This window comes from Saccoglossus kowalevskii, chromosome 3 (genome assembly GCF_978046115.1).
Source record: "Saccoglossus kowalevskii chromosome 3, keSacKowa6.1, whole genome shotgun sequence".
NCBI classification, from domain to species: Eukaryota; Metazoa; Hemichordata; class Enteropneusta; family Harrimaniidae; genus Saccoglossus; species Saccoglossus kowalevskii.
The window spans coordinates 18267412-18511204 of record NC_140643.1 but is presented as its reverse complement, the minus strand read 5'-3'; the positions used below and the strand labels follow the sequence as shown (position 1 = coordinate 18511204).

Here is a 243793-nt window from a genome sequence, read left to right as displayed (position 1 = left end):
CCTGACCTCAATCTCCTTTCAAGGTAAATATAGACTAACCAGAAGAACCATCCAAAATGTTCAAGTACTTTGGAAAATAGCAGGAAGTGAAACAGTTACGTTAATTCATACACAAAAAAACACTTGATAAAGTGGAAAAAAAAGTGATAAGATAAAACTCGTTATGGGCTGTGAGATGAGTTTCATATTTGATTGCGTAAAAAAATGCCAATATAGTTATGAGGCAGTGTTCTTGTCACTGAGAACTTTAAAATATCGATTTAATATCTAAACACAATTGTGTTTACAATGACAATTTGCATTAATTTTGTTCCCTTTCCATTTCGGCAAGTTTGCATGATAACTACATTGGATCGCGATGATGTGCTATAAAAAGTATGATCACTATGGATTTATTGAACCAGATTGAATCTGATTATTGCTACTAATAATTACCTACTAACAATATTAACCTAGCAACTTGAACCCTCTGTGGACACTGAACCCTTAACCATGTGCACGATTCGCCTGACGAGGGCGCATGTGTCAACGTAATCCCAGGCTACCCAGGCTTAACTAATATACATATCTACGAGCTATGGACTGGAATTGGGTTGTAAATTTCGAGTCGGTGTCATTGTCGATTTAACCACATTTGGTGCAGACAGGCTTGCCACTTTCGTTGTAAAATTTTTCACCGGACAGCTTTTCTCTGCATTTCTGTGGAATAAAATGGAAATGAAAAATAGACACGCATGAGTTCATATTGGTTAATGAATGAATATTGTTAGTATACTTCGGTGTATGGGCGTGATCATAATGTAAAAGCTAAAGAATTGTATAACGTATTATTACGTGAATAGAATTAGAGTTAAACAGAAACTTGTTTTATTGTTGAAAGATTCAAAATGCGTACTGTTGAATGCATGCTGTTCCCATGGTAACGCATCATGCAGATTACCGGAAATCTGGCGGAGGTGGGTTAGATGGATGTTTGCTGCAGTATGGTTTCCCATAAACTATGAAAAAGTTGTTTCCATGGAATGGTTGCCTGCACTCCTGCATATGGAGACGTCGAGAGCATAAAATTAATGGGCTTTGCTGAAGAATGTGGGTGTGTTAATCAACTACGAGAACTGAGGTATACTAAAAGCATGATATGACGCCCCGCGCAACATTAGCAACGCAGGTTGGCCATGCATGGAACACATGTCAATGGTAGAGGGCGATATAACAAGTCAACCATCATTATGTTACCTGGCACACGAAGCAGTCTGGATGCCAGTTCTGGTTCATGGCTTCGACCCATTTAGATCCAAGCTTCTGGTCACATCCATAGCAGATGTCCGAGGAGACTACCTTCACGTCTTTACCACCACAGAACAGCACTTGGTAATCTGCATATTCGTGAACAAATAAATGTATTTGAGAAGCAAAATAATAAATGGCGTGAAAGATGTATGTCATCTAAACTTCATTAAATACACTCGTAATCCTGGCAACGGACCGGGTGCTACTTATCGCAATTTAACAATTCATTTTAGTATTTACATACATACATATATATATGAACGCACACATGTTTTTTCTGTTGCACTGAAACACTGCCACAAAAACACAAAAATAGTTATTTATTTATCAAATATGATTGCATTATTTATTTACTCGTAGTCATTTATTTAAACTTCATTTAATGATTGTGACCCAATTGGCAAAACTCCAATTTCTCCTGGGCCCTGGAATGCAGTCGTTAGGAGTGTTTTGTCATATAAAGTCACATGGCACTTATATCATAATATTCACTTGGTAACGCGGCAGTATTCACATACACGTATTAAACGAACACAAGCGGTCACGGTGTTTTCTGTTATTTGTTCTTATTTTAAATCCATGTAACATCGAACCAAAACTATTTATGTGGTACCAAATGAGTAAACGCATGGAGCTATGTTTTGTAACATGGCGTGTTGTTATGGTAACTGCATTCAAATAGGTGCATGGAAAGAGATGTTTTGTCATTATTCATTTTCTAGCTATCTGGGTGTTGTTTGTACGTGTGCATATGTGTGTTCACCAAACCATGATCCAAACGTTTTTTTTGCTCAGTGATGATATGAATTAAAATAGAAAACAAAATGCAAAAACACATGTCTCGTTATTTAGTTAGAACACATAAATTAAATAATAAATCAAGTGATATTTGTCAACTATTCGCTTAAGAGATGATTTAGCAAATGTCAGTGAGTGACTCTAAAGACCATCTTGAGCAAACACTTGGACCCATTGTAAATGAAAAATGTTACCACCTGCATACGGCCGAGGTTCAGTGCTGTGAACTATTTAGTAATTTATCGGCTGTCTGTCAATAACTATTTTGAACTATGACCCACCTTTCTTACAGTATGGTTTATCGTCTTTCACCATAAAGCCATCTCCGCCGAATGGTTTACGGCAATGGTTGCATACAAAGCAATGCGGGTGCCACTTCTTGTCCAATGCGGTCACAATCTCCTGCGTGAAGAAAAAAAAAAATGAGCAGACGATAAGCCGTGTACAGTATCAGAATCACGCGGCGCGCAAAATAATATAGTTTTTCTAGATGACTGATACGGGTAATGATCGCTGCTTGAGAAGATGATCGTGCCAATCATAGAGAATAACAGAAATAACTGGGTAATTATTGCATGCCTTCACATCCCTCTCACCATTACTGTAAAACTAAACGAAAGATCACCCACACGTGATCCAAATTAAACTTCGGAGTGATTCATTATGTCTGACTGGAATGGGCTAGGTTAGAATGTTGTTGAAACTGTGTGTCTGGACATACCATTTTTTTCCTCCTAGATTGGGTTGCATTTCCGCCCCCCCCCCCTTCATCAAAGCCGCACAAAACGCGTTCTCCGATGTTTCGTATCTTCATTTTCCTCCCCAGCAGAAATAATGGTATATTCCATATCAAGGTTTGATTATTAAACTAGAGCGGTCTAAATACATTTCTGGCCACTGAATAATCCTACTAAGAGGGGTGTAATTTATTGTTCCTATATACTCTTATACCGTATATGAAAATATTCGGTTAATGTTGTGATATTAACAACAAACTAATATCGTCCCCGTCAAAACAACTCACCCCGGTGACAGACTCATAGCACTTGGCACAGCGGGCGGCTTCAAATATCTTGTAATCGGTCTCGCAGACGACACGACCATCTTTGGTGGTAAAGAAACTTTTTCCTCGCAATTGACAACGGCACTCGGCACATCTAAAGCACTCGGCATGCCACTCTTTGTCCAAGGCGGTCACAATAGTGCCACTGTTTTAACCATAAAAAAACATAATAAAAGGAAAGGTTAAGAAACGAGGTGGGCGATACAAAACAAAATTGAAATGCGAAACATATATTGAAAATTATTGAAATAAATTGAAAAGTAACACCTCATTAAAGGTGATCTTCGACCCGGTCGCGGCAGATTTACTCCGCCAAAATGGTATGTCAATTTTGAACCCAAAAGACAGAATTTAGAATGTAAATCAACATCCTTCATGAAATTAAGCAGATCGAACTTGACTATGATCGTGGAAGGCGACATCAGTTTTTAGTGGCAATTGAAAGGGTAATATCATGACGTCATGGTCCAAACACCATGATAACCGTGTTGACAAGCATCATACAATGAGACCGATTGCTGTGTTTACGTACGTGATGGTTTTCTTGCATTTTTCACACACAGGCATGATTGACACTCTTCAAAATTCCTGCAAAATAAATAAAAATAAAATATTGATTATTACGTAAGAATATATAAACATGTAACTTAACGCAATACAGACTTTCCTTCATCATAACTCGAAGGTCATGGTTATGTTGCAATGGATGAATTTGGTACCACTGGAATGGATTTTCAATTTATGTACACGCCAATCTCCTGAAACTAAACTATTGTTTTTGTTGTTTTTTGTTGTTGTTGTAATTGTAATTTCTCTATCGTTAGATTATTATCACCACCTCTCAAATCAATACGGGTAGCAGAAGTATTTGTCGTATCATGGTTCGTACTACCATATTAAAGCGGGGCAGTCGTCATCTGCGCATGCGTCAGATGGCCATAGCGTGTCAATGTTTACAAACAGGCGTCTACCCATGAGCCTTTGCGTTTTTAGCGTGTGTTGTTATCGTCGCTTGGGACTCAATTCCCGCGCGTGCGCAGGTGACGACCCTCCCGCTTTAATGTACAGCTGAAGAACAAAATAAAACGCACTGAATTCGTAATGCCGTAGGTATTAATTGACATTCCAGCGACGGTGATCGTATCGCAACTACATTGTATAGGGAAACTCAATACATAGCCATTAAACATACAAACTATGGTGAGTTCACGCATCCACAAAAAAAGTACTGCACCTAAAACACCACTGAAGTTTACATAATGGTTGAGTGGAACTTATGGTGAGGTCACATGGTTTGGCAAATGTCCATTTTATTCATGATTCAGTACACTTTGAAAGAAATTTCACAGATGTCTGCCTCCTCGTTGTTTTCCGCAAAAGCTTACTCTTATATATAGTACTCAAAGTAGTTTTAAAATAACAAACGCTGCAATGTTTTAGTAGAGTCCCGACGTGAGTGTCTACTTTTAAATCATATTGACGAGGTTCTACTGGGAGAAAATTTCACAGACCGACGATTTCATAGAGCGCTTTGCCTCAGCCTCTGCACCCAACTGGTACACGCCATTACATCAACAGTCAACGTACGTTTTCATTGAACGAATGTCCATGAATTTGCACACATCGAATGCAATTTCGACAAAACATATGATAAATTACGCCCGGCAAATCGTCTAGATATGTACCAAGTTTCGGAAACTCAATCCAACCATACCCAAGATCCGGTTCCGAAACCGTAAAAATGGCAATCAGTCTGTCATTTTGAATTCGACCGCAAAATGAATAAGCGTGCTTGTGTTTGACATGTGTTCAATCAACACATGTGTGATACAGACAGGCGCAAGCACGGAAGGGTGCATCGTCCGCCTGCACGGTGTTGTTCCGTTCGGACATTCCTCTCTCTACAACACCGTGCGGTAATACCATTCATAATCGTGTATGTCACGTGGTTGCGCGATAGAAAGTTTACCGACCAATAGAAAGCTTTGTTACAAAGACTGCCAGAAAACGCTCGGAGCTCTGCATTTCTGATATTTTCGGCTTCATTACTGCCAATATGTGTTGCAGTGATATCATGAGCTTTGGGGTATAACACCTACTCTTCTATAACAGTCAACAGTGGTGACAACACTATTACCACTATTATTAAGTAAAGCTTGAATAGCTTTGATCTGAATATCAGTGAGTTGCATGATGTATGGATATTGTCGCTGTATCGCCTCGACATCCAAGCCACCACAGCTTTAGCTGTGCTCAGCAACATTTATTCTCGGGTCAGGCATTTTCACCGCCTGGCAACCATCATGGTGAAACAAAGACCAATAAATTCTCAGAAAACGGTATTATGGGATGGTTGTTGTCACCCCCTACATATGCAAACTATTTAAATTTGGTTGGATTTCTTCAAAGTTAAGTTTGTGCTGTTTTCTCGATTTTTTGACCAGTGCACAGCAGCTCGCGCAGAGTCCATAGAAATACATGGTATTGTGGTGCGCGTCTTAAATAGCAACGTGGAGCGTTTAGTGACTTAGCTCCGCCTCGAAGATTTTGATAGCTTGGCCAAGCGCGTTGAAGAATAAAGTTATATGATTGGCTGTTGTTAAACTGATTCTAAACTGTGAGGGCATTGTCACATACACATAGTCCTAATGAAATACTTCAAGGTGATGTAGAGTGGAGTGCTTCGCCGGAACATTCACCTTGAAAATTCAAGATGATACCGATACGTTGTTCTGGACTCATTTTCGTGCTGGTACTCGAACAACAGTCTCATAATTCTTAATGCTGCACATAGGGGGCGCTTGTATAGATGTGATGGGTTTATTCATTCCATCCATTACCGCAAAAGTATTGTTTTCAAGGCTATCGGCACATTGAGCTCAGTGACGTTCAGTTACCAGGACACGCATAGTTGTGGTGACCAGAAACATCGATAGCTCTCTCATCCCTCGAGTGCTACGTGATCAATGTTACAGCTGAGTCTTACTCCGTCAGTCTGTCGCATGACCCGGAAGTCTGACGTACCGATGAAACTCCCTTCAAATTTAAAGGGCGGTGGTAGTCGCGCTGTGCATATGCGACATTTGTGTTGATAAACATTGATTTTCCCACAATCCAATGCGCTCTTCTAATGGGAATCACAAGTATGTGGTTTGACCTGGGCGCGACTTACTCCGTCGGTACCGTGACTACTTCGACACTTTTCAATCATCTAAAAATATATAATTAAAGCTTGGTAACGTGTCAATTTGTACTCGTTGATCTGTGCAACAGTAAAAATTGCCATCATTGTTTATATGAGACCCATATATCTCGCGCATACGTGGCACGACGACTATGGCCCTTCAAATTTATGAAATTGTTTCATTTGGTACACTCACAATTTGCAACTTGGGTAATATCGTTATTTTCGCACCTCAAGTTCCCGGCGGACAAAACAACTACGCAACTAATGTAGACAGGTTATTAATTTTCGACCATTCACTTGTGAGTGGACGCCGCCCCAATCGTCATTTCCGTCATTTGCATATTGACAGTAAATGTGGAAACCGGAGATCTCGATCAACATTTGGATAACAAAACCTAGACATATAATACATATGCGGTTGAAATAGAGTAAGAAACCAAGGAGTGTTTTTTTATTTATTTTAAGACACTGACAAGGCGGTATTTGCTAGCTGGGCACGCCACCCAATATCCGCCAGCTGGAAGGAAACACGACAGTCTGTCCCGGAATATCACCTACTTATATTTCAACGGAAGAACGGTATGGTCTCGTATTATGAGATTGAAAAGTAAATGCACCCAACGCGATGTTACGGGAAGTCGTGGAAACATGGCGTTACAGGCATTCGACGATACAATTTTTTATACACAATTTAAAGAAAGCAATTATTTAAAGTATTTAGGTTTCCGCTCATCAAGATATATTCAGTTTAATCGTCGTTCAGTTTGACCTATCACGTTATTAAATATCCACAATTAAAATGGTCAACACGCAAAAAGAAAAATACACTTTCAGATGTACAATTTTGTTAATGCCACTGTCCTGCGCTAGAGCAGAGTTCATTGTAACACTGGCAGTCTACAATGGCAAGCATAAACCGTGCTTTTGTAATAAATGACATAAAACCAAATACTCGTAATCCTGCACACATCGTTGCCATGTAACCCGCTATATGCAGACACTATGCAATAGTGTACGTGATTGCAGATCTGACAGGTGAAGATGGCTCAATTAAAATATCTAACGAGAGGCTACATGATACCACAATGCACTGCAACATAGGCAAATAGTTTCTCTGTCAATAGTATGGCGGGGATGCCCCCATGATGGTGGTCTGTGCGATATCTAACGTAAAGGCTAATATATCTTAGCCATTGTGAAGCTCCCGTGCGCATCTGACTTGAAATTCAAGACGCATTGGTCACGAACTCACACCCGAGGAGGTTAAACCAATCAGAGAAGGCTTTATATAAAGTCACGGTTGGACTTTAATCCTTGCGCGCGGATAGCATAATCACTATATAAAATGCCTTCTCTGATTGGTTGACTAATCTGGTTATCTTCTATGATGAGTGTTCGGATTCGTTGACGTTCGAAGCCAGAAATAGAAAAATAGAAATCAATGAACAATTAAAAGAATGAGAAAAAACGTCCCCAAAAAATCTGATTTTAATCAGATTAGAGCCACCCCTTTGACGTACGCCTTCGTTCTGTGTTGTCACATTACCATGTTCGTTTAATTACTGCTTTATGATTCATCATTGCTAACGCAGGCGTTCACAGTATTTATAAAATGTTAGCGTTCGAGACAAGATAGAAACTCGATATTCATTTACAAATAATACAAACTCTCGCCGGACTATGGGAGTTTTTGGTATAACGGGTCAAAAGGGTAAAGACGTATAACTATTCGTGTTCATTGGGACGTGCTTTCGTTAAAAGGGTAATTTATGGCCCCGGTGTTGTTACCGTGTATTCCATACAGTCGCAACATTGTTTGGCAATTAAACATATATCGTATATTTGTTGCCAGGGAAACTAAATTCTTGTGGAAGAGTTGTCCCAATCGGCCTGACGCAAATCATGACCGTTTATTATTCTACGCTCCTCGTCAACAACTGAATCGACTTTCCATACAAATACGGCGGATGAGTGGATTTATATGCATTCCTCTTAGTATGAACGCGAGAGGTGATTGTGTACGGTTCAATTCACACTGTGAAAAGTAGTGGGTGCGGTCGTGGTACAAATTCGGACCAGCTATTCACTTGTCGACGAGTGGAGCCGTTGTAATGTAGTTTCTAATAAATCAACTTTAAAAAATGTTGCGCCATGCTATATTTTAATTGAGGTCACGGGTCAAATGAATTTGCGCGTCTAAATATAATCTTACCGTCGTGCTATCATTTGCAGTATAAATAACTACCAGTGAGACCAGTGTCATTATTCCGGAACTTAGTGTGTGCCTGTCGCTGTTGCTATGGTGATTGAAACAGTTTGTGCCTTACTGTAGTGTAATATTTGGAGATGTGTCCCAGTTAGAATTCGGACTCACATGCCAGTAACTTACGAGGTTTGGAATTTCTCGCTGGATAGAAACCGAGACCGAGAGTTACTAAGCACAAGCATATGATGCTCGGTGTATCAGTGACCCTCGTGGTGACCCTCAATGTATTGTCTCGTATGTCACACAGCTTGTCAATTTCATGTCAACACACTGGATACGTGAACACAAACTTCGGAGACGTTTTCAAAGACACAACTGCCCGGACTCTAACAAGGGCAGCATTGCATAATTACTTAGATTTTACTCGAATCGAATTTAAAAATTTAAAATGTTGGGATTTTCGAATAACTCATCGCCGCCCTGTTGTATAGTATATCGTATATCGTAAACTCACACCTCAACAAAATGTTTTCCAAATGTTTGCCCCGTTACACTCTTACACGGGAATGTGATCAGTCAGTTACGTCGCGTACCACGTCCATTTGACCAATTATGGACCGTGGTTACCATGAAGGGCGGTGATGCCCGGTTTATTGTTTGTGTTAAATACCTTTCTTTTTTGATTGCGGTTACCTCGGGTGTCTTTCAAAAGCGGCACAATAATATAAATACCAACTTGACGCTAAACAATGTTCTTTTCAACTCCCAATGCCAGATTTGTTTTCACCCGGCTTTCTCAGACTGCCAGGGGCCTTTTCTGAGAGAGAGGATCATTCGTATGTTCATGTTGACAATAGAAACGTGTACACCTTAATTTGAAAAGGAATGAACTCAGATTGGGCGTGGTGTTGAAATTATCCTTTACCTGCGATGGCAATGTCAATGTTCTTTTTTTAAAATTATTACCTGGTGTAACACAAATATTGTATTATAAAACGGCGAATTAAATGAATCTAACGCCTGCACACACTCCTGAATTCAACAACCGAGGCCTGTATCATGACCTAAAGGTACACTACATCACGTGACCCAGCCACTGCTATTAAATTAGCATATGACATCATTGAATGGTTGTATACAGACGAGCAGGAGAGCATAGGCGACACACCCACCAATGACGAGAAATAGATATAAGTTGACACCTGGTATCGTCGTCCGTCGATGTTACTGTACAACAGATACGACAACGCTACCGTGTTACCCGCCGAGGGGATTCGAGAATTAGACGATGAATCCCGGCGGACGTCGTCGCGTTTGAAACTGAAAATTACGCTGTTGATTGTCAACAATTGATATTTAAATACTAGTACATCGCTATAGAGTTTCTTCTGTACACAGTCACGTGAAATAAGCCTCGAACTACATTGACATGCACTGTGAATATATCATAAGTCAATCTGGAATTTTCTCACGCACAGAACAAACATCAACTGAAATAGACTGACAGTGGAGTGAGCTATGTACGGAGGCCATCTACGAACTCATGAATAAAGACCCTCCATAGCACTATAACGGTTTTCTACATCTGACAACACATTAAGCGACAACGCATATCAATTATCACGAGACAACTTACCGCTAGAGATGAAAACAACGATGTACACCAGCTGATGGTTCAGATCGGGCAAAAACGTGGGTCTGGATGCACACAACACTCTGTATGGACTGGGTGCAGTGGTATGTCGATCAATTTGCATGTGTTAAGTATAAAATTGTAACGTCCTGTGGGTTGAAGTTTGGGGCTGTGTGCAAAAATCTCTATAAAAAAGGTCATTTCATTTCCATAAGAGGTACTACGTGGCGTTTATTATTTGAAATGAAAGAAATAAACAACACAACCATGCACGGCATCTAGTGCTCATGTCTGATTATTTGAATGAGAAATCGCTATTAATATTTGGTGATGTTGTTGTGATGAGAGGAAGAGGAGGAGGTCGCAGTATCCAGCCTTGAGACTTAAATTTTAATGCATTACATTACGTCACTCTCCGTGTTAACTGTCATTGCTCTATTGAAAGGATTAAACCGTTTCAAATCCATACACGAACGTGACCTTTCTCAGGGGAATCACTCCGCCAGAAGGATAAATAAAAGCTCACTTAAGACGAGTAACTCCTAACGCTAGTACACACGGCCGCGCATGCATGTATCGCCGCCACGAGCTTCCACAAACGTCATAATATATGCGTGTTTTATGGCCCTTTGTGATGTTATAACTTATTACTAGTCATGTAAAGTGGATTTGAATAGGAATGCGAACATAGTTTTGCTGGTACGAGACAAAGACTATGGACGTTGCGGTCATGCTAGTCAGTTGAACGACACTGCTTAATATAGACAACGCTAGTAGTTCTAATGTGAATCGTACCAGTGTGTGTGTTTTGATGGTGATTTGAAAAATGGTATATGATGATGGGGGAGAGTCTCTCTTCAATAGTGATGTTAAGTGGTCTAGACATGGGAACTAGTATATTAATAGTATTGCATGTAAGCCATTGTACGGCTATAAGCTCAGCAGTTTGCCCAATAAAATGGTTACTATGGACACCCATTTCATGTCAACATCCACACTCATGATGTTAGCGAGCATGTCGACGTAAACGCTCAGAGATCCATAGGAGAGTGGGGTCGATTGCAATCTGATTAAAATCTGATGTAGTGTACAGGCTTTAATTATTTTGGCTATAAACTTGTTTTAATTTTATTTTGTATTACTTTTGTTATTAATGCCCTTTTATTTTATTATTTTACTTTGATTTTGATTTTTTTTAATTCCGCCCTACCTACATCTGAACCGATGCCTATGTAACGAGATTTCAACGAGACCCACTATCGACGATTTTAGTCAACGAATCACAGACCTCCTTTTATAGCGCACATGATGACGTCACCGGGCAGAGTCTGATGGCAAACACACTCAAATAAAATGGCGGATTATACCGACCGAAAAAAACACGGCTTTTCGGTAAGTTTATCATTGTCAAATGCAACGAAAGTCATTTTTATGTTAATATTGTGGCTCGAATGGTTCGACTTTAGATCGTTATTTTGCATAGTTATTCTGGGAGTGACGATTTTGTTTCCACCGGTTCGACCGAACACCAGTGTCTTTTTCCAGTCGCCGGCCCTGGAGACGGGTGATGTTTTGTTGAAGATCGGGCCAAAATCGTCTACGGTATTGAAGCCGTAGCTGTAAATATTCATCAAATTGTATCAACATTTTGTACATTATACAATAACACTTTATTAAAGTAAATGAGCTGATTTGGACTGGAATAAAATATTTTTTATTTGGAACACATCGCAATTGATCAGGAAATATTGTTTTGCTCCAATTTTCTGCGTCGATGCCGTGGGCCGGTGACCGCTATACAATTTAAAATCAGTTTGCATTGTTTACTATAGCTGTTTACAGTGTTCTAATCATTACGATTTACTTTTTTTTTGCTTCCATTCTAGATAATTATGCTCAGTGATGTAAAATTGAAGCGATGACTGAATGAACGAACCTTGGCTGGCGAAGATGTATCTGGAAGTGTACACATTTGTTGGAAGTGAAAAAAATATTCAATGAAATGACAAAAATTGTAAAATGCTGTGGAATTTCTTTTGCAAATAAAAATATACTAGCAATTTTCTATTAATGGTTTATTCAAGTGGGCAAAATATAAATGTACAGAAGAATTGCCCGTATACACTGAAAAGTAAGCAACCGACAGCCTGTATAAAAGGGGGACTGTGATTGGCTGTTACTTACGCGAGATTTGAACGGGACTTACATAGGCATCGGTTCAGATGTAGGTAGGGCGGAATTAAAAAAAATCACAAAATCAAAATCAAAGTAAAATAATAAAATAAAAGGGCATTAATAACAAAAGTAATAAAAAATAAAATTAAAATAAGTTTATAGCCAAAATAATTAAAGCCCGTACACTACATCAGATTTTAATCAGATTGGGTCGATTGATGAACCGGTAGCAACACTGGTAGTCAAGATTGCAATTTAATGGTATTATTAAAATAACCGAAGGTCGATTAACCAGTATTTAAATGGTATCAATTTACACAAATAATTGTGTACAATTCAAGTAATAGTTTGTTTTACAATGTTTAGGGTAGTAAATACACACTACGACGTTGTGGTGTCATAGGCGTATTGCGGATAACGTGATGTATTCGCAGTGGTCATGATTTCAAATCAATATGTCCCTGAGTCACGCGGCCCGGGACACCATTTGGAAGGACATACACAGCAATGATACCACGTCACATGGTGTAATCGTGATGACAACTCAGTACTACTCATCAAATGTACAACAAACAGGATGTCCCGGGACGTAACGATTTTGTTGTTGGTCTCTTACAGCATAAAGCGTGGGTCCAACTAACTCGGCACAGTGCGAATGTCTGAGCATGGAAACATACATACGATAACTGGGTTGCATATATAGTTGCGAACATTACTATTTAATATTTTATGTCCCATATGCTTATGTAAATATAAATGTAAGTTGCCATTATAATTTTATACACGTATATATATATATACAGCTATAGCCGCCAATTTGAATACAATGCTGAAAATAGAACCCAGGTTTTTAATTCATCCATAATCACTGAAGCCCACATATTCCCAAAAGAATAATAATGTATGGTAGCAATACACATATACTCAGTTTGCCCGATTGTGCATTGTGCTAATAGCGTTTACTTTTGGTATTTAGAACATTTAAAAACTGTATGATGTAAAAGCATAACATCGATGTATGTTGACTGTCAAACGTACGCCACTTTCTTTTCCACAACAAAGACAGTTTGCCATGCCTCGCATTTTTGCGCAGTGACTGATTTGGGTTCGGTTGGCTCATACACGACACAGATATAAACAAAAAATCATGTGCGAGTTCACTCTGATTTATTTCGGACGTAGGCTTGTTTAAGAATATTAGTACATGATATCGTGGTATCGATTACGGTAATATATATGCCACGCATTGTAGTGCAGATTTCACGCATTGCACACGTCACTCACAAACCTGAAGAAAACGTCTGACTGTGTTTGATTCTTATGGCAGAGAATCTATCACTTTGTACTGTGGGTGGTGTCGCGAACATTAATATTATTGTTATTAATTTCGGAGTTATTATCGTTATATTAGAGGTTACAGTGATGACGCCGATATCAAAGTGTCAATGCATACATTATGTTAATTAGGGTCAATCTACGTTCACTGATGGTCGGCATTGGCCAATGAGTTTTTGTTTCACTTCTGCTCGAGTTCAGTTCAATTCCTGTTTTTACCACGTTCATGTAACACCCTTTTACCGCTGTATTAGTCAGTGGAGTCATTTTGGTCGACATTGGCCAATGATTTTTTGTTTCACTTCTGCTCGAGTTCAGTTCAATTCCTATTTTACCACGTTCATGTAACACCCTTTTACCACTGTATTAGTCAGTGGAGTCATTTTGGAAATGAATGGTATAAAGGTTACGTATTGAATCGTTATAAACAGACCTAACCCGCGTCTGGAATTCTGTGACGCTATTCACAATTTGGTGAATCAACACTACGTGAACTATTTGAACAATAAATGGATTTGGGATTGACTACGTACTGCGTTTTATGTTCTGAGCATATACGGACAGATGTACAATGGTGGGTGAGCTCGTAATTTGGTTATAAATGGAAATAAAACAAAAAGTGGGCAAATGGATGACGACTTTGAAAGGTGTAAGCGAAGTTATGGAAACGTAAAATTTGCGACAACAATATTTTATTATATACTTAGATTTTAATAGTTATGTTGGAGCCAGCACTCGGAAGTGTTGAATCTGAGGGGGGGGGGGGGTTAACGTCCAATTGCAACACAATATATATGCTGTTCAGCCCAATTGTGGACAAATTCGGCTAACCTCACAGGAATAGCCGCGGACATGTCCACGTATAATGTGTCATTAAAATATGAAATACAACAATATTCAGTCAAATTAGAATAATGTCAGCCTTTAAACATTTTTGAGAAATTCTTATGAGAGCGTTCAGTTAGTCCTATCAATGAAGCTACATCGAACTCATCTTGGGAAGAGGGGCCACGTCCCCATTTGCAAATAAATATGCTATGAAAGATCCAGAACACTTATTGCGCGGTGCGTGAAAAGTATTAGACTGGCAAAGTCGGGACTTCATTTTTGTTTTACAAAAAGAAATAATTAATTGTTCTTTTAGTCCTTTCGCGTGATCGCGAAAAGTAACCTGACTGATAAAGACATTTTGTTTGCAGTCACGCTAGTTTTTGCGATCACGTTAAAAAGGCTAAATTTGACTTTGCCAGTCCAGAAAAGTACACGCGTGCGTTGAACGTTCGAAATTTGCAGTCATTGCTCTCATAAATTGGCACAATGAATTGTGGGATGTTTACCATAATACTAACTTATGAATATTCATGATCTAACTGTATAGGCCAAAAAGCCAATGACCGACATAGTATTCCAGACAGCTCAATGGAATACTTCAACTCGGGCGTATTCCAACTTCCCTTTTAACATGTCATTTCACCTCATACGTTGTCGCTTTCATTTCACATGAATTCACCCACACACTGGCTTACAGGAACAAAGAACGATATTGTAAGTTAAAATGCGGGGGTTGTGTTTTTTGCCAAGAATGGCTGTGGATTGTCACAGCTGTATTTTCATTGAAAACAGATGCATTGTTAAAACTCTTTAGCATATTACGCCTAATGCCGAGATTTAGGGTGTGTGGGAGTTGCATACGTCATCACTGTGACAATGTCATGTTCATGACGGAGAGATACAGTCCAATAACGCCTGAGAAGAAGATGATGTAGTATTATATTGCAATATGTACATCGAGTCTCTCTCTTTTTAATTCTTGTTGCTCTCACCGGAACATAAGGTTAACACAAGATCCCTCCACTCAACACGCTTTTTAGCCTTGGTTTCTGCCTCTCCCCATGTTAAACCCATTTTCTGAGTTCTTGCTCAATGGTTCTCCGCCAGGTGCTCTTCGGCCTGCCCCTTGGTCGTTTTCCTTGTGGTGTCTAGCGGAGAGCTATCTTGGTGTTGTATGAACCGAGCATTCTGAGAACATGCCCAAGCCATCTGAGTATTCTAAGCCTTATTTGTGCAATGATACACTTGATATATTAAAAATCCCCTAATACCCAAATACATTTTTATTTTTAATAATCCACAAACCTCAGAAGACTATAAAACAAATATACCCCTTGTCTTCTTAACCTTTTTACAATGTTACCTTGCTCTCAACTATATACATTTCTAAACGGGATAATAGTGATAACTTTAATATCTCTGTATTATGTCCACATTTGCAGACCATCGTAAATATTTCTAGTGCGCTGATCGTTATGACAGCAATATGTGAAACATCGAACGCATGTGCGCACAGTTTTAATTAAGCTGAAGTCCTTCACGTACCCTTCAAACACAATAAGTACCAATCACCAAAAGTAAATCACGTGGTTAAAGATACATTTTATACACCATATATGTCACAGTGAATGTGGGCAATAATAATAATTCCACGCTTCCATCTATATCAAAGACCCCTAACTTACTCTATAAATATACACTATTTACCAAGAACATAAAATATTACGCAGCGACACCAAATATTCCTAAATACACTAATTGTAATCTGACAATGTATCGCCTTATACTACTAGTATAGTGAACTTGACGCATGGAGTCGGGAACAGCCACTGGTGGCGCTGTATACAATTGCGACCTATTGTGGCTTGCAGTAGCTCATTTAGATTTGATTGTGAAAAGAAAAAGCAGTTGTTAAATTTGGTGACCAGTTTAGTATGATAGAAAGCGTTTAAAATGCTTTCTAATAATAATTTCACTTTCAAATAATATTCATCAGATTGGTCTACGTCATAACCTCGTTAAAAGTTATTAGCATATTGTGTGCATGCGTCATCACAGTGAGGTCCATTTACGTTACATATTATGTAATATGCAATGACAGTGTGTGGGTAGACTGGCCCAGCTGTGGTGAATTAAAAAAATTGAAAAAAATAGTTTTGCGAAAGATGGGTTGAACGCGAAACCACCACTGGGTGATTTCGCGGTTACAGGGGATTTCGCGTTAACACCTCCATTTCGCTATTTTTTTTATTTAATTTTAAATTTAAAAAGAAATAAATCGTGCCAGTCTAGTGTGTGGGATATAACAAGAATTGCATATGTCCATATCGAGCCAGAGAGGGCAGCCTCGAACATTAACCTTGCTGATGTCATCTCGCGAGGATTGTGTTAGGCACGACATATGGGTAACTATAGATGGAGAAAGTTGTAACAACAGAAGGAAATGAGTGAAAAAAACGTAAAACAAGCACGATAAATCAACGTTATGTGAGCGTGCTTGGCGCTACTGTAAAAATGTATTTTTCCTGGCAGAGGGCGCGATTTTACCTCCGCTTGGGCGTTCTCAAAAGCGGAACACGTGATTACGTTAAAACCTATAATTTTCTCAAAAACTCACCCAACAAAAATTAAAACCACTTTTTCAATTAATACCAAGTTGATATTCCTACCTGTCGTATAGCTCCCCTAACCGACTAGATAAAGACACTTCGCAAAGAATTAGGCAATTTTCGTGTCAGTTTTACATAATAATTTTACTAATAATTGCAATATTTAATCGAACAAACGAGTTACGACATTGTATTGATATTGTATGGCTAAATATGCACATTCCTAAATATGCACATTAATTAAAACCAAAGCTAATTACCCGAATCAGTATTGTGACAAATACATAAATCACTCATATTAACAGTAATTATGGGAAATTACCAGCATCCTTCCTTGTAATCGAATTGTAATCTTTTGTTTCGATTTGCTGGTTCATGAGACATATTGGGGTATACTATAAGAACACAAGGTACTACACGAGACTAAGGAATTGTTAACTGATAGCATATTTGTATTTACCCACTGGCCTCTGAAGCGTGTAATTCCTTTGTATCTGTGTTTCTTCATTCACATCTACAATATCCGTAATACGGAATACTGTAAAATACTTTATTTTAGCTAAAATTCATTTTCGATGAAAAGACGTTTTTACTGTTTTGTAGGGAGTTCACAGATTTTTGAAATACAAGAAAAACAGTATTAATTATTGAGTCAGATTTATCTCTTCAGAGAAGTGACAATAAAGTTCACAGTAATATTAATAGTTAATGGATTTTGTTGTCACAATTCCAGTTATTACTATAAATAATAACATTAAGTATTTGTAATCAGTTTCTTAACTAGTGTACTATCGGGATACGTATAGTGCATATACCAGGTGAGGGAAAGGGTCTTCGATTGAAGATATAATTTTTTTTTATCTTACATATTCATGTCTACCAGAGCCACTATAGTTTGATACGAGGCATGCCTGCTTCTTGTTATCTAGCAAGCATTCAAATTCAGTTAAGGAATTGAGTAATATTTGGTCACAGTGCTCTGGTGTATTTCTCGAATCGCGACTAAATTGGGGTCCCTCAGGCTGACGGGGAATTGGCGCATAGAATGTATTTCTTTTTACTATTCCCATTCATGTGCACTATAGTTTGACATTTTTATTCAGTGACGTTATTACACATTTTTTATTATCAAAGTTAGTGTGTTTACCCACTAAGTTAGGGGTCTTTGATGGATCTCATTTCTTTTATTGCCAACATTCACATCGCAATAATTTTCGACGACTCCAATTAACGGAAATTTTTATGTGTGCATTTGAAATATTTAAAAAAAAATAATATTGAGCTATTTTGGAGGGGGTACTAATTGTAAATTTAATTCTTATAAGTTAAAGGGTGGTAGTCGTCGCGCCACGCATGCGCGAGATATATGGGTCTGATATATACAAATATGGCGACTGTGACTGTTGCGCAGATCAACGAGTACAAACTGAGACGTTACCAAGCTTTAATAATGTATTTTCAGGTGATTGGAAGGTATCGTAGGAGTCATCGGCGGTAATTAATGCAAGTCACGCGCAGGTCAAACCTCATACTTGTGATTTCCATTTGAAGAGCGCGTTGGATCGTGGGAAAATCAATGCTTATCATCACAAATGTCGCACATGCGCAGCGCGACGACCACCGCTTTTTAAGGGTTACGTCTATTCCGTTTCATTGACATTATACGCATCTGCCACAGCAATATGAATTACCCCAGACCATTCGTCCCGGTGTTATCGCTATCGCCACACGAGACTCCAGCTTGTCTCCTATACAATTTTCCTTCCGCCCACTTAATTTTAATATTCATATGACCTTTGCACTGACATCGATAGCCAATCGCATTCGACCGCGGACGTCACTCTAAATAAACAACTGAATAAATTAATATACCATATTTGGAAGATAGCGGGTAAATTCAACGTTGTTGGTGTGTTCCTTCGGGTTCCGAAGTCGCACGAAACGAGTTCATGTTCCGTTATCTTTCGCAAGTAAAACAGGTCGATATGTATTAAACATGGCATTTGTTTTCTTGTTTTAACCCCCTTATTACGCAAGCTTCCGTCGAAGTGGTGTTTTTTTCGACGATTTGTGGCATGTTGCAAAACGAACGAAACATTGCGGCATTCTTAGCGGTGGATAAGGGATCGACTATGTCGTCACATTTATGTCTCGTTTGAAAGAGAATAAACAACCGCTCAGAAAAATATGTTGCTAATATTTAAGTGCGGTGCCTTGAAATCGCCTGCCCGACGTCCAAATTTCAAAAGGATGTTCGATTTGCAATGACGACCGTTCATATGTACTAGGCGACGTTACTAATTACTACTAAGGTCGGTGTTTGCATTAAGAATTATGGAACAAAAGATCAGCAAAGCAGTGCTTTTGTCGGCGATTTTGTCAAAGGGAATATTGATAAAATGTTGCAAAACAGAATCGCGAGTTGGGTGAAAAATTGCGCCGGCGGCATTCTCAGCGATGGCGACACCCGAGAAACACCGTGTCACGGTGCATTCGTGCATCAGTACACCGAAGAAATACATACATATTGTTGCGGACGACTATTGTAGACTGTGTTCGTGTAGTCTTCGAGTTTGTGGACAGTTAAAGTCGTGTGTGAATTTATTCAAGCCAGGAAAAGCAGGAGGGATAACTTATGGAAATCGTCTTTCCAATTTGATCCAGTGCGACGTTGTGAAAGGAGCGACTCTGTCGTCTCATCTATGTCTAGTTTGTAAGAGAAAGATTGATAACGCAGAAAAATCCGCCAATAATGTAAAACAGTGGCGTGAAATTGTCAGTCATTCTAATATCTCCCAACCTGTGAACGAAAGGGTTAAGCGTGCTGCCTTGAAATCGCCTGCCCGACCACGTTCAAGTTCAAAACGACGTTCCATAACTTTCTCACATTCAATTTGCAATGATGACCGCAGTTCAAATGTACTTAGCGACAATTTCCTTAGAAATCATTTTGATTTGATTTATGGATGGCGAGCACCGACACTCCGATCCGATGAACTAATCAAAACTAAAATGGCGCGTGTCACGTGACTTTGTTTACTAAAGATAGCGTGGGCGTTTGATTGACACTCAACTCATTAGTATTCCACCAATCACAGCTACATCTACTTTCTGGATGTGCGCAGTCAAATTGTATAGGAGACAAGCTGGAGTCTCGTGTGGCGATAGCGATAACACCGGGACGAATGGTCTGGGGTACAATATGAATATGAGACTAACTTTAATATTTGAATATGAATATTTAAATATGTTGTGTTATTTTCAGTGAATGAATAAGACATTAAAAATAAATTCAATATTTGAAAATAAAAAAATTATATTTAAAAAAAAGATAAATAAAAAAAGCCCAAACTAGGACCTTATTGTAAACAGTGTGGTCGACGACCCGTATTGTTCTTTATACGTGAAAGGGTGTACAACTTACAACTTTGAGGGCGCTGTTGCACAACTTGTTGATGTTCATGCAATTTTAGCTCGGGTGATATTCACACGCAAATTCCTCCATAATCTATCCATAACGGGGCCTCCCATTATGGTCCAGTACTGATAATCAGTACCAGCCCATAATGGAGAGCTTCTTGTACTGGACCAGAATGATTGTTCTTCAGTACTGGTCCATTAGCTCTTTCTCTATGTTACGGAATTTGAAAACCACAAAAGCAAAAACACATATTCGGTTTTTATTGTAGTTTATGGCATTTGGACGCGGCGACACTATAGATATTAAAAACAGCGTTATACGGAGTCTGGTAAAAAATGCTTATGGAAAATGCTGTCTAATTATTTGTTATTGCTCAAATTGATTTCATTCTAAAAATGTTACCAATCAAGCAGAGGAAAATCAATGTTTTCAACCATATACGGCATTCTGAATTTGTTCCACGACATTCATTAAAAAAACGAGTCAAATGACAATGTAATAGTTACCAGTACGCACTTATTACTTATTTTTTCTTCGGCAAGAATTTGCTAGTATTATCTCTCTAGTCGGCTTATATGTGAAAAATACCTCTACAAAACATTGTCGACTTTAATTTAAAGGCGGCCACGTGTTCTGTTTACCTTGATGATGAATATTCAACAAAACCAACATTTTATTAAAGTGTGTTATCGTTTAAGGTAATCGCCTGTACTCGAAAGGTTTCCATCGACGAGTGTCGGGTAATTACGCCCTCATCGACGAGTGTAAACCTAACCTACAAATTGGCTAGTGGTGGCGCTATTCACATATTACGATTGATACTGTGTACTGTCTATTATAATTGTTTCAAACATCAATTTAAATGTATCTAGGCAATATAATACTGTACAATATCATACATGACACCCGAACCTACAAAAAAAAACTGAACATCGAGAATGACGGAAGCATGGGCTGAGTCGTCAATATGCTGTGTATTTGGACATATCCTACAGATGTCACTGTTTGAATTGGCTGTATGTGCAGGCTGTAACCGGCATTACAGTGAAATAGTGTTTACGGGACGAGTCTGAAATTCGTCGGAGTCGTCAGACAACAAAACAAGTATAGTTATTATGTTATCGTTGGTATTTCACCAAAACATAAAATTGTGTTGTTTAAGGAGGTCCGGGTCAAAATATTTTTATGCGTTCATAAATATGGATTAATACAATTAGGATACCAACATGAAAACAAAATATTGGGGCCACTGGACATTTTCTCGAGAAACAAGAATTCGATATGTCAAGAACAATGACAAAAAATTGCATTTTTTAAAATTATTTCTATATCTCAAAATCTTGATTTTGTTAAAGCGATTCAAAAAGTGTAAAGTCCCATAATGCATTTCGCATATGATCAGTCATAAGCTCAGTACTGATAGGTTATTAAGTTTATTTGGAAGCGCATTTATTTGGAATAACCGTGACTGCGAATACACCACATATTTATACTACTTGCGTACTAGACCACTGGTGGCGCTCATCTGATCTCAGTATTTTCACAAAGACAGTTTTCAGGATGTAGACGAACGAAAAAATACATACTATATATACTATATTCAATTGTGTTTAATAAGCCATCGGCGATAATTTCTAATACTATCCAATCGACAATTGAGAAGGTCTCACCGAATTCGCAGAGCATGCACACTCATGTCATAAATAATGGTACATAACAACTACATCAAGAATATCATAGTGCCGCAGATTATTGAAAATTATCCAATTATTCCACACTAGTTTCACACTCTGTACACTTAAAAAAATCAGCGAGTTAAAAGGATTCCTGAAAACTAAAATATCACTGGCAAGATTGTTTACTACGCCCTCTTGGACGATTGATGACTACGCCGTCCCTAACCGAGAATGATGAATGCAATGCAACGATAATTGTAATATTGTCTGTATTCTGTGCACTTTCAGGCTCTTTTTTCTCTCTCGTTGAAATGTAGATACAAGAACGTTAAAGTGAAGAAACACAACGATAACCAGGTTACCGAATACCTAAGATATCCTGCAGGATTTCGAATATAAGACATAGATTAGGTATTTCCCGGGAAGTTGGGTGTAATTAAGAATAAAATAACATACTAACGTATTTTAGTAACATGGCATCATGCATATACGTATGTATTACCACTAATACAACTGAAATGCAAACCACGAAGTTGCAATAACCCTGTGGAATGTTTGGCACATTTCTCATAGTTGTCGATGGATGGCGCTCGCATGTACGTACATTTTCAACCACGGCTGACTGAAACGATCATTCGGTATGATGCCCTTTTTATTTCTACGGCGTAATGTTATACATTAGTTTTTAACAATCTAATTTCCCTCCACGGATTTCCAGACTTGTTACAGCTGTGGTTGCCATCGATACGTAACTGCACTGGGAACACTTCCATTTCTTGACAAATTGCCAGTCTCATGCAATATATCGATTTCAATCCCGGGTGTTGATCTCCTGTTTGATCATCCAAAGCCGGTCATATGATAGAAAGGTCACTCTTATAAAAAAAATGTTTTGCCTCGTGACTGAGAAACAAATTTAAGTAGAAGCTTATGAATGCACCTGTTTTCAGTGTGTATCACTTTTTTTCGCTTCCGTGGGGGAGGGGGGGGGGAGGGTTCCAACAAAAACATGAATTCATACCCGTCAACATAAATATGATTGTCGTATTTCAATCCGGAATATTGCGCATAAGCCTACAGGTTTTTCTTACTTTAACTTTCCTAAATGTTTTCAGCTTTATCGTCATGAATGTAACAGTTATCATGATTGTGGGTGCAGTCTGTTTAAAATCTGGTGTATTATTGTACAGCATAAATTCAATCAATATTTTTATTATTTTGTAATTGTTTCAATTGTTAATACGTACATCTTATGTTGTATTCCATATTACCAAAATTTTAAAAAATGCCAGCAGATAAATAATAAAGTAAAAGACAGGGTATGATAATAATAGTTAAAACATATTTTTAAAAAAATGAGCAAAAGATAAAGTCCAAACTAGAATCTTATTTTAATCAGATAGATTGTGCGTGTAGATCGTTGTGTTATCTGACAATGACATACCAGTATATCACGATCGCTGCAAGATGATTATATTGAAACCAGTAACTTCAGCGGTTTACATACGATATTGCGCGGTCGTCTCAGTTACATTCACAAAACGTACTGAGTAGCCGATGGCGGATGTACGAAATCAGTCACGACATCTCCTCGGCTGAAAGAAGAAAAAACTTAACTAGGTCAGTCAGTGTCGGAAATTAACGCCGGACCGTCATTCCACTAAGATATATAGTCTTGCATAGTTTTGATCTATAATTAACAGCATCGCAATATTTTACAAAAGAATGTAACAAATCCGATCTGATTGAAGTTTTATTCTTTATTTAAATTATGATATTTTAGTTCTGTTATAAGTTAACACATAACATGTGTCAAGATAAAAATAATTTGGATAACAGTAAATAAAAAAATAAGTTTTCCAATATCGATTTGCGTGATAATAAAATCAGGACCAGCCCAGTCTTGGTAGTACCTGGAGCTTGGGGACTTAAACGATCCCTCTGACCTCTGACCTCTGGGCTTATTCGTGTTAATTTTCTACACTATGTCAGAATGTTATGCAATCGGTACCGCCGTATTATTTATTTGAAAAGCGTCATCAATAAGTGGAGAGCAAGCGATAAGAACGGTTTTACACGACTGTTAATGTAAAGTATGTATATATATATATATATATATATATATTTATACCCGCAAAACCAGAAACGAGGGAGTTACTGACCAATGTATAGTATGGAAGATGTAGGTCAAGCTACTCAAAACAACTTGAAGGTGGGTGAATACTGAAGGGTTGATTTCGTGGTGGTGGTGGTTATGCATGTTATGCAATCGGTACCGCCGTATTATTTATTTGAAAAGCGTCATCAATAAGTGGAAAGCAAGCGATAAGAACGGTTTTACACGACTGTTAATGTAAAGTAGGTATATATATATATATATATATATATATATATATATATATATATATATATATATATATATATATATATATATATATATATATATATATATATATATATATATATATATATATATATATATACCCGCAAAACCAGAAACGAGAGAGTTACTGACCAATGTATAGTATGCAAGATGTAGATCAAGATACTCAAAACAACTTGAAGGTGGGTGAATACTGAAGGGTTGATTTCGTGGTGGTGGTGGTGGGGGTTGGGTGGAGATACTATGTGTGATTGCCCATGCAGCTGGCGTAAAGGACACCCTAGCCCGATTCGTTGCCGAATGCCGAATTCTACAAGAAAGACAACAAAATGAAAAAAAAAAAAAAAAAATAACCGTGATGTGATATATTTGTTAAACCTTAACTTCCATTGTACATGTATCGCTATAACAATGTGTGTATGTCAGATACATATCCATCCACTGTAACGAATCACGTAAATAACATGAATGAAAGGGCGACGAAGGAAGGTCCCGAGAACTGAATGACTATAATGGTAGATCGCCGCAATTGTCGGAAAAACGTCAAGGAGCTTTTTAACAACTTATGCAGCCAGTACAAAAATTTTCGTCATTACATCGTTATTAAATTCATGGCAACGTGACAATTGGGTCGACAGTCTTCGGTTACGCGCCCCACGTGGAGGTATGATGATATGACACAACAACCGGAGACGTGAATGTGGTTCACGTTATCAACAGCGGACAGATTAGCACTTAGTGGCCACGTGTACATCTATGTTACAGTATCGTGACAGAACAGTTCTCCAAGATATGTTGCGTTGATACAGAGAGCACTATAAATACTAGTAGTTGCGTCTCCCGCTTTAATATTTATAAATAATGCTTGAATGTAGAATCCTGTGTCTAAAATGACTACCTTTGCATTGCTTTGACACACTTTTGAAACAAAACAAAAATAAAAATGTTCCTCCCCTGTTATAAAGGTTGAATTTTCGCGAACAACAATAAATTAACACTTGATCGACTCCGTCCTCCCCCAATCAATGAATCAGAAAAAGCAACACAATTTGACGCCACATTCCAATATATATCCTCACCCTCAGTTTCTTACGGTCATCCCTAACGCCAATACGTAACCCACGTCTCATACAGAGTGCACATGACTGAGTCCGTTCAGACGAAATTTATCGAGATTGAATGTTCAGCAAGGCTCGAATTATTCACATACAAACCCAAACGGGGTCATAACCATAGTTAAATGATGGTAGCATTGCCTCTAAGGCAAATGAATGTTTTGTTCATTTAATTTTAATTTTCCAGGTAACCTCATGGAACCATATTTCGTGTATCACAGTGAACTGTTGAGTCGTGTATGGCGCGATATCTGTAAAATCAACTCATTCGCCACACAGAAACACATGAATTACTAGGAACAAATAAATTGCAGCTGTTTACCTGTTGGTGAATATATCTGTGATTGGATTCGGTTTGACTAGAGGTCAGGTCATGTCAGAGCCAGTATATACCACTAGATATATCCGGTTTAATATCGCCGGCAAAAAATGTGCTCTAGTGTAGTAACCAAAACCCACGCACAGCTATGTGCTCTCGTATCAGCTTTATTTTCGGACAAAAACAATCTTATTATAATTTTATCTGTATTTCATTTTCAACATCGACGAGACGTATCCGAGTAACATATATTTCGAGTTACTTGTCACAATTATTTAATAAACAAAGTATTCAACCAATAAGTATTCGGAATATTGATTAGCGACATACGATTATGAAACGGATTCCTTTTTTTTTAGTTGGAAAGTTGTTTCATGCTGGGTTAGAAGGAAGATTCGCGAATTCAATTTAGGGTAATCTATTACTTCAATATGACTGAGAGGGATATAAGCGTTTTCATTCATCCACATTTAGTGTAATTGCGTGTTAGTTTTCAATCTGCGAATACAGGTTTAGTTAGTATAGCTAAACGTGCACTATAATATGCAAATATTATGTCACTGTGTGTCACGTGACCATGTATAGATTTATATTAGCACCGTTTGAATATTGTGATTTTCTATTTGATAAAGCGGTTATCAAATACCTTAGTTAAAAATTCTCCCAAAGAAAGGCAGGAATTATTATTCGTGCGAATAGAAATTGACATGCAGGAAGGACACTTTTGACAAATTAATTTAGATGTCGTGGGAAATCACACAAAGCAGTCCTACAGTATAAAGTTACTAGTAGGAATGGTCCCCGAATATATGAACGCATGTTGTATAACTGGTTTCTGGACAGACAGGCTGTCTATCACTTTTCACAGTATAACAGGGCTAGTAGTACTTGAATAAAATATGATGGCTATGAAATAGATTTTTTAATAAATCGGATATTTATCAGTGGCCAAACTTTTTATTGATTTATTACGGAAACTATTTTTGTTACTATAATGACTAAAATGTCATCATTCAAATATGTTCTTCACTCTTCGCTAAAGGTGCGCAAATTAAACCATGTATTCACCATGACTATTTTGAATTGAGTCTGACCAGTTTGAAGGAATAAATTTCCAGAACTAGAAGGCACATCAAAATTCCCGAAACCCGATTCCAAAGATTGTGTTGTTGTAAAGAAACGAATAGCAAGAAAAGGTTATTGTTTTAAAGGTTCGCTGGCAATTCCGTAACTTAAGCTTATAATCCAATAATCACACACAAAAAAAGTACACGATCGTAGTATTATTTTGGATGTCAGCTTTGTGAACCATATATATATATATATATATATATATATATATATATATATATATATATATATATATATATATATATATATATATATATATATATATATATATATATATATATATATATATATATATTGCCATAGTTACATGATTAGTAAATGATGGAGAATGCCATGATTGGAGTTATACCATTACCTTTACCCTTTAGGTAGCGAATGTATGATTTACACACTTGTTTTTATCTTCCAATGGTCTAAATGACTACAAGAGACGACACAAAATATACATTTCAAGAATCGCAAGGCGATGTGTGATACACTCAAATAAAAAAAATATTACTTTTCTGTGAAAAGTAAATTATGCAATTAGCGAAGATAAATAAAACTATGCCAGTATTGATTTTTATGATGTGAACCATTATTTTTCACGTTTATTCTAATCACACTCATCTCTTTGATACCATTCTACTAGTTAACCATAAACTCTATAAATGTGATGGCTAAACCACCACGATTAACTACATGTAACTTTGTATTAGATACATACATGTACATAACTTAAATAAACTTGTCGTAAATCAGACTTTGCGCCATGATTGTACAGCTTTAGTCCATGCACAACGTGTGGAGTTGATCAGGAGTTGTTTTTTTTTAAACATGGATCAGAAATAGTTGACCATTGGGTTCCAACCCGCAACATCAACCACAACAGGGTATAGGGTCTTTAACGACCGGGCTGTCGCAGGTTCTGATGGTAGTTTATTAAATTGATGACATGTCACGACAGAGCATACAATAGCCCTTTTGTATTTGTGTAAAAACACACTGGTAAAATACTAGTAACCTCAGTTCGCTATGTACGTGGCAAAGTACTAGTAGCCGATTAACGCGTCTTTGGATTTTATCGCTTTCGTCGTGGTATAAGTCGCTACTCGTTATCGCGTGCTATGATTGTGGACGTCACAGTTGTAGTAAGTATCTTATAAACACACCCCGTCTTCAGTTTGTGATCTTGTTACAGGATATACTGGAAAAACTGTGACGTTTACCAACATGAACGCTCTCCAGGTCGTGTGATAAACCTAGTAATTAACAAATAAATGAAAAAAAAATCAAGCTGAAACCCTTTGTGTCAGCAAAATTTGTCCCTCAAATTGCAGGAAATAGTGTTTCAGAGGGTCTAGATTTCAGATCTCGCCCCTCATGCTAAATCTCGCGCTGCCGTATCTGGTCACAATCAATCAATCAATAAATCAATCAATCAATCAGATATGTTCATTCGAAATACATACTTTCATACACGTACCAACATGTAATAACACAATTATGAACTAAAATGTTCCCCTAAGACGAACTCACGTTACCACAATAGTAAGGCGTCACTAGTTAGGCTATGTTGTTCACGAGTAATTAAATCCTTCGCAATGACAATGTTTACCACGCTGTAAATACCAAGTACATCCTATTTAAAGTTAGTGAATACAAGACCCGCCCCAATGGAACTTGGCCGTCATTTTATACTGATTGAAAACATACCCAAATTTGAAAATCGTCGGCAAAAATGTGCTCTAGTCACAGTTATGTGCTCTCTTATCTCTCTCTCTCTTGCTCTTTATTCTCGGATAAGACAAACAATCTTATTATAGTTTTAGATGTACTTCAATTTCAGGTTATTTTCATCAAAATTATTATATATAATACTAGCCCTGCGTACAGTGCTGTGTGTACGGGGACGCGTTCGGTTGATAGATGTCTCCACCACAGCCCTGCATACCTCCATAGACAAAGTCCGGGAGCGCACCGTAATTGGTGCGCAAGTTAAACATAAGTAGTTTCCCAGCCGAAATCGGTGGAAATGACGATAGTTATCCGTAACAACCATTACAAAGTTATCTGAAACTGAAATGTCTTTAAAAATACTAGTGTAAAGACAGACAAAATGTAAACGCGTTGGTACCGGAGTAATTATCCACCAAACGCCGCCATTTTTAATTTCATTCACGCAAGAGAATGTGTTTGTTTTTAGGGCAAAGTAGCCGATTCCATCCACAATTGGATTCCGAACTGATAATCGATCATCATTTTTGGTATGTTATTTCATTAAAAAAGATATTTTTTTCAAAGTCCCGGACTTTGTCTATGGAGGTTCGCAGGGCTGTGGTGGGGACATCTATCAACCGAACGCGTCCCTGTACACACAGCACTGTACGCAGGGCTAATATAATACATGCAATGGTGTACTACTGTGAATAATACTTTAAGAAGATATTCAAAACTGTAAATCAGTTCTCTATTAATTTCCCGTCCTGTATTCTTACGAATTTGTAATATTATATTATGTAAAATTCTATTTCCGTGTTATTTAAACAATTTAAAAAAAAACAACCTGATGGTCATTGTACAGGCACGACATAATGCATTCACCGTTCGGCCCAAAAAAAGTATGATGTCATCGCTACAACTATTCTTTTTTGGTTGAGGACACGATCTTTGTTGTGAACAGCTGGGTATCAATCGCGAGCCAATCAGGAACCTCGAAAAAACCCATGTGTGTTAGACGAAACCATTATTCGACAATTTAATTCAGAATAGCTTTTCACAAACGGGACTAATTTGAATACGAATTGATAGTGTAGGCCATGTTTTTAAAGGTTTTAAATATATATATAATGTCATTGTAAGGCGGTGAATTGGTGAACATACCGTATACTTTCGAAAGATATATTGTGTTTACAGAACGATAGAGGACATTTTGCCCCCATTAAAATGGTCGATTCCAATCAAGGTGCATTCCGTCATTCTTCACATTCTTGCCTGGTGAACTTGCTTGAATTCTGAACAGGAACTGAATTTAGGTGATTTCGAGGTAGAAGTTCCACTGGATCGGTACAAGTGATTGCGAAGTCATCTGGCATAGCGTTAGAAGGTAGGTTCCGCTATGATTTAGCCGATTTTCCTCGTATGTGCGTAGCTGTAAACCGCCGTGTTTGCAACGATCAGCAAGAAGCAGCGCGACAAGAATCAACCACCTTGACTAGATCTCACCTTGTTATTTTTCAGAGAGCTCGATCAGGATGGAGACTCCGCTGGATGTTTTATCGCACGCAGCGGCCATGGTGCAGACCGACGAAGCAAATCGTGAGTTTACGGGTGTATTGTGGACGGTACTTTGTGTTCTAGGAGATTATTTGTGCGTCAGATGTTTGTGAACGAGCGACATGCCGTTCAATTCTACCTGTGTTATGTGTTTGCGTCGTGTTCTGTATGCAGCATACCAGACATGCTCGCATATTTCTGTTGTCGTCTATTCAGTTGGAATACGCATGAAACCCACATCTGTCTTTCCTTTACTTCGCTGACAACCCAGTGTTTAACCTTAAATAATTTCGCGAGGTGGGTATAGAGGGGAAGGGGCGGAACTAAAATGGGGACGATCGAACTATAAAAGACCTGCCGATCAGGTCAGCTGTGTAGTCGCGACCTCACTTGTTGATCTGTTTCGGGAGTACCATGGTAGTAGTACACAGTGCGGTTGCCGACCAATCTGTCGACACGTCTAATTCGCCCAGTAATAAAAAAACAATCCGGTCCATGTAAGACTATCAAGTTGTCACAATTTCTGTGTTATTTATAAAGCATGTTTAATGAGATCCAGACATCATGTTGTTGCGATTCTCGCTGTTGGCCTGGCAGCTGAAATGGAAACCCAATCCAGTGCTTCCCTCTCGATGCGTGAATAGAGAAGTTGCTACTTGGAATATTTCCCTTCGCAAACCACGCATTGATAAAGACGTGTTTTATTGTGTGGGTGTGCGTGTTTCTGTTCAAAACATTATCTAGAGCAAACGTGCTATTAAAAGACGGTATAATGTTGTATAAACTTTCTAAATGTTAATAATATTGTCTGTCTTTTTTATTTTGTTAAAATATTTCAAGCCTGAGTAAGATAGGCGTGTTTAATAATACGTGACTGTTTTCATTCTATTGTAGACAAAAATTCCCAGTATTTCAAACTTTTTGTTTCTTTCAGTACATCACATTTTTGGAAATTGAAAACAACAAAAAAAACATCCACAGAATGTGAATTCAATGAAAGCGGTATAAAACTTCTCTAAAAGTGTTTGAAGAGTTGTCAGTTTTATTGGGATCTTGTATTTTTAATTCTGAATAGAATTTTACGATCTAATTTTATGTTCAGAATGAGTAGATAGCAGGGCTAATAATAACTCCATAGATTATGTACTTCAAAATCGTGATATTAATTTAAACATAGCATGTCTGGTATTTTAGATAATATCATTATGGGTTGGAAGGTATGTTCTGTATGTGGAATATTGCCATTATAAGAGTATCCCCAGGCCTGAGTGACAGAGGGACTGCTAAAGGAGACCTATTTAGTGCTCTTAAATATGTCCAGGCTGACTCTTGGCACTCCAGGAATGACAATTAAATGATCGTTTGTCTTAAGACATTTACTAAAGTAACAACATGACTTGACAGATGAGAAGAAACAGTTACTGTTCATATTGCTTTGCTCTTGGTAATGGCTATCATGAAGTGGAAAGTGGGTTTGCATTGTTATCTATTCCGGCACGAATATTAGTTTTTACTGAATTATTATCCCATTAAAATGTAAATAGCTATTTTTAGCAGCAAACTTTTTAATGTATTTTTTTGTAATGTATTTTATGTATGTGCATCTATTTAGTTATATGAAAGACAATTTTTTTTTTTGTTCAATATTTACGAGTTCAGTGCCTTTTGCGTGCGAAACTTTGCTGTCCTGAGCAAACATTTCTAGTGTCGAAAATGTAAAAATTTACAGTGCCATAATTTTTCCCGTCAAAATTTTAGTGTAACATTTTGCTGATGCATTTTCTACATTTCTTTGTTGACAATTTCTATTTAAATTATCATAATGTCCGAGGGCCTTGATCCAAATTTTGAAAAAAATATAAAAAAAATTAATTTTATTTTGATGAAAGATGACAAAAGTTGCTCAAAGGTTTAAATAAAACCTCAATTTGATGTCTTGCTGTTTAAAAAAAAAAAAATACAATATTTATATGAATAACTATTACCGGTAATTTAAAATCTACATTGTTAAGGAGAACCTTAAACTGAATTTACTTATAAAATAAATTAAAGTATAATAATATCAAACCGAGAACGAGACTTACCATCTAATTATTTCCATCTCCACAAGTAAATGATGATTACTGTTTTTTTTTTTTAATAAATAAAAATAATTAATCCAGGTCTATAAATCAACTCAATTGGTAAGAAAAATTTCAGATGCATAGAGGAAGATCAATCAGTATTTAATCATGTAAACCCCTAATGATTGTAGATTTTGCATGATAATAAAAACAAATATTTTCATCATATTAAAGAATTATTTAAAAAAAAAAAATGGCTATCGGCCATTGCTGGTGTTGGGTTACTGCTACATGTATAAGAATATAAAGAGAGCTAAGTGCTCTACACTGTAATGTAACCTGTCAATGTATTGTAATTCTAAGCTGTGCTGCTTCCCAGGAGACCCAATATGTATAGGCCTTTACTGCCATGTGTTCAGTCACTTTAGGTGGGGAGTAAATGCAAATGGCACACACTACATGCAACAAAACACAAGTTTTACTCCACACAGCGGGGCCCCGCTTTCCGGAAAGTTTCTATTACAGTCTGATCTACTTTTGGTGAAAATAATGACAAACAGTAGTGATTAATTAAAACAATTTTGTATTTAGTAGCAGTATTAAAATACATTATACTACAGCTTATAATGAACTAGATTAGTATATGTAATTATTTTCTTCATTTTTCTCGTTTTCCGCACTTTTAATTCTAAGTGTCAATGAAATGACTTCTGTCTGTCAGTGTGTCTGTCTGTGTGCATACAAACTTCATTTTTAACATGTGGGTACACTTTTCAGGTGGTCTGGTTTGTGAAAACCATTGATTTGGAAAACTGTAAAACATTATGCCAAAACTACTTGGTTTCCACTGTTCATTTATATGGAAATATTTTTTGGGAACTTGGTTTGTCCTGAACTCAAAATAGTTTGTTTTTACTTCTGTCTTATGTGGAGTGCTCGTGTGGCTCTGGGTAACAATCTCGTCAATCCCATTACATGTAAAAGACTGATGCAGAAATTGTATCCATTTGGATGGTAACAAATAGATCAAATATAAATGTCCCTGATTGTTCATTTCTCTTGGGATCGTCAGTGTAGGAATGAACGGAATGAGTGGTAGTCCGGTGAAGAGAGGTTTGTTTTCGTTCTTTTGTCACCGAGGCTACCACCTGCGATGGTTCATCATCGCGTGCCCTAAAGTTACAGGTTTTATTGTTCTGGGTAGCCAACCATAAAATGAACTGAATGGACGGTTGTTACCACGGAAGATGGACCGCTGTCACTTCATAGTGTTCGTTGATTTACAGGTGACTTTGAAAGTACACGCTGTTGTTTTTTTGTGACTTGAACAGTCACAGTCTGTGATTTGTGTTCCTATCAAAGGTGCTACATCAGTAACATATTGTACACTCTACATCGGGGGAGGGAAGAAGTCTCCCTAAAAGAACAACTAGACAGTGATGGGATGTTTGCACTATGTACGCCTGTTGAAATTTAGGCCTTACACCACTAATCTGCAGGCAAAAAATAGATTTTATCGAAATGTGTGACCAAGACCAGAACGGTAAATAAGCGTATATTTCTGCTAGTACTGTTCGATCCAGACATGTCTATGATGTGTCAATATTACCTTACACAGGGATACTTATTATCTTTTTTTGAGAATGTCTCTCCCACTCTAAGTGCATATTATACCACATGTTCTCGCCTTCATTACATGTTTGTAGGTGAATTATTTATGTAGTAAAACACCTTGAATAATTTATTTGTCTTTCCAATCAGTCTCTTCTTTCAATTAGTAATTAATGCCATAAAACGAAACGAAAGCTCATATTGTTTTCAAAGGTTACGAGGTATTTTTTGTCTCCATCTTGCAGAGAATTGAGAATATAAAGTTCATTTTTTACTGCGTTTGGTGAAAAAATTGTTTCATGTATCAGCTCTGTGAAAGACTGTATAAATTGTGCACGCATATTACGTATTTTGTAATACTGTAAAAAAACTTAAAAATAAATTTTTACTAAAAAGATTATTTTGGGTGTTTTGCATGACATTTATATTCACTGAATTTTGATGAGTGGAATGTAAAACATAGAAAAAAAATAATTTCATTTTATTTTCACTGAACCGTACCTTCATATGTTTAATAACGAAACTAAAATACAGGAGAAAATAAATTACTCTTCAGTATTTTAATGTTTGCTTGTATGTAATACATATACAGTAGTAGAGTATTGTCATTTGTAACCATGGTATCAAATACTTTATTATTCAATACTTAATTATTTTTTTTAATTAAATGTTCTGCATATCAATTATTTAATATATTTTGAAAGAGATTATAAAATGCTGTGCTACCAAATTAATTATGCATTGACCAAAAATACTTTGTTTTTGCTTGTTAACGGGTTAACCATTCAACACAGCAACAAGAGGAATGTAGATCTGAATCCCTATTACTTGTTTACATAGGCGGGTATGTAACTTTATTGCGTCTACAATGGTCACTTGATTGTCTAGGAAAGTGTCTGGGGATGTTGCAAAGTCCCTTGGTATTATCATATAAATTGCCTACCAGGTGTGGGAGTTAGGTGTATGTAAATATCTTGCGTTCGCTGTAATATTAGTTTTGACATACTATAAAATCCAGCGAAAAAACCTTTTTTTTCCTATATTTTACATTCAACTTGTCAAAATTTCGTGAAAATAAATTCCATGCAAAACACCCAACGAAAGTCTTTTCAATGAAAATTAATTCCAGCTAAAATATTTTACTTTTTTGTCTCTTGGCATTATCTTTTCCAGTTTTTCAGTTTTGCATACCAAGAGATGTAGTAGAAAAAAAACCCCAACAAAACTAAATCTGCAGGCCTGGTTTTATGTATGTTAATCTTCTAATTTGGGTTTTTCAATTTATTCACCGCAAGTTAGTTCAATGTACATGTACATGCATTCAATTGGCTATCTTCCATAAAAACATGTTCAATATTGAATAAAACCCCACCACACCCATTTAATGAGGTTTTAAAGAGATGATCTTGGTCTGCCCATGTCTGACCGCTTTATACATTTGCCAAACAAATAATATCATATCAAATTCTATGATCATAATTCCAGTGAACTTGTATGGAAGTTATTTACTGTTTATTTTGATGTGTGCAATTTGTTTGTTTTCTTAATATTAAGAGAGCACTGTAGCATTGTGAGTAATTCAAGTTAATTCATCACAACCATACCTAGCTCAACCAAAATCTAAAAATAGAAACTGAACCAGTTACATGTATGATAAAAAAATAAAAATTCATGCTGAATTGAATCACTGTATTTAATGGTTTCCATGGAGACTATTTAATGCCTTCAGGGAGGCGTTGTACGTTGATCTTTGCTTTGTGGGGGGTTTAAAACATAACAGATGTTTAGATGAATATGCGATGAAATGTACAATTTTGTAATTATTCTCCAAATTGCGCGACACATTCATGATTGAGTTGTGTATTGATTTACGGGTCAAGCAACAGCCTGGTTACGTGTCACCGGCTCAAATATGTAGAAACCTGATTCGTCATATTGCCATAGATACAGCGCAGCTTGCCTTTCATCGCTGCTAAATATGCATGTATTTGTTGTATTGTAATAGTATTTTCAGTAGCCTTTTACTGTGCTGTGAAATTCCAACACACTGTAGACTAAGCGAGCATTGACCGACTGACACTAACGATGCGAACCTGTTTTTTTTTTTTTACCATGAGAATTTAAAATAATGAGTGCAGTTTGAAGCAGAATGTCATTATATAGAGGTTGTCATTATTTTTATAAAATTTACTTGTACTATTCATATTATAAATGCTAATATTTAGGTGATTACCATGTGTTCTCTTGTGCTTCTCGTAGCCAGCTTGTACAGATAAACGTTTTATTGATGTGGATCATGGATCCCACGTACATTGCACTCTGGCAAACACTATTGATAACATTAGCAACTTGTTCTGGCGCTCAGAAATAGTTACATGATGTCTAATTCATGTTGGAATTATAAGAAATACCAGTGGTTATTAATTAACTTGTGCTAGAAAAAGAATATAAAGTCATTTTTTTTTCTTAACTCTTTGAATTGGAGTGCGTACACTGTACATCACATACTTGGTTGTCAGAAAGCATTTGGTCGGTCTCCGTCATGTATATATTAATGTATATGCTCTTGTAATGTGTATTGTGATATGTTTATATAGCAAGCTGGCGTCTGCTCCGTCAGTAAGGCGTACGCAGATTACTTTCAGTCAGCCTGATGTTGCTTCATTAAAAGACTGCCCTGGTAAAGCAGTAGTAACAGCGTTAGATGGATTGTGCTGTATATTCCTTTGTAATTCCATCAGTATATACTGTAAAATACTTTATTTTCGCTTGGAATTTATTTTCGCTATTTTCGCTGAAAGGATGATTCCGTGAAAATAAAATCCAGCGAATATACTTTTTTTCTGTATTTCACATTAAACTCATCAAAAATCAGTGAAAATAAATTCTATACAAAATGCCCAAAAAGCCTTTTCAGCGAAAATTAATTCCAGCAAAAATAAAGTATTCCACAGTAGCACGTATCTTTTGGCAAATTTTGTGAGTTTTCATAATCCTGTTCAGCCTCAGACTAAAAGTGTCGTGATTTCTGTTCTTGTTGAAGTTGTCGTCACAAAGGGAGAAATCCACAGGTGTTGCCAGTCGCCTTGCTGATATAAGAATGCTTGTTGTTAATAACGTTTGTGCAGTGTTTAGGAAATAAGCTGTTGTAACTGAACCCTCTGATTTTGTTAACCCTTGACCCAGACTTTAATTGAATATGGTGCCCAAAAAATACTAAACGTTGGATGTTTTAGTGAATGGCGTGGAACCAATCGGATATTCTTTTTAAATGAGGTTTTGTTCAGCACAGAGGTTTAAATGAGGTCATTTTTTGCTTGGAGCTGTTACTGACATGGGGGGGGGGGGGATACTGCCGTTTCTAAACCTTGCATGGCGGCTGATCTGCACTGGCTCGGAAGATGAATTCTGATTGGCTAAAAAAACAAAAAAACTTGTGGCGTTGAATGCACGTTCATTGTCAGTATTGTTATGCGAATTCAAACTAGCTAATCATTTACAACCTTCCGAGCCAGTGCAGATTAGCCCTTGCATGGCTATGCGAGTTCAAAGACATTTTACGATAGTCTGATAAATATTCAGCGTGATAATCCCTCTCTGCCTAATTTCAAATGCTGTATGTGCATGTTAGTGCAACCTTATGCAGGATTATGAAATGAAAATCATGCATCAGGTTTTTTTTTTTTTTTTTTTCACAAATAACATATGATTTCAGACATATCACTGTTATTTGTTCCTCTTTATTTTTCTACAATGTAAATAAAATTCACATTTCAATAATTGCCCATGTTGAATTGAAAGTAGTTCTCATTTTGAAATGGGACCCAATGTCTTAAGAATGAAAGGCTGACTAATGGTAACTATGGAATTAAGGAATTCTGGGTAATGTTAGAGAATGCACATTTCCCCATATATCACCCCAGTAATGCCAGTAATGATCACTATTACTGTTGTTTTTTAAGAGAATCTGTTGTGACCTGTTGGACAGTAAAGACATCTATCATGTTACTTATAACTTGTTGCTTTAATCTAGGGCACCATGATAAAGCTTCTCGATGTAAACATGTTTTTTTTTTTTGAAGGAGGAAAGGATTGGGGAATTATTGATTTCAGCCTGAAAATGGCTTGACTCATCTTTGAGGTATTGTTTCTGACATTGTTTTACATAGGTAATGAGGCTTAAAACAAATATACTGTGCTTTGGCTTTAGACAGACTTCTATTCCATGTGAACATGATGATGATGATACAGTAGTAACTTTGCAGAATTCAATACCTATGTTTGAAATTATTGTACGCCCTCGACAGGGTATTTTTCAGTGGAGCAGGTAAAAATTGAAACTTGCATGTCAGGTGATTGGATAACATTTTTTCATTGTCACCAATAAATATTTTGAAACTGCAATTTCATGAAATGATATTATTGGCTAAAGTTGAATGCCATTTTTCTTTTGATACAAAGATGCAAAGTATTCAACAATTTAAAATCAAAAGTTCATTAAATTTTTGTTGGTGCATAGAATTGGAAGACAAGTATTTTGAAAGGATCTGTAAAGTAGGACAGTAATTTTCTGGCAGGGCTGATAAAATTTGAAACTTGCCTGCTCTAGTGCTGGTAAACAATTTTGAGAAATTTCAAACACTGCCAATACTCTCTTCTTATTCCTTTTCGCTTTTACTGCCCTAATGGTATGACTCGAGGACTAGTTGACTTGATTTAATTATTCTTAACGCAGCTCAGACATTATACTATATGGCATGATACATGTACCAGCTGAAAGCTGATCTGAGAACAGTATGCAATATCTTACAAAACACTGGTAACAGAAAACATGTATTTTAACATGCTCCTAGTCTTTAGTGTGAGGGAATGGACCCTTACTGAATCTACCTGTACAATGCCTTGTGTACTTTATTGGCAATCAATTTCATACAGAACAGACATTCACAATGAAATCTTATATTTTTGCCCCTGGATGTTTACACGCAGTTTGGTGATTTGTTTTGAAATAGTAGTCTGTATTATTAAAGAAAAATGAATTTGAGATTATTTTGCCAATCTTGCATCTTTTGTGTCATTTTGTGTGATTGAAGAGTAAGAGAAACTGATGCGAAGTACAATCACCATGAATGGAATAATAATGAATGAATCGTATGTCCATCCATCACCATGGTTACAATGAAAGAGTACAAATATGCATGCTTTGTTTGCTTTATTGTTGCTGAATATTTAAGGTGATTTGGCTTGTTAAAGAAAATATTTTTCGTATTTGGTATATCTGAATCTCGCTTTGTTAGAGAAGTGCATTCAATGTGTGAATGTGTGATTACCTTGCTGTTTCAGAATTTGTATATTAGAAAACTAAAATTAGTATGTGTGTTTATTAGTTATGTGCTTTTGTGATTGCGTGCATTTGCTGTTATGTTCTTTTATGAACAATTTTTCAATTATTGATGTCAGTGTTACCAGAAGAGGGCAATTTGTTATTCTGTACCAATTGGGGAGCATCCCTGTCAACACAAAAAGTGATTCTCACTGTTTGATTTCAGATATAGCGATGTTTGCATGATTTACTGTGATAACCTACTGGTATACCCCATGTTAGTTTGTAGAATGTCATAGGGGGACTGCTTTTATGAGATTAATGTTCAGGTATATTGGGTTCTGTGAGAGAGTTGGAGTGTTTGTTTGGCTTTTGGTCTTTTTTTTTAAATGAGCATTTGAGTCTATTTGTGTATACTACGTAATAAACATTATTGACTGATAAAATAATGATTGACTACCTCCTGGTCACTATGAATATATACTGCGAAAAATGTTAAACCTTTTGTAAATGTTCTATTCATCTCACTGACTGTGCATGGATCAGATAAAGTTACGAGAACTTTGACCAATAATTTTCACTTTGAAATCTCCACTTCTGCAAATTCTACCTCTGCCACCAATAGTTCATATTTGGCTACAATACATCTTGTCACTTTCACTTGTGTATAAAAAAAGATTACAATTCATGAAATATTCTGAGGAAATTGTAATCATTTGAAAACAAGTAAAAATAAATTAGTGATACATTTCAATTTGCTTCAAGAATCTCAAATATGTGATTTTTTTTTTTTTTTTTTTTTTTATAATTTTATCTTTTTGCTAAACATTTCCGTAATTGATCAGAAAAAATATTGTGGTATTAGTCATGCTGGCTCATATCCTGAGCGGAAACTCAGGAAATTAGAATTATATCATTTGTGTATTATATCTGATGATGTAATTATTGTTTTCTGCATCAGTGCAACAAATACGGTACTTTATTTTCAGTTGGTTGAATACTAGTAAATTCTCATCTACATGTAAAATGGGGGAAATATAATGAGACACTTAAAAAGGTGTTTTTGATTTTTTTTTTAAAACTACTGTATGGTATCAAGTTTCATAAACATTTTGAGGAACAAAATTATGCAAGATTTTTCACTGGATATTTGTGAGGTGCAAAAAAGGATTTCACGAACATCTTGCAATTTTTTTTATTAGCTTCGCTGTCGACTTTGTCGAGCGGAGCTTATCATACGAGTCATTGTCCGTCGTCGTCCGTGTCAATGTTTTACTTTTTCGACTTCTTCTTGAAAACTACAAGCCTGAATGCTTTGATACTTGGTGTATATGTACCTTGGGTAGACCTCTCTCAGATTTGTTCATTTTGTAATGATATCTTCAATTCTCTAATTTTGGTGAATATTTTGTCATTTTTTGTAAAAAGTGATATTTTCAACTTCTTGTTAAAAATCACAATCATTTATGGTGCAAAATGATATTTTTGAATTCTTGTTGAAAACAGCAAGTCCCATTGCATTGATACTATGCACATTGTTCATTTTCTAATGATATCTTCTGTTCTTTAATTGAAATGTGCATCGCTAACAGCGGAGCTATCTCAGCCGAGAGGCTGCTTGTATTAGTTGCATATACATTGCAGATTAGTTGTACCTTCTGATTTTTGTGTTTCCTCCAGCAGTTCAACAAAATAACGGGAAATTTTACAAGCTACCAATTAAATTAAAGTTTCTCTTTATTATTGATAAAAGAAAAAGAAAATGACATCTTTGAATTATTCTGCAATTTTAAATTACTAACCTCTGTTTATGTTTAATATTTAACTACAATTTTATCACTGAAAAAATTAATTATCCACTCAGAAAAAAAACAAAACATCATCTGCTGAAATAGTATGAATGGTATGTAACAGTAACACCAGGTGTTTAAATGTATATCTTTCAAAGCGAGCTGTAACACCTAACTTTCAATGTGTTAATGTTTTCTGGCTTGATACATATTAGTGATTTATTTTTAATAATGTGTCTTGAAAATTGAATCATTTTCCAATTTATTAGCTTCGATGAGTTTTATCTTGAGTACATAATAAATTTACTGTACATGTAGGAGTTTTGGATTACATCATTTACAAAATATTTTATTCAGACCATTAAAAAAAAGTATAAGTATGTACATCATCTGATCACTGGTTTGACAGTGATTTGTCAGTAATAATATTTGGTAACCTCTTGTAAGCGAGATTACTTTATACATTGTAATTGGGTGGTGCTCTATCAGAGATTTCTTTCTAGACCAATCATGTAAATCTTTATTTTGGGAATATTTTTTCAGTTTGGTGAAGCAAATAAAATCTGTTGTATTTTTCCATATGTTTGTTTGCAGAACATGTCATGCTAAGTGCAGAATTCAATGAATTTGAGTCAAAACCCTGGCAACGATATTAATCTGGGTTACAAAAAAATTACTGGTACCTAGTAATCTCCACAAAATATTCCAAATTTCTCAATGGATCTGATAAATTAACCTACATACGGCAACTAATGATAGAATTTAATATATCTTTTTTTGCAACACAACATGCCATTACGGTTTTAAATACCATGTTTTACATATGTATAATAATACTTACATTCCAACCATTCATTGTAAATACATGCAATTTCTGCAATAATGATTTCACATCAAACTGTACTATCTATTGTGTATCCACATGAAGGAACAAACAAACAAACACAAATTGTAGCATGTGTCCAGTCAATCACAAATTGGTAGTCTACACTGGTATGCCCAGACTCAATTAATTTGTTTTACTTACTTATATAAACAATAATAGATTATATTCTCTTCAAATAATATTGGAAACTACTCTGTTATTATCACAACAAACAACGCACTTAAGAGTACTTAATACTTTAAAAAATAAAAAAAATCTTTAAGAAATTCAACATGTGATACGGTAGTTTCATTATTAATGGATAACTATTGTTTAGCCTTTTCACTACCTGTTCCCTCTTTTCATCCCAAATTCGCAAAATAGCCCCATTTATTTATAGTTTGCAGAAGATTGGGACAAAAATAACCAAAATTTTTGAGTAAAAACTGAAAATTGACTCAACAAAATTTGGGCTAGGAAGTCTGGTGGTGAAAAGGATAAGTGGTGTGGCCCTTGTATGATGATACAGCAATGAAAACATAGCTATTTTGATATTTGTATTACATGTACTAATAAATCCAGGATACATTCCAGTGGTTTATATTATTATTATATATCCCCTCAAGCATGGTGCTTGCGAGAAAGTGGGGTTTATATCGTGTATACTTGCTCATGCATGTGCTTATGTAAATTACTTGTTTAGAGTTTGCATTTTGGTTCAGCGGGTTTTGTGAGCAGATTTCAGTGTGCAAATTCCACTTGATGGTTAAGGCTTTTTTTTTTTTTTAATATTTATATGCATGTAGTGTTGTATTTTTCTGTTGTATGCAGTTATGAATATTTGTAAATTACTATTTCGATGTTAGTTTGCTCGTTTAACAAGTTTTAATTGTAAGTCTAAAAGTTGACGAAAAGGCACGCTGCAAAATGACTGTCAATCATCGGTTTATTCACATCAAAGTGATAATCAAAACTGTTTTAGTGACATCATGTTGTATCAAGGCAGACAATTAAATACAATTCAAAATTATATTTCACATATTGATGAGTTCCGGGGATTGATTAAAATGCCTGTACTGGAAATGAATTTGAGATACATAATGGTATACCCACTCATTGTTCTGGTAGTTTGTTATTTTGGGGGTTGGAATTTTTGATATTGTAATTTTTGTCTCTCCTTAAACCAGTTGGAACCCCCTCCTTCCAAATAATAATTGGCGCTCTCAATTTTGCACGTCAAAAAAAAAAAAAATGATTGAGAATCATTGGTGGGTTGCCTAATTAGAATATAGGATTTCTAGTGCAGCTTTATAACTGTAAAAAACTGTTAAATAGCTACATGCCAATTTGGTGAATTTGACTCCATGTAAGTTTTAACAAAATCTTAATTTTACTAAAGTGCCATCAATCTCAATGTGACAATATACCGGTACTCTCTTTTAGATTAGCTACACCTTGAATTAGCAAAATTACGGATTTGATAAATTAGCTAAAATAACGTGCTAGGTAAAAAGATGTGTTTTATAAAATATGTACTGTGCTAAAGTAAATGCGTCTATCCCAGTGCTGTAGTCAATGTAAATAAAAAGGCATTGGAAAAACTACAAATATTACAGTTTGTACTAAATGGGAGATAGAATAGAGTCCAATAATTACAATTGAGTGGTTTATGTCAGTCTGTACCTTGCATGCTTTGAATAAACAAGCTCCGTACTCCAAAATATACAATGTACAACAATGAAATGAATCTGTTCGTGTTGGGTACCTGTAACCATTTTGAAATTTGAAAACAATCGCACTTGCACTCTTGTTTGCAAGTAAGAGATTGCCCTTTATTAAGCAATTCTTTCTTTTTCTCAGTGAAAACCTGGGTCTTTTGTAGGAATTTGAAACTAGCTGTATTTATTTAGTTTTGTGAATTCGGGTTGATTTATTACACGGTACCAACTATTGTTATGATAACATCGCTACAACTGTATCAGAAGACAATTGATGACAATATGAAAAGCAGCAGAACAAGTTATTTTTGTGAATAGTTGAACTGAATCTGGTTCTTGCCATGGTAAATGTGTGTTTAAGTGATCATACTGGTCACTATCATATGTAATCACCGCTTCACTTTTTGTCTTGAGTGTGTCAAAAATTAAAATCAAGATGCACTTCTAATACACAAAATACAGTACCTGTATCTCGGATACACTTGGAATAATTAGGTACAAACTTCACACACATATCATCATACATCTTGGGATACATTTGCATATGTAATTGTTTCATGATTCGAATCAAAATGTCTGTATGGTATGGCATCCATTTTAGTGTTAAAACTTTCTTCTATTTCTGTGGTTAACTGGTGGCCATTTTGTTTGTTCCAGCGACATCTCTGACATTTTTGACCAATCACGTTCAAACTTCACAGATACATTATATCACACATACATGTTTATGCAATTCAAGATTGCCGAATGGAGTCTGTTATAAACTAAAGCCGAATCAAACCAAACTTTACGCATACACTGCACACCGTGTCATGTTCCAATTCAAAATGGCTGACTAGTTTGGTTTTTTATTGCAAGATGTCATGTTTAATTCAACTTGTTTAATTCAAAATTCAGCAAACTTAATTGTATGTAAGGGAATATAGTTTTTTTTGGCAAAATGTGATGCATATATATTTAATGTACTTTTCATTACATAAACAACTAGGAGAGACAAGAGTAGGTATAAAAATATGAATGCATAAAGTAAGCTGGAAGAAAATTCAATCCTGTTTTAGAAATTATTCAATCTATTCATCTGGATTGCATCTTTTAATAGTTGGCAAAAGTTATTGATAATATTAATTATAATAGTTCAACAATTTGCCCCACTGAAAATGCCAGACATTTTTTCCTATGTTGAAAATTAAAACCAATTTAGCAGGCTGAGTGAGACAACTTATGATGAAATAGTTGGAGATCCTCCATTAATTTTAGTAATCAAGGCCTGCTTAATTAGTATGCAATAATTTGCTTTTTTTTTTGTTGTAAACATTTAAGATTGTTTTTTTGGTTTAATTCATATTACAGGATTTACAGGCAAGTTTTTTTTTTTAAATTTAATTTGTATGCTTTTTTGAGAACTCCAACATTGTCAAATCAATGTTTGTACAGTGTAATTTGTTCTTGTACTGCTGTGAAATTTAGGAAGAATGATCGTTGAATGAAAATAGACTGATTTTGCAGAATACTTTGGTTAAGTTAAGTCTGAGTGTTGGTGATCTTTCTGCTTCTAACTTCTATTCTTGGTTTACATTGCACGTGCTAGCATATTCTTGGTTTACATTGCACGTGCTAGCAATGCACGTGGATTGATGACGATTCACCTTCGTTCTATTATTTACTGAATCTGGGTGAATCCTATACTCCCCGCCATTAGTGCATATATTTACACTATCAAATATTTCACGTAATAGTCTCAAGACCCCAGTAAAGATACTGGAATGTCTCAAGAGTGCAGTATTTCTAACACGAGGGCCATAAGGCCAAAACCTCATGGTATGTTGTTTGTCATGACGACTGCTGTAGATGCATTCAATTTTAAACTCTGTGTAGAATTATTGTCATAGTTTCGGATCAAGATAGCTGCCTGTACTGAATTTGACTGATTCGAAATGTCAATAAAGATAAAAAAGAAGGTTATTTTGCAAACAGGTGGTAAATATCACCAAGAAATTATTAAGTTACAAGTTGCATATTTTGTAAATATACTCCTGTGTGTATCCTTGTACAAAAATAAAATAAACATTGTTTTCACTATAATCTCAATCTAGGGGAGTTTATCAGGGCTTGATATGAAAAGGTTACAAGACTGTTATTGGCTTTTGTTGTCTGTGTGTCTTGTGAGACAGGAAGTTGGGTGATCTCTGATTAAGGCAAAGGCAGTTTGTCCTTGTAGTTCTTTTAGATTATTTGGTGACTGCGCATTCTTGTCTGATGAGATAATTTGTTGGCTGCTGACAGGAAAAGATAAGGCTGAAACAGACATATTTGAAGGCATTTTTAAAATTTTCCAAGAGTGACACATTCTAGGTGGTCTCCATTGTTTTTGGTGGTGGTGGGGGGGGTAGATTTGATTCATCAATTTTTTTTTAAAACACTCCCCGAAGTTTGGTGCAGTCTTATGCTAAGTTTTGTTTTGTAATTCTGACCCCCCTTTTCTTTGATTGGTCCATTCCTTAATTTTCTAGAAATTGCTTCCATATCTAGATGGTAACCATAGTAATGCCAACATTTTTCGACTAATTAATTGTAATACATTAATGTAAAAGTCTTTCAATTGGGGGGGGGGGGGGGTATCTGAATACTTTGTATGAAGCAGTGATGCTGCCCTCATAGTCCACTAATAAAAATCATTTGTTTTTTTGGGTGTTTTGATAACAATTTTGAATCACTTTGTATGTTCTTTGTTTTGGTTTCAGATTGGTGAGCAACCATATTTACTCAAATTAAAACAAATTGAATGTCAGATTAATTAAATGTTTTTGCTGTCTTTGGATATATTGACAATTTTTTTTTTTTAAATTCATCAAACTATCTGCTTCTCAAAAATGATCAAATAAATTCACCCAGGGTTCTGCTTCATATGATCAACAGTCACAATGCAGATCTGTTTATGCTGATTTTTTTATATTTGAAGCAGTTAAATTACTATACAGATACAACTGGTTGAACACAAATTATCAACTTCATATTGAGCCCATTGAACGCAATATTTTTCCCCACCAAAATAGTGGAGTTATATTTTGCATATTTCCATGCATTTTTATTCCTTTTCCCTTACAGGGACTTGTGTTTTGTATTGTGGCTGGCTGTCTGTTCATCCACCTATGCATTCATCAATGGTTCTTGAATATGCCTGAGCCTGTTTCATCTAAATAAAACTTAGATGAAAAAGTTAGAAAAATGTCATCAACAGATTTTTAGGCATGTCAATTTAATTCAAACTTGATTGGAACAACACACATGATATTATTACAATTATATTATTTAATATTATACATCTGTCATCGTAACACCATAAGTTATAGCGTGCCATAATTTTGCGAGGTATTTTCATCTTACCATATATAAGGAAATGTGAATTCCAAATATTGAATGATTACGCGCATAAGCGTCTTCTAATAATAAAAACAAACATGGCTGCCACCAGGGTTTGACCGGACTCCACACAAGAAATTCGCTGATTCCGTTCTAAACTTTTTTGGATTTCGGCATTCCCATGATGTATCCTTGAAAGGAAAAGATGTATAATAATAAGGTTATTACGAAGATACCTCAAAGCATGCACTCAGACAGTACGCTGTTGCATCGACTTCTGCTGTGCGTCGGTCGATACTGCCGCTGTACGGTCTTAGTGCATACTTTAAGGTATCCTCGTAATAACCTCATATTATTGTTTTTGACATTGTCTTAATAGGTCTTGATTTGCATTTTTGAAAAAATAAAGCAAACTATTATTCTTGATGGTTGGTGTTCACCACGTTATACTGAAGTAATCGTTGATAATCTGGTGTTGGTTGTTATAGTAGGTAATGGGTTTTGGGTGTTATATTTCCTGTTTATCATCATCAATGTTTGGTATTATTGGTTGGTGGGTTATAGCCTTGCAAAGGCCCTAGGTAGTTTATTTGCTTGTTTTACTTGGGAGTATATGCAAATGGTACCATTATTTGCCGCTCTAGTTCTAGGCTAATAGTACAAGTGTCTGTTAATACCATCTAGTGGCTGGTTTTTTGTATACATGTTGTGGTTGGCCCTGGAATACTTTTTATTCATTGTTTGTTGGTATTAGCTGTTTATAACTGATGTTCATGGCCAACAATAACAGTCTGATTGAAAACTTCACAGTGGCTATACTGTTAAAAACTGTGTTGTTTGTGTATACCTTCCTGACTTTCAGTGTATCTACATTGTTCAAGCAACTATTCAGCACAGTTGGCCGTGTCCTTCCTCCTCTCTGGTATTTGCTGGCTGGTGATCCTGCGGTGATGATGGACAGCTCGGTAAATTGAGAGACTAGTAGACATTGATTTTTGCATCTGAAAACTTGACTCTGTATCTCCCAATTAAGTATAATTGTTTATTTTTACGGCTCTATGTCTGTGCCGAGAATGTGAATTGTTGCATGTGGACTGAATCCCTGATCTCATGCGGGTGTTCATGCTGGAATGAGGTTTGGTGAGAGCAACGATTCCAGATGGAAATGAACATTATCTCCAGATCGGTTTTGAAATAATTAGAGACCCCTTGAGATGTGTATTCAAGCATTAACCATTCACAAGATGTAGCTCGGTAGTGTTGATTGGTGTATTATTTTTCTCATTCTGTTATGATTTTTAAATATAATAATACATTTTGCTTTGCTCTTTGAATTATGGTCAACTATCATCACTTTACACGTAATGGAATTTTTATTTTTATTTTTATTTTATTTTATAATTTTTGAAAGTTTCTATTTTCCAAATTTATAGAAAAATACATGAAATTGTGCAAAATCTTGGACCAAAATTTTGGCGGGAAAAGGTCGAGCATTCAAAAAGTTTACGTGTACTAGTGAAACAGAAGTTCAACCCTGTCTATTATAAAAAGTCTTGTTTTATTTAAAATTCATGACAAACAAGAACAAATTATGATTTATATATTTTCTTGTAGTGCAGTCTGTGTTCTTGACTTGTCTTTTTAGTCCATGTTCGGACAAAGTCTGAAAACGGGGACTTATAATTCGGTCTCTGTCCGTGCGTATGTGCGTCCATGCGTCCGTTCGGAGTCGTATCTCAGAATCCCTTGGACCGATTCCGTTCATTCTTTGCATGTGCCAAGTACTTTATGTGGGACATATGCACATGCAGTGGTTCAGCGATTCGATTCAAAATGGCCGACTGGCAGCTATCTTGTTTTTTGAAAATGTTGTATTTTGGTCATGTTTTGTCAGTTTTCATTCAAACTTGGTACATAGAATATACATGTCCATGACGATTTATTTTGCAATTGGATCAAAGATGGTCGACGGGCAGGCATCTTTTTTTTTTTTTTGGGGGGGTATCTTGGACGTGCTCTGTCAGTTTTCATTCAAATTTGGCACATACATGTACTTTATACATGTTAGGATGCATGTTCATGACAATTTGTTTCAAAATCTGGTCAAGGATGGCCGATTGACAGCCATCTGACTTTTTGGTCGTACTACTATATTTCCACAATTTATGTGCCATTTTTATTCGTATTTGGCACATACATCATACACATCAGTGTGTTTCATAATCAGATCAAAGATGGCCGAATAAAGGCTGTTTTTATTTTTGGCCATATTACTACTACACGGAACACGTCTTTTGATGTAAATAAACAATCTGTTGTATACGCCACTTGGAACTCAAGTTTCAAGGACACGCTCGGGACAACCCCTCCACTTTAATTTGACGAACACAAAGAGAACTTTCAAAAATTTAATGGGGATATAAAAATTAATTCTTAATTTCTGCAGAACTTAAAAATGTTATGTGCCTTGAAATGGAGGTGGTCGTCAAGACGTGCATGTTCTAATTTCATGTAACAAAAACAATGTATTTTACACAAGTTGTGCACACGTATAAGTCCCATATGAAACGGATTAAGGAGTTGTACTCTTCATATATTAACAATTTTTTTTTACTGTGATTCTGATATTTAAATTTCATTCATCCATATATGTGAATATCGTGGAGTACACGAGAACTGCAGGATAATGGTAATAGTAACCTCACTGTTTAAAGAGACCGTACACGTGTGTGAAAGTGAATGTATAAATTCATAAATGTTTTTAATTAAATATTCAATTACTGGTTCGTGACAAAAGAAAATTTGACGTCAAGTTTAATTTCATATTTCAGACATCTGATTAAATGATAGTAATTGAGGAACGTGCCACCTTGTAACTTAAGCATACTTTTTACTTTGAACGAGTCGCTAACGTGCAAATTAGACTGAATCGATATTGCTTGATAGTTCATAAAGTGGTATTTTTCTGACCTGAAAACTTAAAATTAATCGAGTCATCAGAATTTGCTAGACCCTTTAGCTTCTTCTATAAGCCATCCTTTGCTTTGAATGCCTACCATATTTTTTCCCACCACAAAAAAAATTTCTATTTTCCCCCCCCTGTAATTCCTTAGTTAATTTGGGAAAAAAATAATTTCCTATTTCAGAATAAAAAAAGATGACAATTAATTTTTGCGATCAAATGATCAATTTATTAATAATACAAGTAGCAGTTCTTCCCTTCTACCCCTATCTCAAATTAGTGGCTGGGAAGGCCAAAACATGTTTTTTATACCAATTCAATGTTCATTTAGTAAGCTTGCTATTAATTATGTTTCAGTTTATTTATGTAAATATTTATGTACTACATTTTCACATAAATTAACTTGATGTTTTGTATGTCTGTCTTACTTTGCCAGCCACATAGTCTTGAGTTGTAGTACACATGAGTGGATAATCAATTTGTACCAAAACTCTTCCCTGTAACCGACTTACGAACCAGGACTGTGACTAAGCTTACATTCCAATTACACGGCAATACGGATCTGAGCACGCAGGGAAGAAAACACCAAATCCTGTGTAATGAAGTTTTCACAACAAACTAACCGGTATAAGCATGCCAGTGGGGAAGACATTGAAACATTAGCCCTGTGTGAAAAAACCTTGCACTGGTATTCTGGTCAGGCTTTTACCAAAACACTCGCACGTGCTACTGTTTATGAAATCTCATCCCATTGCCAGTGGAAAATGTGGTTTGGAGTAATTGAGACGTTCTGTATGTATGGAGAGATAGCTAGCACCTGTGTCAGTTATCTGTCTCGATTGGCAGTGATCTGACCAAATCCGTGCTTTTAAAAATTGATACAGAAATTGAAGGTACTTTAATTTTAAGAAATATTTTGCCAACTGAACTCAAAATTAATGCATATCATTATTGATCACCATTTCATTTTGTATCATAACACTTTTCAAAAAAATTTCCATTTTTTTGCCAAAAAGTGTTGAAGACTTCAGGGAAAGAAGAATTATTTTTTATTTTGTTAAAAATTATCAAAGAAATTCTAGAATAATACATGGAAATGTGCATAATGTTGCAACAACATTTTGGCGGGAAAGTTACAGCGTTCAAAAGGTTAGAACTCTGATAGTCACGCATGCCTGTCCAATGAAATATGATATAATGAAAGCTTCTGTGTCTGTTTGGTGTCCAATATGTCTGAAAAAAATGCAAAATACTCGTACTCCATAATTTGTCTTTTTTTTTTTTGCTGATACTTTTCTCAGATATAAATGATGGTGGTGGTGTTCCTCTGTTGCCCCGCAAGTGAATTATTACAATCAATATTTCTACAATTTCTCTATCTGATTTCCAGATAATACAGTATTCAATCACCTTAGCTCCTATATCAAATTCCCAGCACTTATTTTTGTAAGATTTGTATTTTTGACAAATGTCAATCACTTCCGTAATGCCCCCAATTGTACAATACTGTCTAGTCATGAAATCTGGTCACATGACATTGTTTTACTTTTCCTAATAATTAAATTACAGTGTCTGTTTTGCAAATGACAACCGAGAATGTATAAATACTTCTTTCACACTTTGTTTAACTTTTAAAAATTAATAATTGCCAATTTAAAAAAAAAATGATTGGTTAATGAGAGAATTTAATTTTGGATGTTGTTGCAGGTCATGCAGCAAAATATTACGATGGAAATTGCTTTGCATTGAGTGTTTGTGAATGACTGCTTTCAGTAAATTAATTACTTTGACTGTATTTTCACTTGCTCTTTAATAATTAATAATAATAAGAAATTCAGATGATAAATAATGTGAATACTTGTTTGTTCTTTGTAAAACTTTTGTTGCAATCAATGACAACATAACTTTTTAAAGAAAAAAACAATGTTTAATTTTCTGCTACGAGACGTAATATTATCACAGACATGGTTACATGTAAATTGTGAGCAAAAATGTTCATTTTGATAATTGTTTAATAGGGTTTTTATGCTCAACTAAGTACCCACCTCTTAAAAATCATAGTTTTCTCAGGTTACTAGATAATAAGTCAGTTGAATACAATGTCATGTTTTTCATATTCTCATTGTTATTACTGGTAGTTCATATTTTTTTTGATACTGAATCTGAATCGTTTTTGCATTGGTTCCTGTTGGCCTTAAAAAAACTTGCATAATGTATAATTTTTATTGTTATGAATCCTAAAAATTTTGTTAAAACCAAATTTATGTTTACTTTAGTGAGTTTTCAGTGAGATAATATTTCTACCATTATATTCAATGGAAATATATATCCCATAATTCTCTGTACTTGTGCTCAGTAACATACTCAGAAGCTCAAAATTCAGCATTCAGCACATGCTCCTTAAGTCTAACCATTACATTTTGTTCTGAAAACACTCATTATAATTTATTTTTCTGCTTGGCCTATAAACCATTTGTCATAAATTCCATAAAAACATTAGAAAAAAAATTGTAATGGCTTGATTGCTCAGTAGAAATATTTAAAATTAATTTCAAATGTAATTATATATTTGGTTCCAATTTGATTCATTTTAAAATGACCGAAATTTCTCTGCTGAGAATATATACTACAGAGTATAATTAACTTCTCCTGGCTTCATGTTTTCCAAAGTCTAGTCAAGGATAGGGATTCCCGCTGATCTTATCAGGATTCATCTTTTGGATTATTTACATGTACACTTGAAACTTTTAATGTTCTGTCGTTAAAGTTTTAATAACATGTTTTGCACTGGGATGATTACTGCCATCTGGTAGAAAAGTTGTTATCATTTAAAGTTATGCAGAGGGAGAGGGGAGGGGGAACTCCATCCCTTGGGGAGGGGAAAGTTGTTCTTGTTGGCCAATTAGAGTGACAACAGTTAATGCAAATGTTTATTTGTTTTTCGCTTGATAGATTTTGCATTTTTCTGGCTCTGAAATTTGCCGCTTGTAAATGTGTTTCTAGTTTAGATATGGTTCTTTGCATATGGTTCTGATGTACCTATAGGATTATGATATTAAGAGCTATGTACAATTATCGGTCTGAATGATCAAAATACCAGCGGGGGATTTCTCGCATTTCTGAGTTGGAACATATTTTCTTTGTTTTTGATCTCGAAAATATTAAATAATCTGTTTTGCAATGACACCCATCTGCTCCCAATGAACGCGTCTTTTTTGTTAAATTGTCTGGGACAAGTTTTACTCTACGCATCTTATATATGTATTGATTGTGTCAGTGTTAAGTTTTCCAGTAGTGCTCAATTGAAAATGGGGATTGGAGGGTGACGATGGTGGTTTCACTTGAAATAAATTTTCGCTATTTTCGCTGAAAGAATGATTCAATGAAATAAAATCCAGCGAATATACTTTTTTTCTTATATTTTACATTCAATTTGACACAAATCAGTGAAAATGAATTCAATACAAAACACCAAAATAGTCTTTTCAGCGAAAATGAATTCCAGCTAAAATAAAGTATTTTAATGTATACGGCTCAGCTGTTATTGAATTGATATAATAAAAACTAAATGAACAAAAAACTGTGTTACCACCAACTTTATTTTGCATGTACACAAGACCCCTTCCCCCCTCCAAAAAGAAAAGAAAAAAAAGTCCACTCCTTAATACATTTGTGACAGTATTTTTCCCAGCAGAGTTTAATTCTTCAATAGCAGAACTTAGCATACATGTTGATTGAATACAACCTTTGATCTGGAAAGCTTATAATATGCAGCTATACAACAGTTTTTTTTTTTTTTTTAGTTCTGCCAAGCGAGAGTGGAAGGATGTGATTAGAGTGTATACTATTCACCAATGTATAGGCTCTTTGCACAGATACATACAGTCTGTGTATTTCTACAATCTTGGTATATTTTCATTAACATTGACCGAGAATGTCTACTACTAGTGTGTGAGCTGCATGTTAACAAATGGGACTCAGCACTGATAATAAACATCCACATATACTGCTTCACAACTTTATAAAAGATGTTTACATTTCTCGGTTTAAGGATGATTGATACGTGATAAAAATCCAAGACTGGGAATGTCCCGGAGGGCCATTTCCTGATGAAGTTCACATGTTGTGGATATTTTTACATTCCATGCCGTGCTTATAGTGGTTACACTTCAAAGATAGGACATGTATATGCTGGCTGAATAAATGTACTTCTTGTGCTAGAGGTCTCATATCCTGCTCTCCAGATCGCATATCCTCAGGACTTGAGGTCATACATCCTGGTCTTGAGGTCATACATCCTGGTCTTATAAAATGGAGGTACAATATTGGAAATTATTGAATACAACATTTATTGCATCCATTTAGAAAATAGTAAAAAAAAAAGCAATAAGAGGGAACAAAATTGAAACAAAACATGGAAAAATTGAAATGGGACAACTAAATTTATTTGTTACACATGTTTATAATTGTTTTATCGTCTAGATATCTAAAGTATTTCACACCTCAGCCATTCCTCATTCTTTCCTACAAGGATTGCCTCTCTGTTTAACCTTTTCACCACGAGAATTTCTAGCACTTTTTTTTATTTATTCTTCAATGTTTCTGGAAATAACAATACTTATGGAGCCAACAGACAAAATTGAAGTCAATTTTCAGTTTTCATTCAAAACATTTGGCTATTTTTCTCCCAATATTCTGAAGGAAAGTGCTGACTATAAACAGAACTATTTTGTGAATTTGTGATGAAAAGAGGGAACTGGTGGTGAAACGGTTAATCATTATCACACATTGCAATGAAGTACATTTTGTTTTTGATTTGATTTGATTTGATCACATGTATTATATAATCAATATAAACTTATGGAGTTTTATGTCTGCCTATTTTAATATGTAAATTATGTTTTCCTATTGCCATGAAAATAGACAAGTCTCTTCTGTTGTTTATGAATATGAGGTTAGTACTGTCTGAGTGCATACTTTACAGTATCCTCATAATACCGGTACTCATGGGAATGCAGAAATCCAAAACGTTTAGAACAGATTTAGCGAACTTCTTTGTGTGATGTCTGATCAAACCCTGGGGGGCAGCCATGTTTTTTTTTTATTATTAGAACACGCTTATGCATGCAATCGTTCCATATTTGGAATTTGCGTTTCCTAATATGGTAGGATGAAAATACCCAGTGCAATACTGTAAAATTACAGCACGCTGTAACTTATAATATTATGGTGACAGATGTATAATAATTTAATATATTCTGCTTATTTAATTTGCGTGTGTTATAATTTGAATGTTTTCTGTTTTGAGTCTGTTAGATTGTTATTTTTATTCAATTTGTTGTGTGCAACCCCAGAAAGTACCAGGATGTGTGACATATAGGGGTCATTCACAGCGCTTGTTAAGCTATTATTACGCCATTCCTATTGAGCAGTCTAATGCTGGGTGTTTAAAATAAAGGTGATCAAATTACAGAGAATAAAGTGTTTGAGCATTATCCTTTGGTGAGAATATGAAATTTAAAAATAGAATTCTGAAAATAATATTTTTACGCTATTGAATCTTTTTAATTTCCCAGAAATTTCATTTTAATGATGAATCTTAACCAGAAAACTTATGACTTTTATACACCAAAAAAGTTATTAATTGTACCATGTTTAATTTTTTCTGTTCCATGGTGTTACATAATGTGGCATGGCATTGTGTTGTCATTTCACTGTATTGTGTCGTAGCATTGCATCGTGTTGCAGCACCACATTGTGTTGTCGTAGTACTGTGCTATGTAGCGCTGCATTACATTGTAATGTCACATAAATCTTTCTTTCTTTTTCACCTTAAAATGAAGCAGATGGGAGGGGGGAGGTGTTTGGGCAGCTCAAATTTGAGCCATGTGTGTTGTGGAATTATATCACGAAAAAGACTACTTATTGAATATCTTCTCAGATTCTAATTTTGGACACCATTGAGCCAGGAAAACCCCCCTCTATTCAATTTAGAAATCATCAAGGAAAATACCATGACCTTAGATGTCCCCTGAGCGATGATGTTGGGTCGGCATGACAACCCTCCATGGAGACCAGTTACCAGGGTGACTTCACTTATGCCAGGAATGGTATTGAGTTCAAAGGAGATTTGTTTTTGCTAGTCATTAAAAATCCAGGCGGCAATTGCATAGCGCTGATTGATGCAAGCCATTTTGATACAGACAATATGGATCCTGTAAAAATTCCAATTGGGGGTATTTTTAGCCAGATTTATGTGTACTGTGTTAATTCCCCCCATCAGCTCCTATAGTTTATTCACTAAAATGTGGTGCTGCAGTTTAAAGGTTGGCATGTTTGAAACGCTCTTCCACCCCTATGGTGGACAATGCAGTGATTTATCTGTTTATAAAAAAATTATTGGATACATGTTTTCCACTCTTGGAACCTCTCAATATTTATTCATTTGACATAGTTCCGTTTACAGCAGCCAGCCACGAATAATAATACAGCTACCCATATAATTCTTGGTGTACATATATGCGAAGCCATTGTTATCTAAAGGTGATGCCTTAGGCTTCCAGTTGCATATATTTTCTCAGTAGCGACAACAAATCCTTAAGTCAGTTTTCATTGCTTCAACTATTTATATAATTATAACAAGCATTCCTTCGAAGTTTAAAATTTCCAAGCTGTGCTCAGTGCTCATCTGCACAGCTATATTTCTTTAAATCAATAATTTTAAACTGTGGCTTCATTATAAAATAAATGCAAACTGCGAATGAAAACTAAAAACAGTGGAGAACTATTTTCGTGTCTTGAAGAAGATGGACGGGAAAAGAATCTCTTTATTTTGGCGGTATAAGTGACTACCCACAGTGAAAAGACGTACAGTGTTACAAAGTGTATCATAGTTGAAATTACGTACATAACACAGGCCGGGATTATCTTACACACCGACTAAAAGAGATCAACCAAACTATGCGGTAAATAAATTTCCAGTCATTAATCTTTTTTTGCTTCAAAAAAAAAATTCTTGCTGCCTGATGGGACAGAATTAAATGTTGCGATAGTCTTGGAGTCAATTTATACTCTTGGAGAAATGTTCACAGTTCAAATGTTCTGAAAAAAAAAATATTTGTTCAGATTTAGATTTTTTATAAATCATGACTTTCAATACCTTGGATATTGAAATTCTTGCAACGTTTGTTGTTTTCACTTTGTGTGAGACGTATGAATTTTCCATCCTCTAAATCAAGCAGAAAACCATTTCAAGAGAGTGGTTCACTCACCGGAATCAACTTTTCACCCCAAAGTAGAATTACCGCAATCAGTCTAAGTTTGAAGAGGCTTTTCAAATATCTGCGCTATAATCTTGATTGTATCTATTTAATGGCTTCATTTGTTTTATTGCCTTCTAATGTAATAACCATTCATTTAACTTGATTTGTCTGTAAAGCTGAAAAAGCTTTTAAAATTCCCATCAAAATAGTCACTTATCCTAGTTGCTTCGTTTGTCTAAAGTTATGGTTTCATTTTAATCACACAGTTTTGTGTTGTCTATTAACTGTATTTACTGTGACTTCAACCCATTTGTTTGTCTGTACCAGTGTTCTCATCAAACATGAGACATTTCTCTGTGGTCAATATATTCAATTGTCCCAGTTTTTTTTTTTCATGATTGTCTCACAATAGTTCAAGGAAATGCAATTGATAAATGTAACAATTTATATAAATGGGATCACTTCCGGTAGTGGTACTGTTCCACACTGTGCTTCCGGTAGTGCTACTGGCCCACAATTCACTTCCGGTAGTGCTACTGGCCCACAATTCACTTCCAGTAGTGGTACTGTTCCACACTGTGCTTCCGGTAGTGGTACTGGCCCAAAATTCACTTCCAGTAGTGGTACTGTTCCACACTGTGCTTCCGGTAGTGCTACTGGCCCACAATTCACTTCCAGTAGTGGTACTGTTCCACACTGTGCTTCCGGTAGTGCTACTGGCCCACAATTCACTTCCGGTAGTGCTACTGGCCCAAAATTCACTTCCGGTAGTGCTACTGGCCCACAATTCACTTCCGGTAGTGCTACTGGCCCAAAATTCACTTCCGGTAGTGCTACTGGCCCACAATTCACTTCCGGTAGTGCTACTGGCCCACAATTCACTTCCGGTAGTGCTACTGGCCCAAAATTCACTTCCGGTAGTGCTACTGACCCACAATTCACTTCCGGTTGTGGTACTGCCCCATACTTCACTTCCAAAACATCTTCCGTAAAAAATAAAATGCACATCATTGGGTACATATTAAGACATTCTACTCTCGACCTTCAAACTTGGACTCAGAAAAAGCTACTTTGCAGTTTTAATTTATTTTGATTTCGATTAAAAATTTTGTCCCGTTATCTCAATTTCCTTTGCCAGTCATGTCCTCAGAGTGAACTATAAAATCTTGCATGTGTTTGTCATGTTTTCGTTTTCAAGTTGAAGTCTGTTAAATATTAAGTAAAAAAAACAGTATTTTTTGGGTGTGAAAAGGTCATATCATTTTCAGCTGTGTGCGACTTCTGCAAATTATCAGATATTGGTGTTAGGTAAACAGACAATTATAGAGCACTTCACCATTTCTCTAGATTGGTAATTAAAAAAAGGCTGTCTCCATCACCCCTATATTTTTATAAACACAGATTTCTTTTATCTTGACATTTTTCTTTAGGCAACCTGGAATTGTTTGAAAAGCCATAGTCTCTTGCAATTTTTTGTCTGAATTCAGTAACATTTGTGAGCCACATTTGTGAGCTGTGGGGGCGCTGTTCCAGTATCCCCCTTATCAGGAGGGATGGTCCTGGGTTTATGTTCTGATGATATTAGGCAGGAGCAGCATCATTTGTACCAATGTCGCTTAGCAACCATAGTTGATAAGGATGAAACCAGTTCATTAGCAAAATGGCTAAAGAATTTCTGATTGCACATGGATTGTCAGTGTCAAATCAAGCAAAGTTGTGTTGAGATCTAAATTCTTAGAAATCCGCCCTCCCAAATACTCTTTATCATCACGAATCATTCACCTCAAAGACAGGACAGAACAGGACAGGACAGGACAGGGCTGGGCAGGACAGTCTAGTCTAGTCTGCCAGCTGAGGCAAGTCAATTCACCCTTGCATTGAATTACATGCCATAGATGCCATAGAAAGCTTTGAGGTTTTCATGTTTACAAGATCCATCAGCAAGAATACTAGTATTGTCATAGGATGCAACTTTTCATCAAATTACCAATAATCAAACTCTCTGCATAGTTGGCTCTAGCTTAGCACCCATCTCTGATTACATTGCTTATTTTAAAACCACTTGGACTTGTAGACAAGTTCATTACTGGTATAGTCTATACCGTATCATCTTTCAATTAACTTCCAATTTTATCAGGAATACCAGTTTAAGATGTGTAAGCATGCACGTTATAAGTTCACTTATTGCTTTAGCTTGGTTTATATTTGGATTTTATACCAGATGAAATATTTCCAGCCATATGCAAGATTTTATTAATTTATTCAATAAATTGTTTGTAGTTTTTTTCTTATGTATGTATTAAAGCAATTCCCCATTATTGTTGATGTTATTTAAGTAGAGGGCAATATGATCTATGTTTATTCAAAACAGTCTGTTTAGTATCTATTCAATAGTGGTTGGTAAAGATCAGTATCTCCAATACACGTTTCTAATTTTGCATTTCTGATTTTCTAACTGTTATTGATACGGGCACCTGTGTCAGTAGCAATAAATGTTACAAGTTGCTTTGAATACTGTGGGCAATTTGACTAGTTGTGTATATTTATTGACTTGCTGCTTTATTTGACAGAAAGTACGCAAGATGTTTACCATATTACCAGCAGGAATGGAATTAATCTTGCCAGAAGACTTGTTCCATTGACAGTATCCGCTAGTGTGTAGTTTTCCCCCCGAGTGCTTACTTTCCCTGTACTACCCCCTCCCTACCTTTATGTGCGAGATCTGTACCCTTCAAGTATTTAAAATTAAATTTAAAATTAAATTTTATTGATATTTCCTCGTTAATGTTAATCAAGATGTGTAGGCAATGGGAAATTATGTCCCAAAATTTAACAAGATATTATCAAAAACCACGTACATTGTGAATAATATTATACCATGATTTTGGAGGAGAAAAAAAAGTGGTGATTGACATTAAATGGATAACATTACCAGCTAGAAAACCCATCAGGGGTTCGTTTTTGTTATTTTAACATCGCTGACTAATATTGGCCCTGGTAACTCTCGGCAACTCTCTGAAGAAATGAATACTGTTAAAAGACGACCAATGTGGGTTGCTCTTCCTGTATCTATCCCATGATTCTCCTTGTTTCATCCCAGAGTGGTGGATATCTGTGTGATCATTGCAACCTGTGAAGAAATGTACCGAGAACACACTGTTGAGATTAACTAAAGTATCTATAGCCCAAGGCATTTTGATTTATTTGGCATGCAGGTCAGAATTTATTAACCCTCTGGACAAAAGATTCTTTGTGTTCTTGTGTTATACTGCATTAAATCTATGTAAACTTTGGAACTTTAATGATTGTTTTTGTAGAGTGTAGGCTAGTTCTGTATTCCATTATACATGTATATATATATGTGTGTGTGTCTGTCGTGATGGCTATATGTTTTTAACTCGTCAAATACCGTAGTTTTTCTCGGGCAAATATTGTGTTGTAAAATAAATTCTGTCACAAATTATTTTTTTACCAAAGTAATTTCCAAATTGCCAAAAATTAGACTTTTCAAGAATTTCAAATTTATTTAAACTATTAAACATGTCTGGACTGATTTGTTAAAAGCTTGTGCAATGACAAGTCATGATGTTATTCATGTGAACAGTGATTTGTTTTTTGTTTTGGTGACCTGTAACAGCAATTGGCACCAGTTCTTGTCATCAAACATTCGAACTTGGCACTGAAATCTATCTATCATGTTGGGTTACTGATGTATTTTTTTGCAGTTTTATTAAAAATGACTGTTCATCATTTTTGTTTATTTCAAATCCTATTTTTCAGACACTTGCACTGATTTCTTAGGACAAAACATAATTAATTGCGGTTTTGATGAAATTTAACTATTAAATAAACATTTTTCACCATAAAACATATTATTGGATTCAAAATGGCTGACTGGTGGCCATGTTGATTTTATTTTGATGTGTCTTAAGCATTTCTCAGGCATGCTTTTGTCAGTTAAGTACAAATGGGGACTATGATAAAAACTATGACTAGTTTTACACTGCATTTAATCACACTGTGTGAAATTACAGGCACTAAACTTTAAAATAGGCAGATCTGCCCATAAGGGCTTGTAACATAGTGGAAGTGGAATCCGAGATGTATGCTTCATCGTACTTAATCAAAAACAAATAAATTTCATTTATAAACAATTAATCTATATTTTCTGACTCTAAATATAATACAGAATTGCCGTGGGCTTCAGTTATGAGTTGCAAAGTGAAGCAATCAACGAAAGTGACACGTTTGTGAATTCTAAAATATGATCCTTCTGTATGTGTGCCACACTGTTTCCCAACTATTGCCATGTATTATGAAATCTGAACATCGCCCCCTGTGGCTTTGCATACATAATTAATGAGTGGTCCAAGTCTATTGTTTACATGAGAAAATTGAAATCCAGTGACGTATAAAAGTAAAGTATTAATCAGTTTTCAGCTTGTTTTTATTTGGGGGGTGGGGGGGTTAATCTATAAATTGTAATATTGGCGATCCGCTCCGCTAGGATTGCCCTTATAATCACTTTTGTCGTTTTGTGTGTGTGTGTGTGTGTCTGTCTGTGTGTGTACATTTCCAGTGTTCCAGTGTTCACGTATTATTTCTTCTGTGATTTTTTTGGCTTGGCCGATTTCGTTCAAACTTGGCAGGTAGGTCACACCTTAACCCTAGTTATAAGGAAAAATCTGGAAAATTTTTTTGGCCCACCGTTGCCATAGCAACAGCCAAAAAACTGATTTTTGGATAGCTTCGCGCCAAATGTATCTCCTCCTACAAATTTGGGATAAAATACTTCAAACATAGCTCATTCTACTCAGCTTGAGTGTGGGCACAAAGTTACCATTTGAATTTTTGATATCTGTTTTCATTACCGAGAAATTTGACCCCAAAGTTGGGGTAACTTTTCACCAGCAACGGCTCGGCTGGTTTTGTTCATACTTCACAGGTAGGTCGTGCCGTCATTAATTGGAAAAAAATCCTGGCCCACCACTGCCATTGCAACATCCAAAAACTGATTTTTGAATACTTTCGCCCCAAATGTATTACCTCCTACCAGTTTTGTACACAGTCAGCTGGCATCGGTGTCGCTGGGTGTATATGATAAAGGGAAGTTGTGCAACCAAATTTGCCGAGTTCGCAGTTTTTCGCCAATAAAAAAATAACTAAGGCAACAACTCACGGTTTTTCAGCATTTTTGTAATTAAGACCTTATTCTCTATCAATAATCCGCCCAAAATAGGAACATTTCTACTAATTCTTGTGTTTTTTAGACGTTTTTCGAAAAACCTGCGATTAGGCTGCAAAAGTAGAACATTCCGGAGGGGGCGAAAGGGAAGAGCCAAATTTAACGCGTAAAAATAGAACGCGTATTTTGACCTCTATGCAGTCGTTGCCAAAGAGCCCTGCGTCCATCGCCTGGCGATGCTCTTCTGTTTCACCAGTTGCGTTTTTTGACTAAAATTTGGGCAGTACTGTCAGTCACGAAAATTGATGAATAAATTAATACACATAAAATATGAATCACGGGCTAATTCAATGGTCACCGAACACTCCACTACTAAACAATCTGTGGCAAGATAGTAGCGTACTGTATATTTGACCCAGATTTGACAAGCGTGGTACAGTTTTTTGCGCGTGTCCGTAATAACGCGCACAAAGGATTGTGGGACAGAGTCCTTTATTTGCTGGCATTCTTGACTTTTGACTGCAGTTCTTTTTTTATATTTTAGAGTAAATGCTTCTGATATGCTCTTAGGTTGCTTAATATCCGTCTGAAATTCTGGACTGTGGTCATATTTTTCGATTAGGAGTCGTATATTTAAATTACTCACTGTGACTAGTGTTTTGCATTATGAAGTATATTGTTATGAAGGTCAACACACTGCAATTTAGGTAAATATTTACCATTTCGTTATTTCATTATTTCGCTTTCCAGCATTTCCGGGAAACGCTTCATTCTAAAAAATGCTATCGCACAGTCACTCTACTAGGAGAGAGTAACTGTGGTCCTAGTACTAAACTAAGTGACTTCTAAAGACTGAATGGTGTTTGCGAACTTCGTATTAGTTATAAACAGACGTCAGCTTCACGTTTATGTCACCATGGAAACAGCCAAAAAACATGTTGCTTGTTTTTGACCAGCTTGTTTACCATCTCGTTATTTTATTATTTCGCTTTCCAGCATTTACAGGAAACGCTTCATTCTAGAAAATGCTATCGCAAAACGGTTGGAAATAATAAATGTAACAGCAGAATACGTCCTAGCACAGTCACTCGACTAGGAGAGTGATTGTGGTCCTTGTAATAAACTAAGTGACTTCCAAAAACTGAATGGTGTTTGCGAACTTCGTATTAGTTATAAACCGACGTTAGCTTCGCGTTTATGTCACACCATGGAAACAGCCAAAAACATGGTGCTTGTTTTTGAGCGGAGTGGATCGCCAACCAGCCTACCGGCTTGTTTTTAGTGGAAATTGCCAAAAAATAATTTTTAATTTTAGTTTTAATTTACAAGAATTGTAATCTCATTTGAATATTTTTTGATTTGGTTTTCATTCTTTTCACCATCCTTTCATTAATGGAAATTTGCTTTCACTATTAATATTTGAAGCCATTGGACCATGGCCCTTTTGACATTGAACTTATTTGTCCACTATCTCTTAAACTATTCTGCCAATTTGGTTCAATTTGTGGGACATATTCAGCTTCATAAATGCTGCAGAAATAAAGTTTAATAGTTTGATAGTATTCTCCAATACTGAGTAACAAAAAGACTTGATTCCAGCTGACCTGAATGCTTAAAGAGATTGTAATCTTGAAAAAATTGACAAGTTAATGTTCTTTAATGGCTTTCTTGGGAATGGTGGCATGTTAGAGCTGCAGTGCTGGTGGGCATATAGACGCTTGCGTGTCTGTATCGAGAGAGACTGTCCATCGTCCCATAATGGTATAGATTCCGAAGTTTGCTCTAGAAGCTCCTAATATATACTCCTAACATAGTGGAATTCATTTTCCTAAAACAAGTATGCTTATAGCTCAGGAAATGTACACCAAAACACACAGCAGTTTTGCCTTGTCTTTTTACTCTAACACAATGTAATGCAGTGTTAGCATTGCAATTTGTCTTTTGCTTAACTAAACTTGTGCTGCATATTTTTAGAGAGAGTTTAATACTTGCATTTAAAAACTAGACTATTTGCCGACTTTGGAATTTGAATACACAGCATTCCACCTGAAATAAGCACATCACCATTCAGAGACTAGGAGAGGTCAAAGGGCACGTCTTGTCACCATGGATTCGACCAGCTCAGTTGCTTGCTCTCAGGGATGAATTCTATCTGTGGCTCCTCCCACTTCTGCCCGTTTTAGCAACATGGTTGGTATTTAAATCCATTCGGTGCATTTCAACCCGGCCACATATGCAATTTTCTTTACGTTGCATCGCACAGTATTCACTCGGATACACATGTAATATGGTGAAACTCGACGAGCAAAGCGCTTTTGTGGAAGGACAGGTATCGGACACTGATATAATGGAAGGTAAATTGCCATAGCAACTGTTTTTTAAATTTGTTTCTTATAATATCTTAATTTTTCAATTGTTTCGATTCTCATGGATTATGAAAAAAAATAGTATTCCGTCAAATTTAGTGATACAAGAATAACTACCGCTACACCGACTCAAATTGTTTGCTGTATGTTCATGCTTATCAGTGTTTGTATGAAATGAAGTGTTGTATGTTCTGCCAGAAATTGTTTTTACTTGCACCAAGGGGCACCAATTCGAGGATCATATTTTTTTTATTAAACACAAGATATCGGATTCAGTCCTTATGTCGGGTCACTTCACTGGATAAACAACTAATTTTAGATGAGTTTTGGCTGATGAGTCTTTGACATCAGGCAATTTCTGTTGTATAGATATCAAGAATGTGTCCATCAATACTGTTTAATGACCCTGACTTTGTACTTGTAGCAATTACTCTTTGGTTTAACCACAAAAGATACTATCTAAACATACTTTACAGTTGTCCATTTGTGTCAATTACAATTTTTAAAATAAACAAATGTTTTTGCTTCACTGTATAGACAGTCTTTGAAATCATTTTTCATCTGTCTTTAATGATGAATTGAACAACAAAACTTTTCTTTCTGATGTTTGTGTTTCTTCAATGGTTTTTTTATCCTTCCACTAATTCTCACTTCATTGCTTTTTTAACGTTTTAACAATTAAATTCAAGCCTATTCTTTCTCCTCTTCCTCATAGTTCTCCTCTTCCTCATCGTTCTCCTCTTCCTCACCGTTCTCCTATTCCTCATTGTTCTCCTCTTCCTCATCGTTCTCATCATCTTCATCATCTCTCCTCATGCACATTAATCTTTGACACTCATCAGTGCAGTTATTTATGTGTTGCTACAAAGTATTTTCGCTCATAAATTGTTGTTGCGATCTCTGTGCTCTGATATATTTTTAGACACCCCAAGTATAAGCCCAAATGGTTAAGAATGTTGTAACCGGTGACCAGTCATGGCAGTTTAAAATTAACTGTGACTGAAAGTTGGAATGAAGCCAAGATGCAGTTTCCTGTTGATTTCCTAGGCTCATCCTGATTGGTGAGGCGGGGGTATTACCCTCTAATTTTCTTTAACTTCTGGAAGAGATTGGTAGTTAACTCCACACCACCCTACCCCACAAAGGAAATGATTAAAATTTTAACAAAAACAAAGTGCTCTTTCCTGGTTTTGAGGTGAAAACCTGGAATTCTGATGCCAAATTTTCTCTGTGTGCCTGTCTGTTGTTGTTATGGGAATAACTAGTGGAATGGCTGGAATTTGTGTTCTTGTTCCTTTTTTAGAAATATGCAATTCTTTTCAATCAATTATTACACTTTTTAGTTCAATTTAGGAACTTGAGCGTGACATCAGTTATGTCATCTTCCTTTCAAGTCTGCCTGTTTAGATTTTATTTCTGACTGTCTATTATGCATCAGTATTTATCGGTTGTTTTCTTTGTGTGGATTTCCGGCGGTGAATTAAACATGCACAGCAAGTGAAGTCAAAAAATGAAACAGATATTTGATACTGCTACGAATTTATTAAAGTAACTCTATTATTATATTATTTATTTTTGGTGTGAATTACACTTTATTTATTTTGAAAGGCATCTTCCAAGCCTTCATATTTGTGTACCTCTTATAGTGTTCGGTTTCCTAAAGAGAAAAAAATGTTCACATGTGTTCGCACCAAATGTATGCTGAGCTATGATCCATCGTGATACATAATGCGAATAAATCTTTGGTGACATCTGGACCACTTCTGGTAATTATTATCTTTGCAAATAGAGTATAACTGTATATTTTACTTCAATGCAGGAATGTACAATCTTCCTAAGATTTGATGATTTAATTAAAATTACTGAGCCACATAGTCGTACCACTTTGTTTTCTGGTTGATGCAAAATGGTTTGGGGGTTTTGTGTGTGTACAGAAGTTGAGGTTTTCTGTGTTTATTTTACTACAGTCTTGTATGTTCTAATTCATCAAATTTCAAATCTGTTAATAAGATTTCGGTGGGGATTGAGTGAGAATTGAAAACATGTTGCTAACACGTGTAAACGATTGAATAACTCGGGCACTGATGTAACTAAAGACTACGGAACATCGGTTGGTATTCCGTGGATTAAATTTCTTAAAGTCGTGATGCCAAGCTGCAAAATAACACAATGGGTATGAATACGCAGAATTCTCATGCAGAAATTTTTTTGCCTCCCTGACTGCATGGAAATAAGTAAGAAATCGGTCAAATTGTTTTTGATCCGGCTGTATTATGGCTGGTATTCGTTTCTTTAGTTCATTCAATGTATCTTTGTTTAGGAATGCTCTTATTTACTCAAAGAATGTTGTAGCGATGTTTAACAATCTCCGATCGTCCATATATGTACACATGTATTATGTGCGTGGATGTCTACTATTACAATATGTCGTGCAGATTAACTTTCCTGATCGCTGGTTTTCATTGAATAGTTGTATTTACTCCAAATTTAAGAAATGCTTACATGTATGCTACAAACAAAATGAATCAACCTGCAAATACAATTAAGTTGATAATGTTGTTCTCTTGTAATTTATCATAATAATCTTTAAAGTGGTCATGTGATGTGCAAGACTGATATGCTTCCCACTCCTTTAGGTTATTGCTTATTTTTCTATAAGTTGATAATTGATAATATTTCTTAATTGTTATTTATCGTTTTGTATTCGTAATTGTGAATAAAACTAGCAAATATTAATTTCTCCGAAAACTGCAAAAAAATTTTGAAAAATTTTCTCAGTTTGACAATTTATTTGCAAGATCTAAATATAAGGTCATCCGTGATTGGCTTATACGGTTACCGGATAGGTGTTATGTAGTGATGGCTAATCAGAGAGTTTGAGATCAATACTACCGTAACTCAAGGGCTGACTAAGATAAAGTCTGTAGATAAAAACTTCACTGATTGTTACCTCCTTCCCCAATTTAATAGACATTTATTGATCATGTAAAAACCCATAATGGTTGCTCAGGAAAAGAATCCACCATAAATGTAATTTAAAGAAAATTTGTGGTTTGTTTTATGCAGAGCACGCATTTAATTCTCCCTAGGATTTCAATGAATCACGCATATTAAATTACACTCTTTTTGCTGGTGAGATCATATCATCGCTGTTCTTAAACTGTCTTAACTCGGGGAGTGTGGTAGCAGCGTCTCCCAGTTTGCAGAGTTCATCAATTATCTGAGACTGGGATGAAGTTAATTAGGCGGAGTGTGCACCCAATATCTTCTGCCCAACTTCCTTGATTATAAATAACTCCACGATCCTTGAAACTGCTTTGAGGCACTATAGATCGGATGAAGGATGAAAGATGAGTAAGTGCCTTGCCAGAGATAGGAATAGAAGTTTGTAAGGGGATGCAAAGTGATTATGGATCTATCTAATGTTGAGTGGAACTTTCCATAGCAATGTTAAATTTAGTGATCAACACCCCCCCCCCCCCTCAATAGACTATCGTGATTTCTCATTTTGATATGGTTTACATAATCATTTTAATTTTAATTCTGCTGTACACTATATATTTTGATCATATACATGTACACCTGTCAATTACGTAAGCTACTGATGGAACAAATACCGTATGTCCATTTTGTCCAAGAAGTTTTATTTATCTTACTGTATTAAACATGTATATTTGTGATCTAAAAGAAATGGTGCCATAGCATTTCCCTTTCTCTGAAAATTGGTTTAATGGGCAGCCCAGTACTTTTTTTCTGCCTTCATGAAAAGAATCAGTGGCATTAAAACAAGTGTAACAATGTCCAACTGATATACCAGTAATAAGACAAAATATTATCAATACTCATTCAGGATTGTTTTATCATGTTTGATGGTGAAATCTTAATAATATAAATGACTAATTAAAAATAAAATTATTTTAATTTGTAAAAATTTCATGAAATAGGCCGCATCATATTTTTGAAAGTATGAAGAACTTTTATTTTATTTTTAAACTGTTTTAAGATTTTTTTTTTTACATGAATAGGGAACACAATTGTAGATATATAATTTGCAAAGTGTTCACTTCATGTATGAATGTGAAAACATTTTCACATATTCATAAAAAAACTTTGCTTGATTTCTTTTACCCATTCCGGGCTTGAGAGTTTTCCCATTACATCAAACGCATAAAACTTTGTATCTTTAAAAACGAGTTTAACAATCAGATAAATTTCAAAACATTGGCTGTTATAATACCATTGGAGATAGCGATGCGATGCGATGCGTGTGATTCCCCACTGGTGTTGTATTCGTTAACCTGTATGTGTCTCTATAGCTGTGAATGTTTGCAATGGCAGAAATGTATTATTGACTAATAGGGTTCTACTTTCTTTCTCCATATTTGGCAATATTATTACATAAATCTTGTATTGCATATTACGTATGACTTTGCATCTTGTGCGCATGTTTTTTTTTTTTTTTAAATGTTTTTGTGCCTGGCGACAGTTCCGGATATTGAATGTCACTGTTGTCACTCCTGACTTTTTTTTTTTAAGTGCAAATTGCAAGTGCTAGTGCTGACACATAGTGCATTTTGCCACAGAAGTCATTTCCTGTTTGGGACTACATGACAGGGCTGTGTGGCCATCTCCCTATCAAATGGCAATTTTAATGCGCTATCCTGGCATCAACCAGGCTCGGTCGAACACAAGCACCTGCGGACCTTAACCAAGGTTCCCCCAAAGTCGCATTCGTAAGTGAATGAATCTCGGCCAGCGGAATTGGCCTTCTCATTGAGTCTGTGGCACACTCACCCAGGGTAGGGGTCGACCCTTTGATGTTCAGCCTAAGATTGGATTTGAACTTGGGTCTACCGATCATGAGTCTGATGCGACAACCACTATGCTACCAGTGATCGGGTTTTTTTTTTTATAGTTATTTAGAATACAGTTTCATGAAAATATTGAATATAATATTATGATAAACATGTGTCTACAGGCAGCTTCAACATTTTTTTAAATCACTGTAGAACACGTTTAAATAGCTGCATGCAGTTTTAGCGAATTTGACTCTCGGCATTAATTAACAGAATCTTAATTTAGCTAAAGTTTCGAATACCTCATTGTGAGAATATACTTTATGTTAAATTAGCTACATCTTAAATTAGCAAAAGTACAGATTAGGTAAATTAGCTAAAAATAACATGCTAGCTAAAAAGGCGCATTTTACAGTACTTCTTTCAAAGAAATTCTGAGACAATATTTTTTGTAGAATTTCTTTCTTAAATTTCTCAACCAAGTGAATATATTGTAATGCACTTTAATATCACAACAAACATTTAGTGAAAATCTTAAAACTTTGTAGCAGTGGAAATTTCATTGCTTTGGTTTTCGCAAAATGTTGTCGGCGCCGAATGTCAGGAAAATCATAAAATCATGAATATTCAAGATACTGTAATTTCCGATTAGATCGTTTTAAATATTTACGAAAAACAAATTTTTAGGGGTTTACTTGTGAAAAAGGGTCAAGACAAAAGTCAACTGTTTTCAAACAAAGAAATTGAAGAAAAATGCATCACATGGGACTAAAACGTTGGCGTGAACAATTTATATCACGGGTTATGACGGATTTATGCGTCGAACTTTTCATCTAAACAGTGAAACTTACAACAAGGTTCTTCAAGAAGAACGTTGCTTTAATTTTTGTAAAAGTTACAAACTCACAAATGTGCTCTAATTATTATAATTATAGTTTGCTTGTGTGACAGTTTCTGTTATTGCAATGTCTTTTATTGTCCTATTTGCTATCTCATTTGTCCAGTTTTGACATACCACGCATTCGTCGCATATCGCTAGAAGATCACTCGTAAATATGTGCATGAGATATTAAATATCCAGCAACCTAGAGATGCTCAGTATGCATGGCAATATGAACTCGGTGGTAAATATGATCTGTGAGGGACGGACACAAATTATCTAAACATTCGGTGATGTTGAATTTGTGACACTTCCTGACTCACCGCAGGTGTGAATGCCAAGGCGGAAATCAAGCAGAAGTTTCCCCCATCTTTATCAATGTGGCGGAAGTGATCAATTATCGTGATCTTGAACTTCACAGTTGAAGGCTTTACTGCCTAACTCTGATCCGGTTACTAATTGAGTCAATTGGGTGAATGTCGTATTGCCCCAGATGGCGTGCACCACCCCTCTGAACAAAAAAAAAGAAAAGAGAAAAACATCTTTGCCTGCATTGTAATGTAGGCTTATAGTTATGCTAAAATCGTACTTCACTGTGTTGTGATAGTCTGTGCACTTATAGTTATTTCAAAATCGACGCAAATTACAGGTTACTCAAGGTTAATAAAAGGTTGGATTTTTGCCAATGAAAAAAACAACATGATGTAAATTTTGAAATCTTACAAGATCAAAAGGTGACACTATTTTTTTTTCACGCCTTGGCTTTGTTCCAAGTTGTAGTAATAATTAGAATATTCTTGAGGATAACATCATTTCCAAATACCGATGACATTTTTTCGGAAAGTTGACTATAATGTTTCGTAAATGTCGTATATTTTGTTGTCCATTTTGCACGCAATGTTTCAATGTTAGTCCCTTGGTTCTTATCGCATCACATCGCTAGCTATAAGTCTCCATGGATACCCTAAAATAAATGAGATGTAACTGCAGCAGCAGACAATGTATTAACGATAATGAGCGAGGTAGAATTTGTGTGCATTTATGGCAGCCAAATTCTGACATTCTAAGATGTGCACAGATTGGAGTGAAAAATACTGAAAGTTTATTGGGTCACCTGCTGAATACCTCCATGGATAGCCGAAATGAGTTGTATAGGGCAAGCGATGTGTTAAGTTTTTGGAAGTTGTAAATCAGATCTGCTGGCAAAGTAACTTTTTTTTTTTTTTACTTGTTGGCTCGTTCGAACTGTATTCTCTGAGATATGTAGATTAGCAGCTGTGTTCTGAACATACATTCTCGAGATTTCCTGCGTAGGTCAAATATTACCCTTTTCAAAAAAACATTCTACTGCCTCCTCCCTTTGAAGCGAAAAGTTGCGCATACATATTTTGAGAATGTGTTATGACATTTCTGATGGATGGAAACTAGGACACTCGTAAGACGATACTTGATAAATATTCTTTTGCCACTGTGGTATGGAAATTATGCAAATTAATGTCTCAGAGATTGATTATTCTGTTGTGGAGGGTGTTTACATTGTGCCATCACAGATGTCGTCTCAGCACAGATTTGTGTACTATGACGCCTTACTAGCCGATTTTGTGTAAAATAGCGCTCCACGGCTTTTTACAATTTAAGTTGCTTTTTAATCACATATTTTAGTGAAATATTGTTTAGTGAGTGAAATATTAATGTCATACTAAATTCAGTCTTTGGAGCAGAAGAAACTAACACATAATAAAATTTGTGTTTTAAGTTCGAAATTGCAGCGTTGACTTGCAGCGTTAATGGGGGTGTTTATTTTTACGTTACGGTTTAACAGCTTGTAGTGCATAGTGCAGCAAACATCAGGGATATGTGGGCCGTAGGTTAAAACTGCCTCAGGTATTCACTCAACAGAGTCAAGTCAGGCAGCTCCCTGACAACTTAATTAGTAAAAATAATTGAATCAATAGAGAGTTAAAGTTTAATTAAATTTTGTTTACATAATAATTAATATTTATTTTTCTAAAATGTTAATTTACTACATTAATACTGTATTTAGATTGAAAAAAAAAATATGATCCAAGTCAACATCCTCGACCCGATGGCCAGTGTGCAGTGTGTAATTATGATTCTTGGGAAATGCATTAGGCAACCAGTTAATCGCTACCACATGAGTAAAAGCAGCAGGCTTAAAACAAATTTCCAATCCTTGTAATAAGGGGAAATGCCATTAATGCCAAGGGTAGACAAATTGAAAATAATTTTACCTTGTATTTATATAATATGTAATTTAAATAACTATGTATGTTGCATTCAAATGGAACAAGTTGCTGCAATTAAAATTGAAATTAATTGGTCTAAGCAAAAATGTTTATGAGGTGGTCTTCATCAGCCCACCCCTATCTTTAAATGGAATCATCCATGAGATTGTGCTAAACTGTTTTAGTTTCACTCATAGGCATGTGTTGCTGTGCCAAGTTTTACCATGCTGACTGCTTGGTGGCAGTATGCCTTAGAAAAGGCACCTTCAGAGTTTCTCCCTAGCACAGAGTACTAGCATGAATGACATTCTTGGCATAGTTGGCATAGTCGAGGCTAACTTGTGAAAACAACCAACCCATTTTGCATCTCCGTCATTTCTGTGCAACGCAGTGGATAGATTAAAGTGTGTGTATACTGGCCGTGCAGAGTGGCGTGTTAGTTTTAATATGGAGACCTTAACTTACACTGGACACGCTAGTTTCGAAGCTTGTTTGCCTTACCACGTTATACGTGTATTCGAAGGTAATATTTGTTTATTTTTGTCTAATTCCATTGGTTTCACTACTTCAATATCTACTGCGTGTGAAATGATAGTGAACGAGAACATGGCTCTCTGCTGACTTTGATGTTTGACAAGTACCATAACCAAGTACCGTACACATACTTAGATAACAGTGGTGGATCCACTGTTTTGGGATCAGTTTTCTCAAACTTTTGTGATTGTCAGTAATTACCTAGATCTGTTGCTTTTCTCTGGAGGCTTGTATTTCTTCACCTGAAAGACAAATTTGTAACTGAAAAATTAAGTGTATTTATGTATACATATCGCTAAGGAAGGATTAAATTTGTTTGTTTTCTAAATAACATACATTCGTTGGTAATGTGAAAGCAATTCTACTCGAAGTGTAATAACATACAAAATAAAATTTCTGTTTAGGTTGTTGATAGCTTTGTCCACGTCCAATATATTCTCATGATAGATTACCCAGGTTGGATTTCCTCTCACTCTGCAATTGTACTTCTGTTGGCATCTTATTTGAAATAGACATTTGTTAATGGACGGCCCTTCAATCTGTATTGTATATAGTTTGTAAAATTATTAATAACTTCATTGCATTGTTACAAAATATGATGTTCATAAAACGATTAGTTGTGATAACCGTGACTTTTAAAAGAATTTATATGTACCAGTATGGCCCAGGGGGAAATAGAGTGTTTGTGTTGTGAAGGGGTGTGTGTGTGTGTATGATAGAAGTATTTTATATACAACTTTGACACTTGTGTGGATTTTAATCTTTGCTGTATATTCAGAGTACTACATTCTTTTGATTGATTTCTAATAGTGCATTACATTTACTTATGATTTCAAGTGCGTACTTTGTCACCGAGTCTTTCAAATTCTCTGGTAGCACTTTTTCATTAAGTTTAGCTCCTCATTAGACTATGGAAGCCTTACTTGAAGGCATAATTTGCATAATTTGTAGTGTGATAAATCTTGTTAGTATAAAACGTCTCTCTCGTCATAATGTCAAGTTTTGCTCCATTACCAAATCAAATTACAAGTTTAGTTGTTTGCTTATAACTTTAATAGGGGGCCTGTCTTCAGTATCAATTCTTGTTTAGTGTAAGAAATTGGATTTCAACAAAAATCAGAATGAGAGATGTCTGTCGATATTAACTGGAAAATTATGATTGGACTGTGATTTTAGGGTCACTGGAGTAGGAGCAAGATGGAGGGGGGTATATTTAGAGATGTGTGTCAAAGACAATGTGTTTTTTCCTATGCACTCTTCAGTTTATGTATCTGTTTATAGTGACTGGTCTGTCAAACAATTTTCAACCTTGGATTGTTATTAATCTCTTCTCAGTTCACTTGCACATTGTCAGGCAAATTTTGGATAATTTTAATTAATTTCTAATTAAATCATCTGTAAGCAATTCTACATTTTCCACATTTCAGTCATTATTTTTGTTTATTTAATTTAATTACTGAGTCTGCATGTGTGTGGATGGCATCATGGATGTTATGTCACATTGGCCACCCGGTTTGCAGACAGTGTTGCAATGACAACCACGTGGGACTTGAACTCTAGACACTCAGCTTTCAACAATTGTCGTCTTCTGGCTTCTTGAATCTCTCATTTTGGATGTAGTTCTGGTCAGCCTTTTCTTTCTCCGCTGTAAATCTGTACTTAATAGAAACCAAATCTCACTCTGAAGTACCGATAGATGCTGTTTTTTCACATGTATTGATCCCCTTGGTAAAATTTTTCCAGAATTTATGATAAATTTTGGTAAAAAACTAGAATTATCTGCATTTCCATTTGCTAAATTAATGAAAATCAAAGACAGAAATAACAACTTTTGATACACTCAGAACTTGTTGCCTAATTAACCTATTTTGCCACCGTTCACAAAATAAACCTGCATAATAGTTTACTATTTTTCTTCACAAATCTGAAATTACATTTATTTGGTATCAAATTAACAAATAAATTTTAGTAAAATATAAGAAAATGAAACTCCCCAAGTTTAGTTCATGGAAGACTGAAAGCGTATGGATTCACACGTGTGCGTATGAATTGTTACCCCCTCCCCCTCCCCAAATTGCTAATCCCTTACAATGGCATAAATTTTCCCGCCAAAATGTTGGGCCTACATTCTGCACATTCTTGCGTTTTTTTTTTGTTTTTGTTTTTTTTTGGCCCCTTGCTGATTTTGTACCTACGTGACTTAATCAAACATGAAAAAAAATATGCAAGTTTTTTTTTTTCCCTGGTAAAGTGTGAATAATGTTGACTTTGGCATTTAAAAGTTTTGAAAGTCTTCATTGTCGGCATTACAAATGCTCTGCATTTGTCTTTCTGGCTCCACATTGTAATCAATCTCCTATGTCTGTGTTCTGTATATTTAATCAGAAAAATGACACTTGCCTCTATAATGTGACTCACTGCCAACGCATACAAACAGGAGTGCGCGTGTATTTATTCCTAGACAAGCAATAATACAATTGCAGAAGCGAGACACAGTAAATACCAATTCTTCTAATATTTTCAACATACGACTACTGTCGGCTATATTTCTTTCAAAATAAATACTGCAAGTTTTTACTTAACACGGAGCATGATTCTTGTAACTCAGGGAACAGTTGCCTTAGCAGCGGAAATCAAGAATTTTTTTTTTCCAATTGAAATATTTTTTGTTCTGTCAAGTCGGAGATGTCTTTATTTGTAGCTGTTACCCTCTTGCCCAAATACAGCTTGCGCATTATCGTTTATTTTAATTACAATTCGGCTGTTTGCCTTATTTGGTTGTTAAATAACTCTATAGTTCGGACATAAGTTATCATCCTAAAATCACGCCCTTTGACCCATTTGGCAATTATAACTCGATAATTGTATGTTTGAAAACTATTCTCAAATACCACTGATCCACTTGTTTCGAAAGCCTAGAAGGCTGATCGGGGAGCACAGCAGTGGGTTTCAGGCTTGAATCCACATCTAAAAAAAAAAAAAAAAATGTTTTTGCTTGTACTGAAACAGAACCAAAAATATGGATGAAATTTTTATTTGTTCCTGATCTGGATCATCTGTAGCTAGAAATTATTTTGTTATCAAAAACTAATGACCAAATAAAGAAAGAATTGATTATTAAGAGAATATAACCGTGGCAACTGCCAGAAAAAAAAAATAATAAAATCCGGACTTGAACTATTTGTAAATGTATACGTGATTAGATCACTGTGCTTAGCTGTAGCTTTGCGACCACAGTATATGATAATATTCCTGCTATCCAATACTGAGCTATGCCAACGTTGCCGTGAATGCTGTGGGGGGAATGCCTGCATCTTGCAGAAAGTTCCTGACATACTTGGTTGTTTGGCTCCCACTGTTCCATCAGAGTGTCAAAATGTCAATGAATCCGATGCAATGCACATGGAAATTTGTTGTTGTCAGTTACTTTCTATTCCCTTCTCCTTTCTGTATGTTGCCATGGTAATGTTTATCTGTAAACCATTTGCTTGTTAACCTGCTACATTCCAGCATATAAATCCCTGATTTCCAGCTGTCAATGAATATTTCCCTTCTCCGCCTGAGTAGCTCCTGTGATTTTCTGATTCCTTGCGGTTACGAAATCGTGGGAAGTAAACGTCAAGACGAATTATGTAAGCACAATTGCCTAATAGATTGGCTAGATTCCATAAAGACTCTTTAGTACTCTTGTTTAGTCTACAATGTCGACATATGCACAATATCTCCTTTAAACTATACTCCCCAGCTATTTGCCACCAGTGGATGTAAAATGATTCAATATATTCACATTTATCTATGTTGACGGTATGTTTGTACAAATACAAAAATAGTCTCCCTGCCTCTGTAGATGATAATTGTCTCTATTAACTAGTCTTCCTGCAATGTGATACCTACAGGATGTAATAACTTGAAGTTTCGCTTCATAGGCTTTCTCAATGCATTCTTATTAATATATATCGCTCATACTAAAATTAGAAAAAAAATTGCAAAGCCAGATACAAAATAAAGAGGAATTTATATAATTAGTCGGTCAAGAGTGGCACATAACATTTTCTTGTCAAAATTTGTTCACAGTACTCGTACAGTCTAACACATGGTTGAAATAAAATAGTCTGCCATATTGCATCATCAATTTTGACAACTAGAAGTTGACCTTTTCTGGAAATGAAACCTAATTTTGGAGCCAACAGACAAAATTTGAGTCAATTTTCAGTTTTTACTCAAACATTTTGGCTATTTTCGTTCCAATCTTCTGAAGGGAAGTGTAGACTTTAAATGAGACTATTTTGTCAATTGAGCTCAAAAGTTAACTTCTGTCACAATTCAGGACTTATAACTATAACAAATCTCTATTTGTTTCAAAATTATTCAAAAATTGTGGGGAAATACATGAAAATTGGTAAAATATTACACCAACATTTTGGCCGGGGAAATATTGTGGCACTCAGGGTTAAGGTATAAAAAAAAAAAGTTGTGCCCAAGTTTTTGGCGGGAAAATCTTTCTGCTTGAGTGGACATTCAAAGAATATGTTATAAATTAGGGCTATCAACTGTAATGCTTGAGATATTTTCTCAAATTCCTTCAGTTTTTTTTTCTGATAATATATTGACACTTAACACCTACTTCTTGGCAAATGCATGTACATGTATAAGTTTTGTTTACCTGAACTACATTTCCATGGATACAGCATCAGGATAGGAGAACCCAGTTTTGATATATATGGTTTCTATTGGTAAAAGCTAATGAAACAAGTACACTGTTGGCCAATCATGTCATGTCTGTATAGTTTAAAAAAAAAAAAAGAGAGAAATTTATTACTTCCTTTATATCACGAATGCATTCTGTGCCTAAATATTTGACTGTCTGTTCTTCTTCCTGTTGCACTATAGCAGTGTGTATTACTGTATTGGATGTCATAACTGTGTAGCAATCTGCTTCGGCTCTCTAGAAAAAAAAAGACATGCTCAACTATGTGTAGATCTTAAGACATTTATCTCGGCACATTTTAATAAGACTTTCTTCTTCGAACCACCAGGAGAAGCTGCCTTGAGAAGTACGGAGACGTCAAGGTCCGAATCTCCAAAAGATTTGCCATCAAAAATCAATAGGATCAGACGGAGTACAGAGCGCCGAGAACTATCACAGGCGTTGAAGTTTGATGAGAATCACATAGCATCAAAGCCTACCACGACCACTACCCGTTGTGCGGGAACGCAAACGTGAGTATGGATTGAGTACCGGCCGGTCTCGGTCTATGTTGAACTTTGAGCCTAAACTAGGGATGTGATATTAAATACATTTAAATTAATGCTTTTAAAGTATTTGACAAGAATTTCTTTCACTCTTATTTAATTGTTTTTGCCTTCCCTTGAGAGGACAGAGAACGAATCACATGTCATCATAAAACAAACATCAGTATATGTGAGATGCTTATAACTGACTGAAGTGAATAAATATGGCTGGTAATATAAAATTAAAGTGACACCATTACCGAAATATTTCACAGGCACCTCAAGTGACTTGCAATAAGGATTGTTTTGTCCTCCATTAATTGATAGTAGGTTCATTGTCCTCCAATTTAGTCTTATTCCTAGCCCATTAACGCTGTGGATGAATGATCAGGCCTTGTGATGGATGATTTGTATTGTATGTAGATTTTCTATATGCTACAAGACAGCTGATAACCATTGGACTCACTCCAAACAGTTTTGCCAATATCTTTGTGGTATTTTGCTTTTAAATATTTACTGCTAGGTTGGTGTTGTACTGGGCCTTGACATTGTTCTTGGATATTTATTGGTGTTTGTGTTGCTCATGATTAGAATTCCAGTATTTTCATGTCTGTATACAGCAACAGCTTTGTTGCATTTACAGGGCCTACCCCAAGGATGTATGTAAACAGTTCAAAATTTGACCCAGGATTTTATTTAATCAGTGAATTCTAGAAATTGAAAGCTGCAATGATGGTAACTTGAGGGCAGTCCTCCACCTACTGTACCTCAAAACTAGTCAACCATGAATATTCCCTTAAAAATTGAATTTGTACCTAAAAATTAATATTTTTCAAAAACAAACAAGAGTAGCATGCTGGTAATTTCATTCTTTGGGATTTAAATTCCTTGAGAATCAGTTTAATCCGCATGAAAAGATCAAGAATTAATTCCATAGATCTATATTGTAATTTTTATTTTTGGTTCATGAATATATAAACTACGTTATTATAAATCTAGTACCAAAAACAAAAGAATTTACTGTCTCAGTCTAAATTAATTCAAGAATATTGATATTACATTTAAACGCTTTCATATTGGTACATTGGACACTGCAGCGTGTATCACTAAACCAGAATCCTATCACTGAACATTTCAACAGTGAAAACAAGCTTTTGTTGCCAATTTTGAGTTTTATTTAAATTACACTGTAACCTCAATATAATGAACACCTTTATAATGAATTTCCTGATATAATGAACACATAACATGTTCCCCCGCTCACAACAAACCCAATGTATTATGTGCTTCATTATAGTGAACATTTCACTATAACAAACTAATTGTACGTTTCCAAAAGAGTTTGTTATAACGAGGCCACAGTGTATTACTATAAGCAGGAAAACTATGTATAATAATAAGTTTATGCAGTATGGGATAGTGTGGAATAGTATTACTTGTCAGAGCAATCCAGTATTAACTTATGCTCATGAGAAAAAATTTCTTCCATATTACTTTTCCGCAAACCCTTTCGGTCAAACAATTTTTTTATATATTTTTTTTCTCTTTGGTAATTTTGGACTAAATAAATATAATTTCCTATTGATCACAGATCTTTTTTAAAAAAAAAAAAATCAGGAAAAATCTTCATGTGAGTTTATTCTGTGAAAGATATCAAATGCTGACTTCGGCATTCATAATGTTGAACCATTGACAACGGCCTTGAAATCAAATGTATGGGAAAATCTAAAAACTCAATCAAACATTGTGAACTGTCCAACTACATGCAATCTGTCTAGAATTCTTCAATGCTTAAATTATGCCATAAAATGTTCAAAAGTCTCTGTTCCCATGACTTCAATGCGAGGCAAAGGCCACCTATCCTGTAATAGTGGTGGGAAAGATTGCGTGGTATGAAGGACATCTGTTCTTGGAATTTTGCGGCTTTGATAGGCCCATGTCTGTATTAGAGTTATCTCTTGCTTGTATCACCACTAGACCATGCAGTGTTTATCATTGTCAGTTCATGTTATCATAGAAAGATGGTCCCATTTGTCTATTGAAGTTGCAAAGTCCATCAACAGAACTGCTTGCTTTTCTTTTTCAAGATGCTGATGTGTTTGTTTCTGAGGATGGTATCATTAATGCTGGGAATGAGGGTGACAAGCAGGGGGATGTAGGATGCATTATACCGTACTCGACCACGTTAACGCCCATGTCCGGGCAAGCGCCCATCCCCCACTTTTGCGCAATTTTTATATTTGGGGTCACATTCGGCAAAGCGCCCACCCTTTCAAAATGCAACTAATTTAAAACTTAGTCTTGCGTAACGAATCTTGGTAATCGTTTTTATATGATACAGCGTGGATATCAATCGCTGTGAACATGTTGTGAATGCATAGAATAAGGTAACCGTACGTGTGTAAACTACGCTTCGACAGTGTCCTGTTAATAAAAGTAAAATGCGATAAATATTTCATGCCATATTTAGTTTACCTCAAAAATGGCTAGTTACTAGTTTTTTGGAAAAACCATGTCTTTTAGTCGCTGAAATCAATTCCAACAGATCGTACTTCAACATCGATAATTCACTTCCGCATTGCGTTACCGGAAAGTTTTCGGGAATTTCCAAAGAATTGCGTCAGTCAAAACACAGCATTCTGATTAGTTAATAACCAACTTGACCCATTAGGTCAAAAGACACTGCTGTAGGTCAAATCTGCAAATGCATCATGGTGGAAATAATATGACAATTTTGACTTTGACTGAGTTCCAACAGACTCAATTGTACGTAATTAATATTGTAATAAAATGTGCGTATTTTTTGTGATCATTTCGGTTTCTTCATTGTGAAAATCAATGACGACGCAACTAATTTAGTAATTTGATTTTCCCTCAAAGACGTAATTTGTCACTTGATGAATCAAAATTTTCATTTGCACTCTTTTTCGAGGGGGGTGCTCGAGTAAGCGCCCACCCCTAAAAAATCATGATTTTCTGAGTTGAGGCCCCTGGGCGCTAACGCGGTCAAGTACGATACATATATTCCTTTGGACTGCATTGTCGGCTTTTGCTGACCATTTTGTTTTAAATTAAAAAGGAAAAATGCATACAAAGTGCAAAAAGTTGCTGTGAAATTTTGGCACGAAAAACTAAAGCGTTGAAAGACGTTAATCCATAACATGGATAGATGACTCAAGACCATGCCACCAGCGACGATTTTGAGGGAATTTTTTGCTGTAAACTCGTTATTTGTACACTAGGTTTTATTGCCACTAATTTATACTAGAACATATTGTTTATTTATTGTTCATATAAATATCAAAATACTGATACTATTGAAAATTGATGCTTTACAGTATACATTGTATCATATCAGTACTTTATTTTTTCACAAAATTGTTTGCGAAATAAAGTTACAATGCATATAATGCAGTAATTCAAACACATTACATTGGTATTAAAGAGAATATCGAAATACTGTATATTATTTCAAATTGAGGTTTTACAGTATAAATGTATCATATCAGTATGCCAGTTTATCTGTAATACATTATTTTTCGCTGTTTTTAAAAAAAAAATTGAAAATAAGTTGCAGTGTATATAAGGCAATAATCGGTCACCACATTGGCATTAAAGAGATTCGGGTCTCGTATATTGTCTCCTATTCTAATGGATGAGGTATCTGTCACCTGTTGCTATGATGTCACTACACTGTCAACAACCTCTCTGCAAAAGACACATTATAAATTTTAATGGATACTTGTACTCTCATCAATCTCTGTCGCCAGGACTGTGGGAAGAAATTTGTTTCTGTTACCCAGAAAAAGTTCTTCAGATGCCAATGTGAAAGATATGTAGTGAACAACTGGTGGCTTTGTCCATTGTCCTGGCACAAGGTCAAAATTTATCTGGTGAGGTGTAAATGTATTCCAAGAGTAACAAGCAAACAAACTTCCTGGGAGCGCTGATGTGGCTCTTACTAGGATTGAAAAAAAATTTGAACTTTGTTCAGACGAGATGCGTTATAAGTTTTGACAGCCGTTGACGAATAAAAGCTGCCGACTGCTACTTAATGCTGATGAGATTGAAAGCTATTTTTACAGATAATTTTCTTATTGAACTCTCTAACTTGTTTGAAGTTTTAAAAATATTTGGTCAGATTGATCCTTTGAACCACATCAGGGGGAATTGCGTCAATATTGATCTTTTGAAGATGCCCAAAACACTGAGTAGCAATTGTGTGTGAACTATTAAGTGCCACAGTCGGCATGCCATATATGTTGCATGAGACCCATGTGAAATGTGACACAGCATGTAACTTTGTGTAAAACACTCTGTAAAGCGAATTTAAGAAAAGAAATGACTTATTGGTCATTAATCTTGTGTTGACGAAACAACCCCATGAAGTTGATGACTTGTTGGCAGCTGGTTTGGATGGCAATTCTCGTCCCCATTTACCGTTTATTGAGTAATAAAAATGAACTTTCATTGGTTTACATCAGAGGTGTATTGTTAAAGTAACACGTTGGTCACATTCTGTGCATTTTCTCTTGGGAGTTTGATGTTAAGGGGTCAACTTTTGATCTTTTGTAGACAATAAAATGCGAGACTGAACCATGAAACCCTACCGAGCTAGACTGCTCACTGTACAAATGTTGTCACAGCATTGCTGTAGTCATTATGACTTTCAAATGATCTGCTATTATACCATGATTGGACAAAATGGACACTTAACTTTCAGATTCATATTTACAATAGCGTTTGTGACAATTATGTAATCTTGCTAAAAATAAAACTGACTTAATTGAAGAGCATCATGCAACGTGTGAAATGGCTAAAATGTGGATGCGTATAGACGATAACGACAATTTCAACTTGACTGCATTGCTTTGAGGTGACTTTTTTTCCTGATTTGCTGCAAATCACAAGGACATTTTTTGTCTTACGGAAACCAAATTAAACTCCCCACCTTATAAAAATGTATCTTGCTATTTTATTTTTTGTATACTTCATTGTCCTAATAAAATGACTCGTGAATAATTAATAAGATTACATAACTGTTAGTGACATCTTTGAAATGAACGTATTGACGTAGATATTTCATCCTGAAATCCTCAATTGTCATATAATAGCTGCATACTTATCGCTGCATTTCTTCTGAACATTGTACATTTCAAATACTAGTATTAGTGTAACTGCAATTATGTGTCTTACTGTGTCTTGTCGAGTTGTCAAGATCATGCATACATTTATTGACTTTCTTATTTCACACTTATGGGAATCAAACATCGCTGATTTATCCATTTTAGCTATCATTTCAAAATTACCCATAATTCCAATTTATTCTAGTTTGCTATGCCATGCTATTTGCATGAAGCGAAGCCCCCCCCCCCCCCCCCCAACTCATTAACTGTTTTGAAAAATCTTACTCTATGATGACAATGCTGCTGGCATCATGCATGCTCGTTGTCGAACTGCCTCGTCTTGCCATTTCCAGGCTTTCGATCCATGCTGTGTTAACATTGAGAACAAGAATCGTTATTATGTCAATTGCTAGACATGTATGCCGATCATTTAATATGCGTGAAAAAAATCTCAGCTTAGCTCAACCAGCAAGTCTTGTAATAGTTATTTCAAACCTTGGTTGACACTTTGAATACAGTAATGTTTCCGCCAACATTTTGCATGTTTTGAACCAAATACCATAACTTTATCTTAAAGATGCTCAGGAAAAAATGTGTTCTTTAAAAATTACAATTCGGCTACTTTTTAATACAAATGAAAATCAGATTTTGTTGAGGTTTATCTTTCCCATTTTTTTTTATTTTTCCTTTTCTTTTTTTTCACTGTCGTAGCTTCCACCAGCTAATGACCGGCAATAAATTCTCGGGAAATATTTAACATGTAAACTTAGGATTACCAGAAACTATTTGGGATTCCAGTCTTGAAATTAGAACTGTCTTTCAGACTGGCCAGAAAGAAAAAATAAATGGTCCTGACATAGCAAGTAAATTCCTCTCCAATTATATTGGTGTCAATAGTAATAATATCTTCAATTTAATCCATGCAAACATGGAGACTCCTGGTTCTTATTAATTAAACCAATATGGTGTTGTTTGGCTGTGTTTCTTTTGTAATATCAGTTCAATGCTTTTTCAAATGAAATTCTGATTAGTTGCAGGTGGAATCATTGCTAATTTGAGTTCTATTTAAATATTGGTGTTTTTCACACCTCACCAGGGGTTGGGATATTTTCAAATTGGCAGCTTGTGCAAGCCAGGTGTCTGAATTTGTTCAAATTCCATGGTTTGCTTTAAGTAAACTTTTGTTTTAAAAGCAAAAAATAGCCATATTTACTGATTGTGAAATGTTGTCGTCCATCCGTCCATCTGTTCGCGTCCAATTTTTTTCACATTTTCAACTTCTTCCTGAAAAGTACAAGTCTGCTTGTTTTGATACTTAGTATATAGGTAACTCAAAGGGAACCCTCTCAGATTTGTTAATTTATGTGACGATAATTTTGAAGAATGTATTTGTTCCCCCCTTCCAATATTGAATTTTTCAACCCTTAGCCATAACCATGACGTGACATAAATTTCTACCATATTGTGTTATATATGACTTAACAAACTTAAAACAATTCAATTCTAGTAAATAATAAAACACATTTAGCTTTCTTGACTGACATATCGCATATCAATAAAAAAAACCATGTAGGTATCAAACATGCAAAATTATTCAATAAAAGGTAGGAGAGAAGAAATATAATAATCCAGCTTGAGAAATCAAGATTCAAAATCTTTTATGACTGACAAAGAAATAAAGATATCGTTTTTGATTGCTTACAAATTGCAAATTCATTGCAACTGTTTTGCGAACAAAGGTTTGCTTGGCCTATATGTATTTCATGTTGATGTCGGCGAACTGAATAAATGGCGATACAATGAAAAGGTCAAGCAAAGATCGCATCCAGGGTATTTGTTATCATAACTAGATTTTAGATATTAATTAAACCAATACATTTGCCAGCTGCACGGCAGCAGTCTTGCATTCTGCCTACAACTCAGTACTGGGTTGGAATTGTAAAGATGCCTGCTACGACAGCAGTCTTGCATACTGCCTACAACTCAGTACTGGGTTGGAATTGTAAAGATGCCTGCTACAGCAGCAGTCTTGCATACTGCCTACAACTCGGTACTGGGTTGGAATTATAAAGATGCCTGCTACATAGTAGAGATGGAGTTCATATTTGATGGATAACACTAATGAGACAATTTATTGGAAAGATATGTAGACAAATATGTTTGCTTGCCCTTGTAATTCCTTCAGGACTGAGGACAGAACACTGATGAAGTGGGGTCGGGGACACGATTGTTGCTGGGCAAAAATATTTTTTTTTTTATTTTGACTGTTGTATTTCAGCAAAATTAAAACTGTATTCCAAATTTGCTTTAATAGAAGCGCATCTCCAATGGAAGCACATGTAAACCATTATGATTATTTGAAATATTACTTATTTTGACCATAGAAACACTTCTGTAATTTACGTAAGCGTGTCACTACCAGTAGATCAAATGTGGTAGCATGCTCTCTCACGGATTGGATTTTGTGACAGTATTTTTCATTTTATTTACCATTTCACAGCCGTCGATTCGACAGTCGAGTATCAGTTTTGATCTATCATGAGTTGACCTAGATTTTTACTGACTAGTAACCGTGACTGAATGTGACCAGATTCGGCAGAGGTTTACGTGTTGAATATCGAGACCAGGCTAGACTAATGGGAATTTGATGTTTCTCTGTATGTTAACAGCTTGGCATGCTGTGTCTCTACATTTTTGTACTGGCACAGTTTTTTTTTTTTACTTCTTTCACCGACCTTCATTGATAATGTCGGTCAAATTCATTTCATAGTTGCGAGATGATTGATGTGAAAGAAACCGTAATTGATGTAGCTATAAGCTGGAAATGTCTTCTAAAATATGCACGATTTTCTCTGTTTATATTTACAGAATGAAAATTGGAATATATTTTATGTGTATTTGTCATTGAAACCAAATCAGATGTTCTTAAACTCAATCAATATAATGCAATTAATCAGCATGTTGTAAGATTTCTCATTAACGACAACCAGCGTCCTGTATACGAGACATCAACACCTCTTTCTTTAGAAAATCGTTATGATTTCCAGCATTACAGTGAATTATTACCACTGACTAATTTACAATCTTGGCTGATTTTAAAATGTTTTTGGAATACACATCCTGTGCATCTCTCAACGATTCCTGATTGACCAGTGAAATGTGTGCCTCATCATTAATTATGTATCGTCTCCGTTACCAACCATTGTCTTGCGTAATAGTGATAATTATGCGCCTGTATTAAGTCGGTATGGCATTTCTGATTTATCATCGTAATATATATTTCAAGTGGCTTCTTATTCTTACAAAACTACTTGAATATCATCTTAATAGGCTGCATTGTTTGTATGTGTGTTAAAGATGCATTATGGGTAAAAAAACGTGTATTTTTAAACACATGCGCACTGTGTAGCATAATTATTTCTCAACTCAATGCTTCGAAAGCTTGAGGAGAGCCATTTGAAATCATGCCCATAACTCACCTCAGTGCATTGGGAGAGCTATTTGCCACTCTACAGCCATTTTCAAATAGCAAGGCCTGTTGAATTTTTATTAGCTCCACTGTCGACTTTGTCGAGCGGAGCTTATCATACGAGTGATTGTATGTCGTCCGAATGCCTGAATGCCTGAATGCTTTGATACTTGGTGTATATGTACCTTGGGTAGACCTCTCTTAGATTTGTTCATTTCATGATGATATCCTCAATTCTCTAATTTTGGTGAATATTTTTGTCATTTTTGGTAAAAAGTGATATTTTCGACTTCTTGTTAAAAACCAAAACTCCAATTGCTTTGATATTACATATATAGGTACTACATGTGGACCTTTCTCAGATTTGTTCATTTCGTGATGATACAATTATCTAATTTTGATAAATATTTATGTCATTTTTGGTAAAAAGTGATATTTTTGAATTCTTGTTGAAAACAGCAAGTCCGATTACTATACATACTATACATATTGTTCATTTTCTAATGATATCTTCAGTTCTTTAATTGAAATGTGCATTGCTAACAGCGGCGCTATCTCAGTCGAGAGGCTGCATGTTTTTACTCTAGTTCCTGTAAAATGCTATAAAATCAGGGGAAAGTGCCTGGCAGCAAAAATTTAACAGATTTCATACAGACAGTACTCCATATGTTAATCATTCTTATTGGTTGTCCTCCCCCCCCCCCAAAAAAAAGCATAGAGTGTTGGTCATTCTGATTGGTCATTGTAGCCCCCTTTTTACAAGCACCACATCAGTCATTCTAATTGTAGCAAGTGCAACTCAGTGTTTAATGCTGTCTGATTAGTAGTTGTGTTATCTTATCTTGTGATTGGAACATTCCTTTGAACTTTCAAAAGTGAAATGCTTTCTTTGTTGTGTACAAAAATGTGCAAATAATCATTACGGAATTCCCTCGACTTCCAAGTGAATGGTCTCGCATGGAAATTACCTGAGGAACACTTAGTTGCATGTCTCTAATGGTTTACCAGTGACCCTGCATGAATGACTGAACACTGGGGTCTGCACTCTGCTAGTGTTTGTAATTGGCAGCATAATGTCAACAGAGCACTAAAGAATATCCCAAAGACATGTTAAACCGAATGCCCAAGTCAGACAAGTTCCAGTTGTGAAATATTCCACTGTCTTCAGTCTATTAAGTATTATTTTATTGGTAATTCCACACATTTCTTGATTTATCATTTGCTGGGGAGGGAGATTAGGGTCCTTCAGCTTCTTCTAAATAAGTGTGAGAGACCCCTTAGGATACCACTGGATTGGGTAGTTTGTTTTCCCCCAATAGATTTTGGTACACTGGAGGGATGGTTAGTGTATATTATCAATTCTTAACTTCACTTTGTTTCAGTAATCAGATGTAACATAGATACTCCTGTTTCTTATAAAAAAAAAATGTGAACATGTCAGTTTACTTGGATTATGCTGAGATTAAATTAAAACATTTACCATCTTCAGATTCATGTCATACCCACCCATCTAAAGATGCAGTTCATCTTGTGAACAAATCTATTTAGTTCTCGACATGGAATCTGATCAGGGCTATTATGACAAGTTTCGCATATTTTTTTCTCATTGCATTCGTCACCAAATTTTCTTGAATTATAAATTTCGTACATGCCCTTGTATCGGTGAGAAGAGAGACATTTGAGATGAAAATTGCCTGGAGCCAACATTGAGATAGCTCTCGGTAATGGCATACCTCTTTCCAGTTCGCTAATCCGTCATTTGGGTGGTCTTGTACAAATACCCAACATCTGCAACAGTTAGATAATGCACATTTTGCCTGAGTGAGCATGTACAAGATCAGCTGGAATGATTCCATGCTTTCATCTGTTTTACCCTCTGACACGCTAACTCACACAGAACGCATTCTGATTATTGTTTATGATGTTTAATATAAACAAACCGTCCCTAGGAACGCAACTCAAAAGTAAGATTTATAAACCTACTACATTTAGGTTAAAGAGAATTTTCTGAACATTTATATAGAGATCTCCACGAAAGTTAACGTTTCGGCGGTGCTACGAAGCTTGCAACGCAGGAAGCTTGGGAAGTAGGGGGTAGTTTTGAAAGCCTTGTGAGTATTGGAGTAAGTAATGAACTTGTTAGTTGCTGGCAGATTTTCTTTGTAAAAGTACCCGTTAGTTTATTTTTATAATGCTATAATCCACTGCTTTGCACTAGGGAACCACAAACACTACGGTGTACTTTGTAATGTGAACTGCAATATCTAAACGTTTTGCAGCTAGTGTTCTGCTTTGTCCAGTGCATCTGTTGAATCAATCCGTGGGAACAGAATGCTGGCAATGTCCATGTTGATACGTTTTCTGGTATTTTCCCATTGAACGCTGTATTTACTTTGTTGGGTTTTAAGCAGTGTGTTTATTAGTGGTCAAGTATGGCTGGGTTTTTAATGATGATGACCACAACGTACTTGATCTTGATGTTGAAAGTTTGTTGCTGGATAAGTGGTGACATGACATTTGCAGCCCAGGAAGGCATTGTTTTAAACCAAAACACCTCTACCCAAAGAATGGAATAACCAAATTATCAGAAAATACAAAGTCTTGTATTTTTATATTTCAGTGTGCTATCCACAGTCAAAGAGCTCTCTGACAACAGTTATTTGCCGAACATGACGACATTATTGGATCCCGAAAACAGGATAGACTCATCAGTTGCCAATAACAACCATTTATCTGTTACTGTGACAACCAACTCGCAACAGATGAGGCCGTCGGTGATTGCCTGTGCGCCTCCGCCCCAGTCGAGGGAGAACGGTCTTCAGTTGAGTGCGGTTCAAGACAAAAATGAATTAAATACTGCATCAAATGGCTCGTATCGAAGAGAAGTCACCTGTCCATCAGGTATGTGTCTAAATTTATTGTTATTATTAATAATCTTAAACTTTTATGAAGATGCTGATGCTGGCATCATTTATCAGACTTCAGAAATGTGGGAAATATTTTGTCACTTCTAAAGCCCCTTTGTGGAAATTACTTAAAAACTATAAAAAACTGTTTTTTACCAATATTTCTATTTTAATGCATAAATATTATCTAACAATTATGTAAAACATTTCTGTTTTCTCTCCTTCCTCAGGCTTGTGTGATCCAGCTATCGACGAGCATTTTCGTAGAAGTCTTGGCAAAGACTACAAAGAGGAGTACTGGTCGTCAAAACCTTCTAACGCCATTCGCATAACTGGGACAGTAGACGAGCATTTTGCACAAGCACTTGGGAAAACGTGGAGTGAAATTCAAAGCAGTGATCTAAAAGAAGATGACAGCCAATCACCAGCCACAAAACCTAATAACAATCACATCAATATTCAGCGGTCTACAATGGTTTCAATATAGATCTTATATTTAATGAGTTACAAACTATGGATGATGAACCACTTTGTGAGGACGTCTTCGCTCTCTATTGCAATAATCTCTTTGGGAGTTGCTGTGGTTTTATTGCGTTTTTGGTAACGTGCCTTGCTGCCCACAGGTTATTGCATTTTGACTTGAAGTGTCCTGAGTGGAGGTTTTCTTTTCAGCATTTAAAACAATATCTAGTACTTGCATCAAGGTTGCAGCCGTTTAGAGATTTATGTGACTGTCATATTACCCATCATCTCATCATCAGTAAAAAAAAAAATCAAATATGCCAAAAAGTTGCCTGGCAGTTTGTTAACGTTTACATATAAGATAAAACTTTCACATGAGAGGTAAGATCACAAAATCAATAATTCAGTCTTTGTAAAATAATAATCTCCCCGTGTGCAACCTTAGAGTGCAAGTACTAAGTGATACAAACCTTCTCATGTGTTAGTCCTATATATGTCTTCATCTTGTTCTTTTTTTTTTTATTAAAAAAAAATTCAAGATGGTAGAGGGGTGTTTCGTTCTACTCAGTGGTTTATCTAAAACTGATTTTGAAAATATTTAAAAAGTTTACAGAAGTTCAGAAATGTAGAATGAAAGTTTTTATTAAAAGGTTTCAAGAGTTTTTTCTTCTTCAATTATTCAAGATATCAGGAAAAAATATCAGAATACACAGCATTCAATGTTGTTTTAGTGTTGGCATGGTAACTATATATTTTATTGAATGTGGTGCAGGCAGTCCATGTTGTGTATATACATCAGAGATATATTATAGATATTGTAAAGATGGACACAAGACGTGAAGGATGACACGACTGTTTGAGTGTATGCAGGTTTGTGTGTTAGTAAAATCTATACTCCAATTATTTTCCCATCAAGTTAATTATATTATAGGAATTGTTTTCTAGGATGTCTCGTTAATTCAATTTTTCAATCATGAGTTTTCATGATTTTTTTTTTTCCCTTGCACAATATTTTCTTGCATGTTATCAATTTTTTATTAAAATATAGACATTTATATTAGTTAAATTTTATTATTTTGGTGGAAAAATTATTGAAGAAACTATTTTTTTTTGTGCTTAAATGAAGTTTAAGTCTGTTAATTAACTGTATTGCGCCCTCCATGTGCAGAAGCTCAAATTATGTTGCTTGCCTTAGGAGGGCACACTCATTTCATCCTTGTTAAATTATTATTGTTCTTAACTTGTTAAACATTGTGTTCCAGTCCATGGTGTTTTGGGTTGAAATTGATACATGTTTTAGTTTGTATGTAAATTATATAAAAGTTGTTGAGGAAAAAACAATGTTGAATTTAGTGCGTTAGTTGTACATGTAACAGATAATTTTATTGGCTAATGAGCTAACATTACTTGATTTTATGAGTTCTCTAACCAATGAGAGATACTGTAATGAACTTCCGAAGGTGATCACAAAAGAAAATAATCAAAATTGACTGGGGGGGGGGATTATTTTTAAAAAAAATAACAGGATAAAAACATTTTTATCTCGCACATTAATTTACAAACAGTTTTTGTCTTCGTTCTTTTATTTTACCGGTATTTGTTTACAAGGAATATTGACCTGAAATATCTAATCACTAATGAAACTGATGAAGGTCGACCATAATGATTGCCACTGACCTTGAATACTAGCCATGAAGAGCTATGCTTGTCTAGTAAAAATACAATATTTTTGTTCTGTTATGGAATACAGATATGCAGGTTGGGCAGGAAGTGGATCAAGTTGTTTCCTTATTAAAATTAAAGCACTCTTCAATTGATCACAGTTTTTTTATATCGGAGGTCCCATGCAACATGTTGCTTACTCAAAATTTGAATGATCTCATTGCACGATTGTGGTGCTTTAAGACGGACACTCTTAGATGAGAAAAATCAGTTTTTGACCATGAACAGACTTGCCTGCATGCTTTTGTTTTGTGCTAGTCTTCCTGTTCGTTTCTGAAATCTACTTCTGTTTACATCTTCATAACTTTTGTGGTATAAGTGCCTGCACTGTAAGAGTCTGTCAGATATTTCTATTTCTCTATATCAATGATTTTAGCAGGTTTTACTGTAAATAAAATATTCTTTATCCTTTTTATGAGAACTGTATTATATAGAGATTGTTTGATGATATTAGGATGGGGGAAGGGGGGGGGGGGTGGACATGACTGACTGACTGACTGACTGGACAGTTTACCAAAGAGATATACACCATCTGTAATTATGTACAGATCGCGTAGCACACAACATTGACAGTTTTTATCTTGTACACTTGGTACTTATTCACCACTTTTCACATTTTGAACAGGGTTGGAAAAAAAAGTACTCTGGAGTTGTTACTATTTGTAAATAATTTTGTTAATTGTTTTTTTTCAGTGAAGACTTAGAAAAGAATCATATCATTACTCCCGAACATAAAATGTTTTGTTGTTGTCAAGAGTGAATATAATTTTAGTTTGTATAAAAACTAGTTTATCACTGTTTCTTTGATGGTTTAGTTTAACAATTTGTTTTTCAGTTCTGTATCACTTATATTGTATATAATGTTTACCAAATCTTAAAGTATTTTTGAAAAGTCACCAGATTCAGTTTTGTGCACGTTGCCGAAAGCTATACTGTAATGTTTGCTTGTTAGCGGGCAATTTTTTTTTTTAAATTTACCTACCATTCTTAACTAAGTTCAATTCAAGGTGTTAGCCAATTTGAATAAAATAGTTTTGGCTTGTTTTTTTTTTTTTTTTTTTTTGTTAATATATCATTCATATTTTTTCATATATTTTTTTTTTTTCAATTTATTTGCTGGTAATTTTTTTAATTTTGGGCTTTCGCATTTACCAAAACTTGGAAAAAAAATACCTGGAAAAATAAATTGAAAAAAAAATATATGAAAAAAATATGAATGATATTAACAAAAAAACATAAACATTCTATAACATGCACCCTCTAGTGACAGAATACATACGTGACAGTAATGTCAACTTCATCATCAATCTCTCAAACATAGACTACTACAGATCAAAGCAAGGTCAACGGCCTTCGCATCGCCTATTTTCGTAACTAGAGGGTGCAATTTATAGGAAAGGTATATTGCACACATTCATTTCGAGTGGCATATACTTTATTTTTTGTAAATCTTCATCTGGCTCAACCTGGTTGCTATGGTTATATCCTCATCAATCTACAGGAAGAGGATGCAATACACAGCCCGTTGCCAGATTGTCTCATCTTTATTCACCAATCCCCTGCCTTTATTTCTTGCATTCAAACAGGACATGTAATCAATCACATCCTACTATGTTTAATTTATTTTTCATTCTTCAAAATTTATATTTCAATATTGAAATATATATATATTAAGCATTGTTACATAATTGTCCACACTGCCAGTATTTTTACCACGCATTGAGCGGGAAAATGGATAAATTAAAAATTGTCATGGTAGATTTTTAGTTGAGATAAATTTCAAAATGAATTTGTTTTCCTTCATTAAAATGTATAGTGGTACTGGTTGTGTACAGAGGGTTTGATCTGTTTTCTGTCAAGTTCAATTGTATTAAAAGTGCATGATCAAGGTAAATCAATTTTTATTTTCTCCAGATGTTTATTATGCCAGTGTATCATCAGCCTCTACTGGATATGCAATAAAAATGTTCTATTGTGTTCTACATGCAGTGTTTGTTGCTTGATTTACTTTTCATTCAATTGTTTCAGTGATGTTAGGCTGATTACAGCGTAGTCCATCCCATAGATATTTTCTATCAAGTCCCAGTCATAAAATGCTGTGCTAATTTGTCATCATTCACCAAATAATCTTGCGTGTCCATTAAGTTGAAGACTAACAAAAATATTAAGTCAATGACATGTTTTTAGTGACTTTGTCAAACAATGAAAAGCATATTCTGATTATGTTTAATTATTGGGATAGTATTTAGCATAACTACAAATGAGCATAAAACAGGTATAAAGACTAAGTTTCAATGAAATTGTTCAAGGCATGCCCCCGAAACTGTTGACATGTCAAAATGTTGATTTTTGGCGTTTTTTTTTGTGGACAAAAATGGCCGCCAGTCTGTCAACAAAATCAAAAATAGATTTGGACATGTCTCCCATTATGACTTGTTTAGGTACCGGATTTGAATCCAAATGGGACTAAAAAATAAGCAAAAATGTTGAACTAAAATGTTAGTGCAACTCATACTGGCATTCTCAAATTGATGCAGAACAGACATTTAGCTATGACCACATGGAATTATTCCCGGTTTAATGTTGGAATTTCAAGACCATCAGCTCAGTTCTTGACCATTTTAAACAAACTTTGTCTCGTCTACACTGGGTTTATTTTTATTAAACCCATCTCTGGAACACTTTACCCTGACCTTTCATACTTTTTCTTAAAAAAGTTTATCATAAAATCAAGACTGTCAAATAAATATATTTCAATTTTGGTAGCTGTGACCAGACATAATCTTTAAACCCTTGCAGCAAATGAAAATGGTGGATCTTGTGCATTTCAACGAGGGCGCTGTCTTTAGTAAATATCGGGGTAGAAGTGGAAAATTCAGTCATGTCTGTACATGACTTTGACCATTTATAGAAAAGCACCAAGACGTACATATCAAAAAAAGATTGCAATTGACAAAATAATCAGCAAGTTTTTATTTCATACATTTGCATCCAAGAGATGAAAAAAAAATTCTATAAATTAGATATTATTCTAATAATCTGTGGCAGTCTGACATCATGCAAAAAAAAGGATAATGGACAGAGTAATGAAAAATGTCCACTTCAAATACAGAAATATATACACACTGTAAAGTAATTTATTTTCACTTCGAATTTATTTTAGCTGAAGGGGTGAATCGGTGTAAATAAAATACCTTTTCCTATGTTTTACATTCAACGCCAATGTTGTACAAAACAGTTCAAACTCATTTTCAGCAAAAACTAATTCGAGCTAAAATAAAGTATTACCCTGTTGAACCTGGAATGTTGAATAATTGACTATAGAATTTAGATCTACATACTGAATTTATCTATTTAGAATAAAATATTATTTATGTGTTTTCAAGTCGGCTGGGCTTCCGGAGAGTCTTAACTATTGCGTCTACATCAGACATGTATATACATGATATGGCATGTCAGTCATGCAGTGAATATAAGGATCTGTGGTACATTACAAGACAACCCCAGGGAGATAAAATACAAGCCTTATAACCACCACCATTAGTATTATTATGACTTCAAATCTGTTAAATATTTGCTGTGAGAAATATTCAAGTTTTCAAGGACATTTATGTCAATAACACATGTCCTACAAAACTTTCAGGATTTACCGACTCAAAACTATGCCCTGCTGTTTTGTTGAGTTGCATGTTTTATACACAAGCTGTTTCAGTTAAATTTAACATAATTGAAAAGCGGTTTATGTTTTTTTTTTTCATGGCAACCTGGTACAAAATTCGGATCTGCTGATGACATACACCAACACTCAACATCTAGCTTGCACCATTCGGTCTTGTGACTGTGTTGTGTGTCCTCACGACATGGAATGTACACTCTCATCATCACTGAAATCCCAAATCTGTAAAATAAAAATTTGTTGTCGGTACAAGTCTTGCAAACGTGTTGAATAGAAGGAAGGTTGTTAAAAAAAAGAAGACCAGCAAGTGTCAGAACCTTTTCACCACCAGTTCCTTCTTTTTATCACAATTTACAAATTAGTCCTATTTATAGTCTGCACTTTCCTTCAGAAAGTTTGGGACAAAAATATCCAAATATTCCTAGCCTACTAATAGAAGTATTTGCATAATTGGTCAAACAAAAATTAGAATAAATTCTCTCACCTCTGCATTTTGAGTTTCTTTATGAAGTTCAGTCAATCCTGTCAAGTCTTCCAAATATGTGGGATTATTAAAAGCATTCTGAAGGAAATCAAAACCTTCTTTTTCATAATGTTCCACAACAATGTCGGAGCAGGCTGTGCATTTAGTAAATCGTAGACTAGCGGGCAAGACATGGCTGAATCGAGACAAGAAACCACGAATCTAAAACAAAAGGATTTATGTTTTTATGTTGCATACACCATTCAAATTTAATCTAAAAAAGTATGGACTTTGCATATTCACATTTTTTAGCGAAAAATAACAAAATTAAAACCCAACAAATGATTAAATATATTTACAGGAACAATTCTACCATTTACATACACTCCCTTCTGTCATATTAATTGTAACACGTTGAGTATGTTCAGCAAAATCTCATCTCCATACATCTAGTATTAAGTATCAGTACATACTAGTCACAGGCCCTTGGTTATCAAACCTTGTAGCTCACCTGGTGTGGTACTAGTCCTAACGATGAGACAAAATCAGAACTCAAGTGGTCATCTTTTGCGCTGGTATCTGCGGCGGCGTAACCCCTGTGGGACAGTGACAGAGGTTAAAATGTACCGGTAACAAGTGCAAATAATAAATTTGAATATTAATGATCAACAATATTGTTGTATTCTACCAATATGATTAAACATTTGATGTATTGTATGGCATGTAGTTTTTTCTATTCACAAAGAATTTTATTTTACAATTAGTTTTCATTCTTTTGTTATTTTTTATTCACATAAATATTTTATGTTATTTCAACTAATTTCACGTTATCAAAACTTACCAGTAAATAAATAATAATAATAATGGTAGGGTAATGAGACAGAGTGACTGGTACCTACCATGGTAGGGTAATGAGATAGAGTGAGTGGTATCTACCATGGTAAGGTAATGAGATAGAGTGACTGGTACCTACCATGGTAGGGTAATGAGATAGAGTGACTGGTACCTACCATGGTAGGGTAATGAGATAGAGTGACTGGTACCTACCATGGTAGGGTAATGAGATAGAGTGACTGGTACCTACCATGGTAGGGTAATGAGATAGAGTGACTGGTACCTACCATGGTAGGGTAATGAGATAGAGTGACTGGTACCTACCATTGTAGGGTAATGAGATAGAGTGACTGGTACCTACCATGGAAGGGTAATGAGATAGAGTGAGTGGTACCTACCATGGTAGGGTAATGAGATAGAGTGAGTAGTACCTACCATTGTAGGGTAATGAGATAGAGTGACTGGTACCTACCATGGTAGGGTAATGAGATAGAGTGACTGGTACCTACCATGGTAGGGTAATGAGATAGAGTGACTGGTACCTACCATGGTAGGGTAATGAGATAGAGTGACTGGTACCTACCATTGTAGGGTAATGAGATAGAGTGACTGGTACCTACCATGGTAGGGTAATGAGATAGAGTGAGTGGTACCTACCATGGTAGGGTAATGAGATAGAGTGAGTAGTACCTACCATTGTAGGGTAATGAGATAGAGTGACTGGTACCTACCATGGTAGGGTAATGAGATAGAGTGACTGGTACCTACCATGGTAGGGTAATGAGATAGAGTGACTGGTACCTACCATGGTAGGGTAATGAGATAGAGTGAGTGGTACCTACCATGGTAGGGTAATGAGACAGAGTGACTGGTACCTACCATGGTAGGGTGATGAGACAGAGTGACTGGTACCTAATATGGTAGAGTAATGAGATAGAGTGAGTGGTACCTACCATGGTAGAGTACTGAGATAGAGTGACTGGTACCTACCATTGTAGGGTAATGAGATAGAGTGACTGGTACCTACCATGGTAGGGTAATGAGATAGAGTGACTGGTACCTACCATTGTAGGGTAATGAGATAGAGTGACTGGTACCTACCATGGTAGGGTAATGAGATAGAGTGACTGGTACCTACCATTGTAGGGTAATGAGATAGAGTGACTGGTACCTACCATGGTAGGGTAATGAGATAGAGTGACTGGTACCTACCATGGTAGGGTAATGAGATAGAGTGACTGGTACCTACCATGGTAGGGTAATGAGATAGAGTGACTGGTACTTACCATGGTAGGGTATTGAGATAGAGTGACTGGTACCTACCATGGTAGGGTAATGAGATAGAGTGACTGGTACCTACCATGGTAGGGTAATGAGATAGAGTGAGTGGTACCTACCATGGTAGGGTAATGAGATAGAGTGACTGGTACCTACCATTGTAGGGTAATGAGATAGAGTGACTGGTACTTACCATGGTAGGGTAATGAGATAGAGTGACTGGTACCTACCATGGTAGGGTAATGAGATAGAGTGAGTGGTACCTACCATGGTAGGGTAATGGGACAGAGTGACTGGTACCTACCATTGTAGGGTAATGAGATAGAGTGACTGGTACTTACCATGGTAGGGTAATGAGATAGAGTGACTGGTACCAACCATGGTAGGGTAATGAGATAGAGTGACTGGTACTTACCATGGTAGGGTAATGAGATAGAGTGACTGGTACCTACCATGGTAGGGTAATGAGATAGAGTGACTGGTACCTACCATGGTAGGGTAATGAGATAGAGTGACTGGTACTTACCATGGTAGGGTAATGAGATAGAGTGACTGGTACCTACCATGGTAGGGTAATGAGATAGAGTGACTGGTACCTACCATGGTAGGGTAATAAGATAGAGTGACTGGTACCTACCATGGTAGGGTAATGAGATAGAGTGACTGGTACTTACCATGGTAGAGTAATGAGATAGAGTGACTGGTACCTACCATTGTAGGGTAATGAGATAGAGTGACTGGTACCTACCATGGTAGGGTAATGAGATAGAGTGACTGGTACCTACCATGGTAGGGTAATGAGATAGAGTGACTGGTACCTACCATGGTAGGGTAATGAGATAGAGTGAGTGGTACCTACCATGGTAGGGTAATGAGATAGAGTGACTGGTACCTACCATGGTAGGGTAATGAGATAGAGTGACTGGTACCTACCATGGTAGGGTAATGAGATAGAGTGACTGGTACCTACCATTGTAGGGTAATGAGATAGAGTGACTGGTACCTACCATGGAAGGGTAATGAGATAGAGTGAGTGGTACCTACCCATCAGGATGTTGCAGCAATGATATTAGTAATTCTACTGCTAGTGCACTTGTCATCATTGATATACCTGGTCTTGTCACAGTACACTGCTGATCTAATGTTCGGTCCCTTGTAGACTGCAATGCAGGGAATGTAGAAATAAGTAACAATCCTATACAAACAAGATTGATGACATCACTTCTATACCAACAAATTTGATATCACTCCTAAATCAACAAGTTTAATGACATCACTCCTATACTAACAAGTTTGATGACATAACTCCTATACTAACAAGTTTGATGACATCACTCCTATACTAACAAGTTTGATGACATCACTCCTATACCAACAAGTTTGATGACATCACTCCTGTACCAACAAGTTTGATGACATCACTCCTGTACCAACAAGTTTGATGACATCACTCCCGTACCAACATATTTGATGATGTCACTCCTATACCAACAAATTTTATGACGTCACTCCTATACCAACAAGTTTGATGATGTCACTCCTTTACCAACAAGTTTGATGATGTCACTCCTTTACCAACAAGTTTGATGATATCACTCCTATACCAACAAGTGTGATGATATCACTCCTGTACCAACAAGTTTGGTGACATTACTACTACCAACAAATTTCATGACATCACTCAACAAGTTTGATGACTTTACTTTTATACCAAAAAGTTTGATGACATCACTCCTATCCTAACAAGTTTGATGACATCACTCCTATACCAACACGTTTGATGACATCACTCCTATGCCAACAAGTTTGATGACATCACTCCTGTACCAACAAGTTTGATGACATCACTCATATACCAACATGTTTGATGACATCACTCCTATACCAACATGTTTGATGACATCACTTCTATACTAACATGTTTGATGACATCACTCCTATACTAACAAGTTTGATGACATCACTCCTGTACCAACATGTTTGATGACATCACTCCTATACCAACATGTTTGATGACATCACTTCTATACTAACATGTTTGATGACATCACTCCTATACTAACAAGTTTGATGACATCACTCCTATATAAAAAAGGTTTGTGACATCACTTTTATACCAACAAGTTTACTTTTTTACTCAAAGTCCAAAACAGAAGATAAATCACATTGCCAGGTTCAAGTACAATGTGACAGAAACCCGAAAAATAAATAAATAGAAACAGTAATTAAAGTCTACCATTTGCTTCATTGACAGACACAATGAGTGGATGACACCATATTCAAATGGATTCATGGATTTGAATTCAAATGAACTTTTATTTTTAGCGAAATATGAAAACAGTGAATTGAGCAGATTTTCTATTAAAATTTACTTTCACTGGAAATTGGAGACACAGGCAAGTCTGAATTTTATGTTTTATGATAAAGTTCAATGAAAATTCAATACACTAAGTTTTCAATTTCAATGAAAATTTAATTGAATAATTAATTCTTTGAGCATCACGTCAACTTTCATTGCAGTATTATTGTCATAGTTTGTATTATGACATATACCAAAGGGAAATTAACATAGATAAAAATCTTATAAAAACCTTGCAGTCTGTCAAATTGACTTGTAATAGAATGAATGTACCATATTTGTTCTAGTAGTACAAACAAAAAAAAACGTTTTTGATATTTTATCTTTATACCATCTTTGAACAAATTAAGTCAAATACAGTATCACAAAGAATACACTGTGGACAGTACGTATACAAGGTCGCATCGACCTCTACAATGGTCGGTCATCGCTCCTGCTGTCCTGTTTCTGTGCACACTTTGTGATACTCTCTTAATATCCTCTTAATATTGTAAACAAGAATGCAAATATACGAGGGATTTAGAGTTATTTGGTGACCTCTGTACCGGCCGTGATAATGTTACAGGTATTCGAATCATAAATTCTCATTTCTCGTAACTTTATGTCCTACTGGGTGACAGAGTTCAGTATGTGAATTACCGCGACATGATGTTTTGAGGAAGTTGTATAAACAAAGTGATCTAAATAAGAGATTCTATCTATTTACACAAAACTAAACGAATGTGCTTTATGCTCTTGCTCTATTCTGATTAAAACTTGTTTGTAATTTTTGTCATTTGAACTGCGAACATTGAGGAAATAAAGAATGACGGGTTGTCCATTATTGCATGAAAATAGAACAGAGATGTAGAAAATAACGAGCGAGGCATAATCAAGCTCTACAACAAAGAAAGAAAGTGTGTGGTCAGTAGTGGGTTAATTCCAGACAGAATGAAGGTCTGGGTGTTTTACAGTTTTTTTTTTTCTAAATTGGGAAATCAAAACATGTGACTTACATCACCAGGGGCAACCACATCATTACAGAAATAGCATCCCAGCTCACTACCATGTATATCTCGCTTGTGTGAACTGCAGGCTGTGGTATCTGGTAAAGATGGTAGGGCGCCCTCTGTAGGTAGTCTTAAACCATGTCTTACAACCATAAAGGTATCAAAACCCAATGCGGCATTGATTACAATCTAAAATTAAAAAATGAAAGTGATTATTTGGTTCATGTTTTGATGTGTTTCATTTCATTCATAATTCTATTTTTATAAACCCTATTTGTTCTATTAGTACAGTGTTCTCCCCAAAGCGTTTTAGCGTAGCGGGGCCGCTACTCCATTATTTATGCCGCTACTCTGAGAGATTGCCCGCTACTCTGTGGCATTTCCTGTTACTCTTTCTTTTAGCTTGTTAATACACGTGCGAATCTGTTAGTCAGCGTCATCAGCTTCCGGTACTGTGAGCCAAATCAGGTGTGAATGGAAACATGTCAGTGATTACGCAAAGACAATGGACTAATACAGCTTCGTACTTCGACAATAAACACTTTCGCCCTATTTAATTGGGGTAATAGCGAGTATTTTCTCAGTAGCATATTTGGCTGGAAGAAGCAACGATGTCAAACAGCAGAAATATTACGTAGTGGTTCCGCGTAGAACGCCCTGCTGGGCCCCTGGTTGCGAGCGATAAACCCACCAGCAACGCGGTCACCGGTACCCCTGTCGGCAGTGGTACTAAACGTGTCCAAGATGATGTTACAACGAAAAGTGCAAAAAAATAAACTCTAGATTTGATGCACAATGGACAACAAAATATACGTGGCTGAGAGAAACATCCGATGGCAAAGGTAAAAAAAGTATTTATTTGTAGCGTTTTACTTGGAAGCGAGTTTTGACCTAGTTTAGTAAATTTTTGTATGGCTTCATTTTTTGCCGATCGTCGAAACATTTTTTTGGAAACGACCTTCTTTCTGGAAGTTCAAAAATTGTTGGCTACGATTTATCAAAGTAACTAATACTAGTATTGTGTTTTGAAATAGTTGGGTAAAGTTTATCGTGGCAATTTTTAAGTTTAGCGACTTTTCAAAATGGCGGCAATTTGTTTATTTTCGTGTTGATCGTGACGATATTTTTTAAATACAAGTATTGACTCGCTCCTATTTCTTATCTTTTAGGAATGCTGTGACACATATGTGGAAAATTCAACTTAAAAACATCCAGAAATAGTTCTTTGGTATGGAATTCTATGCCATGTATAACTATTACGAAATATGCTATCGATAAACACGCACACTCGGAGATGCACAAGAAGGCCATGTCATTTAATAGAAGTGGGAAGCAAAGAAAATAACGGCGTTCTCAAAAGCTGCAGATCACTGGGCTTCCATGAAAGTCCGAAGAATCAACATTACATAGAAATCACACAGCAGCAGATTCATTTAATCTTCTACATAAATTTGTTAAAAAATAAAGACACATTTTCATCCATGCAAGCCTGTCATTATTGTTTTCTTTATCTTCAGACAAATGCTAATGATATGTAAATTATATGCAAATTAGCCGCCACTCTGATACATTTTTCTGGGGAGAACACTGTAGTAGCTAGCACAACATAGGAGTGATTTTATTGGGATTCAGTATACATTTTGGTTTATATCTGCTTCTACATTTAATGGGAATGTACTTTTAATAGAAAAAATATTATAGTTACAGATATAAGCATAATGCTTCAAAAAAAAAATATTAGTAATGAACAGTGCCCAGTCATACAACGGTTATCAAAGAAGAGATGAATTTGCTTTTTTTCCTAATTTGCAACAGTGTTTTTGAGTGGTTAATAACAAAAATTATCCTTTAACCTTTTCACCACTAGGCGTTCTCGCCCAAATTATTTTGCACTTTATATTATATTCTTCAATATTTCTGGAAATGAGCCCTAATTTTTGAGCCAACTGACAAATTTTTAGTCAATTTTCAGTTTTTATTCATAAAGTTTGGCTATTTTGTTCCAATTTCGGAAGGAATGTGGAGACTATAAAAGTAACTACATGTATTTTGTGAATTTGTAATGAAAAGAGGGAACCGGTGGTGAAAAGGTTAACATGTTATAACAATTCAACAGATCTGATGTGTGTTCCCAATGTCCTTGGTGTCTAAATATTTAAATCAATATTGTTTCAGATCCTGTAGTTTTATACTAAGAAACAAAATATGTATCAATATTGATATATATATATGTGTATGCCATCAGAGGTACATTACTTGGGGTTTGCAACGCACATAGTACTGTATGGTGACATCATGCCAAGATCCCATTCAAGTCCCATCTCGTACATAGCGAGACTGATGCTACTACCTTCTGACATGACATAGGCGTTTGTAATAAAACAATAAAACATGTATTACCACATTCATAGTGAAAAAATGTAATACATCGAAAATGTACATAAAACTTAGTTATCATAATCCGTCATATCGTGAGCAGCTATTTTGATCCACCTGGACATCCCAGTATCCTAGTTACCTCGTGCATGAGCATTTGCATTTTTCTGAGTTGGAATGCTTATGCGAGCGCGAGATTGTTAGGGGATCTTGGTATCATGTCACTGTAGTTGCAAACCCCAAGTAATGTACCTCTGATATTATGTATGCCATCATCAGTACAGATTTTATAAATTTTAATGAAATCTGTTGATATTTATCAGAGAAATGGCCTAAAATGGATGAATGTACATGTATATAGATAGAACTGATATAGAAACTTCACCTATCCAAACATGTTCTGTAAATGCTTCAATTATTCACTGGATTTTAATTGTACCATAGACCTTCTTATAGGGTGAAATAGTGAAATTTTTCATCAGAAAAAATTAATACTTTTACAGAACGCCAGAAAAAATGGAGACGCCTATCTGAAAATAAATGTTTATTGTGATGAAGACTCCAGGGTTGATGTTCATACCTTTCTTTTACTGGCTGCAATCAATGTTGGTAACCATCGACTTTCTCTGGTGTCCATTAAGAGAAATACTACATCATGCTCCTCAATTAGTGACTCTAATTGCTTTACATCTTTCTTGGTTTGTTCAATAATGCAATCTGGGAATAAATAATGAGCATTATTTTTTCATCACACTCTTATAAAGAATAATGTAAACTAATTGCTGTGTAATGTTTTTTTAAACTTGAATAGTGGATAACACTAATCATGCAGCAAGCCATTGAATTAAGTTCACAGTATGCTTTATTATAGTTGCAATGAAAAAACAATAGATTATAATTTTTCATCAGTGGTGGCGCTGTTCATATGCTGCTGTTATTGTTGAAAGTGGACGCATAAACTGCTGGAAGGGAGTTTTTTTTTATGTAATATATGAATGAAAAGAAAATACTTTTTCACATTGTGTATATTTACAGGTTACTTTAAAAATGATATTATAATATCGCAGAAATACACCCAGAAACTAGAAAATATCAATATTACAAAGGATGAAAATGAATGAGGGTCATAATTTTCTATCTTTATCAAAGAAAAAAAAAATCCTCATTTAGAAACACAACATGGAATTTTTGATATCATTAGAATCTATTTACCTGTTGTACTGGCTGGATGACCTGGCATGGGTATAGAAAACTCATGACCAGTGGAATTCTGAGTGTGGACAAAAAAAAGAAGTTATGTATTGCTTAGAAATTATCTCAAGTCCTCAATCACGGAAAAAGCATTAATTGAACATTAATTTAAAGACAGAATAGAATAGAATAGAATAGAATAGAATAGAATAGAATAGAATAGAATAGAATAGAATAGAATAGAATAGAGATAAATAACAAAATATGAAAATAACATAGTTACTGAATAATTGAAAAGTTGACAAGAGATATGCCTTGGTGTACATAGTTATCTATAATTAAGGAACAAGCAAAACTTTTGAGTTCACTATTGGTTTTGTCAATTTCAGTTGACAGAAGGATTTAACCTTACTGTGTTATTCACATTTGGGACTTACTTCAAATTACAGAAAACGTGGTATATCAAGTATTTTAGACCGGCTTGCATAAATTAAAACTACCTCTTATCCAATTGCACATTTACAGGTGTAAAGCACTAGTGAAATAAAATCATAATTTTTGACAGGAAAATGTATCAAACACAATCTGATCTGATGAATCATGAAGTTCATGGAGTGTCATGACGATGAACAATGTATCTTAATGTCTATACAATGTACATATATACATACATATATGTGATACCCAAGCTGAATGTACATCTATACATACATATATGTGATACCCAAGCTGAATGTACATCTATACATACATATATGTGATACCCTAGCTGAATGGACATCTATACATACATATATGTGATACCCAAGCTGAATGTACATCTATACATACATATATGTGATACCCTAGCTGAATGGACATCTATACATACATATATGTGATACCCAAGCTGAATGTACATCTATACATACATATATGTGATACCCAAGCTGAATGGACATCTATACATACATATATGTGATACCCAAGCTGAATGGACATCTATACATACATATATGTGATACCCAAGCTGAATGGACATCTATACATACATATATGTGATACCCTAGCTGAATGTACATCTATACATACATATATGTGATACCCAAGCTGAATGGACATCTATACATACATATATGTGATACCCAAGCTGAATGTACATCTATACATACATATATGTGATACCCTAGCTGAATGGACATATATACATACATATATGTGATACCCTAGCTGAATGTACATATATACATACATATATGTGATACCCAAGCTGAATGTACATCTATACATACATATATGTGATACCCTAGCTGAATGTACATATATACATACATATATGTGATACCCTAGCTGAATGGACATATATACATACATATATGTGATAGCCTAGCTGAATGTACATATATACATACATATATGTGATACCCTAGCTGAATGGACATATATACATACATATATGTGATACCCTAGCTGAATGGACATATATACATACATATATGTGATACCCTAGCTGAATGGACATATATACATACATATATGTGATACCCTAGCTGAATGGACATATATACATACATATATGTGATACCCTAGCTGAATGGACATATATACATACATATATGTGATACCCTAGCTGAATGTACATCTATACATACATATATGTGATACCCTAGCTGAATGTACATATATACATACATTTATGTGATACCCTAGCTGAATCTACATATATACATACATATATGTGATACCCTAGCTGAATGAACATATTCAACCTTTCATTATAAATAATATATAAACACGATACTCACCACACCAGGGAAAATTTTTTTTAATTTGGCAGCTGCTGTTACAGCCTTTGACTTGCCTCCCTCCAGACAGTCTTCAAATTCATATAATGTTTGTCTGACTGGGTTGGAGTAGGATATCCTAGAATTGTCCACAAACGTGATGGTCCTGATACCCCATCCCTTGATGGAGAAAATACAGATCATAAATAAATCAAGAATAATATGTCTGGATGTGTGGTGATCTACAGTCATCATACAATAATGCAAGTGTCACATAAATTACCAATGTTCGATACTAGAGAAACTTACCAGTAGAATAACACATGAACAAAATAAAGTACAATGAACTATCTCAACAGGCAGCCATATTGCATCTTAAAACGAGTTACTGGAGAACATACGAGTTACCACAAAGTGTATCGCGAAGTGTACCACAAACTACCTAATTATACATGTATTTAATCACTAATATATTGAACCAAGTAGGCAAGCATGTATTCCTTGGGACAATGCTGTTGGGCAACATTTGGATATACAAAATTTAGTAAAAACAAATAATGGTAATTTTTTTAATGCCCTTTAATTGAAGTTATTCAGAAGTACTGTTTTTTCTCTATTGAAAGTACATAATATACTGTAAAACACGTTGAAATTGCTACACGCGAATTTGACTCAATGCATGAACTTAGAATCTTAATCTAAAATATCAACTATCTAATTGTGAGAATATAGTTTATTTTAAATTAGCAACATCTTGAATTAGCGAAATTACAGATTAGTTAATAATTAGCTAAACAAGCCATGCATGGCACAGTCCCCGTTATTTATTGAATATACTGTGGAATACTTTATTTTCGCTGGAATTAATTTTTGCTGAAAAGGCTTTTTGGGCATTTTGCTTGGAATTTATTTTTACTGATTTTTGATGAGTTTAATGTCAAATATAGGAAAAAAAGTACATTCGCTGGATTTTATTTTCACGGAATCACCCCTTCAGCGAAAATAGCGAAAATAAATTCCAAGCGAAAATAAAGTATTCTACAGTATATAGTTTTGTTTATAGTAATATAGCTGGAATATAACCATGTCAGGAATATGATTATGATGATTGTTTAACATTAAAATGATTGACATTTGTATCTGATCATCAAATGAGATGTTGCTCTGGAACAGCATTAATTAAAACAAAATCAGCTTTGAATACATGTATATTAAATGATATATAATGAATATATAAAATTTGAATATAATCAGTCAAAGCATGTCAGAGATATGGGTCCAGAAGTTCATTCATTAAAACAAAATGGCTGCCAGTAAGCCATAAATAAATGAAAAATAAAATGACGTGCATCAGGAACCCGTAATGTATAACATATGTACCAAGTTTGAACAAAATCTATCCATAAATGCCAGAAATGTTTGATATTTGATGATTTTTTAAGCACAAAAATGGCCACCATTGGGCCACTTTGAATAGGATCGTCAAACCAATATATCTGTATATCTATGACATGATGTATAATGAATATTTAAAATTTGAACAGAATCATTCAAAGCAAGTCAGAGATATGGCACTAGAACCACATTCATTAAAACAAAATGTGATGTGCATCAAGGTTCTATAATGTTCAATGTATATACCAAGTTTGAACAAAATCCATCTGTAAACAGCCGAGAAATGCTTAATTTTGATGATTTTTCAGTACAAAAATGGCTGCCATTCAGCCATCTTGAATCTGATCATGAAACAAATTGATGTGCATATGTATAATGTCATGTACGATGTATGTGTGAAGTTTGATTGTGACTGGTTCAGGCATTTCTAAGATACAAGTTCGGACGCACGCATGCACGCACACACGCACAGAGGTCAAAACATAAGTCCCTGTTTAACTAGCTAAAATAAATGCCAATTAAAAAAGACATATTTTACAGTTATATGCAAAAGTTTCCTAAACTTTTCCTAAAACATCACTTTTATAATCAATTTTGACAGCTTACTGATACTGGCATTATTAATGTACCTCTAATAAAGTAACTATGGTAACCATATTGACTTACCAGAAGACAGCGAGCCACATTACATCCGAGTGTTCCGGCACCAAGCAGTAAACACTTGGTTTGAGCAATGTGATCTAAATCTAGCGAGGGCAGTAACCTCCATCTCATCAATTTTAAATTCAAATCAACGGAGGATTCCGCCAATCTTTTGTAATATAAAAAAAGTATGTAAACAAAGAATTTATTGAAATGGAAAATAAAACACATGATAAAGTTGAACTGAGTTGGATAAATGTGGACTTTTATTTCATTTCAATAAAATTGATTACAATAAAGATCTAATACACTGACACAACAAACTGTGACTATACACTTTTCTGAACTACATGAATCTGCAAAATCTCAACACAAGAGGGCGCTGATTCAAATATCTCTGATTTGACTTAGCTTTTACCCCTAAAGTTGTTGAATGCAATGTAAAAGCATATAGGGCTGACAAGATTAGGATTAAAAAACAAAACACCCCACACAAAATAAAGAATAACAAGTAATTAATCATAATTATTTAATTGAACTGAGTTGTTACCTTGTAGGATCCATACTGGAACTTAAATTCACCTTTCGTGGTCCAAGTTTCTGTCGTTGGTTCTTCTCCCAACCTACACAATTTGGCCTCTCTGTGGTCAAGAACAAAAAACAATGATGCTTTCATTGACATAAATAATCTCTTTAAGATTTTTCAATATATATTTTCTAAAAGGCAGTGGTTATTTGTTGTACAGTGCGTGTTTGAATTTTGCGATAACAAACAATGCATTTTACACATGTTGTTGCTAGTTGCTATGGGTGATTTTTGAAACAGGACGCAGTGCAGCAACCATAGAAGTGCAATACGGATATATGACTGGGGTGTCATTTCACGTTTTTTTGTTTAGAAGTGGGTGGTCATTTATCAATTTTTGGTTTACAAGTCATAGCATTTATTTCCTTTTTCACAGGACCTTATATTCCAAGCCAGATAACGAAAAAGGCTGAATAAAATGCGTCGCCCGGATGCACTCACTGGACGCGAAAGTTGTGAGCTGGGTGTTTTTTTCCGCTGAAAACACTCGTGTTTAGAAGTGGGTATATAAATATAAAAAAAATGGTTTAGAAGTGAGTATGGTTTACGAGAGTTGGGCTTATGGATCTAATATTTTGACAGTAAAACCAATAGACAAACAGTTCACTTTATTACTCAGTGATGAACATATGCACATTTTATTAAAAAGAGCTTAACAATCCTAGCTTGTCATTCAAGTCTTGAACTAAGCTAATTTGTTGATTTTCTTATCCTTTTAGTAAGTACTTATTTTTTCTTTATTATTTTTTTTTTGTCTGTTACTACACCCCTGTGGAATGTGCAAATGTTTCTAAATAAATAACTTGCCAGGTGGATGCAATCAGACAATGTTAGCTTTTGATTACATACTTACCTGTGATGTGTGATAGGGATGGAATATGTAGATATAACATTATACTGTGAGCGACTTCCCTCTTTCCGTCTCTTACTCTGTCTCTATAACAAAGAACTTGAACGTCATCCACTTTGTCAGCCCTGTATGAAAAACAGCAAGATGATCAAGATCTTGGTGAAATGCAATGATTTTCATATACGCAATGTCTGAAAATGAAATATCGATACCACTCGTATTTCATGATCAAGCTACGTACAAGGTCCATCACAGTACAGTATAATTGCAAGAACATAAAGAAAAGGAAAAGAAAGAGAGACAAGCAGCCTATCGGCTGAGATAGCTCCGGTGTTAGCAATGCACATTTCAATTAAAGAACTGAAGACATCATTAGAAAATGAACAATATGAATAGTATCAAAGCAATCGGACTTACAGTTTTTAACAAGAAGTCGAAAATATCACTTTTTACCAAAAATGACAAAAATATTCACCAAAATTAGAGAACTGAAGATATCATCACAAAACAAACAAATCTGAGAGAGGTCCACATGTAGTATCTATATATGTAATATCAAAGCAATTGAACTATTGGTTTTTAACAAGAAGTCGAAAATATCACTTTTTACCAAAAATGACAAAAATATTTACCAAAATTAGAGAATTGAAAATATCATCACAAAATGAACAAATCTGAGAGAGGTCCACATGTAGTACCTATATATGTAGTATCAAATCAATTGGACTTGCGGTTTTTAACAAGAAGTCGAAAATATCACTTTTTACCAAAAATGACAAAAATATTTACCAAAATTAGAGAATTGAAAATATCATCACAAAATGAACAAATCTGAGAGAGGTCCACATGTAGTACCTATATATGTAGTATCAAATCAATTGGACTTGCGGTTTTTAACAAGAAGTCGAAAATATCACTTTTTACCAAAAATGACAAAAATATTCACCAAAATTAGAGAATTGAAGATATCAACATGAAATGAACAAACCTAAGAGAGGTCTACCCAAGGTACATATACACCAAGTATCAAAGCATTCAGGCTTGTAGTTTTCAAGAAGAAGTCGAAAAAGTAAAACATTGACACGGACGACGACGACGGATGACGACGACGGACAATCACTCATATGATAAGCTTCGCTCGACAAAGTCGACAGCGGAGCTAAAAACCAGTGTTTATGTGGCAAGAAATTTGTTGACATCAATATTTGTAAAAGGCTGTCATGACCATATAAGGATATGGCAGAACTCAAAACTTGTCTAGTGCACATGTCACACATTGATGTAACACAGTGGAATATACTCACCAGTGATAAGCAATAAGTGTGAGTAGATTCCTAAGCGGCCACCCAGGATAACCCTCCACAGTACTTGGATCACAAAACCCAACCATGATCTGAAAACGCAAGTAAATTCATAAATAGGCATAAATAATTATTTTTAACGAAAAACGACACCCAATCAATTTACATACAGATTTTTTTTGGGGGGGGGGGGGGTGATTCAATACTCATTATGTCATGCATAGCATTATCTACCCTAATACAGTGATGTTAACAATATAATAAAATATTTCTCGAATAATGAATATGATTATTTCTGAATTTTCCTTTCAGATCTCACCTTTTTCTCTTTGCAGATATCTTGGAAGTTTGCCAAGTTTGAAAGCTTGACAACATCTCCATCAATTTGAATAAAAAAACAGCTTGCATGCTGGGATGTCCTGACAAACTCATCGTATGCACTCTGTAAATTCGTGATCTACATAAGACGAAAGATTTGAAAATTGTGAATATTGAGCAATTTTTTGTCATTCTTTTGTTGTTTCGGCAAGTTTTGTTTCTCATTCAGTCTATTTTTCAACTGGATGTCCTGTATGTAAATTTCAATTGTGAGATAAAATGAGATTTTCTAGAAATAAATAAGACTGCACACGCTTGTGATTGTTTACGTACATGTCATTAACTGGTGGATTGTCAACATTACCCTGGGTATTGACGCTGCCTACAGCTGCTAGAAATTGTGCAATACATGGATCCCTTTCAGTTAGCCCCAAAGTATTTGGCTTAGGAATTGTAAGAATTGAGGTGCTAACAATGTACAAGATCTGGCCACCCTCTGAGTACATTATATTACATGATGTATGTAAGGAGTCAAGGGCCTCATTATTTTAACAGCTTATTTGTTTTCAAAGCATGGCTTTGACATCTCTATAGATAAACAATCCATCGATCCTAGACCAAATTATTCTGCTACACATACACTCAATAGCCTGGAGTACCCCATAGGAATGCCTACCTAAAGAGTACTCATGGAATATTTTATTATATTTAACTAATTCTTTCAATCAAACTTTATATACTTGAAAGTCTGTACAAATTCTCAAGTACTTTACCGGTATTTTCGCATGAAATGTAATTTCCGATATTTGCTGAAGGGATGATTCAGGAAAAATAAAATCTAAGGAATATACCTTTTTTCCTATATTTTACATTCACAGCATCAAAAATCAGTGGAAATAAATCACATACAGAACACTCAAAAGTCAAAAGGTTAAATTAATTCCAGCTAAAATTATTTTACAGTATTTCACAGCCGAAAAACAAAATGGTCACTGTGGATTTCGAGTTACAGTATTCAAATCTTCAAGAAGTGTGTCCTTTGGTGCCCCAAAATGGAAATGTTACAGAATTCTATATTTTGTCTCTCGTACAGTATATTCTCCAAAATAGAAGGCCCACTGCATCTCCTTCAACTTCTGAGCTCTAAAATATACCTTTGTCACATTCCACAAAATAAACACATATAATTTTTTTCAAAAAATGTGGAGCAAGACCTGTCACCAATATTAAAATATGGCTATTTAGCACAAAAAGAAGAAAGAAGTTATAGAAAAATACATACAAATTCAAAAAAAAAAATTGCTCAAAATTTATGCGAGAAAAGTGCTCAAAAAAAAAAAATATTATTTCAAACATTTTTTGTTCATCAAAATATCAGTTTCAGTGACTTGGATAAAGTCAATCACCCACCTCCACTCACTGTGATTGGCTACAAAAGTTATTTCTTAAAATGCAATAGCGAGTATAACATTTACAATATATGTAATCAGTGAATTTGTAACTAGGTACATTTCATCAGAATAATAATCGTCATGACTACAGTGTTATATTTACCTGCTGTGGGTTGAAACACTTGTCTATGGTTTGTGACGGCTGCGTTTGTACAACATTGTTTGGTGAAAGCAAAGCTGGGAATGCAAACCAGTAGTAGTAATTGTATTTCTTTAAATCCTGGAAAGCAGATCAACATATAGAAGAGAACTCATTTGATTTTCAGAATATATACTGCTTTTTAATTTAGTTATTTTCGTTGATAAGTAAAATTTGTTAAATTAAATCTATGTGGACATGTAGCATAACAATAGAACTCATTGTTTTCCTGTCAAGATTGTGAACTTTAAATCTAGTGAATATGTTCAAAACATCACAATAACGAAATCAAATGCCAGTGAAAATAAATGGAGGGTGGTGGTCATTGTACCACACATGCACCAGACTTGAGTTGATAAACACATTAATTTTCCCACAACAATATGGCACCAAGTACAGTGCGAGTTTTCATCTGGGTGAAATGGACACAATGATCGTTGCAGCAAATCATAATTTACCTATATTCTGTAAAACCATTTATTTTCACTGACATTTTAATTTCACTATTTTGATGTTTTGGGCATATTCACTGTGTTGTAGTTTCATGAATATGTCAAGGAAACATGAGTTTCATTGTTATTTTACATATTCACGTAGATTTAATTTAGCAGATGTTTACTCATCAGGGAAAAAATAGCGAAATTAAAACCTGGTGAATTATTAATACATTTACAGTAAACCTTGGTACTGTCTCTTTTCTTGTGCACTCTGATCAGAGCAAGCTGTTTCTGCAGATGTGTGTGCATTGCATTGTGGTAAATGTTACCAGCAAGCTTGTTCATATGGGACCCACATGCATGGCACAGCCCTGCAGATGTGTGTGCATTGCATTGTGGTAAATGTTACCAACATTCTTATTCATATGGGACCCACATGCATGTCACCACCCTTTAAAGTAGCATTGTGAGGAGATACAATACTAGTATGTTCATTGCAAAAAGTGAGATAACATTTTTATGAATATCTGCTATTAATATTTGTTTACATAGTATCCAAATCAGTTGTCGATCATACTTATATTTTTAACATTAATTATGAAATCAATAACAACTATGCAGTAGTAATTGCATTGTATATAGAAAAGAATTACTTACAGCGAAAGTAAGAAGGACAAATCTAGACAGCAGTGATGGTTGATTTATTGCTCTACCTTCAATGATGTCACTCCACAACTAAGAAAAAAAAAGATAGATGTTACAAAATCTACTTCAGAGAATATCGAGCAATTCTGTTTCACCATGAGCTCAAAAACAGAAAATAATGAAAATTTGAAATCACTACACTACAACAGTGGACAGTGGTTCCATGATGCAATCCTGGTGAGTTAGTTCAAAAATTGTTTGTATCTGTCTACAGTGACACCTGTCTACAGTGACACCTGTCTACAGTGACACCTGTCTATAGTGACACCTGTCTATAGTGACATCTGCCTTCAGTGACACCTGTCTACAGTGACATTTCTATAGTGACATCTGCCAGTGACACCTGTCTATAGTGACACCTGCCCAGTTACACCTGTCTATAGTGACATACACTACAGGATATAGGACAGATTGACATGCCTCAATTTTCTTTAGGAACCCAGTAAAATCCAAAGACCAATAAGTGAGGTCATATTGAGTGGGGGCTAGTGATAAATTACAGTATACTATTTTGCTTCATCACCCACGATTCATTTATTTATGTATGATAAAGGACGATAAAAACATGAATAATATATTTATTAATATTATACACAATAAAAGTATACTACCTCACTAGCAGCCTTGTCCAAGACAGTTTTTTTATCACATGTTTTAAAAGAATCTATCGTATTAAAATTATGCAGCACACCGTGACTCAGAAAGCAATTGTGAGGAATACTAGGGATTCTGCAAGAAACGAGAAAAGAACACTTCAGGAAATGAAAGACAAGTTGAGTACATTGCTTTTCATGAATTTGAATAAATGTTTATTAATTGCTGCACACTGAGCATGCATCATTGCTCAATCACATAAATGCTTAAAAATTGTGAGGTGTTATGCAAATAAAATACAGCATATTTGTTCTGTCATACAAAATAGCACATACTGTTTGAATATTCTTCGTGTTCAAAGGATTATCGTTTTAAGGTAGTGCATAACAGATATCTTATTGAACTATTAGATATCTGTGCAAACATTTTAACAGGTTATACCATTAAAACATTTGCCAATTTTTATAAATGTAGTAATGTTCCAGATACATGTGAACAACAGCATGGTATGCTTTATATCGTCACTCATTTCATAAATATGTCCCATTCAAATACGATAGTGCATTCACTGGTTGCTTAGCTACCAAGCTTATATTATCTTCCAAAGTTTATGAAACTTTACAAAATTATGCACATAGTGTAGTAGTACAAAATATAATTTATGACATCATGGTATTTGGAGATGCTTTTGTATATATCTGTCTAGTTAATTCTCAAAAGACTACTGCAAGCAGGTTGACAAATGACTGTGAAAAAAAAAACCCGGGCAACTCAAAACTTGTTTTTTGGAACAGTATATTAATTACAATTCAGTGAGGCATTTATTTTTCAGTTACTTGATAAGAAATAAAAAGCATAAACTTGATCATGGCTATCAATATATTTTGTATGGAATTTATTGTGTAAAAGACATACACTGCAGATAAACTGACTTCATATTTCCACATAACCAAGGGTTTCAATATTGAGGTATAACTTTTTTGCCACGCAGACAGAAACTGTGATTTGACAATAGATTTATCTTAATTAATTTTATTTCTCAATTTCATTTAAAAGAATTAGTTCCCGTAAAAATTATAATAATATCTGTGATGTACTTACTCGTTGAAGGCAGTGAATTCAAGACTTAGTCTACATGGCAGTCCCACAGCATCGCCTGTTAATATGAGAGAATTTTGAAATAAATACGTTTTTCAATGAATTTCATGTTTGTTTACTGTTATATTAAACATTTAATTTATACCAATATACATAACCAGACTATTTATACTACAGTCCCTCCGTGCCAATACTCACCATTATAATAAAACGCGAATATCTGTCGAGGTTTTTCGTCCAGTTTGTAAACATTGAGTTTATTTTCAGTCAATTTGTGCCAAAATCCGGCGTCCAATGTGCTGTTGAACGGCACAAACCGTAGTGACTCTCGTTCTGCCATCGACTCGGACATCGTAAGAAACGTTCGCCTGTGTTAAACTTTCCAAACTACTAGTATACGCGCGTAGCCACTATCAATAAACCAGTGAACAGTGTTTATGTGTGTTTTCCCTCCTGCATGATTGTCACGAGAAACCTGCCACTAATACCCACTTCCGGGGTGATCGTTTGTTTATCACTTCGCTACTCGTTACTTTTTTCCGCGTCTCTGCCAGGTGGGTCTGATTACAGTGTTGATTTACTCAACATTTGTTTTGCTATGGCTACCACTCTGGCAGTCGACAAAAACAAGTAACATGTGAAAAGAACGGCATGGAAAAAAGGTAGGTATATTAATGTTTTTTTTGGTGTTTTTTTCTGTTCAGACTTATGCATGTACATAACACATAATTTTAAAACTATTTCCTGGGCCTGATTTTCTACAAAAGTACGTGTGAATAACGGACACAGCAGACGACGAATATCGGATTAGAACTCTGGTTATTGTTTAGCGGAAACCAAAAACTTGAGTCGCGACGACGTTATATATCAGTTCTGAAGCCGAGACTTAGACGGCAAGACTCCGGTAGTTATAAATCTACAAAATACCCTTCCGAACAAACAATACTCCGAAGTAACAAAAGAAAACAATAGGTGCGGTTGTTTAATACACCTCACTACACCTGGGACATTTTGTTCTCTGTAGTAGGTTGTCGGGAGCAAAGGTCGATTGGAATGAACAAAACATTGACGTTTGATAATGATTGTCAACTATGTGGTCCTATATTTCATTCAGTCATACCACGTGACACCTCACTGATTTATTACAGGATTCTGAATTCCAGACACATTGATGCCAACTAATTCAGGTAGTAATGCTAAAAAGCTAATAATAGGTTAAGTGCACTACTATATACAGGCTGTACTAGTATTTAAAATAAGAGATGAACACTTTCCCGAGTAACGTTATGAACACTTATTATTATTCACTCATATATACATATATATATATATATATATATTATATAAATATAAACTTTTTTTTTATAAAACATTATTGTCCTTGTATCTGTATCTGAATAAACTGAAGCATATTCTATTCTATTCTATTCTATTCTATTCTATTCTATTCTATTCTATTCTATTCTATTCTATTCTATTCTATTCTATTCTATTCTATTCTATTCTATTCTATTAAACATACCTCAATGATTATAAAGGTGAATAAATTCTCAGACACATTTTGTCTTTATATTATTCTTCAAAAACGTGTAGGATATTGAGTATATTTTGTAAAATATAACAAATTTGTTTTCTATCCCTTTTCTTGTCAACAGTATATGGCAAAAATGGCAAATAATAACGTTAACTCGGACTACTTTCCATTCGACACGAGACTGCTAAACGAAAGTATTTACGAAGTGTTTCGTATAACAAAGAATGTGACGGCTGAACTGGTCAAACTGCAAGACGTGATAGCTGGTCAAATCATTGATATGCATACGATATGGTATTTCTTCATCTCAGTAATTCTTGTTTATCTGTTAACATCGTTTCCTCGAGTACTCGGAGCTCGCATCAAAGTGTACTGCATCCTCGTCGCCAACGCTGCAATTGAACTTGCGATAACGTTAAATTTAGAATTCCCGTCAGACGTGGTGAGTATCGAATAAAAACAAACAAACTGTATGTTATTTGCGGGTTTGGTAAGTGGTCTATTAGTCGCCGTTTGCAACAATTTTATATGAACTACTAGTATGCTTGTGGCGGTACAAGGATTTTGCTAGAGATTTTGCTCTGACCCTGGCACCGACAGAGTACGTACATTTGTCCCAGGTTCCATACACGTGTATCTAGACACCACTGGATTATATGACTAGACATGAGTTTACGACCCCATCCCATTTCAATTTTTAAACAGCAAATGAAACTCTGTCCATGTTGTATGAATATGTTTTTTCAGTACGTACTACAGCGGAGTATATGGTTGACCAGACAGTGTTGCTGGACAATGGCCGTCTTCTGTTTAGCCTGGGATGCCATTAACTACGATGACAATGGCGATAGCCAGCACAAAGACGCAGGTATGAATGAAGGGTGATTTGTTTGTCTAATGTTTACTCTATTCCCGACAAGTCATGAATGAAGAGTGTGTGTTGTTAGAAATGTATAGTGACTGCGATTAATCACAATGTGGATATACATTACACATTGTAACATAGACGATGATAGCGTAAGTATCTCTACAGAAACAATCACTACTACAGTCAAATATATAACCACGATTACTAGAATAACGTGTTACTAGTAGTATTGAAGCTGCAGGAATGTCAGACTTGCGTACTCACAGATGGACCACAACGACCTTCTTGTACCTTCCAATTCTTTTGTTTATATCAACTGTGTTTTCAGTTTATGTAGCGCTTGAACAACATAATGTGGCAAAATAGGTCACAATACAATGTAACTACAATTGCTTGTTGATGTCCACACTATTGATTTGCACTTTTTTAAACCGAAACTAATATTACACTACATAGTCGTTGTCGCATCAGACTCATGAGTGGTAAACCCAAGGTCAAATCCCACCTTAGGCTGAACACCATAAAGGGTTAACCCCCTACCCTGGGCGAGTGTGATAGAGAAATGGCCACACAGCCCTGTCATGTAGTCCCAAACATGAATAAAATACATCATGTGTCAGTACTAGTATTTGCAATTTGCACATACCAATAAAAAAAAATCAGGAGAGACAACAGCGACATTCAATGTCCGGAACTGTCGCCTGATACAAACAAATATTACACTCGGAGGCAAGTAAAATTCCCGTTGTTGATGCCACACTCAATATGTTCTTGAACTGGCTGAAAGTATCAGAATTCTATTCTCTCAAAATTTAGAACAATTTGTACCCACTCTCAATTCCAATGATGTTCTATTTCAGGTCACTGTGTCATGGAGGATGCGTCAATCTGCAAATCTATTCCGGGTGTATTCATCCCAGAAGAGAAGATTTCAAACGTTATGAAGGTTTCGGATAAACAGCGTAGTCAAGGAACAACGATGACACATGACAGAAGTCAAGGGGACAAGAATGAATTGATTGATGTGTTAATAAATACGGTGAAAGAGTTGCGTAAAGAAAACACTCATTTAAAGGAAAAAATGCGATTATTGGAAAAAAGGAACAGTAGGCATGTCCCGACGTCACAACCGGCGAGTGGACCCCAAGATCTTAAAGCGGAAGGGTCATCACCTGCGCACGCGCTGGATTTCAGTCCCAAGCGATGATAACAACACACGCTAAAAACGCAAAGGCTTATGCGTAGACGCATGTTTGTAAACAATGACACCCTCTGGCAATCCCGTGAATTGTATTCACGATAATTTTGTTTTTATGAAATAATTGTTGAGAAAGAAATGTTATTTGCTAATCACGATGAAATAATATTATCTGTTTTTTTTTTCTTCAGTGTGGTTTTTATAATATGTTATTTTTATGTAAAGAATATATATATATATATACTATATGCCGGATGCGGCTTCATGACGTCATGTAATGAAGTCGCACCGACCTCATAATTTCTCAAAAAATGGTTTTGAAATGTATTTCTTTGACGTGTACAGCTGGCGTTTAGAGAGAGGAAAGAATGAATTTATATTTTATTTAAACAATACAAAAATGAACATTAGGAATTATGAACAGTATAACTTATGATACATGCGACTCAAAGAATGAATGTGTGCAGTTTGGTGTTGTTTGTTGTTAGTTACCAGTGACAAACTGTGGAGCTCCCCACCTAAATTGATGTTTTTCTGAAGTTACATTTAGATGTACAAGTTGATGTCACGTGCTTTAATCGTATTAGTTTCCTGTATAAGAATATGTTTTTTTAAGGATTTCAGCTGATTATTACACAGTAAATCCATGCCATCATTTTTTTATTAAAACTTCCAATTTGTTGTCTCAATATTTGCCTCCAATATAATTGAACCCCAACGATAGTCGATCGCCCCAGTACGTAGTAAGTTGTGAACAGGATGTCTTTCAAGGCCCGTTGAAAATAGTCCAAATTAAAAATTAGTTTTTTAAGCTTACTTGGATACATTCAATTTAAAGAAACAAGTTAAGTCAACAAAACTAAATAGATACCTGCGTTTGAAGCCTATTCATTGCCCTCTTGGTTGCATTTGACAATGTAATCATACAGTGGTTATACATTGTATATGGTCATTCTAACCCGCATACAAACAAGACCAGATCAAACTATAGTACCAATATTGAAAAGAGTCTATGAAAACACAAAAGCTTACAGAGGGTTTGAAAGTCTTTTCAAATTATTCTTCGATCACGTCATGCATGTTCGAGTTTAGAAATTGGTTCACTTACGAATTCAACACCCCCAGTCCCCACACCAGCATCAGGAAAACAACACAGCGTGAACACAAATCTAATTGGAAAATCAGCGGAAAGGTGGAATGGAAATGCTGATAAAAAAGTACTAAAAAGTACCGAATTGCTCTTGAAATAATCTCGTAAGTGTACACAGACCAAAAGTATGATTTATGTAAGGATATTCTAAATCACCTGTTTAAATTGTTGTGAAGTCGTCTACACATTCGACTAATCTACAACAGAAGGTCATAAACTCAATATTAGAATATAGCTGGCTCGACAAAAATATGTCTCTCTCCGAAAACATTTTGAAAATTTTAATATCAAACGGCCAACAAGAGCAGAATATTTCATTGTCCATATTATATCAACGACAGTTATACGACAGTTTGGCCAATTTAAAGCGCTGCAGTCGTCGCGCTGCGCACGTGCGACATTTGTGTTGATAAACATCGATTTTCCCATAATCCAGTGCGCTCTTCTAATAGAAATCACGAGTATGAGGTTTGACCTGGGCACGACTTGCACGATTTACTGTCGGCGACTCCTTCGATACCTTCCAACCACCCAGAAAATACCTAATTAAAGCTTCGTAACGTCTCACTTTGTACTCGTTGATCTGTGCAACAGTCAAAGTCGACTTACAAAAGAAAGCAAAAATCAAATAGATTAAATTTTGAATACTAGTAGTACCGGTATTTTACAACTCGTAATGTATTTAGAAAGATGCAAAACTGGAACAATAGAATGTTGGAATAACCTAAACACTCTTATTTTAGAGAAACACTAGCAAGATAGGATGCCTTCTTGTTCTGTTCGAATGTCTATGCATTTGATGTGTTTGCTTCAGGCGGAGCATCAAAAACAAGAAGGTTTGCCAAAACACTTTCTTGTCTTGATTGACCTATGAGTAGCTGTCAGCCTTCGGGAACTTTTGAAAGTATATCACTTTCTTCGCGAAATCCAGAACGGGCATGCGTGCCCCTTAAATTGATTTAGATTTCTGCAACGTTATTATCGCATTTTTTATTCGACTTCGATATTTTCCTACATAAACTAGTGTTACCATGGCGATATTATCATGATTCACATACAAATTAACAAAAATGAATATTTTCTATATTGGTCAAGGAATGTTAAGAAATTTTCATATTGATGCTTTTGTTAATACATTTAATTTATTATTTTAAATTGGGATAATTTTGAAATCAATAATTATTGTATATTTACTACGGTGATATTATCCAAACACTGTATTTGCGAAGTTTTCCAAAGTAAAACCGAGGGCGCTGTTCATTTCTCGTGTTTCCGGTGTTTCGTTTGTTCGGTAACTGTGTCCTCCAACGAAGTAATTTGATTGGCCACAGCTGAACAGATAAGGACACTCAACAACAACTCATTCAAAAGTTTTAAATCCCTGGAGCATGTGAGTGTGTGTTCGCACTCTTACCAAACGTTCACTTTACAATAGATCGTTATATTTTTTGCAATTACTTTGCTGGTTTGATGTCTGATGGCCATATAACGTCGACGGAAATGAGTGAGTGGTCGACAATGCGATTGGTTATCGGAGCTGCTGTATTTATTACGATCGTCCTATTTGATCTCAGTATCGCCTCCACTCCGAGATTTGAAATGTCCAGTGACGATCAGTCAAAATTTAAGGAAGGAGAGACGCAATTTTCCGCTCTGCAAGAGTACACTCGTCACCCAAGATACGGCCAATGTTGGACCAACGCCTTACAGCAAATAAACGAGGGATGCAGGCGACTAACTGATGATGAACAAAGCCATCTTGCTCTAGCGTTTGCAAATTGCCATTTATCGAAGCTGGGTCTTAACACCTATGAATGTTTACCGGGACAAACACTCAAAGAATGTACCACGAATATGGATGACAGGGGGTTCATCGCTTATACAGAGTTTTTCACTCATACGCAGAATATTTGCTTTTTCCTTCAAAATCAAATTTGGCATGAGCGAACAGAGAGTACTGTGTCGAGATTGGCCGATAGCTCCGAGACTGTCGCCGAGCAATTGGAGGTGGCTGGTAAAATCCAAGAACAGATGATCGTCAGGCAGAACGAATCTCTGAAAAACCAGGAAGAAATTTTACAGAGTGGACAACATTTGAAGGAGACACTGAACTCGCAAACTGAAGATATCCAGTCTTCATTCAATGAAATGAAAGCCACAGCCGCAGAGCATAAAATTTTATTTGCTGAGGCTTTCCAAAAAGTTGCTGATTTGCAGAAAATGGTGATGATAGAATTCACTGGTTTTTATTCCTTGTTTTTTTATGCATTAAGTGCCTTGATATCTTATCTCTTGACCTCCACGCCGAGAACCAGCAATGCACGATTCTGGATGTTTATAATATTACTGGTGAACATTACTGTTGAGAGGGTGATTGTCAGGATAACAGACGATACGGTAAGTAACGATGAATAATGCGAGGGTAGTAAGTACTTTTTATCAAATGGAGTTTGATTTTCTTTGGTTGCTAGGCTTCCTTGTGCATGGTAGCGTCAATTTTTCAAGCAAGATGCAGGAACTGCTAATTATGTTATAGTTTAAGTTCTGTGATGAACATGTTGATTTGGTATTGTACTTTTGTAGTTAATTGAAATTAACAAAGTATTGTAAAATCTGATAAATTTAATATTCATAAACATCATGCACTGATGAATGAACACAAAATACTAGTATACTGTAAAGGGGTTAATTATTCACTGGGTTTTAATTTTGCTTATTTCGGTGACTAAAAATTGCGCAAAATTAAAACCCAATGAATATGTAAAAATTTAGCATAGAACATATTATCTAAATGATAAGACCATGAATTTAAACCCACTGAATTTGACTGAATATGATAAATCAGCAAAATTTAAACCCAGTGAAAATTAGTCATTGTACAGTATTAAATTTGTGACATCTTGGTACATCTTGGTATTCATATGTACATTTCAATACCGTATATAGAAAGAATAGAAAGTGAATAGCACGATGTGATTGTGAAACTAATGTAAAATAAACGTTATTCAAAGAAATTGTCAATACCACATCGTTTGTATCTTCAGAACAGATTCTGTATTAGCCCCAAACAGAAAGTATACAGTTCCTGACTGGAGTGCTACACACATTTGTGCTACGTTCACACGACAGCATTTTATCGGAGCCTAACGGCTCGAGCCGGCTCGAGCCAGCAAAAATGTCCGTGTGAACGCGTTCGGCTCGAGCCAAGTTCGGCTCCACTAAACCCTCGGGGTTGAACTCCGACAGGGTTGAGTCCCGACATGGCTCCGATTGCATCGGGGCCCAACTATCGGAGCCGAAATCACGCCCTCAATCGTCTTCTTCGAGTAACCTCTCATTTCAATTGTGGCGGAGACAACATCTTTCATAATTTCACGTAATTTCCCGCTTGAATAAAAGGTACGCGTCCTAGTGTATAGTAACGAATCATTGCGATAAATTGATAGCTCAATGGGAAACAAAAAATGGCGTACGAAATTATGCGACAAAAACTTGAAAGAACGACTGAACGGAAACTTTTTAAAGACACTAAAGATAAAAATCGTAGAAGCGATCGCGGTACGGAGACGTGTTCCTGGTAGGTTTAGATTCTTCCATAGTCCCTCTATGATAGATAGAGAGAATCTGTGATTCTTCCTAGTAGTTTAGATATCACTACAGTTGAATAGTTACAAAATGGTTATTTTGCATGACAATAACTTGAGCGAATAGGCTGTATTAAACGTATTTTAGCTGCCGTGTTTCCTGTTTATTCGAGATACTAGTACCTAAATCATAATACCAGTCATTGTCTTTTCTACCTCCATGCTCGGGCTCCTTTTTCTCCTAGCTCAACAGCATCATGCCATGTAAAGAAAAAAAGTACACACTAAAATCGTTTTCAGTCACTAATTATTCAAGGGCACTGTTCCGTTCGGCTCTGATCGAACTGAATCTAACTCTGGCAGATCTCGGCTCTCGTTCGGCTCCCGACCGTATGAACGCATTGTAGATAATCTCCTGTTAATCTGTGGGAGGAGCAGTAGTTCGGCTCCGATAGAATGCTGCCGTGTGAACATAGCATTGAGCTTCTGGGGATTAGTGTTACAAGCTTGTAAACAAACCATGAGGTGTTCTGTAAATATATGCTGTGTAGGTGCATAGACCCCCCAGTAGAGGGTCTATGGTAGGTGTCAGTGATCAACAAAACTCATTAACATAGCCACACCTCCAATAAACAAACGCCCCAGGGGACTGAATTGTGCCTTAAAGAGGCACTTCCAGTTAAACCTTATCTCACAACAAATTTACTTTCTGGATTAAAATTACAATGGATAACAAAGGATAAACAACATAAACAATAGTGTCCCATGAATCATTGATGCAATCCCTGGGCTTGGAAGGTTCCCTTTAACATTTAATGAAGTTGAACAGATGACAGTAGTTTATATTTACAAGTGAACTTCAATTTTTTTTCCCTGTCCCCAAATTTGACTGTAAATTTTTGAAGGTATCTTGACACCTATGTGAATAATGGTAGATTTGGCATATTTGGTGTAAACTATTGTAAAAATACAAGTTTTCAATCTCCTAACAGCTTAATATGCAGATTTTCTAGATCTCTCTTCACAAATGTTGTCTGTCTGTGTGCTGATTAGTCAATATTATCACCTTTCAAAGAAGCGACTGTGAAAGAACCAAGAACAAAGTTTGTTCTTGGTTCTTTCACAGTCCCTCTGGACTGTGCTTGTTTTGTATAATCAGAATAAGGGTTCTCTGAGGGACTGCGGCTTAATATAGGATTGGTTTCTGTAATTTTAAAATCAATCAATAAATATCCTGTCAGTAACCATGGTTTTTTATTATCAACAATAAAATAGTTATGTGATTGTGTGAGGATAACAAGTTTGTTCACATTTGTTTTTTTGTGTCCCTTCGGCTTCATGCCAATGTTACTTATGTTGACATAACGAAAGAGAAAAACAGATCGAGGTAAGCATGTTACGACATTGTAAAAGAGTTTAAACTGTGGCCCCACAATCCCAGGATTTGTACAAGTGCATCATAGGAAATGTAATATGCATAGTCTAGCTAGTTGTTTACTTTCTCCACAGCTGTTACCATTTCGACTGGAGGTATTAATTCTATAAGCTAACATCATGCATTAGATTTAAATGGACTTATTGTATCACATTGTTCAATGCTCATGGGGTCCATGGAATTTTTTGAAAGCAGTTTTCTGGTTTTGTTTTGCTCGTAGTCGACTGTAAAATACAATTTCTGTAAACTTGTGGCGTTACGGCATTGTTAGGTTTTCAATGGTGCCTTTGAATTGAGCTTTTGCATTCTTGAACCCATACATTACAAGTGCGACCTATTTATATTTATGTACTGTGACATGTCGTGCTTGTAACATTTATTTATTTATTAGTAAATAAATATAATAAATACTTACTTGCAGCATGCCAGTTAAAAAATATAAATATAAATATGAGTAAATCAATATAAATAAATCTGTACTTGTAATGTGCAAGTCATGAGTAAATAGTAATCTGTTGACCGAAACTTCCATTCATCGATCATATGTGTACGTATACGGTATGTCATGGAACATAAACTTTTCTTTTACTGTTGTCATTTTAAATGAGAGCTTCAAATTGACATGGTAATTTTTTTCATTGCTTCCGCAAAATGGCTGGTACAGTAAAAACAATAACGCCAATTATACGTCTTCAAAGTCAGGTTTCGTTTACCCTACTTCCTCTGCATTCTTCAACATGCACAAAATAACGATACATGTCTCAGGAGCACAAGAGGCCGTGGTACATGCTCAGTTCTCCCACTCTGATTTAGTATACAAGAACCAAGCTGAGGAAGAACTAGATTTAGATGATAGTGGATTGGAGCTTGATTTGGTTGTAGAGACAGTTATCAAGCAAAATGTCTTAGTCAACCTTGTGTATCCACAAATAGGCAAGATTGGTTAGGAAATGGCCAGGGTTCATGTGACAACAAAGCATACTGAAAACTGGTGGACGTGTAATTTCCTTTTATACACCACAGCTTAAAAATATGTTGCTGTGACCCATCAAGATTTTGACAAAATTTGATCAGACAAACACCATAAATTCTCATTTTCAACCAATATCAGGCTGTTATTATAATGTACACACATTCAAATTCGCCTGATACATGTTTTGATTTTCAATCTGAATTGTCAACAGTTGCTTATTATAAACTGATTTAATTTTGTGAGACAAACTTTTCTGAATTTTTTTAGGCAAGTGAAAATTTGATGTAGTGATCATACATTCAGTTCTATGTACAAAAAGTCCCACAAAATGTTGTTAAATCACAGTTCACAGTATTTTCTCATAGTAGGTTTTTATTTTCTCATTCTGGGTTGTGGGATACCAACAATACCTGCTATTTCCCTCGGCCTGCGCAAGTATTGTTGGTATCCCACAACCCAGAATGAGAAAATAAAAACCTACTATGAGAAAATACTGTGAACTGTGATTTAACAACATTTTGTGGGACTTTTTTTGAGAAATAGACGTATACTAGTGCCCGAATTAGGCCATGCAATATGTGTTTTATAACACATTACACGTTCATACTGTACCATTAATAGTAAACACACTGCATGTCTTCTTCTCGATGTCTGCTAGCAGTGTCCTGATTTCTTCACAAAACGATGTAAAGACGCTTCTAGAAAACCTGATTGCGTCCTTCGTCTTCGGTGCATCTTTATTTTCCACTAGTGTGTGAAGTTCTTCTTCTGAGCTGAAGCTAAATCGTCCAGTCTTTCGAGGCGGGCCATCGATATCAGCGACCGAACTAGCAGACGACATATTGGAAATCACACGATCAGGTGACGAGTGATGTCATCCCCGGGCACTAGTTGATGTACTCGTCTCCCTAGGGAATTAGTAATTTCCCTGGCACTACTATGGTAATTTGGCCAATAACGCATGATCCTGTTTTGACCAATTACAGTACAGTATTAACGAGTGATGTGTTATAAATTATAATATGAAATGCAAGCACTCAATCGTCAAATTTTTAAATTTGTATTGCTTTATTTGTTTCCCAGGAAGCAGTATATGGGAGGATGTGGATCTGTAGACAAGTATTTTGTTTCCTTGCATTGTTGATATTGTTAATAATGGCCTATAGTTACAAAGACTTTGCTGCAATCAATAACTGTCTCCTTCTAGACATTAAGAAACAGAATTCAGAACTCAAAAACTTTCTTCTCAGTATTAGTAAGTACTGTCATATGTTGATCTTTCATAAATAATAAAAAGTTGTAAGTATTTTGTTGACCACTACTAGTGTGGGTTGTACGTCCGTCTAGCTTGGTCCTACAGCGTTGTGAATTGTGTGATACCCCGGTAGTTGTATATAGTCATCGACTGTCCATGCATACACTCTCATAGTGCTATTAATGTCAGTGTGAAAAAAACAAATTATTGGTGTAGAGCAAATAGATGCGCACTATAAGAATGAATCAAAAGCAATTCATTAATGACCTGTGATTATTTTTCTGTAAAAATCTTAATCAAAAGTTTAATTTTATGAAATGCGGTTAATTTTTGTGTTACATGAAATTAAAGATAGGCTATTGCTGTTTTGTGTTTTTCAACTCTTGTGGCCACTCTTTATGATAACAGAAATAATTGAGAGTGTTCGAGAGATTACTCAGCCATGGCATGTAAATATCTCCTGAAAAGCAGTGGGCACAGGGCTACTGCAAAACCTATAGTCTTCTTATATGCTAAAATTTACATCTGATTTGCATTAATTAGCATAATATTCTTTGAAAGGTCTATTTGCATATTTGAAATTCGCATACAAGTAGCTTACTGTAAAGGGGTTAATTATTCACTGGGTTTTAATTTAGCTTATTTCGCTGACTTGAAAATGCGCTAAATTAAAACCCAGTGAATATGTAAAATTTAGCATAGAACATATTATCTAAATGATAAAACTGTGAATTTAAAACTCACTGAATATGCCTGAAATGGTAAATCAGCGAAATTTAAACCCAGGGAACATTAGTCATTTTACAGTATTTAATTTGCCTATGAAGCTGAACTACTGGTGTATTACAAGCAACCTTCACTTCCTCAGTGTTTTTAATGGTTCAGTTTTCCTTCTGATTCTATTGCTTTTTTCCTCATCATTTATTTTTAGGTGAGAACACGCCTGCGTTGCAGCTTCCAAATAATGCTCCCTTGCCATCCATTGAAGCATTACCAGTACATCAAACGGCAGTGAACAATCACCAGATTATGAAACAGATAACTCAAGTACAAGCATTTGCTGGGACTGAGAAATGGACAACTGGTAAGCTTGAACTCACTTCTGTGCGAAGTAAGAAGTGAAATGTTAAATGATGAAACCATCATGCTCTTTCTATTATATTCTACTGTTACCGTAATGCATGAAATTGAATGTTATTATAATATTCTAATTTTAGTATTGTGATATACCCCCATACTTTGTTAGATGTTATTTGCACACTGTAATCTCCCTATTTTTTCTAAGCACCCTGGGTAAACTATACTGTATATTGTAGGGTTTATGTGTAACCAATTTTCAGTTTAGAAATGCACATTTGTTTTACCTGTATATGTTTTTTCTTTTCTTTCATTTACCAAACCTCTGATTGTGACTTGTACATGTCTTGTCCATTTCTTCTTTCTTTCTGGTAAGTCGTTACAGTTTTTGTAAAATAGTTTTGTGTTTTCTGGCTGCTGCGCTTACTAAGCTATTAAAAAGGCCCAGCCATTTAATATTTGTAAACAAGGTTTTCAATTTTCAAAGACAACCTACCAAATCGACATTCATTGGTTCAAAACTGATGCTAGTGTTAGTGAAATATCTGCATAAAACAGCATTGTCATGATGACCCAGAAGTACAAGATTGTGTACTTAACCCTCTATGCATGTGTGATAATTTGGTTGCCTAGCAACTAGGGAACCAAAGACTTGACTATTGCAGTGTTCTCTCCAGCTATAGGTTCAGCCATGGTGGCCAATTTGCATATAAATGGTTGCTAATGTTTTTATCATAATTTTTATTATTTGAGTATCAATAACTACCCTTGTTTCATTGATAAAATCTATCATGCTCGTGCCAACCACCATGCTTAAATAAAGTCTGGGAAGACCATTGTGTATAGTGTGTGTCTCTCCTGATAATATCGCTTAGTGGAATAACAAACTTTGGTTTTAAGTTTCAATCTCTTAACCCAGCTTGCCATGCCCTGCACTGATAAATATAAATAATGCTATAATAACAAAAATACATAATGCAGTCTCAGAGAAATGTTATCAAGGAGTTTAGTGTAGTTCATTTCAATACAAAATGTGTTACACAACTAATGCAGTATTCACTCGTTTCAATGACGGGGTTTTGAAAATCTGGATTCTTAGATTGCATTATAAAACTAAAAATTTCTGCTTGCTGGATCTATTAAGCAACATGTTCTTATCAGCTGCAAGAAAATATTTAGCCAGAAAATGTGCTTTAAATACTTAATACTGTAATACACTTTATTTTAACTGGAATTAATTTTAGATGATTTTTTAAGAGTTTGAACGTGAAATATATTCGCTGTATTTTATTTTCAGAGAATCATTCCTTCACCGAAAATAGCGAAAATTTATTTCAAGCAAGAATAAGTATTTTATAGTATGTGCGTCTTTGATTAAGTATCCTGCAAGAAAATGTTAGTCATCTATTATTTGGCAAGTCAAAGACACTGCAAACTTTGTACAGGACTGGGAACTGCGAGAATATCCAAGCACATTGTCGGACTAGCGATATTCTAGCGTCCCATTTTGGAAATGTGAATTAGAATGTGAAACTCATTTTAGGATGGCAATAGAATCTATTTACCTAAAACTGTCATTCCAGTTGTAGATGCAAGGAAAGACAAAGCACCAACGGATTTCTTCTCGGATTGTGATTCTGGTCTGTCTGACAGTGATAGCGATGCCAGTTTTGTCACCATTGTAAATGGTTGCAGCCAGCATAGCAGTCGAAGCAGCACGCCAACACTGAACCAATCGGTTGCAAAACTCACCAGGAGTAGTACACCAATCCAGGATACAACTAAGACTTCCTCAAATTTTGATCAGGAAAATAACCTGTCAGTAAGCATGATATCAAATACAAGTGAGTGGTTAAGTTTGTAAGAATGTTTAATTTCTATGAGTGGTACAAGATACCATTACTGAAACGTAGAAGGGAAAGTACTGTAAAATCTGTATTAGAAATCTTCTTTTGAAATGGTACAATGCAATAGAGGGGATGCAGCTTCTACTGGAGCAATCTACACATATAAGAAATGATGAATTTTTGGCTCTCAATTATTCAAAAATAATGGGAGTGACTTCTATTAGGGATGCATCTTCTAATACAGATTTTACGATAACATGATTAAATGAGTAGCAAATTGCTCACGCTGAAAGGCTGCATTGGTGTTCGAATGCTCAAAGTGCATGTATGGTATTTCAAAATAAAGGCCTGCAAAGAACAACACATTTTGAATTACTGTAAAACCATTTATTTATAGTGCCTTTCAATTTCTCTGTTTTAAAGTGCGGTGGTCGTTGCGCAGCACGTGTTTGAATTTCATGTAAATAAACAATGTATACATCGCTATGAGTCCCATATCGGCACGACGATTGTCACCCTTTGAGCATATTCATTAATTTGCCAGTGAAACAATGAGGATTATAGTTAGTTTACATGCACATTGATTCAATTTAGCAGATTTCTTTTATTAGTGAAAATAAAAACCTAACAAGTCCAATTATGTTCTTTTTACATAAGTACCGGTAAAATATTGTAGGAATCATCCAGAAATTTCATAAGACTTGCACCCATTCTAAAGGACCTCAGTGTAGCATTTGCAGCACTATGACATACAAGAAATTTATAAAAAAAAATTCCTCAATCAAGCTGCCTAAAGTATTGCTAGATCTGATCAAACATTTGATTCTCTCAGATCATACACAGATGAGCTTACATGAACTTACATATTAGTGATTAAGCTTTGCTTGATGTTCCCGTGTAAATTAAATGATTAAATGAGATGCAAGTTGGTGAGCACTTTCTTTATTTACCCGAAGTGTAATGCACTGTCTAATAGCCGTGGTACTACCAGTGTATTGGGTCTGCTTAAACGCATCTCAACTAAAATTTATTTTAAGCCAAATGTGCATACTATTGTATGCTGTCTACATGTGCCAAATTGTAACTGATGAAGTGCAAGTGTACTTGCTTTTGTACAGTGTTATATAGTAATGATTGTTGTGTAATTTCCAGGTAGTTTGGGCGTTATCAAGCAACCATCGATAGATCCAAAGAAAGGAAGCAAAAGAAAGGGACGACCCAAAGGACGCAAAACAAAATCAAGACAGACAACGCCACAGGTAGAAAGAGTAGTATTTTGACTGTTTAATTACTACTGAGAGCCATTGTCTGCGACAGTCTTGTATAATAAAAGTCATAACTGTCGCTGCATGTCGTATTTAACGTGGGTCCCATTGTGTAACAACTTTTATTATTTTGTATAATGTCAATCCGTTATTCTAATTGAAAAGAACAAAATGATTATTACGTACTGGACATAAAACAGCACTGCTTAAACGATAATTGAAATGTAGAATAATTGACATGGATATTTTAATATCGTTTCAGTCATTATAGGAAGCTTTATTCAAATTATAAATAAATTTATCAGAAAAATATATTTTAGGTTGGAAAAGTAATTGGATAATTGTAATGTAGAATAATTGACATGGATATTTAAAATTAATTTCGTTTTAGTCATTTTATCAAGCTTTATTCAAATTATAAATAAATTCATCAGAACACGATACATTTTAGGTTGGGAAAGTATTTGGCTGATTACTGTTCATACATGTAGTTCATCATGATGACACTCAAAGCACTTTCTGTGAATTTACTAGCAATGTTGATAATAACTAACAGCAGTGCAGCAACTTTTACATAAACAATATTGTTCAAAGAATGACTGAAACGATAGTAAAGGCACTAAAAATATTTTTGTTAAGTTAAAAATTCCATCAAATACAAAATAGGGCTACCTTGACTTGTTTTCCCTACATGCAGCCATTTTCACAAATTAAAAAACTAGTTACATATAAATTAGTTTTACTTGATCTCAATCTGATTTCTATTTCCTCACCTATCATCTTTACATTGTCACAGTGCAATACATGTAACTATAACTTATCTATTTGCTTTCTTATTTTTTTTTTTAGTATTCAAACCCAAATATTTCTTACAACCTGCGGAGTCGCCGTAGTCGTAGTAACACACCTGTTATATCTCCTGCATCTGAAAGTGTACAAGCAATAGTAAAGACTGCCATTGATATCAATTCTAGAGTTACCAGACTACCCAAAGTTGTATACCGACAAGATGAACCTGGATTTTTTTCATCAGACGAGGATTAAAAAACTGGGGATTGCGTTAACCACAATTCTGCTTCCTTAGAAATGCAAGATAAGAGATTGACCCTAAATTTCAAACAAGGTCTCTCGTTTGTAATGATACGCAGATTAAATTTTGGGACTTACTACACAACAAATACTTGCCTATTGTTTGTTGTATCCAAAAAAAATTTATGAGTGAGAGAAATTACAAATTGTGTCCATGGTGTAGTTTATGTTAATTACCCTAAAATGTGATGCATCACTTTTCAAGAATGATACATATCTCATTATTGTCTACTCAATTTTTATTATAATTATTAATTTGATTTTTTTTTTGATTTTTGATTTTCTTGATATGTGATGATCAATACAAATAAAAATACATGTGTAGGAATCTTGTGAAACCACTATCTAATTAAATTGAATTGATATGTGATTAATAATTTACATGGATGAGTTTCATGCTCTCTGCATGTAATAAGCTTGGTTATTAAGCATCCTTTTTGGGGGGTGGCAGAGGCGAAGACATGTAGTGACGTGAAGCTAAGCGATTAGGTGCTGCACATGATCGCTGATTCAAGTCGCGCATGCAGTACGTGTTTACTTTGATTTGAAATAGTATTTACCATGCCGTTTATTCGGTGTTATTTGCTTAATAATTTACATATTTGTTTCATATGCATTCACATATTTTTTTCATGTAGCTCAATTTTCCAATGATGTCACATGTCAGTATGCAGTTACTGCGATTATTACTGCCGATTGCAACTAATAACAAAAGACTAAGTGATAATCATCAGCTTCAGTAGTTTCATAAATTTGTTTTGTTTTTTATTTATATATAACAAGCCATAAGCTACTATTTTTACATTCTGTATTTCCTGCACTAAGAGAAACATCTATCAACCGCACTCATGCCCAGGGTTCTCAGTTCTTGTAATTGTATTTTTAAGGGGTGGGTGCTTAATCAAGTACTGGATAGTACGTCTTTTTTGGTGGAATTCAAATTGTGAAATGAGTTGCATAGCCTTTGATTTCCTCAACACTTTTACAATGACGAAACAGAAATGATGCAACTTTTAATTACAATATTTACATCCATCAGCATTTATGGTTTAAAACTATCAGATTCTATGATGTCATACTTTACCCATAATCCTTTGCTTGAAAATCAAGATGGCTGACTACATAATACTGATGAAAAGTGATATAAAAATACTGTAAATTGCATTCGCCTACATTTGTGGAGCATTTACTTTAGAGGTCATTATGTTGTTTGGATTGATGTTTCCTTTAAATGAAATGAATAATGAAATGTGCTTTGCAAAACTTTAATTATTACCTTTAATTGCTTAAGTTATGTTACAACATTGCAACTTGTAATAAAAACTATTAAAAATCTGCAAATATATAAAATTTAAAGTTGGACCTTTACTCAGTCATCTGTTAACAAGTATGAAATATCAGATTTTTTGTTAACTTTCATCATGCCTAGAGGTGCCATTATTTCGAAACAGGGACTTGTATACATTCTTTGCATGTGCCTAGTACTTTATCAGGGTCATATGCACATGTATTTACTGATTCAATCCATGGCCGACTGTAAGCCATTTTGTTATTTGAAAATGTATCTTATGCATGCTTTGTCAGTCTTTGTTCACAATTGGTGCATACATTTTTTATTACCTGTCCATGACAATTGGTTTTACAATCAGATCAAAGATGGCTGACTGGTGGCTATCTTGCTTTTTGACCATGCTACTATATCTCCAAGGTTTGGGAACAATTTTCAATCATATTTGGCACATACGTCATACATATAGGAATACATGTTCATGTCCCTTTGTTCCATGATCAGCATCCATCTTGTTGAGAATGTGGTATCTTGGACAGGATTTGTCCGATTTCAAATTTGATACAAACATACATGTTGAGATACATGTCCATGATGATTCGTTTTGTATCCCTGTACTTGAGTCTGGACAAATGAAATTCAGTAGGATGCATGAATAGCATATCCTATCATACATTACGATGTTAAGTCATTTACCGGTAATGCATCTGATTTCTGTTGATACTAAAACAGCCAATTATTCACTCTAAATTATTAAATATGCTGTTGGTTCATATTAATTTATTCTTGGCATGAATAACATTTCCCTAATTTCAATGGGGACTATGTCATTAACAATAACTTGTTTATAAAAATTAATTCTGTTTATTGAGTGCTGTTCCTTGCAAGTCTATATGTTGGGTGTGGTCAGTGATGTAGTGTGTATATTCAAATTTTTATCTTTCTAAATATATGTCAATAGACTTAAGACAGTGAACAGTGTATATTGTCTTGTTAAGGTAGCGAGAAGGGAAATTTTCACGTTTTTCTTGATTTTTCAAAAATTGATTAAACGGTTACCCTAGACCTTGATACATCATCCCAGGTTTACAAAAGATCGAAATTGTGAAATAACGTTGCTTAAATTAGTGTTTTAAAGCGCTAGCAGAAAAGACTACAACTGCCGTTTCGTGGATATTTGCATAATGTTTATCTTCGAAAGGGTTAAAATGATAACATCTTATCTGTATACTCTGTTGTTGACGATTCTGATATAACGGGTGATAAGCTTTCCGTTGCAAACAATGCGTGTTTATCTAACGTCCATTGTCAGCATTATTGTCAGTCGAGACTTCGTCGGAGCATGGACGTACTACATGGTCGGAGAAACATGGTCATACAGTCCGGGCATACAGTACTCATTTCGCCCAACCTTCCGCTTTTACATCTACCGCTTAATTTCCGACCACGCGGTCTTGTCCGACCGGATACCGACCGCATTTTAATCGCGTTTTTTTTTTTCGCTCGCTCGCTCGCTTATTGAAACACCGACCGCTCGCCCAAACACTGATCACTGGCACGTGAGTGGTCCAAATGGTGGTTTTGATAGTAAAGTGTGAACATTCTGAACGACACTTTAAATCTCATAGTTATATGACACTTGTATCGTGAAAGCAACTGGACCTCTTGTTACGTGTTTTGGGTGCTTGTTCTAGATGTAATATTTTATATTATTTTAATGAGACAGTTACGTGAAAAAAGCATGGGTAACTCATTTTGACAGAGTAGAGAAACAAGGAAATGTTAATGATTAATTTCAAAAATAACGATACCAAATCCACGTCGGTCGGTCTGGTAAAATTTGACATTCAATTTTCAAAAATAAGTCACGATCATTGATTCAGAATGAGTTCAGTCTATACCGTATACTTACCGTAAAAGTGTTCCCACAAAAAAATATTTTCGGCTAAAAACGGCCACATGTTTTAAACAAATCGAATCGAGCTTGACATGTATGAATAATTTATTGGGCTTAAAAAAAAAAAACGTGTCAAATTTAGTTATAGCCATAAATATTTGATGGCCAGTCGATGAACAATTCGAAACTCAGGATTCACACGGAAGTCCCCCAGGGCTTAAAATCATCGACCCTACTCTGGTTTACTTTATTTCCCAACTTGCAGTGAAAACTGATTCGCCGTGGACTCTAATGTATCTCAGTCTAGTATTTTCTTTTTGAACTGGGGTCAAAATCCATCCGTTTGTCAAAATATACCGATGTTTTTCAGCGAATAATTTTGAAGCTTGTCACAGCACAAAAACACTATGTGAATCGACGCCGGAAATTGGATGGTACGACGACCCTTCAATTAGCGTCAAATATGCTTTGTTACAATATCACTGATTGGCTGAAACTCACATAATCGATGCACGACCTGGGTCACAGAAACATATTTGTCCGTATTATAAACAGGAACTCGCAAAAGAACCACGCTCACATTTTCAATCTTTTTTAGCGCGGAAGTTGCCAACAAATGAAAAAAAAAAAAAAAACTCGTGAATTTCATGGATTCGAATAAAATAAAGCAAGCGCTTGATAAGAATGATTTTTAATATTTTCCCCGATGCTCTTCGAATTTTTTTTTTTTTATTTCAAGGTAAGAAATGGCTAGATGAAATTGCATCGTCTTCACCGCGAACAACTCTAGCTCTGTTGTAGGTTTGCGATGTAAAATAAAATATATATTATAATAATAATACTTGTTTAATTATTTGGGGTTTCAGCCCACAAATTACGAACATGATCCCCATGAATTGCGAGATTTTTCTAGATATTTAAGACATACTGTCATGAAAAGCACATGTAAAATTAACAAATAAACAAAGGTTTAGACTTAAAAATATTTCCTTTCACTCAGCCCATGCATGGAACTGCCCAGGGGGGGAGTTGCATGACACGATTGGTTGAAATACTCGTCTCATTTGCATAAATTAATATTCATGAGCAATGAAAAACTCGTCTTTTCAGTAAAATTGTGCCAAAATGCTTTCCGACAGCATACATGTTAGTTCTAAATTGATTGATTCTATCGTTACGAGCTGAAAAAATAATCGGAAAAATGATGTAAAGGTAATTTTTGAGACACATTTTCAATCAGACTCCAGCTAACTATTGAAAGTAAACACAGGTTTTCTCTTTACCATGATCATAGCAAGTTATGAAATTCATGGAGAATGCAGAGGCACGTTTATATTTCACTCTAGTACTATTGCTCAAAATTGCTCAAAATGTTTTCGGTGACTTTTATCAGTGACAAGTTACCTAATTAGTATGCATTTCAATGAACCACAGTGTGTGTGCATGCGCAGTTTGAAATGGAACAGATTTGAACGCAATAAAATCACGCGTAGAACTCGGGCTCCAGCAAGAAATTGTGGCGTCAAACTGGTTGTTGGTTGAATTGTTTTGAAATAGACATAATTTTGGAGCCTGTATTTGTCTATGAAATGTTTCTAAGTTTTGTTGAGGATTATTCTGTAAAGGAATGGCTGAAATTATTTTATCTGTTCGTAAACGGGACGTTGTTGCTTGACGATGGGCTACGGACGACTGACGTCGAAACGTTCCATTCAGATCAGATGGCGCCCTCTCGTGCCAATCCCCCCCTGGAACTGCCATTTAGCTTCATGGTCCTTCAGCTTGTCTTCGCCTCGGGGGAAAACAACAATAATTATACAAAACACATTGCGAAGACCCAACAATCAGGAAAGAAAACCCAGACAACCATGTCGTACTTGTGTTGAAATACATTTTGTATTTCATGTCAGAATATTACAAATATTCAGTCCAAGCCAAATCGAGGTCAAAGGGTCAGATTGCGTGCATATAATTATAGATAGTTAAAACAAAAAGTATTTGAACTGTTGTCAGCTGTTCAACATTCATAAAAACCAGGAAGACAATGTGAACCTCGGACATTTTTCTATTAGTCCGAATTTTAAATGCGCGCGAGCGAGCAGGTGGGCGGTGATATTTCGGGGTTTACGCGGAAATTGTCTGGTCGAATTCAACAAGCAGTCGCAAAAGCGAGAGAAAAAGGTGTTTGGAAATCGGAAGCGGGCGGGAGGTTGTGCGAAATAGGTACTGTAACTTTGCGCAACTTTCTTTTAAATCGTTTTATTTTCCAAATCAATTTTACTAATACTATTTTGTCTAACGCAATGGCGAAGAAAAGAAAGAAAGATGAGGCAAAAAAAATCTGCCACTCAGTGTCTGAAACAGCAATTTTTTTTTCAAACATCGGCCATTTTGTTTCACCAAGAAAACCGTTTTATTAGATCTCTTATCAGAGACACTTGAAGGATTAGCTTGTTTGTAAACTGTCAGCGTGTACAGTGGGACAGTAATGTTTGTCAGAGGATTATTCCTTGTTTTTCGTTTGCATAACAATGGAAACCCGAACGATCCTGCAGTACGGACTCAAATGCCAGCAGTTTTCTTCATTTTTCACGCTCGAGCTTGAAATTATTCATGATCTGACACTCGTTATGAGTTCTATGATATCAGTGGTTAATATGTTTGGCCATTTTTGGTGTATATTTATAATAATGCAGCAAATCTACAGTGTTTTATTAACCTAAACTGTTTTTCGCGTTTTTCTCGAGTTGAAGTTTTGATTGAGTACGACTCATTGGGACCGCCGCCAAATCAAGCGCGTTCGGACTAGGACATTCAATCTCGCAGTTATCGTTCAAAAGATAATGATGGTGCGAAATATGTTTGGGTTTTTAAAGAAAATGCTTTGTCACAGAATAATAGTCTGTTAAAGGTGCCAAGTATGAAACAATTTGAGGACAAAAAAACAAACCTGCACAGAAATCGGAATAATAGGTCTTTTGATTACCGGGCCGGACACATTTCAATGGACTTGATTACGGACAATGCATAACGTAAATTTCACCAGGAAATTCCGCAGTGTGCTCTCGCAATCATTTTTACAAGGTTCGCCATTTCTGATGTCACGTGATATTTATGTAAACAATAACTGTCCAGTTTGTGCGAACTTGTACCTCTATACTTAGTCTTTTGAAATATATAAGCTAAATTACTGTTCTGAACGAGACAACAGACAGAGAATGTTTTATTCGAAAATGTCACAAAACCCTTCTTTAAGGTAATTGATGTATCTGTTATTTTTCCAACAAGACCAAGAGGGCTTCCATCTTAAAACAATAGAAAAAGTTCAAATTGTGTAATTAAAGGTATAAATCTGAAAATATTGCTTGTTTTTGTGTATATTATTATGCTTATCTAGTGATCTGGGCATATTGATGCATGTTATGAATGTTAGGAAATGTGCATTGGCTTTAAGTATGCTTTTTCATGAGTTCCTAACAGGTCTTGTAAACCATCTCAAGACAGTGTTATTTACTGGATTATGCCAATAACCTTATGTTTATTATGGAGATATAGACAATTGTTACACTGAATTATTATAAAACCAAGTTCAAATCCTACCTCAAGGCTTCGCCGTTTAGTGGAAGGTCGTTTGAATACATATATTGGTTCATATTGAATAAATATTCGTTGACGAATGTGTCAAAATACCGGCCCTTTATTCACGTTTGCATCATTTTCTTAAAACTTCCAGACTGTTTCTTGCAACCTCGGCAAAGGCGTGGCGACAAGTTTTTGTTTCTGTCCACAGTAACTCTAGCCAAAGTAGTTAATTAGTATCGTAGTTGTTTTGGTTCAATTTGAATACAGTTGTGTATGATTTTAGGGGTTGAGCAGATGCAAGCATCTTACATTTCACTATAAATTTGCATATTATCCCTGTCCCGCTTTTAGAGGACCTTTAGCCTTTGAAACAAACACCCACACATGTAAGATATTATGTCAGTAACACTATTAGAATAATTAATAAATATTTGTCAAGTGGCGGGTAATTCAAACGTAGAAATCATTTACTGATGTTGTATTTCTTTTGTCTTTTGACATTTTCGAAGTCGCAGTAGATTAATGTACAATTAATGGATCTGTGTTGTTGTGTCTGTAGTTTTTTTGATGTTTGAGTAAAATATCACTCACTTGCATCTTTAATGGCGAGGATATTTTTTATTTTCGGAGACGAATGGATTCGGTGTGCTATATTTTGTTCCAAGAAAACTTGTGAAATGTTGATTATTTTTTGACGCGATCGCAGCAGAAATGCACACTCCGAAGCAGGCGCCTGACACATTATGTGTGTTTTGACAGTATATTGTATATTATTTTATAAGTATCCCATGTCATTATATCATAATACTATCAGAGCGTTAACCTAGCACATTAAGAAAAAAGAAAACACTGAGAATCAAAACCAACTTGACACCTAATTGAATTAAAAAGCAACATAAAATGGGAATGCTACAAAGGTGAAAAAAACTGAATTGTCAAGCGAAATATAATGGTTGCATGAATTGTCGACCACTGACATTTACACTCAGAACAACAACGTCTTATTTTTTAAGTACTGCAGGCCACCAACATAATGACTTATGACTAAACACACGTACTTTCTATAATTTTCATCCCGGCCACATGCATGAATTGAAGTCACTGTCGTCAGCAGTTGGGGGTCTTCTGGCCACTACTGCTGGTACAATTCCTCCCCTATTACTGCCATCGAACCTAGGACATCTAAAACGTGTTGGTCTACATTTGATCATTTGCGTGTAAGAAATGACGTTCTGTATAGGTGTTTTTTTTAATTAAACAAGTCATATGAAGATGACACAGCCCCCCAATTGTCAGATTTGAACGTTTAGTTCATAAGATATTAACAAGAATTCAAATTAATAATTAAATATAAAAATGAGCTCATTAATTGATTCCTTGAAAAATATAAATCAATGTGCATCTGTACCAGTTGTCCCTATGTCTTTGTAACAAGTCTCAACAAAATCGGTCAAACCATTTCCGAGAAATGACGATGGACACACAAGGACCGAATTTGACTGAATTTTGGCATTAAAATAGCCACCAGTCGGTCATATTTGATCGAATCGGAAAATAAATTGACGTGCACATGTATGGTTGACTGACGGACTGACGAAGACGAAACTAGAAGCTCTTTCCAGGACTTTGTCCAGGTGGGGGCTAATGAAAACTAGTTTTAAAAGTGCGCCCTCGTCGAAATCCTGTGCTAAAACGACTAATCTGCATATGGGATGTATCAGTGATGAGATGTCACAGAGCGTATGACACCGCAGTCAGACCTACTCACCACAAAAATATATAAACATGGCAAAGTTTTGGAAGATAGTAGGGCTGCTTATTGTGTTCATTGCAATGTACATTGCATACACATCGAGAGACACCTTTGATCCAGGTGAGATAACACTATTAAGTTGACGCGACATTATTCCCTGTGCATTTGTTAAGTACAATGTACAACGTGATTGTACCAACGATCGGTCCTTCGTGACTATGGCCGGAGGGAAGGAGGAGGGGAGTTCTCCCACAGAAAAGCTATACGGGTATATGTGTGGTTCGACTGGGGTATCTTATTCACACCAGAAGTGGGTTGGATTTTATCAAATGTAATATGTTTGAGAAATCTCCAAAAATTCTTGGGAATAACGCCCGAAAAGTGTTATTCGCAAGTTGTCTCTGACGGCCTGGTGTTTCCCCGACAGATAGTGCTCAGATAGACAGACAGTACGTATTTTGAACTCTGACCTGTCCTATCATATACGACATCGTGTGGCACTGCGCATGTGTTTTTACAGTACTGAAATCTGAATAACATGTTGTCCGAGAAGTGGTATGTAATTACTAAAACAGTGGTCTGATAGTGGGTGGGGTCAAAAAAAATTGGGCCACACACCCCAACCCATTCCCGTTTTGTTAGGAAGAATCACCCGGGACTATGTTATGCGTCAGTTGCATGTCAGATCAGGTCAAGGTCATGTGATTTATGTCACATATTATACTAGTTGGTGTATAATACACACCCTGTAATATAACCCGATGAAAGTAGTATTGTATACCCTCTATACCTAACTACTAATTATTTTAAGCAATGTTTAAATATCATCGCAAAGCACAAACATAAAAAAAGTTGAAAATTAAGGTTTCAGTTTGAACGTTAAAATTGCTTATGCACACTTAATAATTTTGACTATCTTTACAGAAGTGAGCTGATCTCTTACCAAATTTGCCAAGAATAATTTCATTTATCATTTCAGTCGTGGCAAACTGTATATAATTTCGAGTTATTAAATACAAAATATTTCATATTTATTTTGAAAAATATTTATATCCTCAAAACTACACATCTTGCTGTCTAATTAAAATGTCCCAAATATTATTGCCATAGTTTAAAATACAAAACTGGTAAATTGTTATATTTGTTTTGATTGTTAATTTGTTTCATTGCAGGTTAATATGTGATATTGCGTTACGCATGCGCATGCATTTGTAGCGTTTATAAAAATGTAACTATTTATAGAAATATTCTGTTAAAACTTATGAAGTCAGCAAAGAAACGTCATTATTCAAATACAGTACGATTGGCCCAAGGTAACACAAACAAAACATGGCAAGTGATCAATGATCTACTTAACAAAACACCAAGCAAATTAATACCCCGTATCTTACATTCAAGTAATTCTAACAAACCCCCTTTAACAAATAATTCTGATATTGCGGAAGAATTTAACAAGTTCTTCACTAACATTGGCTCCAATTTTGCCTCGAATATAACATATGGCAGCAATTATGCACGGTACCTAGATGGTAATTACCCTAATTCTTCTATTTTCCACCCAGTCTGTGAGCAAGATGTGTCGAATGAAATTAAACGTTTAGACCCGCGTAAATCTGTTGGTGTTGACAAAATCAAATCTCGAATTAGTTATACAAGCAGCAAATGTTACCTATCGCCCGTTAACCCACATTAATCAATTGTTCACTGAGCCAAGGAATATTTCCAGATGCACTTAAAATAGCCAAAATAATCCCAATTTATAAAAAGGGGGCCCCACCACTGAACCCAGCAACTACAGACCATTTTCAATTCTCCCTATTGTCAGTAAAATTCTCGAATCAATTGTTAACAAGCAATTTATAAATTACATAGAAACAAAACATATACTTTTAGATACACAATTTGGATTTCGGAACAATTGTAGCACTAAACTAGCAGCTCGATAATGAGTTTCTTACTTTTGGGGTATTCATTGACCTCAAAAAGGCCTTTGATACCATTAATCATGATATCTTATTGAATAAGTTAAAACATTATGGTATCAGATGCCTCCCATTAAACTGGTTTCAAAACCACATATCCAACCGCCAAGAGTCAGTTTGCATTAACAACATTACATCGCAATACATGAAAATACAACGTGGTGTCGCATAGAAATCGATTCTAGGCCCGTTCTATTTCTAGTCTACATTAATGACATTGCAAATTCTACCAACTTCTTTCAATTTCGACTGTTTGCTGATGACACCAATTTATTCAAATTTATTAAAGAAAATATTATTAATTTTTCGTATATATACTCTGAGCATGTTTGTGAATGGTATCGTGCTAACAGTGCTGAAAAGACCAATTACATGATTATTAAAACTATTAATTATTATTAAAACATCCCAAAAAATAGTGAACGTAGAGGACAGATTGGGTATTGACGATGACCAAATAGAACATTTACCTTGGAGTATTCATTGATCAGCATTTCAATTGGAAGTCTCACATTCGAAAAGTTGTAAAATCTATTGCCCCTAAGGTGGAATTATATCTCGGCTCAGACATTATTTACCTAAATCAACTCTTATTTTATTTTATTGTACAAATCTTTAATTCTACCACACCTTCTCTATTGTATTGAAATTTGGGGGGACACGTATACTACCTTCCTGGAGCAATTACTTTTGCTACAAAAGAGAATTGTCCGTCTTATAACTTTTTCAAAATACCGCGCCCATAATGCCCCTTTGTTTAAACGAATTGGTATTTTCGACATTCACAAACTCTCTAAATTCAATACTTGCCTGTTCACCTTTGACCTTCTTAAAAATCGTTTCGCACATGCTGTGAATCATTACTTTGATCCCCTTCCACACAACTACCCAACCCGACTCTCCCTTGAAAACAATTTTTACATTCCACAAGTGCATTTAACTCAAAGTAAACATAATATCAAATACGCAGTTACAAAACACTGGAATGCACTTCCCACTCACATTATAAATATCACACATAGACACATGTTTAAAAGTACATTCATTCACCAATTTAGTTATTTATCTATTCATTCAGTTATCCAGTTATTTACTAATTGATCAAATAATTGATAGAATATTTCATCAACAGTTTGTTATTTTACTTTACATTAATTCACTTATTTAATTTTATCATTATATTTTTCAGTCATGCAGACACTTTCTCTGTATAAAGCTAGACGGTGACATGAACTAGACTAGTTCAATACCGAACTATTTCCGTGTCCCTCACCAGTTGCATTCCTACAAAGCAATATTTTATTTATATATGCATTTCTGTACATTAGTATTTATTTAATTTCCTTATGTTACTGGTGAAATAAAATTTCAATTCAACTATTACGGTATGCAATATACTATAGTCTACAGTGTGACTTGAAACTTTCCTTTTTTGTACAATATAGAGTAATTTGTTTTGGCTTTCCCGCCACAACACTGTTCTCCCTCGAAATCCTCTAGCTTCTAGCCCAGTTTTCATATTTAAATTGATTTTTTGGACAGTTATTACTCAAAATTTATCTTAAAGCGGAAAGGTCGTCACCTGCGCACGCGCAAGAATTGAGTCCCAAGCGACAATAACAACACACGCTAAAACGAAAAGGCTCATGGGTAGACGCTTGTTTGTAAACAATGACACGCTATGGCCATCTGTCCCATGCGCAGGTGACGACTCCCGCTTTAATGATCATGTTAAATTCTGAGGTGAAAGTAGATAGTCTACAGTCATGTAGTCGTGTGGTTAATACAGTTTACAACACAGGATTGTGCATTTGAACTGAACACCTGGGGATTGTAAGAAGAGAAAGCGGGAAAAGTTTGCAGATAGTAATATATTATGTATAATTTAGGAAAAAGTAGATGTGACACTAATTAGTGTGCCAGTTTCTTCTACCCATATTTCTAGTATTCTGTTCAATTGGTAGTAGTGAATTGGTAGTACAAGTGGTTGAAAATGGTGGAGTGACATGTTAATTTTTAGAAGAATGATTTTATTACAGAAAGCATACGTGGGAAGCGAGTGGTTGTGACCGGTGCAAGTACCGGTATTGGTGAACAAGTCGCCTACCAATATGCAAAACTGGGAGCTAATATATTAATCACCGCTCGGAGAGAGAATCTACTCAAACAGGCAAGAGTTATGATTAGTATGTCCATTGCCTTTCGTATTTTTGGAAAATAAGACTTTTTAAGAGATATACGCAATGGACAAAAATATTTCCTTTTCTTGACCTTTTAATATGTATTAGAACACCCCTACCATTTAAAGTAAAAATGTTGGTGTTCTGTATATGCAAGTCAGTATAAAAAGACTATATATTCTGAGACTTATATATTCTGACTAATAATTTATTTTCAATTTAGGTAGTAAAGAAATGTTTAGACTTGGGTGCCCAATCCGCACATTACATTTCTCTGGACATGCAAGTCATTAACGAGACTGGTAAATTGATAACTGAAGCTGAGAAGACACTCGGTGGATTAGATTATCTAGTTTTAAATCACGCCCTCTACTACTGGGAATTATGGGATGGCGATATCGAAAGACTTCAGGCACTAATGAATATCAACTTTGTTTCCTATGTGAATCTAGCAACTAAAGCACTACCCATGCTGTCAAAGTCTAATGGTAGCATCGCTGTGGTCTCATCTGGTTCTGGTAAGTAATTTTTGTTCAGTTCCCATGATAGTTACCATGTATATGTATATATATGTGATTGTTTCCAACTTGTTTGCTTCGTAGTTAATTTTTGAGTTCGAAGTTTTGGTTCAAATTTAAGAACGGTTTTATTATAACCACATATACATTTATGTGAACACTTGTGTTACTAACAGAGCAAATATTTAATCAGGTATATTGTAAGTAAGCATGTATCGAGTTGAGATTATGGAGTAGGAAACCATTACAGAGGAGTACAAGAGAGAATATAAAAACGTGTATTAAGTAATATGAAAACCCGCGCATTGCAACGGCGTCATCTCATTGGTCGATCGGAACCACGTGTGTTTTGGGGGTCAATGCACCAACCAACGGAGATTATTTGTTCTGTGGATATCTTCCAGAATTAGTCTTGAAATGTGAGAATCCTTTGGCAAGACAACAGAATCCTTCATCTGAACGATCAAGTAGTCCATTCTGCCAAAATGGATCTAAATTGTATAATGGGCTCGATCTCTAAACCCAATTCTTGTTCACAGTGTTTTTACAATCTTGCAGAGCTGCTATGTCATCAGGAAAGTGTTGTTGCTGAACATATCCTAGGACCGCCTTTTCTGCTTTTTTTAATGTTTCCACACATAGAGCCTGCTGTCCGAAACTGCCCTTGGTCCGTTTCATAGCAGCTATCTTCATACCTTTCATTCTTTGGTCAACTAGTTGACTTTGCTGACTTGAGTCAACTCCCATTTCCATAAGACTTACTTAGATCTTCTTCCATCCAGCAATTCAATTGTCAAGGTCGTATTTGGCTACCAGTACCCATCCAAAACTGTTTGAGTTTCATCCAATTGAAGAACTATTACACCAGTTTGTCCATAACTGTAGCTTCTTGACTAGAAGTTTTCTGGAAACTCAAGTATTATCAGGGCTTCTATACTCTGTACTGCATTCTCGCATTCAACCAGAAAGATGGTAAACTCATCTAGAACCTATGGGCTGTCTGATCAAGAGCTTTCCTAACATAGGCATGAGAAATACATTCAATAACACCATATCGATTTTGAAGATCTTTCATGTCAGCATGATCCCCATTCTCTGCCCCCCACGGTGGCTATAAACAGTAACAATTCTGTTAGCTTCACCAATAGTATAATGCTGCAAGTAGTCCATTCTTTCATCTTCATTCTCAGTATTTATTAAAGTTCTGGTCCTGAACTGACGAATACACTGTTTGTACTCTATAGGTTTACCAGCAAACTTCTTGATATCTGACAAGATTTTTTAATTTGTTTCATCATGACCAAGATGACTTCACTTGAGGATATTTGACCGGCAATAGAGGATCCAGAACCAGCATTGCTGTCACTATCGTGCTCTCCCACACAGCGCCTGCCCTGCACACCATGTGCAAGACCAACACTCACATCATCATCCTCATGCACATTTTGACTATTTAAAATGGACTCACCTGCATCATGATTCACATCCAACAGATTCTTATCTAACCCTAATCTCTGTATCCCTATCTTAGGACTAAATAAGCTCAGTCTGTGCAAGTTCTTTTTCATAGTTCACTCCTTGATCAAGTATATCTCTCCTAGCATCTAATATCCTTAATTCTGTTTTCAGCTCCAATTCTTCTTGCATCTTCAGGCTGAGTTGAGCTTGTTTTTTCTTCAATGCATCAGCTCAAGCTAACAACTTCCCTTTGATCTTTTTTAATTCTAGGCACGAGGAGAGAGCTGGCTCTTCGGATCTCTTTGATATGGAAGTAGTAGTTTTGAAACGCTGTCCTCAGGTTTCACTTTCTCATTCATCCTAATAGATTGTCTCAACTGTGATTCAGCTTCTTGAATCCAATGACGTATTGTGGCTTCAAACTCATTACAAGAATCTTGAAAATGTTCATATCATCCGTCATACCAAGTCTTCCTACTGAGCTTCATCTGACAGCAGGTCGTTGTGTATACTTATAAACGATTTATATGTGTCCATCCATTCTGTTACAGTAGTTAAATCATTCAACTATCTCAAGAATCGTTTCATACCATTTCTCAACTCAGTCTACTTCGTTGGCTCTGTCTAGTCTCCAATGCTTATTGCTTTTTCTTCTCTGTAGGTTTCTTGCGATGTTCACCACGGCTCTGGCTTGATAACGTAAAACTTAGCATAGTCGTCTGCTTAGCAATAGACCCAGCTCCAATATCAATAGTTATGTTGTGAAATTACTGTTCCAACTGACGATCCATCATCAAACTGAGAATTACACAGTTTTCAAAACACGTTAATGTAATGTAGTGCACAAACAAATTCAAGTTCTATGGGTCCCATAAATCGCTATTAAATTAATGGCTTGCCACCATTTATTGATCTCACCAATGCGGCCTTCCACACTAATTGAACAAAAGCTTATTTTCTGAATTACGACTCTTTATTCCATATAAAGAATGCAGATTGATGATTAACTGATATGTGACATATACAATGATGTAAATATATACAAAAATATAAAAGCAATTAAATACACAGAATGTTGATTTAGCCCTAACAACTTAATACCCTGATTTTTCAAATGTGATTTTTAATGTAATTATCTAGAGCCATGATTATCCAGTGTAAGAGGAATTAAGGCCGCCAGTACTAGGTAATAATATTTGATTTAGCAGTGGCGTGGGTAGCTCCTTTCTACTATAAATGTACAACCAGTTACCTATATGGTTCTCACCTCTCATTCCACTGCAATGTCTGGCTACATGGCAGACCTTTCTTCCACAACAAACCAACCCTTCCCATCACAGTATGTCTGGCTACATGGCAGATCTTTCTTCCACAACAAACCAACCCTTCCCATCACAGTATGTTTGGCTACATGGCAGACCTTTCTTCCACAACAAACCAACCCTTCCCATCACAGTATGTTTGGCTACATGGCAGACCTTTCTTCCACAACAAACCAACCCTTCCTATCACAGTATGTTTGGCTACATGGCAGACCTTTCTTCCACAACAAACCAACCCTTCCCATCACAGTATGTTTGGCTACATGGCAGACCTTTCTTCCACAACCAACCAACCCTTCCCATCACAGTATGTTTGGCTACATGGCAGACCTTTCTTCCACAACCAACCAACCCTTCCCATCACAGTATGTTTGGCTACATGGCAGACCTTTCTTCCACAACAAACCAACCCTTCCCATCACAGTATGTTTGGCTACATGGCAGACCTTTCTTCCACAACAAACCAACCCTTCCCATCACAGTATGTTTGGCTACATGGCAGACCTTTCTTCCACAACAAACCAACCCTTCTCATCACAGTATGTTTGGCTACATGGCAGACCTTTCTTCCACAACAAACCAACCCTTCCCATCACAGTATGTTTGGCTACATGGCAGACCTTTCTTCCACAACCAACCAACCCTTCCCATCACAGTATGTTTGGCTACATGGCAGACCTTTCTTCCACAACCAACCAACCCTTCCCATCACAGTATGTTTGGCTACATGGCAGACCTTTCTTCCACAACAAACCAACCCTTCCCATCACAGTATGTTTGGCTACATGGCAGACCTTTCTTCCACAACAAACCAACCCTTCCCATCACAGTATGTTTGGCTACATGGCAGACCTTTCTTCCACAACAAACCAACCCTTCCCATCACAGTATGTTTGGCTACATGGCAGACCTTTCTTCCACAACAAACCAACCCTTCCCATCACAGTATGTTTGGCTACATGGCAGATCTTTCTTCCACAACAAACCAACCCTTCCCATCACAGTATGTTTGGCTACATGGCAGACCTTTCTTCCACAACAAACCAACCCTTCCCATCACAGTATGTTTGGCTACATGGCAGACCTTTCTTCCACAACAAACCAACCCTTCCCATCACAGTATGTTTGGCTACATGGCAGACCTTTCTTCCACAACAAACCAACCTTTCCCATCACAGTATGTTTGGCTACATGGCAGACCTTTCTTCCACAACCAACCAACCCTTCCCATCACAGTATGTTTGGCTACATGGCAGACCTTTCTTCCACAACCAACCAACCCTTCCCATCACAGTATGTTTGGCTACATGGCAGACCTTTCTTCCACAACAAACCAACCCTTCCCATCACAGTATGTTTGGCTACATGGCAGATCTTTCTTCCACAACAAACCAACCCTTCCCATCACAGTATGTTTGGCTACATGGCAGACCTTTCTTCCACAACAAACCAACCCTTCCCATCACAGTATGTTTGGCTACATGGCAGACCTTTCTTCCACAACAAACCAACCCTTCCCATCACAGTATGTTTGGCTACATGGCAGACCTTTCTTCCACAACAAACCAACCCTTCCCATCACAGTATGTTTGGCTTTTTTGTTATACTTTTTATCTTTTTAGTGTAGGTTTTATAGTATGATTGTAATTTTCTTCACTGGGATGTATTCACCCTAAGCCAGGGAAAACTTTTGTTGGTATGGTGGCATTGCTATTATTGTATCAAAACTGAAAAACAAGATAGCTGCCAGTTGGTCATTTTGGATTCAAACTCAAATCAATATGGACATGTTTGTATTAAATTTGAACAAAAACCGACAAATCCTGTCGAAAAAACCACATTTTTCAAAAAACAAGATGGATGCCAGTCGACCATCTTTGATCTGATCTGATAAAACTAGTTTTACCATGATAGTAATTAGGCGTCCATCATTGCTCTTGAACTATTTCAACTTGTATAGATTTCCATGATTGAGTGTCACAATAATAATACAAATATTCAGGTCCATGGCCTCGCCCTGGTTGAAAATGAAGTATTCGGGTCCCTAAAACTGTACGTCCATCTTTGTTGGGGAGGGGGGCATTTGTATAATGTCCTGTTCATCTTTCAACTTGTATCATGGCTGACACTTAATGTAAACAAATAAAGGTGAATAGTAAATAACACAAAGTTTGAGCAAACATTATAGTTTACATTTTCAAATGGTTGGAAGTTGCAAATATCAGTTGCCAAATATGATGCAAACTATACACTTCAAGTTTGTTATTGATGACGCAATCGAAAATGTAACAACGATTGCAATCGTGTTTTCTGTGAAATGTTATACGCGTTTATACGTAATAATTGGGTGTTTTACCTTGCATGTTCTAACAATTCATGCACGTAGTTTATTATAATCATAGATCGTTTCCATCATAATTTACTATCGCTAATTTCAACCACCATCTATTACGAAACACTAACTTTTACAAATTCAGTATGACGCGTTTTGTTCAATGTTTTATGTGAGTGGATACCGCCGAGTTAATAGATATATACATATTAGGAACAATGGTGTTAAAATATGACGATGCATGAATGTAGAACTAACATGTATGATGATCGTCTGTGTATATGTCATTATGAACATTGTATTATTTGTATATACAGGTTTATTCTGCATGCCTGCTGCCATCTCCTATTGTACTTCAAAACACGCCCTGAACGGGTTCTTCGAAGGCTTCAGACTTGAACTCAATTACATGGAAATCAATGTAACTGTAACACTGCTTTTACTTGGTGGTATAGCCACTGATCATCTGATTGACATTATAAAAGGAGATTCTACTGCGTCTAACGTCATGGCAATTCTTGGTGATCCAACTGAAGCTGCCTCATTCGTTATTAGAGCTGCTGGTTCTAAAAAGACGTTTGCCTACTACCCTTGGACAGTTGTCAGAATCCGGGAAGTTCTGCATACTGTGTCTCGTGATTTATTTGATTACGCCACATCAAAGTTGATATTTCCAAGTATGAGAATGCAAAATATGAAAATAAAGTAAACAAAAATAAAATATTTCCATATATCTGATTGACTATATACTGTGGTGTTGCTTTGTTTGTGAATTGTTTTTGGCTTTGTAGAGTATTATTTCATGAGCGCTTGTTTGTTTTGTGTACGTAGACTTGTCAATTCCCCCTGTCAAGGATTTTAGATATTATTCGGGTATGTTTTTTTTTACTTCGCTAATATTCTACACGCAAAGGCATACTAGTTTCGGAGTAGTCTCGTGTAGGTAAACCCAACTTTGAGATTATCCTGAGCAACCAAATTTATATGTTTCACATGTAGAGTGAGTCTTAAAGTATTGCAAAGTACGGTTTTCTTAGAGTTCTTGGTCTTTATTTTTACCGTGATGTAAACTGCCCGGATGTCCGCAGAAGCACCGACTGTGTGCCAACATATGCTGGATACAAGATTGGTAAGGCAGTAAACGAAACGTTTCTTTTGTTTGCAATTTATTTTAAATTCATAGGCTTTTTTTTCATATAATAAAGTTTGTATTTTTTTTTAAATTGGAATTTCTAATACTGTTGACTTTCGTGTGTGTGCTATGAATACACTACGTAATGTAGTTTAGTAACTACTGACTAATATCAGCTGGATATCAAAGTATGGGATTCTGGAAACCCTGTCAGCGGAGACAAAACTGTACATAATTACCAAACTAAAACCATGCAGGGTGAGAAAAGACAATCGTATTTGTTGTTTGTCTTGTCACAAAACCCTAATTAAATACACACATACTACAAATACTGCACTGAACAATCTATGTAATATTGTATGCAGTTGAACTAGTATTTACATACAATACATCATATTGCATAACATATGAAGTATACTTCCAGTAGCCATAAGTTCATTAATTGTTCATATTACAATAGTCATTTTTTTTGTTTGGTAGGTTTGGTCAGTATGCCTGCCGTTGTTGCATATTCAGCCTCCAAACACGCGTTAAATGGGTTCTTTGAAGGATTGAGACTTGAACTCAAATATACGGAAATCGATGTAGCTGTAACTTTGCTTTTATTCGGTGGTGTGATTGACATTGTACAACATCGTGACACTTTGGCACATTTTGGTGACCCAGCTGAGGCTGCCTCATTCATCATGAAGGCGGCAAGTTCTAAACAGACATGGGCTTACTACCCTTGGGCTGGTGTAAGAATCATGGAAATAATACATACTATTTCACGTGATCTATGTCATGTCATCATAGCAGACTGGTTGTTCTCAATGTTGAGAATACTGACGATATAGTATACTTTCTTCAAACATATTATATTGAATAAACTCATGTGATAATGTGACGTCAGCTGATGCATGGATGAATGTGTACAGATTGAAATGGAATTATAGGATTTATTGTTTTTATTTTTGTGTTGCGTTCCATCATCTTAAAATATATATGTTATCTTGATCACAGGGAAAATTATTAGTACTTTTGTTTTGTATCTAATAATTTCACTTTTATATATGCATTCATCCTCATGTTTGAGTAAGTGAACCATTATAATAAAACTATCATAAACCATTCAAGTTGTTTTGTATGTTTTCTCATTTTCATTATTAGCTTCTTCGAAAGGCTTTGTGAAGTTTACATATATATCTAGATGATCTGGTACCGGCGCATAGTAGATGTATAAATGGGTTATTAACTTCTTCAGTGTCGTTTTAGATATAGAATATTATAATTGTGACCACTACCTCATTAAACCCGATTTTAAAAATCTATGATTGGGTATGTATGCCGAATTTTACATGTGGCTGTAGATAGAAACTGTTGTATTACAATTACTATCGTACTTGTTTTACAGTTTATTTTATTATTATTTTACATGATCTTTGTTTGGTAACTATGGTGTCATATCTTTAGTTACAGGTTTTCAATGAAATATTGTGATTGTAAGTTCAGCATGATGGCCGACTAACGCCATTTTAACATCGTGCTATGACAAGTTTGTTCTGTTTCGCCTTAACGTATATAATCCTTGTCTTGCAATTTATATTTTGTATTTACGTATATAATGCATAACACACATTATACATATTTATTTCAGACAGGATATAGGTATTGAACTAATTTTGGGGAAGCGTACAAGCAATGAATGTATGGTCACGTATAAATCTCAAATTCTGGAGCAAAACATACTCTCATTTGAGAACGTATATCAACATAATTTGTTATTCTATATAATGTATTATGTTGTATTATTTATATTAATTTACAAGATTTATTTAAATTGTTTATTTCAGTTTTTGAACGAAGACATTTGATGTGATTAATGATATATTTCACGAATCGTCGGAAGTCACGACCATTTTTACGGCAAATGATTAGCCTCTTTGATTCGAGCGATAAAAAGGTTCTGGTAGGATAAAAGCAATAATGATTGCACCATGCATTAGCATATATATATATTAGTATGATATATAATGTGATTTTTAGTAGAAGAGTTTTGATCGTGAAATTCATACCAACAAGACTAGGGATGGTCATTTATTACAGCTACACAATAATAAACTTGATTTCAACCACATTGTCCTAACCATAAAATGTTCAAGTTATGTAATCAGTATGTAAAATGATATGTGGCATGATATTTCATATATATATATATATATAATTATATGTTGTAGGGTCAAAGTAAACGCACGACATTAATATTTGTTGTTGTGCTCCAGCTCAGATAAGGCAATAGTGGTATTGTCCGTCTCTTGTTTAGTCATTTTCAACCATATCTATCATAATGTTATAGAGTAAACGCATGCAGTGACATTCATATTTGTCATTGACAATTCTTGTTGTACTATTCATCAGTTGATTTACAAATCATATTTAGTAAAATCCAAAGATAAAGGGTTATTATTGAACATCTCATCCATGTTCGTACATCTTTGCACGTATATTGAAATGAATGATATATGTGGGTTGATTTAAAACAGTTAATTCAGAGATAACATACCTGCTTATTTTATTTTGCAGTGGAATATATAATGTGTCTATTTATTGTAGAGAGTATACGTGTGAAGCGAATGATTGTGACTGGTGCTATTAGGGGTTTTGTCGCCTACCAATATGCAACACTTGGAGCTAATATACGGACCCCTGCTCGGAGAAAAAATTATGAGTGTTACATATGATATTTACAGATTAATTGTCACAGTGTAAGGCCTACTTATCACAATTGAGAGGAACACACATAGAACTCAACACTGGACAGGGGGTTCTTTCACTGCTAGTATGGGGTAGACAAGACGATAGTACTGGAAATTAAATACACATACACCAAAATATCGAGTTAAAGCTCCTGGCTTTAATACCTCTCAAAATAATTACAAGAAATGAAGCACAGAAAAATACAATGAATAAAGTCACTAAAATAGGTGATTGCTTAGGGAAGTGTGCATTGGGGATAACTCACAGTTCCAGGGTGTATTAATGGACGACAGTCAATGGCTTCTGCAACACAACAAGGTAGAAATACAGGAGTCTTGCTTGCAGAGAAACGCTGGTATTCTGGAGGGCACCGCTGGAAGCAGGAGATCGCAGAGCAGTTCATACAAGTCTCACAGAATGATGGTTGTAGCCTGTATCACTTGTCAAACAATGTCGTAGCAGAACACACAGGAAAGCAAGTTGAAATGACGGAAACCAAGTTGAAATGATCGACCCAAACTGTCCTGAGTCTGTCCAATTTATAGGCAGTGACACCACCCGGGTTTCCACATAAGCCAATCAGAATGTGATCTTGCTAGCAGCTGTATCACGTAGGCAACTCAGTAGATCATAAACATCCTTTGTTATTCAAATAACAGCACACCTGGTAGATTCCAATTCTCCTTCCAAAGTTGTAAACACCTTTTGTTATGTAAATTACAAACACACCTGGTAGAACCCACTGTCCTTCCAGAGTTGAAACAAGTATGACCTGTCAGTCACCTTCATGACAGTTATCACAATTCACACCATTTCTTCCCATGATCCCATTTGCAGGGTTTGAGGTAATATGACAAAAACATAAAATAAAGGATGCTGACATTATTACACAGTTGTTTTATGATTGAACACTATTTGATGTGTGCTCGAACATTCATTACGTAACATATAAAACATATAAATGGTTTTCAACAAACAAGGTCAGGTAATTGCACTAAACAAAATGAATATGTTCATACATTCAGGGAAAAAGGAACGTTGTTTGTATTGACCGTTCATACTATTCCTATGGGAATAAACTTACTTAAGCTTTTTACCAGCACATTTGTGTCACTCTTCTAATTGTTTCTAATTTTACACATTGCATACATTCTACGCCTATCTTTTCAAAAACAATCTTCAGTCATTCTAATATGACTAATTTACAGAGGCTGAATGGTCCAACCCTATGAGAGTAAATACGCCCGTGCATAGGACTATGAACCAGAGTTAGCCTAAATTCACAAGTTATACATGTATTAAGATAATAACGATCAGTATATATTTATAATTTTACTGAAAAAAGTTTTGTCGAAAACAAAACATTCCGTTATCTCAATTTTTGCTTCAATCAAAAAGCATGAAAATTAGCACATTTCCCTAAAATAAAAGCAGGTCACCTAGAAAGTAATGACTACTCACGAGCACAGGAATTGACGCATCGTGAATATATTAGCATAATGTTTTTTAAAATGCATTATTATTTACAAATATTTTACAAATATATCAGTGAGAATATTACATGTTTTCTATCTCTGCAGTGTGTGCATATTTTCGCCGTCTTCATCTTTTATTAACCGTGTATTCGTGTCGGCGATAGGCGATAATGGCTGTATTCAAACGAGCTTGATGAATGTGTTAAGAATAAATAAAACGGTATATCTTAAAACTGATCATTTTGAATTGTGAAACAAATTGTCATTGGCATGTGTTATAACATGTTTAATGTGCATACCACAGTTGAACAAAAATGAATAGACATGTTCACATAACACATTGGTCTTGAGTGCTCACAGCAATGAAATGTATATTTGATTTGGTGACCTTCAATGTAGGCTAGCTTTAAGATTGCAATATTTCAAGATGTGTTTCCATAACAACTGATTTTATCATTGTTATGGTGATCACAGTAATCAGTGAGGGAATGTGAATTGTAACTTCCGAAGCTCATTTTTGCATATTTAGAAATATAAACAGGCCTTTTTTAAAATTTGAATAAACACAATGCATTAGTATCACTGACTAGACTCAACATATCAAGAAACAGCACTCGATAAACTAAATAATTACTCATAGATAGTTGTGACATAAAAAAGTGAAACAAATCTGTTTATTTCATTACATGTACATGATTGAGTGAGGGCACAGGTATTTGACAGGAATACAACAATGATTAAGTACAATAGTTTAGTGTTTGCAGATTTTAAATCATGAAAAAAGTGGAACAAATCTGTTTATTTCAACACATGACTGAGTGAGTGTATTTGACAGAGGTATAACTGTGATTAAGTACAATAATTTAGTATTTGCCGGTGTTAAATCATTTTCGAAGTTGTAACATTGAAACACAACCAAGAGTTTATATAACAAGTCAGTGTTAATAGTTTTTAGTGACAGCATACATCATACCCCATGATCAAGATATAAAAACAAATAGAAATGGCTAAAATATATTTTAAGATGATGCAACATATACAATACATGTATATTTATATGTCAATCTGTTCATTTCATCCATGCATCGCTGACGTCACTATGCTACATGTGTTTATTCGATATGACAGACTCTTTGTTTGAAGAGTACTTGTTTAAGTAATGTATCTTATATCTTCAGCATTCTCAACATCGGGAAAAACGAGTTTGTCATCATGATATCACATAGATCACGTGAAATAGTATGTATTATTTCAGGAATTCTGACTGCAGCCCAAGGGTAGTAAGCCCATGTCTGTTTGGAACTCGTAGCTTTCATGATGAAAGCGGCAGCCTCATCTGGATCGCCGAATTGTGCCAACATGTCACGATCTTGTACCAGATCAATGGCATGATCAGTGGCTACACCGCCAAGAAAAAGCAGTGTTACAGATACATTTAGTTCCTTATAATTGAGTTCAAGCCTGAATCCTTCAAAGAACCCATTCAATGCTTGTTTGGAGGCAGAATGGGCAATAACACCAGGCAAACTAAACAAACCTGCAAGAAAAAAGAACAACAAAACAATGATAATAATTCTACGAACAATTAATGAACACTCTTAGTTTCCACTCACTCACTCACTAAGTTATGGTCCGCAGTTTCTTTCTGGTATGTTCATTCTCACCAGTAGTCCGTCTGTTGCCTTACATTTACTCTGGTTGCGAAAATCATGGTTTGTCATTGTTGACTTGTTGTTGCTTTTTAATCCGCCTTTATTATCTTTTGACATTGTTTGTATTGTTGCTAGATCAATATACACTCTAATCGTCTACTGCATATCATGGCGTTGACATCAATTAGCTAATATGATTTTAGTTATAAAGCTTTAGTGTTTTTATGTATCAAAAAAAATTGCCAAACGAGAGTTGGGAAATCTTGGGGATAATGTGATCAACTTTTAAACTCACGGACATCGTTTAATTTCACCGGGCCAATGATCTAAATACCGCTGATTAGTGGGTTAAATTAATCATTGTCAAATCTGACCAATTCAGACATTGGTGCTAATGAAGACTTCAGTAAACGTTCAACAAATTGTTAGAAAAAAATAATTCAAATTATCATACGTCAAGTTACTGGGAGAGGTTACCGATATCATAAGCACACTGCGTATTCTGTACTGAGCTGTGATGTGTGTTTAGATAAAACAATTGAATACGAGGGTTAGGTAATGTTTGGCTCGGACCAAAGTATGCCTTTTAACTGCAAATCATAAAAACATCGTCACAAGAATACTTTATTTTCGATGATTTAATATAGCACCCGTCTTTCAACAATGTTAATAACGGGAATTTAAAACGGGAAAAAAATTATCTATGTTTTAACTTTGAACGAAGGAGGATGGGTATCAGGTATTCAAATGTGCTTCCACAGTTCGAATCAGGATTTCCAACCGACTGGTCATAATAATTCATACTTTATTTACTTTGCATACTCTGTTGAAAGTAGAGTACAATAATGCAAATACCCACTAGTCACTCGATGTATTCTATGACACGAAGATTATATGCCATTCGTTTTTTTTCGGTGCAAAGTATGTTAAACAATGTTAATTTTAAACTACGTTTTTATTATTTTGTTTTCATCCATGTTGTACTGATCTAAATAACCTTTGTGGTACCGAATGAACACGCGTTACTAATATTTTTGCTTTAACAAAAATTTAACCTGTTTGCGTACTAATATTATATGAGCATGTAAATTATAATTGATACAAGCTAAAGATGAACGCGCTGCTAATCAGGACAAAAGTAGGAATGAAAAAAACAATAATTGACTGTTTCCTATTGGACTTATGATGAATACGAAAGACACGCACAATCACGAACTAGTGAATATAATTAGTTATTTCCATGGAAAACACAACACGAAATGACTCACTTGTACCAGCTGAGACCACAGCGATGCTACCATTAGACTCAGACAGCATGGGTAGTGCTTTGGTTGCTAGATTCACATAGGACACAAAGTTGATATTCATTAGTGCCTGAAGTCCCTCGATATCGCCATCCCATAATTCCAAGCTGTAGAGAGCGTGGTTTAAAACGAGATAATCCAATCCACCGAGTGTCTTCTCAGCTTCAGTTATCAATTTACCAGTCTCGTTAATGACTTGCATGTCCAGAGAAATGTAATGTGCGGATTGAGCACCCAAGTCTAAACATTTCTTTACTACCTGCATTGAAAATAAATTATTATTTTCATCAGAATATATCTCTATATACTGACTTAGAAATACAAAAAAATGAACAATGGTCAACAAATTTTAAAACGCGTTAATAGAGCGAGCAAAGCATTTGTTATGTTTTATTTTTTCCTGGTATATTTTACTAAAAAGGTTAAATAAAATCGTTTTTCATGACAAAAATACACTGTGGAAAACAAATTGTGTTAAATAATGCATCGATTGAGAGACTTCTTTTCCTGAAAAATGTGTCTCAACCAAACGTTTCATATATATATATATATATATATATATATATATATATATATATATATATATATATATATATATATATATAGTTAATATATTATTTCATCAATGTCAGAAGACAATGCTAAAGTATATGATGCAAATATGGTGAACGTTTACTAATAATGAAATTCGTCTTAGTTGTGCCCCATTTTAATGCATATATTGTATGGATACTTACAAAATGATGAAATTCAGTGGCAGTATTACAGAGTACAAACAATAACTCTAAGTGCATTTTGAAATGCAAAATGTTCTGCAGATGGCATATAATAATGATAACACCCACCTGTTTAAGTAGGTTCTCTCTCCGAGCAGTGATTAATATATTGGCTCCCAGCTTTGCATATTGGTAGGCGACTTTTTCTCCAATACCGGTACTTGCACCGGTCACAACTACTCGCTTCCCACGTATGCTTTCTGCAATACAAACTTATCAGACTATAACATATTTCACGAAACGGAAGTTGTCATACATCGTTGTATTGATAAAGAATTCAAACAATGACTACTAATTATTTCACTACTACCATTTCAAAAGTATAAAAATATTGCGAAGCATGCCTTTGAGTAGACAGTTGCTACATATATGTTTTGTTCAACCATTACGGTTCCTTTAAGTTTTCAAAAATAAAGTCAAGACACTGTTTTGCTCCTAAATCGCTCTATTAAATTATTGAGTGTTTTAAACTGTAGGAATAACATAACTACATGATTGCAGTGTACGTACTTTGGCACCAGACTTCTACTTAACCGCTAAGATGAATTGTGATTAATAATTTTCCACTGTAAAGGGTTGAATGAATATAGGGATTACTTAAAACTGAGAAAAAAACAATGGCTCTAAACAATGGAAGAAAATAAAATGTGTCGTTATGCAGATGATGGCGTAGTGTAAGTATTATAATTGGCGATCTGCTCCACTGGAATTGCCTTTAAAATCACTTTTATGTGTGTGTGCTGTGTCTTCAAGTGAAGGTGCGACCTTCCTGCCAAGTTCGAGCGAACAGAAGAGTTAAAAGCGGTTACTGTTGAAAAGTTACCTCAACTTTGAGTTCAAATTTCACGGTAATGAAAGAAGATATAAACAAATCAAATAGTAACATTTTGCCTACACTCAAGTTGAGCAGAATGCGCTATGAGGTATTCAATCTTAAATTTGTAGGAGGAGATGCATTTGGCGCGAAGTTATTCAAAAATAAATTTGTTGGCTGTTGCTATGGCAACGGTGGGCCAGAATTGTTTCCAATTTTTAATTTTTACCTACTAGCTACAGTGAAGGTGTGACCTGTCTGCTGAGATTAAGCAAAATCGGCCCAGCCAAAAACATCACAGAAGAACTAATAGGTGAAGACACTGGAAATCACACATGCATGCAAACACACAAAGAGGCAATCCTAGCAGAGTGACCACACTCAAGCTTAGTGAAGCTTTTCCTTGAATTGTTAGGCGAGATACATTTGGCGCGAATGTATTAACAACAATCAGTTTTGGGGTATGTTGCCATGGCAACGGTGGGCCGGGATTTTTTTTTCGGATTTCACCAACCAACTAACTAGACTGAAGCTATAACTTACCTGCCAAATTTGAACCAGATCAACACAGCCAAAATAATCACATAAGAGCTAACATGCCGTTCCTGGTGACCAGTTACCCCAACTTTCAAATAGTAGCATTGTGCCCACACTCAAACTGAGTAGAATGAGCTATGTCTGAGGAATTTAATCCTACATTTGTAGGAGGAGATACATTTGACATTCCCCCCGGCTGTTGCTATGGCAACAGTGGGTCATATTTGTTTGCAGATTTTACGTAACTAGAGTGAAGGTGTGACCTGCCTGCCAGGCCAGGCCAGCCAAAAAAATCACAGAAGAATTAATACGTGAAGACCAAGGAGATCACACACACACACGAAAATACTTTTCAGGGCAATCCTAGCGGAGCAGCTCACCAACAGCAAAATAAAGTGAATGAACTTCTGGAGACTGAATGCTTTTTGCCAACCCTGTATACATGGCCCCGGTTTCAGTTTTAAACCGACATTAGCTTCACGTTCATGTCCTATCATGGAAAAAGCCGAAAATATAGTTTTTCGTTTCAAACGGGGGAAAACACATAGTAAAGATAAACTGTGCTGTCAACTGAACGACCCGTGGGTATTTTGGGATTTAAAAGACATGTATCTGAAAATTATTTGTTTTTATTATTATGCAAATAATGCATGGAAAGATAGTTTTTTACAGTGGGTCGTTCGGGAACCCGGAAGTTGTGTCGACCTTCAAAACGTAACCAGAAATATGGCACTAATCGACGTCTGTGTAGTCAGTCTTGGGAATTATGTCAATTGAGACAATATTACATAAATCAATATTGTCGATTACAAAAAACTACATTAATACAAACCTGGTAACGCTGAAACAACTTGCATCACCGATCTATGTGTATATAATTGTATGCCAGGGCTCATTGCATTTAATCAAGATTACACATGGAACGTTTCAGATATTGTATCACATTTGTACATGTTTTAGTGATTTCAAGTTGTTTTTTCTCATAATTACCTTTACAATAAAGTTAATGTAATTTAAATCAACAAACTATCTCCATAATTGGGTTTACCTGAAGATTGTCCATAATTCACTCCATGTGTGCATTCGACGCATATTACATACGTGCAACTGATGCATGTCTAGGTCTCTTAAGAACCCGACCATTGTTATTATGTTGTCAAGGGCCACACTGTGGCTTCAAAGTAATAGTGTTATCTCACCTGGGTCAAAGGTGTTTCTCGATATGTATGCAATGTATATTGCAATGCTGACAATAAACAGTCCTGTAAACTTCCAAAACATTCCCAATTTGATGTGTGTCTGCGTCGAAGAGGTCTAACTGTTGTATGACCAGTGTGTCTGTCACGCGACCCAGGCCTATCACTAAAGATGAACTTTCACCATTGTTGACCCCTGTCGAAGAGGGCGCAATTTCAACGTCAGTATCTATTACACTTTGAGGAAGTTATCAACCTGTAGCTGAGCGCCAAAATACTAACAATGGGAAACAATTAACATAGCATTAACAACACCATAAACAATGTAGTCTCATGATTAATTGTCGACATCTTCGGGACTCAGCTTTCTCTTTGAGGTAAGTAGATTCGATATGTACACATGAAAACAAAAACACGCAATTAGGATTGGTATAATAGCTGTAAATGCTTTAAATGTCACACTAAACTACACATGTCTGCTCATAAAAGTTTGTGTCAAAATTTTAATAATTTATAACACATGAATTAATGAAGCAGTGAGCAGAATTATTGTTTGCGTTCAACATAAAGAGTGATGTTAATGTTCTTTGTAAGAGTGTATGTTGACGTATATGATCCTCAATATTTTTTATGATGGTATAATTTAAAAAAAATAGGAAGGGGACGAAGTTGATATATGTCTACTATAAAATATTCTAGCAAGTAAACTCCAACGGCTTCAATACGAACAACTCATCCTCGTTCGTGAAACGTTATTAATCATCATCTGAACTATGAATACAAATCATAAAAAATATCTTACAAAGTACTCATAATACGACACAAACGGCAAGTTTAGACGATACAAGTTTAATGATAACCAAATATCTTGCCTTTTTCAAATCTGAATCCTTTGTGCGACTTCTAAAATCTACTAGATGATTGTAAGTATAACATGAAAAGAGACTTTCCCTGTCAGTATCTCTTATAACATTCTATGAATATGCAAATTTTCGTATTGATTTGTTATAAAGCAAAAAATAAAGTAAAACTATCTCTTATAATTTGCTAATACATACAAGTTCAAAATATCTCGGAGATGTTTCCCTTAAAATAACAATAATTTACATTAAACTAAAAGTTCATTAAAATTTTAGTTCATTACATATTCTAGACTTTATTAGTGTGCAGAATTATTTTCTACACGTTGTTTGTGAAGTCGGATATTCGAATTGCGCATGTCCAACTAGTCGTTGTAAGAGTGCATTAACATCATGCTATATCAGTCTGTCTAATTTTGGGCAATGTGTCGTGGCATTGTTAATTTTCGAGTAACTGTTGTGAGTTCGAATTCCCTATTTTATGTTTATATATGTCTGTAATTTCGTTTTGATTGTTACACGCTATGAAAACTGGGCACATAAAATGATGAAATGCTACTCTTAATACCTTTCTCGAAATTAGAACATTGGCAACTATCTTATCATCGTCAGAAACATGAAACAACATTGTTTAAATATGTGTTTAAAACAATTAGTTAGAAGATATAAACCAGATATTACACGGCAATATTAGCACTTTACAACACTTTACAGTGGGTTGAATAGCATATTGATACCATCCTAAGTGATTTAATTTTATCCAACGTCTCATGACAAACTAGTACATGTGATTATTCCAAAGTATTGTCTTTGTTTGGGGAGTACTGGCAAGTAATTTTTGACCTTCCTTAACTACTTGTTTTGCCTTTGTAGTTCTGGTAAAATAAACCTTGATATTTTAAAATCCTTTTGGAATAATATAAGACAAAGCCATAATATGATGATGTTAGGAAGGGAGATTGAAAGTTACCCATTGATATGACCTTAATAACTAAACTGCAAGTCAAAAAACAACTGTGTACATAGTATGTAGAACATCAACCCAAACTAATGCCAGAAATACATTGCAGGACAGTTGAAGAAGTCAACAGAAATAGTGTAATCACAGACTGGCAGGGAAAGGAATTTGATTTGATTTATGGTTAAGTATCAGTATCATGGCTGGTAATGATACAGGGAAAGAAGAAACTTGTGTGAAACTTGCGAAAAGGTTTTTTAAATGAAAAAAGAAGGGGATTATCATTTTATCATTTCTTATAATGATGCAATAAAAGGTTAATCACAAATTTAGAGCTGCAACACAAAAAAATGGTTAAAGGAAACAACCCATTGGTTTAATTGATTAGATTTAAATTTAATTGATTAGATCTAAGTTTGGCCTTGTACTTAGTATAACATAACATTTGTATGACCAAGATAAGAGTTATCACGAATGACATTTCAAGCATACCGAATAACTAGCTATTGATTTCACTTAGACGAACGTCAGTGGCAATTAGTCTATGCCTGAGCAAGTAAAAAAACTTAATTGTACTAATTGGAAAGTCATATATTTAGTTTACCAAACTTTGCCAAATATTGGCATAGAAATAGTGGAGACATAGTTATAATTTTATGAGTGTGATGAATGTTGACATTACAGCAAAATGTGAACTATATTATAAGTTTTGTTGTGATACGTAAAACCAGATTTACTTCAGTGTCGTAATTTGGAAACTCGCTTAAGATGCAGTTTACCTGACAGGTATTTTAATTAGTTAATTAAGAAACCAAGATGACCTCCCTTGTCCACAAAACTATATATTTTCGGAAAGCTTATTGTATGAATTTTTTTTTTGTATAGACACTGTAGTTTGAAATATGCTCAAACATGTGCTTTTTTGGTCAAAAGTGATTTAAAAAAAATAGCTTTTAAACCATGCTTCTGTTTCCTGTCAAAATTGGTTTACGGGTACATCTGTTTACTATGAAGAAAGTGCCGTCTTGAAAACTGTCTACCCGTTGTCAATTTTGCAGGACAGCAGCTCAAATTTCACTACTTCAAGTTTATGCATAAATTAACACGCAGGCTAGTTGTCTGTACGACTGTTGTAACACTGTTTAACCAAAAACAATGCTCCGACGGCGTTTTGAAGATTGTCAATCATTTGTTAAAATTTCAAAACAAAAGGTCAAAGCGTCTAGGAGCTATTTCTTTTAAAGTTCTGAGATGTGCACTAAAAAAGCTGGGATAATTGCTAATTTGCATTACAATTCCCTCAGTAAGAAGTTTGCTAATGCTCATATTTAAAATGGCTGTAACAATTCCATATTTAAATGTATTATCGTTTTGTAAAACGTTAAATATAGTGCATAATATGGAGATCCCGTCATTTCTTTTTTCACCATGTTTCTTTTTTTATTATTTATGTACAGTCTTGCTAAATCTTGCTAAGCATTCAAAGGATGTTTGCAGCTGTTATCTATATTTTTAAAATTTTGAGTATGTTCTAGTATTAAAAATTCTACAAAACTTTAACAGTCTATAGCCAAGACTGTTTGGATAATAAAAAGCAAAAAAAAAAAAAAAAAAAAATTCACTCCCAAGTGCCCGCGAACCAGCATCTCTACCTTAATTATCATAAATGTTGAATCCATCAACAGCGATATTAAATTTCATCATTGAACCCTAATAATACAATTAAGTCAATATTTCAAGATTCGACATCCAAATATTAGCGAGAGGTGTAGCCAAGGATATGCAATTTATTCTGGGTAGTATATTCGCGAGCTGTTATTGCCGTTAGAATTATTGCTAAATGACAAACGAATGTCATCAAAGTGGACATAATTTGGACATTTAATACTAATTTTTCAAACTCCGTCATGAAATATTATTAAACTGTATAGGAAAATCAAAATAACTTTTAGACTGTCCATAATTTCATTCTTTTTCAGGCAAATTTCCAACAGCATGTTTAATTTCTTAAGACTTAAAACACTAAATTCAAAGTACTATTTCCACCAATATTACGAATTTTATTTATGCGAAATGGAGTTTTCAACTGGTTGTAGTGATTGTTGTGTGTTGCTTACTTTTCTGTTACAAGATGTTAAGTAGACTGGGAGACAGTTTGCAATCTGCTCCAGTTTTGCAGACCCCAAAAAAGCCACGCAATTTATTTCTTAAGCAGTTGATTTTAAATGTGAGAATATGATTCATATGCCCCGGTTTGCATCTCATCAATGCAATGCTAATTCGCAAACACCACCAACGTCGGGAATACTGTTTTCCTTACAATGTCACGCCTTAAGATTATTTCATACATCTGTCTTCTCCACTGGCTAGGGAAGCATGAATTAAATTATTTATCTTCGATCTTTTCGCTCTGACCGGTTCTATGACAGAACGACCGTTCCTTAAAGAAAATCATTATCATATTACAAAAATTCAATGATCCTAGACTGACTGGAGCGGAAGTGAATACGTTGTTTTTGCTCTGTATTTATCTACTTCCAATACGAATGGCAATCTGGAGAAGTATACCGACTGTCTTGGTAAGATTTCTTCTACCATTCAAGGTTGCGATTGATGCTTTGATTATTACAACAAATATTTTGTTATTTATTTTGTATCTGAACATATGCCAATGTATATTATTTGCTCAACTGATGATTTGGTATATATTACTACGCAACCGCTTTGCGCTGGTGCTGAGAAACGAATTCTGTATATCAACTTGTGGTCAAAAGTTAGCTCGAATATTATGAATCCCTACAAATCTGACAAATTTATTTTTGTACCAATTGATGCCATTAACGGTACATCTCATGTAAGGGCAGAAACCACCACGCATCTTTTATCTCATAGGGATATTGTTGACCCACTAACAAGAACTGCATGTTTTATTATCATTCAACATAAATAACAAACTAAGTTCTGTACCGGTTCTAGCCAGCCAAATGAGGATACATATTCAAGCTCACACTTCGCAAATGCAAAAAAAGGAATTTCTGTCTACGGCGGAGTCACTAGCATATTCATTTATTAATGAGAAGCATAGTGTTTTCTTGGAGCAAGTAAACGATACGATGGTCAATGCGTTTCGAGTAAAACTGAAATTGTGATATGTGGGCGGACCATTTTTACAATAGTTTAAATCAGTCCAAATCAATAGACAGATAAAAGATAGATAGAGAGTTGTTGGTATGGTGTATTCATTGATTTCGGGAAAGCTTTTCACAGCACTGAACACCGGAACGGAAGAGGAGTACTGTGGAATTAAAGTAGTAGCCTTCGAATAGTTAGACACTTTATTTAATTAGTTTATTAAGATAAGCAATACAGTGTCAAATAAGTATAATTTATGGAGCTGCTAATTCTTATTCTGCTTAACTTAAAAATCTGTGATTCAAATGCATTTGATTATTATATGTTATTTGTAGATGGTGCAAGCATGACCACCTTCTGGAGTCACACTGTCATATGTTTGTATTATATGCTTTGTTAAACAGTAGTGATAATGTGATGTTTCAGTACAGTACACGATATCTTTGGCATTCAATTTTTCATTCTCATCATGACATCACATAGATCACGTGAAATAGTATGTATTATTTCATGAATTCTGACTGCAGCCCAAGGGTAGTAAGCCCATGTCTGTTTGGAACTTGTAGCCTTCATGATGAAAGTGGCAGCCTCATCTGGGTCGCCGAATTTTGCCAACATTTCACGATCTTGTATCAATTCAATTACATGATCAGTGGTTACAACCCCAAGTAAAAGCAGTGTTATAGATACATTGATGTTCTTATAATTAAGTTCAAGCCTAAATCCTTCAAAGAACCCATTCAACGCGTGTTTGGAGGCAGAATAGGTAGTCATAGAAGGTAGAGTGACCAAACCTGAAAGACAAACAACACAATGATTATTGTAATATAAACAATTATTGGCCCAATAATTACTTGCTGCACAGCTGCTGAGGTATACAATCGTATAATTGTTGAATGACCTTCCTAAACTCAGTATGAAGAAACCACTGATTTCAAAAGAATTTTTAGCGGGACACGGACAACAGGCATTTCAAACAATCGAAATTATTATTTTTCTAGTTATTTAAACATACTGTCATATCAAACATACACACAATTAACAAATACACGAAGAGGTGTAATGCCATATTTTATTTTAGGCTTTGAATTATTTTCTCAGTCCATGCATGGAACTCGATATATACTTTGCAATTTTCAAAATGTCGTCGGTATTCTGCGCATGCCAAATGTTTCTCGGAAGCGTTGTTGGCCGGCGTTGACAGACCTACCACCAATCAAAACGGCTCATTAATAATACGTACTTCACGTCGTACTTCATCTTAGAGGCTATCTTTGTTGTCAAGTACAATACTAAGATCGCGCGAGACCCAGTGACGACCGCGTTTTCTTTGGCCCGGGTCACTTGATTAGCGCATTTCCTGAAATAATAATGGCACCAGACCGGTAAAAGTCTATTTTTGTCGGCTATGCAAGGCTTCATAAGAATATATTTTCGTTTATATTTGACAGGTTCAATCACTATGGATGTAAAAATACGATCTTGTGACTGCTATGGACTGCTGTGATATCAAACTGATGAACATACTAGTAATCGACTTACCTGAAAAAGATGAGACCACAGCTATGCTACCATTAGACTTAGACAGCATGGGTAGTGCTTTGGTTGCTAGATTCACATAGGAAACAAAGTTGATATTCATTAGTGCCTGAAGTCTTTCTATATCGCCATCCCATAATTCCCAGTAGTAGAGGCCGTGGTTTAAAACTAGATAATCCAATCCACCGAGTGTCTTCTCAGCTTCAGTTATCAATTTACCAGTCTCGTTAATGACTTGCATGTCTAGAGAAATGTAATGTGCGGATTGAGCACCCAAGTCTAAACATTTCTTTACAACCTGCATTGAAAATAAATTATTACTATCCTCAGAATATTTAGAGTATCCTTATACTGATTGACATATACAATTAAAACAAATAATGATTAGTATATGCTAAGCGCTTTACACTGGTGGTATAATGTAAATAGATTATCATCTATATATTTTAAAGCACATGTGTGGCAAACGAATACTTCATTCTCGTAGGTGGTCCGATGGAGCGTCACGGAGAGGTTCCGGATTCTGGAAATTGGACTGTGGTTCACTGTAGGGAAAGTACTATGTAATTACAAATGTCCTACAGGACAGAGGGCGTTTTAATGCAAAATAGTATTATAAAGAATCAACTTGAGAACATTATTTATGGTTTCTTTAATAAGACTAATTTTCCATTGATAGATCCAATAAAAATGTGTGAAGGTCTCCTTACAAAAACTGAAGTGTACCTTTCTTAAAGAAACTTTCTCGAAATAAAACATCTGGTAGTTATGGGTTACCACCTGAATTCTACCTTGCATTTTGAGCTGAAATTGGGGATGCTCTAGTATCCTCTTTAAATTATGGATACGCAAATGGATCAATGTCGGATACCCCAGAAATATTCTTGATAAAATAGCCTAATCAGTGATATCGATATTATTACGACGATAACTCAAAGTATGCACAAAAACAGTACAACGGAAGTATCGATGCGACGATGCACTGTCTAAGTGCTTATATTGAGATGTCCTCGTAATGACCTTATTATTATTATTATACATCTTTTCCTTCCAAAGATACATCTTGGAAATGCCGAAATCCAAAATATTTAGAACAGAATAAGCGAACTTCTTTGTATGGAGTCCGGTCAAATCTTGGTTATTATTAGAGGACGCTTACTGCGTAATCATTCCATATTTGGAATTCGCATTTCCTAATATGGTAGAATAGAAATACCCCGTAAAATACCGCAAAATTACGCCGCGCTGTAACCTATGGCGTTACGGTGACAGATGTATTATAATATTGATTACTGTGAGCATAATAACCAATCTTGGGTTCTTTTATTTGTGGATTTTAAGAAAGCTTGTTATTTACTTGACTGGACATAGTTTTCCAGGCTTAGAAGTGAAAATCGATCAAACAGAACTCCTGACTCTGGGGCAAGGCACAATTGGCAACATATGGATGTTTTAGCCCCCACCAACTGAATTTCTAGCAAAAACTGCAAAAGATGCGTGAAAAGTTGAATATATGGAGATCGCGTCAACGGACCTTAATAGGAGATAAAGAATGATTGCTTTAGAATTACAGAACACGGCATTTAAACTTGCATATACAATACCAATTATGGAGACACGTGCTTCTTGGGGGCTTAAAAATTCTACTGAAATGTTATTACGACCCATCTAAACTTTATTTGCCGGACTATCACAAGCCCCCTTTTTATGTGATCGGAAATTTTGTAGAATAATAGATATATTTTAAAAAGGTGGAAATTTACTATTTTGTGGACAGTGGCTAAGTAATGGAATAGAAATCATATGTGTGTAGCAACAATGGTCGCCTAAGGTCATATGTGCAGTTTACAAATAAATATAAAATCAAAACTTTTTAACATATGTGACTATATTGCATGCAATTCCATGATCTTGGAAGGCAAAGTTGCTGGCAGATGATCTTAATTTTACACAGGCAAAACACGTGATTTTTATAATTTATTAGTCAAAGCACAGTATGAAAGTCCGGCATTAAATCCCAAAATGGTATGATTCAGGATATGCAAATCGTTCAGATTGGGAAAAAAATTGGAAAACCGTACTAAACAATGAAAGAAAAAATGATAAATTTCAATTTCAAAATAAAAACATTGCATTCTTGCCACAATTTATTATCTTTTTCAGAGAACAAACATGAAACTAATAATAAATGTAAATATTGTAAACAAGAGGAAACAATAAAGCACCTATTCTGGGAATGCAAAATTGCAAATTATTTTTGGAAATTAATTCAAAATTGGCGAAAACTATGGACATCCAAGAATATATTCTTTGAAATCCAAATGGATGTTACTTTATTAAGCTGACGAGCTATTTGGATGAATGAGGTTCTAAGGAATGATTAGATTTATTGAGATTCTTATACTTGGTGTTTTGTTTTGTGTGCAAATGGTTAATTGTAGATGTAACTTACTTTGCTTTTCTTAACTCTGGTTTTGTATTAATTGTCTTGTTTTGCAATTTCATTGATTATAATTAAAATAAAAAAAAAATGTGTTCGAATGGCAGGGGTGGGCAACACACTTTAATACGCCTTGGTAGTATAATGAATATTACGTTTCTGTTCATTTCGTACTTATTCTGAAATTGAGTGTCTCTCAGTAATGTTTTATATTTTATCGCCAATTTTGAAAGAAAACATTCATTAACAATCTGAATTATGGAAAACAATGACAAGTTATTTTTTTTACTTGTATATATATTTTAATGCATTGTAGAAAGAACAAATGTAAGATGTTAATATAGTGAAAAATATCCCAATGATGAAATTTATCAGGTTATGTCATATATATTTTAGTTTAATATATTGCAGTGACACATTCCACAAATCGAATACTCTAACCACGAAATAAAGGTTGAATCAAGTACGATTATTACAAGATTGTGACATTAGTGGGGCTCCGTGTGATACTACAAACTTGATATATATAACGAACTTTCATATGCCACATGCAAGATGATGTATATATGTCTATGCAACAGAAACAGATGATTTACTTACATGCAATTTTAATATCACTTACCTGTTTGAGTCGGTTCTCTCTCCGAGCAGTGACTAATATATTGGCTCCCAGTTTTGCCTATTGGTAGGCGACCTTTTCACCAATACCGGTACTTGCACCAGTCACAATTACTCGTTTCCCCGCGAATGCTTTCTGCAATAAATTATTCTACTTTCAACGTTTAACATATTTCCTGAAGAAGTAGTCATCAAATGTTCCATTGATGAATCCTACAAAATGGCTACAACTTAATTCACTTCTGCATTCTGACAGAACACTAGTACTGAGGGATATGAGCGGATGGAGTGTCCAGTGGAGTTTCTATATATTGCTGATTTTTTTTACTTTTTCGTTTCTCTAAATTTGTTTTAAATACAATGCTTTTCCTGTCTTTTTTTTTTTTACACAAGAATACACTTTCTTGCTCCTCTAAGTAATTCCAACTTGCCAATTTTAAAATAAGTAACCTTTAACAAAACATGCATGTGGTGGTCTAGTGTAACATAGTTCAAACAAAACTTATGTTGCTATATTTTCATCGGATCGCCTGGTGATGTTTGCAGTGATGGTACTACGACTACGCAAAGCGTCAATAATATTCGGGAAACCCGAAGTCCAAGACTCGTGAACTGACAGGTTAAGACATGAACCGACGCTATAATGAAAGTCAAACGAATATCAGAGATAGTGGGCGACGCCTGAAAAGTGACAAGGACGAAAACACGTCTAAGAGACTGACAAAGCGGCAGATTGTGGGCGTGATTAAGAATCCCTGGACAGACAGAATATAACAGACAGTATAGTTTGAGTGATCACTGAGCAAACAATGTGAGGTTAACGTCAGTAATTTCAATCTTGGGACATAAAAGTCCGAGTACATTGTGTGCAAATCGCTAGGGTAATGAGTAGCCGTTGTATTAGAAATTGCTACCTGTTCATTGGACAAGAGCGGATCCGTGTGGTGCGACGGACTTGATGAATGTGCGTTTAAAATCAAGTTTGAATATAATCTTGTAATCTCAAATAAAAAAAAAACACTCACAATGTATGTATGTATAGAAGTGTGCCAAATGATATATTGATTATCAATCTGATGTTTATTTTTGAATTAAGAAAATTCAAAACGAACAGCCATCAGTAATTGCACATCACGACAGACGGCAAAAATTGATTTACTCAAAAAAATAATCAATATGAGAAAAAGACACTATGCAATCCTGTTTACTACAAGATGCACCAAAATAAATACCAACTATATTTTTGCGTTATGCAATGTGTCAAAATGAACCTTGACGAAGACTTGCCGGTGAACGCAAGAGCACAGAGTTAGGTCATGACCTCACTCTTGTGGCTGTTGTGAATGCTGGAATGTGGGGGTTTACTAGCTTTATAAATTAAACATTAATATTTCCATTGCCCTTCGTTATTCAGATTGAACTATACATGATATCTACTACTATTAAATGTTAAAAAGTATTCTATCCTTTCTGCATACTCATTCACATCACCTGGAGTTTGGCTTGGACAGGTTATATCGTTAATGAATTAGTCTCCATAATCCTGCGGAGCTCCATTTGAATTTAATTTTAGTATCCTGTTGTATTTCATCATTTTAGAAAGTATAACACTCATCATTGAAGTTTTCAATATGTGGCGTGCCACTCGAATAAATGTCTTAAACTGAGACATGGCGCAGATGCAAGACTGTAGACTGCAAGACCCTTTAATCTATCAAATAGGACTGGATTCGAAATATTACAATGGCATATGAAACAAATATTTGTTAAATAAAGTCAAATCTGACTCGATGCACTGTGTTAAGTGAGATCCAGGAGAAAAAAAGCTGCTTAATTTGTTTTTTAATTTACGATGTTTTAAAACATTTTCCACAGATTTGCTCAATGAACAGAAATGTCTGTTCTGGAGCTTTCAACATGTAATAGAATTTTTTAAACACTCCTACCTTTCGCACGATAAATGTGTCATTCTGTATAATATTATGTAAGTCAGTATAAGAAGACTATATATATTATGAGGATACTAATAATTTATTTTCAATACAGGTAGTAAAGAAATGTTTAGACTTGGGTGCCCAATCCGCACATTACATTTCTCTGAACATCATTAATGAGACTGATAAATTCATAACTAAAGCTGAGAAGAAACTCGGCGGATTGGACTATCTCCTTTTAAACCATGCCTATACTACTGGGAATTATGGGATGGCGATATCGAGAGACTTCAGGCGCCAATGAATATCAACTTTGTTTCCTATGTGATTCTAGCAACCAAAGCACTGTCCATGCTGTCAATAATTTCAAATAATGAAAAAATAATGCTTAATCTACAGAAGATCTTTAATCCATTAGTCAGTTAGGAATGTGTTCAGCATCTGGATTCTGGGTGGATGTATGGATGTCTCTGTCTGAGCTGTTTGTGTTTTCTTAAGGAGTTGATAGACCAATAATTAATAAGTGACTTTAAATATAGCACTATTTGACCTACAGTGTTGATATTAATAGTGCACATGCATTTGGTTGACCTCTTGTTTATTGAACATTTTGGTACTTTTAGTGAATACGTGTGTCATTTTGACTTGAACCGGAAATAAAGTTTGACCTATAATAAGTGACAAGCATGCATATGTTCCTGTAAAATCAGCTAATAGCACGTCGAGCTTCAAATACGCCAAGTATACGCAAAATATACGTAGATCTGTGCCGATTTTAATTATGTGCACTGGTTTGTCACGTGTCCGTATATACTACGTATACGTAGGAATACGTTAAACAGCATTGTTCTGCATTACGTGTATGTTAATGTTTGCACTGTATACTTCCGGTTTGCGTGAATATACTGCTGTGTATATTTACGTATCAGTATGTTCCGAATGTGTGAATATGCGTTGCGTATTCCGCATTCACACGTTACATGTACTCGTGCGCCGGCTAAAGTATATCTTCGAATATCGGGAATATACGCGTGCGAATACGCAAATGTACCCGTGGTATATCAAGGATTTTGCCTACTGATAAAAGCTGGGCGCGTGTTTAAAAAAATAACGTTTAATCCATGACCCCAAAATGAAATGTGCTGGTTGCTGGTTCGCAGAGATGGATGCTGCGTGTTAATATGATTCCAGACATAGTTCTGGGGCGTCCATTGTGAGCATATAAATAATTTTTTTTTCTTTATTACATCATGTCTGACATAATATCAGACATAATTTGTTGAACCATATTCAACATCCAGTAAACAATAATATGTAAAACGTTCTAACTAAATGTTGTCATGTGATCTGCTTTTGGCGAACACTGCACATAATTTATATCTGTATCACCCAGTAATTATTTTTGTGGTATATATGTCAGATGCTGTTGCAGCCTGCTAAATTAAAAGAATTACAGTTTTAATTGATATTTGATACTTATTTGGAGGTTAAAAAGCCTCTTGTTTACGCACTTTCAATCATTTCATTTTGGCAAATTGAACAAATGTACTCATCCCATGTTATTTGAGATTTATTTCGGTATACAACCGTTATGAATAATTAATTTTTATGATTTTCTTTAGGTAAATTGGAGGGATAAATATAACCCATGATATTTCACGTTTATTTGGGTGTAAATGCCTCTCGTTTAATTAATTTTGAACATCTCCACTATTTAAATATATCCCAGATTACTTACACCAATAATTTACACCATCAACTTGTTAAATTGGGGGAATAAATGTGTCTTTGAATGCAGCATGTGGCTGGCAACAATTAAAATACATATTTCATGATGATAATTTTCAAAATAATTTGGTATACAGCTGACAAAACTTCTCCTCAGTAGGGTTTCTTATTTTCTTTATGGCAATTAGAATTAAAGCTTTTTGTCAGATTAGATAAGTAAAACAGTGGTATACACCCAAAACCAGGTTTGTTCTTACCTGCATCGAACGAGTCTCTCAAAGTGAACGCAATGTAAACAGCAAGCAATGCAATAAATGCCCCAGATATTTTCCAAATATTTCTCATGTTAGTGTGTACCAAGCAGCAACAGAGCAATGTCCTTATGAGGAGAACTATTTCATATAGTGTAATAGAAATGTTTTGCTTCAAACGGCGGACATAGATCAAGATTCCTCATCCCAGAAAAATATAATATTCTATATATATATATCGTCTGTATTTAAATAATGCACGTGATACAACATGAATGACATGTATTATGGGACGATGCCCTCAACGGCCAGTTTCGATCAGCTTTCATGCTTTCTTTTAATGCCTTTTGGACTATATGGGAAGTCCTGCGATGTACTAAAAATGTAGTTTTTTGAATTATAAAGTTCTGTTACGTTATTTCAGTTTTACAATGGTTATTTCAGAACAATGTCGCCAATTTCGAGATGTATTTTTATAAGTTAAGTTCGGGAGTCTATCTCTCTCCCGGTTTCCATGGGAAACAAAATGGCGGCACCCATGAAGTAAATACGAAAGTGCAAACTCTCTCAACCGCAAGTCAGATAAGCACGTTACAAAGATACCAGATTGCTACAATTGACTCTGTGTACAATTTAATAAGCACATACAAATTGTCAACAGCCTAAATGTTATTCATTTTCCGCATGGTTAAACTGTTGATATTCGCTATTGCTGAACATTGTACTACTGAACCACTTGATATGGTAATATGTTTGTGACCGACGCTGAATGTAACCGTTATAACCAATATAGACATTTGTTTATGTTACGTCTTTGTGATTGAGGACAGCACCCTCAAATACACTTGTGCAGCGGAAGCTGTGTCCGTTTTCTGCTAGGATTCAATTTATTTACAACACCAGGACATGCTGCAGTGTTTGTATTAAACGTCTCTGTGTGTCTAGTGCCAATTGTCACACATCTGTTGAACAGATCAACTTACATCTGAGCGAACTCTTGTATTGCTGATGTGATTTTATTATCTTTTATTGAGAAGGAATATTGTACCACTGCCAAAGTGTCACGATTCGGTATCACTCACATGATCACTAGTTGTACCACCAAATAAAAGCAATGTTACAGCCACATCGATTTCCGTATATTTCAGTTCATGTTTGATATTGTACTTGCGTTTATATAGGAAGTCCGTCGACAATTTGGAGAATACACACTCGATGTAATCCATGATACGAAGATTTGTTTTCAGTACTAAGTACAGCCACTTCAAAATGTCATTTTTGTTTTTAATAATTTCATAGGGACCAAATCATCCTGATTAGTGTTTGAATACGGGGTCTGAGAGAATCACCGGAAACAATCACGCACTGGTTAATACACATAGTTATTACCATGGAAAACACAACAAGAAATGACTTACCAGCACCAGCTGACTTTGACAGCATGGGTAGTGCTTTAGTTGCTAGATTCACATAGGAAACAAAGTTGATATTCATTAGTGCCTGAAGTCTTTCGATATCGCCATCCCATAATTCCAAGTTGTAGAGGGCGTGGTTTAAAACGAGATAATCCAAACCGCCGAGTGTCTTCTGAGCCTCAGATATCAATTTACCAGTCTCGTTAATGATTTGCATGTCCAGTTAAATGTAATGTGCGGATTGAGCACCCAAGTCTAAACATTTCTTTACAACCTGCATTGAAATAAAAATATTATTATCTTCAGAATATGTAAAGTATCCTTATACTGATTGACATATGCAATTAAAACAAATAATGATTAGTATATGCTAAGCGCTTTATACTGGTGGTATAATGTAAATAGGTTATCATCTATATATAGACTTTAACGATTGTGTCCACGATGAGTACATTCAGGAATGTATGTAAGTGTTCCGTGTAAAAAAAATCTTTAAAGCACATGTGTGACAAACAAATACTTCATTCCTGTAGGTGAACATTCTGTATTGAAACAGAGATTGCCGCCGTAGTCAAGAACAGTGGGCATGAGTTTCAACGGCCAAGGATACGAGGTGAAATTTACGTTAATTAACATTGTTTAAGATAGAAGTGAGCGGCAATGTATTCTACAATTGACTTTATATATGCACTCGCCGCATATCACGTACGCGTTGCTGATGTATGTCAAGGTCTTCTGAAAGCCCAACCATTGTCGTAACTATGCTGTGCAAATTAATACATGCACAGGACTTAAAGTAATAGTGTTATCTCACCTGGATCGAAGGTATCTCTCGATGTGTATGCAATGTACATTGTAATGAACACAATGAGCAGTCCTACTATGTTCCAAAACTTTCCCATGGTGATATGTGTATGGTCGCGTGTGTGTATGTGTACAGGTATATTGGATGTTATCAAACAGAACTTTCCACTTTTTATAGTGGTTGTGGTACACTGCGTAAAATCATCAGTAGAAAAAAATATTCTCAGCTGAAAAGATAACACGCTTATATATACACATTCAATAACATGGCAGGTTTGAGACCAATCTATTATTTGATCGGAATTGCTTATTAGACTATTAAAACTTGCCATAATTTGTCCAATGCCATAACAGAAAGATGCAACAGAGCAGCTATGGCACAAATGCTTTCTTCCTGGTAACAAACAATTGACCAATCATTATTGACTCTTTTGGAGAAAGCGGAGCTAAAAATAAATTTCGGACAAAAAAGATGGATATAATAACAAGTTCTGTAATCCTCAACACAATAATACCAGTAGTGACAAACTCTGCAAGATAAACACAGAAAGAAACAATGAATAAATTATTTTTCACACATTCCTGAATTTGACAACGCTAGAGTTATTTCACAGAGTGATTACGTATACAATTTCTAAAACTACAGACGGTGTTGTACAATTGTTAAATGGCGTTCATTAAACAAAACATGACAGAACTACTAACTTTAACTACACTAACTATAACTTTAACTACACGAACTACTAACTTTAACTACACAAACTACTAACTTTAACTACACGAACTACTAACTTTAACTACATGAACTACTAACTTTAACTACACGAACTACTAACTTTAACTACACGAACTATTAACTTTAACTACACGAACTACTAACTTTAACTCCACGAACTACTAACTTTAACTACACGAACTACAAACTTTAACTACACGAACTACAAACTTTAACTACACGAACTACTAACTTTAACTACACGAACTACTAACTTTAACTACACGAACTACTAACTTTAACTACACGAACTACTAACTTTAACTACACGAACTATTAACTTTAACTACACGAACTACTAACTTTAACTACACGAACTACTAACTTTAACTACACGAACTACAAACGTTAACTACACGAACTACTAACTTTAACTACACAAACTACTAACTTTAACTACACGAACTATTAACTTTAACTACACGAACTACTAACTTTAACTACACGAACTACTAACTTTAACTACACGAACTACTAACTTTAACTACACGAACTACTAACTTTAATTACACGAACTACTAACTTTAATTACACGAACTACTAACTATTTTATTTATGTATATGTGTTATAAACGGGGTTTATAACAATTGTACATGTATAAATATGGGTATTCATTTTGTAGCTACCAAGGTATAAACGTGATCAGATTCGGTGCCCGCCAATATATATTGAACTAGAACTAAACTAGAACTGCTTGGTAATCTGATGCCTATCCATTTCATCACATAAAATACTAGTTGTTATAGAAATTGTATAAATCCTTATGTCCTTATAAATATATCACAGACAAAAAAAAATAAACCGGACACATGAACCTCCCGTTCCAAGTGCCACATTGACTTGACTAAGGTTGACCTCAATAATTTAAAGTAAAGTAAAGTGGGAGAAACGGCATATTTAAAAAAAACGCCAGAATTTGAAACTGAAAGGTAATATTGCCTATACCTATATATTTGTTATAAATACTAATTCTTGCATTATGGTAGGTGTCACTTTCAAAGTTTGGACAAAATCGTGAGCGTATTTTACCACAGTGGTTTCATAATTTACGCAAATATTTCAGTAAAACCATTTCCAAAAATTACAAAGGAGGCAGAGATTAACTAATAACCTTTTGTGAAGAAACAATCAGGAAGCTGATGTGGCTGGTTTTGTTTAAAATGTTGTTAAAAATAAGAAAGAAGGGGAACCTGCAGCAGTTAGGTCTTACCTTACAGCAAATTTACAATAGAAAATATTAGCGTAAAAAACATAAACAATGTTTATGTTTATGATATTTATTGGTGCAATCTTCAGAACTCAGCTAATGTGATTTATATAAATACTTTAATGGTCACCTTTAAACTGCACATGACTGCGCGTACACGAGGAGTGAGTATAATACATGTGTTTGGCCCTAAATTGTCATATGTGATACGTTAGTCTCAATTCAAAATATTATTTATTTACAAGACTGGAGGCAACATTATACGAATGAATAAATATTATTCACTCTCTGTTTTTACTTGCAGACCAAGAAGTCGGATCATCATGCCGACCGTGTCTTTGACCGATAAACAAAGTAGAGTCATATTCTTGGTAGATAAGTGAAAGCTGCAATCATGAGGTATTTTATATCAAAACTTTGCGTGCATATTAAATTTTGCTGAATAATGATGAGTTTTTGAAAGTACATATAGATGGAGCCACAAACTGATTTATTTATGCTGCTAAGCATACGTTGGGCTAGTGTCAGAATTGTGGAATACATCGCATAATATTTCATACTAATGTTACTTTACATTTAAATCATCACTTGTCAGTACTTTACAAAAAAAGAAGACATAATATATGTGATCAACACATTCGACAAAGTATGTGTTGTTTCATCACCAAATATATCCGAACATCTTTGATGTGATATCAATCTTGTTGGCCAGCTCTTTATCACTTGCTGGTGTGTAGCAATAATTCATCTCGACATATTATACCCGGGGAGGGGTAATATACTACTCGCTGATAAAAATAACATGAGTAGGAATTTTTATCCCGATGGGCAGGTGAATGATAAATTATTCTTACACTTTCAAAAGGTTTATCTATATTCAACATTCATGCGAGAAAGTACACACAGAGTCTGTGCTATCAAAATAAAAACTTTATTACTTAGAAAAAGGAGCTATTAAATACCATTGATAATAAAAATGATTGTATAAAACTCAAATCAATTCGGGTGTACACTATGATATGTGTTTGAAACGAAAGTGTCACGATCACATTTAATAGCTCATTCACGGGCATGTTGACCTGTTCACTTTTATCCATCAGCCTCCGATGACATGATTATAGACTATTCAATAGCATGCCTTACTGCGATGTAACTGTGTTTATATTACTCAACTGCAAATTTTGCCGACATTGCCTTGCAACTAGGTGTCAAATTCCAGGATTATTGTCTCATATTAGTTGATAATACAGTGGGTTGATTGGATTCACTGTTACCTGTACAAATTAGTATAGTTTTGTTTCAATTTGCATTCTGATCTACACTGCATGGATTAAAAAATCATGTTTTGTGTACTAATTATTATAATTATAGAGTTCGGCTGCCAATTGTAATTTGCTTAATTAATAAATAAGTTGCTTGCGAATGAAATTACAGTGTATTGACCATCATATGAATATAATATACCTGGGCTCGGTGTTCAGAAAATAAACAGTTTAATGGTCAAAATCGCTCCACTCGCAAATAAATCAAATTTAATAGAGTACAAAAAATATAGTGGTTAAAGTGAACAATAAAATCCTATTCCATCATAATGTACATAACAATACAAAAATAGATTTTTTGGTAAATTTCCCACTTAAATAACCATATCCGTTCATTTAGATCATGTTTTATGCACATTAAATAAGAACCTCTTATGTAAATATCGAAGCAATCGCATGACGCCAGGAATCCGACAGTCCGACATAGTGAGCTGAAAAAGAACAAGGTAGTTTACAATCGATAAATAGCATGACTGATTACTACCTGTTCTACATTACCGTAACATTGCTTCCTATCGCACCAACTGTTCATTTGAACTTGCTAATGTTAAACGCGGTGGAGAGACACTTGAAGCAATAAAAGATCCTTATTCAGCGAATTGTATCCATTGGTCTCTCATGAGACCATGGGTAGTAGGTATCCTGGCAGACTTGATCAAGACAAGTGCTGCAACTTTGAATGGCCTAATTACATCAAGTATAAGGTTCAATCAAAGAAAACTAAGAAAGAACTTCCGTGTGCAGAGAGTATTGGAGACACATTAAATAATAATTCAAAATCTGAGATTAGGCTTTCACACAAGAAGCTATTCGAGTCTACTATTCGAGATGCACAATGTGAAAACAATGTGATCTAATTAATTTTCAGTCCATCAAGTTTTAAGAGTGAAACAGAAGTGAGAAAGCAGTCCACGGAATGACCTTGATTGACGTAAATATCTTGCAAAAACGTGTTGCCTAATTTGTTTAATTATTTAAGAGACATAATTTCCAGCTTTATTATAAAGTAATTTAGATATTACAGTATAAAAACAAATGCATCATCTCAGAAAAAACGTGCTGCGCTTGGACGTAAACAGAATCGTACAACATGCAAGATATAGGAAATTTTAGCTGCTGTTTGCCCAAGTATTTTGTACAGGTATCTCTCTCAAAAATTAATGATTTACTGAGACAAATACGAACCTCCTCATTATATTCATTGTGTGACTCCTGTATTATACCTGTCTTTTAACGAAATCAATTAGATTCCTAACAATATGTGAATCAAAAAAATATCTATATTCAAAATTCATGCTAACAATATGCCATGCTTGCAAATAGAACATTCCAGATTCTGTGTCACAGTTGTATATATTATTAGTGCTTTAAAGTTCTTTTGTGTATCTTCTCTATATCATTGTTGTCCTATTTTGTTGTCATATTGTGGCGTCAAAGGCGTGTTATCTCACCTGGGTCAAATGTGTCCCTCTAAGTGTATGCAATGTACATTGCAATGAACGCAATTATCAGTCTTACTATCTTCCAAAACGTTCCCATGTTGATATGTGTACGTGTCGAGGACATATGACTGTACTAATGTCAGTGTCTGATGTCAAGGACACCTCGTCACAATTATACGCAAAAGAGTCGTGACCACGCGATCAGGGCAAAACACTATGAACTTTGACCCCATTTTGACCCTGTGGCCTATCGAAGAGGACGCACTTTTAACGCGAGTTTCTATTACACTTTAAAGAAGTTGTTAACCTGCAGTTGAGCGTCAACTCATTGAATATTAACTTACAATAGAAACAAACTAGTACTAACAACATAAACAATGCTGCCTCGTGATTCTTCGGACCCGGTTCCCTTTCTGAAAAAGTATGTACACATAGAGGTAAAAGAAAACACCGATAAGTTGCGATAAGTATAGTCATTAATGCTTTTAAAATCACCCTTGTCAACTACACATGTCTGTTCTCAAATGTTTGTGGCAGGATTTTACAACTAACTTTTTAGGATTTTATATAGATTCCATAAATAAAATCACGAAGTCTTTGTAAGTGAGCAGAATGATTATTTAGGTGTAATTAGGTGTTCGTATGCAAGGGATGTTTCCACACAAAAACGACGAATTGGGCCGAATTTTGTTATCGGTTGGCTTAATATGACCCCAACGAACCGTATTTTTGTGAAAGATTGGTATTTTTGTCCTGATTTGTAGGAATCTGAAAAACGCGTTTCACAACTTGTCTCTTATTTAGTTTTATGCGTCATTCAAGATGGCGGCCCCCATATAGTAAATATCGTATTTATTTTATTATCACGTGTGCGCCAGCTGACTGTGGCTATGCCAACCCGTTTGCATACTCTGTGTATACTCACCTGCATTCAGATCCAGTATTCACTACCCCATATCTTTGATTTTGACCACCACAGTTTCCACGATAGGACCTACCTCTCCATGCACAGTCTTTTGTGTCGCCTGAACGAGCACTTTACAAGTGTGAAACTTGTCTATCATTAGACATTGGATTTCATATTTCCAACACTAAAACTTTACATTATTCATATTGGTTGATATATGTGGTAAATGCAGAGCAGTCGGTGTTATCTTGTGAGGATAACCAACATCACTACGATCTCGTAGAAGTTCATGTCACCTACATCTAATTTCAAGTATAATCTCTTTCTTGTCATCTGTAGAAGACTCACATTTAGCACTATGCAGCTGAAGGCACAAACTTCTTTCATTTCCTAACTCAGGTTGAGCAGGGCTGGGTACCAACAGGACACTCCCTCCTTGGCCCTTACCATGTCGGCGCTTACAAATAGAATTAATGCAAGTTCCAATTACCTCCAATAGGAACCCTCAATTTTGTCCTGTTGACCTCATCAAGACCCTTGGAAGTGGGTGTTACCTGGGCTCCCTTCATGTTTAAGTTTAATATATAGAAGATAAACATTTTCTTCTATGCTATCGATAAAGAGCCATTGCTCGAAACGTCTAGCTATTTTTAATAATTATTTAGAACTGCGATTACGATCATATTTATCAGTCCGAGCAGTGTTTATTAATTTATATACTACGTATAGCTTTGTCTGATTTGCCTTGATTAAACAAAGATTTATCCCGTCGTATTAATAGTCCACTTTTATGCTTTGTTACAACTCACCTACAAGAAAGAAAAATGGCAAAAAGAAGCATGCTTGCAGATAAATGGCAACCACTAAGAAGGCTACTAAATTCACAATGTTTGCACAGTTTGTCTTGCATGTAGTAACAATACAAGGGCACAGAAACCAAGTCTGGCATGAATGTGTTGACTAAATACGACGTGGTCAACACTCAAGATACCAAGTTATCAAGACATAACAAGTCAATCCGAAACATAGTGTCCAAGCATGATCTGCCAAATCACCTCACATGCTGAGCTTGACGCATAAAATCGACATTGTCAAAAAATTGAGAGCAATCAGGCTTGGCACTAATTATGTTACCCTTTTTTTCGAAAGCAATTCTTCAGGACAAGCAGACTAAGGGTAGACAATATAATCAAATTATATGGTTCGAATTGGTAGCTGCACACACATGCAAGACACCCAGAGGCAGGCAAATAATCAATTTATGCAATGTATTAACATTCAAAAGTGATGATACAGTATTCCTTCTCAATAAAAGTTATTACCTCAAATATGTTATAGTAAAATAAACGAGTTCACATCAGCAATACAAGAGTTCACTCAGGTGTACGTTGAACAGTTCAACAGATGTGTGACAATTGACACTAGACACACAGAGACGTTGAATACAAACATTGCAGCATGTCCTGGTGTTGTAAATAACTTGAATTCTCACAGAAAACAGGTGTACTTGAGGGAATTGTCTTCAATCACAAAGATAAATGTCTATATTGGTTATAACGGTTACATTTAGCGTCAGTCATAAACATATCAAGTGGCTCAGTAGTACAATGTTCATCAATGGTGAACATCAACAATTTAACCATGCAGAAACAGCATGAATAACTTTGAGGCTGTTGACAACTTATATGTACTTAAATTGTACACAAAGTCAATGGTAGCAATCTAGTATGTTCGTAACGTACTTATCTGACTTCATAGGTGCCGTCATTTTGTTTCCAAAGGAAACCGGGTCTTACGTTTTGCGTGTGTTCAATGCAGCTCAGTCCGAGCAGAGATGGTGAAATGTTATTTTCCAGTGGTTACTAAATTACAATTCAAGTCGAGACGCTTCCAATAATGACACTACGTCCCTTCCATTAACTGGAAGAAATGGAATAAATTCAAAAGAGAGAAATAGATCGACTCCCTAACTTTACTATTGAAAATACTCGAAATGGTGCGACACTGTTATGAAATAACCATCGTAAAACTCAAGTAACGTAACAGAACTTCATAATTAAAAAAAAAAACGTTCTCATATAGTCGAAAAAGCATGGTTTAGCAAACTACATAGCTCAAACTGAAAGCTGGCTCAAACTGGCCATCGAGGGCATAGTCAAATAATACATCTCACTTATTCAAATACACACGATATATTTATAGAATATTTGATTTATTCTGGGATGGGTAATCTTGATCTTTGTCCGCCGTTTGAAAGAAAACAATTCTATTCCACTGTATGAGGTAGTTCTCATGATAAGGACATTGCTCTGTTGCTGCTTGGTACACATTAACATGAGAAATATTTGGAAAATATCTGGGGCATTTATTGCATTGCTTGCTGTTTACATTGCGTTCACTTTGAGAGACTCGTTCGATGCAGGTAAGAATAAACATAGTTTTGGGTGTATACCACGTTTCTACTCGTCTAATCTGACAAAAAGCTTTAATTTGAATTGCCATGAGGAAAATGAGAACCCCTAACGTAGAGAGGTTTTGTCAGCTGTATACCAAATTATTTTGGCATTTACCATCATGAATTACCAAGAAATATTTATTTATAATAGTTGACTGCCACATGCTGTATTCAAAGATACTTTTATGTATTTATTTTTTCTCTCGATTTAACAAATTCAAATGATGTGAATTATTTAACTGACAGGTGTTTATACCAAAGTAATCTAGGATATATTTAACTAGTGGAAATTAATTAAGAAATTAAAGAAATTGGGAAATTAATTAAACGAGAGGCATTTACAGCCAAATAAATTTGCAATATCGTAGGTTATATTTATTCCTCAAATTTAACTAATACAAATTATCAAAATTAATTATCCATAAGGAAGTGTATACCGAAATAAATCTCAAATAACCTGTGATGAATACATTATTTCAATTTACCAAGATGAAATGATTGAAAATGCATAAACATGAGATGTTTAATCTCAGATCTATGTCTTGAATCCTATTAACACTCAACATCCTACTCTGCGAAGCAACAACCAGCACATTTCATTTTTGGGTCAGGATTAAATGTTCAGTTTTTTTCAAACACTGTCCCAGCTTTTATTCGCCCAATATAACAAGTTATAAAGGTGTAAACCGACAGATATTTATACCGAATATTCTGCGATATAATTAACTAGTGATTACATTAAATAGGCATGAAGAGTGCATATGGGAATAAATCTTAAATAACCTGGAATGAGTACATTCTTTCAATTTATCAAGATGAAATCATTGAAAGTGCATAAAAAGTAGGTGTTTAACCTCCAAATAAGTGTCAAAATCTATTTAAAATAGTTATTCTGTTAATAAGCTGCAATATCATCCGATTCATTCACTGATAGCATATTACATCTATTCCTTATGTTTGGTATTCCCACAATTCAATATTGTCCTTTTTAGTGTGCGTTGACATAGCAAGAAATGAATATTCACGAGCACAGGAATTGACGCACCATGAATAAATTACCATAATGTTTTTTTGTAAAATGCATTTAGTACAGTACTAAAGCTGCTGTCAGGGAAGTCAGCTATTCTTCAATCCATACTTCGCATGACTCCAGTGCTATAGTATATGTGTCCCACTAGTCCGTTTAATAATAATAATAATAATAATAATAATAATAATGATAAATAATAATGATAATGTATTTTGTATTGCGCTATTTACAGTAATAACTGATCAAGAGCGCATGATAACTACAAAGTGTACCGAAGAAATAATAATTATATGTTGTCTTAAACAAATATATTTTCAATTGTACCTTAAATTCATTAATATTGCTCCACTTTTTTACATGTTTCGGTAGGGCATTCCACAAATGTGTTTCGCATACAGCAAATGCCCTGTTACCAAACATAACAATGGAACTGCAAGCAAGTTTGAAAGGCTTATTTGTAGATTGCACAAAAGATTGCACAAAAGTTACGGTAAAAATGTCGGTAATATATTTGAGCGACTGGCCTTAGAGGTATTTGTATAGTAACATATACTTGTGGCACTACTATGTTATCAAAAGTGTACACGAACTGCTCCCAATGAATCGAGGCAGTTCCGGGAGAGTGACTAGTGTTTTCTGTTCATATTATCCTTTATTGTGTTTTTGTTTCACAGAAAGCATGCGTGGAAAGCGTGTGATTGTGACTGGTGCTAGTAGGGGTATTGGTGAACAAGTCGCCTACCAATATGCACGACTTGGAGCAAATATATTAATCACAGCAAGAAGGGAGAACATACTGAAACAGGTTAGTGATGTCATATAGATTGTCTCTCGTGATATTTTACCTATTCTCAGCTGTCAACTAATCATGCATCAAAAAAATAATTCATCTGTGCATATCGAGCTTTCTTACTTTCCAACGTAAATTAACTATTAATATCAGTTTAAAACGATATTCATATAGAATGGCCAGTCGTATTTTACACCATAACAGAATTCGGAATAGTCAAACAAGCAAAGTCAATAATGATTGATTGACTGTACAACGCCTTCTCTGAATTCTTTTACATAAACCGGTAATCTTGATATCATCCCATAGTTGGTCACATTCCCATTGTCAGTTCAGGCAACTGTATCAGTCAAGACTCGTTCATAGTAGTAGTTGTGCCTTTTAGTTTCCCATCAAACATAATGAACTAACTTGTAATAGTTATATAAGATATAAGTAACAAACTTAAAAATACAAGTTTCAGGGTTATATGTAATGAAGTCTCTGTTTTGCAAGTTTTAACAAATATATTTTTATATAATTTACTTGTTTAGGTCACTGCAAAATGCATGGAGTTAGGCGCTCAATCAGCTCATTATCTTTCAGTAGATATGGAGATCACCGATGAGACTGGTATATTAATAACAGAAGTTGAAAAGAAACTTGGTGGATTGGACTACCTAATTTTAGTCCATGGAAACTTTTTCTGGGACTTGTGGGACGGGGATATGAACAGACTCCGTGAGATGATGAATATCAATTTTGTTTCTTATGTAAATCTGGCAACAAAGGCATTGCCTCTGTTGTCCAAATCTGGCGGTAGCATACTTGCGGTGTCATCAGTAGCAGGTAGATTCTGTTGTTGAGTTTTTTGTAAATGTCAGCTTGGCCAGCGTGTGTACATATACTTTATCTAATATTGAACAGTCGTTTTAATGTGAAATATTAGCACTCTGATATGTAAACAAAACAAAACGGAAACACCTCTCTGTCACGATGGCAATATGTTTATTGTACAATCGTATTTTATAAGATTACTTTGCCAGAAAAAAAGGGCTGAAATAACAAAATATAAGAATTATGGTTGAATCAGAAGTGTATGTGCGTGTACGTAAATATCATAAGAATTGATTCACAGTGTGTGTTCATTTCTATTCTTAGGTGTTGTTAGTTTACCTGGAATGGTCACATACAGTGCAGCAGACCATGCAGTAGTTGGTTTTTTTGAAGGATTCCGCCATGAACTTCGGTTCAAAGGAATTGATGTCTCGGTTACTATTTTCTCCCCGGGAAATATTGCTACAGACACATTTATTCGCTTCACTGAACAGATGGACAGTGGTAACTTCTTTATAGACTTAGCGGCCAAGCCAGAGCATGTTGCAATGGCGATAGTAAAGAGCGCTGCAGCAAGACTAACAACTGCATGTTATCCGTGGTATGATATAAGGCCAATTGAGATCATACATACTATCTCTCCCGATTTGTCAGACTGGTGTCTCAGTTTTCTTTATCAATTCCTGGAAAAGACAGATAGAGAATTTCCAAACCATGCTTACAATCTGTGAGGGTTATAAAATTTTGTTCTCGCTCACTTCAGAAATAACACAGTAACTTTTTTATTGTTATTCTTCCATTTTTACCCAATAATCTGTAACGATCATTTGTTTAAACAGACGAGTATCACCTCTTATCGGTAATTTAAGAATTGTCATTATAAAAAAATAGCGAGACAATATGTGAAAATTTTGAAGTGTGGAGGATATATAAAATACATCCATGCTCGATATGTCATTATGTGTGAAAACTAAATTATAATTACATATGTATATCCTAAATGTTTTTGCGTTAATAAAAACGCATGCAATAAAATACTACGATCCTTCTCTTGAATTCTAATTATCAAGTTTCTGTATGTTAAAGAGACCACATAAACTTAGGCATAATCAATTAATACTTCCAACCTACGCGGATTACATCTCCCAACTCCCATCAATCATTGGAATCATGAGTCTGGCAGTCTGACAATGTATGTTTTTAGTTTATTAATGTACTACAGACATAGTCGGAAGTGAAAATTATCTGTTAAGAAAGGCCAGTATAGTCTTGGTAGCACACACGTGTAAGCATTAAATACGTTACAAGTGAGCTTATATACTAGTGTAATATTGCAACTATGAGATGAAATGAACAATTACAATAACCACCGAAAAAGACGAGACGCTGTGACGGCATCATCGAAAAATCGTAATTTTTCAATTTGAGCAGTTGACATATTTGTGTTAATAATATATTCAAAATTCACGTCTTCTTACTTGAAATGTTCAATATTTTAATTCAGAAACGATTCCTAATTTTCCAAATATTCACTAATTACAATGTTAACCCAATATAGATGAAGACACTATGGAAATCCATATTGTACGACGAAATATAGCTTGTTCCTATAGACACTCTGTTCAGTATCAAATGGTAGCAGAGTTTTAATGATGATACAAAGTCATAGTTACGAGAACCCATTGGCAATGAGGTCGGATACTGTATACCAAAGTTAGAAAATGAAGTAGCTGTGTGTCGGCTAGTGACTGATCTTGGCAAGAAAATAATCATTAGCAGTTACATTGTTCTTGACTGGCCAAGCATGTTACAGATCTAAATGCGGACGTTGATTACTGCACATGATTTTGTGTTTAAGAATAATATTGTTGATCTGTCTTACGAAGCATATTCATTTTGATGCGTATGATGCGTATTGTCGGCAATGCATCAGCTGACAGGCTTTAAAATACTTGAAAGTACTGGTATACAACATAAAAAAAAGTGTAAGACCGACCGACTGATTGGTGTGATGAACAGCTTTGAAACATGTTTCATGTACAAACAAACCAAACAAAACTGGCAGTTAGTTTTCATTTTGAGACAGTAGCAGTTGATCTGCATGAACTAGATAAGAGTCTAAAGATATTTATATGAAGTGTGCAAAAACTTTAACTTGCAGCAATGTTGTCATAAGACGGCACAATTAAAGACTATATTGATTGGCTTACAACATTATGTTGGTCTTTGATGACCACAACTAGCTTTGTAATAATCATGGTCATATCGCTTATTAACGTGTTTATGATAAGAACCTTAATCAATCTTGATCAGTAACACTATACATATGTAATTAGTTACCACATAACATCCTTGTATGTAGCATACATACATAATTTTATTACTAGTGAACAGATTATTCAGCGTGGAAAGGACCCGAAATTTTCAGGCGTCAGGATGGAAAGGTAGTTTTTGTATGTTGTGATGATATTACAGAAAATCATTCTAATAAGCATATGATAAAAACAATAACTAAAAGTAAAAACAATGACTAAAAGTAAAGTATCAGAAATGAACACCAATAATGCAGAGGTTATGACACCACATTTCACAGATGGCTCTACAATTAAACAAAGAAACACATTACATATAAAACATTGAACTTGCTCTGAACTTTCTGTTGTAGTACAGGTCAATAACAAAAAAGTAATATAACTAATAGTATATTGAGCCACACGAGTTGAGTGGCATGAAACAATCTGTTGATTTGGGTTTTTCTAGGTTCCTGAAAACCATGATTCCGGTGAATCTCAATACAGGCTAGCTTTAAAATTGCAATTTTTATAGATATGTTGCCATACCAATTTAATCATTTTTCATGGCGATCACAATACCAAGCAGGTTGATTTCAGCTTCCCAAGTAAATTCTTCCATATTTAGAAAAATAAAACAGTCCTTACTACTTCCAACTTAGATAAAAACAATACTCGGCTTTATTTATTTCAACACATGACTGAGTGCATAAGTATTTGGCAGGAGTACACGTGTGATTAAGTACAATGGTTTCGTAAATGCAGATATAAGAAATTGTAATTTTGAAACACAACCACGATTTTATATAACATTAACAATATTTTTAGTGAAATCATATACAGAAAATCATATATTCTAATAGCAATCTGTACACTTTCATTCATGCATCTGCTGACGCCACACGGTCAGATGTATTTATTCGATATGATAGACACTTGGTTTACGTTTGGTGTTTAAGTAATGTTTTATCTGTGTATACTATATCTTCATCATTCTTAACATTGGGAACAGTAAGTCTGCTATCATGATATTACATAGATCACGTGAAATAGTATGTACTATTTCCATGATTCTTACATCAGCCCAGGGGTAGTAAGCCCATGTCTGTTTGGAACTCGTGGCTTTCACGATGATTGAGGTAGCCTCAGTTGGATCACCAAAATGTGCCAATGTGTCACAATTCGGTATCATATCAATCACATGATCAGTGGTTATACCACCAAGTAAAAGCAATGTTACAGCTACATCGATTTCCTTATATTTGAGTTCAAGTCTCAATCCTTCAAAGAACCCATTTAAGGCGTGTTTTGAGGCAGAATAGGCAACAAGACCAGGCAAACTATACAAACCTGCAATGAAAAACAACAACAACAACACAATGATTATAACAAAATGGTGGACAATTAATGAACACTGTCAGTAGCCGCTCTTTCCATATTTGATGTACTGAAAACCTGGTATGTTCTTCCTTAATACTAGTCCGTTTGTCCGTTTCGTAACAATCAATCGGGTTGCATTCATTGTTGAGTGTTGTATTTGGTAATCAACCTTTATTATCTATCGACATTGTAGGTATTGTGGATAAAACAATATACATTGTAATCACACACTTTAACTGATTTCGTTGTGACAGTCATCAATGAACATTCAATTAAAAGGCATTGGTGTGTATTGGTATCAAACAAATTGAGCCAAATGAAAGTTGTGAGTTTGAAAATATATCAACTTGAACTCACAGACAACGTTGAATTTGAACGGGTTAATGAACCCGCATTGACAATTGGTGGGTTAAAAGTGTGGCCAATTAAGACATCAGTGTCAATGAAGACTTAAGCTTGAGTAAACTTTCAACAAATTGTTGGAACAAAATCATTCTTTAAAAGTATATATTTGTTTATATGTCATAGACAAACTGCCAAACGCCAAGTTACTGGGGAAGTGACCGGTATCATGAACATACTACACATTTAAATGATTTAATATAGTAGCTTTATTTCAACATTTTCAATTATAGTTCAAACAATGCGAAACGAAAGTAAATATAAAATTTGAAAAAAAGAATTAGGGCATCAGGTATTGAAATGTGCTACCACAGTTCAAATAAGATTTACCTCTGATTGGTCATAATAAGTCAGATTTTAATAACTGCATACAATAAGGACGTTTGGTATTGTATTGGAAGTTCGTCGACAATTTAGAGAATACACACTCGATGGCACGAAGATATTTTTGAACAACGTATTTAATAATATTTAAGAATTTCATCCATTTTATACGGATCAAATCAACTTGATAACTGCTGGAATACGGGGTCCGAGAGACTCACCGGAAACAATCCCGCACCGGTTTATTAATACACATAGTTATTTCCATGGAAAACACAACAAGGAATGACTTACCAGCACCAGCTGACACTACAGCTATGCTACCATTAGACTTAGACAGCATGGGTAGTGCTTTGGTTGCTAGATTCACATAGGAAATAAAGTTGATATTCATTAGTGCTTGAAGTCCCTCGATATCGCCATCCCATAATTCCACGTTGTAGAGCGCGTGGTTTAAAACGAGATAATCTAATCCACCGAGTGTCTTCTCAGCTTCAGTTATCAATTTACCAGTCTCGTTAATGGTTTGCATGTCCAGTGAAATGTACTTTGCGGATTGCGCCCCCAAGTCTAAACATTTCTTTACAACCTGCACAGAAAATAAATTATTATTATCTTCAGAATATGTCACCTTATAGTGACTTCGAAATACAGGAAACACAATAATTAGGTTCGAATAATAGAGTGGTCAACCAATGGTAGAGTAGGGTGAGCAAAACAGTTGTTAGGTGGAGGAAAACAAATTAAACAAATATATATATATCTCAGGAGGTCCATGAAAATTTCAATCTCAACCAAATGTTCCATACACCATTGCATTTTGTTGAAATCAGTTTGAGTTAGATCTATGAGATGAGTTGAAAGGGAATACAACATGAACAGAAACTTTCTGTTCGAGGATCGGGGAACTTCGTCTCGCTTGGCTGATATAGAGATACCATATGCGACCAAAAGGAATAGACATTAGTTTATTATAGATAGTCCAGCTTCATTGACCTATTTCTCTCCCTCTCTCTTACAAAAGGGTACAAGCTTTCTATTTTAAAAGCCAAGTCTCTAAGGCGTGGTAGAGTAAACACGTGACCAGTCAATCGTAGAAGTCGTTGGCACGATCACATAGTTACAAGGGATGTGTCTTACGGTTAAACTGCGGCTCCGGGTGTATAAAAGGAAATACTGTCGCCAGTTTCCAGTATGCAAATGACACTCAAACGTGAATCATCGCTTCGGGGTGCTCTTTTCGACAATTTTGACGCCTGTGGTGCTTTATTTTCAAGTCCCACACAAACATATATACAATTTCGATGTTAATTTACAAGTTCGCAGCGATTTCAGTTTTATTTCCGCGGAAAAAGCGACGAGAAAGCACGATTCAAACAGTCGTTTTGACTGCTCAAAATGAGGTTTTAATCCCGAGTTGTTTGTTGAATCTCTAGGTATGTTAATGTTATGACGGAGTTGATGGTGTAAGTGATATTATGGTGCTAAATATGATGTGAGTAGTCTTGACATTTAGACGTGAGTAGACCCCACCCGGCCGAACGGCATCAGACCTCACTAACGTCTGATAGAATAGTACATGTCTCGTCGACAAGATAAAAGCCGTGTTTGCATTGTCGACAGAAATCACAGACTGTTTCAATAAGATGATAAACATTGAGACGAAACTTGCCAGCACCTTATCACACATTATTTCACTACCAGAGGTTCCTGCAATTTGATTGGTACAGACAAAAAATCGTCGGGAAGTGAAATACTACATCGTTCTGACAGGCGTGTGTTGGGTTCGGAGCACCGCAAAGGGCACAATTCACGCGACCTCGTCAGGCTATGCTGTAAGCTGTTTGTTCGCAACATTTCAGGGGCGTCGTCGGCGCTCTATGAAGTGGTCCGGCCTGAGCAGAGGAGGATGGCACGAGCTGGGGTGTGCACGAGAGGGGAGGGACTGTGTGTGAGCATTTCAATACTGAACTTTCTTGGTGTATGCCGCAAAGAAAGACGTTCTCTTGTAAACTTGCTCGATTCTTATTTCTCCATCGGTGATTTCAACAGAGGTGAACTAGGTCAGTTACGAGAAGGGAAAAAATTGTTTTCACCCCTTTGTCAATGACAACTTGAAGACGAACTAAGCTGCGAGTACTGGCCTAGTTTGGTTATTTGGCGGAAGTGAAGGGCCTGGCTGATCATGATGACATGATCATAGTGGGTTTCATTTAAGTGTCTCATCAACAAATAGGTCCCCGACAATATGTCGTGTGTGCCTCTCGAATTTAATATAGGACGTTTCGGACAATTTAAAAAGTACAAATGTGTCTTGAAGTAAATAAATTGAAAGATCCCGCAAAATATATTAAAAATATTCCTGTTCAAAACCTTTTTGTGACGTGTGAGTTGGGAATATATATACATGTATATTGCCGAACTCAGCTGTATAACGATTTTTTAAATTTGTTTGCACAATTTGTTTTCTTTTAACGTTGAATAACCATTACGTCATTATTGCCTAGCCGACAAGATACATTATGGAAAATTTGTACTGTGCGATAACCATATTGTGTGTGTGGGTCATTCAAATAAACCACAATTATTTATGACGATGCGCTGTTTCGTGGAAGCACGGAACTAAATAAGGAGCTCCATGATGCAAGCAAGAAAACTGCTATCAAAAGATGACATGGGCCCCGTGGACGTTGAACCAAGTAAAGAACTGGGCGGACCATGTACATTACATTTCCCATGAGTCACTGGTGCAATCCTTGGGATCGCGTAGCCGCGCTTTAAAGCCTTTCGAAGTTTCCACTATTAAATACAATTGGTAAATAAACTATTTATAACATTCCTGAAATATATGTTTATAATCTCCACCCTAAACATTCAAATTGTTGATTCTAAACAATAGTGCAACGGCGTGGGAACCGATGTGCAAACGCGAAGTCGCTATCATAATGCAAACTTGCATATATCATAGACTCTCTAACACATTGAACAGATATTTTTTACATCTGGTAAAACATCTAGTGCATCGATTAAGAGACTTCTTTTCATGAAAAATATCTCTCAATGAAAAGTTTCATAAACCATTGCATTTTGTTGAAATCAGTGTGTGTCTTGTTAGTCTTATTCGATTATTTAAAGTTGCACACAGTCTTGCACACATATGGGGGCTATTTTGAAAATTACACATATATATTATATAATTAAACATATACATTATTTCAATGTCAGAGGACCGTGTTAAAGTATATGATGCAAATATGGTGAACGTTTACTGAACATGAAATCCGTCTTAGTCGTGTCCCTGTTTATTGCATATATTGCAAGGATACTTACAAAATGATAAAATTCAGTGGGATTATTACAGGGTACTCACAATAACTCTAAAACGCACTCTTAAATGCAAAATACTATGCAGATGGCATATAATAATGATAACACCCACCTGTTTAAGTAGGTTCTCTCTCCGAGCAGTGATTAATATATTAGCTCCCAGCTTTGCATATTGGTAGGCGACTTGTTCCCCAATACCGGTACTTGCACCGGTCACAACTACTCGCTTCCCACGTATGCTTTCTGAAATAAAAACTTATTAAACTACTTCCAAACATACATTGTAATTGATGAAGAATTCAGACAATGACTACTTATTAATTCACTGCCATTTAAAAAGTAAAAAAAAATATTGCGAGGCATGCCTTTTGGTGGAAGGTTGCTACATTGATGTTTTGTTCCTTCTCTACGCTTCCTTGAAGATTTTATAAATATAGTCAGAATACACTCATTTGCTCCAAAAATCGCCTAGGTCATAAGTTATCAATTCAATAATTTAGTGTTTTAAACTGTAGGAATAACGTAACTACTTTGTACAGCAGACTTCTACTTAACCGCTGAGATTAATTGTGATTGGTAATTTTCCACTGTAAAGGGTTGAATGAATATAGGGATTACCTATTATAAAACTGAACATAGGGCTGCATTATATTCTTCTGAGAGAAACAATGACTCTAAACAATGGATGAAAATAATATGTGTCGTTATGCAGATGATGGCGTAGTGTAAGTATTATCATTGGCAACCCGCTCCGCTAGGATTGCCATTAAAATCACTTTTGTGTGTGTGTGAACTGCCTGCCAAGTTTGAGCGATTTCGGAGCAGCCCCCTCCCCCTCAAAAAAAAAAACACAGAAAAGTTAAAATGCCGTTCCTGGTGAACACTTACCCCAAACTTTTGGGTCAAATTTCTCGGCAATGAAAGGAGATATCAATAAATCACAGAAATTAATTGGTGAAGACACAGGAAATCACACACACACGAAAATAATGTTAAGGGCAATCCCAGCGGAGCGGCTCACCAATAGCAAAATAATAGAGTTAAAGTGACTGATTTCCTGAAGACTGAATGCTGTTTGCAAACTCCGTACACAGGGCCCCGGTTTCAGTTATAAACCGACGATAGCTTCACGTTCATGTCCTATCACGGAAAAAGCCAAAAACATGTTGTTTTCGAGCATGTCTAGGTCTCTTAAAAACCCGACCATTGTTGCTATGTTGTCAAGGGCTACACTGTGACGTCAAAGTAATAGTGTTATCTCACCTGGGTCAAAGGTGTCTCTCGATGTGTATGCAATGTATATTGCAATGCCGACAATAAACAGTCCGGTAAACTTCCAAAACTTTCTCATTTTGATGTGTGTCTGTGTCGAAGAGGTCTAACTGTTGTATAACCAGTGTTTGAAACAGTATGCTCTATAATATATCGTCTCAATTGTACACAGACGAGTCTCTGTCACGCGATCCAGGCCTGTCACTAAAGATGAACTTTCACCATTGTTGACCCCTGTCGAAGAGGGCGCACTTTCAACGTGAGTTTCTATTACACTTTGAGGAAGTTGTCAACCTGTAGCTGAGCGCCACATACTTACAATGGCTGTAGGTGCTTTTAATGTCATATTTTAAACTAGGCATGTCTGCTCATGTTTGTTTCAGCATTTTAATAATTTGTATGAATTCCATAAATAAACTTCGCACACGAATTACTAAAGCAGTGTGCGGAATGATCATTTGCGTTTAACACAAAGAGTTAAAGATTTTAATGTTCTTTGTAAGAGTATATGTTGACGTATATGGTCCTAGTTGTTTTATTGTAATAATCACAGGTGTCCCGAATGTTAGCTTTTATAAGTTAAAATGTACATATACTTAAAAGTATATCTTGCTGTATATCTTGTAGGAACTATAGATAGTAAGACGTTAGTGAATACATATAATCTAACATGAGACAGCATGCATATAGAGATGAGCATTGCTGTATTTTTTTGTTAAACATTTCGTGGAAGATGAATTTGACTGCTTACTTACTGTTGCCCGGAATATGTTGACGTCAGCGAAATATACTAATATATTACAACATTAACCCAGACTACCTTTGTATGCACGTGTAATCATTTCAGCCTAAGCATTCTAATGTATGTATAAACTATTGTCTATTTCTTCATAAAGTACTCAATTAAGTATCAAAATAACATATTATTATTGTCATTTTGGTTTATCAGTTTCATAATGTTTTCAATTTTGAAATTGCTAATACCTCATTTATGTGAATATATTGCTCATTGCTATACAAAACAACATGCACAATATTATGGTCACGGAAGACATTTGTCAGAAAGCTTTTCTCTGATTACATGGTTGAAACATGGTACTGAATTAGGAGGGAGATAAAAAAAAACGACCGTTTGAATTATGAAAATATTTTTATAATACTATAATTAAAAAAAAAATAGGAAGGGGACGAAGTTGATACATGTCCACTATAAAATAGTCTAGCAAGTAAACTCCAACGGCTTTAATACGAACAACTCACCCTCGTTCGTGAAACTTTATTAATCATCATTTGAACAATGAATAAAAATCATAAAAATATCTTACAAAGTAATCATAATACGACACAAACGACAAGTTTAGACTATATACTTTTTAATGGTAACCCAATATCTTGCCCTTTTCAAATCTGATTCCTTTGTACAATTTCTAAATATTCTAAACGATTTCTAATCATTTTATAATATTCTATGAATATGCAAATTTTCTTAATGATTTGTTATAAAGCGAAGAACAAAGCAAAACTATTTCTTATAATTTGCTAATACATACAAGTTCAAAATATCTCGAAAATGTTTCCCGCAAAATTACAATAATTTACATTAGCTGATAGTCATATTCCGTCTGTAGTTTTATTTTAGTCTATAATTTTAGTTTATTATATATTCTAGACTTTATTTGTGTGCAGAATTATTTTCTACACGTTGTTTGTAAAGTCGGATATTCGAATTGCGCATGTCCACCTAGTCGTTGTAAGAGTGCATTAACATCATGCTATATCAATCTGTATATTTTATGGCTATGTGTCATGGCGTTGATTATTTTCGAGTAACTGTTGTGAGTTCGAATTCCCAGCTTTATGTTTATATATGTCTGTAATTTCGTTTTGATTGTTCGACGCCATAAAAACTGTGCATATACAATGATGACGTGCTACTCTAAATACCTTTCTCGAAAATAGAACATTGGCAACTATCCTATCATCGTCAGAAACATATTTATCTGGCAGACATAATAACTAGCATTGTTTAAATATATGTTTAAGGCGTCCTCGATAATCACAGCAATAGATTAAATCAATTCCTATAGTTAGAAGATATAAACCAGTCATTACACACCAACATTAGGTTTCTTTGATAATGTCCAAACCACCGAGATGGTTAAAGCCACAGATAGCTAGCGCTGATATTTAGATTTGAATGAAGTTAATTTATTGTGATCAGCACAGGACTGCGGTTTAAATAACTTTTCATATGAGAAAGATAGTACTGCACAGTGGGCTGAATATCATTTATATTAATACCATCCCAAGTTGTTTGATTCCATCTACCGTCTCATAACACACTATCACATGTGATTATTCCAAAGTATTGTCTTTGTTTGACTAGATTAAATCTGACTAGATTGTGTGTTGTGTCTTCTACTTTTCATCCAAAAAGCATATTATAAATATAATACATAGGTACATTGCGTATACGTCATTAGTATTACTGATCAATCACCTGACTGTGATGTAAACAGCAGATGAAGTCTGTATGAGTTTTTTTCTTTAGAAGAGGACACTGAAGATATAGTAATATCTATTTATGTCATATAATTGTTTGATTTCATTATTTGTTTCTTTCAACAGCACATTGGAAAGTGACTGAAGCTGTTCTCAAAATGTCAGTTTCATGCACTTTTTTGAATGCAGGGTTTTTGAATCTGCTATGCAAAGGCAAATTTCGCGGCAGTGGTGACACATTCGCTGGAAATGTTATCTTACCCTGTAATGAATGCATTTTTACATGAGCGATTGGCAAAACAGTTCTTAGAAGGGCATACGGAATGAGTCAGTTTCATTTAGAATACACCCAAACATTTTTTACTCGTGTCGCAAACACCAAAAGTGGTATCATATTGTGGCATTGAACTCTTCTAATCAGAATAAAAAACAATGTTTGGAATGGAGTAATTTTACAAATGTAAATTCACCATAAGAAGAGATCATATTGTCATGGAATTTATGTCACACAGAATTACATTTGCACCAAGAAAGACATTTTGAGTCTCATCTGCTCTATACTTTGTAGTATCAAAACAAGAAACCCTCAACAATTGGAAAGTTGAGTAAAACCATTTATTGATATATTGGCTTGATTGGGAAGAAGCAGAACTTGTCACGACGTCCGATAATGTGGAACATGAGTCTAGAAGACAGAGCCATAACATGATGATGTTAAGAAGGGAGATTGAAAGTCACCATTGACCTGACCTTAATAACTTACTGCTAGTCAAAGAACAACTGTGTACAATGTATGTAGAAAAGCAGCCCGAGCTAATGCCAGAAATACATTGCAAGACAGTTTTAGGAAGTTGACAAAAAAGTGTAATCACAGACTGGTAGAACATTTACGGGTAAGTAGCAAAATAAACTTGATTAGAGTAAGAAAACGGTTGTATGAAGCTTGCGAAAAAGATTTTTAAATGAAAATGAAGGGAATTATCATTTAGCTGTTTTCAATAACGATGCAATAAATGGTTAATCACACATTTAGAGCCGCAAAACGAAGAAAGGTTAGAGGAAACAGCCCAGTGGGATGGATAAAATGAGTAGATGAAAATAAGGGAAAGACGACAACACAGCCAGTGTGCAAATAATATTACTTTGAAGCTACGTGACCAAGGACAAAATAACAATGAGTGAGTACTGTTCCAGGCTATCCTATATCTATTGTAAAGCCCTTGAATAAAAGTTTGTTTAATTAACCAATAAAGATTCAAGAAATAATAAATCAAGTTGTGACTGAATTCCGGTAATGAGGTTTTATTAAAGACGTTGTGCTAAATTTAATTGACCAGGTCTAATTTTGGCCTTGTATTAAGTATAAAATGAGTCACAATTGTATGACCAAGATAAGAGTTATCGCGAATTCCATTTCCATGATCCATGAAATTAATCTATAGAAAATAAAAAGACTTATTTGTACTAATTGGAATCATTTGAAAGTCATATATTTAGTTTACCGTTTTCAAAATTATCGAAAATGATATTTTGAACAATTGCTGGAATCTTGAGACTTGTCAAACATTGGCGTAGAGAAAGTGAAGACATAGTTGTAGTTTTATTGAGTGTGATAATTATAAGTTATAAAAGTTGTTTTGTAATACTTTAGTATGTAAGAAATAGAAATAGAAGAAATAGACACTGATTTATTTTAGTGTCGTAATTTGAAAACACGCCTGATTATCATAAAAGTTGAATCTCTCAACAGTGATATTAAAATTTATCATTAAACTCTAGTAATTAAATTAAGCTAATATTTCAAGATTTGACATAGAAATATTAGAGTTTTGAGAGGTGTAGCCAAGGATATGCAATTTATTCTGGGTAGTATATTCGCGAGCTTAGATTACCGTTACAATTATCGCTAAATGACAAAAGAATGTTATCATAAAGAAGAAAAACTATATTATAATGTAATATAGGAATTTGTTTCTAATTTTTCAAGCTCCATCATGGCATGTTATTAAACTGTATAGGAAAATCTCGTATAAGTCTTATACTGTCTAAGCAAATTTGCAACAGCATGTTCAATTTCTTGAGTTATTTTAGGCTTAAAAAACTAAATTTTAAGTACTATTTTCACCAATATTACGAAGTTTAACCATGCGAAATGAAGTTTTCATCTGGTTGTAGTGACTGTTGTGTATTGCTTACTTATTGTTAAGTAGACTGAGAAACCGTTTGCAATCTGCTCCAGTTTTGCAGACCAAAAATAAACCACGACATAGAGAATTTATTTCTAAATTTTCTAGAAAGCCTACTTGAATGGTCTTATGAAGGTAGATGCCTGGTCTGAGAGAGCGTCAATTCGTAAATAGTACCATCGTCTGGAATACTGACAATCTAGAGAAGACTGTCTTGGTAAGATTTATGCTAACATTCCAGGTTGCGATAGAGCTTTTGATTATTAGACACAGGAATGCAGATGGCAGGTCGCGATTTTACAAGAAATTTCGTAAGTGTTTTTAATAATACGTGGTTACTTATCTCGAACATTGAATTCTTAGATGACACATCAAATACATTAGCGAACAACGTACTACTACGTCGTGGTTAGACAATTGTAACAAATATATTACAAACATTCTATATTAATTTTGTCTCTGAACATAAGCCAATGTATATTGTCTGTTCAACTGATGATTTGATATATATTACTACGCAACCTATTTGCACTGGTGCTGAGAAACGAATTCTGTACATCAACTAGTGGTCACAATTTTGCTCGAAAATTATGAACCCCTAAAACCTGACAAATTTATATTTTTACCAATTGATGCCATTAACGGTATACATCTCTTATCTCATAGGAACATTGTTGACACACTAACAAAAGCTTCAGGTTTTATTATTATTCAACATAAATGACAAACATAGTTGTGTGCCGGTTCTAGCCTGGAACTACGTTATTCCTGATGTGGTGCAATATTGAAAACAAATGGGAATACATATTCAAGCTCGCACTTCGCCAATGCAAACAAATTAACCTCTTTCTACGGCGGACTAACTGGCATGTTCATGTATTAATGAGAAGCATAGTGTCTTCTGGGAGCAAGTTGACGATACGATACGAGTGAAACAGAAATTGTGATGTGTGGGTGGACCATTTTTAAAATAGTTTAATTCATCAGTTGCGTAATACATTTCTTAAAATAATTATTTTGTTCCTGTTTTGGAAATCTGGCGGTTTGGCCCGTGTACTGACAATCTTGCGAACGCTCATCCAAACATCTATGACGATATTCATGTGTGCATAATGACTTATGGCTTTGTTCTTAATAATATAGTACAGGTTGTTTTACTACAACGTTTGAATGACAAGAATTGTGATGTCACTAGTAAGGACAACTACCTACCTATTTGCTTTTACTTCGGTTTTGCTCAAGAGTGTTGTTTTCGAAAGACGTGAGAGGTACCTGGGTTTAAGAAGAGACACTCCATTGTTGTTATGTATTCATCAATTCCCTCGATAGTAGTGTATTCGTATACTTCTAATGTATTTGACAGAGACAATCACTGGACATTGTTTCATGGATTTTTTTTATCGTAACATGTATTATATATGTATATATACGCACGAGTCATTGCGCCTTCTATCAAATGTCTCACATGACATTATTTACAACTATAGTAATACCAAATGTATGCATTTTAAGTTTAAATACGAGAGATCATAGTGCCAGTGCCATGCTTGTATCTCACTGAGTCAATCCTTTTCTATGTTTACAAAGACAGCTTGTGTTTAAATTCATGAAACGCATGTGGGTTTCGTCAGACTGTACGGGGATTATTAAACTGTGGTGTGGAATGGAAGTCGGCATTATTTTGCAATTGGGAAAGGTCACTGTAGTAATAAATAATATTTTAGCAGACTTGTACTAGTAGCATTTTTTTTAAAATCTGGCATAGAACCGAATAATGAGTTCATGATGGGAACGGGGGAAACAATACAATCTAAAAATACGATTAATGGAATTATGAGTAGAACGTCACTTAGATCAAATATACTAATACAACAAACAATGAAGATAGTATCTACAGATCAAAATGCATCTAATGAGCTCAATAAATTGTTCGTGAATAATGGCCTGACTATCATTGTATACATAAATTCTTATCAAAAATGTTATTCAACTACTTTTGGATTTTGACAATCTGTATACTCGACATTCTGCAAACCAACCTATATCATATATATATTATTGTAAGACTGGCATTTTCCTTCAAATCAATTAAAAGTGCTAAAGTTACTCCAATCCATTAAGAATCCTTTTACAATGTTCGTAATTATAGGCATATATTTATATCAACCATAATTGACAAAATATTTGAAATAGAAGAAAACAAATAAGCTATATATTTTCTAAGAAGTTTAACATGATTTTTAATTAGCTTCAGAATAAGCATTACGATAGAGAGTTGTTGGTATGGTGTATTCATTGATTTCGGTAAAGCTTTTCACAGCACTGACCACCGGAACAGAAGAGGATAAATGTTGAATTAAAGTAGTAGCCTTCGAATAGTTAGACAGTTTATCGTAATTAATAGAAACGAGTTGGTTAAGATTAGCAATATAGTGTCAAATAACCTAAGTATAATTTTTGAAGTTGTTAAATTATTATTTAAGATTTATTCTTTTTCTGCTTAACATAAAAATCTGTTATTCAAATGCATTCAATTATTATTTCATATATGTAATATTTAGATAATGCAAGCATCTCCACCTTCTGACGTCACATTGTCACATATTTGTATTATATGTGACGTTTAAACAGTAGTGCTAAGGTTAAGATGCAGTAGAGTACATGATATCTTTGGCATTCAACTGTTCATTCTCATCATGACATCACATAGATCACGTGAAATAGTATGCGTTATTTCAGGAAGTCTGACTGCAGACCAAAGGTAGTAAGCCCATGTCTGTTTATAACTTGTGCCCTTCATGATGAAAGTGGCAGCGTCATCTGGATCTCCATATTTTACCAATATGTCATTCACTTGTACCAGATCAATTAAATGATCAGTGGCTACAGCGCCAAGTAAAAGCAATGTTACAGATACATTGATGTTCTTATAATTAAGTTCAAGCCTAAATCCTTCAAAGAATCTATTCTGCGTGTTTCGATGCAGAATAGGTAATCATAGCAGGTATAGTGACCAAACCTGCAAGACAAACAACACAATGATTATTATAATATGAACAATTAATCACCCGATTTGTACTTTCTGTACAGCTGTTGAGGTATAAATCGTACCTCGCACAATAAAAATTGTTGTGTGTAAATATCAGTTCTACCTGTATTGCATAGATTCGCAATGTTTAATATAGTATTTGCTTTTGTGTGTATACAAATCGGCAAGGCGAGCGCCAACTCTCCTTGACTCGGCGCAAGTTGCCTGGGACGAGACACCTTCTTTCGATGTGACAACAGGGGTGTCTTTTCATTTTTTTCAACCCCAGCGATTCACAGGAATTACGCACCGTACATAAGGGAGGGTGTTGAAAGGAAGGGCACTGAGAACGCAAATCGGCGAGGCGAGCGCCAACTCTCCTGGACTCGGCGCAAGTTGCCTGGGACAAGACACATTCTCTCGATGTGACAACAGGGGTGCCCTTCCCTTTTTTCAACCCCCAGTGATTCCCAGGATTTACGCACCATACATAAGGGAGGGTGTTGAAAGGAAGGGCACTCGGAGAGTGCAAATCGGCGAGGCAAGCGCCAACTCTCCTTGACTCGGCGCAAGTTGCCTGGGACGAGACACCTCTTTCGATGTGACAACAGGGGTGCCCTTCTCTTTTTTTAACCCCCCAGCGATTCCCAGGAATTACGCACCACACATAAGGGAGGGTGTTGAAAGGAATGGCACTCGGAGAGTGCAAATCGGCGAGGAAAGCGCCAACTCTCCTGGACTCGGCGCAAGTTGCCTGGGATGAGACACCTTCTTTCTATGGGGGCATTTCTTGGATCGTCCAAATTCTTGGATCGTTGCAAAACATATGACTGTGAAAGCATTTGCCAAGCATTTGTTTTCATTGATCAAGAACAAAAGTCAGAGGTTTGAAGACGATCAGATACCGTCCTAGTTCCGACTGTAAACGATGCCGACTGGTGATCTGCCGACGTTACTCTCTACTCTCTAGCCCCATGGGCAGCCTCCGGGAAATCAAAGTTTTGGGTTCTGGGGCAGTATGGTTGCAAAGCTAAAACTTAATGGAAGGGCACCACCAGGAGTGGAGTCTGCGACTTAATTTGACTGAACACGAGAAAACTCACCCGGCCCGGACAGGGCGAGGATTGACAGATTGAAGGCTCTTTCTTGATTTCGTGGATGGTGGTGCATGGCCGTTCTTAGTTGGTGGAGTGATTTGTCAGATTCATTCCGATAACAAACAAGACTCTGGCTTGCTAAATAGTAGTGCTAATCTTAACTTGTCAGCGACCGACTTCTTAGAGGGACAAGTGTCGTTTAGACGCCCGAGATTGAGCAATAGTAGGTCAGTGATGCCCTTAGATGTCCGGGGCCGCACGCGTGCTACACTGAAGGGATCAGTGGGTGTCACCTTCCTGGCTGACAGATCCCAGGCAATCTTATGAACACCCGTTGTGCTAGGGATAGGGAATTGTAATTCGGTCAACTGTCCCGGCCCTTTTTGCCCCGAAAGAAAAAGAGAGCGGGCACGTCATAGTTTCGGTCCGGCCAGAGCTCCCCGACGCCAAAGCCGGCTGTAAGCTTTGCGGCGAGAAGGAAAACCCCAAACGCTGAAGCGAATAAGAGACGCCCCGAACTGCGGCCACCTTCTGACCAGATACGGGTCATGGCCGAGGTCACCGTTGAGGGAACCGATCGCGAGCGCTTCGCCTGGGGCATCGCGCGGTCCTCGACGGATCCGCAGACGCGGGAAGACCAAGCACCAAAGAAAGCCGAGTTGAATCTCCTGGGCTGACACTGTGGGCCCACCCGTTTGCTTCTCGGCGGTTTCACGTACTCTTGAACTCTCTTTTCAAAGTTCTTTTCAACTTTCCTTTGCGGTACTTGTTCGCGATAGCTCAGCGCCCGCCAATTGTGGGGCAGTCTTGGTGAGGCAGAAAGAATCCTACAAAACCAATGTGTGTTTGAAGTGTTGATGATCGATGTGTCCTGCAATTCACACTAGTTCATGCAGGTGGCTGCATTCTTCATCACCGCACGAGCCGAGTGATCCACCACCAAGATTCGTCGGTGTTATTTCGTTCGTTTAATATGTAGTAACAAAACCTGAGAGACAAAAAAAACGCAGAGAGTGGGAGCTTGTTGATCGATCGATTGAACAAACGAACATGACCTCTGCATCAAACCGAGATGCAACGTCCATTCAACGGTTCCCGCAAGGCCTTCAAAAAAACACTACACGGGTACTCCCCGCAACGAGACGCAACTGAAGAGCATGCAGACCGCTTGCGGAACTCAGAGATTCGTGCTGATGTGGCCCTGCCCCCCCCCCCATTCGACAACAGCGGAGGTAGCGGTGAATGAAGTAAATCGTGCACCACCGACCAACCGCTGCTGAGTAGGCGACAGTGACGTGGTTTTCTTTTGGCGAGAAGAGAGAAGCATCCCCCTCGAGACGGTAATGATCCTTTCACAAATAACATGTACAGATCAGTTTTAGCAAAATTAGTTTACCTAACAATGCACCTCAACGACAGGAAATTATGTCAAATGAGTCCATCCTACTATTATATGATACCCCTGATCATCTTTCTGAGTCATAATAAAATGTTGAAAACTCTTCCAGAACATTGAATGTCGGAACATTGATGCCTCTCTGAGATCAATATATTTACGTATGTATTTAATATATTTTGAACATTGTCAGACAGTTTCAAATTCGTGAAGACGACTTTTTGTGATCGGGTAATGAACTGCAACATATAGTATTAAGCGATGAAAAAACGTTTGAACAGCCCTGCTACAATTATACGCCATGCTACTCCTTGGTCACTCAACTGATCCGGTCGTGGCCATTTTATTGTTTTTTAGAATGAATAATCATATCAAACAAACGAACTGCAAAAGCTGGGCCTAAACTGATTATATTTGATCACCAGCGTCGAACAGCATGTATAAATAATTTATTGAGCTTCAAATTTATGAACTGAGGTCAAATCCTACACTTTTGTCAACATTTACCGAAGTTCTCGAACGAATAACTTTGAAGCCCGCCATAGCACAAAAATTGGAGGGTACCACAACCTTGGATGTCAACCGTCACTATGGATATAAAAATACGATTTTGCGGCTGCTATGGACAACTGTGGTACCAAACTGAAAATAATAAACTTATCAGAAAAAGATGAGACCACAGCGATGCTACCATTAGACTTTGACAGTATGGGTAGTGCTTTGGTTGCTAGATTCACATAATTCCAAATAGTAGAGGCCGTGGTTTAATACGAGATAATCTAATCCACCGAGTGTCTTCTCAGCTTCAGTTATCAATTTACCAGTCTCGTTAATGACTTGCATGTCTAGAGAATTGTAATGTGCGGATTGAGCACCCAAGTCTAAACATTTCTTTACTACCTGCATTGAAATAAAAATATTATTATCTTCAGAAAATGTAAAGTATCCTTATACTGATTGACATATATAATTAAAACAAATAATGATTAGTATATGCTAAGCGCTTTACATTGGTGGTATAATGTAAATAAGATATAATATATTTTGTCTTTAACGACTGTGTCCACGATGAGTACATTCAGGAAGTGTTCTGTGTAAAGAAAATATCTTTAAAGCAAATGTGTGGCAAACAAATACTTCATTCCTGTAGGTGAACATTTTAGTGCAACATTTCTTTTCGCTTTGTAAAATTTAATAATACAACTTAATACAAGAAACCGCAACTGTCGATGGTCAGAGTTGTTTTGACTTTTTAAAATATAACACTCCGACAACTGCAGTTGAATTAGCAAAAAAAAAAAAATTGCTTAAATTAGAAGGAACAAATGTTAATGCAATGTATTATATATATTATTATAAAGAATCAACTTGAGAACATTATGTATGGTTTCATTAATGAGACTAATTTTCTATTGATAGATCCAATGAAAATTTGTGAAGGCCTCCTTATACTTGAATGGACATAGTTTCATAGTTTTCCAGGCTTAGACGTTGTATATATAGAAATCTTGTAATCTGACCTTTAGTGGCAAAGTAACTATAGCTAAGGTTTTGAGGGATACCAACTTGCTCTGTGTGATGGATAAAATCCATTTCCATAAAAAAGATATAAAAGACGCAAGGTCGTAATAAACTGGATTTCTTTAGTAATGAATAAGGCACTATATTAAAAAAATATCCTAATACAAGATAAAGAAGATGGTGGCTTCTTGAGAATGATTGCTTTAGAATTAGACAACACGGCATTTACGCTTGCATATGCAATACCAATTATGGAAACACGTGCTTCTTGGGGTGTAATCACAATAAGCTATTTTTGGATATATGAGGGCTTAAAATTTCTACTGAAATATAATTACGACCCATCTAAACTTAGCCGGACTATCACAACCCTCCGGTTGATGTGCGATCGGAAATTTTGTAGAATAATAGATATATATTAGAAGGTGGAAATTCACTATTTTGTGGACAGTGGTTAAGTAATGGAATAGAAAGCATAGGTGTGTAGCAACAATGGTCACCTAACGTCATACGAACAGTTTACAAATAAATATAAAATCAAAACAAACTTTTTAACATATGTGACTATATTGCATGCAATTCCAAGATCCTGGAAGACAAAGTTGCTGGTAGATGATCTTAATTTTACATCAGAAAAACACGTGACTTTTATAATATATTGGTCAAAGTACGATATGAAAGTCCGGCATTAAATCAAAAAATGGAATAATGCAGGATATGCAAATCGTTTTGGAAATTTGGAAACCGTGTTGAACTACAAAATGATAAATTTACAATTTAAAATTTTACATCGTATTCTTACTCGAAATTATTATTCTTCCCAGAACAAACTTGGAACTTATAATAAATGTATATATTGAAAACAAGAGGAAACAATAAAGCACCTATTCTGGAAATGCTAAAATGCGAATTATTTTTTGGAAATTAATTCAAAATTTGCGGAAACTATGGACATATATATGGAGAATATATTCTTTGGAATCAAAAGGGATGTTACTTTATTAAATCACCTCATTTTAATAGGGAAATACTTGTTAAATACGAGTCGCTATACAAATTTAACTCCTTCTCTAACAAATAATTTTATTTTGAAGTGGGGCCCGCTGACGAGCTATTTGGATGACTAAGATTCGGAATGAATTGATTTATTGAGATTCTCCCATTTTGTTTTGTTTTGTGTGTAAATGTAAATGTGTAGATGTAACTCACTTTGCTTTTCTCAACTCTGATTTTGTATTAATTTCCTTGTTTTGTAATTTAATTGATTATAATTAAAATAAAAAAAATGATTTTGTTCGAAGGCAGTGGTGGGCAACAAACTTACAAAAACTTGATACTATAATGAATATTACGCTTTTGTTCATTTCGTACTTATTTTGAAATTGAGCATCCTACAGCACTGTTTTATATTTTATCAACTATTTTGAAAGAAAACATTCATGAAAAATCTGCATTATGGAAAACAATGACAAGTTACTTTTTTACTTGTATATATTTTATTTCATTGTCGAAAGAACAAATGTAAGATGCTAATATAGTGAAACATGTCATAATGATTAAATTGATCAGGTTATGTCATAGTTTAATATATTGCAGTGACACATTTCTCAAATCATATACTCTAACCACGAAATAAAGATTGAATCAAGTAGGATTATTACAGGATTATGACATTAACTCGAAATGCTGCTCTGTGCGATACTAAAATCTTGATATATAAAACGAATATTTATATGCCAAATACAAGGTGATGTATATATGTGTATGCAACAGGGACAGACGTTTTCCTTACATGCAATTGTAAAATCACTCACCTGTTTGATTCGGTTTTCTCTCCGAGCAGTGACTAATATATTAACTCCCAGTTTTGCATATTAGATTAGAATGCCTTTCATGTCTTTTTCTTGCAAGAATACACTTTCTTGCTCCCCTGCCGCGTAGTAATCAAATAAATAATTTAGTGTTTTATACTTTAGCAATAACTGAACTATATAAGAATGTTGGAGCAGCCGATGTATTAGAAGTTGCTACCTGTTTATTGGACAAGGTCGGATACTTGTGATGCGACTGGCTGAATTGATATGCGTTTGGCCGTTCTATATATGGGGAGAGCTTACAATTGAAGTTAGACGCATTTAATATTTCTAGCAGCTGAACTGTTTTGTTAATACTCTGAGGACCAACGCACGTGTGTGAGCAGAATGCTTGTGTGGGATGGGGGTGTTGACATGGCAGGTTCTCTTGTCTGTGGCAGCATCCTTGCCGTGATACAAATCGCTAATGCTAGGTATGCCAAGCACCCGTGTGCAACGAAGCGAAAATGCACTACACCGCTACTTGTTGCATCGACACAAGACGTACATTGTGACGTATTGAAACAGAGATTGCCGCCGTAGTCAAGAACAGTGGGCATGAGTTTAAACGGCTGAGGATACGAGGTGAAATTTATGTTAATTAACATTGTTTAAGATTGAAGTGAGCGGCAATGTACTTTACAATTGACTTTATATATGCACTCGCCGCATATCACGTACGCGTAGCTGATGTATGTCAAGGTCTTCTGAAAGCCCAACCATTGTCGTAACTATGCTGTACAAATTAATACATGCACAGGACTTAAAGTAATAGTGTTATCTCACCTGGATCGAAGGTATCTCTCGATGTGTATGCAATGTACATTGCAATGAACACAATGAGCAGTCCTACTATGTTCCCTAACTTTCCCATGTTGATATGTGTACGTGTCGTTGAGGTATGAATGTTGTATGGTCACCGTTTGAAACAGAATGCCCTGTCAGTTAGTCAGCCATAGCCTCATTTGCATGTCTATATTCAATATTACCCTACAATAGACAATTAACATTGCAGTTTAAATACAATATTGTAATCTCAAATAAAAAAACATTCATAAATCAAAATGATATATTTATTGTCAATCTAATTATTATTTCTGAATTAAGAAAAGTCAAAAGGACAGCCATCAATAATTGCATTCCACGGCAGACTTCTGGTTGATTTATTCAAAAATTAATCAGTTTGAAAAAATACACGTTGCAATCTTGTATACTACAAGATACACCAGCATAATATACTATATTTACTATATTTTTAAATCCTTCGTTATGCAACGTTCTAAATTAACCTCGACGAAGTCCTTGCCGGTGAACACAAGGGCACAGAGTTAGGCCATGACCTTACAAGACATGGCTGTTGAGAATGCTGAAGTGTGGGGGTTTACTTGCTTTATCTCTAAGAAAAATACAGGTCTTTTATGGATTCTAAACGAAACAATTTTGTTTAAACCAATGTATTATTAACATGGTAATTTTATATTTTAGGCATTGAAAATAAAAATAAATAAAATGCAAGAATAATTAGGCGGTAAACACAGCCTGCACGGCGGATAAATGGTGTGTGTATGTGTACAGGTATATTGGATGTCATAAAAGAGAACTTTCCACTATAGTGGTTGAGATAAAAACAACAGTAGAAAAATCACTGTCGAAATGTTCAACATTCTCAGCTTAAAATAAAACACGTTCTAAAACATGGCAGGTTTGAAACCAATCTATTATTTGATCGGAATTGCTTATTAAACAATTAAAAACTTGCCATAACTGCAGAAAGATGCAGCAGAGCAGCTGTGGCACAAATGCTTTCTTCCTGGTAACAAACAATTGACCATTCATTATTGACTATTTTGGAGAGAGCGGAGCTAAAAATAAATTTCGCACAAAAAAGATGGATATACTATAAATTTCTGTTATCCGCAATAATTTAAAATACAACAATATAATAATACTGGTAGTGACACATTATACACACTGCAAGATAAAAAAAAAAGGCAAGGAATAAATCATTTGTTCACACTTTCCTCAATTTGACAACATAAGAATAATATTCCACCGCTTCTGTTGTTGTGCTCAGTCACTTCTCTGTACTTTATACGTAAACTTTGATGTTTTGATCGTCCGTTGACATTGTAATGACGTCCTGTCCAACCCCTTTCAGCCGCTTTCTCTGCAATCACAGCATATTCTCTACAATCCCCAGACGTTCCGTTCCGTCCATCATTCTTTGAATATTCTATTCTCTCCATACAGATATCAATAACCTCGTTTCTTTGTCATCATTATTTTAGCGTAAAATACGTAATTTTCATGTGATAGTTTTGGTGGTTTTTTTCATGAATACAGAAATAAACCAAATTATTCATGAACATATTGAAAATTTTGCTTGATCGGGCCTATTTTCTAAGTTATCGCACCCTGACGCCGGCTGTACAAATATTGTTTAAAATCAGAGTCACCCGGGAAGTTGATTGTTAAGAACGCATCAGTAGCTGCAGTGGTGCGATGGTATATCGTTGTTTTAGTGCCGGTATGAATATTTCGCCCGTCATCGAACTAGATTTAAATATGCACAGAACGGCAGCTATGCATCTAGTGACAGCGATGCATCATGAGTGATCGCACAACAACGATTATTAAAGTTTCTGCATTTCACAGCAAACGTTCGATATTGAGCTCAGATTAGTGAATTATGTTTTTTAATGATTGAACATGGTGTGTACCTTGTTTTATAAAAGGCATACATGCATAATAATGCGAAGAAGAGCATGGTACACGTACGCAATGGTACGAGCATTGGACGAAAAATTGCAGGTCACGTGTTCTATATTGCGATCACCTATTGGTCAGCTTTGGATGTTTCATACCCCGTCTATTCATTATGAAGAGCGGGCTGAAAGCGTCCTACATTTGAACGTTTTAAGAAGCACGTGGCCATGTCTTGTACGCGCTATACGTGCGTATACTAAAATTCGGAGTCTGAGCAAGACGCAAAATCACTACATTTACGAGTTAGATAAAAACATGTCACCACGGCAATGCTTGCAGTACTGTTTTTTCCATTTCTAGAATGTCACTATTAACCTATTTTATCTAAGAATAAGTTAATATTCATGTATTATTTCTAGTATTGTATTAACGCAGGCACTTTTGCCTACCACCCTTGTAATAACTTGAGTATAATTTAAGGAGTTGCTAAATCATTATTTCAGATGTATTCTACATCTGCTTAACATTCATCTATGATTCAAATGCATTTAATCATTATTTATTATATGTTATTTGTAATTGATGCAAGCATGTCAACCTTCTGACGTCACACTGTCACATGTTTGTATTATATGCTTTGTTCAACAGTAGTGGTTATGTTTCAGTCGACTACACGATATATTTGGCATTCAATTTTTCAATCTCATCATGACATCACATAGATCACGTGAAATAGTGTGTATTATTTCAGGTATTCTGGCTGCAACCCAAGGGTAGTAAGCCCATGTCTGTTTGGCACTCGTAGCCTTCATGATGAAAGTGGCAGCCTCATCTGGATCGCCGTATTTTGTAAACATTTCACGATCTTGTATCAATTCAATTGCATGATCAGTGGTTACAACCCCAAGTAAAAGCAGTGTTACAGATACATTGATGTTCTTATAATTAAGTTCAAGCCTAAATCCTTCAAAGAACCCATTCAATGCGTGTTTGGAGGCAGAATAGGTAGTCATAGAAGGTATAGTGACCAAACCTGCAAGACAAACAACACAATGATTATTATAATATGAACAATTGTTGGCCCGATTAATACTTGCTCTACAGCTGCTTAAGTATAAATTGTATGTTACGCAATAGAAAGCATTGTACGTAAATACTAGTTATAACGTGAAAGAGTGAAGAGTCAACTTCGAGGAAAAGAAAGAAAAAGGCAATTGTTGGTATTTGACAATAGACATAACAATTTATATTAACATAGGAAGGCATACCCTTCTTTTACCTCAACTTGACTAATGTAATAATAGGCCATACTTTAGTAATCTAGTATGCCATAAATATACACGCTGTTTTATTCGCAATGTGCTTCTGAAATGAATATACCAATTGTGCACTTGATGATATACTATGCTATACTAGGTTGAGAAGAAGGTCTTATCCGACATAACGATATAACTGTCTTATCCTTTTTCAGTACCCTGCACGCGGTGTATTAATCGACCGGCCCTCTGTCCAATCACGTCACAATATTAATATTAAGCTATGTCTAACTAATTATTTTTTGCGTATTTACACATTTCGTAACTCTTATTTTTTTTTCTTTATATAACTTGCTGAAAATACAGTGTTAAACTTTCTGTGGAACCGCGTTCTCGTTCAACAGCGAGAATAATTAAAATAATTTAGAACCGACGCCAAAGTACATCGCAGTTTTCTCGGTATTCTGCGCATGCGTAACTTAGGGACAATATGACGCCACCAAATGTTTATCGGGAGCGTTGTTGGCCGGCGTCGGTTGACCTACCACAGATCAAACAGCTCATTAGTAGTACATACTTTACGTCGTACTCCGTGATAGAGACTATTTTTGTTGTCACGTACAACAATAAAGACGCGTGTGTTTGTGGTTTGGGTCACGTGATTTTTTTCAAATTATAATGGTGGCAGAACGGTAATAGTATTTTTCCTCGGCTAATACTCCATTCTAGGTTTACATTGAGTATATGTTGCTATGTAAGGCTACATAACAATATATTTCCGTTTGTATTTGACAGGTTAAATCACTGGGGATGTAAAAATACAATTTTAGACTGGTATTGACATTGTGGTACCAAACTGAAAATAATCGACTTACCTGCAAATGATGAGACCACAGCGATGCTACCATTAGACTTTGACAGCATGGGTAGTGCTTTGGTTGCTAGATTCGCATAAGAAAAAAAGTTGATATTCATTAGTGCCTGAAGTCCCTCGATATCGCCATCCCATAATTCCACGTTGTAGAGGGCGTGGTTTAAAACGAGATAATCTAATCCACCGAGTGTCTTCTCAGCTTCAGTTATCAATTTACCAGTCTCGTTAATGACTTGCATGTCTAGAGAAATGTAATGTGCGGATTGAGCACCCAAGTCAAAACATTTCTTTACTACCTGCATTGAAAATAAATTGTTAATATCTTCAGAATATGTAAAGTATCCTTATATTTACTTACGTACTAGTTAAAAACAATGTTATGTTCGAATGCCAAAGGTGGACAACAAAGGTTAATACCGAATATAATAATAATGAATATTACGTTTTTGTTCATCGTGTGTATTTTGAAATTGGGTGTTCAACAGCACTGTTTTATATTTGATCATAAGTTTTGAAAGAAAATTTTTTGAAAAATGTAAATGATGTAAAACAATGAAAAGTTATTTTTTTACTTTTATGGCCCATATTATTTACTGCATCAATTTCATAAGCCTTTGCATTGCCTTGGTGTCAGTCTGTGCCCGTTAGTCTTTAAAAACGATGTGAATAGTCTTTCTTGTATAGAGGGCGCTATTTTCAGAATTGAAATTATTAAAACATACATTTTATTTCATTGTCGAAAGAACACGCCAAATGTAGGATGCTAATGTCGTAAAACATGTCCTAATGAAGAAATTTGTCAGGTTATGTCATAGTTTATTATATTGCAGTGACACATTCCACAAATCGAATACTCTAACCACGAAATAAAGGTTGAATCAAGTAGGATTATTACAGGATTATGACATTAACTCTGAGTGGTGCTCCATGTGATACTAAAAACTCGATATATAAAAAGAACTTGTATAAGCCAAATACAAAGTGAGTTGTATATGTCTATGCAATAGGGACAGCATTTTTCTTTACATGAAATTGCAATATCACTCGCCTGCATGAGTCGGTCCTCTCTCCGAGCAGTGACTAGTATATTGGCTCCCAGCTTTGCATATTGGTAGGCGACCTTTTCTCCAATACCGGTACTTGCACCAGTCACAATTACTCGCTTCCCGCGTATGCTTTCTGCAATAAAATATTATTATTCTAATTCCAAGGTTTAACATATTTCATGAAGTAGATGTCATCAATTGTGTAATTTGATGAAGACTTGTAACAATGACTACTCCTTAATTCAGTTCTGCATTCTGACAGAACACTTGTACTGCGGGATAGGAGCGGGGAGTAAAGTTTCTATATCCTGTTGAATTTTTCTACTTCTTCGTTTATCTGAATTATAAGTACAATGCTTGTCCTGCCTTTTTCTTGCAAAAATACACTTTCCTGCTCCCCTAAGCCGCTCAGTAATCAAATAAATAATTCAGTGTTTTAAACTGTAACAATAACTGATTAAACATTGACCCCTAACATGTACGTGACCGGTAAGATGATTTCTGATTAATAAAAAGTATGAACATAGGGATACCAAGTTGAAAACTGGGCGGAGGACTGGAGGCTACTGGAAGTATGTTGTGGTAGAAGGGCAGAAATCAATGTCCCTAAAACAATGAAGGAGGAAATATATTTGTTATCACGCAGAAGTAATTCCATTCAACCTTGCCAATTTTTAAATTGGTAACATTTTACAAAACCTGCATGTGGTGGTCTAGTGTAACATAATTCAAACAAAACTTATGTTGATATATTTTCATCGGGTCGCCTGGTGATGTTTCCAGTGAAACGTCAGTAATATTCAGGAAACCTGAAGTCCTAGACTTAATTGAGAGCTGACAGGTTAGGACAGGAACCGACGGTCCAATAGAAGAACGTCCAACGGATCGCATTTTTGTGAAAGATTGGTATTTTTGTCCTGATTTGCAGGAATCTGGAAAACGCGTTTCACAACTTGTCTCTTATTTAGTTTTACGCTGCATTCAAGATGGCGGCCCATATAGTAAATATCGTATTTACTTTATGATCACGTGTGCGCCAGCTTACTGTGAGTGTGAGTGGGTTTCAACGACCGAGGATACGAAGTGTCATTTACGTTTACTAACATTCTTTAAAATTGAAGTGAGCGGTTTCACTTCATATATGTACTCTCGTCGTGTATCACGTACGCGTAGCTGACGTATGTCAAGGTCTCTATTACGCCAACTACAAAGCCAAGTACAAATTAATAAATTCACAGGGCATGGGCATTAAAGTAATAGTGTTATCTCACCTGGATCGAAGGTATCTCTCGATGTGTATGCAATGTACATTGCAATGAACACAATGAGCAGTCCTACTATGTTCCAAAACTTTCCCATGTTGATATGTGTACGTGTCGTTGAGGTATGAATGTTATAAGGTCACCGTTTGAAACAGAATGCCCTATCAATGAGCCAAAATTAACCTTGACGATGTACTTCGCGATGAACACAAGGGCATATAGTAAGGTCATGACCTTACAAGACATGGCTGTTGAGAATGTTGAAGAGTGGGTGTTTACTAGCTTTATCTCTAAGAAAAACACATTATTGCAGGTATTTTATGAATTCTAAATGAAACAATCTTGGTCAGAAGATGTTAGTCACAAACCACAGTCTATGCACGTGTCTATGCAACTTTTAAATTTGAATATAAATCAGAAAGGTACGTGCTAATACATTTAAGTCGGATCAAAGGTCACTATTAGCTCAACTGCGCATGGGCATTTTGTCTCTCCGTATTGAGACTGGGCGATTTAGACACGAGCCTGTGAGTAAACGAATCTGTAAATGTTGTGATGCAAACGTTGTTGAGGACGAAATACATTTTTTGTTTGACTGTCAGCAATACAATGAATTGAGGCACTAGTATGTAGATTCTATACTCAATGAAATAACTGGCATATCACGGGAACAAATACTGGTTCGTTTATTTTCAGGGCCAATAAGAAAACTTGCATTTTTTATAGAAATTTGTTGTACGTCTGAATTTAATGAACTACACGATTGTATTGTTGATATATTATTTCAAGATATCTTTCTTAACCTTTATTTGTAAATGTAATCGTTGTTATTTAAGGTAAATTATAAGTCTACTGGGCTGGGCAGTTCTTTGAGCTGCAGGTCACTATAATAAATTACTTACTTAGCTACAATGAAGACTGTAGGCAACGTTATAAAAATGAATATATATTATTCACTCTCTAGTTTTACTTGCAGACCAAGAAGTCGGATTATCATGTCAACCTTTTTTTGACCAATAAACAAAAGATAGTTTCAGGTCTTATTCTTGGTTGATAGGTCATACTGGGAGGACCAGACATAGAACCATAATTAAAAACAGTGAACAATATAACATTCTAATCCATCATAATGTACATAACAAAACAAAAATATATTCTTTTTTCCAAATTTTACACTTAATAACCATACCATGAAACGTTCATTTAGATTATGTTTTATGCACATTAAATAGGCACCCCTTATGTAAATATCGAAGCATACGTATGGCGCCAGGGATCCGACAGTCAGTAATATGACAAAGTCAACATAGGTAGCTGAAGAGTTTTTACGAGAACAAGGTATTTTACAATCAATAAATAGCATAACTGATTACTACATGTTCTACATTACCCCAACATTACTTCCTGTCGCACTCACTGCATACTGCGAAATTCAAGTGTTATAATAGTTTATACAATGGTATGCACTACTGAAAATATGTTCTGCGCTATTTGACTATGATCAAATCAACACTATTATTAACTAATGTGTTTTATACTTCATGTGAACTTGTTAATGTTAAACGCGGTGAACACTAAAATAAAACGATTCATATTCAACGAATTATATCCACTGCTCTATCATGAGACCATAGGTAGTAGGTATCCTGGCAGACTTGATCAAGTCAAGTGCTGCAACTTTGAATGGTCTATAAAAATCAAAAGCCAATTGCAAGTCTAAGGTTCAATCCAAGAAAACTTAAAAAAAAACTTCCGTGTGCTGAGAGTATTGGAGACGCATTAAAGAATAATTCAAAATCTAAGATAAGGCTTTCACACAAAAAACATGCTGTTATGTGTCTGCCATTTGAGATGCACAAAGTGAAAACAATGTGATCTAATTCATTTTGAGTACAAACTAGTTTTAGGATTGAAACAGCAGTGGGAAAACAGTATGCTGAATGACCTTGATTGATGTAAATATCTTACAAAACATGTTACCTGATTTTTAAAATTATTTTAAGGGACATATGTTCCAGCTTTATTATAAAATATTATAATTTAGATATTTTAGTATAAAAAAAATGCTGCATTTAGACGTGAACAGAATCGTAAAACCTGCAAGAAAAATGAAAATTGTAGCTGGTTTTTGCCCAAGTATTTTGTACAGGTATCTCTGTCAAAAAATAATATTTACAGAGACAGATACGAACTGCCTCATTATATTCATTGTGTGACTACTGTATTATTTGAAGAGTAAAAAATGCCCGCTAGGATTAACTATCCCGTTTCAAGCTCTGCTTTGTATGCAAATCAACTGCAGTCTTGAAGTATGTATATTCCTGTCTGTGGAATCAAAGTTTTTTTGAGAAATTCAGGTCTCACTAGCTAGAATATGAATGCAAGAGTATAAGTAGGCATCTCCACAGAGCCGAACTACCGAATCATTGTGATTTTAAAGATCTATGGTTGGGTATGTATGTCAACTTTTACATATTGCATTACAGTTACTACTGTACTTGGTTTACCGCTTATTTTATTATTATTTTACATGCTCGTTGGTTTGTAACTTTAGTGTCATGTGTTCAGTTACAGGTATCACTTTGCATAATGAATTAATGTGATTATAAGTTCATCGTGACGGCTGTCTGGCGCCATTTTAGCATCGTGCTACGACAAGTTTGTTCTGTTTCACCTTAACGTATATAATGCTTGTTTATATTGGCAATTTATATTCCGTATTTACGTATATAATAACACATAACACACAGTCTACATATGTGTATGCAATTTGGCTTTTGATTTCTCTAAGGAATAGGTATTGAACGAATAAATGCATTGTTGAGTAATACAATAAACAATAGAGTTGGCCACCTATAAATCTCAAATGCTGGAGCAAAACACATTTGAGAACGTATATCAACATAAATTTCCACATGCTGTATTACTTTGCAGATATTTAAGTATTTATGATTTTTGAAATATGCTAGCATACCTTTGTCAATATTTGCAATAAACAGATTTATAACTGATTTACTGATTACAAAACGTTATTAGCGCCCATTAGTATAAGGCGTTGTAATATTATATTTACGCCACGTCCCGCTTTGATTTGAGAGACAAAAAATGTTCTGGTAGGAGATAATCAATAATAATTGCACTCTGTACATGCATGATCTGTAGTACTAGGTTTTTGTTCGAGAAATCCATAGAAACAAGACTAGGAATGGCCGTTAATTACAGCGATTAAAATATAATGCATTGTCAAGAACATATGAGTAAACTTGATTTTTACCACATTATCCTGACTTAAAAATCATGTTTTCGTATGTAAAATTATATGAGGCATGATATTTCTTATATATATAATAGTGATATGTTGTATGATCCGAGTAAACACAGCACAACATTGATATTTGTTGTTGTGCTACAGATCACAGATCAGACAATAGTGGTATTGTCCGTCTTTTCTCTAGTCGTTTTCAACTTTGTCTATGATAATAATGTTATAGAGTAAACGTATACTGTGACATTCATATTTGTCATTAACAATTTTTGTTGTACTATTCATCAGTAGATTTACAAATCATATTTAGTAAAATCCAAGGATAAAGCGTTATTATTGAACATCTCATCCATGTTCGTACATCTTTGCACGAATATTGAAATGAATGATATATGTGGTTTGATTTAAAACAGTTCTAAACTTTATTCAGAGATAACATACCCGTTGAATTTATATATCGGTTATTTGACTTTGCAGTGGAGTACATAATATGTATATTTATTGCAGAGAGTATACGTGTGAAACGAGTGATCGTGACTGGTGCAAGTACAGGTATTGTTGAACAAGTTGCCTGCCAATATGCAAAACTTGGAGCTGATATACTAACCTCTGCTCTTGTAGAGTGTTACATATAATATTCACAGGTTAATACGTATTTTGAACATTTGTCGTCTCAAACATTCAACACGTAACATGTAAAATATATTTTTTGTTATCAACACACTAGGCCATACTATTCTTATGGGAATAAACTTACTCAAGCGTTTTTGTACATTTATGTCACTTTTCTAATTGTTTAAATACACACACCTAACTTTTCAAAACATTTTAGTCATTCAAATACGACACATTTAAGGCAAAATGGCCCAACCCAAAGTAAGCAAACACGGTCATACATAGAACTATGAACGAGAGTTTGCTTAAATTTAAAATAATAACAATCAATATATATTGATAATTTTACTGAAAGAAGCTCTGTCTAAAAGTATACTACCCAATATCCCAATTTTTCCCTCAATCAAAAAGCATGAAAATTGGCACATTTACTTAAAATTATAGCAGGTCACAAATGATCGGAACAAGTTTGTTGTGGGTTAGTACAGGCCAATTACATTAACGAATAAGATATGTCGGCCCACCCTCACAGTGACTAGATGGAAATCATGACAGACACTGACATACATATGACATAAAGCGCATGTTATTAAATACATATGATATATATAGATTATTGTCAATCCTAATTTAAGTCCGCCGTTTGCAACAAAACATTTCTATTTCACTGTTTGATATAATTCTTGTAAGCAAACCACATTCCACTCATAAAAACATTGTTTGGAAAACATCTGGGGTATGTATTGCATTGCTTGCTGTTTACATTGCCTTCGCATCGAGAGACTCGTTTGAGGTCAGAACAAACTGTATAGAGACATTTTGTCAGTCAGATACCAAATTATTATCTCAAATAACTCGTGATGAATACATGCTTTCGATTTACCAAGATGAAATGATTGACAGTGTTCAACCTCAAAATACGTGTTAAATATTTTTTAAACTGTTATTCTCTGCAACAGCTGCAACAGCATCTGACATATATACCACATAGATAATTACTGGGTGATACAGATATAAATTATGTGCAGTGTTTGCCAAAAGCAGATCACATGACAACACTTAATTAGAACGTTTACATATTATTGTTTACTAGCACTTCAACAAATTATGTCTGAGAGTAAGTCGGGCTTGATGTAATAGGGAACATTACATATACATGGTAATGCTCTCCCAACAAGGTATGGAATCCCTTCAATGCGCTGCATCCATCTCTGCAAACCAGCAACTGGCTCATTTCATTTTGGGTTCAGGAATAAATGTGTATTTTTCAAGCACTTGCTCAGCTTTTATTCCCTCCGTCCACAAGTTAAAATTATCTGAAAACCCACAGATATGTTTACCGAAATAATTGGCAATATATTTAACGAGTGGAAATCATTAATTTTTTATAAGGAAGTGTATACCGCAATAAATCTAAAACAACCTGGCATGAGTACATTCTTTAAATTGACCAAGATGAAATGATTGAAAATGCATAAACATGAAATGTTTAACCTCTAGATAAGTGCCAAATGTTTATTAAAACTGTAATTCTCTTAATTTAACAAGCTGCAACAAGATGCCGATTCCTTCACTGATATCATATATGACTAATGTATTTTTTTGTATTGATACTTAAGTTTATGATCAGTAACACTACAAATATGTAGTTAGTTTACACATAATATTACAATATGTAGCATATAGGCCTTTACATTATCTTATTTCAAATGAAAAAACCCACAATTGTCATAAGACATCCTGAAAAGGCAGTTTTTGTGTGTCAAGATAATATTACAGAAAATCATTCTAATATGTATATAATAAAATAAGAACTAACAGAATGGAAAGTAATAATATCAGAAATAAGCAAAAAAAGGGGGGTTATGACACCACATTTCGCAATTAAACAAAAAAAACACACTATTAAATATATGTCGCATACGACTTGTTTACCACTTGCGTGTGACTGAGAATGTTCTAGAACCGTACTGTGTCTGGGTGGAAATTTTAAAAGTTGGTTGAATAGGTAATATGACACTGTAGAAGGCAATAGAAGGTAATGGAACATTCTAGAAATTTGTAGTAAGTTCCAGACTCATTATGTATGCTGATGTAATGGTCTGTTTATAGACAGTGTGGGTTTATATAGGGGAGTTGTTCAGCACTGAGATCAGATCGGAGATCTCGTTGAATTGTATTGGAGTTTAAGTATCTAGTTATTGGAGTAGTGGAGTTTTACCGCGTTATTGTACTTGATGTTTGCAGAGTATTATAATACCAGTACCAGTTGAAACCTCATCTGTTGGCTCCGTGTTCGTATTTTATCATCGCCGCCAGGGAAGTCTTTTTGTTACTGTTGCCATTTTGGTATTTGAACCATCACACCTGTACTATACCAATTACGGTAATATTACGTTGCGTGTGACAATATAAAACATTGAAACTTGCTCTGAACTTTCTGTTGTAGTACAGGCCAACATCAAAACTAGTATAAATAGGAGTACATTGAGCCACGTGAGTTAAGTGGTATGATTTTATTTTTTTCAGTGACTTACATAGCATATCCCATGATCAAGATAATATATGAAAATTGCTAGAATATATTAAACGATGATGCAACACATACAATACATCATATATTCTATTGTCAATCAGTAACACTTTCATCTATGCATCTGCTGACGTCCCACTGAATCATACGTGTTTAAGTAATGTTTAACCTGTGTATACTATATCTTCAGTATTCTCAGCATTGGGAAAAAACAGTCTGCTATCATGACATGAATTAGATCACGTGAAATAGTATGTATTATTTCCATGGTTCTTACACCAACCCAAGGGTAGTAAGCCCATGTCTGTTTGGAACTTGTGGCTTTCACGATGAATGAGGCAGCCTCAGTTGGGTCACCAAAATGTGCCAAAGTGTCACGATTCGGTAACATATCAATCACATGATCAGTGGTTATACCACCAAGTAAAAGCAATGTTACAGCTACATCGATTTCCTTATATTTGAGTTCAAGTCTCAATCCTTCAAAGAACCCATTCAAGGCGTGTTTTGAGGCAGAATAGGAAACCGCACCGGGCAAACTAAACAGGCCTGCAAGAAAAACAACACAATGATTATGGACAATGAACACTTAAGGTAGAGATGCAGTTTACCTGACAGGTATTTTAATTAGTTAATTAGGAAACCAAGATGACCTCCCTTGTCCACAAAACTATATATTTTCGGAAAGCTTATTGTATGAATTTTAAAGTGTTATTAGTATTTTATTTTTATGGACACTGTAGTTTGAAATATGCACAAAAATGTGCTTTTTTGGTCAAAAGTGATTTAAAAAAATAGCTTCTAAACCATGCTTCTGTTTCCTGTCAAAAATGGTTTATGGGTACATCTGTTTACTATGAAGAAAGCGCCGTCTTGAAAACTGTCTACCAGTTGTCAATTTTGTAGGGCAGCAGCTCAATTTTCACTACTTCAGGTTTATGCATAAATTAACACCCAATATTTATGTACAGCCTTGCTAAATCTTGCTAAGCATTCAAAAGACATAATTTTGCACCTGTTATCTATATTTTAAAATCGTTTTTTGAGTATGTTCCACTATTCACAAGACTTTTTGAATAATAAAACGCAAAAACAAATTCACTCCCAAGTACCCACGAACCTGCATCTCTACCTTAAAACTATGTTCTTGCACAACACTAGTCCTGTGTCCGTTTCGTGACATAAATTCAGCGTGCAAAATGTATTGTTGACGGTTTTGTTTGGTAATCAGCCTTAATTATTTGTTGGCATTGTAGGTATTGCCGTTAGAACAATAGACACTGTAATCACTTACTGCAACTGATTTCGTTATCATCAGTTATCATCAGTTATCATCAGTTATCATTTAGTTATCATTTAGTTAAAGGCATTGGTAATTGTTGGTATCAAACAATTTAAGCACAATCAAAGTTGGGGGATTCCGAGGGTAAAATGAATCACAAACAACGCTGAATTTGAACGAGTTAAAAAAGTTACTACCGTCAATGATTGGTGGGTTAAAGCCAATCATTTTCAAGTGTGGCCAATTCAGACATTGATGCTAATGGAAACTTCCGTGAACATTAAAAAAAATGTTACAAACACAATAATCCATTAAAAGTATTTATGTGTTTATATGTCATTGACAAACTATCAAACGTCATGAACATGCTACACATACTCTGTACTAAGTTGTTATGTGAATAGTATGTATTTGTGTTTTGTGTTTAGGTTAAAAATGTACGAGGGTTAGGTAATATTTAGTTGCTGTTATCTCAAACCAAAGTATACCTGTCTTTCAAGGAAGTCAATGATATCAAAGATGCGAACCGAAAAAATATCTATGTTTAAATTTTCTAAAAAAAAAGGTGGGGCATCAGTCATGTCATTCGTTTTCTTCAGTACAAAGTGCAGCCACTTTACAATGTCATTTTAAAACAACGTTTTTAATATTTTCATATGTTATATAAATTCAAAATGTGGCACCAAATAAATACACGTCAGTAAAATAATTAGACATTCACGCTAACCTTGTGCACACAACGCTGGATACTCAATGTCTGGTCTAACAATAATTTAATGATGATTGATACAAGATGGTAATTGACACAAGCCTAAGAAAAAGGCGCTACCTTTCAGAACAAAAGTGAGAATAAAATACAATCATTGGCACTTTCGTGTGGGACTTACGATGCACACCTATCAAATATGAACGATCAACTTGATAACTGCTGGAAACGACGGAAACAAGCACGCACTGGTTATTATACATAATTATTACCATGACAAACGCAAATGAAAAGACTCACCTGTACCAGATGAGACCACAGCGATGCTACCATTAGACTTTGACAGCATGGGTAGTGCTTTGGTTGCTAGATTCACATAGGATACAAAGTTGATATTCATTAGTGCATGAAGTCTTTCGATATCGCCATCCCATAATTTCATGTTGTAGATGGCGTGGTTTAAAACGAGATAATCCAATCCACCGAGTATCTTCTCAGCTTCAGTTATCAATTTACTAGTCTCGTTAATAACTTGCATGTCTAGAGAAATGTAATGTGCGGATTGGGCACCCAATTCTAAACATTTCTTCACTACCTGCATTGAAAACAAATTATTATTATTTTCAGAATATGTTTATTACCTGCACAGAAAATAAATCGTCAGAATATATCACCTTATAGTGACTTAGAAATACAGGAAACACAATAATTAGGTTCGAATAATAGAGTGGGAAACCAATTTAATATGAGTTTAATAGTCGGACGGGCAAGGCACGTTTCAGTTGTTCGCATATATTTTAGCAAAACAAGGTTGTCGAAAACAAGTTGAAAAGATATACCATCAGGTGGGACATCTGGTGTTAAACAATGCATCGATTTATTTTTCTTTTCATGAAAATTATTTCTCACCCAAATGTTCTGTACATCATTGCATTTTGTTTAAAAACATTTTATGTTAGTTGAAAGGTCATACATCCTTGCATATATATGTACCATTTTGTGTTTTGTGTTCGGTTAGTCTATTACTACGCCATCAAAAGTCATACAGTTATTTTGTGTATAGAGGCACCATTTCGAAATCACTTGTGGTCAAAGTTAAACATATTTATTATTTCAATGTCAGATGATCATGCCAAAGTCTACGATACAGATATGTTTAACGTTTACGAATAATGAAATCCGTCTTAGTTGTGTCCCATTTTAATACATATATTGTATGGTTACTTAAAAATGATACAGGATAATCACAATAACTCTAGAATGCAAAATACTATGCAGATAGCATATAATAATGATAACACTCACCTGTTTAAGACGGATCTCTCTTCGAGCAGTGATTAATATATTGGCTCCCAGCTTTGCATATTGGTAGGCGACTTTTTCTCCAATACCGGTACTTGCACCAGTGACAACCACTCGCTTCCCACGTATGCTTTCTGCAATGACAACTTATTACACTATATCTAGGAATGAACATATGTCACGAAACGAAAGTTGTCATACATGTCTTTAAGTAAAGGATTGTAACACCGCTGTTTTGTTTTACCCCAACGTTTCTTTAAAGTGTTGAATAATTTAGTATTTTAAACTGTAGCAATAACGTAACTACATAATTGTAGTATACACTCTTTGACTCCAAACTTTTACTTAACTGGCAAGGTGAATAGTGTTCCTGTTTTAAAGGCTGAATGAATTATTCTTTTCAAAACTGATCTTAGGGCAGAATCTTTATCGAGATTGTTGTAGGACAGGAAAACAATGAAATTACACAATGGATGACAATATTATGTGTCGTCATTCTAAGCATTGCTCCCGACCCCTTACATTAAGTGTATGTGGTGGCGTAGTGTAAGTATTATACTAGAATTGTAATTACATGAATATAAATCTGTTCAGGCTCAGGCGAGAGCGTAGTCTCAACTATCAACTACACAAGCAGGGCTTATATAACCTATGTCCAATGGAATATAACACTAATCAGCGTCTCTGTTGTTGGTATGAAATTATGTCAACTGAGAAAACATTACACAGATTAAGAGACAACATCAAAAGTTCAATGTAGGATAAAAAATGTAATTGCTTTAGCCCCCCCCCCCACTGAAACTTAATAGATAAATATTGATCATGAGGTCAGACTACATTCACCATTAAATACAAATTGATAATCGAACAGTAGTATGGCATAGCAGTTGGTTCTAGGTCCATGCCCTGAAATTGACCTCATTTGACGCACATATTTAAACTTGGACCAAAAAATTTTCTCGTGTTGGATTTTTTTTTCATTTTCTGTTATTTTTGTCCATGATTGGATAGAAAATAAAAACAGACTACAAATACTACAAGATTGTTTTGACTTCATTAAAAAATAGAATCGTTTTTGTAGAATGGAAAGTTTTTGAGGTCACCCCCAGCCCCAACCTAAATTAAGTAAGGTTTTTATACGACATCGATCTTTTGACGTCGTCTCTAATGGTGTCGGTAACAAAATACTACATAAATAAACATGGTAACACTGACAACAATATGCCATGGTTGCGAATAGAACATTTCAGAATCTAGGTCACAGTTGTATATATTGTTGGTGCTTTAAAGGTCTGTTGTGTAACTTCTCTATATCTTTGTTGTCACATTGTGTCTTAAAGTAATAGTGTTATCTCACCTGGATCGAAGGTATTTCTCGCTGTGTATGCAATGTACATTGCAATGAACACTATAAGCAGTCCTATTATGTTCCAAAACTTTCCCATGTTGATATGTGTATGTGTCGTAGAGGTATTAATGTAATAATGTCAGTGTCTGATGTCAAGGACATCACGTCACAATTGTACACAAAGGAGTCGTGATCACGCAATAAGGGCAATACACTAAGATGAACTTTCACCATTTTTGACCCCTGTGGACTTTCGAAGAGGGCGCACTTTTAACGCGAGTTTCTATTTAAGGAAGTTGTTAACCTAATCCTCTAAGCCTATAATAATACATAGCCATTGAATTGTTATTTAAAAATGTAATTAATACAATACATACAATATGAAAACAAATATTAAACAATAAATTATTTAGCTACTTCTTTCGTAAACGACGGTGGGCATTAATGTGTGTTGTTGTTGCGTGTAACTGGTAACTTGTGTCATGCGCACGTTCATTCGCGATTAAATTATGCTATAGGGAGTGTGTGGATAGGTGGCATATTCGTTTAAAAAACAATAACAACTTGAACCGGTTGAATGATGTCTTTTTTTGATTTTCTGAGGAAAGAAGAGAACCGGAAGTTATCAAACAAACTAGAGGTGTGATGGTACTGTTACTCTGTTACAAAGTGTGGAAAATGTAATTGATAGAGCCAGCGTCGGCAGTTGCGTACTACATTGTGTACACAAAAAGCTTGAACCGGATGATGTCTTTTTTTGATTTTCTGAGGAAAGACGAGAACCGGAAGTTATCCTAAACAAACTGAAGGTATGAGGGTACTATTACTCCGTTACAAAGCGTGTGGAAAATATAATTGATAGCGCCAGCGTCGGCAGTTGTGTACTATATTGATATTTCCATTCATGTCTTTATGTGCGGGATAACTGATTAAACTCAAGTTCGTGAGTTTAATGGACCAGAGAATTTCATACTACATTACGTCTTTGCCGACATCTTCAGAGATAAGATTGCAGAATTTAACAGGAAATTAAAGTTCAATTGTTACATGCGCTTCAGTTCATAACAACAATATATAATACTAGTTTGCATCGTATATTTCTGATTCAAATATCGCTTGAAACAATAATGATAATTATTCAAACATTACTCATTTTGATAACATTATACATTTCAGATTTTAAGAGAAACGATCGGAGCGGACAAGATGATAGTGCTAATATTCGGAATTAATTTTATCCTGTTAATATGGGTTATTGTTGGTTCAGTGGTATCGTCTTCTATGCGAGAATAACTCTGGTTAGGTAAATATAGTTTCAAAATAGGGGTGATTTGGAAGTGATGAAAATAAGCAACCCATTTGACGGATAGAAAAGTAAAAGATGAATAAGTGAATGGGATCGCAATAAATGAGACTAAAGATTTTTGTATGTCCCAGTATTTTCCCGAAGGAATTTGATGTGCCTGATTATGTGATTTGTTTATCGCATGTTATGATTATTGTACAATAGAGTGCCTCATCATGAAACGCATAATTTGATATATTTTTGTGTCAAAAAAGATAATGTTAATGACTATTCACCATGTTATCAGTGTAAATAGATTTTAAAATGTGTATTAATATTACGAGCACTTGTCAATAGTTTGTGTTTTACTTGCGATGCTAAACACTTTTTCAATAAATATTTCTAGTGGAAACTCTTTTCAGAATGTGTGTCTAGTAAAATCACCTTTCAAAGAGTTGTGATAGTAAATAAATAACCCATTTGCGATTTTGAGAAAAACACTTATTGTCACTTAAAGTGATTTTAAAAAGGTGACAAAATGTGTCATATTTTAAAACCTAGATTTACATTGTATGCGTGCTATCGGGAAGCATTTTGGCACAATTTTACTGAGTTTCGCATCGCTCATGAATATTAAATTTATTTATTTCAACCAATCGTATCATGTAACTCCCCACGGGTAAAAAGCAGTGATTTATTTTTTTCCGAAAAAATTATAATGTATTAACCGATTTAATTGTTGGCGGGGGCGGTGAACTGTGTCATTGTGAGGGTTTGTACTGAATATGCTAATGTAGCGGTCTCCTGGGAGGCACAGCATTGCTGCAGTATTATACTGGTGAATAATGAATTGTTCTCTTAATTTAATATACTATCCAATGTTAATTTTATTATTAAAATGGTGCTTCTGCTGGGAAGTTGAAAATGTTATTTCCTTAAAAAATATTATGTTGGTTTGTCCTCGTTTTACAGTTGCTAAGATACTTTGTATTTTATAATTAACAAGGATTCTGTCCACAGATTTATTGAAATTTTCTATTATATTATATTATATACTGTAACTAGCTAAATATTGTGTACTATACAAACACGTTTGTCAAATTACGTAAGCACATACGCTAATAGAGGACATATGGTATCAAATGTTATCATTTCATTAACATTGCTATTTATGACAATCTTTTTCATTTTTCACTCAGAGTTAGTATACCCTCTCTGGCTTATCTAATGAGTTATCATCACTGGCTCGTAACCTTGTACAGTGTGCTGCAATATCTTGACAAGTTTAACCTCATAGACTTGTTAATCCTTTGAAGTGGTATTGCCTTCCGATTGTTATTAAAAAATTATCATTTTTCTCTTCTATTTTATTTTATACTATACTGTGTGCAGTATCTCACTTGAATTTACATGAGAAGATTCACTCAATCTTACTTTCAGTTTGAAGTCATATTTAAATATTTATTAGTACTGGAAAAATAAACTTTGATATTATAAAATCCTTTTGAATCTGGCCAGATTGTGTTTTGTGTCTTTTACTTTTTTAGCTGTACGGCCCCAATCGTCCAAAAAGCATATTATAAATATAAGGTACATCATTAGTATAACTGACCAATCTCACCAGGCATTGATTAAACAGCAGATGGATTCTCCATGAACGTTTTCTTTCTGGAGATATAATAATATGTATATGATTTATATTTTTGTTGATATGTTCCAATAGAAAGTGGGTGAAGCTGTTCTCAAAATGTCTGTTTCAAGCACACACAGATCTGCAATACAAAAGCGATTTTCACGGCATTGGTATCAGTGGTGAGACACACACTGGAAATAATGCCAAAAAACAAACGTGTGACATGAAACAGTAACCAGGAATCTGACAACACATACCTGAATGATAAGAAAGAAGAGCAGCCAGATGGGCGGGTAAAGGAATAGATATCTGATAAAAAAACTCTTTCATTGTTCCAGAGATATAAAATAGAAAGATTTCATAGTGAGATTATATAGCATCGGTGATAGACAGTTGAGATGAAATTAACAATGCCTGTGGTAAATCTGTCAAGTTTGGCACAGAAAATACCTTATAAAAATAATATCCAAGCTGATATGATATTTCGTCCTGGCAGACTGGCTGATACATGTAGACAGACATGAGGTAAGTATACGAGAGCTTACGAAACTGAGAAAAGTCAGAAGAAAGTTGGCATAGATATAGTATCCCTGGTATGAATACAGGTCATAATTGTTTGTGTAAACAGATATTCTATTATGGTCGGCATATAATCTTAGGTCCTATCTGCAATGTACCTGTGTATATATTACTACAAATTTTGGCTATTTGCCTTACATCTACGTGCCCATTTCCAGGCTTATTGCTGCATATTATTTTATTGCTATTTCCCAATTTTTGGTAGTTATATGGGTGAGAATGTGAGTTATTTGGCGATACATTGGGTTGATTGGATTTAATCTAACTGGTGGTTTACCTGCTAAATTAGCATAGTTTTGTTTCAATTAGTATGTACATACTCCAAGGGTGACCTTCACTCTGCATGGATGTAACTTCACATGTTTCATTCGTGTTTTGTGTACCAATAATTATAACTATGAAATTCGGCTGCCAGTTGTATTTTTGCTTAGTTAATAAATAAGTTGTTTGCGAATGATAATGCAGAGTAGTGGCCATCATTCGGATATACTCTACCTGGGTTCGGGTTAAGAAAATAAACGATCTGATGGACAAAATCGCTCCACTCTCATAATAGTCTTAATTCATAAACAAATCAAAACATAATCGATTTCATTAGATATAGTGGTTAAAGTGAACAATGTCACATTCTATTCCATCATAATGTAAAATTCCCACCTAAATAACCATATCCATGAAACGTTCATTTAGATCATGTTTACGCACATAAAAAAGAACCCCTTATGTAAATAACGAAGCAATCACATGACGCAAGGAATCCGACAGTCAGTAATATGACAAAGTAAACATAGTTTACGATTGATGGATAACATGACTCATTACTACTTGTTATACATTACCTCAACGTTGCTTCCTACCGCACCCACTGAGTACTGTGAAATTCAAGTATTACAATAGTTTAGCCAATGATATGCATTACAGTAACTGAATAATGTTCTGCGCTATTTGACTATGATTCTGATCAAACTAGCACTACTATTAATTAATATGTTTTATCCTTTTTATCTTATTGTCACTTACGATACTATGGTCTACTACTTGTCAAAACAGGCCACCTCCACTTAAAATGATAAAAGATTCATATTCAGCAAACAAATATCTCTCAGACAATTTATCTTATTGCCATTTACGATACTAGGGTCTACTACTTGTCAAAACAGGCCACCGCCACGAAGATAAAATTCATTCACAGAAAAGGATGCGAATTATATCCAATGGTCTATCATGTGAACATGGGTAGTAGATAACTGTGTTGCAACTTCTGAATGGCCTATAAAAACAAAAGCTACATCAAGTCCCAGGTTCAATCAAAGTAAACTTAGAAAGAACTTTCGTGTGTTGAGAGTATTGGAGACGCATTTAAAAAATAATTCAAAATCTTAGATAAGGCTTCCACACAAGAAGCTATACATCTGTTATGTGTCTGTTATTTGAGATGCACAAAGTGAAAACAATGTAATATACATTACAGAAGTTTATAATAATAAGAAAATTAATTGGATTTTACATCTGTGGTTTCCATGTCTAATTTATTCACAGCACCTCGACATATGCACGCACTTACATTTTGACGCGATACATTGGGATTAATTATTAATATATTTGCGTTATGTTTTGGTTATATTGCGACTCTATATAGGGTTGTGATTAAATTGGAATTCTATATAGGATTGTTTTTTTAATTAAATAAAAATGCAAGTAGAAAAATAACATAATAAATCCTGTGGCTTAACATGGAAATGTTTGCGAAGCTTAGGGTTAGTAAATGAGTTTGTATATAATTGTAAACTTCACTAAATGTAAAATTGACTTAAATATTAATATAAATTATGAAATATTGTGAATCCCTACGTTTGAGCTCCGATTGTACAAACGGTCCCGCTTTGTTGGTATGTATCTCAAGCGGTGACGCCACTTATACCCTCTATTCACGCACGCACGCAAGCATACGCACACGCACGCACGCACGCACGCACGCACGCACGCACGCACGCAAGCAAGCACGCGCGCACAGTACCTTCCATTTATTGTGAAGCCCTTTAAAGAGGAATATTATGTCAGATGTGGTTATTGAATACAAACAATTAATCAGTGATAATAATGTTGTTGAATGCATCTCTATATAATTATTCATTAACTAAAATATAACAAAATACAAATTCAGAAACGATATACACATATAAAAAGATGTTTCGACTAGTATTTTGGCAAAGCAGTGGACGGGTAAAATACGCATTATAATGTATATCGACTATACTTGAATGTAATTTGACTCAGTCCAAGACATTGATGTTTGGAAAGAAAAAATAACATATAACATACAACGTATATTAAAAGAATGATTTCAAATAGTTGAAACCTAAAACGTGCATTACTACGAAAGTTGGACAAGAAGACGATTTTACTGAAAATTAGTAATGTGTGATAATAGGAAAAATCGTCATATGTCTTTTACAACTAATTTATACAAGATTATAATATTGTGCGACAGCGGTTTGATAATGAGTGACCACAATCTGATGAAAGTCGCTAAAGTCCAAAGTCCATAACATATCTCGTTCAATTCTCGCTAACTTCAATAACCAATTACGCTTATATTCAAGGTTGTGAATTATAATTTGTATCATTGTCGTATAAAATAATATATGTACTGCAATGTATATTTGTTTACTTTTCCTTATCATATGAAAATAGTGATAATGTTTATAGCAATATACTTCTCAGTTCTGGAAACATCCACTTTGAAGACACAAAATCAAATAGATCACGTGATATAGTATGCATAATTTCAGGGGTTCTAACAATTGCCCATGGGTAGTAAGCGGATGTCTGTTTACGGCATGAAGTTGTCATAATGACTGACGCTGCTACAGCTGGATCACCATAAATCGCCATGAAGTCGTCACTAGCAGACTGACCACTTTTTAAAATATCGATTGCATGATCGGTGGCTACGGCACCAATTAAGAGCAGCGTTACATGTACATCAATTTCCATATAGTTAAGTTCAAGTCTGAGGCCTTCGAAGAAACCATTCAGAGCATGTTTTGAGGCACAGTATGAAATAGCAGCAGGCATACAAAACAATCCTGCAAGTGGAACATAATACAATCATTTACATTGATTCACTTCAAACGTGGCTGTTGAATGTACTGTAAATAGAAATGATTAAAGCGGGAGAGTCGTCACCTACGCATGCGGCAGGTGTCCATAGCGTGTCTACCCATTAGTCTTAGCGTCATTAGCGTGTGTTGTTATCGTCGCTTGTGTCTCAATTCCCGCATGGGCAGGTGACGTTCCTCACGCTTCAAATTACAATCAAAGCTTCAAACAGATTACAGGATTTGAAATACAGTATCTCATATGTAGGTGTATTCTTGTTATATAAGGTATATTTTAGTTATATAGCTGAACATCAATCAGCAAGAGTTAAGATTTTTTCGGAGTAAGATCTTTTATCTTCAGCAACATTATTATACTGAAAAGGTTATGATGCTTTTATGTTAAGCAAATTTATTCAGGTCAAATAGTGGGGCAATGTATGCCACCTATTTGGTAATTCAACAGGTCATTGTCGTTTTTAAAACGTGAATGATCTTAGCCAAATGTGTTAGAATAAGTCGATCATGATAACCTAATTCTTTTAGGCATTTGCAGAAGAAAAATAAATTAATGCAATTTGCTGACATAAAAATATATACATATAATACGATTAAGGCAACATTACAAGCTAAAGAAAACAAGTTATTAGTTTGTTTTTGAATAAAATATTGTGATCACACAAAATAGCATGGCACATTGTGACAACTGTAACACATTAATGGGCATATTGAACATTGAATGAAACAAATTATATATTGCATTATGTCTCATCTGAACCACTCGGTCAATCCTTAGTGGGTAAACGGACTAATGTATATACATACGCAGAGCTTATTTCCATTAATACACACAATAGAATACTCATTGGTATTTAGTCCATCAGAACACCGCGTAATTGCATAGTGATTGTTACCAATATGTTCCAGAATCATCCGCGTTATTTGAACCATTGATATTCATTTAAATAGTAGTTCCCATATGCGTTATGTGTTATGTAACTGTTTGAGTAGATACACAAATTAATGGCGAATTGAACCAAATGTACCTGGACGTACATAGCATGACACATATAATGCATGCATTTATCATTGGTCACTTATTGCATGCCTTCATCAATCACCAGTTAAGTTCAGTCAGAAGAGGCAGTTGCACTAGGTGAATTCTACGAACAAATTCCGGGTAGTTCTTGAACTATCTTGAATACACTCCTGGTGATTCTAGAACTGCCTACAAGCGCGGGTGCGATTTGAAAAACCGCCCATGAATGTGGCATTATTGGCATAATGTCCAATAACCCCTACTTTCGAGTGAATGTGTTTAATTATATCACGTAAAAGATTCAGTAATTGACTGCATGGCTTGTGCAAATTGCTGAACGTATGTTCATTTACATAAAGACTTAAGATGGTGGATAAAATTAATAATACCAAGCAATATTACAATAGCTCAGTAGTTAGATGAATGATATCCGTGTTTTGTTGATGTTGACTTGCCAACTGTGCACGTTCTATTGATCGCTAATGCTCTTCATCGTACAAGAGAATTTGTATGAAAGAAATAAACAAAATCCGAGGCTCTAGCCAATAATTTGAATCTTGGTCAATTGGACATAGGCTTTATTCAACCAGTGACTATGTATGAGCTACGTATTGAACAATATTTTGAATAAAAGGACATGAGACAAATGTTAAAACTGAGCTTGGGCATGATTTTATCATTTAAAATATATATTATACATCAGTAAATCCATGTGTGACATTTTCATACCAAGTTGACTGGAAATGTGAAGGCATTTAAGATGAACGTATAAATTACAACTATCTATTTAAATATTGTTCTGCAGAAATATTTGCAAACTAATGATGGTTCGCGTGGAATAACTTTATTTTTAAATCTAGATTAGGTTATTTTTTTGTATAAATTATTCTTTTTATCTTCCATTATTCCCATGAATTTAGATGCTATCTTGAAAGTTAACCAATCACATAAATCTCGTGACAGAGTGTGTATGAATTCTAATGGCCTGGAATGAAACCATGGATAATAGGATATTCTTAATCTGGCGGATGCAGACTTAATTAATTCCATGGCTGTGTCAACTGGAGAAATAAACATGCCCATTGCGTAAGTATCTACTTCAAGCTGTTCACCAACATCGAATGCATGTTCGGTGGCAATGACTCCCGGGATAAAAATAGTAACAGCAACATTTTTCTTTGTGTACTCTAGTTCAAGTCGAAATCCTTCAAAGAATCCACCAATTGCATGTTTGGTAGCACAGTACGTCAGAGCCAATGGTAGACTAGTAAGACCTACAATATAGACAAAATATAGTACCAAGTACATTTTCAGTTTATCAACTCTAGAAACAAACCAACCATAGAGAAAAAATTAGACATTTATAACTCATTGATTGTGAATTATGTTATTTTAATAACACATATAATAAACATTCAATATATTTTACAGTATGCAAAATAATGAATAAAAGCTATTTATATAATAAGTGCTTAAATGATATTTGGAAATTAACATTGGGAGGAACTGGTTGATAAGTATTTTTATTGGCCAGACTAGTATTGGGTATTTTCAAAAGTGATTAAACAATATAACGGTTAAACTAATGCATTAAACTAATTCATGTTAAGAAGAAAACTGCTAATACGAGTCAAATATGTATTACAACATACAATACACATCTGTGTCGAGTTAGAAAAAAACAAACAGCTGTTGAAATACATAACGTTTATTACGTTTATTGCAGGTATAGTACCTTGCACAAATAATATATTCATTTTAACTGGATCTAGGTTATTACACATATTGAGAATTGTAACAGCGTTTTGCTGATTATTTTTCAATTACCACATGTTAAGATATTCTACTATTCCAGGGCGTTTAAATCTATGCTTGAATTCACCAAAAATTCAATGAAATTTGGAAAGAATGTATATATAAGCTGAACAATGCGTGTTTGAGAATATGGATAATACAATTCTCTGATCCCAGCAGAGCCTGTCTTTATTATCTGTATGGCGGTATCCTCTACCGACGACACCGTTGGTGCTCCAGCTGGATGACCTGCACTAAGGAACTGTTTCGTTCCTTCCATGGAATGTTTTGTGTCAATTAAACCAAGTACACAAACAGATATGGAAATGTTTTTTCTTTGTAAATTCAGTTCCTGTCTTAATCCGGAGAAAAACCCATGAATTGCAAATTTGGAAGCGGAGTATCGGATCATAGATGGTATTCCCATGGTTCCTGTGTACACAAATTATAATGCGTTTCAGCTATACACCAAAAAATACTGCCACCATATGAGTAAATATGTGTGTAAAGAACATACAAATGCAATGTTCAGTATAAAACCTATCTGACATATACCTTGATTCGTTTACAATCATAGTACAATTTATTGAAAGCAGACTGGAATGCCATAATTTATAGTCATGTAATTAGTTTTAATCAGATTTTAGAAGTTTCTGTTTTAAATTACCAATTGTAGCACCATTTTGAGAAGACTTGGATGGAGATTAATAACAAATCAGATGTTCAGCAATAGATATTTAATATTATAATCCTTATTGAAAAAACAGGCTAAATTTCACCAAAACCCAACCTGAAAATAAGTTTGCCAAATTTAAATAAAGTCCGTTAACGTTTATCTGAGCAATGGGTAAAAACAACACGAAAAGCTCTTTAACAATGACATACAATAATTGATGTTAATATCAAGTTTTAACACACAACAGCAAGGTAAAAAAAGAACTCCCATGTGCTATGAAATATTGTAGGTACATGAAACAGAAATAGGCAATATTTAAAATTAGTATTTTAAGTAATGATTATATATATTTGAGACGGTCTGTGACTGGTGTAGTGTATGTTTATGTGCTACATTTTGTAGTTTATCATGCCACGTGGTGATTTGATTTCCCAAGTGTCCAAAACAGTTTATATCAATGTAATAGTAACGCTGCACACATGCTGAAAAAATGATGCATATCCAAGCAACGCCAAGAAGATGGAAAATGAATTTTGGTTGACTAAATTATCATTTTCTCACTATTTGCTCGCTATTTACACCAACCAAAATGTTGAAGACTATTAACTTCACTCACCTCCCCTCACTCACCACTCATGATCTCCATTATCACTTTGTTAGTTATAGGCATATTAAAAGCACATTACTGTGATGATATTTCTCACTTTTCAAGATATGACCTAACGATCGTTCATATGATTTATTGGAAAGTTTTCACCATGATAATTAATCTACAATACTAGACTGTGCTTAATCACATCGTGTAATGCTTACTATACTAACTACGGTCACACTGTGAGTGTCAGCTATATGTATACATAATTCGCAATAAAATATAAATATATGTATAAATTATCAAATATGATTGTAAAATTGATAATTTTAAATATTTCACGAGAATTAGATGACCATATATATCTCCAAATGACTACTGTCAATCATTTTGATTTTATAGAAGACAAACTTATGAAATTACATAATAGTGATAACATTAATTGAGGTCCTAAAACAACTTTCAACTTTAAAATGCTAAAATTTCTAGTAGTAACAATTAAACAGCATACGATATAAGATCAGAAGAAATTGCCGCTGTTGCCATTGAATAGCTTATGTAGGTAATTTTCTGTTCACTTCGAGATCTCGCGTGATGCGTGAAAGGCGCAGACCGAACGTCAGCCACGGAGATTTAACGATTTGTTTTTGAACTTGAATTTCTTTTTATAGTTCAATCTCGAATACCGATCTTTCAAAATGGCGTTACTTAATCAAAGTTGACCATCATCAAAGGAGTATAGCAAATTTTGCCCTGTTTTCGCGCATAATGTGAGATCTCGCAATGAACGGAAAATGGCCTATCACTTACACAGAAGGTTTAAAAAAAGTTACTGAAAAAAAATTGATGAATATGATGTAACAAAAGCGATGAGAGCGATGATGTATTTATAGTGTATGACGAAGCAGATCAGAGCAAAATTAAATAGAATTATTGCATTGACAACAAGACGTTACTAATTAAATCACTAAACCTAATAGCTGACAAAATACTATGCACATCCGCTATATAGACCGAATCTGTATATGCTATAACTGATGCAATATTGAAGTGAATATTCATTGTTATTTTTGCATTCATTATTTTCCTAAAACATTAAGTGTCCAGTTCAATAGATGAAAGTTTCCCGATCTATGTTGGTATGGTTACATATCTCCACATGGAACGACGCATATGCTGAAATTAGACACATGACTTGATAGTTATTAGTAACTGAAATTTGTATATGAATTTCATTTGATTATTAGTTGTCTGAGCCACTATTCCCTACGGTATTTGAACGACAATCTCATGTAGTGCATTTATTCAGAAATTATACTATTCAGTGAAAAGGAAATACATTGATGGATAGAATTTCAAAATGAGGTATGCGTTTTAGGCTGGAATTTAGTTCTTAGGTTAAATACCTGTTAATAAAAGTGATGGTGGTGATTTGGAGGGTGTCGTGTGACCTCATTAGTTATGTACATATTAAATCGCTAGAAAACTATTTAAGATTTGCATTTACTGCAAACTGAACAATATTCACATGGATAAAACAATTTGGATAAAGTATTAAATGGTCACCTGACCTCATCAATTATGCACAAAAGCAATCCTCCGAAATCTAACGCAGATGCACATATACTACTAATTGGATTAGGATAAATAATTAGTTGGTCACGTGACCTCATTGGGAGATGGAAAATTAGATCATTTGCGTATCTAATTTCAGAAGAACTATTGCAGCTCTGCGTTTACTACTACTGGACATTGTCCATATGGATGAAGCGATTTGAATGTACCATTAGCCCGACACATAGTTTCGTTAATTATGCGCATATATAATTCCCAGTGATGCATTGCGTGTACATATATAATGCTGACTAAATATATATGTTCTTGAATGTAATACTGTAAATCCAATAATCATTCACTGGGTTTCATTCTTGCTGATA

General features: G+C 35.3%; 12 protein-coding genes, 2 long non-coding RNA genes and 1 pseudogene across 18 annotated transcripts; 7 read left to right on the top strand and 8 right to left on the bottom strand.

The window, feature by feature from the left end:
- Positions 1-229: 229 nt before the first annotated feature.
- Positions 230-10319, bottom strand: LOC100369382 (leupaxin-like). The gene is made up of 6 exons (XM_002738307.4): positions 10181-10319; positions 3684-3739; positions 3113-3296; positions 2370-2490; positions 1237-1376; positions 230-699 (listed from the first exon to the last, which is right to left on the bottom strand). The coding sequence occupies exons 2-6, from the start codon at positions 3716-3718 to the stop codon at positions 625-627; spliced, it is 555 nt and encodes a 184-aa protein (XP_002738353.1). The 5' UTR covers positions 3719-3739; positions 10181-10319; the 3' UTR covers positions 230-624.
- A 1112-nt stretch (positions 10320-11431) lies between these two features.
- LOC146747533 (uncharacterized) lies at positions 11432-12237 on the top strand. The gene is made up of 2 exons (XR_014928946.1): positions 11432-11569; positions 12064-12237. It is a non-coding gene; the product is annotated as an uncharacterized LOC146747533 (long non-coding RNA).
- A 17754-nt stretch (positions 12238-29991) lies between these two features.
- On the top strand, positions 29992-94287 carry LOC102807579 (transcription cofactor vestigial-like protein 4). Of its 3 annotated transcripts, XM_006820890.3 has the most exons (5): positions 29992-30257; positions 30392-30469; positions 78425-78608; positions 89836-90116; positions 90352-94287. In XM_006820890.3, the coding sequence occupies exons 2-5, from the start codon at positions 30406-30408 to the stop codon at positions 90606-90608; spliced, it is 786 nt and encodes a 261-aa protein (XP_006820953.1). In that variant the 5' UTR covers positions 29992-30257; positions 30392-30405; the 3' UTR covers positions 90609-94287. The 3 variants fall into 3 exon arrangements, with proteins under 3 accessions (XP_006820953.1, XP_085352969.1, XP_085352970.1); XM_085496843.1 differs by lacking the exons at positions 29992-30257; positions 30392-30469 and adding an exon at positions 64742-64920; XM_085496844.1 differs by lacking the exons at positions 29992-30257; positions 30392-30469 and adding an exon at positions 73189-73377.
- Positions 94288-95258: 971 nt separating this feature from the next.
- On the bottom strand, positions 95259-117391 carry LOC102803978 (ubiquitin-like modifier-activating enzyme ATG7). The gene is made up of 18 exons (XM_085496840.1): positions 116949-117391; positions 116754-116808; positions 115670-115787; positions 115011-115088; positions 113881-113997; positions 112328-112465; positions 112012-112100; positions 110711-110832; positions 109822-109912; positions 109296-109440; positions 107256-107414; positions 105493-105550; positions 104861-104997; positions 101911-102093; positions 99601-99716; positions 96956-97040; positions 96466-96666; positions 95259-96203 (listed from the first exon to the last, which is right to left on the bottom strand). Exons 1-18 carry the CDS (start codon positions 117100-117102, stop codon positions 96159-96161), a joined length of 2091 nt encoding a protein of 696 aa, XP_085352966.1. The 5' UTR covers positions 117103-117391; the 3' UTR covers positions 95259-96158.
- On the top strand, positions 102544-103387 carry LOC146747532 (uncharacterized). Its single transcript, XR_014928864.1, has 2 exons — positions 102544-102746; positions 103074-103387. It is a non-coding gene; the product is annotated as an uncharacterized LOC146747532 (long non-coding RNA).
- LOC102803861 (uncharacterized) lies at positions 117278-121039 on the top strand. 2 transcript variants are annotated; one of them, XM_006820929.3, is made up of 5 exons: positions 117280-117412; positions 117899-117937; positions 118406-118726; positions 119032-119152; positions 120013-121039. In XM_006820929.3, the coding sequence occupies exons 3-5, from the start codon at positions 118409-118411 to the stop codon at positions 120357-120359; spliced, it is 786 nt and encodes a 261-aa protein (XP_006820992.3). In that variant the 5' UTR covers positions 117280-117412; positions 117899-117937; positions 118406-118408; the 3' UTR covers positions 120360-121039. The 2 variants fall into 2 exon arrangements, with proteins under 2 accessions (XP_085352968.1, XP_006820992.3); XM_085496842.1 differs by lacking the exon at positions 117899-117937 and having other exon boundaries at positions 117278-117412.
- Positions 121040-122751: 1712 nt separating this feature from the next.
- On the top strand, positions 122752-135381 carry LOC100374938 (uncharacterized). 2 transcript variants are annotated; one of them, XM_085496841.1, is made up of 6 exons: positions 122752-123897; positions 128576-128747; positions 129679-129831; positions 131414-131668; positions 132824-132930; positions 133786-135381. In XM_085496841.1, exons 1-6 carry the CDS (start codon positions 122971-122973, stop codon positions 133978-133980), a joined length of 1809 nt encoding a protein of 602 aa, XP_085352967.1. In that variant the 5' UTR covers positions 122752-122970; the 3' UTR covers positions 133981-135381. The 2 variants fall into 2 exon arrangements, with proteins under 2 accessions (XP_085352967.1, XP_077868463.1); XM_078012337.2 differs by having other exon boundaries at positions 131408-131668.
- Positions 135382-142530: 7149 nt separating this feature from the next.
- LOC100374787 (hydroxysteroid 11-beta-dehydrogenase 1-like protein) lies at positions 142531-153060 on the top strand. Its single transcript, XM_078012336.2, has 4 exons — positions 142531-142665; positions 146567-146697; positions 146931-147225; positions 152655-153060. The coding sequence occupies exons 1-4, from the start codon at positions 142578-142580 to the stop codon at positions 153044-153046; spliced, it is 906 nt and encodes a 301-aa protein (XP_077868462.1). The 5' UTR covers positions 142531-142577; the 3' UTR covers positions 153047-153060.
- A 5786-nt stretch (positions 153061-158846) lies between these two features.
- Positions 158847-164044, bottom strand: LOC100374638 (hydroxysteroid 11-beta-dehydrogenase 1-like protein). The gene is made up of 4 exons (XM_006820926.3): positions 163963-164044; positions 161482-161612; positions 160601-160895; positions 158847-159217 (listed from the first exon to the last, which is right to left on the bottom strand). Exons 1-4 carry the CDS (start codon positions 164042-164044, stop codon positions 158847-158849), a joined length of 879 nt encoding a protein of 292 aa, XP_006820989.3.
- A 5054-nt stretch (positions 164045-169098) lies between these two features.
- Positions 169099-170682, bottom strand: LOC146747531 (hydroxysteroid 11-beta-dehydrogenase 1-like protein). Its single transcript, XM_085496510.1, has 2 exons — positions 170452-170682; positions 169099-169703 (listed from the first exon to the last, which is right to left on the bottom strand). Exons 1-2 carry the CDS (start codon positions 170549-170551, stop codon positions 169360-169362), a joined length of 444 nt encoding a protein of 147 aa, XP_085352636.1. The 5' UTR covers positions 170552-170682; the 3' UTR covers positions 169099-169359.
- A 16944-nt stretch (positions 170683-187626) lies between these two features.
- On the top strand, positions 187627-191114 carry LOC146747530 (hydroxysteroid 11-beta-dehydrogenase 1-like protein). The gene is made up of 4 exons (XM_085497334.1): positions 187627-187714; positions 189452-189582; positions 190101-190395; positions 190708-191114. Exons 1-4 carry the CDS (start codon positions 187627-187629, stop codon positions 191112-191114), a joined length of 921 nt encoding a protein of 306 aa, XP_085353460.1.
- A 2428-nt stretch (positions 191115-193542) lies between these two features.
- LOC100374485 (hydroxysteroid 11-beta-dehydrogenase 1-like protein) lies at positions 193543-199578 on the bottom strand. The gene is made up of 4 exons (XM_002738340.4): positions 199371-199578; positions 198220-198350; positions 195075-195369; positions 193543-194024 (listed from the first exon to the last, which is right to left on the bottom strand). The coding sequence occupies exons 1-4, from the start codon at positions 199456-199458 to the stop codon at positions 193654-193656; spliced, it is 885 nt and encodes a 294-aa protein (XP_002738386.2). The 5' UTR covers positions 199459-199578; the 3' UTR covers positions 193543-193653.
- Positions 199579-208980: 9402 nt separating this feature from the next.
- LOC146747529 (5.8S ribosomal RNA) lies at positions 208981-209140 on the bottom strand (annotated as a pseudogene).
- A 7217-nt stretch (positions 209141-216357) lies between these two features.
- LOC100374331 (hydroxysteroid 11-beta-dehydrogenase 1-like protein) lies at positions 216358-220203 on the bottom strand. Its single transcript, XM_085497333.1, has 4 exons — positions 220116-220203; positions 218843-218977; positions 217800-218090; positions 216358-216701 (listed from the first exon to the last, which is right to left on the bottom strand). Exons 1-4 carry the CDS (start codon positions 220201-220203, stop codon positions 216358-216360), a joined length of 858 nt encoding a protein of 285 aa, XP_085353459.1.
- Positions 220204-226487: 6284 nt separating this feature from the next.
- LOC100374183 (hydroxysteroid 11-beta-dehydrogenase 1-like protein) lies at positions 226488-231342 on the bottom strand. Its single transcript, XM_085496509.1, has 4 exons — positions 231167-231342; positions 229813-229943; positions 228808-229102; positions 226488-227068 (listed from the first exon to the last, which is right to left on the bottom strand). Exons 1-4 carry the CDS (start codon positions 231252-231254, stop codon positions 226698-226700), a joined length of 885 nt encoding a protein of 294 aa, XP_085352635.1. The 5' UTR covers positions 231255-231342; the 3' UTR covers positions 226488-226697.
- Between the last annotated feature and the right edge of the window lie 12451 nt (positions 231343-243793).

Excerpts from the sequence above, each read along its gene's own strand:
- LOC102803978 (XM_085496840.1), bottom strand. The coding sequence starts at position 117,102 with ATGTCCGAGTCGATGGCAGAACGAGAGTCACTACGGTTTGTGCCGTTC. Across the intron at positions 102,094-104,860 it reads TTGCAGCCAGTAAAAGAAAG|ATTGTAATCAATGCCGCATT; the intron begins GTATGAACATCA and ends TTTTAATTTTAG. Across the intron at positions 96,667-96,955 it reads TAGGACTAGTACCACACCAG|ATTCGTGGTTTCTTGTCTCG; the intron begins GTGAGCTACAAG and ends CTTTTGTTTTAG.
- LOC146747530 (XM_085497334.1), top strand. The coding sequence starts at position 187,627 with ATGAGAAATATTTGGAAAATATCTGGGGCATTTATTGCATTGCTTGCT. Across the intron at positions 187,715-189,451 it reads GAGAGACTCGTTCGATGCAG|AAAGCATGCGTGGAAAGCGT; the intron begins GTAAGAATAAAC and ends TTTGTTTCACAG. Across the intron at positions 190,396-190,707 it reads TGCGGTGTCATCAGTAGCAG|GTGTTGTTAGTTTACCTGGA; the intron begins GTAGATTCTGTT and ends TTCTATTCTTAG.
- LOC100374638 (XM_006820926.3), bottom strand. The coding sequence starts at position 164,044 with ATGTTTTGGAAGTTTACAGGACTGTTTATTGTCAGCATTGCAATATAC. Across the intron at positions 160,896-161,481 it reads GAGAGAACCTACTTAAACAG|GTAGTAAAGAAATGTTTAGA; the intron begins GTGGGTGTTATC and ends TTTTCAATGCAG. Across the intron at positions 159,218-160,600 it reads TGTGGTCTCAGCTGGTACAA|GTTTGTTTAGTTTGCCTGGT; the intron begins GTGAGTCATTTC and ends TTTTTCTTGCAG.
- LOC102807579 (XM_085496843.1), top strand. The coding sequence starts at position 64,800 with ATGCAATTTTCTTTACGTTGCATCGCACAGTATTCACTCGGATACACA. Across the intron at positions 64,921-78,424 it reads GGACACTGATATAATGGAAG|GAGAAGCTGCCTTGAGAAGT; the intron begins GTAAATTGCCAT and ends TCGAACCACCAG. Across the intron at positions 78,609-89,835 it reads CGTTGTGCGGGAACGCAAAC|TGTGCTATCCACAGTCAAAG; the intron begins GTGAGTATGGAT and ends TTTATATTTCAG.
- LOC146747531 (XM_085496510.1), bottom strand. The coding sequence starts at position 170,551 with ATGAATATCAACTTTGTTTCCTATGTGAATCTAGCAACCAAAGCACTA. Across the intron at positions 169,704-170,451 it reads TGTGGTCTCATCTTTTTCAG|GTTTGGTCACTCTACCTTCT; the intron begins GTAAGTCGATTA and ends TTTGTCTTTCAG.
- LOC100374183 (XM_085496509.1), bottom strand. The coding sequence starts at position 231,254 with ATGGGAAAGTTTTGGAACATAATAGGACTGCTTATAGTGTTCATTGCA. Across the intron at positions 229,103-229,812 it reads GAGAGATCCGTCTTAAACAG|GTAGTGAAGAAATGTTTAGA; the intron begins GTGAGTGTTATC and ends TTTTCAATGCAG. Across the intron at positions 227,069-228,807 it reads TGTGGTCTCATCTGGTACAG|GCCTGTTTAGTTTGCCCGGT; the intron begins GTGAGTCTTTTC and ends TTTTTCTTGCAG.
- LOC100374938 (XM_078012337.2), top strand. The coding sequence starts at position 122,971 with ATGTCTGATGGCCATATAACGTCGACGGAAATGAGTGAGTGGTCGACA. Across the intron at positions 128,748-129,678 it reads AAACTTTCTTCTCAGTATTA|GTGAGAACACGCCTGCGTTG; the intron begins GTAAGTACTGTC and ends ATTTATTTTTAG. Across the intron at positions 129,832-131,407 it reads GACTGAGAAATGGACAACTG|TTGTAGATGCAAGGAAAGAC; the intron begins GTAAGCTTGAAC and ends CTGTCATTCCAG.
- LOC100374787 (XM_078012336.2), top strand. The coding sequence starts at position 142,578 with ATGGCAAAGTTTTGGAAGATAGTAGGGCTGCTTATTGTGTTCATTGCA. Across the intron at positions 142,666-146,566 it reads GAGAGACACCTTTGATCCAG|AAAGCATACGTGGGAAGCGA; the intron begins GTGAGATAACAC and ends ATTTTATTACAG. Across the intron at positions 146,698-146,930 it reads GAGAGAATCTACTCAAACAG|GTAGTAAAGAAATGTTTAGA; the intron begins GCAAGAGTTATG and ends TTTTCAATTTAG.
- LOC100369382 (XM_002738307.4), bottom strand. The coding sequence starts at position 3,718 with ATGCCTGTGTGTGAAAAATGCAAGAAAACCATCAC. Across the intron at positions 2,491-3,112 it reads GCTATGAGTCTGTCACCGGG|GAGATTGTGACCGCATTGGA; the intron begins GTGAGTTGTTTT and ends TTCTTCACGCAG. Across the intron at positions 700-1,236 it reads CAGACTGCTTCGTGTGCCAG|AAATGCAGAGAAAAGCTGTC; the intron begins GTAACATAATGA and ends TTTATTCCACAG.
- LOC100374485 (XM_002738340.4), bottom strand. The coding sequence starts at position 199,458 with ATGAGAAAGTTTTGGAAGTTTACCGGACTGTTTATTGTCGGCATTGCA. Across the intron at positions 198,351-199,370 it reads GAGAGACACCTTTGACCCAG|AAAGCATACGTGGGAAGCGA; the intron begins GTGAGATAACAC and ends TTTTTATTTCAG. Across the intron at positions 195,370-198,219 it reads GAGAGAACCTACTTAAACAG|GTTGTAAAGAAATGTTTAGA; the intron begins GTGGGTGTTATC and ends TTTTCTGTGCAG.
- LOC100374331 (XM_085497333.1), bottom strand. The coding sequence starts at position 220,203 with ATGGGAAAGTTTTGGAACATAGTAGGACTGCTCATTGTGTTCATTGCA. Across the intron at positions 218,978-220,115 it reads GAGAGATACCTTCGATCCAG|AAAGCATACGCGGGAAGCGA; the intron begins GTGAGATAACAC and ends ATTTTATTGCAG. Across the intron at positions 216,702-217,799 it reads TGTGGTCTCATCATTTGCAG|GTTTGGTCACTATACCTTCT; the intron begins GTAAGTCGATTA and ends TTTGTCTTGCAG.
- LOC102803861 (XM_085496842.1), top strand. The coding sequence starts at position 118,409 with ATGGCAAAAATGGCAAATAATAACGTTAACTCGGACTACTTTCCATTC. Across the intron at positions 118,727-119,031 it reads TAGAATTCCCGTCAGACGTG|TACGTACTACAGCGGAGTAT; the intron begins GTGAGTATCGAA and ends ATGTTTTTTCAG. Across the intron at positions 119,153-120,012 it reads TAGCCAGCACAAAGACGCAG|GTCACTGTGTCATGGAGGAT; the intron begins GTATGAATGAAG and ends GTTCTATTTCAG.